Consider the following 288,358-nt stretch of genomic DNA (forward strand, 5'->3'; position numbering starts at 1 on the left):
TATGCATGAGGAAGATGATATGGACACTTTCCTTGCTGGTGTCAAGGATATCAATGAGCAACTTATTTCTGCAACAGGTGGAGTCATTTCAAACAGTTCCCTTGTGCATATTGTTCTTGATACCTTGCCAGATTCTTACCAGACTTTTGCTAGTACTTGGAGACTTATGACCCAAGGAAATCGTGAAGTTGTCAAGTTTGATGCATTATGCACATTGCTGTTGCAAGAGTTACTTTCCAAAAAAAACACGATTGGACAACGTGTAGTTGAACATGCCTTTATTGCTGCTCAAAGAAAAGGTGGTAACAACAATGTAGCCACTTATCATGGTTCTTTTGCGAGTGGTAAACCACCTATTTCTAATGCTTTTGCTGGCAGAAATTCGTCTGGACATTTTGGTGATAAGGTCAAAAAGAAGATGCATTGCCATTACTATAAAGCTAATGATCACTTGATCAAGCAGTGTCCTAAGTTGAAGGCCAAAGAGGCTAAGAAGAAAGAGGGTGGCTCCACTTCAAATGATGGTTCCACTACAAATGCAACTACTATTGAGTCTTCTGTGAAAGGAGATTGTGATGCTGATGTTGATGCTGAATGGGCTTTTAGTGTTAAGTGTACCTATAATCTTGCTGTCCATGATGCATGCATGTCAGTTGCTACAGATTCACATGTGTGGTATTTTGACAGTGGTGCTACAAAGCACATTACCTCACATCGTGATTGTTCACCTCTCTCGAGTCTGTCCCTCATGGGAATTCAATTACTTTTGCCAACAATGCCTCTTATCCGGTTTAGGAAGTTGGAAAGATTGTGCTTACTACTGCAAATGGCAGTTCTTTCACACTTGTTGATGCACTTTATGTACCTGGGATCCAGAACAATCTTTTGACTGTTTTTGCACTTGCTAGACTTGTCTTGTAGTCAAATTTGTGGATGACAGATGTATACATGATCTCAATTTTGGTGATGAAATTGTTGCATCTGGTATTTTATGTCGTGGGCTGTATAAGCTTACATTGTATGACAAATGTGGACAAAATTTTGCAAATGCAATTGTGGATTCAAAGCCTATTCAGATGCAAAACTTTGGCATGCACGTTTTGTATTGATGATTACTCCAGGCATGCATGGGTATATCTGCTTAAAGCGAAGTCCAAAGTATTTATGTGCTTCAAACAATTTTTGGCTATAGCTAAAAATGTCTCGAAATGTACTATGGGCACCCTCCATTCCCATCGAGGGGGGGAGTATATGTCTCATAATTTAATGCATTTCTGGCTAGTCATGGGATAAAACACCAATGTATAGTGCCTTATACGCCTCAGCAAAATGGTGTTGCTGAGAGGAAAAATAGGTTTCCACTTACAAAAATGGCATGATGGATGGTAAAAAATCAAGCTTTGCCTCATTCGTTTAGGCTTGAGGCCATCATGTGTGCCACTTATGTACTTAACAGGTGTCCTACAAAAACTTTGCAGTCTATGACTCCATACGACGCATGGCATGATAGAAAGCCTTCTACTGAGCATTTGCGTGTTTTTGGCTGTTTGGCATATGCTTTGGTGCCACAAACACAACACAAAAAAATGGATGATAAGACTGTCAAATGTATTTTTTTGGGTTATAGTGTTGAAAGCAAAGGTTACAGGTTGTATCATCCAAATTTTTTGTAAACATTAACTAAGATTAATTGGTGAAACCTCTGCTTCATCTTCAGCCTATTCAATACAATTTTGTATGATTGAAGGAAAAGATTTCATTATCTCTGATAATAATAAAATCTTTATTGCACCATATGTAATTATGGATGATCACACAAAACCTAAACCTGAGGATTTACAAAGCAACTATTAGATAGTGAAACTACATGCACTTGAAAAGCAATTGTCTGAGTTGTATAAGCTCGTCAATAGTATGCAAAAGCTACTTCAAGCCTATCCTCTTCCTTGCATACAAAACTCATTGTTGCTTCCTCATCTCCCATTATACCAAGCTTCTCATTCACCAAACCATCTGTGCATAAAACTCTTGGTCACTTTGACAAGCGTTTATTCTTAAATGTTATTAAGTTTACTAATGAACAGGAGAGCCAGGGTAGAAAGATTGGGAAGTCGTAAAGCAGCTTAATAACAAGCTACAAAGCATCTTGCCTAATTCTAATTTGAGGTGGGGAGAGATTTATATACTCATTGTACAAAAACCGCAACAATCTTACTGACAAAATAGGAAAAACTCCCTCCAAAGTCCCAACAAAAGTTACAGAGCAGCTTATTAACAAGCTACAAAGCATCTTGCCTAATTTTGATTTGAGGCTGGGAGAGATTAATATACTATTGCTCATTGTCACAAAAAACGCAACAATCTTATTGACAAAATAGGAAAAACTCCCTCCAAAGTCCCAACAAGAGTATCATTTGAGACAATTCATTATGCTTGGGAAGAAGACTCAGATGAGCCAAGATGGGATATGACAAATGCAAAAACTAGGGCATGAATCAAAGACTAGTTCGAATGCTACAATGGAAATTGTCTACAACTTGACTACTTGTATGAAGAATCAGTTTACAACCAGGTCTCCAAAATGAATTAATTCTTGATAATAATTTATCCCCCCCTTCCATTAGCAATGATACTAGTGAACAATATGATTGAGAGATAGATCAAGAAGTGCAACATTCATTACAAATAAAAAGTAAAGAATCTGCTTCAAATACAAATTCTTCCAATGACATCTCAGACTTTGAATTCAGCATGACAGTTGGAAGTGAAGCCTCTTCTGCAACAAAAAATTCTTCAAGCTCCGACTTTGATTCAAGCTCCGATTCTGAATTTGAAGATTATCATATGGAAGATTTCATGTCTACACCCTTCAATCCTCATAAATTAAAAAAGTATTCTTCAAGAAAAAACAGGATTGAAGAATCAAGAGCAAGTGATTCTAGTTCTTCTTCAATAACTACAAAATCAAGTAAAAAAGGCCGATCTGAAATATCAATTTTGCAAAAGCAAATAAAGTAGCTCTCAAAGAAGCAGAATAAGCCAAAGCACCATTATCAGAAAGAATGGTGAAACCAGCCCTTGCCAATAAAATGAAGATAAAGAAAGTTAAAGAATGTAAGCCTTTCTTTGATAATAGCTTCATCAGTAATCTGTCAAATGGAAAAGTCAAAGCTAAATATGTCTATGATCTACCACCAGGAAGAGAATCTTTCTCTTCGACAAATTCAGATTACAAAGATCTCTCAGCCATGGCATCAACATCTAGGCAGCCCATTCCTTTCTCTTATAATGCATTACTTCAAAAAGAAAAAGAGCTTCAACAAAGGGAAGAACTTCTTGCGACACACGAAGCATTACTCAAATGGGAAGCTGATCTCATGGTTAAAGAGCATACTCTTCACTCTTTATAGTGGGATGAAGTAAGAAAAGTATTGCCTACAACAAGAAACTAGCTCTCAACCTCAACCACAATAGTTGTACCTACAACAGGTATAACTGGTCCAATCCTTTGGGATAATTTACTCCCAGAAGAGACAACACTCAAGAAACAATTGATAGGAGAGCAGCTATCCCAAGGTAGCCCTTTTACCCCTAAAGAAATTCAAAGGCTTACAGAATTTCTAGCTTTAAAGCTAAAGGATCAGCCACAATAAAAGAAGTGCCAAAAGATTAATTCCGTTTGAACAACAAAAGGATCAACCACCCAATGAAGAATCTACAGAGTTACTGATAGTTACAAAAAACACAGAAATCAATATGGTTGATAAAAGAAAAATAGTAAATAGCAATAATGTGGCAATTCCTATAGTAGGGTTACTAATCAAACCAAAAGGCTTCCAACCTATTGCAATAGATGCACTAATGGATACATGAGCACGAGGTAGCTTTGCAAAGAAATCCCTATTTTCACAAACAATGATCCAGCAATATCTATAAGCCAAACAAGTCGTCTATAGTAATGGTTCTAAAGCCATCATTAGAGAATTTTTATATACACGGATATGACTAGATATTGCTAAACTTCCTATTAGATTATCCCTACATTCTAATAATATGTGCTGTGTATGGTAATATGTTTTGAACTAAAATCAAAATTATCCCCTAACATATTTTCAAAAAGTAATTATACTTTTCCATATATTGAAAAAATATATAGTAGCCCTATTAAGAAAAAATCGAGCTATGCTATAAATAACTCTCTATACTATCTATTAACTATTGTGATAACTGACTTAGAGAATGGTTCTTCAAAGAAAAAGCAAAATTCAAAAACTAGGTTGAAACCATCAAGAAAGAAATTATGACTCAAACCTTTGACAACCCATTAGCTTTCTGGGATCAAGAGAAATACATGATTACTCTTCCAACTATCCTTGAAACAAACCCTACGAAGGCCTCACACCCAGGCATGTCTATCAAAAACACATAGTTTTGCAGAAAGGGACTTAACGAGCTTCTACATAAAAGAATAATTGAACTTTCCACCTCAATTTGGGCTTGCAGAGCCCTTTATGTCAACAATCATAATTAGCAGAAAAGAGGCAAAAAAGATCAGTCATTGACCATAAACTTCTTAACAAATTTCTGGTAGCAAAAAAATTTCCAATCCCTTTTCAAGAAGATCTAATTCAGTGACTCCATGGTACAAAAGTATTCTCTCAATTTGATCTTAAAAGTGTATTTTGGCAATTAAAGGTACATCCCAAGGATTAGTATAAAACAACATTTGTAGTCCCTCATCTTATGTTCAATGGATTTCTACACTAATGGGATTAGCAAATGCTCCATCAGAATGTCAGCTAAGAGTAGAAATGATTTTTGGACCAATCAAAAACTTCTGCTTACTATATCTAGATGATATCTTGATATACTCACAAAATATGAAATTGCATATTCAACACCTGAAGGCATTCCACAATCTCTTAAGCAAAACAAGTTTGGTTCTATCATATGCAAAATGTAGTTTTGCACAAGAAGAAGTTGATTTTCTATGAATCACCATTTGGAATGGATGTATAAAGTTACAGGAGCATGTTTTGTCAAAAATTACCAATACTCCAAACCGGCTAAAAACTGTCACTAAGCTTCAACAATTTTTGGAGTATTTTAATTGGATCAATTGAAATGTCCCATATTTAACCACCCTAACAAAGAAGATAAGGACATTACTACAAAAGAATAGCCCCAAGAAATAGAAACACTCTCATAGCAAAACGGTGGAATTAATCAAAATGATCTTCAATCAATTACCTCCACTAAAACTTGTAGGAGCCGGTAAAGTAATACATCTCTTGACGCATGGAGTTCAATTTTATGCAAACCACTGAAGAAAATGAAATACAGGTATGTAGGTTTGCCAGTGGTTCTTTTTTCTAGCACAACAAAATTATCCATCTGCACAGCGAGAAATCCTTGCTGCTAAACTCAGTATCAAGATATTTCTGTTATTTGTATTGGAAATGAATTTTATTCTTCTGATGGACCTCGACAATTTTTTGGGATTTCTCGCTTCAAAAAATGCACATGAAGATAGACACTCATATGATGAGCATCTTGGTTTGCACAATGGGACTACCAATATGAACATATGAAAGGATCTACGAACATTCTTGCTGCGATGTTAAGCTGTTTTATTCTCGAAGCAGAATGGAATAAAACTGTAAGCCACATCCAAAAAACTAAAGGACACAAGTTCTTTAAAAATAAAAAAATATAAAAACCCAAGGAGAAACAACAGGACCAAAGCAAACGAAGATCTCACCTTCCAATGACCCGACAGATCGAGCCATCTCATTCTAGAGGCGCGGTGGGATGACATAATTGCTTACTAAAGTGTGAAGAATCTTACTGATAACATAATCACTTATGTCATAATCCACACGGTTGTGCTAACACTTAGTGTTTAGAAAAAAGCGTATGCAGTGAGATTCTCTACCTACCACTCTTTATCTTCCACCTCTTACTACCTTTTGACATGTCCACCTTCTAAAATAATAAACCAACATGCACAGTGACACCCATTAGTGAAAAGAGACACCCACTCATGTAAAGTGACATCCAGTACCTTCCTCACTAAGGCTCCTTGAGCCTCTAACTAAACATCCTCTGTGTAAAGGAGGTCACGTCTCATTGTAAATCCATCTCGGAATATATCTTCTCTCTCTCTCTCTCTCTCTCTCTCTCTCTCTCTCTCTCTCTCTCTCTCTCTCTCTCTCTCTCCCTCCTAATATCTCGAGTTGAGTCCTCCTACATCAAATGATAAGCTTAACCTATCCATTGTACAAAGCTTCATTAATATAAGCTTTCTCCTTTATAAAATGATCCACTGTACACTTGTGTATTTACTATTTGCTTTTACTGATAAAAATACACTACTCCTGCTTGCAAATTTATTGTGTGTGTATCTTTATATATATATATATATATATATATCTATACTATGCATGAAGCACAAAGGGATTCCGGCTGACACGTGGCAAAAAATGCGATGTCCGACTGGAATCTCTTGAAGTTGCCTCCTCTCTGCACTCAAATTCGACATTGTTTTCACCTCCAAGGACCCATGGGCTCCACGCTGAACCTTGAGTGTTATATCTCACTCTTTTCCTTTTGATAGGGTCAAGCCGAGTTAGTACAGCATGCAGCAACCCGTGAGCACAGCACATGAATAAAATTGCTCCTCTCTCTCTCTCTCTCTCTAAACACACACACAGACACACGTACAACGCATGAATAAACACTTACAGAGTATTGCTCCTCTCTCTCTCTCTCTAAACACGCACATACGTACGTGCAGAAACAATGATGAGCATTGGGCTCTGTGGCGTTTATGGGATGTTTCTCTCTCCAGTGTTTAGGAAAAATGTGTCTCAGCTTCATATCGTGCCGTTTTCAATTTCAAAAAATGCCGGTTGAAGGCAAGGGGAAAGGGAGAAATTCCACCCCAAAATAGAGAAACATAGTAAAAACCTTAAAAAAGAACGTATATTTAAAATTTTCCTCTTGGCAAATTCAAGGAATGGAATTTTGTATGTTTGGAAAAATGATTTTTCCGAACCACTCTCTCTCCATAGATTCCACACACACACACATGTATGCGGAAATAGTAACGAGTATTGGTAAATAGTCTGATGTTTGGAATGAGTAGTCAGGACTAAGAACAGGGATATTCTTGAGATAGTTTGGATGCGGAGGCTCAGATGAATGTAGTAGTACGAACATCTCTCTTTCTCTCTTTTTGGACGTCGATTGCAACAGCTAGGCACAATGCTGCTCTCTCTCTAATGTTGCATGGGTGGAAGATTCTCCTTCGTGAGAAAGTTTTAAGTGTACCCTTTTTTTCTTTGGTTGAAAAGAAATGCCAAGATTTCAATCGTATCACCACCAGGGTTTAATGGTTCGAACTTTGGATCAATCAACCCTCCAAATTCCTCCAAATTTGACACCTTCCGTCCCACAAGAATGACCAATAGCACCTTGCCTCTCTCTCTCTCTCTCTCTCTCTCTCTCTCTCTCTCTCTCTCTCTCTCTCTCTCTCTCTCTCTCTCTCGTGGGTGCATCCCCATTTTGGGAGACAGAGTTGAGCGACCTGCTCCAGAAGAGACATGTGTGTCTTTTTCTTCTCAAATAGAAAAAGCAACGTGCATCATGTACTATATTTTTAATCGGCTCAAATCCAGCTAGATTTTAAGCTTGCCTTGAAGAAAATTGGTCAAACTTTGTAAGTATTAGTATTACTGTAAATACAAGCAAATGATTCAAATTTTGACCAAAAAACCACGAGAGTTTTACATGTGCCCTTATTTTCTTCGCTTAGGAAAAATGTTTTTGTGGCAAGGGGTTGGCAACACCCTTCTCGATCCTTCTTGCTATACCCCCCTCTTTGTTGAACTCTTCACTCCCATAGAGCATGATAAAGGTCCTTTTACTATACCTATAGCAACAATTTCATGTATTATCTAATACTATCTATTCTACTTATGAAGGAGATTGGAATTTCGGTTGCCAGGTGTCTAAAAACCATGAATCCAGTTGGCAGCAAGTACCAGGCAACCTGAGCAAATATTGCAAGTCACCTCAAGAGCTTGGGATCCAATTGCAAGAAAATGCCTTGCACTGAGGAGTGTTGGTGACCCTTCACCTCACCTTGCAAGAATGCCTATAATAGTTATATCTATACTTCAGGTTGTTGCTATCAACCTCCTCTATTTGAATTCATGTCGATTGACTTTTCTCTCTCTCTCTCTCTCTCTCTCTCTCACACACACACACACACACACACACACACACACACACACACACACACACACACACACACACACACACACACACACACACACCACAAAGCAGATCTTCTTGCCATTATACTATAGATGAAGAGGAGAGGAATTCAGGCGACCAGGTGTCAGCATAAGCTTCATTCAAAATTCAAGCCAGTGTGCCCTGTGCTCTGTGCGACGTGAAACAGTGGACAGGTGAGAGCACAGAGACACTTAGAGAGAGAGAGAGAGAGAGAGAGAGAGAGAGAGAGAGAGAGAGAGAGAGAGAGAGAGAGAGAGAGAGAGAGAGAGAGAGAATCGTGACAGCGTGAGCCTCAGCTTCAGCACACATAATGTGGAACCCGATGACGAGGGCGATGATGATGAAGCAGGCCCCAAGGCCGATGGCGGTCAGGTTTGCTCACTCAAGTGGATTGCAATTTGCAAGTCCCTGCGTTAAGAGAGAGAGAACCCTACCGGTGTCGTCTTGAGAGAGAGAGAGAGAGAGAGAGAGAGAGAGAGAGAGAGAGAGAGAGAGAGAGAGAGCTATGCAGTCTGCTCCTTTCCTTGAATTTTTCCAGACATACAAAATTCCTTTCCTTGAATTTTCCAAGATGAATTTTTTTAAAATTACATTGTTTTATGGGGTTTTATACTAATTTTCTCTATTTTGAAGCAGAATTCTCCTTTTGTGCTTGCCCTCCACCGTCAATTTTGAAATTGAAAACAGCACGATATTAGACACATTTTTTCCCGAACATTGCCTCTGTTCAATAGGTTGTTTTGATTTTTCAACCGGCTCAAGGCTAAGTTGAGGCACACTTTTCCTCTACAGTGTCAATGACAATGACATTGTCACAAAAAGAGAGAGAGAGAGAGAGAGAGAGAGAGAGAGAGAGAGAGAGAGAGAGAGAGAGAGAGAGAGAGAGAGAGATTGTGTTCCCCATGGAGAGGAATTGATGATGACCATTGCTATCACAAAAACCATTTTCCCAAACATATAAAATTCCTTTTCTTAAATTTGTCAAGAGGAAAAATTTAAAAGTAAGGTCATTTTTTCAAAATTTTACACTATTTTTCTTTATTCTGGGGCGGAATTTCTTTACGCTTGCCTTCAACCAGCATTTTTGAAATTGAAAACGGCACAATATTAAGCTTTGGCACATTTTTCCTAAACATTGTATCGTAGTAATTAGGCGGGATGACCTACATTCCGTAGTGGAGCGGGGGAGGCGACTCGAGGGAAGAAAACTTAGGACTCGAGGTTAGCATCCCGCCTTTCAGTGCAAAAGCTGCTCTGAGGTCAGCATCCCTTTAGTGACGAGGGCAATGATGAGGAAGATGACGCTGCTGGTGATGATGATGCAGATGAGGACCCAATTCTTGCAAAGCTCCGAAGAGTTGAATAATTCCACGTGCTCAATCATACTTTAGCCAATGGCAATCACCCATTGGTTTAGAATTTTGCTATGCTTAGCTAAGTTTCTACCCAAAGACGCTTTAGGAGCCAGGTTTTTCGGTTCTAGCTCAGCATAGCAAACATAGGCTATTGGGTCACGGCTATGCTGGTAGACACACACACACACACACACACACACACACACGCACACACACACACATAGAGTGAGTGCCACTAAACGTAGCAAGTCGTGACTATAAACACGTGCGCACACTTACGGGTCCATGTTCGTGATAGATGCGAAGCAAGTTGTGAACTGGGTTGGTGCTGGAGGATATCGAGTTTGGACTTTGCAAAAGTTGTACACATGTTCCAGATTGTTACTTGCTGAATGGGGATGGCAATGGGCATGGGAAATGATCGAACACAATTGCACTGCATGGCATATAGATGAAGAGTCGGATACAATTTACATTAGGTTGCTTGATCCTTATTTAATTCCCAATCTTAGGCTCTTGGTCTTAAAGCAAGAGCTTGGGTTCATTCGTCATTACAAATTTACTTGAGTTGGATCCAAAAAATAGATTTAAGAGAAGTATGTCGAGCTCCAGCTCTATAGCTTGATCCTGTTGAAATAGCACGACTAAGAGTGGTATGTAGATATATTCCAGAGCCTTTTTGGCAATGATGTAACTTTTGAAATTTGTTTAATTGAAAAGCTACAAAATCAATTTTGGTTTGAAATCTCTCTCTTTATTGATGTGCTTTTGTGTAATTAATCTCTCTCTCTCTCTCATTGAAGGTAGAGAGAGAAAGGACAATCAATATGAAATGTTTGCAAGCATAAGTGAAAATGCACAATAATTTGCACGATAATCTTCTCTCTCCCCCCCCCTCTCTCTCTCTCTCTCGCCCAACATGGAGTGGAATAAATTGGCATTTGACATCATGTAAACAAGTATCACTAAGTTAATTTAATTTGTGTCATGGTAAGAGCGAGCGAGATCCGCCTACTGTCTCGCCGATAGGCGAGTCGCGCAAGCTAGTATATATATATGGCAACTATTAAACAGTGTCTAATAAGCTGCCCACACCATGTCTCTGTCGAGCATTTTTGTGCACTTCTGACTCCTATAGCATACACACCAATGCACAGAGCGCTCTATCAAGGTTATTAAATATATTTTTAGAGTTAAGAGTGGCGCGAACTGTATGTGATTAATGTGGGTACGCATTGCATCGAGGGGTGCCTTCACTGCTCATCAAACCCTTCACTGTCTGCGTCCCCCTTCCTTCTCGCCAGCCGTCGTTGCTCGTTTTGTTGCCTTCTCTTCTTCTTCTGCTATGGCCATGACTAAGAAAGTGGGTACCCACAATGGTACCTTCCACTGCGACGAGGCACTTGGTTGCTATATTATTCGCCTTACCGACAAGTTTGCTGGAGCTGAAATCGTGCGATCCAGAGACCAAAGTGTAAGCTGCTTTATGCATTTGAGGTGTTTTTTTCTCTTTATGCATTGCTTTACGTTATGTCCCCCCCCCCCCCCCCCCCCCCCCCCCCCCCCTCTCTCTCTCTCTCTCACTCACACACACACACACACATTTTTTACACTCTCTCTCATTTGGTCCCATAGGTCATATTTGACCTCCCAGGACGATAATAGAACTATCTATCTATCTCTCTCTCACACACACACACACACATACACACACACACTTTTAGTAATATCAGATTGAATTACTAATGGGAAACCTCAAAACGAGGAAAACCCATAGAGAACATTAAGTGCGGTAAATCAGATACAATCAAAGTAGAGCTGGTACTGAAGGGAGGAGAGCTCATCCAAGTCATGGGCAAATTTAAGAGAAACGTACGTGTCCTCCAAATTGTCCAAATCACTCAGACTCTACCAGTTGGGAGAACCTCAATGATACATCTCCACATAAACAATCGCTCTTTCAAAGGAAGCTTAGTATGCCACACTGTCATGACTTTGTTGCACCACCATGTAATACCTTTATTCATATTCCATACTATATTACAGTGTTCCTCTATCCAAGAAGATGACTGCAAATTGCAAGTTACCTTTTTTGCAGATAAAGAAAGTATCAAGGAACCAACATAATGCCAATCACCAAGTCGATCTCTAGCAGCAAGCGACGGAATGGGAGATCTGGAATCAACCATATTTTTTAATGATTTGTTACGTGTGTGTAATGTATTCCAAGAACAAAAGTAAGAGTAGCCTGTCGAAATGAAATTATATGTCCATTAGCGTTGACAACATCTGATATCACATCAATGCCTTCTCGGGAGAGAAAATATGTTTGTTTAGGAGACTGTTGGAGAAGAGTCTGATAAAAAAACAAACTCTCAAGTCTGAGTGAATTGCCACTCGTGTCATCTTGACCATGCCACAACAACTGCTCTGTGACTTGTTTCCAATCAGCTACAAGACTGGAAGCAAGGGGACAGCCAGGAATTGTAATTTGTAGCTTCAAATTTTTCAAAAATCACATCCCAGTTTAAAGGTTGCAAATGACCAAAAGCAAGTGTAGAAACCGCATCAGAACACAAAAAGGTAAACATCAATGTTCATGGTTGTTTTTGTTCGATAGTATCAATAACCACGTGGCCTTCCTCGCAATAATATGAGGACATAGATTTAAGATATTCAAATCCCCATAATACTTTGGAGTACATAGTTTATCCATAGCAGGTAGTCGCAATCCTTCTATGTGGAAGCAAGTAGACAAAAAATAGTCGAGGATGAAAGCATGAAGACGACGAGACACCAATGCAATGATGATAGAAAGGATTGCATATATGCCATCAAGATGGACTACACTATTCTGAATCGTACATGTAGGGGCCAGGTAGTCTGTAGACAATTTTCAATATTGCAATTTATACCTAATTTTATGCTTAACCCAATCCTAACGTTTGGCATTGTTCACCGACCAAGCCAAAGGATATCCAAGATGACACGTGACACATCCAACCCTATGTGTCCGTGGACAAGCTACAACACGATCAGGGTTCAGTCGGTCCAGTCAGTCTAGATTAGAAGTGATCTGGCACTTTTATGAGTCTATTTGTAGACCGTGCGTGCCTAGTCACTTAGTATAGATGCCATATCCTCTGGTTGCACACAACATGATCATAAGCATTCCCATCAGAATCCATTAGAATCAATTAGGGGATTTTTCCAATACATTTAGCCTATTTTACCTATTTTTGATATTTTTCACTTATTGATTTAAGTGACTTTCCAACAAAAGTAGATAGGGCAATTTGGGTAAGAAAATATAAGCAAACCAAAGTTAGCACTAAGTGGCAGAAGAGGCAACAGGAGCCAAGCTCAGCAGACAACTTCTCAGCAAGACCAAGCCTTGGTGGATTCCCTCCAAGCAGCAGATCCTTCCCATTCCTCAGCCTTAGCGTTTTTGCTCCATCGCTAGCCTCCACTTTGCCTTGGCGTTTTTTAGCAGATAAGTCTCAGTTTCAGCCCCAAAACGCAGGCCATCTCAACGTTTTTCCTCAGCTACCACCTGCGTTTTTCAGCCCTCGAAGAGCAGCAGATTCAGCCCCAAAAAGACCTCAGTTTTCAGCCATAAGACTTGTAGATTTTCAGCGTCAAAGACCTACGAAAACAGTCCCAGAATCAGCGTTTTTGGACTCGTAGATTCCAACCCATAGCGTTTTTGGACATCAGTAGAAAGATTGCAGATTTGAGCCCTTAGGTCGGTCTCGTCATCACCGTCGTCATCGTCAACATAGTCTAGACTTGCATCAGTCTCATGCATCACCATTGTACCAGATTGTGCAATCATAAGTAGACCACTCTCACCGACTAGAGTGGGCCTTCGTAGGAGGGTCTTACAACGTCTCTGGTGTCGTATCTCTCTTCTCTCTCTATCTCTCAGTCTTATACACTTTCACGCACAGTGTCCATTCACTTTGTTTGTGATCATAGCATTCTCTCATTAAGAACGGAAGGCTCTCCCTTCCATAAGAACAAAAGGAACCTTGAGCACAGTTCGGAGCACTCATCTTGAGCAAAGCGCAAACATTCATTCCATTGCACCTAACATTGGTATCAGAGCTTTGGCAGTGTTCTGTATCACTCAAGGAAAGAACCACAAGAATCACAAGAAGTTTTTTTGCTTGTTGCGGTCTCACGAACCCAAGTTTGCTTGGGCGTGTCGATTCCTAATCGTGTTTTTGAAGAGTGACAGGAATCCCATGAAAGAAGGGCTTGTCCAGCCTCCCCTTGTGTCTCTTTTCACTCATTGAGAGCGGACCGTGCACTTAGCGGCCGGCCCATCGACGTGAGGTGGGAAAAAGCAACCTTGGTGTGAGCGCAAGGCAGCCAAGGGATGTACCCGCGGAAAGGAGTAGAACTCGGGTGAAGAGACAACATGAAGCAAAGCAGAACAACATGAAGCTAAGGACCGCGAGCGCGACGAAAGAAACGAAAGAATTGCTGCACAACAAGAAGCAAATCGCATTGCTAAGGACCACGAGCGCGACGAAAGAAACAAAAGAATTGCCGCACAACAAGAAGCCAATCGCATTGCTTTAGAACGCGAGCGCGACGCATGAAAAGAACGAAAAGAACAAAAAGAACTAAGAAAGGAGGAAGCGGCAGCACGAAGCGCGGCCCTGGAGATCGAGCGAGAGGCTCAAAGAGAACTACGAAGTCAAGAGTTGGTTCGACAAGTACTTGCCTCGAAGTCTAAACCAGCCAAAGATCGTGGGAGTTCCTCAAGTGGCACAAGCCACGATGCGGATTCCAACAACCGAGTCACAGAGAAGTTGACTTTCAGTAAGTATGATGGTAAGATGGATGCTACAGTTATTCATTCTTGTTTGCATCAATTTAATGCTTATTTTGCGACAACTAAGAAGATAGGAAATAGCAAAGTTTTGACGGCAGCTATGTACCTTGCCGTTGATGCCATCAATTGGTACCACACATGGCAAGAGGCACAGCTAGCCGCGCACCTAGGGGCAGTCGAGGAACTCACGCCCCTTTCCTTCAATTGGGCTTATTTCCAAGACAAGCTCAAGGTGCGGTTTATGCCACCTCAGTACCTCGCAGGATTGAAGGACGATTGGCGCGCTCTCAAGCAAAATGGTATGCCGGTTATGTCTTTTTCTAATCGTGTTTTGCTGCTAGGTACCTAATTACGCAAGTCGGATGATGAACGCTGTAACAGACTTGCACACTCCAAGTCAAGAATCAACCGCGACAGCACCAAATAACCACTTCAAAACAATTCACAGATCACAATAGATTTGCACTGGCCCGGCGGAGTTCCGTGCCTAGAGATATTGGCCCCAAAGACTGGCGCCCCTTTTGGTATTTCTTTTTGTATTAATCAATTATCAAAGTACAAGAGAGCGGTCAGGGTTTCACTCTCAGACTCTGCGTCCAGATGCTCTGAGAAGTCATTCCCTCACCACTAATTTAAAGGTTACAAGGGATGCCCAAAAGCAGAGCCCCAAAAGCTTTTAAAATAAAAAGCATCAGTTCTCTTTCTCTCTTAGAGAGTCTTTTTCTCTTTTTTTTTTAATAAAAAAAAAGCAAAATTCGAGTTGCTCATCATTTTTCAAATTTTTTTTTCAACCTCCTCGATTTTGGGAAATTAAGGTTTCTGGCAGAAATTAGGGTTTGCAGGAATTTTAGGGTTTCTGGTAGAAATTAGGGTTTTTGCTGTCCGCCACGTCATCACTTTGTGACATACCCCCCTCTTGAAAGCATTGTAATCGACCGCGATTACGCCTGCAAAACCGACAAAAGCCATAAACTGTCTTAGCAGACACTGACTGTTAGTACCTACGTACTAGGAACACACATCTAGTACATGTACAAAATCGATAGTCACATCACAGGACATCACAGGACATCACATGACATTCAACATTCATTCGGATCTTAGACCATGATTTATCGGCAATGTAGCTAGCAATCACATCTAGGTCCAATCGGGACCTCATCGATGTCCGATTGACTAATCCCTATTGCAACCATGTCTATTCGAGATCAATCAGACCAAAATGTTGCAGTCATTTCGGCTATTAGTTCTTGCACTCACAAGAAGTCAAGAACAAATCAATATCATTATCAGGAATTCCATTTCATAAAGTCATCCAGCAGAATACTGTCAGCTCTCAGTATCCTTGAAGCTCAAAGAGACATCAATGACTTTAGTATCAAAATCGAGGCATCTGTTGACAAGGGAGCGGAGTGCCAAAATCTGTTCAGGAACAAGGATCTCCTCGTTTTCTTCCACTTCGGGTTGCTCATCAGGCTCCCCATCATCAGGCACATCACCCTTAACAGGGTTCAAGAGATTCACATGCAATGCATTGTGAATCCTCCAAGTATCTGGCAGTTTCAATCGGAAGGAGACATCATTTATCTTTTCAATAATCTGGAAAGGTCCGTAGTATCACATACTAAGCTTTGGAAAAAGCCTCTCCTTTCCCTTTTTCTTTCTTAGGCGTGCCTTCTCAAAAGTAATCCTCCTTCAATTTCAAGTCGCGACGATGGCGATCCGCTGCCTTTTTCTGTCGTTTTTGAGACTTCTCCAAAGTCTCGCGAACCTTGGCAAAAGCCGTATCCAAATCTCGCGAATATTCATCCGCTTCCAATATCTAATCTTTCGTGCTCAGGAAGGATGGAACCTTCGCAGCACTTTCAACAATCTCACATGGCGTCTTCCCCGTCGAAGAGTTTATCGTGTTACTGTAGGCAAATTCCACCAAAGATAGGTTCTTTTCCCATTGAGTCTTCTGATCCGAGATACAAGACTTCAATAAATCTAAAATCACTGAATTGGCAATCTCAAATTGCCCGTCAGTCTGCAAGTGGAACGATGACGAGAACTGCAACTGCGTGCCAATGTTCTCCCAAATTGCCTTCCAAAACAAACTCATAAATCTGGGGTCTCTGTCGGAGACAATCGTCTCAGACGTGCCATGTAATCGGAAAATCATCGTGATCATTCTGTGTTCTCGGGAGATCAAAAATGAAATCCATTGCAATACTTTCCCAGGGGTGGGTGGGTATGGGTAAAGGTTGTAACAATCCGTGTGCCTTATGCTTGTCAAACTTGACCTTCTGGCATACCAAGCAACTGCGCACAAACTCTTCCACATCCTTTTTGAGTCTTGGCCCAAAGAAGTATCTCTCTACCTCCTTCATGGTGGTAGCAATGCTGCGGTGACTCGTAAAAGGTGGACAGTGGCATTCAGTCATAACCTTATCCCTCAACAGTTGTGTAACGCACAACATAGTCTTTTTCATCAAGTAGCCTTTCTGAAGGGAGTATCCAGCTACTGTCTCCCCATCCCGTATCCGTGTGAAAATATCTGCAAAATCTGTATCTGTGGCATACTGATCGACCATATCCTCGAAGCTCCTATGATGTATCGCGGAAACAGCCAGAACCAACGGTTTCTTAGACAAAGCATCTGCCACCACATTCTTCTGTCCCTGCACATGGACAATCTGGAAGTGAAACTGTGACAAGATGTTCGCCCACCGCATCTGCTTTTCCGAAAGCTGCTTCTGTGACAAGAAGTAGCGCAAACTCTGATGGTCTGTAAAGACAATAAAATCCGCTCCTAGTAGGTAATGCCGCCACTGAGTAAGAGCATGGATAACCGCCAAAAGCTCTTTCTCATAGATCTGTGCTGTCATCTCCGGCCTAGAGAACAAACGGCTCTCGTAAGCTATGACATGGCCTTCTTGCATCAAGACTGCACCCAAACTACGACCACAAGCATCACAATATACTTCAAATGACTTCTGCAAGTCCGGCAAAGTCAAAATAGGTCTCGTAGTCAATTTCTCTTTCAGTGTCTGAAAGGCAGTCACCTCTGTGGGTCCCCACGAGAAAGGTACTCCTTTCTGTGTCAAGGTATGCAAAGGGGAAGCAACCTCTGCAAACTTTCATATGAACCGCCTGTAGTACGAACACAGTCCCAAGAAGCTTCTAACTTCATGGACATTCCTCAAATCGGGCCAATCACGGATAGTCTCTATCTTGGCCGGGTCCATTTGCACTCCTGCCTGCTGACACAATGTGTCCCAAAAAGTGTATCTCTGGTAGGAAAAATTCACTTTTCTTTGCATTAATCACTAACGTGTGATCTCGTAATGCCTGAAAGACTTGAAGCAGATGATCTTTGTGTTCTGCCTCATTCTTGGAGAAAACAATGATGTCGTCAAAGAAAGTGCCAACAAATAGCCTGTACTCTCGAAAAGTCCTGTCCATCATCCGGTTAAATGTCGTAGGAGCATTGGTTAAGCCAAAAGGCATCACCAAAAACTCAAATAACCCAAAAGTCGTCCGAATTGTTGTCGTGTAGACATCTCCTGGCGCTATCCTGATCTGATGATATCCACTCTTCAAGTCAATCCTGCTAGAGCACGAGGATCCCTGCAACCTGTTGAGTATATCATCGATCCTAGGAATCGGAAATCTGTTCTTGATGGTGATTTCGTTGAGAGTGCTATAATCGATGCACATTCTCCAAGATCCGTCTTTCTTCAAAACCAACAACATTAGAGACCAATACGGTGAAGTACTAGGTTGGACAAGACCCTTTTCTAAGAGGTCTTTCATTGGGTTCATAATCTTTTCATTCTGTAGTTGGCTCACACGATAAGGTGGCCGATTCGGTGGCGTGCTTCCAGGTATCAGATCAATGGTTTGATCTTCAGGCCCTCTGAAAAGCAATTGGCATGAGTGTGTAGAAAAATCTTGGTGTTCTTTTGATCAGGTCAAAACATATTCAACCTTTATCCATCGTTCAGTTCTCTCCCAAAAGAATGAGTAAGAAACTGAAGTTCATCAAGTACAATCTCTAAGCCCATCATTTATCAAAGTCGCTTTCTCGGCCCGGTAGTCAACCACGGCGTAGTTCTTGTGGTACCAAGGGATCCTGAGTAGAACGTCACTCGCGTGCCCTGAACACCCCTGTCATTGCAAACAAAGTTTGCCAATGCTCGGTGTAATGGCAATATCCCATCCGGGTGCCAGTCGAACTACCTCTGCCTGTGGCGTCAGTCTGTCGGACGTAATTCCAAATCGAGCCGTCAATTCCAAGTGAAAAGAAGTTGGCCTTGGCTCCTTCAAAAGAGCTTCTTGATCCTTCACTTTGCCCCAAAAGCGGAAAAGTTTGTACTTTCATCATTAGATTCGGTGCAGGTCCCACGCCATGTGGTACCAGTTCTGCTTTTCTATCTGCCTTTTCTGCCACATTCCTCAGCTGCTCTCGAACTCTCAGGCTTGTCGTCGTTCTTATCATTCTGTTCTTTCTGTGCCTTTTTAGAGCACTTCGCGGAGATATGTCCATGTTCCCCGCATCCAAAGCACTTCCCCTCTCTGATGAAGCGAGCTCTCTCCTCAGGAGTAAGCTTGGGTCGTGCATCATTTTTCTCTGGGTTGCTCTTTTTCTTTCTACTTCATTCCCAGAAGGCTGTTTGGCTCGTTGTGTCATGGCCTCATCTGTGGGGTAGGTCAGATTGCCAGAGTGAATGGCAAAGCACCGCTTCGCATGACTCATCAACTCCTGAATAGAAGCTGACTTCTGTTCCAAGCAGTGATCTTGGATCTCTGTAGGTAGACCCAAGGTAAACCGCTCAATCTGTTCTCTGAACGAGATCTTCTTGAATGAAGAGGCGGGTAGAAAAGAGCTCCGGAATCTTTCACAATAAGCATTGATTGTATCTTTCTTGGTCATCCGAAGATGGTTCCAAGCAGCTCGTACATCTTGTTCATATTCTTGCGTCAACCAAGAAGAAATAAAAAGCTTAAATTTCAGCCATTTAACTGGCGCACTCTTGTTAAAAGAAGCGTGGACCACCAAGTACGAGCATTCCCCTTGAGGTAAGAGGTAGCTCTCCGAATCTTGGAGTGCTCTGAATAGCGTCCTCCCGCGAAAGCGATGTCTAACTGCTGTATAAAAGACAAAGCCTTCGAAGCATCTGAGTATCCTGAAAAGTATCAAACTTGATCGAGTGGCCACCTTCCTTAAACTCTCGGACTTTCTTGCTTTTATCTTCGAGAAAGTCATACTGGTTGGCTTTGTAAAAATTCTTCTTGTTCGCTTAAAACTTTCCGTCATCGGAATCTGAGCTGTCTGTAGACGAGTCCTCAGTAGAATTGTCAGTGTCTGGGCGAGATGTAGCCTTCTTCTTGCCCTTTCCGAAGCTTTGTTTCTTGCTTCGCTTTTTACCTTTTCTGTCTTCTTTGCTCGAATCTGAAGAGCTAGAAGAATTGTCAGAAGAAGAAGAAGAAGAAGAACTGGGTACTTCTTCAAATCGAACATGCTTCTTTTGTTTCTTTGCCTTGTCAAATGTGGACCGACGACCCAAATATCCCGGGAAGTCAGTGCCTTTCTTCTGCTTTTTGCCGTGCTTTTTGCCTTTCTTTTGCACGTCGAAAAGCTGAGCAATCCATGCCTCAACCACGTTCTCCAGTTCCTTCTCCGTATATTTCTTGGAGGCAGAAGATTTCTTGAGAGCGGGTTTCGGGAGTGGTGTTGTGGTTCTCTGCCACTCCATTTGTACCTCTTCCAAAGAGGTCTGGTTCATATATTTTGCCATCTTCGGGTCCTTGGCAAAATTGAGCATCATCTTTGTTGCATCGCTAATCAATTGACGACGCTCCATCTCTCGTTGCTCCACCTGAGTAGGCCGAGGTGGGCCATACTCTCTGTCTGAATCTTCGTTGTGATCCCAGCCCGCATTTCCAGATGCAGAGGGAGTCGACTGATCATTGCCTGAAGTCATAGGTGTCGCGGAAAAAAATTTTCGGGGATTGGATTTCCCGTAGAAGAGAAATCAGCCGTGCTCTGATACCACTGTAACAGACTTGGACACTCCAAGTCGAGAATCAACCGCGACAGCACCAAATAACCACTTCAAAACAATTCACAGATCACAATAGATTTGCACTGGCCTGGCAGAGTTCCGTGCCTAGAGATATTGGCCCCAAAGACTGGCGCCCCTTTCGCTATTTCTTTTTGTATTAATCAATTATCAAAGTACAAGAGAGCGGTTAGGGTTTCAATCTCAGACTTTGCGTCCAGATGCTCTAAGAAGTGAGGCCCTCACCACTAATTTAAAGGTTACAAGGGATGCCCAAAAGCAAAGCCCCAAAAGCTTTTAAAATAAAAAGCATCAGTTCTCTCTCTCTCTTAGAGAGTCTTTTTCTCTTTTTTTTTTTATAAAAAAAAAAGCAAAATTCGCGTCGCTCATCATTTTCCAAATTTTTTTTTTCAACCTCCGCGATTTCCGGAAATTAAGGTTTCTGGTAGAAATTAGGGTTTGCAGGACTCTTAAGGGTTTTTGGTAGAAACTAGGAAATCTGCTGTCCGCCACGTCATCACTTTGTGACAAACGCAAAGAGGCATTCCTTTATGGATTGACGAGTATATCAAGTACGATGTCGAGGTGCTCGATCCAATCGATCTCAACAAGGCGGTAGCGATTGCTCTCGCACAAGAGATAAAGCACAACAATGGAAAGCCTAAGGAGAACAAGACGTCCACAAGTATCTCGCAGACTTCTCAAAACCCTCAGAACTGTAAGAACGGTAAGAATGGTAACTTTTTTAACCAATCTTCCAATAGTCTCTCTCAGAAAAGAATTCTTCCAATGAATCTAAGGGTAAGGCTCAAACAATTGCTAAACCTAAGTTTACTTCAGATGAAAAGGTAGCATAAGGAATTGTAGGAGGATACATCACGTCGGAAGAGCAAAGCACTTATTCTAAGGAAGGTCGTTGTTTTCATTGTCACATTAAGGGTCACATAAAAAAAACATGTCTTAAGCTTGAATCGAATGAATCTAAAGAATCCACAGAACCCACTTTGTCCATGCAATCAATGATAACACGAATGTGTCCCAAGTTTCTCATGACACTCCCATTGATGATTCTCTCATTAAATGTTATGGTCATATGATGGGGCAGCGTTTTGTCATATTGTTTGACCTAGGTCGTATGCATGATGTGATCAGTCCCTCTCTTGTTGAGAGAGCCCGCCTAGAAGTTAGTCAGAGATCTTCTATGGAGGTCTCTGGCTTTGTTCCCGGTATGGACGCTCTCATCACGGAGGAGTGCTTTGATGTGTTGTTTGCAATTCAAAAAGCTGCCTTCACTAGAAGATTTGTTGTCTCTCCTCTCTCAGGATGTGATATGATTTTGCGCATTCAATGGTTTCGTGATGCTAACCCTCTCATTGATTGGGAGGCTAACACTTTCACTCTCAATGCCAAAAGTGATTCTCCCATTGTCATTCATGGAGAGGACATAGTTCATTCTCCATCTCTCATTGCTAATATGCAGGACAAGATTGAACGGATTCATGAGAAGGAGACTCTCAGTCTCTTTTTCTCCAAAGCATGACACACAGGATTTGCATGATTATGAGAAGCATGATGAATTGAATGACGATGATTTGCATGATCAAGATGTGATTTCTCACAAGCATGATGAGTTGCATGAAAAGGATGTGATTGTTCACAAGAAGGATGATGTGTTAGTTGATGCTTTTTCTAGCGAAGCTAACCTCGTTGTAGATTCGATCAATCACGAAGAACCGATCTTGGATTTCGAGTCGAGGTCCAAAGAACCCCCACAGGACGATTCGATCATTCAAGAAGAAGCGATCTTGGCTCTTGAGCCTAGGTCCAACGAACCCTCACAGGAAGTATTATGTGTTCGCATGATTAGTACGCGCGCATTGTTCGAGTGTTTCATTTGAGATCGTTTCGTATATTTTAGTCAGCATCTTTATGTGATTCCTTTTCCTAGGCATGACATATTGTATGTTGAGCACGTTTCTCTCATGGATGAGCACGAATGTATGCGGATTTCTCATGAAAAGCTGAAAAGTATGTATGTAAGGAAGTCACATTCCATGTCTCTTCCTTGGCATGACACAGTTGTAGAAAGAGCACATAAAAGTATGAGCACGAAGCATGGGCATTTCCGTTGTGAATTGCCAAAGTTGATTGCTCTAGATCAAAAGAGAAAGATGCGATCTCATTGTTTGCATGTGTTTGATGAATGGTTTGGCACTCTGTCTCTCTGTTCATCTACATTGCATGCATAGTCTTTGAGGAAGACACGATTTTTTCCACTCACTTTACATGGAATAGGTATGTTCATGGTTTTGTGTTGGAAATGGTTTCAGGGATTTTCAGCTATGGAGATTCTTGAAGAAGAAGGAAGCATGACTCTCGACGAAGTTGAAGCATTGAAGGAGTCACAAAAGACTTTATGTCGCTTTCGGTGCGGCCCAAAGAAGCAAGCGTTGCAGACCTTTATGAAGTTCAAGTACCGCACGACCCACACATCAGAGTGGGCCGGCGAAGAGTCCCTTCTAGGATTCCGGATGCTATTGGCGATCTCCCTCGACGCCATATAGTTCGGTACCAGTACCGCACTTTGAAAAAGAGGGGATGTAACGTGACACATCCAACCCTATGTGTCCGTGGACAAGCTACAACATGATCAGGGTTCAGTCAGTCCAAATTAGAACTGATCTGACACTTTTGTGAGTCTATTTGTAGACCGTGCATGTCCAATCACTTAGTATAGATGCATATCCTCTGGTTGCACACAACATGATCATAAGCATTTCCATCAGAATCCATTAGAATCAGTTAGGGGATTTTTCCAGTGTATTTAGCCTATTTTACGTATTTTTGACATTTTTCACTAATTCATTTAAGTGACTTTCCAACAAAAGTAGGTAGGGCAATTTGGGTAAGAAAATATATAAGCAAACCGAAGTTAGCACTAAATGGCAGAAGAGGCAACAGGAGCCAAGCTCAGCAGGCAACTTCTCAGCAAGACCAAGCCTTGGTGGATTCCCTCCAAGCAGCGGATCCTCCCCATTCCTTAGCCCTAGCGTTTTTGCTCCATCGCCAGCCTCCACTTTGCCTTGGCGTTTTTCAACAGATAAGCCTCAGTTTCAGCCCAAAACGCAGCCTATCTCAGCGTTTTTCCTTAGCTACCACCTGCGTTTTTCAGCCCTTGAAGAGCAGCAGATTCAGCCCCAGAAAGACCTCAGTTTTCAGCCATAAGACTTGTAGATCTTCAGCGTCAAAGACCTATGAAAACAGTCCCAGAATCAGCGTTTTTGGGTTAGTCGCATATTCCAACCCATAGCGTTTTTGGACAGCAGTAGAAAGATTGTAGATTTGAGCCCTTAGGTCGGTCTCGTCATCACCGTCGTCATCGTCAACATAGTCTAAACTTGCATCAGTCTCATGCATCACCATTGTACCAGATTGTGCAATCATAAGTAGACCACTCTCGCCGACGAGAGTGGGCCTTCAGAGGAGGGTCTTACGTCTCTGGTGTCGTATCTCTCTTCTCTCTCTATCTCTCAGTCTCATACACTTGCATGCATAGTGTCCATTCACTTTGTTTGTGATCATAGCATTCTCTCATTGGAACGGAAGGCTCTCCCTTCCATAAGAAGAAAAGGAACCTTGAGCACAGTTCAGAGCACTCATCTTGAGCAAAGCGAAAACATTCATTCTGCTGCACCTAACACAAGATGCCGCACAAGCTGATCCGGCTTCACTATCTCACCTTGCCATAATATAAAATGCCAATCCATTTGATGCAATGGCAAATGTTAGATTTTTGAAAGTTAATACGTAGACCAATAAATGTGTAAGGATTCCATGATACACTGAACATCATCAGGTGATTTCTAGGTAGAACATTGAATCATCAGCATACGTTTGTGTCACAAAATGATTGCAAAACGGTAGTTTCAATCCATGTAACTCACCAGATGCCATCAAGGAGTCCCAAATAAAGCAGTAGAGGATGAGTGGCAATAACACACAACATAGCACTTAAAGGACATCCTTGCCTGACAGAATGACAGAGATATTACAACCGAGTAAGCTCACTAGCAATTATCTGGGAGGATTCACTATGTTCATGAAGAAAGTTGACTACACGACATATTCTAAAATCAAAGCCCAAGCCTGCCATGATTTGTGCAATGAAGTTGCAATGAATAGTGTCAAATAGTTTCTCTATATCAACCTGCATGATAAGTACATCTTGTTTAGTATATTTTGCATACTCAATGCAGATAAAAGCATTCGCCAATATTATCCATAATTTGTCGACGAGGAATGAATCCATATTGAGCGGCATATATGTCAGAAAACAAATGATCTTTATTACGTGTAGCAATCATTTTCGACATTAGGTTGTAAATGACCGGTATTAGTGTAATTGTAGGTGCAGCGGAAGTGAATGTTGAACTTTGCTCAAGATAAGTGCTCCGAACTGTGCTCAAGGGTTCCTTTTACTTGCGGAAGAGAGAGCCTTCCGTTCCTTTAGTGAGAGAGTGCAATGATCACAAACAAAGTGAATGACACTGTGAATGAAGGTGCTGAGAGAGAGAGAGAGAGAGAGAGAGAGAGAGAGAGAGAGAGAGAGAGAGAGAGAGAGAGAGAAGAATACGACACCAGATGGTTCTCAAACCCTCCTCCAAGGGCCCTCCTCTCTATGGCGAGAGAGGTCTATGCTATTGATTTCACAAATCTGGTACAATAGTCTAGATGCAATGGACTTTTTGACGATAATGATGACGAGGACGGGTTGAAATCTGAAAACGCTAGGGACTGAAATCTGCAAATCTGCTAATTGCTGAATTCTGACACTATGACAGTGATGGCGACGACGCGACGACGACGCGTTGGAAACGCAGATGCTGAAATTTTGGACAGTAGGCTGAAACTGAAAACACTAGCTGATCTGATGCTAGGGCGAGGATCTGCTGCGGGTAGGTGAGATCTGCGAGGCTAGGGGCTGATTCAGCGGTGTCTAAGTGCTGATGCAAGGGGTTGATCTGTCGCCGGGAAAGTGCAAAACGCTAGAGGTCTTTGCAAGATGCAAAAACGCTAGGCCTGATTTGCAATCTGCTAAAAACTCTAGGTTGGTTTTGTTGTAGAAAACGCTAGGCCGATCTGCAACCAGAACGCAATCTGATTCTTGTTGGCTGGAAAACGCTAGGCCTCTTGCCGGTCTTGCTGAGAAGGTGCACTACAAGTTGCTGGGACTTCTGCTGCCTCTTATGCCAGAAAGTGCTAGCGCTAGGTTTCTTATATAGTCACTTAGCAAATTTGCCCTACTCAGTTTTCCAACAAAAGTCACTTATTAATAATATGTGAAAAATGGTTCTGTGACTGTAAAACTGACTGTCATGCTGATGATCATGCTGTGTGCAACCAGAGGATATGCAACTACTCCTGGACATGCACGGCCTACGCACAGGCTCACAAAGTGCCAGAACACTTCCTAAACTGATTTGAACCCTAGACTTGAAGTAGCTTGTCCACATGCACATAGAGTTAGATGTGCACGTGACATCCCCTCCTTTTCAAAGTGTGGTATTGGTACCGAAATGTATAGCGTCCAGGGAGTGCGCCAACAACTCCGAGAATCCTGCGAAGAACGCTTCGCCGGCCCACTCTGATGTGTGGGTCGGGCGATACTTGAACTTCATGAAGGTCTGCAATGCTTGCTTCTTTGGGCCGCACCGAAAGCGACAAAGTGATCTATTGTGGCTTCAATGCTCCAACTTCGGCTATGGTCGTGGATCTACCTTCTTCAAGAATCTCCAAGGAAGAAAATTTCTGAAACCATTTTCAACACAATCTTGAACATACCCATTCCAAGTAGAGTGACTGGAAAAATACTATGCTTCCGACAAGACTGTGCATGCAATGCAGATGAACAAAGTGACGGAGTGCCAAACCGTTCACCAAAACACGCAAAAAATGGAATCGAAACTTGTCTTTCCAACCTAATCAACTGTGGCAAATCACAACGGAAATGCTAATGCTTGATGGACAATTTTTCTTTTGCTCTTTCTAAGACCGTGTCATGCCAAGGAAGAGACATGTAAAAGCGATTGACAAAACGGACAATCAGCAAACAAAGGTGAATTTCTTGAATGCAAACTTAGTTTCTTTTCGAGAGAAATCCGCATACATCCGTGCTCATCCATGAGTGTGTCATGTGCATCGTACAATACGGCATGCCTGTGGAAAGAAAACACATAAAGACGGGGACGAAAATACAAGAAACCGTCACGAAAGAAAAACTCGAACAATGCGTGCTGACTAATCATGCAAACACACAATACTTTTTGAGTGGTTCTTTGGTCCTCGACTCGAGAGCCAAGATCGATTCTACGTGTTTGATCGTATTTGCAAAATGAGGTTGGCTTCACTGGCAAAAGCATCATCTAAACCATCATCCTTGTGAACAATCACATCTCTATCATGCAAAACATGTGTGTCGTGCTTCGAAAAAGGAATGACTGAGAGAGTCTCCTTTTCTTGTTCTTTTTCGTGTTCCATTTCATGTGTCTTTTCTTGTTCTTTGTCATGCAACAAATGATGCTTCTCTAGAATGAGACTACGTGTTTTATCCTTGTCCAAAACATAAGAGTGAGAGATTAGTGACAGATGGAATCTTAGTGTCACATTGAAGAACCACGAGAGGTGCTCCTTCAACTGCGAGACTGAGAGTGTTTTCTTTCCAACAAACTTGTGGATTATGACCTTTAAACCATTTAATCCAAAAATCACATCGTATTTTGAGAGAGGAGAAATCAAAAACTTTCGACGAAAACAGACATTTTGAATGGACACGGTCACATCAGGACATTCATGAGTTAACGAAGAGTGCATGCCAAGAGCAAACCCATAGGCCGCAATGGGATCAATGGGTCGAGCTTCAAGACGTGTGCTCTTCACGAGAGTCGCTTATCACATCATGTATACTACCGGAATCAAAGAAGACCACAATGCGTTGACCATTCACATAACCATAACAATGCATGAGAGATGCATCATCATGATTGTGAGAAACTTGGGACACATTAGTGTGCTCTCTCATTGCATTAATAAAGATGTGAATTCTGTGGGTTCCTTTGTGGGTTCTTTAGGTTCGTTCTTAGGACAATCTCGTCTTATGTGACCCTCAGTGTGACATTGATAACATCTTCCTTTCTTAGAATAAATGACTTGTTCTTCTTAAAATTCCTTATGCGGCTTTTTCATATGGGGTGAGCTTAGGTTTAGCAGGTGTATTAGCTTTACCCTTAGATTCATTTTGAGAGTTCTTTTCTGAAGGATTAGAGGAAGATTGGCCAGAAGAGTTACCGTTCTTACCGTTTTGTGGGTTTTGAGGAGTCTGAGAGGTACTGTGAGAAGACTTGTTCTCCTCAGGCTTTCCCTTGTTGTGCTTCATCTCTTGTGCGAGAGCAATTGCTACCGCCTTGTTGAGATCTACGGGGTGGAAGACTTCAACATCAAACCTGATACAGTCGTCCAATACGAAAATAAAAGCCTCTTTGCGCTTCGCATCCGATTTGTGTAATTGGGTGCCAAGCTGCAAAACACGGTTAGGAAAGGACATGATTGGGGTACCATTTATCTTGAGATTGCGTCAATCTTCCTTTAATCGCGCTAGGTACTGAGGTGGCAAGAACCGTGTCTTGAGCTTGTCTTAGAAGTCGGCCCAATTGAAAGAAAGGGATATACCTTCCTCGGCTTCCTCTAGGTGTGCAGCCAACTGTGCCTCTTCCACGCTTGATACCAATCAATGGCATCACCGGCAAGATACATGGCTGTCGTTAAAACTTTGCTATTCCCTGTTTTCTTAGTTGTCGTAAAATAAGCATTAAATTGATGCAACCAAGAATGAATAACATTAGCATCCATCTTACTGTCATACTTACTGAATGTCAACCTCTTCGTGACGGGGTTGTTGGAATCCGCTTCTCGACTTGTGCTACTTGATGATTCATTGAGTGGCTCGGACTTCAAGGTGAGTACCCGTATGACCAACTCTTGCATGCGTTGGTCTCTCTGCGCCTCACATTCTAATTCCAAGGCCGCTCGTCTTTCTTCGGCCGCCATGCGCGCGTGCTTACGCTCACGCTCCAAGGCTACCCTTCTTTCTTCAGCCGCCAAGCGCGCTTGCTCGCGCTCGCGATAAAAAATGGCGCGTTGCGCCTCTTGTTGTAGCATCATGTCCATCATCGTCTTGACCAAAGCCTCCATAGGATTTGGTACAAACCGTGGCGTAGATGGGGAAGGGGGAGGGTCGGAAAAACCTTTTGACGGGGAAAATTCTTCTTCACCACCTCCATGCTCATCACCCTCATGCAAAGTATCCTTTTCGCTTCAGGTGATGACCATACACTGAGATCTAGGGTTCTTAAGTTCGCGAGGAACTTGGGTTCTTGAGGTTCTTGGGTTCTTGGGGTTCTTGAGTTCTTGAGGTTCTCCAGTTTCTTAGCTTGCAATCGGTGTTTGAGAAGGCTTTTCTCTTACCCGAGCTCGACTCTTCCTTGCGGGCGCACCCCTGGGCGGCCTTGCGTTCACACCAAAGTTGCTTTTCCCCACCTCACGTCGATTGGCCGGCCGCTAGGTGCATGGTCCGCTCTTAATGAGTGAAAAGAGGAACAAGGGGAGGTTGGACAAGACCTTCTTTCTTGGGTTATGTGCCACTCTTCAAAAACACGATTAGGAATCGACACGCCCAAGTGGACTTGGGTTATGTGCGGCCGCAACAAGCAAAATTTTTTCTGTGGTTCTTTCCTTGAGTGATACATAACACTGCCAAAGCTCTGATACCAATGTAAGGTGCAGCGGAAGTGAATGTTGAACTTTGCTCAAGATGAGTGCTCCGAACTGTGCTCAAGGGTTCCTTTCACTTACGGAAGGGAGAGCCTTCCATTTCTTTAGTGAGAGAGTGCAATGATCACAAACAAAGTGAATGACACCGTGAATGAAGGTGCTGAGAGAGAGAGAGAGAGAGAGAGAGAGAGAGAGAGAGAGAAGAATACGACACTAGATGGTTCTCAAACCCTCCTCCAAGGGCCCCCCTCTCTATGGCGAGAGAGGGGGGCCCTTGGAGAGAGAGAGAGAGAGAGAGAGAGAGAGAGAGAGAGAGAGAGAGAGAGAGAGACGAATACGACACCAAATGGTTCTCAAACCCTCCTCCAAGGGCCCCCCTCTCTATGCTATTGATTGCACAAATCTGGTACAATGGTCTAGATGCAATGGACTTGCCGACGATGTCGACGACAAGGACGGGCTGAAATCTGAAAATGCTAGGGACTGAAATCTGCAAATCTGCTAATTGTTGAATTCTGACATTGTGACGGTGATGGCGATGACGCGATGACGACGCGTTGGAAACTCAGATGCTGAAATCTGCAGACAGCGGGCTGAAACTGAAAACGCTGGCTGATCTGACAGTATTGCGAGGATCTGCTGTGGGTAGGTGAGATCTGCGAGGCTAGGGGCTGATTCTGCGGTGTCTAGGTGCTGAAAACTGAAAACGCTGATGCAAGGGGCTGATCTGTCGCCGGGAAACTGCAAAACGCTAGAGGTCTCTGCAAGATGCAAAAACGCTAGGCCTGATCTGCAATCTGCTAAAAACGCTAGGCTGGTTCTGTTGTAGAAAACGCTAGGCTGATTTGCAACCAAAACGCAATCTGATTCTTGTTGGCTGGAAAACACTAGGCCTCCTGCTGGTCTTGCTGAGAAGGTGCACTACAAGTTGCTGGGACTTCTACTGCCTTTCTGCCAGAAAGTGCTAGTGCTAGGTTTCTTATATAGTCACTTAGCAAATTTGCCCTACTTAGTTTTCCAACAAAAGTCACTTATTAATAATAAGTCACTTCTCTCTCTCTCTCTCTCTCTCTCTCTCTCTCTCTCTCTCTCTCCCCCCGCCCCACCCACACATCTCTACCGCTCTATCTCATTCCCTCTCTTCAGGGAAAAGTAAGACGAACCATCACTCAAGCTAACGGCAATCACTAATGCATGGAAAATACGTAAAGGATTGTGGAAGTGTAAAGCCTAGATCTTCACCATTTCAATTCCACTACAGCTGACATCTATATCTTTGGGTGTTTGCCCTATCCACACCTACTTTACTATATATGTGCTTAGGGTGGGTAGTTACTCATCATGGTTTTGAATTGCAGAGTTTGCTCACACTCTCTCTAGTATTCTCTCTATCATGCTTTCACACTCTCCCAAGTACATGGATCAGTGTGTATAAATTATATTGTACATAGGTAGATTTAGAAAGCTACATTACAAAATCATATATGTATCTAACCTTTCATTACTCTCGAAAGCTTTGAATAGCTGAATATTTTACTAACGATGAGTTATTGCATCCTCACAAAAATATAATAATGACCAATCAGGGAAGGTCTTGTGGAATAGACACAACACTTACGTACATAAGAGACTTGTCTTATAGAATAGACATTAGAGATGTGTGCCATTTGACCCTGAGTAGTGACTTTGTATCAAACTTGGTGCTATGATTTTTTACTTACTTTTAACACTTGTACAACTTAGAACTGTCAAAGCGACGATGAAGAAGCATAGAGCAACGGGCATGAGAGAGAGAGAGACTGCTGAACCAACCAACCTTGGCAATAAATTGATATCTCTTTACAATGGGGGCTTGGTGTGTTCATATACTCACCTTAGCAAATTGCCCTACCCAAGATTTGACAAATAAGTAAAAATAAATACCTAAAGCCAAAATAAAAATTGGGATCATATTGGGCTATTCATTTGAAATACTAAAACTTTAACAGCCTCTTTGCAGCTCATAGTGGACATAAATAGTGAGACCAAGTTGATGAAGAAGCTACCATGGACACTCCAACAGAAGGCCTTGGACTATTGGATACACCTCGGTTATGCTACCCCCAACATTTCACATTAGAAGATTACCACCTTGAGCACCGATTCCCTCATAAAAATTGAATTGTAGACCACACTATTTCCAAGAATCCCCATTTGTGAATTGTGAACACATCACGTCCAAACTTTCCTAGATAATGAACTTTGAAACACACCTTGTCCATAGTCTGACCAACAACAATGAATTGGTGCGCACATCCGAAGTGTGGATACGTTGATTGGTTCCTTGCTAGATGCATGTGCCTTGAACTCGGATCCACGGGTTCAAACACCAATAACTTGAACTCCAGCACATAGGTCAAAATTATTTGTAAGGGGCTTCATTTTGCCCCTCTCTGCCGCTCACAAGCCTCTCCCTGGGTGAAGCTAGTTGCGACAACTGCCACCTGGTTAGAAATCTGGCGTCGTGGCCATTATGGTCGTCACCTTGTGTGCCATGCCAATTTTCTGTCGAGCATAGGCTGCTAACTGGGTACTGGTCGATCCACTTTCCATAGCCAATCGTTGATGTTGGCTCTAGAGCTTCACTAGCACAAGGCGCTGCCTTTGGAGGCTCCCTCTCAAAGTGTTTCAAAAAGCACATCATTTTAAAGCATTCACCGAAGGCAACTCTCAGTGCAGTGTCTCAGAACGCCAATCCAAGAGATCCTCACGCTACCAGCAAAGACTCCTCAAGCTACTACGAGCTGCATCTCAAAATGCAACTGCCAAGGGCTGTCGTGTGCGTTTCAAAACGCAATGCCGAGGGGTCTTCTGCAACCGCCGCCAATGTCCTAAAACACATTGTTGTTTTAAGATGCTACCCGCTAACGCTCTGTGGCTCCGTGAGCTCAAAGCTCTTCTCTTCAACACGTTGCTCCTCCCCACGATCAACGACCATGAAGCTCTGATACCTTGTCAAAGGTGTCGATGCGAAAGCATAGAGCAATGGGGAGAATACATGAGCGAGAGAAAGAGAAATAATGCTAAATGATACTTTGCGTATCTTGGGTCCTTCGAGTATTTAACCATACGTTTGGCACAAGTGTCAGTCTATATGACACCGGTGTTCCATCTTGTCGAGATCTCTTGGCGGGAACAAACCATCGTCTTCCCCCGATTACTCGGAAGGATCGGCCCCCGTTGCAATCTCTGTTGGTTTCTGCAACTCCCCCACTGGGATTGGGATTGACTTCATCTTCTTGAAGTCAGATAGTCAGTGGTTTCTGGCCTTGAATAGGTAAGTCCAAGTTGCCATTAAAAATACATGGCATAAAAATCAGAGTCGGGCAGCTAAGCCACTAAATGAGCAAGGTGTTAGTCCCAAAGCTTCAAGTAATATCTTCTGTGGTCTAAGTGTCTGAGCTAGTCTAGGTACATATGCTTGGGAGCACTACTGAGAGAAGGACCCTTGAACATTGAACTTTGTGAAGCATTAATAATAAAGAAATATCGAAAGGGCACTAGTCTTTGGGGCCAATCTCTCTGGGTGCGGAACTATGCCGTGCCGTGTCGTCTCTCTGTCAGTTTTGTTTTGTTCAGTTCTTCAGTTTGCTCTCATATGTTGTGGTAGATTCTCAGCTTGGAGTGTCCATGTCTGTTATTGTAACAGACTTGGACACTCCAAGTCAAGAATCAACCGCGACAGCACCAAATAACCACTTCAAAACAAGTCACAGATCACAATAGATTTACACTGGCCCGGCGGAGTTCTGTGCCTAGAGATATTGGCCCCAAAGACTGGCACCCCTTTCGGTATTTCTTTTTGTATTAATCAATCATCAAAGTACAAGAGAGTGGCTCGGGGTTCACTCTCAGACTCTGCGTTCAGATGCGTTGAGAAGTGAGGCCCTCACCACTAATTTAAAGGTTACAAAGGATGCCCAAAAGCAGAGCCCCAAAAGCTTCAAATCAAAAGCAATTGCTCTCTCTCTCTCTCTCTCTCTCTCTCACAGAGAGTCAAAACTTGAAAGCAAAAGCATTCTCTCTCTCTTTCTCATTAGGTAGAGAAAAAGCAAAATTTGCGTCGCTCATCTTTCTAAATTTTTAATTTTTTTAATTTTTTAATAAGCCTCCGCGATTTTCAAAAATTAGGGTTTTTGGCAAAAATTAGGGTTTGCAGGAATTTAGGGTTTCTGCTGTCTGTAGCCACGTCATCACTTTGTGACATACCCCCCTCTTGAAAGCATTGTAATCGATCGCGATTATGCCTGCAAAACCGACAAAAGCCATAAACCGTCTTAGCAGACACTGACTGTTAGTACCTACGTACTAGGAACACACATCTAGCACATGTACGAAATCGATAGTCACATCACACGACATCACAGGACATCACCAGACATCAGAGGACATCACATGACATTCAACATTCATTCGGATCTTAGAGCATGATTTATCGGCAATGTAGCTAGCAATCACATCTAGGTCCAATCGGGACCTCATCGATGTCCGATTGACTAACCCCTATTGCAACCATGTCTATTCGAGATCAATCAGACCAAAATGCTGCAGTCATTTCGTCTTTCAGTTCCTGCACTCACAAGAAGTCAAGAACAAATCAGAATCATTATCAAGAATTCCATTTCATAAAGTCATCCAGTAGAATACTGTCAGCTCTCAGTATCCCTGAAGCTCAAAGAGACATCAGTGACTTTAGTATCAAAATCAAGGCATCTGTTGACAAAGGAGCGGAGTAACTCCCCTCTTGTGCATCCCACTGCACCATATCTTCGGCCAAGCTGAATTTCTGGGTTCCGTTTGGAGTAGACTTATGCTAAACCAAAACATCGAGGTAAAGTTTCACAATCCGAGGAGTATTTGCTAAGTCCTCCTCCTCCATCCACTTCGCATCAAATGCAGGAAAGTTCTTGAACTTAAGCAAGAACCGCCTTCGGACTTTACCTTTCTTCGTATCGTTATGTGCCAAAATCTGTTCAGGAACAAGGATCTCCTCGTTTTCTTCCACTTCAGGTTGCTCATCAGGCTCCCCATCATCAAGCACATCACCCTTAACAGGTTTCAAGAGATTCACATGCAATGCATTGTGAATCCTCCAAGTATCTGGCAGTTTCAATCGGAAGGAGACATCATTAATCTTGTCAGTGATCTGGAAAGGTCCGTAGTATCGCATACTAAGCTTTGGAAAAAGCCTCTCCTTTCCCTTTTTCTTTCGTAGGCGTGCCTTCTCAAAACGTAAGAGCACTTAATCATCCTCCTTCAATTTCAAGTCGCGACGATGGCGATCCGCTGCTCGTATATCTCATTCATATTCTTGCGTCAACCAAGAAGAAATAAAAAGCTTAAATTTCAGCCATTTAACTGGCGCAGTCTTGTTTAAAAGAAGCGTGGACCACCAAGTACGAGCATTCCTCTTAAAGTAAGAGGCAGCTCTCCGAATCTTGTAGTGCTCTGAATAGCGTCCTTCCGCGAAAGCGATGTCAAACTGCTGTATAAAAGACAAAGCCTTCGAATCATCTAAGTATCCTGAAAAAGTATCAAACTTGATCGAGTGGCCACCTTCCTTAAACTCTCGAACTTTCTTGCTTTTATCTTCGAGAAAGTCATACTGGTTGCTTTGTAAAAATTCTTCTTGTTCGCATAAAAGTTTCCGTTGTCAGAGTCTGAACTGTCTGTAGACGAGTCCTTTGTAGAAGTGTCACTCACTGGGCGAGACTTAGACTTCCTTGCCTTTTTCTTGCCCTTTCCGAAGCTTTGTTTCTTGCTTCGCTTTTTGCTTTTCCTGTCTTCTTCGCTCGAGTCTGAAGAGCTAGAAGAACTGTCAGAAGAAGAAGAAGAAGAACTGGGTGGGTCTTCAAACTTGACGCACTTCTTCAATTTCTTTGCCTTGTCAAATGTCGACCGACGACCCAAATCTCCCGGGAAGTTAGTGCCTTTCTTTTGCTTTTTGCCGTGCTTTTTGCCTTTCTTTTGCACGTCGAAAAGCTGAGAAATCCGTGCATCAACCACGTTCTCCAGTTCCTTCTCCGTATATTTCGTGGAGGTAGAAGGTTTCTTGAGAGCGGGTTTCGGGAGTGGTGTTGTGGTTCTTTGCCACTCCATCTGTACCTCTTCCAAAGAGGTCTGGTTCATATGTTTTGCCATCTTCGGGTCCTTGGCAAAACTGAGCATCATCTTCGTTGCATCGCCGATCAATTGACGACGCGTCATCTCTCTTTGCTCCGCCTGAGTAGGCCGAGGCGGGCCATACTCTCTGCCAGAATCTTCGTTGTGATCCCAGCCCGCATCTCGAGATGCAGAGGGAGTCGACTGATCCTTGCATGAAGCCATAGGTGCCGCGGAAAAAAAAATTGGGGATCGGATTTCCCGTAGAAGAGAAATCGGCCGTGCTTTGATACCACTGTAACAGACTTGGACACTCCAAGTCAAGAATCAACCGCGACAGCAACAAATAACCATTTCAAAACAAGTCACAGATCACAATAGATTTACACTGGCCCGGCGGAGTTCCGTGCCTAGAGATATTGGCCCCAAAGACTGGCGCCCCTTTCGGTATTTCTTTTTGTATTAATCAATCATCAAAGTACAAGAGAGTGGCTCGGGGTTCACTCTTAGACTCTGCGTCCAGATGCCCTGAGAAGTGAGGCCCTCACCACTAATTTAAAGGTTACAAGGGATGCCCAAAAGCAGAGCCCGAAAAGCTTCAAATCAAAAGCAATTGCTCTCTCTCTCTCTCTCTCTCTCTCTCTCTCTCTCACAGAGAGTCAAAACTTGAAAGCAAAAGCATTCTCTCTCTCTTTCTCATTAGGTAGAGAAAAAGAAAAATTTGCGTCCGCGATTTCCGAAAATTAGGGTTTTTGGCAAAAATTAGGGTTTGCAGGAATGTAGGGTTTTTGGCAGAAATTAGGGTTTCTGTTGTTCGTAGCCACGTCATCACTTTGTGACAGTTACAGTGGTATCAGAGCTCAGACGATTCTTCTTCTATGAAGGATCCGATCCCTTTACTCACAACACACATGGATTCAATTGACAAATCCCAGCAAGAGGCAACTGTGGCACCCGACCATTCCGTTTAGGCGAGAACAATGACGATTCCAACAGACATCGTCCATCTTTTGAAGATTCGGAACAATACAGGCCATCTTCAGTCATTGAGTACGAAAGGATGGAAATGCAGCGGCAACCAGTATATGCTTCAGTATTCCAAGGATCCTCAGTATGCAAAATTTTTGGCCAAGCATCCGCTTGACGAGATGCATTGTAGATGGCGTTCCACCATTAGATCACCTCTGAAGTTAGCACTGAAGAAGCCGACCACACCTAGGACTCTCGATCAGAAGGTGGATTTAAAGGATGAGTTTAAAGAAGCAGTAGAACGATGAGTCAACAAACTAATGGAGACCAAGAAGTCGTTTGAAAAGGAGAGTCGAGTAGTAGACTATCTAGGCTACTTGGGTCAGAGATCTTCTTTTGAAAACGCCAAGAAGGCAAAGAAACAAGTGAGATTCGAGGATGTTTCCAGTTCGTCCTAATCTTCTTCTGATAGCTTTGACAGTTCTTCGACCTCCGAGTCTAGACAATGGAAGAAAGAGCAAGAAGAGGAGAAAGAAGTGTTGTTTGATATGTCAGAAGGTCAAGTTCGACGAACATAAGGCACTAGGTCTTTTGCAACCTTTACCTATACCTAGTCGACCTTGGGAAAGTATAGCAATGGATTTTATCTTTGATCTTCCCAAGACTCAGAGTGGGCACGATGGCAATTGGACAGTCATTGACAGATTTAGCAAGCAGGCTCACTTTATTCCGGACAAGAAAACGATTAAGCCATATCATTTGCTAAATTGTTTGTCTCGCAGATATTTCGACTTCATGGCATGCCTCACTCTATAGTTCTAGATAGAGATTCGCATTTTACTAATTTGTTTTGGAGGGCAATCTGGGAGAATATTGGTACTCGGTTACAATTCTCGTCCTCTTTCCACATGCAGATAGATGGGCTGTCGGAGATTGTGAATTCAGTGGTTCTTGACTTGTCGAAGTCTTACATCTCTGATGAGAAATCTCAGTGGGAGATATGTTTGCGCTTGGAGGAGTTTTCCTACAACAATATAGTGCATATGTCTACGGGGAATGCGCCATTTGAGATCATTGAGGGTGCTAAGAAGGTTCCACTTATTTTAAGTACCAAGGATAAGATTTTTGAAGCGGATTAGTATGTTCAGGGTCTTGAGACTGCTTTTGCAAAAGTGCGCGAGGCTCTGGAGAAGTCTCAAGCAAGGCATAAGAATGCAACGGACAAGCATCGACGTGACATGCAGTTGAAGGAAGATCATTGGGTGTGTCACGATTGTGACTATGTTCACAGCATTACATCTACTCCTAGTTGTAGATACGCGAAGTGCCATGCCAAGGAGGACCCCTGCGCTTGGATGGTCACAACCCTTTCTCCGCCAAGAGACGTGACTCTTCGTCAAAAGCCACACTCCTTTGATGACTAGTCACACCCCTTCGCTCTACGGATGCGACTCTTCGCCCAATGGTTGCAGCTCTTCGCCGAAAGGATGTGTCTTTACGTCTAAAGTCATGTCTCTTCACTAGGAGACGTGTCTTTTCATTTGTGTCTCTTCATCTCCTATATAAGGAGCCTATTGTACTCAGTTTCAAGCGGTCATTAATCAAACACAGAGTCTTTTGAGTCTTGTTTCTGAGTTCAGTTCAAGTTTCTTAAGTCTTAATCATGAGTTTAAGTACTTAATCAAGGATTAGCACCTAGAAAAATCCTCACAGTGGTATCAGAGCAATTTTTTCTCGGGACTTAGGGGTTTTGAGCCTTTCACCCTCGCCGCTCCCCTCTTCACCCTCTCCCCTTCTTGGAGTTCAATGGAGGAAGAAGAAAGGCGTCTCAGGACAATATCTAACAGGTGCATGTAACCCTCACCCGCTCTTGAAACAGAAACTCACACACAGAGATGGTGTGCACCTTTATTGGTGGGGAATCGCATAGGCATGGCTGCTGGAGGTTTTACGCAGGTGTGAACAGGCACTCTAAGTTGCTTCCTCATGCTCTGCCTCCTTTTCTGCATCTCTGTTGGCACCCCTTGGTGAAGGGGCGCACCCCCCTTCAAGCTTCGCACCTCTCCATGTGTCTGTGTGCACCCCTCTGGAATTCGTACGCTGGTTCGATTAATTTCGCTGGTAACATTCTTTCGCATGTGCCTATTGCACACTTCACATTGGTGGCTGGCCTTTTTCTCCACTCGGGCCACTTGATGACATAGCGATTTTTTAAATCAAGCAAACTGCCCAGCGCATAAACAGCCATCGAACACAAATTTTGGGGTCTGCAGCGTATTTACCAACACAATTACAAAAAAATAAAAGGAAATTGTGGGCAGCAAAAAAAAACGTGGGCAGTGTGGGATTCCAGCTTCGAACCCCCATCATACCCCTGGTTTGGGCGATTACCACCCTTAGCAACAACATGGTTTCGCTACCCCCTTGGTGCGTGGTTTGCAGACAAGCAGAGCCCAACAATGGTTCAACACACTCTCTTCTCGCAGTAGCTATTGCTACATAATCGGCGATAGAGACAAGATGGCGACGACAATATATATTACCGAAGATCCGATAGGAGTTTTCAAAAAGGAGATGGTAGCAATTTCATCAAGCTTCGTATTGATTCACACTCGCTTGGATCAGATGCAAATGCAAACCTCTTCTCGGAGTCACCCAACAGCTTCTTGGACAATACATGCATCTTCTTCCAACGCTTCAGTGGTCGACCAGAAAGAACCACTCAAACATAAGCCTTCAGAACCAAAATTTTCTCACCCAAAGCATGGTTTCTCAGAGACAACTAGACGCAAAGTACCTTCGTGCGAGCAGCAAAAGTCTCAGCATGAATATTCTTGGAAATGTTACAGTTCTCAGCAACCAACTTCTTATTCGAATCATCAGCAACAAAAGCAGCAATATGAAGCTTCCAACAGATCATCAACAATATCAAGATGGGCTTACTTAGTGGCACATATATCCGACCCTAGTCGTGTACTCGATCGTGAACGCTGCGATGCTGGACAAGTTCCCCCTCGCGAGCCATGCCCTACATTTAAGCCTTTCTTATCTGATGGTGGTAAAGTTGAAGATTTATTGATCCTTTTCTTGTGCAAGAGGGTCCTGCAGAGGTCTAAGCGGCAATCTCCCCCTTGTCAATTGGAAGCCTTAATACCCGCTGAGAAAGCTGAAGATTCAGAAGATTCCAGTTCTTATGTGACAACCAACAAGCATATAAACTCTTCCTTGGCCGTGATCCAAGCAAAAAAATTCGCCTCATCATCGCCCTTGCAGAATACAGTCTTTGTTTCTAAACAGATACCAAATGTAGTGGTGAATGATAATTCTTCAAAGTTGAAGACTCCACTCCTTGCCTTCAACGATGCAAAGGATAAAACAGATGCAGACACTTGCAGCACGACTTTAGTCGCTGCAATTGAATCGTCGAACACAATTTGTTCCACAGATAAACCTTTACAGATAGAAATACCTCCAAAAACTACTCTGTCTTATTCTATGACATCCCTTCAACAGGATCTTACTGTTCCAAACAAACCAATGGAATACCTTATAGATTTCCAACCAGTGGTCATCACTCAATAGAAAACTCAAGTCAATCTACCAATAGTTTCACTTGAAGCAGATAAAGATTCAATCTTTTCTTGGACAAAGCTCGAAGTTACAAATGACTTTGACAAAGGCACTTATCAAGTTGCAGATATGATCATTTTACAGTTTGGAAAAATAGTCATGGTCAGTAACAGTGCCATGACATGGGACTTAACAGAAAGAGATTTGGATGCAGAAGCACTACAACAATACATTTCCTTCTCTCGGAGTTGCTTCAACTACCCTGAGTTTTATTTAAAGAGGGAGGGAATTTCACAATTATGACTATGTTAACAACATTACATCTACTCCTAGTTGCAGATACGCGAAGTGCCATGCCAAGGAGGACCCTTGCGCTTGGATGGTCACAACCCTTCGTCCAAGAGACGTGCCTCTTCGTCAAAAGCCACACTCCTTCGACGACTGGTCACACCCCTTCGCTTTACGGGTGCGACTCTTCGCCCAATGGTTGCAGCTCTTCGCCGAAACGATGTGTCTTTACGTCTAAAGTCATGTCTCTTCACCAGGAGACGTGTGTTTTCATTTGTGTCTCTTCATCCCCTATATAAGGAGCCTATTGTACTCAGTTTCAAGCAGTCATCAATCAAACACAGAGTCTTTTGAGTCTTGTTTCTGAGTTCAGTTCAAGTTTCTTAAGTCTTAATCATGAGTTTAAGTACTTAATTAAGGATTAGCACCTAGAATCCTTACAGGGTGCTTCTACGGTTTGAGAAGGCGGCACGCCTACGGAAACGAAAGGGTAAGGAGCGACTTTCCCCAACGTTGAGTATGAGATACTATGGCCCTTTCCATATTCAGGAAAAGATAAATGTTGTATGCTTCAAATTGAAGCTACCAGATACTTGGTAGATTCAAATGCATTTCATGTGAGTCTGTTGAGAAAGGTGAGGTGCCAGTGGACAGGGAGCTTGAGGAGCAACTTGAAGTGGAAGAGACAGAGGAGACAGAATAGATACTGACACACAAGGAAAGGAAAGTGAAAGGTAAGCTGATACGTCGGTATTAGTTAAGTTCAAGAACAATCCGGCATTGGATGTGAAATGGATGAAGGAGGAGGACCTAGGAGATACTCCTCGGGTTTTAGAACTTTACCTTGAGGCGTTTGGTCTAGCTTCAACTATTCCAAGAGTTACCGATTATCATCGGGTTGAATTTGGTGCAGTGCAGACTGCACACGAGGGGAGTCACGCCGCTCCTTTGTCACATACTACCTAGATGCATTAAAGTCAGCGAGATTTCAGGGGTACTGATGGGATGACAATATTCTGCTGTATGACTTTAAGAAAAGAAGTACTTTGAAATGCGAATTTCTTAAATGCGAATGTGAAAGGTAAGCTGGTACGTCTGTATTAGTTAAGTTCAAGAACAATCCGGCATTGGATGCGAAATGGATGGAGGAGGAGGACCTAAGAGATACTCCTCGGGTTTTAGAACTTTACCTTGAGGCGTTTGGTCTTAGCTTCGACTATTCCAAGAGTTACCGATGATCACCGGGTTGAATTTGGTGCAGTGCGGACTGCACACGAGGGGAGTCACACCACTCCTTTGTCACATATTACCTAGATGCATTAAAGTCAGTGAGATTTCAGGGGTACTGATGGGATGACAATATTCTGCTGTATGACTTTAAGAAAAGAAGTACTTTGAAATGCGAATTCCTTAAATGAATTTGATAAATGTGCTCTCTCATATGTGTGATGTTTGAGTGCATGATTGAAAGACGAAATGACTACAACATTTCATTCTTGTTCACTTGAGGGGTGATATGGATATGATAGTAACAAGATTTAGCCAATCCAAACATCGGCTAGAGATTGGTGAGGTCTGGATGTGATTGCTAAATACGTTACAATGATCATAATTCTCATCAAAGATAGCGATGGGGATAGTGATGTGAATGTTGAGTGAGTGACTGTCGTCTTTGTGCAAGTACTGGATATGTGTTGTCTAGTGCGTCAGTGCTTAGAGTCAGGGTCTACTAAATTGGTTGTTGTCCTATGTTGGTTTTGCAGCCGCGAATTGCACTGTTGACGTGGCACCTGTACGGATTTCCACAAATCGCGCTGATAGCCCTAGCGCTAGCTTTTGGGACCCAGATGCTTTTCATGTACATCGCTTTTGGAAGGCCCAGGGACTAAAAATAAAGTGCCAACGCCTCAGTCTCAGGTAGATACGCTTGAGAGCACTACTGAGACAAGGACCCGAAGACATTGTACTTGTGAAGCATTAATAATAAAGAAGTACCGAAAGGGACGCTAGGCTTTGGGGACAATCTCTCTGGGTGCGGAACTACGTCGTGCCGTGCCGTCTCTCTCTTAGATTTTTTCAGTTCAGTTCTTACAATTTGCTCTCGTGTGTTGTGGTAGATTCTCGGCTTGGAGTGTCCAAGTCTCTTACAACAATATTCATGCAATTTTTTTTCACAATGTTGTAATGTGGATTGCAGGTTCTAGATAATATGGATGCTGTGCTAGATGTTGGCGGAGTTTTTGACCTTGAAAAGGACAGGTTTGATCATCATCAGAGGGGATTTGATCAGACATTTGGACGGGGTTTTGTCACTAAACTCAGTAGCGCTGGCTTGGTGTACAAGGTATTTGATCATTTTTTGAAAGAAGAATAGTCATTCATGGAACCTAAAAGCTATATTGAAGCATACAATGTTGTAAACTCTGTAGATGCCTCCATAATTCACTTTCTTGACAATTGCATGTGGTTGTTCCTTATCCCAGTCTAGTGTTGCTACATACTACGTGATATGGTAATATTCATCTCAATAAATGGATCTCATCCATCACTGATTGGAACTTAGGTTTTCTGGTTTTATAAAGTAAAATATAACGAGGAACTAAATTTGTACAAATATGCACCTACTTTGTGGAATAGAAGACGTAATTAGGCATGTCATGGCTATTGCCAGCTTATTCATGATGAGTTGAGGTTGCGTGTTTTTTTTTTTGTTTTTCAAATCCGTTGTGTAATACTCCATTCTAGGTCCTCACTTTGTTTAACTTCATTTCATTTTATAGCTTATTTTAACAGTTAAGAGGCTGCAATGTTGTTTTATCCTGTTGCTGCTGTAAGTCTTTGCACTAGCTGATGTTTTGCTGTGAGTGCGCATAGAGTTTAGTTTTGGTAAAAGGTTGTGCATTTTATTCAAGTAAGATTCTCTAAATTTTGTTTTTCCTATCCCTTTTGTTAAGTCATTCCAAGCTCTTGCTCACAACTAGCGAATGGAAATTAGGGTTTTTATGTGATTTGAATTCTTTCTCGCATGGGTGTATGTGTCTTGCTCTATTGTCTGTCTTCTGCGAGTGTTTTAGCCGCTGTCATTGTTCTTTTGGTCGGAAAGGCCCTGCTCATGGTTCATCAGTTCAGACCTTGCTGACTTTATGAAGAGATATATGTGGTACTTGTACATGGCTTTGTTGTTTGTTTTGTTACTTGATCAAAAGAGGCAATTTTCTATTCCAAATTCAAAGAGGGCATATTTCAAGCTATCAAATTGGTAGCTCTATTTTTTTTGTACTTCCATTACATTGAACATCATTCACACCTTGCAATTCCCCATGCTGGTTTCAAACTTCTGACAGACTGCATTATTGGATCCCTTTCGTGATGAGTGGGCACATCTGTCCCTTTCTAATTTGTGCACAAGCACACGAACTTTTAAGCTTGCAAAATTTAACCCATAGGCTACTGTACCTTTTCAACAAAAAGATTAGTTGTTCAGCTTTTGTATCATTTGTTCAAAATTTTTGATGATTGGTTAGCATAGTAAGGAGATAAGACTCTGGGTAGTTGGATTAAGCTGAGAGAGCTCTTGCAAGGGTGTATCAAGAAATCTTGGCCACAAAAGCTATCTTAAAATTCTTGGCTTTATTCCAAGTGAATTTCTAATAAATCTCCTATGCTTAGGAGGAGCCATACACATAGACTTGCCAATAAGAAAAAGGTTTAATATGTAATGACTTCCTTGTTTGACTATTGCTAGACACAATTACAGAAAACATTTGTCAGTGTTCATGATTAACTTTCTGTGGGAATCCATTTCCATGTTCCCCGTGTTTCTAAAGTTAATTCTCTTGCTGAATGCCTGTTGTTTTGAAAGCCAGATTGCGTTGACTACACTTAAAACTGCATGATATGCCTGCTAATCTGGCTTTATCTTTTGCTTTTTGAATTTGATGTGTGATTATTCCACAATAGTAACAGCTTAGGCACCTCTGATCTCTAAAGCATCCAATGAATGGCCCAAAGCAATCTCAAGAGAGGCAATCGGATCTCATTATACTTTGTATAATGGTGTATATAATGCTCCTCCAATTCCACCTCATGATGACACATTTGGCATACAGTTTTTGTGATATAACCGGTCTCCAATCTTAAAATGCGGGGCTGTACACATCTATTGAATAGCACTCTTGATACCATGTGAGAGGTGCGTGTCCATGTATATAGGACTATGTAGAAAATGTCTATGGCAGGGCGCATTTTTGTGCTCCTCTGTGAAACTAAGATCAAGGAAAAGGCAGTTAAGGCTGGAATCAAAGGGATGCACTGGCTGTTGTAGCTTGCCATGTCCCCCCCATTACAAATTGGATGATGTGGCATGGCCGAGCTCAAGAGGGAAGTGGAGAGCAGAGCCAGGCCAGAGCTGAGAACAGATCTGAGCCAGATCTGTACGATATGGCCCACAATTGCACCCGATTCTCTGGACATAACGGATGCTGACGTGGCATTGTACAGTCAGAGCTCGCATGGTTGGTTTGTGCTGGAGATGCTTTCTGGTGTTGGTTATTGAAACCAAATGATCTTTATGCTTTTGAGCTTGAGATATTGATATGATGATTCAATGTGCATTTTGGCACTCTGTAAATAGAACTAGTGTTTTTTAAGTTGCTTTTGAGTTTTTGCGACGGGTGTATGTTAAACGAAGGTAGGGGTGCCATTAGTATCAGATTGCAACTGAGTGGATGACTTACAAGAAGTCATCCACTCAGAAGTGGATGACTTCTTGTAAGTGGATGACTTACAAGAAGTCTGTGTGCACTCCGGCTGTTGTAACTTCTACAGTTGTCAATAAATAAAGAATATGGCAAGGGGGGCCCTGTTGAGGGGCCAAAACTCTCTGAAAGGGAACCCCGCCTCTTCAATGTTGACTCATCTTCAAGTGTTGGAGTGTGACCTATTAAATAAATTCTGTTTTTAACGGTTTAAAAGTCTCTACAAGTTGTTCTTCCTGTTGGCACATTGTGCCCTCCAATGACATTGGTATTAGAGATCAGCAGTTCTCTTTTCCAATGAGCAAATTGGTCCTACTTATCATATAGACTTGCAACATGGAAGCAGAACTGAAGATAAAGGAGAAAGGATACGACTGCAGTAGTGGATAAAGAAGAAGAAGCTTCATATGCGATCAAAGAGAGGAATAAGCTAAGAAATTGAGATGTTTTTTTGCACGACTTTATGTCTTATAGATATATGATAGTAGATGAACAAAGAAGCAAGGAGGCAGTAGGTTTCACCGCTATTTGACAAGTTTGACCAGTTTGATCAAGGGTTGACTTACAATTGACTGATGTGAAAGTCCCTAGAGCAACGTGTGGAGACCTCGAGAATCATCTCCAAATCAAATCCATGGCTAAATAGCTCGTTTTTGCTCCAAAAAGCCTAGTAGGCAAGCTTTTTGTGTTTCAAAGAATTCTATTTTTTTTTTTCAATAGTTGAGAGTTTGCAAACGCTCTAGAAGTCAAACTTGATGCTCTACGTGAGCATTAATTTTGACTACCTTGACAAATTAGGGCTACGGTAGCAAGTTTTCAGCATGTGTTTAATTGATGTTTCTTGATACTCCTGCATTGATAACATGGAACTGGATTTTCTTGGATGAGGCTTTACAAGCATTTGGAAGCATGCGGAGATGGACATCCACTTCTATGTATATGAGAAGAACTATTTGTTTGATAATCGGTTGACTTATTGTTTGAGGCCTTGTTTGGAATCATTGTTTGAACTTGTTTGATCCTGATAGACATGTTTGAATCTGTGTGAACATGTTTTATTTTCACTCAATCTTTAACCATGAGTCATGACTAATGCACCAAAAGGAACGTATGAGTCTCACAATCTCAATAAAACAAAAGAAATGATCATGCATCAATGCTTGCCATAGTCTCATTTGAACGATGACCTTTCTTTCAACCAAAGAAAACAATATAATCGCATGGAGTTGTAATTTGAAAGAGGGACTTGAACGTGTATGGTACGTATTGTACGCACGATTTATGTCACAAAGTGATGACGTGGCTTATTCCATTGAAGAGGCACTTGCTTTAAGAGCCCAAGAGTGGGAGAAGTTTGAAGATGTACACGTTTCACAAGAGATTCACTTATGACATCAAGAGAACTTCCATAATCAAATTACACAATGAGCCTGTGACCATTAACACGTCCATAACATTTTATGAGTTCATCCTCTTCGAAAGTCCCTCCTGCTTAGCTTCTTGCTCTACAATACTCATAGCATTCACTTGAGGGGTAGAGTCAGAAATTGACATAGTAGAGGTTTCCTTTTTAGATTCTTTCTTAGGACAATCCTTTTTCATGTGACCTACTACGCGACAATGGAAGCAACTACGTTCCTCTGCATACAATGCTTGTTCTTCTCTACGTGATTAACCACCTACGACTCCTTGAACATTTTTTTCATCAGGTGTGAGTTGAGGTTTATGATATTTTCCTTTACCGTTATTCTTAGATTTGTCGCTCTTTGCTTGAGATGTAGATGGAGAATTAGATTGAGAGGAAGAATTTTGAGAGTTCTTTTCATTGTTATTATTCCCATTAGAATTTTTATCCTTGTCCTTAGAGGAGTCCTGAGAGGAAGAGTTACCATTACCGTAGGCCGTCTTGAGCTTACCCTTGTTGTGCTTCATTTCTTGGACTTCAACCAAACTTTAAATCACTAATCCAAAGAGAAGGCCTCCAACTTTTCCTCATCCGATTTCCTCAATTGTCCACCTAACTAAGACACACGATTAGCATACGACATTATAGGTTTACCTTGTTAAGACAAAGCTCGAAAATTTTCCAATCCTTTCAGGTATTGTGGAGGCAAGAAGCGAGTCTTTAGATCTTCCTCGAACTCCTCGCAACTAATCTCGAGAGGGTGAACGAGGAGAGATTTGGGATAGGCCGCCTTGTGGCCTTCCTCTTTCTTCTCCATCTACTTATCCTTCTAGGTAATGGCATCACTTGTGAGATGCATTGAAGGCCAGAGAACTTGTTATTACTAGACTTTTTAACATCCGCAAAATAAGATGTAAATTGATGCAACCAAGAATAAATGACAATAGCATCCGTCTTACCGTCATACTTATTGAACGTTATCTTCTCTAGAATTGGTTCGTTGGTCGTCCGTGTAGCATTGTTCGCCTCCGCAATGGTCTTGGCTAGCTTTTCATAATTTGTCTCCAAAGAAGAGGTATTGGAGCGGACCACCAAAGTTGTGATGAGATCACGCATGGTTTTCCTTTCTTGCCTATGCCTCGACCTCCGCCTCGCGCTCGTGTCTACGAGTCTTGACATCTCCCTTGCGCTCTTGTCTACGAGCCTTGGCTTCGGCCGTCAATTGACGTTCCTCTCGCTCCGCCGCTTCCACACGCTGTCGTTGACGTGCCTCCTTTGCGTCCACATGCTCTTGTCAGCACGCTTCGTCTTGTGGGATCATCATTTTCATCATCATCCGCATCATGGAATCCATGCGATTGGTTGGCAAGGATGGAGGGGTAGGGGGAGGACCCATGGGAGGATACGTAGGTGGAACTTGCTTGCCTTCTGAATTGGTGAAGGTCTCCATACCGCTACGAGTCTTGACCATGCAAGGATTTCTGCTCTGGGTTCAAGGAAGGTCGCAAACTAATCTGCGGGAGACTATCCACCCCTCTTCGGTGCACCCCACATACAACACCCGTATACAATTGGTTGCTAGTTTTCGAGCTCAAAGTGCACGGTCCCTCGCGCAATGGCAGGCCTGCTGTTCCAAGAGTGGGAGGAGTATCATCGAAGGGTTGCAAACACAACCAAAAACGCAAGAGAGAAAAAAAAAACATTTTGGGGATTAATAAATTAATGCAAAATCTTCAAAGCTTTGATACCAATGTCAGGTGCAGCGGAATTGAAATGGTGAAGATCTAGGTTTTACACTTCGACAAATCTTAACTTCTTTCCTTGCATTATTGATTATTTTAGCATGAATGTTGGTTCCTTTTACTTTCCTTGAAGAGAGGAAATGAGAGAGAGAGGTAGAGATGTGCAGAGGGAGGGAAGAGGAGAAAGACACCCTCTGGGCTCCAACCAACCTCTTAAGGGCCCCCCACACCGTAGCTGATGTGGTATTTGCTTTTGATTACGTAAATAGAATGTATACACATGCAATACCTCAAGTACAGACTCTATTGACTCGAATGGGGAATGTCGCCTCAATAACTCGTCAAGATGAAGCACCTCTGATTTGATGCACCTTTGAATTCTTCTCGATGTGCAATTGCGGATGGCCACTGTGGGGTAGATCTGGGGCTCCCGGTGTGAGAGGAATGAAGAGCTGAAAACGCAGATGATGTTGAGGCCGACGATGGACAATGATGGGAGCACTCAATGCGGCGAGGGAATGGCCGAGGTGAGGCTCAATGGGTTGCCGAAGTTATCGGACCGCAACGGGAAGCCTAGCGAGTGTAGATTTGAGCCGGCTCCGGCGAGGGAAGTGTTGGAATTTGAAAACGCTAGGGCGGACTGAAATCCACAAACGCTTGGGCTGATCTGGTTTGTCACAAACTGCTGACGTGTGAAAGCCCTTGTCACGTGACACATCCCAACCCTATGTGTCCGTGGACAAGCTACACCACAGCAGGGTTCAGTCAGTCCAGTCAAGTCTAGATTAGCAGTGATCTGGCACTTTTGAGAGTCTATTCGTAGACCGTGCATGCCCAGTCACTTAGCATAGATGCACATCCTCCGGTTGCACACAACATGATCATCGGAATTCCCATTAGAATCCATTAGCATCAGTTAGAGGAATTTTCCAGTGCATTTAGCCTATTTTTCCTATTTTTGGTTATTTTCTTATTATTTTTAAGTGACTTTCCAACAAAAGTAGATAGGGCAATTTTGCTAAGTTAATATATAAGCAAACCCAAGTTATCACTTTCTGGCAGAAGAGGCAGCAGGAGCTTCCCGCTCAATAGGCAACTTCTCAATAGTATCCCCCCTCAACAGTAGACCATCGCCATCCTCTCCCATCCCTTGGCGTTTTCTCCCATAGCTTCCCAGATCAAGCATCTCCTACAAGTCCTCTTGCCTTGTGTTTTTCACCATGAGCAGTAGACCCAGCCCATAGCGATTTAGACTCAGCAAAAACACTAACGCCAGCAGCGTTTTTCAGCCTTGGAAAGCCTGCACTTCTCAGCGTTTTTGCAGCCAACTACTAATGCTAGGATTGCTGCCATGCCAGCGTTTTTGATCATCAAATTCGGTGTGCTCAGAATTTCATTCTGAGGTCATCTCGGTCACTGTTCGGCTTCGACAAAGTTCTGCGCAGGCCATTTTCGACTACGTGGTCTCAACGGGTGTAGATCCGACTCTGCAAATTTGGGATTTTTTTTCGGCCTACGACTGCAGGTGCTGAGGATATCGACACTCCTAGAGTGTTGATTTGTGGCTGTCTACACATCGAAGGACGGCTCACACTTCTTGGAGGCGTCACATACGACAAGCGCGCATCTACACACAGACTGTAGGCGACATCCACTAGTTCATCAGGTAGCTTGTGTTTGCTGCTTGATATTCCAGATTTCATCCTGACATTGCAGATACTTCCACATGGGATGTATTGTCAGAGATGATGTATGTCTGTTGAGGGTTTGCTGGCTGTGAGTCACGCAGCAAACAACCGCCGCAGCGGTTACAGCATACAGTGGGAAATTTGTGGATGTATGACTTTGTGGGAAGTCTATGTAGTGTCAGATTTACTGTAGCCTTTGTTGAGGATCGAGTGAGGTTTTATTGAGCTGGGGGATTCTCGAATGTTGAGATCCTTTCGGTGATACAGGTCTTGGAGCGATCCCTCGAGTACCCTTAGATAGGCAGCTAGGATGTATTGACTGTGAGTTAGACAGTTGGGATTGCATCTTTGCTTTACTGCCGTTGAGGCATTGTCGCAGTCTATGCTTACAGGTGCAGGACAGGTTTACCCGCAACTTACAGTGTCAAAGAGATTGTTTTTTGAGCTGTTTTTTGGTCTGTTTTTAGTACACCAGAGCTATTTTACAAAGGAGACACTGCCAAAATTTCTGCAGAATCTGAAGCTTTCTTGGTTCATTTGACAGGTTGATATTGGTTCAGAGGTCAATTTACAAGGGAAACTTTGCCGAATTTTTCCCAGGAAAGTAAACTACTGTGAAGCGTAGCTATGGCTGGATCACAGGACACTGCTCTTTACAATATCAAGAAGCTGGATGGAACCAATTTTCCATTGTGGAAGAAGCAGATTTGGCACGTGTTGGTACAAAAGAAGCAGATAAAACCTATAAAGCTCAAGGGGATAAAACCAGAAGATATGGACGAAGATGAATGGAGCGAAATGGATGAATTGGCACTTTCTACCATTATGCTGACTTTGGCAGAAAGCGTTTACTTCAATGTAGCAGACGAGATGTCGGCTTATCAAGCATGGTTAAAGCTGAGTGATCTTTATGAGAAGCAGAGTGCAGCTTCACAGGTATACTGGCTTAAGAAGCTTGTTGACTTGAAGATGAAAGAAGGGACACCTATGTCCAATCATCTGAATGAATTCAACACAATCTATAGTCAGTTGTCAACTCAAGGCGTCAAGTTTGATGAATCTGTTAGAGCTATGTTCCTGTTGATTACATTGCCGGAAAGTTGGGACACTTTTCGCACAGCTTTGAGTAATTCTGCACCTCTAGATGGTTTAAACATAGCAGGTGTAGAAGGAACTCTGCTTACTGAAGAAACCAATAGAAAGACAATGGACAAAGGCAAAGGAACAGCCTTAGTTGTCAGGGGAAGGACCAAAGAAAAGTACAAAGGTGGAAAGAGGAATCAGTCTCGTAGCAAGTCCCGCAGTGCTAAAGGCAAGAGTGACATAGAATGCTACCATTGTGGCAAGAAGGGTCACATGAAAAGAGACTGCAGAGAATGGAAAGCAGAAAAAGGCAAAGAGAAAGCTGAAGACCATGGTGAGAAGAACAAGTCCTCAGTGAAGATTCAAGAAATAAATGTGACAAACACTGTTGCAGAGGATGACAGTCTAGTGTCAGGAGACATCTACTTCTTGAAGAATACAATGGACTCAGCTCTTCTTACAGCATCTGATGGAAATGCACTGAGTGACTGGATTATAGACTCAGGGGCATCACTTCATGTGTCTCCAAACAAGGAGTGGTTTACCTCTTATGTGACCACTAAAGATCATGTTCGGCTAGGCAATGGGCAGACATGTGAGATCTTAGGTGTTGGAGATGTTCAATTGAAGTTTCAGAATGGCTCTTCTTTCACGCTGAAGAATGTGAGACATGTTCCCGCAATTACAAAGAGCTTGATCAGCACAGGTTTACTTGATGATGCTGGCTACGTCACCACTTTTGGATAGAACATGTGGAAGATATCCAAGAGTTCTATGATAGTAGCACATGGAGTAAAGTCTGGAGGACTTTACATGATTTATGTATCAAATGTCTCTAAAAATGTAATCAATGTAACCGAGCAGCCGAACGTTTCTTTGTGGCATAGCCGGTTAGGACATATGTCCAAGAAGAGAATGGAAATCTTGTCTCGTTCTGGTTATTTGCCTGGCTTTTCATTTAATGATTTTGAATTCTGTGAACATTGTCTGTATGGTAAGCAAACACAGCAGCCACATAAGCATAGAAGCAGTAGAAGAGATACACAGTTGGCACTTGTTCATAGTGATTTGTGTGGACCTATGCCTAACCTATCTCTAGGGGGAGCTTCTTACTTTATGACATTTATAGATGATTACTCGAGGAAAGTATGGGTTTACTTTCTCAAGCACAAGGATGAAGCGTTTAGTGTTTTCAAAACGTTTGTGACACTTGTGGAGAATCAGAGTGGCAAGAAGCTTAAATGCTTACGTACTGACAATGGTGGAGAGTATGTTTCAAAGGCCTTTCACGACTTTTGTGAGTCAAAAGGTATAAAACGTGAACTTACTGTTCCTTACAATCCTCCTCAAAATGGTGTTGCTGAGAGGATGAATAGGACCGTACAAGAGAAGGTCAGAAGTATGTTGTCTAATGCACAGCTGCCAAATGGGTTTTGGGCTGAAGCTGTATCAACAGTTGTTCATCTTGTAAATAGATCTCCTAGCAAGGTTTTGCAGAAGGATTCAGTGCCAGAGATGGTATGGTCAGGCAAAATGCCCTCATACAAGCTTCTCAGAGTCTTTGGCTGTGAGGCATATACTCACGTTCCAAAGGAATTTAGGAACAAACTTGAGCCAAAGAGTGGAAAGTGCATCTTTCTAGGCTATGGTAATTCTGGTGAGATGGGGTACAGACTTTGGGATCCCGAATCCAGAAAGGTTGTCTGCAGCAATGATGTTCACTTTAATGAATCCAAATATCATTCTAAACCAGAGAGGGTTGAGGAGATTATAAGAGTTGTCTTCCAAGAAGATGGACCTGCACGTGCAAGACAAAATGTCAGGGCTCAAGAGGAGCAAGGACAGGATAGAGTGGAACCACAGGTTGTGGCTGAGCCTGAGCCACCTATTGTGCGTAGATCTGGACGTGTCACGCGACCTCCTGATAGGTTTGTTCCATCTATGAACTATGTCATGTTGACTGATTGCAATGAGCCTTCATGTTACAAGGAAGCAGTGCAAATGAAGGACTCCGGGAATTGGCAATTGGCCATGCAGTCAGAGATGACAGCTCTGCATAAAAACAAGACATGGAAGCTAGTTAAATTACCACAGGGCAAAAAGGCTCTACCTTGTAAATGGGTTTACAGGTATAAGATCACCGCTCATGATAGTCAGCCAAAGTACAAAGCAAGGCTTGTTGCCAAGGGCTTTAAGCAAGAACAAGGCATTGACTTTGATGAAGTCTTCTCTCCGGTGGTCAAGATGACTACATTGAGATGCTTTCTTGCATTGGTTGCCATATTAGATTTGGTGTTGCACCAAATGGATGTCAAGACAACGTTCTTGCATGGTGATTTAGATGTGGAAATTTACATGCAGCAGCCAGAGAAGGGTTTGTTGAGAAAGGCAAGGAAGATTGGGTATGCCAGTTGCTAAAGAGTCTTTATGGCTTAAAACAATCACCGAGGGCATGGTACCATAAATTCCACAAGTTTATGCTTTCTTAAGGCTACAAACGTAGTGAGTTCGATCACTGTCTATATACAAAGAAGGCTAAGGATGGTAGTTGGCTGATCCTTATTTTGTATGTGGATGACATGTTGATTGCTGGCAAGCACTTGGAAGAAATTTCAGCTTTGAAGTCAAAGATGGCAAAATCGTTTGACATGAAAGACATGGGTGAGGCAAGTCATATACTTGGTATGCGCATTGAGAGAGACAGATCAAAGAAGTTGATTTGGTTATCTCAAACAGAGTATATTGACAAGGTTTTGCAACGTTTCAATATGGAGAAGGGAAAGGCACTGAGTGTTCCATTGCCACCATATGTGAAACTTAGCAAACAAGATTGTCCTGTGTCTGAGGAAGAACATGCTGAAATGGATAAGATTCCGTATGCGTCTGCAGTGGGTAGTTTGATGTATGCAATGATTGCTACTTGCCCAGACATTGCATTTGCAGTGGGAGTAGTAAGTCGATACATGTCAAACCCAGGCAAGAAACATTGGGAGGCAGTGAAAGGAATATTGAGATACCTGAAAGCTACAAAGAGTATGCGTATATGCTATGGGAGTCAGGAGCTAAGTGTAAAGGGTTTTACAGACTCAGATTATGCAGGTGACTTAGACAGCCGAAGGTCTACGTCAGGGTATGTCTTTACATTGGCTGGTGGAGCAGTATCATGGCGTTCTAGATTACAAGATTGTGTTACTCAGTCTACTACAGAGGCTGAATATGTTGCAGCATCAGAGGCATGCAAAGAATCAATTTGGCTTAATCGACTAGTAACAGATTTGGGAATCAAAGAAGAGATGCTTGTGTTATATTGTGATAGTCAAAGTGCTATACAATTGGCTCGCAATCCAGTTTATCACTCAAAGACAAAGCATGTGGATGTGAAGTATCATTTCATCAGGGAAATGCTCGAGGATAAGCAACTTCAGCTTGTCAAAGTTCACACCACAGAAAATCCTGCTGATCTACTTACAAAAGGACTTCCCTCAGAGAGCTTTGCGCATTTTCGCAAGCAGTTAGGTGTAGGGTAGTACATCACTTCTCTACATCTCTTGTATATTAGCTTGTATAGTAGCTTCTTTCACACTTAAAGTACCACATTGGACTTTAAGTGGGAGGTTGTTGGGGTATAAAGCCCAATGTGGTCGCCCAGGTAAGTGGGCGGGCCGCCAGGTATGTACACATATTCTTTTGTAAAAACCTAATAAGAACTCACTATGCTCTACACATTACAGTAGAGCGAGTTCACCATATCGTCGTGCTCTTCTTCTCGCACTCTCTCTCGCGTCGCACTTCCGCTCGCACTCCTTCAGATTAGCCCCAGTCGGTTGCAGAAGTCCCCCCAACTTTAGCCCAAGAAAACGCAGCCAAAACAGTCATTTTCAGCCACCAAACAGTCCCCGGATTCAGCGATTAGAAGATCACAGATTTCAGCAATCAAGTCGTCGTCGTCATCACCGTTGTCGTCATCGGCATAGTCGTAGTTGCATCAGTCCATTGCATACGCATTGTACACATTTGTGCAATCAAAGTAGACCACTCTTGCCGACGAGAGTGGGGCCTTCGGAGGAGGGTTTTACAACCTCTCGGGTGTCGTATCTCTTCTCTCTCCTTCTCTCAGTCTCATTCACTTGCACGCACAATATCCACTCACTTTGTTTGTGATCATAGCTCTCTCCATAAGACGGAAAGCTCTCTCTTTCCCTAAGAACTAAAAGGAACCTTGAGCAATAAAGATCACTAATCTTGAGAAAATACAACATTCATTCCGCTGCACCTAATAGCCCTAAAGAATAAAACCAACTTGCAGATGGCGGCAGAGGGGCCTAAACCCTAAGAAGAACAAGTAACAGAAGAAGAAGTCCTACCAACCTATGGGAACCCTGTCCAATGGGCCCCAAGTGACATGAACAATTAAAATAAAGCAGGACCCACAAAGAGCCAAAAACTGATGACATGGCAGATTTCTGAAAATTCCGTTGATTGTTGACGTGGCAGAACTGTACGGATTTCCGCTTTTTACGTTGGTAGTATTGATGTGGCAGGACTGTATGGATTTCCGTGATTTATGCTGGCAGCTTTTTGGCATTGCTTTTGGACCATAAGCTTTTGAGTTTTGAAGGCTTGTCACTGTAACTGCTTTTTAGGCCAAGGGCCTTTAAATATAAGGCTAGGGCTCATCCTTTAGCATGCTTCCTCGAGAAGGTGCAGAGTTTGGAGTACCGGCTTGTACTGTGTTGATGCAATATAAAGAAATACCGAAAGGGGCGCCTAGGCTTGGGGGCCAATACTCTCTGGGGTGGAATTCCGCCACTCCGTGTTGGAAAGATACCATGATGGTGGTCTTTGGCTCTTACGAGCTTGGAGGTTTTGTCTCGAGCAACTTTCAAAAGCCAAAGGACCTTATGGCAACAAAGTTATAGGAGCGTGTCAATGCTCGAATCCGGTCTTTCATTATCCTCAATAGTACACCATCAGTTATTCGCCACATACGATTGATGAAAGATGCAAAGTTGATTTGGGATTGACTTTTTTCACTCTATGATCGAGTTTCTCTAATGAAGCGGATAGCCCTTGAGGTGCAGTTGAGGACCTTGGATGCAAAACACTCTTCCATGCGGGATCACATCAACAAGATGTAGGAGCTTTAACAAGAGATAGTTCATATAAAGCTTATCAATTCAGAGGACATGACCATCTAGCTCCTGGCCCAATTACCTCCTTGGAACACCAACTTCTATTCTTCCTTGATTACGAGTGGCCAACTGAATAGTATCTCTTGGGACGAGATTGTTCCAATGGTATTGGACCAGGAGGAGCGATTCAATACGGGGAAGAGGTCAGGTTCCAAAGCCTTAACCGGTTCTTCCAACAACAAGAAGCAGAAGGATAAGAAGAAAAGCAACAACACCAAAGACAAGAAGAGCGATGCCGAACGGGAAGCCTTGAAGGTGGAACGACATTGCAAAGTTGTGAGAAAGGACATTATTGGAGGAAGCGTCGAAAGTGAGTTGGAGATGCTTCGACTCCTTCGGCGGAAGTGGTACAGTAACCAACCTTTGTTCATTTGGAGATTCTCCCCTCAAAGGACTCTCCAAGGACATCGGAGGTTGAGTCGTCTCTTGCGAGTCGAGATGATCGTGATTGGATTCAAGATAGCGGTTCCTCTCAGCACATGACACTTTCCAAGGATCTTTTGTCCAACATGCGTCGACATTGTGGTGTCATCTTCATTGGCGAAAAATCTAAAATTCCTATTCACAGCAAGGGATCCATGGAGCTCATTCCCGACAGTAGGGGGGGTATGCATACCTCCAAGGTACTTTATGCTCCAAAGCTAGGATTTCATCTTATGTCTTTGCACGAGGTGTGCAAGCTTGGCATGGAGGTGATCTTTACAGAGGATGCGGTATCTATTCGGGATCTGCAATCCGGCAAAGAGGCAAGAGGGAACTCGGCGGAGAATGGATAGATGATTTTTGCCCGAAGATCATTTACTATGTCAAAGCACACAAGCTAAACATTTTAATAGAAAGATTGAGAATGGACCACTACAGGCTTCATGCTCTTTCTTCAGCGACTCGGATACCCATAGGTGATCTTTGGCATTACAAATTTGGACATTTGAACAATGATGCTCTTTGGCTTGCTTTTCGTGGGTAGATGCTTACGGTCTTACCAGATGTTGGGAGTAAGCATGGAAAATTCATTACTTGCATTCGTGAAAAGCAACATCGAGCCATTACTATTTGGAGTTGATTCACACTGACCTTTGTGGACCTATGCAGACCGCTTCCCTCGGCAAGGCTCTCTATTTCATGTTATTGACACAAGTACGGGGCATTTGGCCTCTTCAAGAATTGGTGTTTACTTGTAGAGAAGGAAAGCAATCAAGTGTTGAAGACTATTTGATCGGACAAAGGTAGGGAGTTTACCTCCAATGCTTTTATTCAGTTTTGTAAGGAGTTTGAGATGATAAATCTTGGCTTGCTCAGAGGGGGGCATCTTTCTCTCCCAGGAGCGCTATATCCAAGAATTGTTGGAAGCATTTGGTATGACCGAGTGTAAACTATCTCAATCCCCATGGATCCCAATTAGAAGTTGTCACAGTCTGTTGTACCCTTGTAGCAGAAGCTACACAGTATCGGAAACTGGTCGGTTCTCTCGTTTGGATACTCAACACTTGATTTGATGTCAGTTTCCTCGTGGGACTTTTCAGTTGTTTCATGTAGAAATCTGCCAAGTCTCATTTGGAGCAGGCTCTTTGGACTCTGCGGTATTTAAAGGCGACCAAGTCATTTGGCATACGCTATGCGGCTAGAGGTAGAGCCTCCTAGATCATTCTACGAGGATGGAGTGATTCGGATTGGGGTGAAGATCCATATGGACGATGGTAAACTACAAGTTACACCTTTTCTTTTGGCTCAAGAGCAGTTTCATGGAGCAGCAAGAAACACCCAACAGTTGCCTCATCTTCCATAGAGGCAGAGTACTGAGGTGTGGATTTGGAGGTTACGAGATTTCCCTAGTTGACGACCATCATGTACTTTGACAACTAGAGTTGTATAGACATTGCGAGGAACTCGGTGTTTCATGCTTGGATCAAGCATATAGAGATACAATACTATTATGTTCGTGAGAAGACTGAGGATGGCGCTATCCGACTAGAGTACATCCCGACTTCGGATAACCTTGCTGACATCTTCACCAAACCACTTCCACAGGCGACATTATCCTCTCATGCTAGCTCCCTTGGACTCGTTTCCAGTCACAAACTGCTGATGTGTCAAGTCACTGAAGAACGGAGCCAACCTTTAGATCTTGGCTGAGGGGCCTAAACCCTAAGTGAAGAAGCAGAAGCAGCAAAATGGTTTTACCAACTTGCAAAGTCTTGCCGAGTGGCCTATTTTTAAAGAAGAGTTCCCACCAACTTATGGGACCGTGTCCTATGGGGCCTAAGTGACCAAAAGGCATTAAAAATTAAAGCGGGGCCAACACAAACACACACACACACACACACACACACACACACACACACACACAAAGCGTAGAAGATGATGACGTGGCAACTGTACGAATGGTCCGCAAAACGTGCTTACATGCTCACATGGCACCTATATGGATTTTCACGTTTTACGTTGATGACGTGGTAGCTGTACGGATTTGCGTAAATAACGTTGGGTTGCTTTTGGAACCAGTTGCTTTTGAGTTTGACTGCTTTTCATGTAACTGCTTCTCATAGGCCAAGGGCCTTTAAATATGTGCAGAGAGTTCAAGCAATATAAAGAAATACCGAAAGGGACGCCAAGGTTTGGGGCCAGTGCTCTCATGGGGTGGAATTTCGCTACTCCTCGTCTCGTGTCGTCTCTCTCTTTCAATTCAGTTGTTATTTGAAGTGCTTAAAGTTTTTCAGTTTGTTCTTTTCCGTTGGTATGTGGTGCCGTCCTGCTACAGTGGTATCAGAGCTTCAGGCGTGTGCTTTTCTAAAAGCATACCGGTCCTACCAAAGAGCAGATAGAGCAAGGTGGCGCTTCCAAAGTTTACTTGAAATTTTATTAAAGAATCTTTGTGTCCTGACCTTGGACTTATTAGCCACTCCCACCCTTACTCCATCGCGCATCGGGCGCGCTCCCGTCTTCATCGCTTTGTCTTATAGGACATAAGCCATAAAGATCACTCGCAAAGAAGGATGAAGGAATATTTTTTTCAAGCTATTGTTTTTTTCTCAGAGGTAGTGCCATGCAGTGGTGGATGTTTACAGCTACCAAGCCGCACACTCCAAGGACTTGGCAAGCTTTCAAGAAAATTTTCGCCCGAAGCTACACGCCATCAAACATCTTGCTTCGGATTGCAGCTTCTGGTAGAGTGGGGTATCCTGAAAGGCTTGCCACAAAAACCCTAGAAGATTAAAACTTGAAATTTCTTGACATCTCTCAACAAGTGTCTCTTCTCAAGCTGATAACCTTGGAGGTCCAATGTGATTGGTATATCTTGGGGCTACCATCACCGCCACAAGAACATTGTCTGTCGAGGCCTGTTTCGACTATTCGAGAGCTTATGGACCGTGCTGTGGTCGATACAACCTTATGGAAGAAATCTAACCCTAATCTTGGTGCAGGTTTCAGGATAGAAATCCAATCGTCTTTTTGAGCTCGATCGATGTCGAGATTGCTTTTTAAGTTTGAGTCTTGTTTGAGAACTTGTTTGGTGATTCTATTTGGAATTTGTTTGAAATGGATAGTATGTGTTTTGAAATTGTCTTGGTGCCGATTTGAATTATTTGACTCTGGTTTTAATACTGGTTTCAATGATTGGTGATTTTACTCCCGGGTGGACTACTGAGAAATGATGTTTGAGAATGCTTGTTCATACTCATGGCACGAACCCTTGTGGTTATTTGTGGGGGGAGTATTGAATGTTTAAAAAGTGCTGTTTTTACTCATGGCCCGGACCCTTGTGGTTATTTACGAGGGGAGTATTAAGAAGTGTGAGCAGTGGTTACTTTCAACACCTCCAAACGACGCATGTTGCGGTCTGGGGGGCGTTTGGTGGTAAAAGGCCTCTATATCTCCCGGTCTGGACCTTTTTAGGTTATGCGAGAGGAGTGATGAGGGAGTCGTTGAACAACTCATGGCCCATACCTGGATGGTTATTTGCAGGGGGAGTGCTCATCGGCGACTTCATGTTTCTATGTCTCGTAACATGCATATGTGAGCATTTGTGTTGCATTTTGATGTGCCAACCACTGAATATTCCTTATTAGATGAGATACTTCTAGGGAACCAACGATCGAGGATATCAAGAGTTTCGATATGGAATGAGACTCCTTATTAGATGATACTTATGGGAAACCAATGGCCGAAGATATCAAGAGCTCCAATTTGGAATGAGACTCCTTATTGGATGAGATTTTTTTGGGGAGTCAACGACCCAGGACATCAAGAGTTCCGATTTTGAATGAGAAAATTGATCGTCCCTCGGAATGTCCTTCGGAAATTTTTGAGCTAATTGAAGTTGTTTTGCAGATATGCTGTAATCGTGGACGATTACTCTCTTTCAAGAAGGGGGGATACCACAAACTGCTGATGTATCAAGTGACTAAAGAACGGAGCCAACACTGAAGAACGGAACCAACCTTCAGATTTCGGCCGAGGGGCCTAAACCCTAAGTGAAGAAGCAGAAGCAGCCGAAGAAGTTTTACCAACTTGCAAAGTCTTGGTGAGTGGTCTATTTTTAAAGAAGAGTTCCCACCAACTTATGGGACCCCGTCCGATGGGGCCTAAGTGACCAAAAGGCATTAAAAAGTAAAGCGGGGCCAAAACACACACATAAAGCGTAGAAGATGATGACGTGGCAACTGTACGGACTGTCTGCAAAGCCCGCTGTGTCACAAAGTGATGATGTGGCATGACCATCTGACAGAGAAATGGCCAAGTAGACAAGAGAAACTGAACGGACTAACTTGAAGAACTTATGAAGCACCGGCAGTGGGGCCCGAAACCCTAAAAGACAGAAGCTTGAACCCTGAAAGGGATTTCCGTAAAATACGCCGACATGTTGATGTGGCAGATCATATGAATGGTGACGTGGCAGGGCCGTACGGAATTTTCGCGATTTGCATTGTAGGTGCCACGTGGCAGGTTGTACGGACTTCCGCAAATTATGCTGGCGGCTTTTGGGAATCTCCAGTGCTAGCTTTTGGGCAAAACTGCTTTCAAACTGATTGCTTTTGGGCAAAACTGCTTTCAAACTGATTGCTTTTGGGCATCCCATGTACTATTTATAACAGCCCTTGGGGCCTCACTTTGCAAGGGCATCTGGACGTAGAGTCTGAGAGCGGAGGTCCGTCGGGAGTTGTACTTTGCAATGATTAATGATAAAGAAATATCGAAAGGGGCGTCAAACTTTGGGACCAATACCTCTGGGCACGGTACCACACTAGGCCGTGTCCACTCTCTCTCTCTCTCTCTCTATTAAAGTTCAGTGATTTTGAAGTTTTTGTTCGTGTGTTGCTATTGATTTCTCGCCTGGAGTGTTTAAGCCTGTTACAGTGGTATCAGAGCTCCAAAAGATTCTTCTTCTATGGAGAATCCGATCTTTTTTTGTAGTGCACACAGGTTTTTGTGAGAGAATCTTCGTCTCTCGGTTGACCCCGGACTTATTAGCCACTCTGACCCTTCATCGCGTGAAGGGTGTTGAGTGTTACTTTTACTGGCCGAGGCTCAAAAAGGATGTGGACGAGTTTGCTCGCAGTTGCTTAGTATGCAAAAAGGTCAAGTTTGACAGGCATAAGGAACCGGGGCTTCTATAACCTTTACCCATACCCTCCGCCCCTGGGAAAGGATTGCTATTGATTTCATTTTTTTATCTTCCCGAGACCTAAAGTGGGCATGATGAGATTTGTACAGTCATTGACAGATTTAGCAAGCAGACCCACTTTATTCCGGTAAGAAAGACAGTTAAGCCTGATCATTTGGCGAAACTATTTGTCTCGCAAATTTTTCGATTACATGGCATACTTGAGTCCATTGCTTTGGATAGAGATCCTTGGTTTACTAGTTTGTTATGGAGGGCAATCTGGGAGAACATTGACACGGTTGCAGTTCTTGTCCTCGTTCCACCCCAGACAGATGGGCAATTTGAGATAGCGATTTCAGTGGTTTTGGATTTGTTAAAGTCTTATATTTCGGATCAAAAGACTCACTAGGGAAAGTATTTGCCCTTGGTGGAGTTTGCCTACAACAACAAAGTTCATTCATCGACGGAGAAGGTGCCATACGTTATAGTTGAGGGTGCTAAGAAGGTCCCACCATTTCTGAGCATCGAAGACAAGATTTTGGAAGCAGAGAACAGGCAAGAAAAGCATATTTTTGAGAAAGTCTAGATGGCCTTCCAGAGGAGGAGTGCTCGTCCTTTTCTGACAGCCACCAAATGAGCAAGCAGGCCAAGGAGGTCAAGGACGAGAGTGAGGCCATCAGGTTTGAGACATTTTCAGGCTACCGCGACACCCATCGAGCCCTTGAGTTTGTACAACAGTTCGACGTCGCCTTCTCTAGAGGTCAGTTCATAGAACACTCCAAGGTGCGAAGGGCGGCATCTTACTGAAAGGGAACTGCATAGACATGGGGAACTTTTCTGTTGTTACGCATAGAAGCACTTGCCACGTGGTTAAAAATCAAGAAAAATTTTCATGTCAACTTAGATATCATATGAATATGAAAGAGATGTCATCATGGCTTGGCATCACTTGAGAATGACTAAGAAAGATACATTGGATGACTACTGACAAAGATATATTTTCCAGAGAAACCGGATTGAGCGGTTTTGTTGTGGTTTGCCAAAAGAGATTCGAGACTATTGTCTGAACCAGAAGTCTGACTATATTCAGAGACTCATGGGACATGATAAGCAACGATTTGGAGCGTATGCCAACTCATTGACTTATCCTGTAGACAACATAGTATCCACCTCAACAAGGCAAGAGTCTGCCAGTGAAAAGAATGAATTAGGGGAATCGGATAACAACTCATTACAAGATTTTGGAGAAAGTCAGATGGTAGCACATCCGAAGGTGCTAACGAACAAAAGGAACCAGATGCAAGTTTATCAGAGGATTCTGGAGAAAGGGGATCAGATGATAGTGCGTCTCAGGGTTCCAATGATTGAAACTGACGTGCCAATGGACAGGGAAGCTAGCGAAGCTAACCACAGGTCCCAGGGCACAAGGAAAGAAAGGAAAAGGGAATCAGCTGGTAGATCAGAGAATTCTCTAGACCCAGGATAAGATTGTTGAAGCGGATTAGTATACGAGAGATTTGAACACTGCTTTTACCAAGGTTCACGAGGCTCTTGAGAATTCTCAAGCACGGCATAAGAAGGCAACTGATAGACATCGACGCGACTCGCAGTTGAAGGAAGATGATTGGGTGCTCTTACGGCTTGAGAAGGCATGCCTAAGAAACGAAAGGGAAAGGAGTGGCTTTTTTCGAAGCTAAAAATGCAGTACTATGACCCTTTCTAGATTTTAGAGAAGATAAATGATGTACCCTTCAGATTGAAGTTGCCTGAATACTTGGAAGATTCACAATGCTTTTTATGCGAGTCTCTTGAAACCTTTCAAGGGTGAGGTGCCAGTCAACAAGGAGCCCGAGGAGCAACCTGAAATAGAAGAGAGCGAGGAGATTCTCGTTCCGGAACAGATACTGGCTCACAAGGAAAGAAAAGAGAAAGGTAAAGTGAATGGTGGTTCTTAGTTAAGAACTACCCGTCATTGAATGCGAGTGGATGGAGGAGGAGGACCTAGCAGATACTCCTCAGATATTGAAACTTTACCTTGAGGATTTTTGTCTAGCTTTGACTATTCCGAGAGGTCCCGGAGATCAATAGGGTTGAATCTGATGCAGACGGGACTGCACAAGAGGGGAGTCACTCCGCTCCTTTGTCATAGGTTACTCAGATGGAATAAAGTCATTGATTTTCCTTTGGATTTCAGGGATACTGATGGGTTGACAGTATTTTGCTGGATGACTTTATGAAAGAAGTACTTCGACATGGGAATTTCCGAAAATGAATCCGATTTATGTGTGCTCACTCATGTGATTGTGTTGAGTGCAAGTTTGAAAGACGTAATGACTGCAGCATTTTGGTCTTGAGATTCTATGGACATGATCGCAATAAGAATTAGTTAATCCGACATCAGTGAGGTCCGTTATAGATCTATATGCGGTTGCTAAACACGTTGCCAAGAGTCATGGTCCTAGAACTCGATAGATTCTATGTGATTTGATATGAATGTGATTTAATGTTCAATGATTGTCGTTGTTGTGCAAGTGCTGGATTTGTGTCATCTAGTGCGTCGGTACTTAGAGTCAGTGTCTATCGAACTAGTTTATGGCTTATGCTTGATTTTGTAGGCATAATCGAGGGTGATTATAATTCTTTCAAGAGGGGGGTATGTCACAAAGTAATGACATGGCATGACCATCTGGCAAAGAAATGGCCAAGTGTACAAGAGAAATTGAGCAGACTAACTTGAAGAACTTATGAAGCACTGACCGTGGGGCCCGAAACCCTAAATGACAGAAGCTTGAACCTTGAAAGGATTTTCGTAAAATTCGTTGACATGTTGACGTGGCAAATCGTACGAATGCTGATGTGGCAGGGTTGTACGGAATTTCCGTGAGTTGCACTGCAGGTGCCGCGTGGCAGGCTGTACCGATTTTCGCAAATTATGCTGGCTGCTTTTGGGAATCTCCAACGCTAGCTTTTGGGGACCATAGCTTTTGGGTGAAAGTGCTTTTGAATTGATTGTTTTTTGGGCTCTGCTCTTGGGCATCCCATGTACTGTCTATAAGGGCCCTTGGGGCCTCACTCTGTAGGGGCATCTGAACGTACAGTCTGAGAGCGGAGATCCCTCGAGAGTTGTATTTTGCAATGATTAATGATAAAGAAATACCGAAAGGAGCGCCGGACTTTGAGGCCATACCTTTAGGCACGGAACTACGTGTGGTCGTGTCGACTCTCTCTCTCTCTCTCTCTCTCTCTCTTAAAGTTCAGTGATTTTGAAGTTTTTGTTCGTGTGTTGCTATTGATTTCCCTCTTGGAGTGTCCAAACCTGTTACACGCTCACATACGGATGTGGCACATGTATGGATTTCCGCGTTTTATGTTGATAACGTGGCAGTTGTACGGATTTTCGTCAATAACATTGGGTTGCTTATGGGACCAATTGCTTTTGAGTTTGGCTGCTTTCATGTAACTCTCTTCATAGGCCAAGGGACTTTAAATATGTGCATAGGGCTCATTCTTTGGCACTCTTTTGGGTGAAGGTGCAAAGCGCAAGTACCGGCATTGTACTGGGTTCAAGTAATATAAAGAAATACCGAAAGGGATGCCAAGGTTCCACCGTGTGCACACCCTCGCGGTGTGACATCACCTACGGAGACTTTTGGTGCCCGTTTGTGGGAGGTACGTGCTAGGAGCTTGACGACGAGGAGATCCATCGCGATAGATCCGAGATCCATTGGCTGCCCGTTACGGAGAGGAGGTCTGCTCGCAGTTGCAGACAAGTTCATCACCTGATTCACCCTTTTCCGCTACACCTTTGATAGAGTACAACTCGGAGTGACAGTCAGGCTAGATGGTTCCAGTCTTGTGAACAATTTGGTGGTTTGATTGATTATGTTCCTATTTGATAACTACTCATAGGGAGTGTTTTTTACATTACTACTAGGTAAGGTTCTCGTATAGCCCAAAACTTTTAGAGTCTTAATCTAAAGTCAGAACTACGTAAAAATTTGTACCTTAGGATTTTATCCGCACAAAAGTATGAAACTATTGTATTGATTACGTACCATACACTTCATCCCTTTCCACCTTGCACAGTAGTCTTGTATGTCCAACTGGTTGAAAAACTCTCACAGATGGCCTTATTAAACATATGGACCAAGACCGCTGCTAATGCATCTTTTGCATATACAAATTTCCTGTTGGAAGGCCATCGTGTCAGCGCCTTTTTGTGTTGCTGCTAGAGTAATCATTTTAAACGTGAAGATGGCTTATAGATATAGCATTGCCAAGGTTGTAGTTGTAGCCCGTTCTTGAGTACAATATTTTCTAGTTGGATCCGAAGTTTACCTTCATCAACATTTTCTTTGCTGTTTAGGGCTTTTATGAAATTAAAAATCAACTCTCTTCACTTCCAACTCTGAATTTTACTTTTAATGAATGGTGTTATTTCAATGCATGCATTGTTTTTTTTTCGAGAAAGACATCCTTCTGTTAGTTAATGAGACTGCCCATAGGGCTACAACCACCTCTACTAGAGTGGGCTACAACAATCATAAGGGGAGACTCTCCTAATGAAAAAACAACATATATACAATGAGGCTAAATTAGGAGATGGGAGGAGGGAAAAGCCACACAGGTGGGCGGTAGTGCCATCTCAGCACACCCTGGACCATGGTGAAGAAAGGCCCAGGGCGCCAGAGTCGAAGAAAAGCCTCTCTACGCTCCCGCATGCGGTCGGAGCTGCCCTGGAGTCTCTCCAACTGTCCTTTGAGAGTGTGGATCAGCTCTAGCCAAAGATCTCGAATAGTCTTCGCTGGTTGTACATGGCGAGCCTCAAAGATGCGGAAGCAGCGGGCCCGCCAAATGAACCAGAGTGTCGGGCCGCAGATGAGCTCCCAACACTCCTCTCTCTCATTGCACCACTTCTATGGAGTAAGCTCTATACCCGGCTGGAGTATAGGTCGATCCCCTTGCATCACTATCATCCTGTTGAAGGAGGATAGCTCAAACTGAAGTGCCGGGCCCGTGAGAGTGGACCAAGCAACTGCCCCCCAAGTGTACTGCCGTGCCGTTGGAAAGAGCTGGCATCAGTCGAAGGACACGAAGCCAAACCTGCTGTGCCAAAGGACAATCCCAAAGACAATGGCGTTGAGTCTTCACAGGATGGTCACAAGCTGCGCATGCTGCCGAGAGACCACTATGTACTAGCCAGCTCCCAACTGCTGTAGCTCGATGTGCAACCAACCATTGGAACAAAGTGACTCGCCGCGGCTGTCTAGAGTCCCACAACCTCTCCCAAAAAGCTGACAAGAACTCAGGTGTGAGACCCTGCTCCTGCCAATGAGATGCTGCAGCAGGACGAGCCTCTCTCTGTGCTGCCAGTATATGTGATGTCCCAGTTGAACAGTGTATTGAAAGAAAGGGACACCTGGATGGTCGACTGAGGAGAAAGGGTCCCTCCAAAACCACTCTCCAGGATCCCACTGCACTCGTGCCGATGGACAACACTCCCAAGCCCACGACCTTCGTGGCCCGTCTCAAGAGTTGCAGGGTCGCGATCTATGACACAATTCCTCCCACAGATGCCCACAACTCGGATCCTCTAAAAACAGCACTTTGCCACCTGTGGGGCCTCTACTGAAACTCGGTGTAAAAGACCCTCACCTTGTAGCTCGAAAAATAGGGAGGGTACAGTCTTTGAGCAAGCCCGAACTGCGATGAGAACCTCCAGTTGTGTGAAGGCCCCCATCCATCTGGGTGCTGTTGACTCAAGAGTTGTGAGCCACTCAGCAGGTACGGCCTCTGTGATGTCCTGACACATGCCTTGCTGTAGCGCGGATAATGTGTCGTGCTCTCTACAGTGGGTAGTCCTCAGTGCAATGTGCGTGACAATCTCACTCAAATAGACTGAAAAGAAAGGAAACAATAGACATCAACAGAGATCACAAAGGCACAACAGCAGACCAGACATATGACTCGACTATTTGAAAGAATTGATACAAACTCCGGCGTGGTAGCACACTCAGCTCCAGCCGAGGACTCACAGGTACAATGGGGGTGTCAAGGCTCAGATGTGCAGGGATGGTGAATAAGTGCTCTGTGTATAGACTCAATCCAGCCGACTACGTCGTTGGACCGGAGGTGAAGAAGATGATACCGATGGCCAACCGCTACTACTCATATGTACCACCATAAAGAGCCACCAATGGCTCATAAATGTCAGCCATGTGGTGACCTGGCCACGATGTCCACTAGACCACCGTCGGTACCTGCCACGTGTCACTCCCCAACCCAGAGGGTCCGTCCAGTGTGAACCAGCCTAGACCAAGTGTACTAACCGTGTCCTGTGAAAGTGACACTGTAGCCTGCTACTACAGGTTGCCCGCCACAAGACTGCTCACCGTCTCGGTGAGAGGAAATACTGAAAAAACTGTGAAAGAAAACCATTAGGTACTACATCTGTACATCTTTCTTGAAGTAGGGCTAGGCCCAACCATGACCTTACATGCCTCAAAAAGTGGAGTTAAAAACACTGCACTACTTGCAAACGCCTTAAGCCTTTGAATATGCAGGAACCCAGTATGATTGCATAGTCGAAGAATCCCAATTAGCAAAACAGAACGAGGCTCCATTGCAAAGAGATATGCTCAGTTTGGATCCAGCACATCTTTATCGTCCCTAACCATAGTGAGAGGAAAATGACCTGGTCCATACTTGCGGATGAACCTTGCAACACTTTCTGCACAACACTGTTTTCGAAAGGGGAATGACCATAAGGTGTAGTAACACCTCAAATATGGTTAAGCTCTATCATGATGGCAGAACGAAAAGCTGTCAGAGCAACAAGATGGCCACCAGATGAATGCTCGATAGCCACATGCTAGTGGGCTGAATTGCGGGGTGAGGGAAAAACTGCCTGTGGGCCTGGCATATGGTGAGGATGCACAAGTGTTGAAAGACAAGAAAGTGGCATCAGTTCAGGCACTTGCTGGGATAGGTACTGTCCGCCTCTTTGCAGACTTCATAAAAAGGTTCCGACCTGAGTCAGAGGCTTACTTACCCGTGCCAACATGGTCCAATCATCACAACATCTTTAGAGATGCAAATGTGAATCAACATACCTACAGATATTACTTCGCTAGCACACGAGGATTGGACTTTGAAGGATTGAAGGAAGCTCTGAAGAAAGCTCCCAATATTGTTGCATGCATGTGCTCATAATCCAACTGAAGTGGATCCTACACTAGAGCAGAGCAGTGGAAAGAACTTTCAACACTTTTCAAGGAAAAAGAGCATGGCATACCAAGGGTTTGCGAGCGGAGACACCCAGAGAGACAACTAAGCTATCAGGATTTTTCTAGTGGATGGTCACCTGCTAGCCTGTGCACAATCATTCGCTAAGAGCATGGGTCTGTATGGGCAAAGGATTGGTTGTCTAAGTGTTGTTTGCGATGATGCCGCACAGGCTACAGCAGTCAAAAGTCAGTTAAGAGTACATTGCTAGACCGATGTTCAGTAGTCCACCGTGCATGGATCTCTGGTAGTGGCGAGGGGTGGGTGGGTAGGGGCGAGGGAATGTGGGGGTGGGTAGGGTCGAGGGGGCTGGGTAGGGACGAGGGAATGTGAGGGGGAGGGTAGGGGCGAGGGTTACTGGGTAGGGGCGAGTGGAAGGTGAGGGGGTGGGTAGGAGCGAGAGGGGGTGGGTAAGGGCGAGGGGAAGGTGAGAGGATGGGTAGGGGGGAGGGATTGTAAGGGGGACGGTAGGGGCGAGGGGGGCTGGGTAGGGACGAGGGAATGTGAGGGGGAGGGTAGGGGCGAGGGTTACTGGGTAGGGGCGAGAGGGGGTGGGTAGGGGTGAGGGGAAGGTGAGGGGGAGGGACAAGGGCGAGGTGTGGTGAGGGGCGAGGGCGAGTGGGGTAGGGGGTGAGGGGGATGGACAAGGGGTGAGGGGGAGGGACTAGGACGAGGGGTAGGGCGAGTAGGCAGGGGCGAGGGGGAGAGAGGGGCGAGATTTGGGCAGGGGAACGAGGGGGAGAGAGGTCGAGGGTGAGTAGGGGGACGAGGAGTGGCGAGGATGATGGAGCTCACCTGCAGCTGCTCTCGGCCCAGCTCCCCCTCCACTAGCCGTTGAACAACTGAATGTAGGAGCCAGCACCAATGGAGGAGGGCATGCCGCCAGTAGCCTACAGCAGCAGGGGATAGCATTAGTGCCTGCTCTCTTTTGTTTTGGTGACTCTCTTGTAGATGATGGGAACAACAATGTTCGGCGCTCTTGATGGTCTCTTTGCCACAACTGTGAACCCTAAGGATGTGGGCATTCTGATTGTGTGTAACGTCGAGGGGATAGGGGTAGATAGGGGCAAGTAAGGAGCACACAACTATCATGAGCAAGACAGCTATCATGATCTTGGAATTCATCTTGCAGGACGGGCTCTGTGAAGGGAGTTTGCTAGGCACAAAAGAGAGCTTTGTTCTGGTCGGAGAAGCAGACACCAAAGGGGTTGATGTTTGAGGGGGGGTGAACTCCTGTAGAGGGGATTTCATACTGCTTGTATGCTTCTTCATAGGCTCAGGTAGCTCATTAGGTTTAGTTACTGTGGAAACATTTGAAGAGGGTGTACCTTTAGGCCAACAGTGAATAGAGACTCCATAACAAGGCATAGATTTGGTAGCCTCCAACCACTCTAGCAGATCTTCGTCTGACCCTTCAGGTGTAGTACACTGTTCTTGTTCAGGGTTGGTTTCCATTGACAAAGAAACTTGCTGCACCATTGGATCCATACCTCCTTTTAAGAGAATGGGTTGCATCGGGGAGCCAGAAGTATGTATCCACATTGCGTCGTTTCCCCAATCATGAAGTGCTTTAGTGTGTCGCAGCCATGGTCTTCCAATGAGCAAGGAAATTCGCCCTCAACCTGGGGAAGACGAACCACAACGTAATCCAAGTTAAAAGTAAAGTCTTGTACCTACAGAAACACATTGTCCACTATGCCCACTGGATAGACTGTCCGTTGGTCGGCCAATGTAACTGTGAAGGAAGCAGGGCGAGTAGGCTGTAGACCTAGAGCTAACATAGTGAACTCGGGCATCAGGTTGATGCCAGATCCACCATCCACTATCACTCCTAAGAAATGCCGACCCAAAACGGACACTGTCAGGCAAGGCTTCTATAATCAGTGAGTGGAGCAGCGGGATACTCTGATGGTCGCACTGGGAGGTGCCCGCCACTAGGACTTGCTCCGGGGTAGAGTGATTGAATAACAACAAGGGTGTCACTTCTAAAACTTGCATCTAGCCGCAGCATGTCATAGAGGGACACTTGTTGGAAAGTGTTCTTCAAGACTGTCTCTGCTGTAAGCTTCTCTTTTGCTACCTGTTGTTCCTCTGGTACCTTGATCTTCTGTAGATCGGAAACTGCTTCCAAGAAAGCTTCATCAACATCAAAGAGCAAAGATTTGGATTCTTTTATGGCACTGGGGGATGGCTTGTTAACAGCTGTAGGCAGGGTATCCACTGGTGTGAGAATGTGTGGGGGAGTTGAACTTGATGGAATGCTAAGACCGAGAGCGGTTCTCTGGGCCCGGGTGAGGACGCCCGATGGCTCCTCTGCCAACTGCAGCGGCTTATTTTGAGGGGTAACCACGTGGCTAGAAGAGGGCGGCTGAGAAACAGTGCTCACTGCTATCAAGTCGAGCTTGGGAAAGGCAAACTCATTCTGGCTTTGACTTGAGTTCGAAGCCGTGGATGCATGAAGTTTAGGGCAATCCTTACTGTAGTGATCCTTCGTTTCACGGCAATGACGGCAAGGAGGGGACCCTTCTGGCAAGGGGCATTTGCTTTGGTAATGCCCATATTCCCTGCATCTGTAGCACAAAATGGGCCGATTCAAAGGGCGAGTCGAAGGGCGAGGTGGTCCTTGCTCCTCGTGCATTGAGTTTGAGGTGGAGGCATAGAAGCTTTGAGGTGATGTGGGAGCAAGGGTATGATAAAAGCTCTGAGACGGAAAAGTACTTGGCATACCTTGCATAGGAGGGGCGGTTAGCAAAGGTGGCATATGGTGTGGATGGCCACAAGGAGAAACCATGTTGGATGCAGGTGCTGGCCCTTGTTGAAGAGTAGGACCAAGACTTTGCTGTATTTGTCGCAATCCCTTGAGGTAGTAACAGTCCTTGTCCTCATGTCCAGATTTTTCACAGAAGTGGCAGTACACCCGAAGGGGGCATTCCTGTGGAGGGTGCCCTGGAGAGCGGCATGAGCTACACCAAACCGTAGCCTTAGTCTCTTGCTGACCCTTGAGCTCTTATAGCTCGCGCTTGATCTGTTCCAATGCCTCGTGATGTGGAGGCGTCTCCTGTCTAAGAGAGAAGGACCTCTCCTCTTGAAGAGCTCGCTGTAACTTTAGGGCTTCCAGTTCCTTGCGTAAAGAAGTTAAAGGATCAGAAGGACTTTCCAAAAACACAAAGGGGTCTCTATGTGAGGGGGGCTGGAGAACAGCTTCCTAGCCCCCTCTATCCTCATAGCAGCTGCAATGAACTCCTCCAGAGTGGCGCCGGGTCGGAGAATCTCTCGTAGTTTTTGCTGAGAAGTTTTGGGAAGCGCCTTCTCTACCCACTTCTTAACCATAAATTCACCTGGTTGCTTGGGAAGCTTGGCAACCAGAGACTTGGTTTTCGTCATAAGTTCTGCAAAAGTCTCCTGTGGCTGGAGCACCATGTTGGCCAACTCATCCAACACCTTCTCCTGGTAGTCACTTGGCCTGAAAACTGCACAGAACTGTTGTCTTAAGGTTGCCCAAGTTGCAAAATGGTTCTTTGCAAACTGGCTGTACCATTTGTCTGCTAAGCCATCCAAGGTGGATGGAAAGAGTACCAAATAAGCATCTTCCCTGTTAAGACCACGACCCCTACAGAGAGATACAAACCTCCTTGCATGGTCGTCAGCATCTTCTGAGGAGAGTCCTTTGAATGTATGGAACTTGATGTTTACCTTAGCCAAAATGCTAGCCAACGGCTCCATGGCCCCTTGCTGAGCCTGTTGCTCTGTAGCATGCTGTAGCAGAATAGGAGAGAGCTTTACTGGAGAAGGTGATTTGGAAGATGTGGAACCGGAGGGAGGAATGGGTGATGTCGTATGTGGAGGTATGGGTGATGAGGTTGATGGACTTCTAACAGGTTCCAAGGGTCGTCTTCTGTTGTAGTACTTTAGAGGACTCAGGAGTGCACTTTGACGCTCGATTGACCACCTTGTATGGGTCATGCAGGGACCACCAAACCAACCAAGCTTTGGGCAAGAAAAGCTTGAACGGGCTGAAGACTGGTCTAGACTCTACTAGACTAGGCAAGTGACTAGACCAGGCTGGACCAGGGACGAGGAGGACTAGACCAGGGTCAAGGAGGTCTAGACGAGGGACGAGGACAGGTTGGACTAGGACGAGAGATGACTAGGGCGAGAGAGGACTAGACCAGTTGGACTAGGCGAGAGGAGAACACTGCAAGGCAAGGTCATCGAAGCTAGGCAAGGTAGGCGAAGCTAGATAGACCCAACTAGCTTCAAGATTTGCACCTCACAGAGTGAGATTTCATTTGAGGTCCCACCGTGATTGCCAAAATGAGAGCACCTGTAGCACGGATAATGTGTCGTGCTCTCTACAGTGGGTGGTCCTCAGTGCAATGTGCGTGACAATCTCACTCAACCAGATTGAAAAGAAAGGAAACAATAGACATCAACAGAGCTCACAAAGGCACAACAGCAGACCAGACATATGACTCGACTATAGACATCAACAGAGCTCACAAAGGCACAACAGCAGACCAGACATATGACTCGACTATCTGAAAGAACTGATACAGACTCTGGCGTGGCAACACACTCAGCTCCAGCCCAACACTCACAGGTACAATGGGGGTGTCGAGGCTCAGATGTGCAGGGATGGTGAATAAGTGCTCTGTGTATAGACTCACTCCAGCCGACTACGTCGCTGGACTGGAGGTGAAGAAGATGATACCGATGGCCAACCGCTACTACTCATATGTACCACCATAAAGAGCCACCAACGGCTTATAAATGTCAGCCATGTGGTGACCTGGCCATGATGTCCACTAGACCACTGTCGGTACCTGCCACGTCTCACTCCCCAGCCCAGAGGGTCCGTCCAGTGTGAACCAGCCTAGACCAACTGTACTAACTGTGTCTTGTGAAAGTGACACTGTAGCTTGCTACACCTGCACCCCTCTCATGCACTGCAGCTGGATGCTCTGAAGCTCCTCTGACAAACTTGAAAACTGTAGCCAATCACCTAAAGTGCATGCTGGACCCTTTGCCACCATAGGACCCCAAGAAACATGAGGCCTACTACCAACCAAGTGGCCTCTCTGAGTGCTAATTATGGGGTTCCAAACTAGGGGCTGTCTCAGGCGCTCCTCCGTGCAAGTAGGTTGATGTTGCTCCAGGCCTCTCCGCAGTTGGAGTAGACTCATAGCGAAACGGTCCTCCAGTCTCCTGCTCAGGCCAACTTTGCGCATCTCTGTGAAAATCCATCTGGTCGAGGGTCGCCAGGGGCCTCCAGCCTGAGGTACTATAGCGCTAAGCCGCTGGAACAAAAACTCCTTCCAAGGCTCCTCCTTTGGAAGTAATCCTCTGACAACAAACTTCCCAAGAAGGGCTCTACTCTGCTGTGCTGGGTCTATGATCCCCAACCCTCCCCGAGAACAAGGAAGAGTGATGACCTGCTAGGCCACTTTGGTCCGGGCTATCTGAGAGTCAGGCCCTGACCAAAGGAAATGCCTGATTAGCCTCTCTACGTGGCTGATGCAGGAACTCGAAAAGATTCAACAAGAAGTGATGTACCACATAGTAGCCATCAACACCTGGTTGGCCACTACAACTCTGCCAGCCAAAGAAAGTCGTGCAAAACTCTAATGTAACAACTGCCTCCTGATGGACAGGAGGGGGGGAGCAATGTGCTACTCAAGAGACAAGTCCAAGCCAACCTGATAGCCCAAGTATCGAACTGCAGTCCCTGGGGGAATCCATCTGAAGCCCTCACCCGGCAGCCAATCAGGCATAGGAGCATTACCAACCGAGAAAGCCACTGTCTTTCTCCAGTTGATCCGTGCACCTGATGCACAACAAAAGGTCTCAAGGGCCTACTCACACTTGTGAAGGTTTGCCTCCTGGTCCTCCAAGTACAACGCTGAGTCGTGTGCAAACTCAGCATCTAGTAGATCTTCTCCTTGAATAGGGAGCGCTAAGCCACAAAGACCAACCTGCTCTGAAACCAAAACCCTGCTCATTGCCTCAGCATAGAAGAGAAAGAGGAAGGGGGCAAGAGGGCAGCCCTATCTGACCGAACGTGTGAGCATGAAACGATCTCCTCTACCACCTGCCAAAAGTACCTGACTGTGTGCCCGTCTGTAAAGAGCTGACACCTCTGATCCATGCATCTGAGAAGCCCATCCTGCGTATAGTGCCCTCCAAAAAGTCCCTATCAACTCTATCGTAGGTCTTCTCAAAATCAACAAGAAGCATCACCAGATCCTCACCACAGAGGCGCGCGACGACAAATGCTTCCCATAAAGTGAAGATGTTGTCAAGGATACTACGCTCCTTGACAAAACCTGTTTGTGTCCCATGTATGATGCTCTCTAGAAGTGGCTGAATCCTCAAACTAAGAGCCTTGGCGAGAATTTTGTAGGCTTAGTTGAGGATGGTGATGGGCTGCCACTGTGGAATCTCATCCAAGGAGCCACCCTCCTTGGGAATGAGGTAAATCAAGCCCTCACTCATGCTATTAGGCATCTATCCTGTGTGTAGAATGTACTGAAAAGCGTTGCAAAGATCTGAGCCAAGCAAGTCCCCGTACTCTAAAGAGAAGCTGGGAGTCAAACCATCCTCACCTGGACAGCTACCACGGGGAAGTGCTCTGAGGGCCGCGTGGAGCTCCTCTAACTGAAGAGGCAGCTCAAGCCTTTGGCGCATCTCCTCAGTCACAAGACAAGGCATGTGTGCCCACACCTGCTCTCTGCATGCATCCTTACGCTCTGACTGGGGCTCTGCTGCCAGCAGGTCACGGTAAAAGTCCTTGGCAACTGCACGTATGTCCTCTGGCTCTGAAGCAACTGACCCATCAGGCCCTCTCAACTGGCTGACCCCGGCATGCGCATGTCGGGGCCCCACTGTCTCAAAGAAAGCCCTTGTCACTCAGTCACCCGCCTGGGTCCATTGAGATGCTTGTCGATGAAAAGCAAACTCCTGGCGCCTCTCCTCTATGCTGGCAAGCTCCTGGCGAGCCTGTTGCAATTGCTCCTTCAACCAAGGACTGTCTGGATGTTGCTCGTGCATCCTCTTCAAGGAAGCAACGCCCTGTCGAATACGCTGCTGCTCCTCTCTCGCTGCAGCCAAGCGGGCCGTAGATTCCTTGAGGAATAGCCGCCGACTAAGCTAAGCAAGTCCAGAGGCCACTCTGTCAGCAGGAGAGTCCTGCAAGTCTAAGCCCTCTGTCCAAAGAGCCACCACTCGCTCTCTGAGCGCATAGTCCAACAAGACCCTCTCAGGGATGCGAAGCATGGTGCTCCCCCTCCTCTATCTATCTGTCACTGTGAGGATCACTGGTGCATGGTCCGAAAGAGAAGTCCAAGCCAAAATGCAAACCGACCCACCCAAGTCACAGAAATGGTCACTAGTATAGAAGCGATCTATCCGAGATAGATTCACTCCTCCCACTCTGCGGTCCTCATGTACAAATACATAACAAGGAGGGCTCTGAGAGTCAGCAAACAAATGCACCACAATGTGCTTGCAACCCACTGCATCTAGAGGTGTTACGCTGAACTTGGCCAGAGGCCAAAGTGTCTGCACCAGATCTGTCACCCCTAAGTCCCCTGTGTGGTGTGACAACTCGGTAGCCTGAGCCTGGAGCCAGTCAAGAACTGTGTGCTGAGTCCACTCTGTGTGATCCCTACCGCACAACGAGAAGGTGAAACCCACCGCTGTGTCCAAAGCCTCGATGCCTCTAGCTGCAAGAAAGAGGACATGGACTCGAAAGCAAGCCTCCTCTAGGTGAGGAGAAGAGTCACCCAGAAACAGAGTGAAACTGTAGTCGAAGAAGACTCAGCGTTTGCGGATGTCAAAGCTAGTCAAACCGCTAGGGACTGCTGCAAAAGGAGAAGTCTGCACCAAAAAAGTCGGCCTCAAGTGGGGGTGTCCCTCTTGAGCCACACGGCTCGTAGTGAAAGCACTACCAAGAGATCGCCTCTTGCAGATGCGTGTCCAGTCCCTTGCTTCTGAGGAGGAGTGGTAGAGGGGTTGGGAGATGAGGTTGTGGGCCCCACGGCGGAGAAAGGGGGGACGGGAGGCAAAGATGGAGGTGGAGGTGGGGGAGGGGGAGGAGGCTGAGCGGTAGCCTCTGAGGGAGGAGGAGGTGGAGGTGGAGGTGGAGGAATTGAAGTGGACGGGGCCTCCTCAGGCGGGTCCTATTGAAAGGGGTCAAAATGGTTCTCTGTTGGAACCCAATGCTGTTGAGCCGTAGAAGGTCAGCCACCAGGGGGAGCAGTGGGGCGAGCCCTCCCCTGTCTCGGCGGCGGCTAGGAACCTGTTGCCAACCGTCAGCTGTCTCATCACTCGTCTCAGTCGAGGTACCAGCCTGCACGTCCTATATGTCTGGTTGCTGGGCATGCTCAACCTTGGTAGGTTGCGCCTGCGCTGTGGGTCGAGGTCTCCTGCAAGGACAGGCCTTTGTCAAATGGCCCATCTGTCTGAAAATGAAACACTGATTAAAATGGTTTCCTGTTGGAACCAAATGCTGCTGAGCTATAGAAGGTCAGCCACTAGGGGGAGCAATGGGGCGAGCCCTCCCTTGTCGGCGGTGGCCAGGAACCTGTTGCCAACCGTCAGCTGTCTCATCACTGGTCTCAATCGAGGTACCAGCCTGCACGTCCTATGTGTCTGGTTGTTGGGCATGCTCAGCCTTGGTAGGTTGCGCCTGCGCTGTTGGTCGAGGTCTCCTGCAAGGACAGGCCTTTGCCAAATGGCCCATCTGTTTGCAAATGAAACACTGATTCGGGAGGCCCGAGTACTCCACGCTCTGATGGAACCAACCCCCACTCATTGTCACCAGCGTGTGACTACTATCTATCCTTTTTGTTGATTTCTTTCTTATTATCTATTTACTTTCACTTTTTGGAAACACCCCTCGGGAAATCTAACTGCCCTGCATTGCATAGCTAGTGTGGAGCGGTCCAGAGGGAGTCCAGGCCTGAGGGCAAGAGAGCACTAAGGTTGGACAAGGACTATGGTTAGCCAAGTGGGGTCATTGACTAGCCAAAGTGGAATCCTTTGCTACAGAGGCTACATTTCAGTTCTGGATGTGGCCGCAGTGTACAAAGAGGGTCGGATGACCTAGACAGATACAATGGCAGCATCTCCTAAAATTTAGGGAACTGCTATTTTGGGACCTGAAAATGTGTTGACGTCATTACCTCCGGAATGACAAAGGGAACATTTTCTTGCTCTGTCGTGAAGTCAACTGGGCAACCGGTTGGGAGATTTTTAGGCGGCAACCCCGAAACGGGAAAATGCTTGTAAATGTGCCAAGTGGCACATTCTGGTGCAGTTTCTAATGCAAGAGAGAGTTGGCGCTGAATTTTAAGCTGGGAGAGGCTCATTTGCAGCTTTTGTCACAGGTTAAGAGCTATGGAGTGCTTGCTTTCCCTCTTATGCACAGTGCGGTGCCAGGAGTGATGCCCTGCATGCTACGCACTGCCCTCTCTCTCCCCTTTGGCAGTATGTTATGCCCCTCTAGTGGGCTCTTCATTTGACCAATGTACAGTTGTGTGGGTTCATGCGCGATTGCTGAGGCAAGAGCCTCTTGCACAGGTACTGGATTAGCTAGCGGCTAATCCCCCCGTAGGTACAGGTGAATTCGGAGAGGTTTCACGCCAGAAATCTCGTCCGATTCAAAGGGCAAGTAGCCCTACAGGTGCGGGAGCTCGAGGACTTGCTACGGATGCGACCGGCATGCGAAACGGAGCCAGAAACAGTAAATTACAGCCTGCTGTGTATTTTTGCAGGTTTAGGGTTTTGGCCCTAAACGGACCCTAATACCCCCAGGAGGTTCGGGGACGCAAGGGGACCGCTGTACAGGTGATCTGGCGCATTTTCAGGGCTGAAAACAGAGAATTCAGCGTGCTGCAGATTCTCGCCAGGTTTTGCAAAGTGCCCGTATGCGTCGGGAAAGTCGGCCAATGCGTGGGAATACTGACTGTGAAGGGTTCTAGTACAGTTATGTTGCCGAAATCAAGCTGGAACAGTGGAAATTCAGCCGAGTTTGGGCGGGGCAGCATGTAGGGATCCACAGTGTTAATTCCCTCTTTTGAACAATAAAGAAATACCGAAAGGGGCGCCTAAGTTAGGGGCCAATCTGGTGTCGGTCTTCTCATACAGGTGCATTCTAGCATCTGTATCCCATTCCCCTCTCTTGTGTCACTATAGCGCAGGTATAATAGACGACTAATAATAGGTGAAAGCTAAATCAAGGTATGAAGTAAAGTCTACCGCCCTTTTTGGATTGAAGAGGCCGGTTTCATGGTTCCATCGACGGGATTAAATCACTTTTTCCCATAGAAGTGAGCCTTGGTCAGTTTTGGGCTTGAAGACACAGGGGATCATAGACCAGACACAGGGAATTGCAATTATGGCTGACAGACCATATGATGTGACTGAAGAGGTTTCCTCTTCACAGGGTCAACAGACACATGAAGTGGGTGAGTCCTCAAGACCACCACGGACAGATGACGATATATTCAGGACCCAGTTGGCTACTGCTGTGGCTATGTTCACACAAGTAATACAGAACCCGAGGTTTTTAGCCTTTCTGCAACCTCTTGTTCCGTCTCAGCAAGTTGGGTCACCGGATCATATTCAAAAGCCTGTCAAGGCTCGAGCACAGGTGATTCATACCGCACAGTCAATGGAAACACCTGTACACTTGACGGAGAACATGCAGTCTCCACAACCTGTGCCTAAGGTGCAAGAACAGGTGGCTGAGATGCCTTAAGCTGTACCAGTTCAGCCCGCCACCTTTCAGCAGCCTATAGCTGGTTCTAATGGGCAGGGAAGCAACTTACAGGCTATGCAACAAGTCTTCCCACCACCTTCAGTACACCCTGGCTATTTTGGAGGTGGATCCGTATTCCAGAGCATGGCTGGTCATGCACCTGGAAATCAGTTTTACACGCCAGGAACAGTGTTTGGGGGTGCTCAAACGATGATGCCTAACCCCATGTACAGTGTCATGGGTATCCAACCAGGGTTTCAGAGCACTCAGGGCCAATTTGGGATGCCACAGGCAAATTTTGGTATGGCTGGAATTACAAATCAGCAGCCAAATATGGCATTTCCAGGTCAAGTTAATAGCGGCCAAGGAACACAGATGAACCCTAATAGTGTTCCCATGTTTCAGTCACTTCCATATGACAATTTAACGCCGCTGGAGAGGCCAACTCCGTACAAAGAAGGTGGCAAAGGTGTGTCATTCACGACCTTTACAGGGTTTGATGACAGGAAGAAGGCTCTCTGATTCCTCCAGCAGTTTGACAAGGCCTATGCAGGGGGAAACTTTACAGAGGCTTCAAAGGTCCGCAAGGCAGCCACTTTCTTGACAGGGAATGCGGGACAATGGTGGACAACTTTATTGCTTCAAGGGCAAGCTCCGTCCACATGGATTTACTTTAAGCAGATTTTTGCAGCAGCATGGTTATCTGATGATTTCGAAGCAGATGTCATGACAGAATGGCACCAACTAAATGTTGCCACTTGCAGAAATCTGGATGATTACAATCGGAAGTTTTGGAAAGCTCTACTTTCAGTAACTTCCTATAGGTTTGTGCCATTGACAGAACAGATTGAAAAATACTGTTGTGGCCTACCCAAAGGATTGAGAAAATACTGCAAAAGACAAAAGTCACTACTTTGACGCAGCTCATCGAGGTAGCAAACACTGGCAATGGTTTGCTCAAGGGAGAAGATTGTGAATTTAACACTGGCGTCAAGGCAGGATCAAGCAAGAAAAATTCAGCCAAGAAGCACGTTCCCAATGAGGCTCCTAAAGGGACTCAGGAGTCGGCCAACGCAGGGAAAGATAAAGCTACGGCTGAATCAGAAAAAGGACCAGCAAAGAAATGGAAAAGACGTTTTCCTCGCAAGTCAGAAGAGCAAAAGAAGGTCCCGAGGACAGAGAACAAATGCTTTATATGTGAGCAGCCTGGCCACATTGCTTACAATTGTCCTACAAAGAAAAGGCCAGCTGATTCTGATGACAAGGAAGACAAGAAAGGAAAGAAGCCCATGGCTAGTCTAGTGCCAGATATGGTGGGCGACAAGACAAATTCAGATGCAAGTGAGCTTTGTAGAGCATGGGGAAAGGTCAGGGATCAAACAGTGCTTATCTTCTTTGATCTAGGTGCCAAAGCCAACTTTATTTCCCCAGAATTGGCTTCAAAGTTGGGAATCAGACCTGAAGAGATGGGGTATACAGCAGAGGCAGGTTTGGCATGTCCTGGCCATACAGCGGCTGTGACACCCATCATTGGAAAGTTGCGTCTACATATCCAGTCCTATGTAGATGCTGAAGAATTTTACATCATGCCACTGGACGGATGTGATGTGTTGTTAGGTATTCCTTGGTTGTTTCGTGTACAGGGAATCATGGATGCCTACAACAAAAAGATCACTGTACAGAGCAGGGGAAAGACTCACATTCTGGATGTAAAGCTTAAAGGGAAGTCTATTCCTACTGTATCAGCTTCTGCTATTACTTCTGTAATGAAAAAGCATCTTTCTGCGTACTTGGTTTTTGCACGTGAAGTGTCAGATTGTGATGAATCAAATTTATCTGTGCTAGATAAAGAAAGGTCAATGTTTTTACAACAGTATAGTGACTGTTTCTCCGATTCATTACCATCTCAATTACCGCCAGAGAGACCCGAGGACCATGCGATAGATTTGGTGCCAGGCAGTAGCCCACCAAATAAGCCTCCGTACAGGGTTAGTGTGGCTCAGCAGAAAGAGATAATGGGCCAAGTACAGGAGTTGTTAGAAAAGGGGCTGATTCAGCCCAGTTCATCTCCATTTTGTTCTCCAGTGTTGTTGGTGCAGAAAAGGATGGCTCATGGCGTATGTGCATCGACTACCGTGCACTGAACAAGAATACCATCAAAAATAGGTTCCCTATACCTAGAATTGATGATATTATGGACAAATTAGAAGGAGCAGCTATGTTTAGCAGGATAGATCTAAAGAGTGGGTACCATCAGATCCGCATTAGATCAGAGGATGTACACAAGACTGCTTTTAGAACGACGTTTGGCCTTTACGAATTTTTAGTGATGCCCTTTGGTCTCACAAATGCTCCTGCTACGTTCAATAGGATGATGGACAGAATTTTCCGTCCACACCAGCAGTTTGTTGGTACATTCTTTGATGACATGATAGTCTACTCAAAGAATGAAGAGGAGTATAGGCATCACTTGGCCATTGTGTTCAAAGAGCTATGCAGTCATAGGTTGCTCATCAATGCAAAGAAAAGTGAGTTTTTTTTGGAAGAGATTCACTTTCTGGGACACATTGTCTCAAAGGATGGTGTCAGAATGGATCCTGCAAAAGTTGAAGCGATCAAGTCATGGCCAAATTTGAAGACGGTGCATGATGAGCACTTTGCTTTCCTGTATAATTTCTGCGAAGCTTGCCACCTCGAATCCTCCTTCAAAAACACGGTGGTTCTTTGTCTACCATACATTATGGAAGAAGAAGTATATGGCGATCTAAGTGCTGACGAGGAGTGCAGGACTACCTGAATTTTTACCTCCAAGGCATAGGTCAGTCTTGAAAAAACTAATTTTCCATGTTCTCTGGACCCACTTGCATACTTTCCCTGCGAGGCCTTTTAGAGCTGGGAAGTCCATGAATAGGTGGGCCAGATCTTCACTAGCTAACCTGCACCCCAAGCATCGATCTGACCCAATCCCTCTCTCTTGAAGCTTGACCCCCATTGGTAGAGCACCCCAAATAACCTTCCATAAGAAAACCTTCCGAAGCTTTTTGGGACTATGCTTCTATTACAGAAAGTTTATCCGAAATTTCGCTGAGATTGCTTCACCTTTACATGCTCTTCAAAAGAAGGCAGTCACCTTTAGATGGACACAAAAAGAGATTTCAGCTTTTAATCTCTTAAAGGAAAAGATGACTTCAGATCTAGTCATTGTGTTGCCAGATCTTAGGAAGTCATTTGTGGTCCAATGTGATGCCTGCGGTAGTAGCATTGGTGCAGTGCTAATGCAAGATGGCAGGGTAGTAGCCTATGAGAGTAGAATTTTGCAAGGGCCAGAGATGACCATGCAGGTCTATGAGAAAGAGTTACTGGCTGTGATTCATGCGCTCTTAAGTTGGAAACACTACCTGCTAGTAGGTGCAGACTTTGTTGTCCAAACGGACCATCAGACCTTGCGGTACTTCTTGACACAGACAAAGTTATCTGAGAAGCATATGCGATGGGCAAATATCTTGTCCATGTTCCATTTTCAGATTGTGCATGTGGAAGGCAAGAAGAACGTTGTGGCTGATGCCTTGTCAAGGAAGCCACAAATTTCAGCTGTGTCAATTCCTTATCATCATGAACTTGATGATATGAGAGAACAGTATGAAAATGAAGAAGATTTTGCAAGGGTCTTTGAGCAGCTAATGCAAGGACAACGTCATGAACACTATCTTCTCAAAGATGGGTTCATGATGATGGATGGCAGATTGTGTGTCACAAAGCCATTGCGACACAAAGTTATGGAAGAGAGTCATGTCCCACCGTATGCAGGGCATCGTGGTATCGATGCTACAGTTAAAGTGGTTGAGACATTCTTCTATTGGCCTACATTGAGAAGGGATGTGGATGCCTTTGTGCGAGAATGCCTAATATGCCAAAAGGTCAAGTTTGACAGGCAAAAGGCACCAGGGTTATTGCAACCACTACCTATTCCAGATAAACCATGGGAAAGTATTGCTATGGATTTTATCTTTGATCTTCCGAGAACGCAGACAGGAAACGATGGTATTTGGACCATTATTTGCAGATTCAGCAAACAGGCTCATTTTATTCTTGTCAGGAAGAAGATAAAACCAGATCAGATGGCACGCTTGTTTATGAGCAATATTTTCAAGTATCATGGCATGCCACAGTTGATTGTTAGCGACCGTGATCCACGCATGACAAGTTTGTTCTGGAGAGGCTTGTTTGAGAATATGTGCACTACGCTCAAATTCTCTTCGTCATTTCATCCTCAAACAGATGGGCAGTCAAAAGAGGCAAATTCTACTGTCCTAGATCTGCTGAAGTGCTATGTGTCAGAGCATAAAGGAAAGTGGGAGCAGTATTTGCCATTGGTGGAGTATGCATACAATAATACAGTGCATTCATCAACTGGCAATGCACCCTTTGAGATAGTTGAAGGTGGCAAGAAAGTTCCTCCCATACTGCATACAAAGGACAAGATATTTGAAGCAGATAAGTATGTTCAGGACATGGATGAAATGTACAAGAAGGTCAAAGTGGCCTTAGAAAGGACTTAGGCAAAGCAAAAGAAAGCAGCTGATCGTCACCGTCGTGAAGTGGTATATTCACTTGGTGATTGGGTGCTTTTACGCTTTGAAAAGGCAAGGTTAAAGAAGATGAAGGGCAAGGAAAGACTGTTTCCAAAGCTCAGCATGCGTTACTATGGGCCTTTTCAAGTATGCGACATAATCAGTGATGTTGCATATAGGCTGAAATTGCCTAACAGTTGGAAGATTCACAATGCGTTTCATGTGAGTCTTCTCAGACCCTATGTGGGTGATGTGCCAGAAGATATGCCAGCTGAAGCTCAGCCGGAAGTCGAGGAACTTGACGAGATCTTGGTCCCTGAACAGATTTTGGCACACAAAGAAAGGAAAGTGAAAGGCAAGGTTGCTAGGCGTTACTTGGTAAAGTTCAGAAACTATCCACCAATGGATGCTAAGTGGATGGAAGAAGGTGAACTTGCAGAGTCACCAACTGTGTTATCACTTTACCTGGAAGCCTTCGATTTGCAACCTACCTTGACCCCTTGAGTTTCAAAGCTAAATGGATTGTCAGTGTGACAATGGCTTCTAAAACAAATGATGTACATGGTATTTAAAGTGAGCTCAAATGAAATACCTGTTACATGAATGTTAGAGCTGTACAGATTGTCAGTTTGGCAATTGCTCTTATGGAATGTCCAAAAGTTTGGTTAGTGCTATAGAAGTGAGTATTTCTTGTCAGTTTGTCAAGGATACAGTAATTGCTTCTATTAAAGAGTACATGTGTAAGTGCATTCTTAAACTGTCGGTTTGGGTATGCTCGAAAGTGTTACGGGATCCAACGTGTACTATAAGACAGTGGCAAAATGTGCAGCTACCATTTTGTCATTGGAAAGTTAGTGACTCAAATCAATGGCAGAGTGCGAAGCTACCACTATGTCATTGGGACAGGGTTCACACGCAGGCAATACATGAGTCGACGAGGTGTTGAATACGCTAGGGTTGACAATGAGCATGTATGTGTCGTATATGTGTCGACAGGTGTTGAATACATCAGTGTTGACAGTAAGCATGTACGACATAGATGCAAACGAGGACGTTTGAGATTTCAAGAGGGGGGTATGTCACCAGCGTGTGACTACTATCTATCCTTTTTGTTGATTTCTTTCTTATTATCTATTTACTTTCACTTTTTGGAAACACCCCTCGGGAAATCTAACTGCCCTGCATTGCATAGCTAGTGTGGAGCTGTCCAGAGGGAGTCCAGGCCTGAGGGCAAGAGAGCACTAAGGTTGGACAAGGACTATGGTTAGCCAAGTGGGGTCATTGACTAGCCAAAGTGGAATCCTTTGCTACAGAGGCTACATTTCAGTTCTGGATGTGGCCGCAGTGTACAAAGAGGGTCGGATGACCTAGACAGATACAATGGCAGCATCTCCTAAAATTTAGGGAACTGCTATTTTGGGACCTGAAAATGTGTTGACGTCATTACCTCCGGAATGACAAAGGGAACATTTTCTTGCTCTGTCGTGAAGTCAATTGGGCAACCGGTTGGGAGATTTTTAGGCGGCAACCCCGAAACGGGAAAATGCTTGTAAATGTGCCAAGTGGCACATTCTGGTGCAGTTTCTAATGCAAGAGAGAGTTGGCGCTGAATTTTAAGCTGGGAGAGGCTCATTTGCAGCTTTTGTCACAGGTTAAGAGCTATGGAGTGCTTGCTTTCCCTCTTATGCACAGTGCGGTGCCAGGAGTGATGCCCTGCACGCTACGCACTGCCCTCTCTCTCCCCTTTGGCAGTATGTTATGCCCCTCTAGTGGGCTCTTCATTTGACCAATGTACAATTGTGTGGGTTCATGCGCGATTGCTGAGGCAAGAGCCTCTTGCACAGGTACTGGATTAGCTAGCGGCTAATCCCCCCGCAGGTACAGGTGAATTCGGAGAGGTTTCACGCCAGAAATCTCGTCCGATTCAAAGGGCAAGTAGCCCTACAGGTGCGGGAGCTCGAGGACTTGCTACGGATGCGACCAGCATGCGAAACGGAGCCCGAAACAGTAAATTACAGCCTGCTTTGTATTTTTGCAGGTTTAGGGTTTTGGCCCTAAACGGACCCTAATACCCCCAGGAGGTTCGGGGACGCAAGAGGACCGCTGTACAGGTGATCTGGCGCATTTTCAGGGCTGAAAACAGAGAATTCAGAGTGCTGCAGATTCTCGCCAGGTTTTGCAAAGTGCCCGTATGCGTCGGGAAAGTCGGCCAATGCGTGGGAATACTGATTGTGAAGGGTTCTAGTACAGTTATGCTGCCGAAATCAAGCTGGAACAGTGGAAATTCAGCCGAGTTTGGGCGGGGCAGCGTGTAGGGATCGACAGCGTTAATTCCCTCTTTTGAACAATAAAGAAATACCGAAAGGGGCGCCTAAGTTAGGGGCCAATCTGGTGTCGGTCTTCTCATACAGGTGCATTCTAGCATCTGTATCCCATTCCCCTCTCTTGTGTCACTATAGCGCAGGTATAATAGACGACTAATAATGGGTGAAAGCTAAATCAAGGTATGAAGTAAAGTCTACCGCCCTTTTTGGATTGAACAGGCCGGTTTCACTCACCCTAGGAAGTAGGTTGACCTTCGAGAGTGTGTGGGTGTTCCAAACCAGGACACGTACTGTGGGGATGCTGGCCGCCTTGGCAGCTACAGAGGCGGCCGTGTGAGGTGTCTCCAAGACAGTCCCAATCTCTGAGCCTATCAAAGCCTATCTTGGAAAAAAGTTGTAGGTACTCCCTGCCGAAACCGGGAAAGCATACGGAGATGGGCAAGTTTGCCTCCTCTACTAGAAGATTTGTAGCTGGATCGAAACCATGCCTCCACTGTCTTAAGTGGGCTTGAACTGCTGTGTTGGCCAAGGGACTCATTGCGATGACCTTGGACGCCATCTCGGAGGTCTTGAACTCTATCTGATAGTAGCCGCATCCGAGGAACTGAATATCCAAGATCTTGCCCACCTCGGCGGGAAGGCGGGCTTGGAGAAGATCGCGCACCTCTCCTCTGTTGGGTCTGGTGCCGAGAATCTTGCAGATGACGGAAGTCGCCTGCAGGTGTTCCACCTCTTCTGCGAGGCTCGCTTGCTCTGTCGGCGAGAGAGCAAGTCGGATGGTGGGCTCTACGTGGTCGGGCGAGGGGGCTTCCTGAGAGTCCCTCTGAGGTGGAGCATGAGCCTCCATCAATGTCTGTTGCCGTGGAGAAAGGGCGAAATGTCGATGACAAGCGGGGGCCCTCTGCGAATCGAGCGAGACGGAATTGCTGACAAATTCAGCCGAGCCGGGAGAGGGAGGGGGGGGGGGGGGGGGGGGGGGGGGGGGGGGGGTTTGCGGTGCGGAAAATGTGAGTGCAAAGCTGGGGTGGGCAGCGGGCTGAGGCGTGGCGGGAGGGGGGTTGAGACGCGGCGGGCTGGGGCGGATATGCTGCGGGCTGGCTGCGCGCTGTGGCTGATGCGCGCTGGTGCAGAGTGCAGGCAGTGGGCGGGCAGGACAGGGCAGGGCGGGCAGGACATGGCAGGGCAGGCAGGCAGCGCGAGGGAGGCTTGGGGGGGGAGAGCGATGGCGAGGGAGGGGGGGGTGCAGAGCGTGTGCAGGGGAGAGGGGCGAGGGCAGCAGCGAGCGGGCACAAAGCCAATGACCAAATGCATGCATTGTTAATGCTTTGCTTGGAACCAATCATTTGATTGTTTGGTAGGTTATGCTACTTTGCTGCAATGCATCCTTGATAGCTTTGAACAATTCTTGATTTGTAACTGTTTCCAACCACTTATTTGAGAAGAGTCAGGATTGATAATGGAATTCACAAGAGCAAGGAAGTTGGTTTTTGTTCTCCTGCTATTCATCAAGAGTTGTTTGGGCTACGAAGTGCGGGCAAGTCTCTTGAGCTTTGGAGCTGCCTATAGGAATTAGCCAAACTCACCTTTATATGTGGCAGATTTAATTAGCCACAGCTTGTGTGAGAATTGTGGTTTGGGCAGCGCATCTAAACCTTAGCGTAAACTACATGTTGAATTCTTCTTTTGTTTCACCTGAACTTACTGCCGTCGTTTATCTTGTTTCCATATTTTTCTGTGTCCTGCAGACATTTTGTTTCATTGTAAGAATTTCTTTTTAAGTTTTTGGTTCCCATTATTTCATCTGCTTGAATATGTCTTGCAGTATTACGGCCCCGAAATCATTGCAAAGGAATTAAGCCTCCATGTCAAACACCCCGATGTGGACCGCGTCTATATTGCTCTCTATAAAAGTTTTGTTGAGGTATTTGTTTTTCACAAGTAGTATTCTCTTTCTGAAAAAAGTATTCTTTTAAAGGTATGAATATGTTCGTTGACAGCATGGATATCATTTTTGAGAATTTGTCATTCTCTTCAATTGTGTCTTGGTCTTTTGTGACGTGAGGTGCAGCATCACTTGCAAACTTGTAAAAGTTTGAAACACTATCTCCTATGTTGAATACCTTCAATGTAGAGAGAAGGCTCATGGTTGTGTACTTGCTTACTAATGCCTTCACATGGCAATTGTGGAGAGCTTGTTTATGACTTGTTCTAAGGTATCTAAGATTCCGAAGTAAGGAATTTTGGGACTTTTCACACAGGCCCTCCTAGGGGTATTTCTCTAGTCCCCTGCCAATTTCTGTCAGCTTAGTCTGTTTAGTGTCTATGTCTTTTCAATAGCGAGTGTTGTTTGGTAGTTTGAACTCAATTTTCTCGTCATACAAATAATTTTATTGTGTCTGTGCAGAAGGATACAAAACACATAGAAAGTTGATCTTGTTTTGGATCTAGAATGTTACAGGGTCCCTTCTGATCTCAAGGTGGAGAAGGACTCTATTCGCTTCTACCACTGGAGAAGATGGTGAAGATTGTGCACTACAAAATCTGGAAGAGAAAACCTTAACAATGCAAACATGCAGAATAATTTAAACAGAGAGAGAAAGAAAGAGGTAGAGAGTATTTTGGCACAAGGAAGATTGCGAAACTCCACGGTCAGTGCCCCTGTAGGTGATTCTTTATTGCTTAGAAATACGATACAAGAGAGATTGATGGAGTTCCAACTAGGAGGGCTCAACCTCAGCAGGAGCTCTGTCTTTCGATGATGGCCTGGGTGTGCCGATAATAAATATATTATCCCTGACACAATCTACAAGAGGACTCCCACATCGAGATCCACTAATCTCTGTCACTCTATCCAGGGAGTCTTACATGCTGAAAAGTGGTGTGTCATGCTGTTTTGCTGAGGGGCGTTGCTCTGGAAGAAATCTGTCACGTGCCTCTGAATAAGTTTTCTGCCAGAGCATGTCGAACGTTGTTTGAAGCATGTGTGTCTGCCTAGACTAGCAAGAAAAGCCCAAGGCATCTCTTATTATTGCAATCCATCACCCTAGATAGGGGCTCAAAGGCCTCTCTTAAGAGGATGAATATTGCTCCATCTCTCATAATACGCTAGACACCGACATATGTAATGCTCTGTCCTTGGCTCAACATGCAAAGCTTGCATATCCACTGTTTTCGGTAGCTACTGAAGTATACCTACCTGTCTCTATCTGTAGCTGATGGGAGGAGGTGCAAAGCTGTCCTATGACACATCAGACCCCGTTTGAGGCCATGCACTTCGATCGTAAAATAAATCCATCCTCACTCTTGTGAAGAAATTTCCTATGACAAATTAAAGCCCGTGTGAGAGGTGTGAAGCCATGTATCTCGATTGTAAAATAAATCCATCCTCATTCATGTGAAGAGATTGCACTTTGTAAAAAGCCTTTTTTCCCCCTAAATGTCGAGCGAGAGTCACCCATGTCCTCCTTATATCAATCTATGCGATATAATCCTGTTGATCTCTGGACATGTGAGTTGAGGGGTGGTGTGATCAAGGAGTATTGAGAGGGGTGGCCATCTGTCCAAAGTAAAGCCATGCAGTTAAAACCAAGCTGACGTTTTTGCATACCAACATCTATAGTCTTTTCTCTATGGCTAGCTGCTGAATGACTTGAGGGCAAGTTCAGCACAATGGTAATAACAATTTTCAAAGTGCCCAAGTGCTAGAACGCACTCGCTGCTGCTGCTCACGCTCGCGCTCGCCATCTCTCCTATCCCCTCAGCTCCCCCTCGCGCTGCCCTGTCCCTGTCCCCCCCCCCCCCCCCCCGCCCCCCGCGCTGCCCTGAGTTGCCTCCTCTTCGCGCGCGCGCGCTTGTCCGCCCACCCCTCACTCCGTGCTGCCCGCAGCCTGCCCACATTCCCCCACCCCCACCTAGTGTCTCTTTCAGTGTTGGTGCACAGCGACACCGACTCGCTTCGTTTGCAACGACGCCCTCGACTCCCCTTCGGTTGCCTTTGCAGCAGCAGACACAGAGGGAGGATTCTGCTCCGCCACAGAGGGACTCCACTGAAGCCCCCTCTTTGACCCCGCAGAACCCACCATCCGACTTACTCTCTCGCTGACAGAGCAAGCGAGCTTAGAGGCAGAGGTGGCACGCCTTCAGGCCACCTCTATTATATGCAAGATTCTTGGCACCAGACCCAGCAGAGGGGAGGTGCGTGATCTCCTTCAAGCCCGCCTTCTCACAGATGTGGGCAAGATCCTCGATGTTCAGCTTCTCGGATGTGGCTACTACCAGATAGAGTTTGAGACTCCTGAGATGGCGTCCAAGGTCATTGCGATGAGTCCTCGGCCATCCGAGCAGTTAAAGCTTACTTTCGACAGTGACGTCACGGTTTCAACTCAGCTACCGATGTTCTTGTTGAGGAGGCAGACCTTCCCATTTCGCTCTGCTTCCCTGGCTTGAGGAGAGAGTACCTTCCGCTCCTGTCGAGGATTGGCTCAGAGATTTGGACCGTCCTGGAGACACCTCGTACGATAGCCTCTGTAGCTTCCAAGGAAGCTGGCATGCTGAAAACGCTGGCTGTTCTTGTGGCTGAAAATGTTATGTCTCCTGTTCCGGGGGGGGGGTGGGGGGGCTTGCTGAGAAGGTGCATTGTTGGACACAAGTCCTTGCTGCCTTTTCTGCCAGATCTTGCTAGCGCTAGGGTTTCTTATATATCTGCTGAGTCAAATTGCCCTACCCAGTTCCCAACAAAAATTACTTAAAAATAATAAGTGAAAAATTGCTAAATAGGGAAAATAGATCTATGCACTGTAAAAATGCTCCTGATGGGTTGTAACTGTAATCTGATGATCATGCTGTGTGCAACCAGAGGATATGCATCTACACTAAGTGCCTGGACATGCACGGTCTATGAACACTCACAAAAGTGCCATAACACTTCCTAAGCTAGGCTAAGCTAACTGAACTGAACCCAACCCTTGTCATGAAGTAGCTTGGCCACGTACACATAGGGTTAGGTGTGTACGTGACGTCCCCTCCTTTTCAAAGTGAGGTACTGGTACTGAACTGTATGGCGTCGAGGGAGATCGTTAACAATGTCTGGAATCCTGGAAATGACTCTTTTTCACAACTCTATGACGTGGTTGCGAGTACACACACACAACCTCTTGGCATAGGAACAGTCTTCGGCTGGCAGCATTGCTGGAAAATGATGACGTGGTTGCATAGTGTATGGACAGGCCCGCAGAACGCGGCACACATCATGGGATTCCGTATAGCCACGTGGCAGTTGGTACGGGCAACATACTAGCTTTTGCGGCAATTTTTAAATTGCTTTTTGCTACGCAAATGAAGGCTGGAAAAACTCTACGTTGATGGATTGCTTTATTGAAGGCAAAGAGAGAAAGGGCTTAAATTTTTAAGCTGCTTTATTTTTCATAAGCCTATTTTTAGAGGTAGTTTTTATGGATAGCTTTTGAAGCTTTTGGGCTTTGCTTTTAGCATCCCTTGTAAACCCTTTAAATTAGTCTATGGGCTCTCACTTCTAGAGCATCTGGAGGTAGAGTCTGAGAGTGAGTTCCGTAGACTCGCTTGTACTTTGAGTTGGAGATTAATATAAAAAGAAATACGGAAAGGTGCGCCAGTCTTTGAGGCCAATATCTCTAGGCACGGAACTCCGCCGCGGGCCAGTGTCGAATCAATTGTGAATTGTGAACTGTTTTGAAGTGACCTTTTGAGGTGTCGCGGTAGATTCTCGACTTGGAGTGTCCAAGTCTGTTATAGTGGTATCAGAGCGCGGCCGATTTCTCTCCTACACGAAATCAGATCCTTTTTACGCGGCACCTATGGCTTCAGGCAAAGATCAGTTGACATCCTCTGCATCTGGAGATGCGGGAAGAGATCACAACGAAGATTCACGTGAGGAGTACGGCCCTCCTCGGCCTACTCCGGCGGAGCTTCAAGAGATTGAGCGTCGACAATTGATCGGCGATGCAACAAAGATGATGCTTAATTTTGCGAAGGATCCAAAATTTGCAAAACATATGAGCCAGACTTCTTTCGATGAGGTGCACACTTAGTGGCGTAAGACCACAAAACCACCCCTCAAACTGGCTCTCAAGAAACCTCCTACTCCCAAGATGTACACAGAGCAAGAATTAGAAGAGGTGGTTGATGCACGAATTGCTCAACTTTTTGACACGCAAAACAAAGCTAAAAAGCACGACAAAAAGCAAAAGAAAGGCACTGACTTCTCATGTTATTTGGGTCGTCAGTCTACATTTGAATCAGCAAGAAAGCAGAAGAAGCGTGTTCGATTTGAAGGAGTACCCACTTCTTCTTCTTCTTCTTCTTCTTTCGACAGTTCTTCTAGCTCATCTGACTCGAGCCAAGAAGACAGAAAAGGCAAAAAGCGAAGCAAAAAGCAAAGCTTTGGAAAGGGCAGTAAAAAGGCAAAGAAGTCTAAATCTTGCCCCGTGTTTGACAATTCTATAGAGGACTTGTCCTCAGATAGTTTGGACTTTGATGACAGCAGCTTTTACGCAAAGAAGAAGAATTTTTATAAAGCCAACCAGTATGACTTTTTGGAAGACAAAAGCAAGAAAGTTCGAGAGTTTAAGGAAGGTGGACAATCAATTAAATTTGACACGTTTTTTGGTTATAGAGATGCTTCGAAGGCCTTGTCTTTTGTACAGCAGTTTGACATAGCTTTCTCAGGAGGGCGTTACTTAGAGCACTCTAAGATTCGGAGAGCTGCCTCTTATTTTAAGGGGAATGCTCGAACTTGGTGGTCCACAAGACAGGGCCAGTTAAATGGCTGAAATTCAAGTGGCTTTTTATTTCTTCTTGGCTGACTCGAGAGAATGAACGCGACATACGAACTGCTTGGAACCATCAACGGATGACCAAGAAGAATACAGTGGACGCTTATTGCGAGAGATTTTTCTATCCGCCTCTTCATTCAAGAAGATCTCGTCCAAGGAACAGATTGAGCGGTTTACCTTGGGTCTTCCTACAGAGATCCGAGGTCACTGCTTAGAACAAAAGTGAGCTTCCATTCAAGAGTTGATGAGTCATGCAAAACGGGGTTTTGCCATTCACTCAGGCAGTTTGACCTACCCCACATATGACATCATGACGCAAAGAGCCGAACAGACTTCGACAAATGAAAGTAGAAAGAGGAAGAGCAACCCAGAAAAGAAAGAGAAGGATGCACGACCCAAACTCACTCCTCAAGAGAGGGCTCGCTTCTTCAAGGAGGGGAAGTGCTTTGGATGCGGAGAAACTGGGCATATCTCCGCAAAGTGCCCTAAAAAGGCACAAAAAGAACAGAACGACAAGGACGACGAAATTCCTGAGAGCTCGAGAGCAGCTGAGGAAGGTGGAAAAAAAGGCAAGATGAAAACAACACCGGTTCCAGATTGCGTGGGTACCGATCCCAGCACGATGGACGAGAGTACAGAACTTTGCCGAGCTTGGGGCAAAGTGAAAGACCAAGAAGCCCTGATCTTCTTTGATGGAGGAGCCAAGGCCAACTTCAATTTACCGGAATTGGCGTCGCGGCTCGAGATCACTCCCGATCGGATGGGGTCACTTGTAGAGGTAGTTCTAGCGGCACCCGGCAGGGACGTAGCCATTACACGTGTCATTGGCAAACTTCGGTTGCATTGTCAGGGGTATTTGGGGCATGAGGACTTTTACATAATGCCTTTGGAAGGTTGTGATGTTCTCTTAGGAATTCCCTGGTACCACAAGAACAACGCCGTGGTCGACTATCGGGCGAGGAAAGCGACTTTGACCATAGAGAAGGGCAGAACCATTGTACTTGATATAAAACTTAAGGGCAAGTCTGTCCCTATCGTATCAACTTCGGCCATTTCAAAATTAATGAAATCCAGTGTGTTTGTTTACTCGATCTTTATGAAAGAGTTCAGTGATGAGGATAGGAAAAATATGTTTGAACTTCATAAAGAACGCCAAGATTTTCTGTCACCTAAAGTGATGACGTGGCTACCGACAGCAGAAACCCTAATTTCTGCCAAAACCCCTTTTTTTTACAGAAACCCTAATTTCTGGAAACCCTAACCCTAACTGCTGGCTGAAACCCTAAGTGGCTGAAAACCCTAAATTTTGGTGCCAGTGCCATGTGGTAGCAGTGTACAGAGGATTCCGGATTTTGCGGCAGAAAAAGCGGGTTGGAAGAAAAGCAGCTAGCGACGCATTATGGTGGCTTTTTGCTACGCTTTGAGAGAGAGAAAGAACATGCTTTATTTTACTTGCTCTCATTTGAGAGAGAGAGAATCTGCTTTTGCTTTCAAGCTTTTGGGGCTTTGCTTTTGGGCATCCCTTGTAACCTTTTTATTTGCGGTGAGGGCCTCACTTCTCAGAGCATCTGGACACAGAGTCTGAGAGTGAAACCCTAACCGCTCTCTTGTACTTTGATGATTGATTAATACATAAAGAAATACCGAAAGGGGCGCCAGTCTCTGGGGCCAATATCTCTAGGCATGGAACTCCGCCGGGCCAGTGCAAATCTATTGTGATCTGTGAATTGTTTTTGAAGTGGTTATTTGGTGCTGCCGTGATTGATTCTTGACTTGGAGTGTCCAAGTCTGTTACAGTGGTATCAGAGCACGACCAATTTCTCTTCTACGGGAAATCAAATCCCCAATTTTTTTTTTTCCGCGGCACCTATGGCTTCACGCAAGGATCAGTCGACTCCCTCTGCATCTGGACATGCGGGCAGGGATCACAACGAAGATTTCGCAGAGAGTATGGCCCGCCTCGGCCTACTCAGGGGGAGCAAAGAGAGATGAAGCGTCGTCAATTGATCGGCGATGAAACAAAGATGATGCTTAAATTTGCGAAGGATCCGAAATTGGCAAAATATATGAGCGAGACTTCTTTTCAGGAAGTGCATGCGTAGTGGCAGAAAACCACTACACCACCCCTGAAACGCGCTCTCAAGAAACCTTCTGATCAAAAATAGTATTTAGAGAAGGAATTACAAGAGGTGGTTGATGCACGGATTGCTCAGCTTTTTGACACGCAAAAGAAAGCCAAAAAGCAGAAGAAAAGCACCGACTTCCCGGGATATTTGGGTTGTTAGTCGACTTTTGACAAGGCAAAGAAACAGAAGAAGCGTGTTCGATTTGAAGGAGTACCCAGTTCTTCTTCTTCTTCTTCTTCTGACAGTTCTTCTAGCTCTTCAGATTCGAGCGAAGAAGACAGAAAAGGTAAAAAGCGAAGCAAGAAACAAAGCTTCGGAAAGGGCAAGAAAAAGGAAAGAAGGCTAAATCTCGCCTAGAGACTGACAGTTCTATTGAGGACTCGTCTACAGACAGCTCAGATTCCGATGACGGAAACTTTTATGCGAACAAGAAGAATTTTTACAAAGCCAACCAGCATGACAGGGATCCTCGTGCTTCAGCAGGATTGATTTGAAGAGTGGATATCATCAGATCCGAATCGTGACGGGAGATGTCTAGAAGACAGCCTTCCGGGCTACTTTTTGGATTATTTGAGTTTTTGGTAATACCTTTTGGCTTAACCAATGCTCCTGCGACATTTAACCGGATGATGGACGGGATTTTTCGAGAGTACAGGCTATTTGTTGGCACTTTCTTTGATGATATCATTGTTTTCTCCAAGAATGAGGCAGAACACAGATCATCTGCTTCAGAGATACACTTTTTGGGACACTTTGTCTCAGCAGTAGGAGTGCAAATGGATTCGGCCAAGATAGAGACTATACGTGATTGGCCCGATTTGAAGGATGTCTATGAAGTTAGAAGCTTCTTGGGACTGTGCTCGTACTACAGGCGGTTCATACGAAAGTTTGCAGAGGTTGCTTCCCCTATGCATGTCTTGACACAAAAAGGAGTCCCTTTCTCATGGGGATCCACAGAGGTGACTGCCTTTCAGACATTGAACAAGAAATTGACTACAGGACCATATTTGACTTTGCCGGACTTGCAGAAGTCATTTGAAGTATATTGTGATGCTTGTGGTCGTAGTCTAGGTGCGGTCCTGATGCAAGAAGGCCATGTCATTGCTTACGAGAGCCGATTGTTCTCTAGGCCGGAGATGACAGCACAGGTATATGAGAAAGAGCTTTTGGCGGTTATGTATGCTCTTTCTCAGTGGCGGCATTACCTACTCGGAGCGGATTTTACTGTCTTTACAGACCATTAGAGTTTGCGCTACTTCTTGTCACAGAAGCAGTCTTCAAAGAAGCAGATGCGGTGGGCGAACATCTTGTCACAGTTTCACTTTTAGATTGTCCATGTGCAGGATAGAAGAATGTGGTTGTAGATGCTTTGTCTCGGGAGCCGTTGGTTCTGGCTACTTCCGCGATACATCATAGGAGCTTCGAGGATATGGTAGATCAGTATGCCACAGATACAGATTTTGCAGATATTTTCACATGGATACGGGATGGTGAGACAATAGCAGGATACTCCCTTCGGGAAGGCTACTTGATGAGAAAAACCATGTTGTGCATTACACAGCCGTTGCGGGAAAAGGTTATGACTGAATGCCACTATCCACCTTTTATGGGTACTGCGGCATTGCTACCACCATGAAAGGGGTAGAGAGATACTTCTTTTGGCTGAGACTCAAAAAGGATGTGGAAGCGTTTATGCTTGGTATGCCAGAAGGTCAAGTTTGACAGGCATAAGGCACTGGGATTGTTACAGCCTTTACCCATACCCACCCACCCACCCCTAGGAAAGTATTGCAATGGATTTCATTTTTCATCTCTTGAGAACACAAAATGATCACGATGATTTTTCGATTACATGGCACGTCTGAGACAATTGTCTCCGACAGAGACCCCAGATTTATGAGTTTGTTTTGGAAGGCAATTTGAGAGAACATTGGCACGCGGTTGCAGTTCTCGTCATCGTTCCACTTGCAGACTGATGGGCAATGTGAGATTCAATTGTTTTAGAGTTATTGAAGTCTTGTATCTCGGATCAAAAGACTCAATGGGAAAAGAACTTACCTTTGGTGGAATTTGCCTACACTAACATGATACACTCTTCGACAGGGAAGACGCCATTTGAGATTGTTGAAAGTGCTGCGAAGGTTCCATCCTTCCTGAGCACGAAAGATTAGATATTTGAAGCGGATGAATATTCGCGAGATTTGGATACGGCTTTTGCCAAGGTTCGCGAGACTTTGCAGAAGTCTCAAGAACGACAGAAAAAGGCAGTGGATTGCCATCGTCGCGACTTGAAACTGAAGGAGGATGATTGGGTGCTCTTACGTTTTGATAAGGCACACCTGCGAAAGAAAAAGGGAAAGGAGAGTTTTTTTCCAAAGCTTAGTATGCGATACTACGGACCTTTCCAGATCACTGAAAAGATAAATGATGTCTCCTTCCGATTGAAATTGCCAGATACTTGGAGGATTCACAATGCATTGCATGTGAGTCTCTTGAAACCTTTTAAGGGTGATGTGCCTGATGATGGGGAGCTTGATGAGCAACCCGAAGTGGAAGAAAACGAGGAGACCCTTGTTCCTGAACAGGTTTTGACACATAAGGATACGAAGAAAGGTAAAGTCCGAAGGTGGTTCTTGGTTAAGTTCAAGAACTATCCTGCATTTGATGAGAAGTGGATGGAGGAGGAGGACCTAGCAGATACTCCTTGGATTGTGAAACTTTACCTCGATGCTTTGGTAAAGAAACCAAAGAAACTCCAAACGGAACCCAGAAATTCAGCTTGGCCGGAGATCTGGTGCAGTGGGATGCACAAGAGGGGAGTTACTCCACTCCTTTGTCAACAGATGCCTTGATTTTGATACTAAAGTCACTGATGTCTCTTTGAGCTTCAGGGATACTGAGAGCTGATAGTATTCTGCTGGATGACTTTATGAAATGGAATTCCTGATTATGATACTGATTTGTTCTTGACTTCTCTTAAGTACAGGAACTGATAGACGAAATGACTGCAGCATTTTGGTTTGATTGAGCTCGAATAGACATGGTTGCAATAGGGGTTCGTCAATTGGACATCGATGAGGTCTCGATTGGACCTAGATGTGATTTCTAGCTACATTGCCGATAAATCATGGTCTAAGATCCGAATGAATGTTGAATGTCATGTAATGTCCTATGATGTCTAGTGATGTCCTGTGATGTGACTGTCGATTTAGTACATGTGGCAATGTGCTAGATGTGTGTTCCTAGTACCTAGGTACAAACTGTCAGTGTCTGCTAAGACGGTTTATGGCTTCTGTCGGTTTTGCAGGCGTAATCGTGGTCGATTACAATGCTTTCAAGAGGGGGGTATGTCACAAAGTGTGACGTGGCTACCGATAGCAGAAACCCTAATTTTACGAAAACCCTAATTTGGAAACCCTAACCCTAACTTCTGGCTGAAACCCTTAGTGGCTGAAAACCCTAAATTTTGGCGCCAGTGCCACGTGGCAGCAGTGTATGGAGGATTCCGGGATTTGTGGTGGAAAAAGCGGGTTGGAAGAAAAGCAGCTAGTGACGCATTATTGTTGGCTTTTTGCTAAGCTTTGAGAGAGAGAAAGAACATGCTTTATTTTACTTGCTCTCATTTCAGAGAGAGAGAGAATCTGCTTTTCCTTTCAAGCTTTTGGGTATCCCTTGTAACCTTTTTATATGCGGTGAGGGCCTCACTTCTTAGAGCATCTGGACGTAGAGTCTGAGAGTGAAACCCTAACCGCTCTCTTGTACTTTGATGATTGATTAATACATAAAGAAATACCGAAAGGGGCGCCAATCTTTGGAGCCAATATCGCTAGGCACGGAACTCCGCCGGGCCAGTGCAAATCTATTGTGATCTGTGAATTGTTTTTGTAGTGGTTATTTGGCGCTGTCGCGATTGATTCTTGACTTGGAGTGTCCAAGTCTGTTACATTTTCTCCACTCTCATGCCGATTGCTTCTCAGAGGGCCTGCCAGGTGAGCTACCACCCGCTTGTCATGAAGATCATACCATTGATCTGATACCTGTATGTACACCACCGAACTGGCCACCTTACCGTGTGATCCGAGCCTAGAACGAACAGATTATGAACCAAGTGAAAGACCTCTTGGAGAAGGGTTTTGTCCGGCCTAGTACTTCACCATATTGCTCTCCAGTGTTGTTGGTTTTGAAGAAAGACGGATCTTATAGAATGTGCATCGATTATAGAGCTCTCATGGTGAAATTGACTACGGGACCAGTTTTGACTTTGTCGGACTTGCAAAAGTCACTTGAAGTGTATTGTGATGCTTGTGGTCGTAGTCTGGTTGCGGTCTTAATGCAAGAAGGCCATGTCATTGCTTACGAGAGCAGATTGTTCTCAAGGCCGGAATTGACAACACAGATTTATGAGAAAGAGATTTTGGCGGTTATCCATGTTCTTACTCAATGGCGGCACTACCTACTCGGAGCGGATTTTACTGTCTTTACAGATCATCAGAGTTTACGCTACTTCTTGTCATAGAAGCAGCTATCGGAAAAGCAGATGCGGTGGGCGAACATCTTGTCACAATTTCACTTCTAGATTGTCCATGCGCAGGGACATAAGAATTTGGTGGCAATGCTTTGTCTTGGAAGCCGTTGGTTTTGGCTATTTCTGCGATACATCATAGGAGCTTCGAGGATATGGTCGATCAGTATGCCACGGATATAGATTTTGTAGACATTTTCACACGGATACGGGATGGGGAGACAGTAGCACGGTATTCCATTCGGGATGGCTACTTGATGAGGAAAACCATGTTGTGCGTTACATAGCCGTTGAGGGAAAAAGTTATGACTGAATGCCACTGTCCGTCTTTTACGGGTCATCGTGGCATTGCTACCACCTTGAAAGGGGTAGAGAGATACTTCTTCTGGCCGAGACTCAAGAAGGATGTGGACGAGTTTGTGCGGAGTTGCTTGGTATGCCAGAAGGTCAAGTTTGACAGGCATAAAGCACAGGGATTGTTACAGCCTTTGCCCATATCCACCTGGCCCTGGGAAAGTATTGCAATGGATTTCATTTTTGATCTCCCGAAAACACAGAGTGGTCACGATGGTATCTGGACTGTTATTGACAGATTCAGCAAGCAGGCTCATTTCATTCCTGTAAAGAAAACAGTCAAGCCGGACCACTTAGCGAGACTGTTTGTGGCCCAGATTTTCAGATTACATGGCATGCCCGAGACGATTGTCTCCGACAGGGACCCTAGATTTACGAGTTTGTTTTGGAAGGCAATTTGGGAGAACATTGGCACACGGTCGCAGTTTTCGTCATCTTTCCACCCTTAGACTGACGGGCAATCTGAGATTGCCAATTCAATGGTTTTAGATTTATTGAAGTCTTATATCTCAGATCAGAAGACTCAATGGGAAAAGTATCTACCTTTGGTGGAGTTTACCTACAACAACACGATACACTCTTCGACGGGGAAGGCACCATTTGAGATTATTGAAGGTGCTGTGAAGTTTCCACCCTTCCTAAGCATGAAAGATAAGATTTTGAAAGCCGATGAGTACATGCGCCACTTGGACAGGGCTTTTTCCAAGGTCCGCGAGGCTTTGCTGAATCTCAGGAAAGACAGAAAAAGGCAGCGGATCGCCATCGTCGTGATTTGAAATTGAAGGAGGATGATTGGGTGCTCTTACGTCTTGAGAAAGAAAAAGGGAAAGGAGAGGCTCTTTCCAAAGCTTAGTATGCGATACTACGGACCTTTCTAGATCTTCGAAAAGATCAATGATGTCTCCTTCCGATTGAAACTACCTGACACTTGGAGGATTCACAATGCATTCATGTGAGTCTCTTGAAACCTTTTAAAGGTGATGTGCTCGAAGATGGGGAGCCTGATGAGCAACCAGAAGTGGAAGAAAACGAGGAGATCCTTGTTCTTGAACAGATTTTGGCACATAAGGACAGAAAGAATAAGGTAAATTGAGAAGGCGGTTCTTGGTTAAATTCAAGAACTATCCTGCATTGGATGAGAAGTGGATGGAGGAGGAGGACTAGCAGATACTCCTTAGATTGTGAAACTTTACCTTGAAGCTTTTGGTTTAGCTTAGTCTACTCCAAATGGAAACCCGAATTCAGCTTGGCCAGAGATCTGGTGCAGTGGGTTGCACAAGAGGGGAGTTACTCCGCTCCTTTGTCAACAAATGCCTCGATTTTTGAATACTAGAGTCACCGGTGTCTCTTTGAGCTTAAGGGATACTGAGAGCTGACAGTATTTTGCTGTATGACTTTATGAAATGGAATTCTCGAATATGAAGTTGATTTGTTCTTGACTTGTTTTTAAATACAGGAACTGATAGACGAAATGACTGCAACATTTTTTGGTCTAAATGATCTCGATAGACATGGTTGCAATAGGGGTTAGTCAATCGGCCATCTATAAGGTCTTGAGTGGATCTAGATGCGATTGCTAATTGCATTGCCGATAAATCATGGTCTGAGATCCGAATGAATGTTGAATGCGATTTGTCATGTGATGTCTTGTGGTGTCGTGTGATGTGACTGTTGAGTGGTACATGTGCTAGATGTGTGTTCCTAGTGCGCGGTACTAACAATCAGTGTCTGCTAAGACAATTTATGGCTTCGGTCTGTTTTGCAGGTGTAATCGAGGGCGATTACAAAGCTTTCAAGAGGGGGGTATGTCACAACTCTGTGACGTGGCTGCCCAGTACACACACACACACCCTCTTGGCATAGGAACAGTTTGTGGCTGGCAGCATTGCTGGAAAATGATGACGTGCCTGCATAGCGTACGGACATGTCTGTAGAACGCGACGCACATCACGGGATTCCGTACAGCCACGTGGCAGTTGGTACGGGCAACAATCAACTTTTGCGCAGTTTTTAAATTGCTTTTTGCTACGCAAATGAAGGCTGGAAAAACTCTACGCTGAAGGATTGCTTTATTGAACGCAAAGAGAGAAAGGGCTTAAATTTTTAAGTTGCTTTGTTTTTCATAAGCCTATTTTTAGAGGCAGTTTTTATGGATAGCTTTTGATGCTTTTGGGCTCTGCTTTTAGCATCCCTTGTAAACCCTTTAAATTAGTCTCTGGGCTCTCAGTTCTCAGAGCATTTGGACGCAGAGTCTAAGAGTGAGTCCCGTAGACTCGCTTGTACTTTGAGTTGCAGATAAAGGGGCGCCAGTCTTTGGGGCCAATATCTCTAGGTACGGAACTCCGCTGGGCCAGTGTCGAATCAACTGTGAGCTGTGAACTGTTTTGAAGTGACTTTTTGAGGTGTCGCGGTAGATTCTCGACTTGGAGTGTCCAAGTCTGTTACACTCTTCACCGGCCCACTCTGATGTGTGGATCATGCAATACTTGAACTTCATAAAGGTCTGTAATGCTTGCTTCTTTGGGCTGCGCTGAAAGCGACAGTCATATGTGGCTCCTTCTATGCTTCAACCTCGTCTATAGTCATGCGTCTACCTTCTTCAAGAATCTCCGAGGATGAAAATTCTTGAAACCACTTTCAACACAAAAACATGAACATACCCATTCCATGTTAAGTGATTGGAAAAATTTTAGTCTTTCGAAAAAACTGTGCATGCAGTGCAGATGAACAAAGTGACGGAGTGCCAAACCGTTCATCAAACGCACGCAAACAATGGAATCGAAACTTGTCTTTCTAATCTAAATCAATCAACTATGGCAAATCACAACGGAAATGCCGATGCTTGATGCTCAATCCTTCTTGTGCTCTTTCGGATACTGTGTCATGCCAAGGAAGAGACATGGAATGTGAATTCCTTGGGTGCAACATTTCATCTTTTCATTAGTAATCCGCATATATCCATGCTCATTTATGAGTGAATTGTGTTCAGCGTACAATATGTCATGCCTATGAAAAGGGATCACATAAGGACGGTGACTAAAATACAGGAAACCATCACGAATGAAACACTCGAACAATGCATGCTGACTAATCATTCGGACACATAATACTTCCTGTGAGGGTTCTTTGGACCTCGACTTGAGAGAGAAGATCGGTTCTTCATGATTGATTGAATCTGCAATGAGGTTAGCTTCACTAGAAAAAGTATCAACTAAACCATCATCCTTGTGAACAATCACATCATTATCCTGCAATTCATCATGCTCGTGAATAATCACATCTCGATCATGCAAATCATCATGCTTATCATTATCATGCAAATCATGTGTGTCGTGCTTTGGAGAAGAAAAGAGTGAGGAGAGTCTCCTTCTCCTGATTCTTGTCACTCTACGCCTGCACACTAGAAAAGAGTCGGAACAACTCTTGCATGTGTTGGGCTATTTGCGCTTTCGCCAAGCGCGCTTGGTCGTGCTCACGCTCTAAGGTTGCCATTCTTTCTTTGTGGTCACGATCCAATTCGGCCTTTCTTTCTGCTCTTCTTTCTTCACGTTCTAACTTTCTGTCCATCATCATCTTGAGAAAAGCCTCCATAGGATCTGATGCAATCCTTTGCGTAGATGGGGAAGGGGGAGGGTCGGAAAAACCTCCTGGTGGAGAAAATTCTTCTTCACCACCCTCATGCTCATCACCTTCATGCGAAGTATCCATTCCGCTTCGGGTGATGACCATACACTGAAGTCTTGGGTTCTTAAGTTCACGAGGAACTTGGGGTCTTGTGGGTCTTGGTTTCTTGAGGTTCTGGAGTCTTGAGGTTCTTGAGGGTCTTGAGTTCTTGAGGTTCTTCTTTAGGTTGCAATTTGTGTTAGAGAAGGATCTTCTTTTACCCGAGCTCTTCTCTTTCCCGCGGGCGCACCCATTGGTGGCCTTGTTGTCACACCAAGGTTGCTTTTTCCCACCTCATGTCGATTGGCTGGCCGCTAAGTGCCCTGTCGGCTCTCAATGAGTGAACAAAGAAACAAGGGGAGGCTGGCCAAGCCCTTCTTTCTTGGGTTTCCTGTCACTCTTCAAAACACGATTAGGAGGTGACACGCCCAAGAGGACTTGGGTTACGTTCGACTGCAACAAGTAAAAAAATTCTGTGGTTCTTTCCTTGAGTGATACAGAACACTGCCAAAGCTCTGATACCAATGTAACGTGCAACGGAAGTGAATGTTGAACTTTTCTCAAGATGAGTGCTCCGAACTGTGCTCAAGGTTCCTTTTACTTACGGAAGGGAGAGCCTTCCGTTCCTTTAGTGAGAGAGTGCAAATGATCACAAACAAAGTGGCAAACACTGTGAATGAAGGTGTTGAGACTGAGAGATAGAGAGAGAAGAATACAACACCAGAATGTTGTCAAATCCTCCTTCGAAGGCCCCACTCTCTATGGCGAGAGCGGTCTACTATTGATTGCACAAATCTCTACAATGCAATGGACTTGCCGACGATGTCGACGACGATGAGGACAACGACAAGACGGGCTGAAATCTGAAAATGCTAATGGCTGAAATCTACCAATCTTTATCTGCTGAATTCTGACTCTATGTCGATGTCGATGGCGATGCAACGACGACGTGCTGAAAATGCAAATGCTGAAATCTACTTTTTTCCAGGCTGAATCTGCAAACTTAGTGGATCTGACCGTGCGGCGAGGATCTGCTACGGGAAGGTGAGATCTGCAAGGTTTGGGACTTCTAAAACGGGATCTGACTGCTGTAAACTGAAAACGCTGATGCTTTCGGGGGTTCTGTCGCGAAGAAACTGCAAATTGCTGGGCTGCTCCAAAAACGCTAGGTCTGATTTGGGGGTCTGTTGCAGAAACGCTAGGTATCTGCTGAGTCTGCTGTTGCCGAGTTGACCTGCAAGTTGCAAAACGCTGGCTGGTCTGCAACTGCTGAAAACGTTGGCTGTTCTTGTGGCTGAAAACGCTATGTCTCCTGCCCGGGGGGGGGCTTGCTGAGAAGGTGCACTGTTGGACACATGTCCCTGCTGCCTTTTCTGCCAAATCTTGCTAGCGCTAGGGTTTCTTATATATCTGCTGAGTCAAATTGCCCTACCTAGTTCCCAACAAAAGTCACTTAAAAATAATAAGTGAAAAATGGCTAAAATAGGGAAAGTAGGTTTATACACTGTAAAAATGCTCCTGATGGGTTCTAACTATAATCTGATGATCATGCTGTGTGTAACCAGAGGATATGCATCTACTCTAAGTTCCTGGACATGCATGGTCTGCGAACAGACTCACAAAAGTGCCAGAACACTTCCTAAGCTAGGCTAACTGAACTGAACTGAACTGAACCCTATTCATGAAGTAGCTTGTCCACGTACACATAGGGTTAGATGTGCACGTGACACGCTCCCTGCTTCCCCACCCCTCCCTCCCCCATCTCCCTCCCCCCCCCCCCCCCCCGCTTTCTCCTCTCCTCCCGTTCCTATCCTAGAGCTTACCCATGGGGTAGGACCTTCCTTGGCTGCTAGGAGATCTCTTGGTAGCGCTTTTTCCATGAGTCGCTTGGCGAAAGAGGGACAACCTTTTTTGCGTACCCCCCTTCAGGTGTAGACGTCTCCCTTTGCAGCAATTCCTCGTGGACTTACGAGCTTCGACATTCGTCATAGGTGGGACTTCTTTGCCTATGACTTCACTCGATTTCTTGTCGACCCTTCACCTGACTTTGAGGCAACCTGCTTCAGAGTCCATGTACTGCTCCTTGCACTTGCAGCTAGAGGGATAGAGGCCCTGCACACAACGGTTGGCTTCTCTTTTCCCCTACGTGTTAGGGACGAGTCAGAGTGGACGCTGGACTCAATGTTGGAGTGACTGCAGGCACATGCCGTCGAGTTCTCTCACCACATGGGAGACCTGGGGGTTACAGACCTGGTACAGACTTTGTGGCCGTTGGCCAAGTTCTCAGTGACACCTCCAGACTCGGCAGGATGTAGACACATTGTGTATTCTTTGCTGACACGTAGAGCCCACCATGCTATGTATACATACATTAGGACTCCTGGACAGAGGAGGTTGCCCTGCGCACGGAACGCTCTTCTTGGGCCTGGGCCAGACACTCTTTTCAGTCACGCCTATCTAGGGGACGCTCGGATGCGGATTATTCCCCATCCAAGCTAGCCTCAAAGATAGCGCTGTTAGCGGCTACTGCAGCATCAGTTCTTTCTTGTTCTCCATGAGGATTGTCTCATGGAACGTGTAGGGATTAGGTGGGCCCCAGTTTTAGCGCCAGCGGGGTTGATTGCGTGAGGAGCTTCAGCGATGCCTTGTGGGCGGCGAGATTGATATTCTTATGCTGCAGGAGCAACATCTTTGTGAGAGCCGCATTAGACGTTGTGGTCAGCTTTTGCGTGGACGATATGAGACATTTTGGTCAATTGCATTTGAACTTGGTGGTAACCAAGAAGGGGTATGTATGACTATTGCGGTCTCTTGGTAGCAGGCCATTGTGGGCAGAGACATTATTGTGCCTGGCAGGCTCAGTGGATTACTTTGCAGGTTCCGGGTCGCCTCTTAGGCTTCTTGAACATCTATGTGTCCAATGTGGTAAGTGCCTTGAGTTTTGGCCTCACATTGTAGAGTGTGCCGCATGCAGAGCAATGGTGCATTGGGGGTGACTTCAACATGCTGGACGACCCCTCTAACAGGACTGGAGGTAGCCATGCTACTGTGCATGGGGCTGAGTAACGAGTTGGCATCTTGGGAAAGGCTATGTATGACTTTGAGGGTTTCAGATGTTTGGGAGCAGTTTGGCTTTGTGAGGCCCTGGACATCTTGGCCTTCTCTCGCTTGGACCGCAGAGTAGGAGGAGTGAATCTATCTAGGATAGATCGCTTTTATGCCAGCGACCACTTCTGTGACTTGGGTGGGTCAATTTGCATTCTGGTTGGGACATCTTTTTCGGACCATGCACAAGTGATCGTCACTGTGATAGGTAGACACAGGAAGAGGAGCACGATGCTTCGCATCCTTGAGAGGATCTTGTTGGATTCAGAGCTCAGAGAGTGAGTGGTGGCTCTCTCAACAGAGGGCTTGGACACACAGGACTCTTGTGCTGACAGAGTGGCCTCTGGACTTGCTCAGCTTAGTCGACTCTTTCTTTAGGAGTCTACGGCTCGTCTAGCTGCAGCTAGAGAGGTGGAGCGGCGTTTTCGTAGAGGATACAAGAGCAACACCCAGACAGTCTTTGGTTCGAGAAGCAACTGCAACTGGCTCGCCAGGAGCTGGCCAGCATAGAGGAGAGGTACTATGAGTTTGCTTTCCATCGATAGGCATCTCAGTGGACCCAGGTGGGTGACAGAGTGGCGGGGGTGTTCTTTAAGACAGTGGGACCCCGGCATGCGCATGCCAGTGTCAACGAGTTGAGGAGGCCTGATGAGTTAGTTGCTTCAGAGCCAGAGGACATGCACGCAGTTGCTACTGACTTTTGTCGTGACTTGTTGTCAGCAGAGCTTCAGTCAGAGTGTCAGGATGCATGCAGAGAGCAAGTTTGGGCACAAATGCCTTGTCTTGTGGCTGAGGAGATGCGCCAGAGGCTTGAGCTGCCTCTTCAGCTAGAGGAGTTCCATACGGCCCTTAGAGCACTTCTAGCTGTCCTGGTGAGGATGTTTTGGCTCCCAGTTTTTTCCTTGAGTACTAGGACCTGCTTGGCTCAGACTTCTGCAGCGCTTTTTAGTACATCTTGCACACAGGAGAGATGCCTGACAGCATGAGTTAGGGCTTGATCTACCTTATGCCCAAGGAGGGTGGCTCCTTGGATGAGATTCGGTAGTGGTGGCCCATCACCATCCTCAACTCAGCCTACAAAATTCTAGCCAAGGCTCTGAGCTTGAGGATTCAGCCACTTCTAGAGAGCATTATACATGGGACTCAGACAGGCTTTGTCAAGGAGTGGAGTATCCTTGACAACATCTTCACTTTTTGGGAGGCATCTGCCCTCGTGCACCTCCGTGGTGGGGACCCGGTGATACTTCTTCTCGATTTTGAGAAGGCCTACGATAGAGTTGACTGGGACTTTTTGGAGGGCACTTGGAGGGCACTCTACGCAGGATGGGCTTCTCAGATGCTTGGACCAGAGGTGTGTCATCTCTCTACAGACGTGCACGGTAGAGGAGATCGTTTCATGCTCACATGTTCGGTCGGACAAGGTTGCTCTTTTTCCCCCTTCATCTTTCTGTTCTATGCTGAGGTGATGAGCAGATTTTTGGTTTCACGGCAGGTTGGTCTACGTGGCTTAGCGCTTCCTATTCGGGGCGATGAGCTATTGGATGCTCAGTGTGTAGACGAATCAACTTTGTACTTGGAGGGCGAGGAGGCCACTTGCACAGGTGTGAGCAGACTCTTGAGATGTTTTCTTGTGCATCAGGCGCACTGATCAATTGGAGGAAGAAAGTGGCTTCTCGGTTGGCAGTGCTCCTACGCCTGATTGTTGCCAAGTGAGGGTTTTAGATGGATCCCCCAAGGGATTGCAGTTTGATTTGGGCTGTAAGGTTGGCTCGGACTTGTCTCCTGAGTAGCAGATTGCTCCTCTCCTCCTGTCCATCAGGAGAAAGTTGTTAAACTGGAGCTCGATTCGACTTTCTTTGGGAGGCAAAGTTATAGTGGCCAACCAGGTGTTGTTGGCTACTATGTGGTACATTACATCTTGCTTGATCTTTTCGAGCTCTTGTGTCAGCCAGGTAGATCAGGAACTTTCTTTGGACAGGGCACGACACTTAGATACCCCGGGCCAAAGTAGCCTGGCAGGTCATCACTCTATCTTGTTCTCAGGGGGGGTTTGGGGACCATAGACCCATCACGGCAGGGCAGAGCCCTTCTTGGGAAGTTCGTTGTCAAAGGACTGCTTCTAGGGGAGGAGCCTTGGAAGGAGTTTTTGCTTCAACGGCTTAGAGCTAGAGTGCCTCAGGCAGGAGGCCCTTGGAGACCCTCCGGATGCGTAGAGTTTGTCTAAGCAGGAGACTGGAGGATCGTTTTGCTTTGAGCTTGCTTTGCTCTTGGGAGCAGCTGCAGAGAGGCCTGGAGCAGCACCAACCCACTTGCACGGAGGAGCATCTAAGACAGCCCCTTGTTCAGAACCCCATGGTCAACACTCAGAGAGGCCACTTGTCACGAGGACGTGGCAACTGTTAACTATGTCACGAGGACGTGGCAATCGTTAACTTTGGTTGTTGGTTTCTTTCCAATGATTTTTGTTTTTTTTTTGAGACCCTCTTTTTGAAGTTGCAAATGGTCGGACATTGTATGGCCAATGAACGATAGTTTCACTTGCAGACGGGAAGTTGGTCGGCATTGGAATTCGTATAGTAAGAGGATGTCTAGGCTTAGTTCAAGATTATGTAGTTTCCCCCGTTGCACTTAGCAAGTTGGTGGATGCTAGGAAGTGAACTCAATAAAGGCATATTGCCAAGGTGGGGTCACTGAGGGAACATACGGAATGTTTTAGGTACATACGGAATGCACTACCGTACTTAACCACCTCTCAGGTACGTAATAGGTACGTACCATTTGTAAAAAACCCATGTTTTAGTAAAACCCCACAATCTCTGTTTTGCAGGCGTAATTGAGGGCGATTACAATTTTTTCAAGAGGGGGATATGTCACAAACTGATGATGTGGCATACCTAACAAGTTGTCTGAACTTATGGGCACCTGTCGATAGGGCCTTGGGGGCAGTAGATCAATTAAAGAGGCTGGCGTGCTGATTGTACAGATTTTTGCAAATCGCGTTGGGGATGCTGACGTGGCTGGCCGTATGGATTTCCGCAAAACGCGCTGGAGTTGTTGATGTGGCATGTCGTACGAAATTTTGCATAATGCGCTCGCTGCTTTTGGGAGCCATGTGCTTTTGAGTTTGGAAGCTTTTCATGTATTGCTTTTCCATGGCCAAGGGCCTTTAAATAAGTCCCTTGAGCCTCTCTGTGGCTCACTTGTGCTGACGAGCCGATGAGCAGAGAGGACCCGCGGGCAGTTGTACTTGGCTCAAGCATTAATACAAAAAGAAATACCGAAAGGGGCGCCAGTCTATGGGGCCAATCTTTTTGGGCACGGAACTACGCCAGGCTGTGTTGAGTCTCGGCTGAATTGAACTGTGAATTATTTTAAAGTGATTCTCTCTCGTGTGTCGTGCCAAATTCTAGACTTGGGGTGTCCAAGTCTGTTACACAAACATAGAGCACTAGACTTATACGTCAAGATTTGATTCAACTAGATACCAGAAGCACATGGATACAGTCGATACAAGAGTTGGGCACGAAGATGGCTTTCTATACAGAGCATCTCTCCAACTAACAGAGCATGGATATGTGATTAGACTGGCCTATATGGACACTCATTTATTTCATGGGATACAATGTGCTATTGGTCAGATGCGCACATCATCACATCAGTCAGAGATTGAGACCGGCAGATTTAGGAGAGTATCAGTAGAGGCCAGGATATGCCAGTTGTGCCATATAGAGCCAAAGACGAGTTACATCACATATGTCATTGTCCGGTATACTATAAGATACGAGGCTGCTTTCATTATCTATTCAGAGAGGGCATTGGACCGCTGACTAGAGTCATGAGATATCAGGATCAGAGATGCCTCGTGTTGTTATTCTAGAGCTGCGCAGACATATGGAGAGTCTCTTGAGGACATAAGGCAGTGGGAGACATTTACAGAGGGAGATCACGGACTTCTTCAGAGCAAGGACTCAGCAATGAGATGAGCAAGCTTCTCAGCAGACTTCAGAGCACACCTATACCAGAGGTATATTAGTTGACAGAGCCATTGAGCTCAGGAGAGCTAGGCACCCACGTCTACGAGGGTGACCACGACATCGATGGAGGCTCCATCAGAGGATTAGGACTATTCTAGCACAACATGGGAGACGTCCCTCTAAGATTGTATCAGTTTGGTCTCAATAGGTCATTTTGGCCTTTTGAAGACGTTTAATATAACATTTCATTTCATCTCTCTCTCTCTCTCTCTCTCTCTCTCTCTCTCTCTCTCTCTCTCTCTCTCTCTTTTGTGGAAAAAGTCAGGGCTTTATATTACTGAGTACAATATAATCCCCAGTGGATGCCAAAATAGCCTATCACGTGGGGTGTACAAGCTGAATGTAAGGAGGAGAGCCACTATAGTGACAACTCGACTAAAACAATCTCATGGTGGTCGGTGTGACGAGTGGAGGAGAAACCACCGAGGAGGGGCATAATGCCACGTAATCTGTCCACCTGTAAGTGTGAAAAAGAGTGGGGATTGTGCCCAACGCCGAAGGAAGGCAAAATGGCGAGCCTCGGCTGCTCGAGATACACCTAAGGAAGAATCCCACTGCCAAATCAGGGTGTGAATGATATCCAGCCAAATGGCAGTGAGGGTATCCTGAAGGAGCTGTGGAGCCGCACTGAGAATGTGGAGACAACGAGCTCTCCAAACATTCCATAGTGTAATACTAGTGATGACTGAAAAAACCTCATCATGTGTCTAAGAATCTCCCTGCCAAGCTAACCGTCCAATCTTGACAGTGTCCTCAAAGAACGATACAGGTGCACATGTAGGGTCAGAGTGAGGCCAATGCCACTCTCCTGGGTCCCAATATAGCTGAGATAGGGCACGACCCTCCCACACCGAAAGCCTCCAAAGTGCAGCATCAGCAGAAGCGAAACGAGGGTCAACACAACGACGCTTCTCGCGGGAGTCAACTACTCTGATGGCCTCCCATCGAGCTCTGGGAAGGATAGGGTGTGGAAAGGTGGCATCATATGTCAATCTAGCATGAATCCCCTCAGACTGGTCAGTATCAACTGTGAATAGCATGGTGTCTAAACGAACTAATAAGAGAGTGCTCTGAGCAAAGAGGCCTTCCGAGCCACAATGGGGAGGCATCTGAACCGTGCCTCTCATGACTGCATCCCACTGTGAAGGAAGGGCGGTATCAATCTCAAGCAATCTGTCTGCCATCCCGCGACCAATGTCATAATGCTTTGCCACAAAATCAGCATCTAGCATCCGTGTCTCATGAAACAACCGCATAGAGGCAACAGGGCCAGCGTCCCAGGCAGCCCAATCAATGCGAGTCCGCTCTCTTAGTTGACGGGGTGGATCAACCGAAGAATCAAGAACTGCAACATTCCAAATGAGAGGTTGGAGCTCAATCTCCTCACGACATGAGGGAGGTGAGCGTATGATAGCCCGTCGCATGGAAACCCAAATCTGAAGGAGTGATCGGATGAAGGGGGAGAGGGAGGTGGTGGACAAGGAGGCATCAGTAAAGGAAAACGATACCCTGTCTGCCAAGTATGACCATCTCTAGTGCCGAGTCGTGGAGTCACTGTGCAAAGAGCGGCCTAAATAAGCATCTTCCAAGGTTCTTGTCCGGGAAAAAGACCCCGAACAATAAGCTTGGTAAGAAGGGCGTGGCTCTGTAACTCTGGATCAATAATGCCAAGGCCTCCCTCTGACCTAGGACGAATGATCGTGGGCCAGCAGACTCGAGCACGGGTATCAATAGTCCCGTCTGTGCCACTCCATAAAAAGTTCCGCACTAGGCGGCGGAGCGGAGCCATCACACCAGAATGTAACATCCAACAAGAAGCCGTATACCATACTGTAGCCAGAATGACTTGGTTGGCGACCAATGCATGGCCAGCCAACGATAGATGACGTGAAGACCAATGGCATAGCTTCCTGCGAATAGACTGTAGCACGGGTGCAAACTGTTGCTGTGAGGTAACATCTAATCCAACCTGAAAGCCCAGATATCTGCATGTCTGACCCGGTCGTAGCCATGTGAAACAATCAGCTACCCCCCAAGTAGGTATGTCATCACTGCCAACCAATAACCCATAGGATTTATGCCAGTTAATGCGTGCACCACTGGCAATGCAGAAAACCTCTAGGGCCTCCCGCATGGCATCAAGAGCAGCTAGCAAATAGCGTAACATGAGCATAGTATCATCAACAAACTCCTGATCGATAAGGTCTGGAGCTGTAGGTACTTGCATGGTTAAGCCACAAAATGCATGACTCTGAGCACGAAGAAAGTCGGACATAGTTTCTCCTACAAACAGATACAGATATGCTGCTAGAGGACATCCCTAGCGGATAGATCGAGAAAGCTCAAAACTGCGACTGACACGACCGCCAATAGTAATAGCAGCTTGACGAGAACGGAAGGAATGATTAAGCCCTCTCTAAGATATGGTGTCTCATTGCACCAACTGCGGACCTCAGCTTGTTTACATTGCATTACTGATGCTGTAGCTTTGACACCCCATATGCGCATAGACATAGAAAGCACCACATCTGAGGATACATGAATGACCATAGGCAGTGAATAGCAAGCATAAACATCACTCCACTCCATAGCACCAATACATGAAGGGTAGTGAGGAGACAAAACATCAAGAGCGGAAGGAGACAAACATAAATGAATCTGAGCCATAGTTTGTGAGTGCACAAAATGTAGAACCCGATCCTCGGACCATTCCTGAGCAGCGTGGAATGGAAGGAAAAAGGAATGGGTAGGCTGAGAGCGACTGCCTACTAAAGAGGGAACACAACCTGCCTTGTGATGCGGAAGATAGAGCTGCACCCGCAATGGTCCTTCCGAGTCACCGCACATCTTAGCCCGATGAGTGCCCCAGGAAAGACGGCAATTGCTGAGAAAACTGTGTGAGACGTATGTATGAGCTGCTGAGGGAGGAGGAGGACCAGGAGGCGGAGGGGGGAGAGTAAGGGCGAGAGGAAGAGGAGGAGGAGGGAGAGGAAGTAGCGGTGGATGATCCATCTGCATAGGAACAGGGACCTCGGGAAGAGGGGAAGGAGTGGGCGGAGGAACTGCAGGTGAAGGAGGAGCTCCTAGCAGAGGCAAGTGGTGCTGCCGCGAAGAAGAAGAATGGTGAGGAGATGCAGGGAGTAAGGGGGTGGTGGAATCCTGAGAGGGAGAACACTGGGAGCTGTCTCTCTCTCTCTGGTTGCTGACGAGAACGGAAGGAAATGATTACGACCCACTGTCTGCCATGCTGCCTCAGTGTGAGCTGAAGCGGAGGGAGGAACATGGGGGGACTCGAGCTCGAGGAACGCCTGTAGACTGTTGAGGTGCTTGAGTAGTAGATGGGTGAGAAGGGAGGAGATGGTCATCGATAAAATGGAGAGGCATATCCGGGAAGGAGAGCGTCAGAGGGAATCTGGGAGTAAGGTGTCGATTGTCAAACTCCTCGGTGGAAAATTCGGGATACCACCTCGTTAAGTATATCATCCTGGGATCAGAGAGTATCGGAGAGCGAGCCAGGAGAGCTGAGGCGGTGGCGGGATCTGAAAGACGTACCATGAATATGCCTCTGCCAAGGAGTGCCCAATGCAGTCTGACACCAATCACGTATAGAAGATCGGAGTGGAGACTGTCCAATCATCCGGCCAACTAAGGCATGCTGAGCCAAGTGTTGTACTTTGGAGTCAATGCATGACAATAGGTCACCAGTGTAGTCCACGCGACAGGCAAGTGGTGATGGAGCGCCGTGAGGAGCACTCGAGACCGGCATAGCCGCCATGAAGAATGGGCGAGACTGGCAAATGCTAAAAAACAAGACCCAAAGTGTAGCTTGGACTGAAGGGAGCAATGGAAAGATGGAGGCCGAGGTTGAAGGGCAGGAGGGAGGCACGTCAAGGAAGAAGAGTCGATGGAGTAATTGCGAGGTGCTGAGATAACAGGGCAGGGGGACTGGCTGCTCTCAGCGAGGAATACTCCAAAGAAGGAAGAAAGAGGTACTTTTGTTGGCGGGAGCAAAGCTGTCCGAGAAGGACAAGGTAACGAGGGTCTGCCACAACGATGTGACGCAGGTGGGGTAGTACCTTGCTCACACAGATGATCAGGCGTGAACACTAAAACCCTATAAGGTCAAAGGAGAAATTGAGCGCAGGTGTCCTCGACTGCATCACGAACTGACAGTAGGCCTAAATGGCGGCGCTAAGAGCAGACCAGCTTCCACAATTGGTAGTGCAGGGTGTCAAGCAGGCACAACAACATACCCACGAGTTGTGGCAGGACATGCGCGAGCAGGAGAGATAGGCGCAAGTGAATAGTAGGAGCAGGGCGAAGGGAGAGCTAGGGCAGCCCTGGCTGCCTGTCAGACCACGGTGTCCTTGCACACACTCTCTCTCTCTCTCTCTCACTTGTCCCGACAGCAACAGGTGCACTACCTCTCTATCTGGTGTCACAAACTGTTGACGTGTCAAGCCACTGAAGAAGGGAGCCAACCTGCAGATCCCGGCCGAGGAGCCTAAACCCTAAGAAGAAACAACAGAAGAAGTGTTGTGTCTAAAGGTCCTCTGGCCATCTCTCTTGTATACTTATATACTCATTTATTCTTTGGGTGTGAAACACACTTAGGGTCACTTAAGTGACCCTTATACTTGTACCCTAAAACAATTATATAACAAAACATCGAAAGCGTGTGAATATTATCACACGACAGCAAGACTCTACGTCGACCTCTTTCTCTCACGCTCTCTCGTCTGCACCTTTGAATTGCGTCCCCTACACCCAGAAGGGATTTCGTCTCTTTTAAACTGGTATCAGAGTAGGGTAAGTCCCAGGATGTTATAGGCTATCAATGTGGACGCAAAGGGCATAAAAAAGCCCGATTGCAGATACTACAAGCAAGAACTTGAAAGAAAGAAACAATAGGGTAAGAGGAATAGGATTCTAATGATGCTAGAAGTGATGAGCATGACTCTTCTTCCAAGGAAATTGCCAAGGGAAACGTTGTTTCTAGTGTGGTCATTGAAGAAATTTTTGACACGGATGATGCACTTATTGTTGACTCATGCTTTCATGATGGTAGTGTGGCAATGGCAAGTGACATGTACATCACAAAACCAGAGGTAGTTGATGCACTATTTCCAGCACCTGATGGTTTGCCACAATCATGAACCCTAAAACAATTATATAACAAAACATCAAAAAGCGTGTGAATATTATCACACGACAAAAAGACTCTGTGTCGACCTCTTAATCTCAGACTTTCTCGTATGTACCTTTGAACTTCATCGCCTGCACCCAAAAGGGATTTCGCCTCTTTCAAACTAGTATCAGAGAAGGGGTAAGTCTCTGGATGTTACAAGCTATCAATGTGGACGCAGAAGGCATAAAAAAGACTGATTGTAGGTACTACAAGCAGGAACTTGAAAGAAAGAAACAAGGTAAGAGGAATAGGATTCTAATGATGCTAGAAGTGATGAGCATGACTCTTCTTCCAAGGAAATTGCCAATGCAAACGTTGTTTCTAGTGTGGTCATCGAAGAAATTTTTGACACGGATGATGCACTTGTTGTTGACTCATGCTTTCATGATGGTAGTGTGGCAATGGCAAGTGACATGTACATCACAAAACCAGAGGTAAGTTGATGCATTACTTCCAGCACATGATGGTTTGGCACAATCATGAATATTAGACAGTGGTGTCTCATTTCATATTACTCCAACTTTGGAGTCCTTTGCTTCGAACACTGCAGGTAGCTTGGGTAAAGTTTACTTGGGCAACAACCATGCATGTGAGATTGAGGGTGCAGCTAAAAAACCCATTTTTTAAATACAGTACAGAACGGGACGTTTTAAAACGTTCAGTACATTGCTTTGTTAAAAAACGTGGGCAGCTTATAGACTGTAATAAAAGTTGGCCTGCCTTAGAGTTTAGGGTCTATGGATGTCAACTTTCCATTTAATTATGTGCAACATTTGACTTCAATAAATTATATACCTTGGTGTGGACCCATATAGTACTTGTAAAAAAAATATATGTGAAAAAATTGACGTATTTATTTTGATCCTCGAAAAATACGTCTAGTACATGTATTAAACGCCCCGTATAAAACGTCCCATCTTGTACCTAAGCTGCTATGGTTGGCACTATACACTTGGCACTTGAAAATGGCCAAGAGCTGAATTTGCATGATGTTAGGTATGTCCCTGGCGGTAACTGCACTATGTTTGGTGGTGGCTCTAGGAAAGTGCTTAAAGGCTCAATGCTGATTGTAAAGGACAGCAAGAAGGGAACTCTTTATTACTTACATTGCAAGGCATTACCTGGCAAGTTTTTGACTTTAGTTGAAGTTCACTCTCACAAGGAGCTTTGACACAAAAGACTTGGCCATATGACTCGACCAATTTTAGGTGCAGCGGAATGAATGTTTGCGCTTTGCTCAAGATGAGTGCTCCGAACTGTGCTCAAGGTTCCTTTTGTTCTTATGGAAGGTAGAGCCTTCCGTTCTTAATGAGAGAATGCTATGATCACAAACAAAGTGAATGGACACTGTGCGTGCAAGTGTATGAGACTGAGAGATAGAGAGAGAAGAGAGATACGACACCAGAGACGTTGTAAAACCCTCCTCCGAAGGCCCCATTCTCGTTGGCGAGAGTGGTCTACTTATGATTGCACAATCTGGTACAATGGTGATGCATGAGACTGATGCAAGTCTAGAGACTGTCGGCGATGATGACGGGGATGACGAGACCGACCTAAGGGCTGAAATCTGCAATCTTTGTATTGCTGTCCAAAAACGCTATGGGCTGAAATCTGCTGCGGGTCCAAAAACGCTGATTTTTGGGGCTGTTTCTGTGGGTCTTTGTCGCTGCTTCTGCAGGTTTAGGGCTGAAAATAGAGACTTCTTAAGGCTGAGAACTGAGGTCCTTACCGGGCTGAATCTGCTACACTTTAGGGCTGATCTTGTAGGTCTGCTAATGTTGATACGCTGCCTTGCTGAATCTGAAAACGTTGAATCTGGGACCAAAAACGCTAGAGGTTGAAGTTGGACCAAAAACGCTAGGCTGATGTTTCTGCTGGCGAGGATGCTGATGCAAAAACGCTATATGCTGTGACTTGCTGGCGATGGTGCTGATGCAAAACGCTATTGCTGAGGATGGCTCGTGATGGTTCTTGTTGAAAAATGCTAAGGGAGGTCCTTCTTGCTTGGTGGGGGAAACCGCCAAGGTCTTTGTCTTGCTGAGAAGTTGTCTGCTGAGCTTGGCTCCTGTTGCCTCTTCTGCCAAATAGTGCTAGCTCTAGTTTGCTTATATACAAACTTAGCAAAATTGCCCTACCTAATTTCCAATAAAAGTCACTTAAAAATAATAAGTGGAAAATGTCAAAAATAGGGAAAATAGGCTAAATGCACTTGAAAATTCCCCTGACTGATTCTGATGGGAATGCTTATGATCATGCTGTGTGCAACCAGAGGATATGCATCTACACTAAGTGACTGGGCATGCACGGTCTACGAATAGACTCACAAAAGTGCCAGATCACTTCTAAATCTAGACTGACTGGATTGACTGAACCCTGATCATGCTGTAGCTTGTCCACGGACACATAGGGTTGGATGTGTCACGTGACACAGCTAGATGTCAAGGGTAACTGCACTATGTTTGGTGGTGGCTCTAGGAAAGTGCTTAAAGGCTCAATGCTGATTGTAAAGGGCAGCAAGAAGGGAACTCTTTATTACTTACATTGCAAGGCATTATTCTCTCCTCTTTGGGGAAATTTGATGTAAAAGACCTTGGCCTTGATTTTTGTAACGATTGTATGTATGGAAAGCAAATGAAGTTCTCTTATTCCTCTGGTGTCGCTCGCAAATTGTATGTTCTTGATTTAGTAGATTCTGATGTTTGCACTATGCCTGTGAATTCACATGGAGGTGCACGGTACTTTGTGTCTTTCCTTGATGATCACAGTAGAAAGACATGGGCGTACGTACTAAAGGGTAAAAGTGATGTGCTTGACTCATTTAAAAAATTTCATGCATTTGTGACCACACAAAAATGACTTAAGTTAAAAGCTATCAAGACGGATAATGGGGGAGAGTATGTATCACGTGAGTTCAACAGCTTTTGTGAGATGCATGACATTAAGCGGGAATTAACAGCCCCTTATAATCCATCATCTAATGGTGTGGCTAAAAGATATAATCACACAATTTGTAAGAGAGTGAGATGCATGTTGTCCACAACTAATCTCCCTCAAGAGTTTTGAGGATAGGCTCTTAAAATTGTAGTTCATGTGCACAATCGCTCTCCGAATGGTGCGTTAGATAATGGCATCCTTGAAGAGGTTTGGTCTGGCAAACCGGCTTCATTATGACCATTCACGTGTCTTTGGTTGCAATGCATTTGTGCATGTACCTACTGATCCGAGGACCAAACTTTACGTGAAATCTATCAAGGCCATCTTCATGGGATATGGAGATGAGGATGAGGGTTTCGGAGTTTGAATACCTCAGTACAGGAAGATAATACGCAGTCGAGATATAGTTTTCAATGAGGTTAAGTTGCTGAAAAATCCTACACATGTAGACATTGACAAGAAGAAGGTAAAGTTTCAGCATAACCAGCCAGCCATAAAGCCACCTTCAGCTGAAAATTTGATTCCTTTTAATGTTGAAAATGAGCAACAACCCATTGTGCAACTGCCAGAAGAGAATGGACAACAAGAAAAGGCACAGAAAGAACAAGATGAAGAAAGGCCGGAGAGCTCGAAAGCAGCCATGGAACGTGGACGAAAAGGCAAGACGAAAGCAGGACTAGTTCCAGATTGCATGGGTACTAAACCAAGCATGATTGATGAGAGTTCTGAACTTTGCCGAGCTTGGGGCAAAGTGAAAGATAAAGAAGCCCTGATTTTCTTTGATGGAGGAGCCAAGGCCAACTTCATTTCACCTGAATTGGCGGTGCGGCTCGAGATTACACCCGATCGGATGGGACCACAAGCAGAGGTAGTTCTAGCGGCACCCGGCAGGGACGTGGCCATTACACCTGTCATTGGGGAAGTTCAGTTGCATTGTCATGGTATTTGGGGAACGAGGACTTTTGCATAATGCCCTTGGAAGGTTGTGATGTTCTCCTGGGAGTCCCTTCGTACCATAAGAACAACGCCGTGGTCGATTATCGGGCAAAGAAAGTGACATTAACTACTGAAAAGGGCCGAACCATTGTACTTGAAGTGAAACTTAAGAGTGAGTCTGTCCCTATTGTATCGGCTTCGACCGTTTCGAAATTAATGAAATCCAGTTTGTTTGTTTACTCGATCTTTTTGAAAGAGTTGAATGATGATCATAGAAAAAATATGTCTGGTCTAGAAAAAGAACGCCAAGATTTTCTCCACACTCATGCCAAATTGCTTTTCTGAGGGCCTGCCAGGCGAGTTGCCACCGGCTCGTCCTGAGGATCATACCATTGATCTGATACCTGGAAGCACACCACCGAAACCGGCCACCTTAACGAGTGAGCCGAGCTCAGAATGAAGAGATTATGAACCAAGTGAAAGACCTCTTGGAAAAGGGTCTTATCCAGCCGAGTACTTCACCTTACTGCTCTTTGGTATTGTTGGTTTTGAAGAAAGACGGATCTTGGAGAATGTGCATTGATTATAGAGCTCTCAACAAAATCACCATCAAGAACAGACTTCCGATTCCTAGGATCGATGATATTCTAGACCGACTATAGGGATCCTCTTGATCGATTTGAAGAGCGGATATCATCGGATCCGAATCGCGCCGCGATGTCTACAAGACAACTTTTCGGACGACCTTCGGTTTATTCGAGTTTTTGGTGATGCCAATGCTCCAACAACCTTCAACCGAATGATGGACAGGATTTTCAGAGAGTACATATCTTTTGTTGGCACTTTCTTTGATGACATTATTGTCTTCTCCAAAGATGAGGCAGAACATAGAGAACATCTGCTACAGGTCTTTCAGGCATTGCGGGATCACAAGTTGGTGATCAATGCAAAGAAGAGTGAATTTTTCCTACTAGAGATACACTTTTTGGGACACATCGTCTCAGCAGTAGTGCAGATGGACCCGGCCAACATAGAGACTATCTGTGATTAGCCCGATTTGAAGAATGTCCATGAAGTTAGAAGCTTCTTGGGCTTATGTTCTTACTACCGGCGGTTCATCAGAAAGTTTGCAGAGGTTGCTTCTCCTTTGCATATCTTGACACAGAAAGGAGTCCCTTTCTCGTGGGGACCCACAGAGTTGACTTCCTTTTAGACATTGAAAGAGAAATTGACTATAGGACCAGTTTTGACTTTGCCGGATTTGCAGAAGTCATTGGAAGTATGTTGTGATGCTTGTGGTCGTAGTCTGGGTGCGGTCTTAATGCAAGAAGGCCATGTCATTGCCTACAAGAACCGATTGTTCTCAAGGCTGGAATTGACAACACAGATATATGAGAAAGAGCTTTTGGCGGTTTTGCATGCTCTTACTCAGTGGCGATATTACCTACTTGGAGCCGATTTTACGGTCTTCGCAGATCTCTAGAGTTTACGCTACTTCTTGTCATAGAAGTAGCTATCGGAAAAGCAGATGCGGTGGGTGAACATCTTGTCACAGTTTCACTTCTAGATTGTCCATGTGTAGGGACAAAAGAACTTGGTGACAGATGCTTTGCCTCGGAAGCCGTTGGTTCTGGCTATTTCCGTGATACACCATAGAAGCTTCGAGGATATGGTCGATCAATATGCCATAGATCTAGATTTTGCAGATATGTTCGGTCGAATACAGAATGGGGAGGTAGTAGCGGGATATTCCATTTGGGATGGCTACTTGATGAAGAAAACGATGTTGTGCGTTACACATCCGTTGAAGGAAAAGGTTTTAACCGAATGCCACTGTCCACCATTTACGGGTCACCGCGGCATTGCTACCACCTTGAAAGGCGTGGAGAGATACTTCTTTTGGCCGAGACTCAAAAAAGACGTGGACGATTTTGTACGCAGTTGCTTGGTATGCTAGTAGGTCAAGTTTGACAGGCATAAAGCACAGGGATTGTTACAGCCTTTACCCATTCCCATCCGCCCCTCGGAAAGTATTGCTATGGATTTCATTTTTGAATCTCCCGAAGACACAGAGTAGGCACGATGGTATCTGGACTGTTATTGACAGATTTAGCAAGCAAGCTCATTTCATTCCAGTGAAGAAGACAGTCAAGCCGGATCATTTAGCGAGACTGCTCATTGCCCAGATATTCAGACTACATGGCATGCCTGAGACAATTGTCTCTAACAGAGATCCCTGATTTACGAGTTTGTTTTGGAAGGCTATTGAGAGAACATTGGCACGCGGTTGTAGTTCTCGTCATCTTTCCACCCGCAGACAGATGGGCAATCGAAAATTGCCAATTCAATGGTACTAGATTTATTGAAGTCTTACATCTCGGATCAGAAGACTCAATGGGAAAAGTATTTGCCCTGGGTGGAATTCGCCTACAATAACACGATTCACTCTTCGATAGGGAGGGCGCCATTTGAGATTATTGAAGGTGCTACGAAGGTTCCACCCTACCTAAGCATGAAAGATGAGATTTTTGAAGCTGACCAGTACACAAGGGACTTGGATACAGCTTTTGCCTAGGTCCGGGAGGCTTTGCAAAAATTTCAAGAAAGACACAAAAAGGCAACAGATCGACATCGTCATGATTTGAAATTAAAGGAGAATGATTGGGTGCTCTTACGCCTGAGAAAGAAAAATGGAAAGGGGCGGCTTTTTCCAAAGCTTAGCATGAGATTCTATAGACCTTTCCAGATAAAAAAAAAAGATAAATGATGTCTGCTTGAGACTAAAGCTGCCCGATACTTGGAGGATTCACAATGCTTTTCATGTGAGTCTCTTGAAGCCTTTTAAAGGCGATGTGCCCGATGATGGGGAGCCAGATGAGCAACCCGAAGTGGAGAAAACAAGGAGATACTCGTTCCAGAGCAGATATTGGCACATAAAGATAGAAAGGTAAAAGGTAAAATGATAAGGCGGTTCTTAGTTAAATTCAAGAACTATCCCGCATTGGATGCGAAGTCGATGGAGGAGGAGGACGTGGCAGATACTCCTCAGATTGTGAACCTTTACCTTGAAGCATTTGGTTTAGCATAGTCTATTCCAAATCGAACCTTGAACTTAGCTTGGGCGGAATTTGGTGCAGCGGGTATGCACAAGAGGGGAGTCGCTCCGCTCCTTTGTCAACAGATTGCCCCGATTTTTGATACTAAAGTCACTGATGTCTCTTTTGAGTTTCACGGATACTGTGGGCTGATAGTATTCTGTTGTATGACTTTAAGAACTGGAATTTCCGATCATATGATACTGATATGTACTTGACTTGTTTAAGTGCAGGAACTGATAGACAAAATGACTGTATCATTTCGGTCTGATAAATCTCTATAGACATGATTGCAATAAGGATTAGTCAATCGGGCATCTGAGAGGTCCCGGCTGGATCTAGATGCGATTGCTAAATACGTTGCCGATTAATCATGGTCTGAGATTGGAATGATTGTTGAATGTGATATCTCATGTGATGTCCTGGGATGTCCTGTGATGTGACTATTGATTGGTACATGTGCTAGATGTGTGTTTCTAGTGCGTCGGTACTCACAGTCAGTGTCTGTCTTAATGGCCTCTGTCTGTTTTGTAGGCGTAATCGAGGGCGATTACAATGCTTTCAAGAGGGGGTATGTCACAAATGGGTGACGTGGCATGGCTTGGCTACGGACAGTAGATACATACACACCCTCGCTGGCCGGAAAACAGTCTCGGAAATTACGTTGCAGGGCTGACGTGGCAGTGTACGGATCTCCGTGATTTGCGGCGCATATTGTGGCAGGTTGCTGACGTGGTTGAGCGTACGGAATCCCGCTTTTTGCACTGGTTTGCGTGAGAAAAAGCAGTTGAAATTACGCAAGGCTTATTGGAAGCTTTTTGGGCATTGTTGTATTTCTGAAGAGCTTTTTACTGAGAGCTTTTGGGGCTCTGCTTTTGGGCAATCCTTGTAACCTTTCAATACGTGGTTAGGCTCTCACTTCTCAGAGCATCTGGACGGAGAGTCTGAGAGTGAGAACCCTCCTACTCCCTTGTACTTTGAGTTACACATTAATACAAAAAGAAATACCAAAAGAGACGCCAGTCTTTGGGGCCAATATCTCTAGGCACGGAACTCCGCCGGGCCGTGTCGAATCAATTGTGAACTGTTTTGAAGTGAATCTTTGCTGTGTCGCGATAGAATTTTGACTTGGAGTGTCCAAGTTTGTTACACACTAAGCACTACAGAGGCTGAATATATTTTAGTCATAGAAGCTTTGAAAGAAGCCATTTGACTTGGTCGTCGGACTTTTGGTCTTCCAGCACATGCTCCAATGCTTGGTTGTGATGGTCAGAGTGCTGTATGCCTGGCTAAGAATGGCATGCTTCATGCTCGTACTGAACACATAGATGTTCAGTGCCATTTTATACGACATGTATTGGATGATGGCCTTGTCACACTGACAAAGGTCAGAACTCAGTATAACCTTGCATATGTTCTCACTAAGTGTCTTGCTAAGACACAACATTAGCATTGCTTACACTTAGTGGGAGTTACTTAAAGGTACCACATCGGGCCTTTAAGTGGGAGGTTGTTGGGGTCTAAAGGCCCACTGGCAATCTCTCTTGTATAGTTATATACTCATTTATTCTTTGAGTGTGAAACACCCCTAGGGTCCCTTAAGTGACTGTCACAAGGACGTGGCAACTGCTAACCTTAGTTGTTGGTTTCTTTCCAATGATTTTTCTTCAATTTTTGAGACCCTCTTTTTGAAGTTTCAAATGGTTGGACATTGTATGGCCAATGTGAAATGGCCGACGGCCAAGAGTTTCACCCGCAGATGGGAAGGCCTTGTCGCCACAAGTTGGTCGGGCCGATCGGCACTGAAATTCGAATAGTGAAAGGGTGTCTAGGCTCAGCTCAAAGTCATTTAGGCCCCCTAATTACACTTATAAGTCGGTGGGTACTAGGAATTAACTCAAAAGAGGCTAAGTGGACACATGGCGGCCCCTGAGCAAACATGCCAAGCCAGCATGAAGAGGGGGCCCCAAATCAAGAGAGGAAGCTGATTTTCACTCATTGAGTGAACTATAGTGTGTGGTGGATGCAGGTTTCACAACTTTAATGGAAAGCTTGCCTTCTCCCTTGCTTTATGTAGCGCGATGATTCGGCTCTCGCGCACCTCTCTCCCCCTTTGAATACAGAATCGTGATGCCCCGCTCGAGGGCTTTTCATCTGTAAGTACAATTGTGAGGGCTCATACGTGTTCGTCGAGGCAAGAGCCTCTTGCACAAGTATCTGATTTGCTAGTTGTTAATCCTCCGTTTGTACAGGTGAATGTCACAAACTGCTGACGTGTCAAAGCCTTGAAGAATGGAGCCAACTTGCAGATCCTGGCCGAGGGGCCTAAACCCTAAGAAGAACAAGTAACAGAAGAAGAAGTCCTACAAAACTTATGGGGACCACGTCCGATGGGGCCCCAGTGACATGAAGGATTTAAAATAAAGCAGGACCCACCCACAAACACACACGCAAAAGCTGATGACGTGGCAGTTGTACGGACGCTCCGGATTTTTCGTTGACATGATGACGTGGCTCGGATTTCCACGTTTTGCACCGACTGCTGATGTGGCAGTTGTACGGAATTCCGTGAATTGTGTTGGCAGCATTTTGGGCATTGCGTTTGGACCGGATGCTTTTGAGTTTGAAGGCTTTTCATGTAAATTGCTTTTGGGGCCTAGGGCCTTTAAATATGAGGCCATGGGCTCATTCTCGTGCATGCTTCCTGGAGAAGGTGCCGAGTATGGAGTACCGGCTTGTACTGTGTTGATGCAATATAAAGAAGTACCGATAGGGGCACCAAGGTTTGGAGCCAGTACTCTCTGGGTGGAATTCCGCCACTCCGTGTCGCGTGTCGTCTCTCTCTCTCTCTCTCTCTCTCTCTCTCTCAGTTCAATTATCATTGAAGTGCTAGAAGTCTGTTCAGTCTGTTCTTTCCTATTGGCACGTGGTTCTCGTATTGTGACAATGAATTCAGAGCATTAGGCGTGTGCTTTTCTGAAAGCATACCGGTCCTATAAAATAGCAGATAGAGCAAGTCAACGCTTCCAAGAGTCACGACAATCCAAAGATTTCAAGGATGGCGGCACGACAATCAAATTTTTCACTTTTTCTAGGGTGAAAGATCAGAAGAAAGCATTGCAGTTCCTACAACAATTTGACAACATTTATGTTTTGGGGAACTATACCGAAGAATCCAAGATTTCTCGAGCTGCGGGATTTCTTAAAGATAATGCTATGCAATGGTGGAGTTCAATCGCGACACAACCGCATGCTCCAAGGACCTAGCAAGCTTTCAAGACAGTTTTTGCACGCAGTTACATGACTTCTATGTTTGAAGTCCGGATTTTGGCAGAGTGAGGCAACTTGAAAATGCTTGCCATTGAAACCATGGATGACTATAACCAGAGGTTTCTCGACGTGTACCTTCCGGTGTCCTTCTTTAAGTTCATTTCCTTGGCAGACAATTTCGAGCACTGCACCATTGGACTACCATCACCATTGCAGGAATATTGTCTCTCCAAGTAAGTCTCTACCATGCAAGAGCTTATGGACCATGCCGCAGTCGGCTACAAGTGATAAAGGGAAAGCTAGAGTTCACCACAGAAGAACCTCCGGCCACTAATCACAACTCTCGCCAACAAAGAACAAATTCTTGAGAGTCTTGTGAAAGTCAACAACAAAGGCCTCGTTTGACACCTCAACTGTAAGGTGCAGCGGAATGAATGTTGAACTTTGATCAAGATGAGTGCTCCGAACTGTGCTCAAGGTTCCTTTTACTTAGGGAAGGGAGAGCCTTCCGCTCTTAATGAGAGAGTGCAATCGACACCAACAAAGTGAATGGACACTGTGAATGAATGTGAGGTTCCCAACCCCGAGAAGATTGGGGCGACTTGATAAATGGCCTTTCTTTATTCTCATTTTCCATTGGCGACACCCTACTCTGTTTTCACAAAGTAGAGATACGAGCAATAGAAGAGAGGAAGTCCTCTAGTCATCGTTTACGTGGTTATAAGGGTCATACGCCACAAGCCAGGTCGATAAATTTAGGATTCTATTAAAGCTGTTTTCTAACATAAATATGAAATCCCATTGATATATTTAGAATCCTGACGTCTTTTTTCCCACGTTTAAGAGGCACGGCCGTCATCCATAAACCATAAATATGATATGAGACTTAGTCTAAACTAAATAGTAATCTTTGTATCACGTTGATTTGGGCCATCTCGTCTCATGGCACATTGAGTCTCTAATTTCACTTCTCTTAATAAGAGGGAGTGGAGAGTTTCTCGACTAATCGAGACTATCCATCCTTGACTGGCAACCTGAGCCGTTCCCCACTTTTCACCCCACGCGCACACTTTTTACCACACCGTTTTACATATACAAACAATGTTCCTTAATTAATTCCAAACACAGGTTCTTTTATACAGCCCTACAAACAATACCAAAACAATTCAAACGAGGCCTGATGAAGACAACCCTATTATTCAACAAAAGTAACTTTTCCAATTTCTCATGATTTGCCGCTACCCGCGGACTTTCTCTGTTTAACCAACAGAGCCTTTACAAAGGATTTATTTGCTAACCGCGAATTGCGTAACCTTCCCATCTCGTAAACCGCGAGGCATCCCGCTACCCGCGATGCATCTTGCTAACCGCGAGGCATCTCGCTACTCGCTAACCGCGAGGCATCTTGCTAACCGTCAGGCATCCCGCTAACCGCGAGGAACAAAAGAGAGCCGATAACCTCAGCTTAATATCGGCTAACTGTGGAATCATCTCGCTACCCGCGAGGAACAAAAGATATTCTTTCAACAATTCTTCTCTTTAAATGATTCTTCAAACATAGTCAACCAATTCTTCATATCAATCAGAATCCACTTATCAAACAATAACAATTTAGTAAGCAATAACAATTCAACAAACAGTGACAATTTATCAAATAGTTCTTTCACTAATCTATTAAAACATATGCTTGTTTCTTGTGATAGATCACGTTTTTCGGACGGTTTAAGGGGTTCCCTATGCTAGCTTCCCAAGTCATCATGAATAGCAATGTAGAAATTATAAATTTGTCTTACCGGATTTGTAGCGCGTGCTGCTTACTCCTGTGCTGGAGGTTGGACGGCTTCGACTTCTTCTTCGGTTGATGCTTCCGCATGAGATACGTTGAAGTAGACACCTTTCTTCCCACCTTCCTCGGTGGTGCAACGGCATGGGCGTCCTTAGAACTTCGCGTTACACGCTTCGGAGCCATAGCTTCGGAATAGAGAAAAGAAAAGCGTTTTGTTGGAGGGGGAGAGAGAGAGAGAGAGAGAGAGAGAGAGAGAGAGTGTTCACAAACCGGGAGACGACACATCGACGATTAGAGATGGAGATGGCTTGAAGGTGAGAGGTTAAGGGAGAGAGGCTCCCTCCGACGCGTCGTTGCAAGAGAGCTTCTGCTTCTGTAGATGTGTGTGTTCAAAGTGAGAGGAGAAGGGTGCTTTATATAGGCCCTAGGGGGGTGCTAAGAATACTGAGAGGTTTCAAGAATAAGAGAAGGAAAAGCTCGCGCGTCGTCGTGGCTCTAAAAGATTTTTTTTTTTTTTTTTTTTGACGTTCGTGAATTCTATGCGCGATTTTTAAAAAGCTCTATACTTACAAGTTCTCATTCTATCTTGAGACAGAGAAAGAAAGAAGTATCCTAATTTTGACTCATCTCTCTTTCTTTCCTAAAAATACTATCTCTAAGCTTTTTCTTCACACATCGATTATGTTCCCACATAAACCTATTGTCCCACATAAAGAAAGATCATAAATAAATAGATTTTGAATCCGATTTTAATCCGATTGCTCTGATAAACTCATAATGACTCACAAAATTGAGATCTTAATTACTTTGCAAAATAACTGAAATGACTTATATGGATAAATGTTGGGTTCATTACAATCTCCCCAACTTAAGGATTCGAGATGTCCTCATCTCGAGAGAAAGTGAGGATACTCCTACTTTAATTACTAGCGACCATCATTATGTCTAAAAGGGTAATGTCCTTAGTCTGCTTCACTTGCTATCTGATCCTCTGAGTGTACATCAATGTCTATAATAATTCAAATCTATAGAATACTTTCCAAACATAGACTTATCCAGTCCACTAAAAACTCAATCGTATGACTTAACCAATCATTACTTATCCGATTCATCAAAACTCAATCACATGACCTAATCAATCTTGGCTTAACCAGTCCATCAAAACTTAGCCCTACGACTTAACCAGTCATGACTTAACCAATCCATCAAACTTAGTCACATGACTTAACCAGTCATGATTATCTTATCACATGACTGGCTTAACCAGTCATGGGTTTTCCAATCATATGACTTAACCAGTCATGGCTCATTCAATCCTCCAAAAACTCACTCTCATGACTTAACTAGTCAAACTTTTTTTTTTTTTGTAGAAAAACAACTTAATTTTCTATTCATAAAATCATCAAAATATCATATCTACAAAAGATCTCTCCATGAGCAAACATAATAGAGGTTTCAACCATAACTATGGTACACGTCAATCAACATAGCGTAATATCTCTACAAGTCGGATAATGGGTATAGTAACCATACACATGAGAAAGCTTGAAGTAGCCAACGACATCTTTTTAATTTAAGCTCTGATACTAATTGTGAGGTCCCCAACTCCGAGAAGATTGGGGCGACTTGATAGATGGCCTTCTTTTATTCTCATTTTCCATTGACGATACCCTACTATGTTTCCACAAAGTAGAGATACGAGCAATAGAACAGAGGAAGTCCTCTATCCATCGTTTACGTGGTTATAAGGGTCATACGCCACAAGCGAGGTCGATAAATTTAGGATTCTAATAAAGCTGTTTTCTAACATAAAAAGATGAAATCCCATTGACATATTTAGAATCCATAAATGACACCTTTTTCCCCACGTTTAAGAGGCACGACCGTCATCCATGCCCATTGCCAGCTGCCCGCTGGAGTCTACCTCTAATCTATCTGTCAACAAATATATATATATATATATATATATATATATATATATATATATATATATGGTACAATGAGTCTCTAATTTCACTTCTCTTAATAAGAGGGAGTGGAGAGTTTCTCGACTAATCGAGACCACCCATCCTTGACTGGCAACTTGAGCCAGCCCCCACTTTCCACCCCACAAGCAAACTTTTTACTACACTGTTTTACATATACAAACAGTGTTCCTTAATAAATTCCAAACACAGGTTCTTTTATATAACCCTTTAAACAATACCAAAACAATTCAAACAAGGCCTAATGAAGACAGTCCTATTATTCAATAAAAATAACTTTTTCAATTTCTCATGATTTGCCGCTACCCGCGGACTTTCTCTGTTTAACCAACAGAGCCTTTGCAAAGGATTTATTCGCTAACCGTGAATTGTGCAACCTTCCCATCTCGCTAACCGCGAGGCATCCCGCTAACCGCGAGGAACAAAAGAAAGCCGATAACCTCAGCTTAATCTCCGCTAACCGCGGAATCATCTCGCTACCCGCGAGGAACAAAAGATATTCTTTCAACAATTCTTCTCTTTAAACGATTCTTCAAACATAGTCAACCAATTCTTCATATCAATCAGAATCCACTTATTAAACAATAACAATTTAGTAAGCAATAACAATTCAACAAACAGTGATAATTTATCAAACAGTTCTTTCACTAATCTATTAAAACATATACTTGTTTCTTGTGATAGATCATGTTTCTCCGACGGTTTAAGGGGTTCCCTATGCTTAGCTTCCCAAGTCATCATGAATAGCAATGCAGAATTATAAATTTGTCTTACCGGATTTGGAACGCGTGCGGCTAACTCCTGTGCTGGAGGTTGAACGGCTTCGACTTCTTCTTCGGTTGATGCTTCTGCATGAGATACGTTCGGAATAGACACCTTTCTTCCCACCTTCCTTGGTGGTGCAACGGCATGGGCGTCCTTAGAACTTCGCGTTACACGCTTCGGAGCCATAGCTTCGGAATAGAGAAAAGAAAAGCGTGTTGTTGGAGAGAGAGAGAGAGAGAGAGAGAGAGAGAGAGAGAGAGAGAGAGAGTGTTCACAAACCGGGAGACGGCACATCGACGATTGGAGATGGAGATGGCTTGAAGGTGAGAGGTTAAGGGAGAGAGGCTCTCTCCGACGTGTTGTTGCAAGAGAGCTTCCGCTTCTATATATGTGTGCGTTCAAAGTGAGAAGAGAAGGGTCCTTTATATAGGCCCTAGGGGGGTGCTAAGAATACTGAGAGGTTTCAAGAATAGGAGAAGGAAAAGCTCGCGCGTCGTCGTGGCTCTAACAAAAAAAAAAAATTATTATTATAATTTTTTTCGACGTATGTGAATCCTTTGCGCGATTTTTAAAAAGCTCTATACTTACAAGTTCCCATTCTATCTTGAGAGTTAAAAAAAAAGAAGTATCCTAATTTTGACTCACCTCTGTTTCTTTCCTAAAAATACTATCTCTAAGCTTTTTCTTCACACATCGATTAGGTTCCCACATAAACCTATTGTCCCACATAAAGAAAGATCATAAATAAATAGATTCTGAACCCGATTTTTATCCGATTGCTTTGATAAACTCATGATGACTCACAAAATTGAGAATCTCAATTACTTTGTAAAATAACTGAAATGACTTTATGGATAAATGTTGGGTACATTGCAATGAAAGTACTAAGACTGAGAGATAGAGAGAGAAGAGAATACTACACCGGAGACGTTGTAAAACCGTCCTCCGAAGGCCCCAATCTCTATGGCGAGAGCGGTCTACTTATGATTGCACAAATCTCTACAATGCTTTGGACTTGCCGACGATGTCGACCACGACGAGGATGGCTGAAATCTGAAAATGCTAAGGGCTGAAATCCGTAAATCTTTATCTGCTGAATTCTGACTCTATGTCGGTGACGACGGCGATGACGACGATGCGACGACGACGCGCTGAAAACGCAGGTGCTGAAATCTGCGTTTTCCGGGCTGAATCTGCAAACTTCGCTAGATCTCCGTGCGGGAGGATCTGTTGCGGGAAGGTGAGATCTGTGAGGTTCGGGACTTCTTTTGCGATGTATGACTGCTGAAAACTGAAAAACGCTGGTTCTAGGCTGAATTTGTCGCGAAGATCTGCAAAAACGCTGAGGTTGATCTGCAAACCAAAAATGCCAAGGGTGAAAACTGACCTTGCGGGGAAATTTGCTAACGCTAGGGCTGATCTGCTGTCTACTGTCGCCGGGAATCTGCAAGTGCAAAAACGCTGGCTGACCTGGTGCAAAAACGCTAGGCCTTCTGTTGAGAGAAAACGCCAGAGTTGTCGTGGGGTTGGTCTTGCTGAGAAGTTGCCTGTTGAGCTAGGTGCTCCTGTTGCCTCTTCTGCCAGAAAGTGCTAGCGCTAGGTTTCTATTTATACAAACTTAGTAAATTTGCCCTACCTACTTTCCAACAGAAGTCACTTAAAAATAATAAGTGAAAAATGTCAAAAAAGGTCTATGCGTTGTAAAAATGCTTTGATCGAAATCTGATAGTCATGTTGAGTGCAACCAGAGGATATGCATCTAATCTAAGTGTTTGGACATGCACAGTCTGCGAACAGACTCACAAAAGTGCCATATCACTTTCTATTCTACACTGACTGGATTGACTGAATCTCTGTCATACTTGAGCTTGTCCACGGACACATAGAGTTGGATGTGTCATGTGACATCCCCTCCTTTTCAAAGTGAGGTATTGGTACCGAATTGTATGGCGTCGAGGGAGATTGCCAATAGCATCCGAAATCCTGGAAGGGACTCGTCGCCTGCCCACTCTGATGTGTGGGTCGTGCGGTACTTGAACTTCATAAAGGTCTGCAAAGCTTGCTTCTTTGGGCCGCGCCGAAAGCTACACAAAGTCTTCTGTGGCTCCTTCGATGCTTCAACTTGGTATAGAGTCATGTTTCTCTTTTCTTCAAGAATCTCCATGGCTGAAAATTCCTGAAACCACTTCCAACACAAAACCATGAGCATACCTATTCCATGTAAAGTGATTGGAAAAAATCTCGTCTTCCTAAAAGACTGTGCATGCAATGTAGATGAACAAATAGATGGAGTGCCAAACCGTTCACCGCACACACGCAAACAATGAGATTGAATCTTGTGTTTCTGATCTAAATCAATCAACTGTGGCAATTCACAACGGAAATGCCCATGCTTGGTGTACATACTTTCTTGTGCTCTTTCTACAACTGTGGCGTGCCAAGGAAGAGACATGGAATGTGACTTCCTTGAATGCATACTTTTCAGCTTTTCATGAATAATCCGTGCTCATTCATGAGTGAATCATGCTCATCGTACAATATGTCATGCCTTTGGAAAGGGATCACATAAAGACACTGACTAAAATACAGGAAACGATCACTAATGAAACACTCGAACAAATGCGTGCTGACTAATCATACGAACATATAGTACTTCCTGTGAGGGTTCTGTGGACCTAGGCTCGAGAGCCAAGATCGGTTTTTCATGATTGATCGAATCTTCCTGTGGGGGTTTTGTGGATCTCGACTCAAAAGCCAAGATCGGTTCTTTGTGGTTGATCGAATCTGCAATGAGATTAGCTTCACTAGAAAAAGTATGAACTAATCCATCATTCTTGTGAACAATCACATCATCTTCGTGCAAATCATCATGCTCGTGAGAAATCACATCGTGATTATCATGCAAATCATCATGCTTGTGAGAAATCACATCTTGATCGTGCAAATCATCATGCTTGTCATTGTCATTCAAATCATTATGCTTATCATTATCATGCAAGTCATGTGTGTCATGCTTGGGAGAAGAAGAAACGAAGAGAGTCTCCTTTTCTTGAATCTCTTCAATCTTCGCCTGCACATTAGAAATGAGAGAGGAAGAATGAACAACGTTCTCCAATTCTATTTTACTTTCTGCGTACTTGCGATCAAATTCTTTGGCCTCCAAGCGTAATTGCTCGTGCTCACGCTCCATGGTTGCCATTCTTGCTTTGTGCCACATTGTCATCATATCCATCATCGTCTTGCACCAAGCCCCCATAGGATCTGGTGCAATCCTTGGCGTAGATGGGGAAGGGGGAGGGTAAAAAACACCTCCTGGTGGATAAAATTCTTCTTCGTCTCTCTCATGATCATCACCTCCAAGCGAAATATCCATTCCGCTTCGAGTGATGACCATCCACTAAAGTCGAGGGTTCTTGTGGGTTCTTGCGGTCTTGGGTTCTTAAGTTCACGAGGAACTTGGGTTCTTGGGTTCTTGGGGGTCTTGAGTTCTTGAGGTTCTTGAGGGTCTTGAGGTTCTTCTTTCGCTTGCAATGTGTGTTAGAGAAGGATCTTCTCTTCACCCGAGTTCTGCTCTTTTCCGCGGGCGCACCCCTTGGCGGCCTTGCGCTCACACCAAGGTTGCTTTTTCCCACCTCACGTCGATTGGCCGGCCGCTAAGTGCACGGTCTGCTCTTAATGAGTGAAAAGAGGCACAAGGGGAGGCTGGACAAGCCCTTCTTTCTTGGGTTTCCTGTCACTCTTCAAAAACACGATTAGGAATCGACACGTCCAAGAGGTCTTAGGTTGCGTGCGACCCCAACAAGCAAAAAAAAAAATTATGTGGTTCTTGTGTTCTTTCCTTGAGTGATACAGAACACTGCCAAAGCTCTGGTACCAATGTAAGGTGCAGCGGAATGAATGTTGAACTTTGCTAAAGAGGAGTGCTCCGAACTGTGCTCAAGGTTCCTTTTACTAGGGAAGGGAGAGCCTTCCGTTCTTAATGAGAGAGTGCAATGGACACCAACAAAGTGAATGGACACTGTGACTGAAAGTGCTGAGACTAAGAGATAGAGAGAGAAGAGAATACGACACCAGAGACGTTGTAAAACCCTCCTCGGAAGGCCCCAATCTCTATGGCAAAGCAGTCTACTTATGATTGCACAAATCTCTACAATGCTTTGGACTTGCCGACGATGTCGGCGACGACGAGACGGGCTGAATTCTGAAAATGCCAAGGACTGAAATTTGCAAATCTTTATCTGCTGAATTCTGACTCTATGTTGGTGACGACGGCGATGCGACGATGCGCCGCTGAAAACGCAGATGCTGAAATTTGCGTTTTCCAGGCTGAATTTGCAAACTTCACTGGATCTGACCGTGCGGCGAGGATCTGCTGCTGTAGGAAGGTGAGATCTGCGAGGTGCGGGACTTCTTCTGCGATGTCTAACTGTTGAAAACTGAAAACGCTGATTCTAGGGCTAAATCTGTCGCGAAGATCTGCAAAAACGCTGAGGTTGATCTGAAACCAAAGACGCTAGGGCTGAAAACTGACCTTGCGGGGAAATTTGCTAACGCTAGGGCTCATCTGCTGTCTACCGTCGCCGGGAATCTGCAAATGCAAAAACGCTGGCTGACCTGGTGCAAAAACGCTAGGCCTTCTGTTGAGAGAAAACGCCAGAGTTGTCGCTTGGGTCGGTCTTGCTGAGAAGTTGCCTGTTGAGCAAGGTGCTCCTGTTGCCTCTTCTGCCAGAAAGTGCTAGCGCTAGGTTTCTATTTATACAAACTTAGTAAATTTGCTTTGCCCTACCTACTTTTCAACAAAAGTCACTTAAAAATAATAAGTGAAAAATGTCAAAAATAGGGAAAAATGGATCTATGCACTGTAAAAATGCTTCTGATGGGTTCTGATGAAAATCTGATGGTCATTCTGTGTGCAACCAGAGGATATGCATCTAATCTAATGTCTGGACATGCACGGTCTGCGAACAGACTCACAAAAGTGCCAGATCACTTCCTATTCTAGACTGACTGGACTGACTGAACCCTTGTCATGCTGTAGCTTGTCCACGGACACATAGGGTTGGATGTGTCACGTGACATCAACAACGAGACACGTCGCTACAAGAAGGCCGATGTTTTGGATGCTTTCAAATGGGACATAACTATTTTGGTTGTCCCCAACGCATTGACAGATCCGCGGAGCCGACTCCCACGTCGACGGTCGACAGAAACCTAGGACTATCACCAGCCAAATGATCTAAACTGGCCATTGGATTAGTACCTGAGATTTATGGCATACGCCTTGAAAGTACAAATGAATTGTGTCGAGCATATGGCAAAGTCAACGGTTTGAAAGCCTTAATTTTCTTTGACGTAGGAGCTACAGAGAACTTCATCCATCTAGAATTCTTGAAGCAGATGGACTTTGATTATGATGCAGAGGGTGGAGAAATTGAAGCTGAGCTAGCCACAAGGCAAACTCAGAAAGTGGTACCACTCATTGGTGCTCTTCCAGTGACTATCCAAGATTATCATGAAAAAGTTGATTTCCACATTATGAAGTTGGGCAATTGTGACGTTCTATTAGGCATGCCTTGGCATGACAAGAATGATGCGACTCTCTAGGTTCGGAACCGAACCATCACCGTGATGCAGAAGGGCAAACCAGTCGTGCTCAAAGTTCGGTTGTCCGAACAAAACCCTCAATGAACTCTCTAGTTGCTTTATAGCTAGATACTTTTGAACTTTGTTTGAGAAAGTACTTTTTGAAACTTTGTTTGAAATTTGTTTGAAATGGATGGTATTTGTTTTGAACCTATCTTGGTGCCAATTTGAAATTGGTTTTAATAATGGTTTCAATGATTGGTGATTTTACTCCCGGGTGGAGGGTGAGAAATGATGTTTGAGAATGCTTGTTCATACTCATGGCCCGGACCCTCGTGGTTATTTGCGGGGGGAGTATTGAATGATTGAAAAGTGTTGTTTTTACTCATGGCCCGGACCTGCATGGTTATTTACGGGGGGAGTATTAAGAAGTTTGAGCAGTGGTTATTTACGGAGGGAGTATTAAGAAATCTGAGCAGTGGTTACTCTCCGATGGGGCCCCAGTGACATCAAGGAATTAAAATAAAGCAGGACCACCCACACACACACGCAAAAGCTGATGACGTAGTAGTTGTACGGACACTCCGGATTTTCCACTGACATGATGACGTGGCGCTGTACGGATTTCCGCGTTTTGCGCTGACTGCTGACGTGGCAGTTGTACAGAATTCTGTGAAGTACATTGGCAGCATTTTAGGCATTGCTTTTGGACCAGATGCTTTTGAGTTTGAAGGCTTTTCATGTAAACTGCTTTTGGGGCCTAGGGCCTTTAAATATGAGGCCATGGGCTCATTCTCGGGCATGCTTCCTGGAGAAGGTGCTGAGTCTGGAGTATCGGCTTGTACTGTGTTGATGCAATATAAAGAAATACCTGAAGGGGTGCCAAGGCTGTCTGCTTGAATCTGTTACGCTGCCCAGTAGCTTCACCCCTGGGCTTCTGGCAGCAAAGGTATCCTCATTATCCAGCAGTACGGTTGTTTGAGACACCTTATTCATTAGTCATGCAAGGTAACTGTGTGAGGCTGTGATATTGAACATTAAGTCAGGTGACTGGTTTTATGGGTTTCACAATTGAAATTGATCTAATCCATATGTGGTTTGTCAGGCAATAGATGCAATCGACAATGGAATTAACCAGTATGATGTCACGGACCCTCCAAAATATGTTGATAACACAAATTTATCAGCACGAGTTGCAAAACTCAATCCAGACTGGATTGAAGAGCAGTCAACCCAAAAAGAAAATGCAGCATTCATGCAGGCCATGGAACTCACTGGCAAAGAGTTTTCAGAGGTCGATTGCAATATGTCCTACTCCGCAACATATAACTTTATAATCTTCATAGGTTTTTATGTAAGTTTTTTGAATTACTTTCAGGCTCTCAGATATCAAGCTCGATCCTGGCTGCCAGCAAGAACCGTTGTTGCCAATTGCCTAGCATCAAGGTTTGAAGTGGACAAAACTGGAGAAATTATGGTCTTGAAGGAATTTTGTCCGGTACGTAGCAGCAGCTCACTGCCATTACTTGGGTGTTTAAACTTCATTGTTGAGGCATTCAATGAGCTACAAGATGTGGGTTGTTTTAGAACTCTGCTTATATAGGCTCATACCTCATGCTGATGATTTTTCGTTTTCAGTGGAAGCTGCATTTATTTGAGATTGAAGAAGAGCTGAAGCTAGAGCCATCCATCAAGTATGCTCTTTATGAGGTATAGCTCCTCTACACTGACGGTTATATCTGCTAGGGAGTGCAGCTTGGAAAGGATTGAACCGCTAATAAGTTTGAAAAACTTTTAAAGTGGAGAGGCCAATATAAATTTTTAACATGCAGAAGTTGCAGTCACACAGAATGGCTGAGTAGCTCGTGTCGTACTTTTCAGATGCTTATGGGATGTCATGGGAGTTGCATACATGCTTCACGTCTAAAAATCCTTCCTGAGTGCATGTCTAGGATGGTGATACACGCATAGGAAGAATTGATTTGCATGTGTATTCATCTTTTTGCAAAGAATCCCACTATTTTCAGAGTGTGACCTTCAATTGTCTTATATGATGTAGGACGAGAGAAGCAAACAGTGGCGTGTGCAGGCTGTAGCAGTTGGGCCAGGAAGGTTTGAGAGCAGAAAAGCCCTCCCATTACCTTGGAGAGGACTCAGAGATGATGAACTCTCCAAACAGACCGGAATAAGTGGCTGTGTTTTTGTACACATGAGTGGTTTCATTGGAGGAAATAAAACCTTTGATGGTGCTCTTGCCATGGCTAGAAAAGCACTTGAGCTTCCATAAGTAGAATTCTACAACGAGGATGCAATTTGGCAACCTATTCGAATTGGCTAATTTTGCTCCTCTAGAGAAAGCTGATCATTGTTGGGATTGTTAACCAGGAAAACAAGGAAAGCTTTAAGAAGCGAGTCACTTGAACGACAGATCAAAGTCACCTATAGATCTTTAACTTTGATTATATCTCGAAGGCCCCAGAATTTTGTAGTCTATCTCAGGAGGTGAGATTTTGCAACCAACCTGCTCCTACATCATTTAGAGTCAATCCTAATAAGAGATAAAGATTTAAATTTTGTTGTCTAATCTGCCAGCACAATCTAGTGGTGTCTTACCTTGAACAATTGGGTAATTTTGCAGATGATCTTATTTGGGGCTTTGTTTTGTATGGAAGGAGCTACTAAACATTCGGTTATAATCCTTATGTTATGAGAATTCACACTCTTGTGTGTCTTACCTTAAACAATTATGTGGATGCAACCTTGAGACAACTTTCATTCCATGGCACATCTTCACAGTATTGAGTGGGTCCTTTGTAAGAGCAACATGAAAGAAGGTAGGACCTTCAACTCCTTGTGATTGAGTCCTCGAAAGGGAGTTGCAAAAAATGTTTCTTATGATTTGCACTTTGATGAAAATTAAGCCATTTTTACATGAAAATTAAGCCATTTTTACATGGTGGGGTGGAGAAGCATGCAAAGATTGTTCAAATTCTTTGCAAGCTTTTGCTCATCTTTTTCTCCATGCCTTGTTCTACCATCACATGTTGAGTTGGATGCTCTTTATTAGCAAAGTGCACCAACATGTCTTTGTTGCGATCCTCTAAAATCCACTTGGCAAAGGAAACAAGTGACTCAAAAAAGCCATCGGTCATGTTTCCATCTAGACATGCTTTTCATCGCACAAGCTCTTTAGGGTCTTCAAATATTCATACAACAATTGATGCTTATGTGGCATATAGCACCTATATCCATCTCCAGATGTCCTATGGTGACGCTAGAAAAGGAGATTTCCAACCACCTAATGCACCTTGTGTGGGTACCAAAGCTCCCTAGAGGGCCATAAAAAAATCTCACCACAATTCCCACAACATACTACAAGGGAACCAAAATCAATGAGGAATTAGAGAAAAAAGAGAACAACTAGCTTCTAACTAGACACTAATAAAGAGATAGTCGAGTATCATAAATAGAAATGAAAGTGAGACAAGAAAAGAGAGACACTTAGCTTGCATTTGATGGATCCAAATTTAAAAAAAATGGAGGAGAGCTCCAACCTCCATAGCCATCATTTTCATCTCCATCTCCATTTGCACTTCAAGAAAAAGCTTCGTCTAATTAAAGGTTCGAGAAAAATACCCAACTCTCACTTCTAAACTTAGTGTTCCAAATGTGTCCTAGGCTTAGAAAAATGGAAAATATATAGGCTAGAACTCATGATGTGCCATGCATAAAATGACCCAGAAATAGTATGTGCCATACATAGAATGAACCAAAAATAGCATGTGCCAATGTCCATCGATGTGCTGGGATTTGAAGACATCACCCCTCCTAATCTAGCACACATGCTCTAGTGTTGAAGTTGGGATCCCGATGTTGATGATGATGAATGGGAGGAGACATGTTGCCGTAAAATGGGAATACGATTGTGAAAGCTAGCAATATCAATAACAGTAAAAAATGGATAAAAATATGTAAGCATGAAGTGTACGTATGGCCAAGAATGAGGTGTATACAATCAAGATGCCACCGCCATACTACTCATTTGAAAAGTATATAAATCAAATGATAACTGGTAAATAGACAAGAGCTGATTAATTAAACTCTCTGCTTTATAAAAGTGTGCCTAAAGGCTTGAAAGAGTACTTTATCCACTAATGTAATCAATATTATCCCCTACTAACGAACGTCCCAATCGTGTTCTTTGGTCCACTACGGCTAGACTCATCTCACTAATAACAACAAGTGCAATTCTTGTTAATTGTAGGAAAGGTTTTTTTAAAATTTAATTTGTCATTTCATTTCTTTTTGTGTCTTAGGCATGCTTTGCCATTAAATTTATTCATGCAATGCAAAAGAAAAGAGGAAAATCCTATAACACAACGACCACACCAAGGTAGGTGAAGTGATGATTCACGACTCTCCAATCGTTGTTATCCACGAGGCCTTGTCCAAAAGTGTACTAGCCTACCAAGGCAATGTACCTTCTGTCATCCCCCCCCACGGTATTGGCTAGGGCCTAAATAATGCGTGGTAAGGTGGCTCCCCCCAACATACACACATTACGAACATTCATTATGATTTTTCTTCGAATCTGAGTGCCTTGATTATCTGTTATATTTACTTCCATTTCTCTAGTCCAAGCCTAAAACACACCTAAGGTTTCTACCATCAAAAGATAATATCAAAAACTAAGCCAATAAATTAAGTATTGATGTTATCTTACATTCACTATTACGTATTTTGTAGACCTCAAATGAAGCTAAATTCTGTGAATACTACAAACAGCGAGCAGTGTACAACCTATATATCTTCAAATTGGCAAGTAGAAAACTATGATTTTATACATCCAATTAAATAGTGAGTGGAAATGCAAAATATATGGAAAACGAAATAGTACACCTAAGTATATGTCATGAAAGTCAAAATCCTTATATCTAGAATGCACGAAATAGTCTCCATGTATCTGTTTGCAGGACAACGATTAAAAAACAAAGCTCTACACCAATGGAATATTAAGTTTTATTTCACCAAAAAAGTTAATCCTCCTATAGGGTCTTAAACCTCGGTAGCTAGAGGGAAAAACACCCACTCACAAAAAGTGCCTCTGTATATGCAATATGCAGATGATATATCTAGTGCACTATGGTCAATGCCCACAAAAATGAGAGAGAGAGAGAGAGAGAGAGAGAGAGAGAGAGAGAGATGCTCATAACATCCCCAATCTAGATTTTAGACTCTATGCCTACATGACACTACCGGTAACCGGGGGCACCCATGCACATAGACCCCCCCCCCCCCCCCGCGCCCCCCCTCTCTTTCCATGTGGGCACAGGATAAATACTTTTAGATATAAATGCTTGTAGGCAGAGATTGAGCATAAAGCAGCTTTTGGGGACAAGAACGGTACGCATGCCCTTGCTCGCCGCACTTGAAGCAACAATTATCCTTGCGATAACACTCAAGCTCTTCACGAGAGAGTTTGTTTTTGCCTTTGTAAACTCCCTTCTCCTTAGCTTTGTTGTTATTGGAATAGCCCTTGTGAGACTTTTGGACACTGTCCTTCCCCTTAGGCTCATTGGAACCTTTGTTTTTCGTGGGCTTAAGATTTCTCTTAGCCCCTGTTTGGAAATTGATTCGAGAAGCCACCATAGTATGGTGTATAACCGTAGATATAGTGCGTGGCCTTTGGGAGTTGACATAGTCTGGCATTTCTTCAGTTAATCCCAACAAAATTGTTGTTTTTTCTCTCCAAAATCCATCTTTTTGAAGACAGTGGCTTTGAGATGTAAGTCCCAACACCTTAGTGGTTGAGCATTCAAATTTGAACACACTGGGTTCAACCCCTTGCATGCTTAATCACCTTTTGGTTTAAGCATCTCCCCCTCACCGGCTGCCTTGGAAAAAAACTAAGGCGTGGAAGTTGACCGAAAACCGGCTTGATCGGTTGCCCAACATAACATGTGACTGACTCTAGAGTGTGCCACATCCCCTAGAGTCCCATATTTAGAAGGAGCCTACGAGAGAGGGAGGGAGAACTATCACCATCGCTACCTGAAAAAGAAGGGTGTGTGAGATCAAACGAGAGCTATCTCTTGATGAGAGGAATCCTGCAAATCTTATTGCACTCCACCACCGGTAATAGCCTCGATACTCCAAACTTGCTCCGCGTTTTTTTTTTTTTTTGGGGGGGGGGGGGGGGGGGGGGGGGGGGGAGAGAGAGAGAGAGAGAGAGAGAGAGAGAGAGAGAGAGCGTGAGGAGGGCTATCCGAATGACATAGCAGGTGATGTAATTAGGCCATGGCAGCACTGCCGACAGAGTATCTCTTTCACTCTCTCTCTCTCTCTCTCTCACACACACACACACGCACACACACACAAAGCTGTCAAGTGTTGATGTGCTCACTATGGCCGGGAAACCTTCGTGCGTGTACAATAGGTGTGGACCAACAACACCTGTAGCATCAGCAAATCTGCCTGGGCTATGTATAAATTTCGGCTTGCTAGCCAACAGGTGATCGGCATGGCCGATTGCGTGACTTTTTCGTGGGCCACCAACCTTTGATTAGTTATGGTCCAAATCACGCATGCAAACGTAGTGGTAGAACATTGCACTCGCTAGATGGAGGTGTAAGGTTCAATACGACAGTGTGGAAGACGCATTGACCCTTTTGGTCAAACACAGAGCAAGGTAAAGGAGCCACTATTAGAGCGGCCTCAACTATAGTGTGTATCACCCCTAATAATAACACATTCCAAAACAGCACCGTGCGGTTATAGTAGGCTGATTGGTACGTTGCCAGCTTGGCTTTCACACAATCGTGAGTTCGAAAATGTGTTTCCACTGGCTCTCACGCGCCGCATTATTTTACTACTAGTACGGCCGGCCGCCTTCGGCGACCCCTCTCTCTCCCCCTCTCCCCCTCACTCATATAAATCGGATAAATTGGAATCACCGGATGCAACAAATTTTGACACGTGGCACTGAAAAACCAGTCTCCTTATTACTTCGTTAGCGTAGGAGCCTCTTTTGAAATTCTGGCTGGAGGTTTGTTCACATGGCCTCGTGAAAAATAGCGTCCGTTCTCTCTCTCTCTCTCTCTCTCTCTCTCTCTCTCTCTCTCTCTCTCGTTGACAGAAAATCCGTCTCTTGGGATATTTTCCTACGACGTTAAAATACTCTTCTTCTTCTTCTTCTCTCTCCCTCTCTCTCTCTCTCTCCGTTGACAGAAAAACCGTCACATCCGTAGGAGCCTCTTTTGAAATTCTTGCTGGAGGTTCGTCCATGTGGCCTCGTGAAAAATAGCGTCCGTTCTCTCTCTCTCTCTCTCTCTCTCTCTCTCTCTCTCTCTCTCTCTCTCTCTCTCGCGTTGACAGAAAATCCCTCTCTTGGGATAGTTTCCTACGACGTTAAAATACTCTTCTTCTTCTTCTTCTTCTCTCTCTCTCTCTCTCTCTCTCTCTCTCTCTCTCTCTCTCTCTCCGTTGACAGAAAAACCGTCACATCCACATGGCCTCGTGAAAAATAGCGTCCGTTCTCTCTCTCTCTCTCTCTCTCTCTCTCTCTCTCTCTCTCTCTCTCTCTCTCTCTCTCTCTCTCTTGTTGGCAGAAAATCCGTCTCTTGGGATGGTTTCCTACGATGTTAAAATACTCTTCTTCTTCTTCTTCTTCTCTCTCCCTCTCCCTCTCTCCGTTGACAGAAAAACCGTCACATCCACGTGCTTTATTGATTCGAGCTGTCTGCCACACACGCCAGCCTCTAATGATGCATGCCACTGCGAAGACTAGGATGAGGACTCAAGAGTCGAGGAATTGGCTTCTTCATAGAGTTATAACGTCTGAATCCAGGCTTCCTCTCTCTCTCTCTCTCTCTCTCTCTCTCTCTCTCTCTCTCTCTCTCTCTCTCTCTCTCTCTCTCTCTCTCTCTCTCCCCCCGCGTTGACAAAAAATCCGTCTCTTGGGATAGTTTTCTACGACGTTAAAATACTACTCTTCTTCTTCTTCTTCTTCTTCTCTCTCCCTCTCCCTCTCTCCATTGACAGAAAACCGTCACATCCACGTGCTTTATTGATTCGAGCTGTCTGCCACACACGCCCGCCTCTAAATGATGCATGCCACTGCGAAGACCAGGATGAGGACTCAAGAATTGAAGAATTGAGGCCATAATGTCCATTCAAGGAGTTGGCTTCTTCATAGAGTTATTATGGCTGAATCCAGGCTTCCTCTCATATGTGCGTATGTGCGGATGATAGCAGACGCCATGGCCAAAGTTACCCTTGGCTCATCCAGATAAGAAGGCCCCTATCTATGGATTGGTTATCGAATCTGTGAGGCTGAGAAGCTAGAAAATTCATTCGGATATTGTTAGTTAGGGTCTGTTGCAAATAATTGTCGTGCTTGGCAATGTATTGATCGATATGTATGCCAAATGTGGTACGAGATGTCGTCTTTTGGAACTCACTGATTGCAGGATACGCTCAACGAGGTCCGGGCCAGGAAGCTCTGGGTGTGCATCTTGTAGGCATGTGGCTCTATGCAAGATGCTGTTGAAAAGAGATGGCATGCTTGGCATTGCCTTGATCGATATGTATGCAAAATGTGGGACACGTCAGCAAGCACAAAAAGTTCTTCAAGAGTTTACTATTCGGTACGGCATCAATTGATTGTGGGATATGCACATAGGAGCAGGGAAAGAAAACTCTAGGTTGTTTTCAGTGGATGCAAAGTGAGGGCCTCTGTCTAGATGCAATCAGCTTCACATGCATCTTAAAGGCATGTGGCTCTACGCAAGATGCTGATATGAGCTTAAAAATTCACTATGATATTGTTAGTCAAGAGCTGTTGCAAAAAATTGTCTATCCCTTCCTCTGCCCATCGACAATGGTTCTATACATATGGCGAAATAATTTTTATCACATCAACTCATGGTAATGATGATTCTGTTATTTTGAGAAGTAGCCATGCATGGGACCTACTACTTACTCTTGCAAACAAAGACTCAAGTCCCAAAAGAAAGCTATTAGATCAAAGCAACACAAGGCAAGAGCCAGAAAGCTCGTGGCTATTCTCATCGGATGCAAAACGAGGGTCTCTCTCCAGATGCAATCACATATGCATGCATCTTGAAGGCATGTGCTATACGCAAGATGCCGATATGGGCTTAAAAATTCACTCTGATATTGTTAGTCATGGACTATTGCAAAGAATTGTCGTGCTTGGCAGTGCCTTGGTCAATATGTATGCCAAATGTGGGATGTCGTCTATTGGAACACACTGATTGCAAGATATGCCCGAGAAGGGCCAGGCTAGGAAGCTTTTGGCTGTTTTTAACAGGTGCAAAGTGAGGGCGTTTCTCCATAGGCTATCACCTGCGTGTGCATCTTGAAGGCATGTGGGCAAGATGCTCTTGAAAAGAGATATCGTGCTTGGCATTGTGTTGGTCGATATGTATGCCAGATGTGGTGCACTTCAAAAAGCACAAAAAGTGCTTGAGTTCTCATCATGGTCTTCATGCATGTGAACTAGAAGCAGGTGCAACAACTCAATAGTGAGTTGTGTTGCTTCACTTCAAAAAGTCACATATTTAGGATCATAGTGGTGAGTGTGTACGTTGGTTGATATGTATGCCAATTGTGGTGCCAAAAAATATCCATAGAGAGGCGAAAAATCCACTAATAACTCCAGGGGAGAGGCAATACTCACAACACAAATCAAGCGTAGACATGAAGAGCATGACGAGTCGTCAAAAACATAGCTATGGCAAGGAAGCTATGGGATATTTTAACCAAATACAAAGAAAAAGCCTTTCTTCTGTTCAAATGCATTCACACATGCTTGCACCTTGAAGGCTATTTTGCTTTGACATGGGTTAGAGAATTTTTGATGAGATCGGAGAGACCATTCAATGTGCTTGAGACTGAGAGAATTCTCAATGAGATTGCTAGTCAAAGACTATTGGAGAATGATGAAAAGTTCTATATGGTCATAATCTCCAGAATCTCATCACTTTGAGTGTATTGATAGCAGGATATGTGCAATATGGTTGTGGCAAGGAAGCTCTATGATGTTTTAACCAGATGCATACTAAGGGTCTCTCGCCATACAAAGTCTTGGAGTGCTCTTGTAGAGAATATGGCCGGCAAGAGGAAGCGCTCAACCGTTTTTGCTAGATGCAACATGAGCTTGGCAATGCTTTGGTCAATACGTAAGCCAAATGTGATGCCATTCCCGAGATTATTCCCATCAAGAAATTGAGGAGTTTTTCTTTTCTAATCTGCACTGAAAGTGTGTGCTCAAAAGAAGGATTTGTACCAAGCCAAAGCTCCACGATAGTTGGATGGAATAGGATGGCTGAATACTTTTTGTTGGATGCAACACAAGGACGCTTCCCCAACTGCAATCAGGATACTCCCAACATGGGAGTGGCAAGGAAGTTGTGGGCTGTTTTGGCTAGAAGCAAAGGGAAGTTTTTCCAAATGCATTCACCCATGCTTGCACCTTGAAAGTTGGTCACCTTATGCAGGACCTTCACATGGGTTTGAGAATTCATGATGTAATTTCTAGTCACGGCTGATCGAGGGGAATGTCATGCTTAGAGGTGATTTGATCAATATGTATGCCGAATGTGGTGCCCTCACGGAACTACAAAAAGTTCTGGATGATCTTTGTCTACGAACAATCGCCTTTTGGAGCACGTTGATTGACATGGTTGTGGCAAGGTAGCTCTCGGCTAATTTAACCATATGAAAAGTGAGGGTTTCTTACCCGAGGAAGTCTCTTGGAATACTTTTATTCACAAATATGCCAAAAAAGAGCAGGAGAGGAAGATCTAGAAGGCTTTTTTTTCTTAGATGCAATACGACTTGGGCATGTTCTTGATGACCATTTTGCTTGAAATGTTGCATGTCAGATGCATTGAATGATAGGAATGGCGTCCCTTGCAATCTATTAGTCGTGGAATATGCACCACAGGAGCGGCGCCAAAAAGCTTAGGCTGTGTTAAGCCTCCTATCTGGAGTGTGGACTCTTGGAATGCACCGATTGCAGGATTTGCCCTACAGGAGAAAGCTCTAGCCTGGTTTCAGCGGATGCGAAGCGAGTGCCTCTCTCCAGATGCAATGACCTACTGATGCATCTTGAAGGCATGCAACTCCATGCAAGATGCTGATGTGGGCACAACAAATCATAATTCTTTTGTTAGTCAGAGGCTGTTGTAAAAAGATATCGTGCTTGGCACTGACTTGGATGTATGCCAAATGTGGTGCATTTGAGAAAGCACAAAAAGTGTTTGAGGAGCTTCCAATCCAGAATGGCGTCTGATTTCGGGATGTGCAACAAGAGCAGGGCCAAACAGCATCTTGAAGGCACGTGGATCTACGCAAGATGCTGAGTTTTTCAATCGACAGAACTGATTATGTCGTTTAATATAGATTGTATGCTTCTCGGCATTGCTATGCCATCTTGCTTTGGTTCTATTATTAGCTTGCGACTACCTCCACCCACCTTGGAATTGGGCGGAAAATCACACAAAAAGGTCAATTTTCTCACATGAATTTGTGCTTTGTTGATTTGTCGGCTCTAGATCGACATGCAGATCGTTGCGTTGTAAATACAGGACCATGTCACCTTAAGGTAATAGGATTTTTGGTCTCTCTCTCTCTCTCTCTCTCTCTCTCTCTCCAAACTTTTCTCTTCTAGGTTCTTGTTTTCTCTCACCTCAGACTCGATTCAATTCAATATAAATGTGGCTAACGAAGCACTCTAGTTAAATAGTATAGATTACTTTTGCACTGCAAGGTGAGACCTTTTTGTGCGTGGTTTATCACATACGAGTGAAGGTAGAAACGCAGGCGACTTGGCCCGTTTCTCTAACACATAACTCGGGTGAAGAGAAGATCCTTCTCTAACACAGATTGCAAGAAAAGAGAGAGAGAGAGAGAGAGAGAGAGAGAGAGAGAGAGAGAGAGAGAGAGAGAGAGAGAGAGAGATTTAAGGCCAATGCTTTTGGTTTTCTTAGTTTGCAACAGTGTTTGTGAAAATTTCCTTTTGCAACCATACACAACTCCTTTTTATGGATTTTGCAAGAAGAATTTTGAGAATTTTAGCTTATGCATCTAAAATCATAAGGTTGATGCTTTTGATTTCCTCAGTTTGCACCAGTGTTCAAAAAATTCATTTTTGTTTATGGATTTTGCAAGAGGAAATTTGAAACTTTGAGCTAATTTATACAATTTTTAGCACACTTTTGTTAAAATGAAGCCGCATTTGCATTTCTTCTTTTCCTCCTCCTCTCAATGGGCATTTTTGAATTTCAAAGCAACACGATTGTGAGTTGACACACACTTTTCCCCAACACTGGTTTGGAGACTTGATGATGAGTGTTCACCTCCTCTTTGATCTATGTTGCTTCAAACTTTTCATTTAGATCTCTCTTTTTGCAACAATTCGTACCTTGGACATATCATTGATCCATACACTAGTACCCTTGGCGCATATGACGCTATTACAATGGCACACCAGAGCGTTACAACTCATTGTGTGCCCCATGAACCTTTAGAGTGTGATTTGGTGGTGTCAATCTTTAGCCCTTTACCAAGGAGCTTGGTAAATCATCACTCATGATAGTTTCCCTTTCAATAAGCTTACAATGGAATGACCGGCTTCACCTACTAGCCCAGTTAGGTATATTTTTTCTCATTAGCCGCCCAAATAATTTGGACATTGGCTTCTTAAATCACATGCCTATGCTTGCACCTAATAGATATGTAGCATTATCTAATCATGTGAATAGCTAAGAGGTTGACATGGGTGGGAAAATTCATGAGATTATTATCAAGGACATTGGAAGAAGTGCACAAAAACACATCATGGTTGAAATGCTTTGGTCAATGTGTGCACCAAGTGTGATGTATTCACAAAAGCACAACAAGCCCTTGATGGTCTTCTTGGTTAGAGTGTGATGTTCTCTTGGAATGCCATGTATGCCTAGAAGGGAAAGGGTGAGGTTGACGAAGCTCCTAGCAATTTTCACATAAGTTAAGGTGAGGACTTCTCTCTATATACAATTGTGTATCCTTAGATCTTAAAGGCATGTTTACATGAGAAAACTACTTAGATGACTACCCGATGGCTATGTAGGGGCTTTTGGAAAAGAAGATTGTGGTACAAACATATGTGGTGGTCGAACATGTACACCTTATGTGAAGTAAGAGTTTTATCCAAATGTAGCCTCTTAAAACATGTTTATGTGGTCGTGGCATCCCCACTCCTGGTGTTCTTACTCGTCTAGGGGTTCCTTTCCTAGTAGGCCGATATGAAAACTCTTTGAGAGCTTCCCTCTTTGATGCCAAATATCTAGAGTGAGTCTTTGCTTTTCATCATGCGTGCATACCAAAAGCAAAGACTCATTGCCGTCCACTCATGTAGAGGGTGTCTTCAAAGCTTTGATGAAACACTTCGGAGCGATCATAGTCTGCACCAACACAGATAGACAAAGGTAAAAACTCGGGGAAAATGGGAATCGATTTATCTATGTATACTATTATGGCATGCCATTTTTAAGTTACCGTGCAACATAGCCAAGTCCTCCGGTTAGTGTGAGAGGGAGACAAAGAGAAGAGAAGGCATTCCCCTGTGTGAACCTAAGCAATGGGTGTGCCAAGATAGTTCATAGTCCGTTGTACTCCTTTGGATGATCAATATAAGGAGGAGACATGCAAGCCTTTTCTTGCTTTTCTTCAGGATCATTAGAAGTAGCGATGGGGTTTTCCTTCGATATTGGATAACACTTCTCTCGAATCAAAATGGTATGGTTGTGGCACGAGGGATTACTGTAGGGGCTTGTGAGGGCAGCTGTAGCATATTGCGTTGTGGCGCAAGCCCTCATTTTCTTAGCTTGCAGCCCCTCACATTCGGGCTGTTTGAATCCCTTGCATAAGTCTCGGGTGCTAAGGAGATGATCTCTACGTGCCTCCTAGTGAGGGCCTTCAAACTTTCGTCAACAATGAGGGTGCTTTGCCTTGACCTCTGCAGATGTAGCCTGCAACACTTCATCTTCTTGCTGGTTCGTTGATGCTACCATCTGTAGTAGGCTAGAAACACACCTTGTTTCTTTCATTTCAAGTAGATTCCACTGCCTGTACAGTCAATATCTTTTTGACCCTTCATAGTGCTCTATTCTTCTTGATGTTGTTGCAGCAGTTCTCTTATGGAGAGGAGAAGAAGAAACTTGTAGATGGAGACATTCCTTGTGTCAACACCTTGTTCTCTTTGTAACAATCCAACATTTTATTTCAAGGGGAGATCTTTCATTTACATCATTCTAGCTATGGAGAGAAGCTACTTGAAGCTACAAGACTGCAACATCATCTATTTCCAATAGAAGACGAATTTTATTTGTATCATGGTTGTAGAGGTACTTGTTGATTATGTTCATTTGGAAAAGACCATAGGGAAAGATCTTTCTCACCTTTAGCTTAGTTTGTGTTCAATAAAGTAAAAAGTCACACTCACCAAGCTCTTGAAGGAGGTTGGAATGAGCTGAACACTTTCAGTCACATCTATTCTAGGTCGGTAGTTAAATTTAGTTCAAATCAGTATTAGAATTTGGATCCGAAAACACTGGATATGAAATATAAGACTATAATTGAAAATGATATTGGACACTGAACTAGAAATAAGAATGAACACTGGAATTGGGAATTGAAACTAAAATGTAGTATTCGGATTAATAGACAAGTACAACAGTGAGTCAAGTATGCTCTGAGTTTGATTAGGATTATGAGAGCATAAGAGCTTCAAGATACAAGATACAAGGAAACTAGGATAGCAGGGATTAGGGATTAGTACGGATCTAAAAAATGAAGTCATGAGCCTCTTCCAACTGGCTCTTTGACTGACTGTACATTGTATTAATTCGATTGTGCATTTTTTGGTGTCTGCTTCAACTGTTGTCGATTCTTCAGGTATGTCAATGCTATCATATTCTTGGGGCTACTTTTTGTGCTTCTTTTGTGCTTTTGCATCACAATCCACGACATTGCTATCTCTCTCACCTATTTTGCTTCCATACTCACAAGTTTCATTAGCTTCCTTAGACACTTATATAGGAGTTATGTCATAGCCTTTCTCATCACAAAGCTTTGTAGGCGTTATTTCACAACGAAGTCCAAATGAGAAGAAACTTATAGGATGGGTCGGAAACATCTAAAGACACGTGGCTATGTTGTTCCTAAAAGTTACTAGTCCACTCGTATGCTAGGTTAGCAGTCATTCCTGCCATCTACATTTGTACCCTCTTTTCTTTGAATTTTGGTGTATATAAAAAATGAAAGGGCGGTGGTAATGCGTGTGCTAGTCTCCACCCAACCGTGCTATCTTATAGCCTCCCCCAGCGTACACACTGTCCGATCTTGCCGGTGGTCTTGCCCATAGGACCCATGTCCTTACATTACCCCCCCCCCCCCCCCTTGGAGAATCGTTTTCGTCCTCGAAAATGAATGTAGGAAAACGTTTCTTAAGTGCGGAGACATTCTCCCATGTAGAACCTTCTTCAGGTCTATCTAGCCATTTTACCACCACCTGTCGTCTGACATGATGTCTGGTGCGAAGCTCATGAGAATCTAAAATCTTTTCGGGCTCATGAGGAATGCTTGGCGGTTCAATAAGGTCAACTAACACACCTGTGTCAATGACATTATCATTCTGTCCTAGCTGTTTTCGTAAACGACTAACATGAAAAATAGGATGAACTCGTGAGTGCTCTGGGAGAGCTAACTTATAGGCCACTTGACCTATACGTTTGAGAATGGTAAACGGTCCACAATAGTGTGGTAAAAGTTTAGCAACTTTTCCCATCTTCAAACTTTCTGAATGCTCCAAAACTTTGAGGAAAACCTTGTCTCCTTCTTCAAAAGTAGCAAGACGATGATGCTCATGTGCGTACTTCTTATATCGATCTTGAGCTTGCTTAACGTTGTGTCGAGAAACTTGGAGCTTGTTGTATCTTCTCCTTAGCCAACCCCACCGTAACGGGTGATCTAGGTTGAAATCCATACAAAAGCATAAATGGACTAAACCCTGTAGTCACATGCTTTGAACTATTATAAGCAAATTCCAATATAGGTAAGTAGTCTTCCCAATTGGTTTTCTTCTTACTAACCTACGCTTGTAGCATATCCTCTAGCAATTGATTAACTCTTTCTGTTTGACCATCCGTTTCTGGATGGTCAGTTGTGCTTAGATTAAGTTTAGTTTCCAACTTTTGGAACACAGCTCTCCAGAAGTGATTATCAAACTTTCAATCTCTGTCACTAATGATACTAGTGGAAGACGGTAGAGTTTATATATATGCTCTACAAATAGCCGTGCTAATTCCGGTGTCTTAACCATAGCTTTAGTGGGAATGAATTGACCCATCTTTGTGAGACGGTCTACAATTACCCAAATGGCATCATGGCCACGATTTCTAGTAGGTAGTCCCACTACAAAATCCATAGAGATACTCTCCAACTTACCTTGTGGAATCTCTAAAGGATGTAAAAGGCCACCTATCTTGAGGCGCTTTGCCTTATTAACTTGGCACTGTTGGCAGTTTAGTACGTACTCTTGAACATCATGATGTAAGCCCGACCAATAAAATTGCCGTCGAACTAAGGCATACATCTTATGAATACCGGGATGACCAGCACTTGGACTATCGTGACACTCAAATAAGATTTGGCGCCTAGTGTTTGAGTCCTTTGGCACACATACTCTACGCTTGTGGAGTAAGTAGCCATCATCAATGGAAAAATTCTTCCATCGCTTAAACTCTCCTGAGTAGGGGTGGACCTCTGTGTGTTGGAGTTTTTATTTGCGCGTGTAGAGACATGTTGATATGGCTGTTCAGAGACATGTGAGTGTGAGGGATGCCTTTTTAAAATTTCACTCCACACTTTAGCATATGATTGATCTTGTGCACACTTGCCATGTAATGACTCCAAAAATCCACTCTTTAGTTCCGTGAAAGCAAGTGAATTAATCCGAGGCATCTGACTTAGTGCATCCACTACTACATTATATCGCCCCTTGCGATATCGTAGCTTACAATTATAATCTTGAAGGATTTATGCCCATCTAGCTTTATGCCCTTCAAGTCTGTTCCAGTAGTAAACCATTTGATACTCTCATGGTCAACAACTACTTCAAACTCGGCACCATATAAATAGCGTCACCACTTTTGTAAAGCGTGAGTTATGGCATAGAGCTCTCTCTCATAAACAAAATAATTTTGTTGAGCTCTATCGTGACTTTTTACTTTCAAAAGCTATAGGTATTCCCTCCTGGAGAAGTACTGCACCAATTCCTTTATCACTAGCATCAGTCTCTACCACAAACGGCTTAAGTGGGTCGACAATTGCTAGGATGGGAGCAATGGCTATAGCTACCTTGAGCTGTTTGAAACTGTGTTTTTGGGCTTCTTCCCAAGAAAAGGTCTTACCTTCTGCTTTAAGTTGATCCATCATAGGAACAATGATTTTGGCATAGTCACGGATATACTGTCGATAAAATCCAGCCATGCCTAAAAATATTTGAAGCTCCTCAACCGTGTTGGGATGTGGCCATCGAAGAATGGCAGTGACCTTGTCGGTGTCCATTTTGATGCCAGAATAAGAGATCACATGATCGAGGTAATGTATCTCTATTTTAAAGAAATCACACTTGCTTTGCTTAGCATACAACACGTGAGTTCGTAGCTGTTTGAACACTAATCATAAGTGTTCTATGTGTTCATCATCTTCAGTATTACTGTAAATGAGAATGTCATCAAGGAAAACCACAACAAATCTTCCAAGATAGGGACGTAAGACACTTATCCATGAGTGTCATAATTGTAGCTGGAGCATTGGTTAGACCAAAAGGCATAACCAAAAATTCAAAATGTCCGAACCGTGTTCTAAAGGCAGTTCTGGAGATATCTTGCAGTTGGATACGCACATGGTGGTATCCTGAACGAAGATCTATCTTTGTATAGTATCTTGCCCCATGGAGTTGATCAAACAACTCATCCACTCGAGGCAGAGGATACTTGTTCTTGATGGTTATCGCATTTAATCTGCGATAATCTACGCACATGTGCATAGTACCATCTTTCTTTTTTACCAATAGAATTGGTGATGCCCAAGGCGAAGGTGCTAGGTCTAATGAAACCACGAGCAAGGTAGTCAGTCAACTGACTCTCAACCTCCTTGGCTTCTTTAGCACTCATACGATAAGGTGGTTTACTCACCGGTTCAGTGCCTGGCAAGACATCTATGCCATGCTAAACATCACGTGTAGGGGTAAACCCGGTGGTAAATCACTTGAGAACACATCAATATACTCCGTGAGTAAGTGAGTTAGTTTTTCCCGTGCAAAAGGAGAAAGTAAAGTAGAGTTATGATGGGATGGAGAATCTTGTAATTCCTGTAATGTTTGTTTTACAACAGTTGCACGTTGCTCTATAGAATTAAAATTGAGAGCACTTTGCTCGTTAGATTTGTTAACACTTTGTTTATCAGTAGAATTCATTGCACTTTGCATACCATTAGAATTCATTGCACTTAGCATACCATTACTAGAATTCACCGCACTTTGCTCTTGAGAATTCACAAGACTTGGAGACAAGCAGTAACACAAAAAGACTTCATCTATTAAATCTGCTTTCTGCAAAATAGAAACCTCGACTGTACATATAAGAGGTGCAGATGGTATATTTTTCTCACCAAGCAAAAGCGCATGTTTACCATTGGCCATAAAGGATAAGGAGTTGTGTTCATAACTAGTGTGCAACGTGTTTCCTAAACCATGCAGCCACTCCCGTCCTAAAACTACATCAGCACGGTCCATGTTCATAACTTGGAAGTCAAGGGTCATCGTATGATCTTGAACAATAAGCTCAACCCCTTGAACTACCGTGTCCCATACTTCTTTATCATTCCCAGAAATCTGCTCCACCACATACTTGTGAGAGCAGGGAGTATGTGTAAGCTTCAATTTCTTGACTAGCTTATAGTTCAAGAAGTTATGAGTTGCACCATCATCCACTAAAATACGAGCACGTTGTCCGTTAATAGGGCCATGCATGCGAATCAAATCATGGGGGTCAAAGGTGGGCTGCCACATTGAAGCAAGCACACAACACTTGTGCTTTTCTTCCATATGAAGAACCTCTACAGCACAATATTTAGGAAATGAATCTAATGTGAGGTGTTGCACCGTGTGCATGGCTTTTTATTTGCCTTGCAAAAGAGGACAATATTTCTTGTTATGTTGTTCCGAAAGATATCTAGAACACAAATTGCGTTTCTTTGCACGCTCAAAATCAGCAGTGCTGAGAGACCCACATGGAATATCTCGTGATTGCTTAGGCTTCTTAGCCTCTTGTGGCCCGTGGAGAGGTAGATTGTCTCTTATTTCTCTTGGAACATGTGGGAGATCTACCTCGCCATTGGCCCTTAACCACATTGCTCTTAGCAAAAGTATTCTTTGAGCAGGGAACATTTGATTTCCTCTCTTGGTCATCATCATATCTTTGGGCATGACTGATGGCTACTTCCAAAGTTTTTGGATGTTGGGTCTTGACATGAAGACGATAGTTTTTGTCAAGACCCCTATTGAAACCCCGTATCTTTTGGAATTCATCTAGACCTTCTAATTTTAATATGATTTCCCAATACTTCAAAAGGTACTGTGTGACAGAGAGGCCAGACATGCAGCATGCATCCCATGATAACCAATTCTTATCTTCTTCATTAGAGTCCAAAAACTCTTTGGGAAAAGAAGCTTGAAACACAGCCCAAGAAGGAAGACGAGCATCTATTGGAAATGTCATCCACCACTTATAGGCCTTGCCTTTAAGAGATAGACTTGTTTCCACACCCGTCTTTATATCCGGGGTGTGTTTCAATCTATGAATATTACTCCATTTGTGTAAGAACGTATTGACCACATCCTTGTTGCGATCACGCTCTTCCCTGTGAAACTCAAGAATGGTGATATTCTTAAGTAATGCATTGCTACCTTCTGCATCTGTTGTCTACGAATTCATAAATTTCACAAGTAACTCCGTAAGATTGGTAACATTTGCATTAAGTGCAAAGAGGTTGCGTTCAAGTACGCTTTGGCGATTTTCCAAAGTCTTGAAAGCAGCCATATCTACAAGGACATGATCTCCTAGATCATTGTCATCATGCATATTAGTGTCAGCCGCAACTGTGGTGCCCTGATTTTGATCTACGTGCTCAAAATCAAACGTGTGTGTAGGTGGGATATCCTCACTGGCCATGGTAAACACACACTAATGCAAAGAGAGAAAAAAAACATCAACTTGTACCTTGTGAAATTGAAGTCTTTGTGTTTTGTATGCTCCGCGATTTGCAAACCTCGCCTTGTGGGAATTTGAGTGCTTCACGTGTCGTTCATTGTAAGAACACCTTTGTTGATTCTTCACAAAAACCCGTCGTTTTTGTGAAGGCTTTTGTTCACTTTAAAGCTACCTCCTTGAGGAAAAAAGAATTTTTGGACGAAAACTTGCCTTCCTCCAAGAAGTGAAAAGTAAGGGTGAAGCTACTTCCTTGAAGTTCGAAGCTTTCCCTTTCCTTCTCGTTTTCCTTTCAACACAAGTATGCTATCTTTTTTTGTTATACACAACAAGGGTCAATAGCTTGATGGTAAAGTGTTGGCCTCTTACCCTCATGGGGTGGGTTCAACCCTCCTTCATGCAAGGGTTAAGTGGGCCTTCCTACGCGCGCAGCCAACGGTGCCAACGGAAGCCTTCGGAGCCTAGGTGCCGTCGAGTTGCCGGTCGAGTTTGCCTTGGTCGCTCATTGTGGAGGGCGTAGATGGGGCGGTCGGTTGTCGTTGTCTGCGCAAACTGTGCCCGTCTTCTTTTTGCTGCACAATGGAGATGTCACTATCTACTAAACGTGGGAGAGAAGCAGCACGCACATGCAACACGCTTTTCGTCTCCTCCCAAAAATAGCTCGGATACTAGTGAAAGGGCGGTGGTAATACATGTGCTAGTCTCCACCCAACCGTGCTATCTTATAGCCTCCCCCTAGCGTACACACTGTCCGGCCGTGCTAGTGGCCTTGCCCATAGAACCCATGTCCTTACAAAAAAATTCTAGGAAGCATTAATAAGTTAACCATTGTCAGTCCAACGAACGTGCGTCTTCTTTTGTGGAGCCTTCTTCTTTGGAGGTTTGTACAAGACTGTGGGTGTATCTTGCACATTAGGACAACCATTCTCTCTATGAATCAGGCGATAGAGCACCTCCTTTTTCAATTGATCCTTTCTGGCTGTCTTCATCTCAAACTCATACGATGTGAGAGCATTCCAAGTTTTTGTGTCAGGATCATAGAGAGTCCACCGTCCTCTGGTAAGTTAGGCTCTTGCTAGTTTGTGTCAGTATGAAGCCGTATGAATCCATCCTTCTGGTAATGGCATTTAATTCTTGTCTCAAGGAGAATTTAAGTCATCTGTCTAAATTGGGGTTCAGAGACTGCTCGATTAGCCAAGTCCTTTTCTAGAATCTTTGAAGCTTCCACTATAAGTTGGAGCGGTTGGTTAGTGATCTTGATGAGCCTTCAAATCTAGACCCACCACTGCTCCCATCTTCAATATGAAATTGTGTATAGCACTTATCATCAACCTGGTCTTTTTTGAGAGTGTCATCTGGAACTTTGTTCTAGACTGTCCATTCGATTGTGGCTCCTTCATACCATTCTTTGAGTTCATCAACTATCTTAATGTAACTTTTATATTCAGCTGGTTCTGGATATTATAGATATAAGGCTGTAAAGAACCTCGGAAGCTCAACCTCTTCAACAAGTAGGGCGTATATCAATACTGGAGAATCTGGAACAAATTCAATAAAGTTCATGACTACTCAATTCCCATGCTGTATCATTTTCCTAATTGTGCAAACTAGGTGATAGAGGCTTTTTAAATTCCTCCCTACTCTTCTAAGGTCATTCTAGTCCATGGCTCCCTGCTAATAGTGGCATGGACTTCAAGAAGTAAATGGATTTTGTGATCCAAGATCTTCCCAGCACTCTGCAACTGCACCATCATATCTTTCATTTGCATTCTCATGTCCTTCATGCATTTATAGCTTGGCTTGTCTCCTAAGAGCATTTCCAATTCCAAGCCAAGACTCTTCAGGTTCCTGGTGGATAGATTCTTTAGATGAAGATTAACCTTAATGTCCTTGTGTGTAATGAACCATTTGGGTACACGAACACAACTAGGGTGATATGGCAGCTGACAGAGTTGTTGATTGTGATAGCTAAGCAATTTCCGGTCATTGACCATACGTCTGGCTCCCAGAAAGAGCATTCGAAAGCACTCTTTATCAGAGTACGTTGTTTCATCGTGAAGGAATTCTTGGATTTGGATGGCTTTTTGTCTTCTCAACTTCTTGCTTAATGCCAACAACTTAGTGGAGTAATCCTTTTTGGGGGCAGCTTGACTCCACTTGAAGACTCTTACCCCTATCCTGAGTCTTTGATGTATATACAATAATGACCTGTTGCGTAGAAAAGTTTTGGGAACCAAATTTACCATGTTCTTTTGAGTGTGTCTAGGATTTCCCTTGTTGCTGATCTTGATCAGAATAATTCTGATCTGGCTGTTGAGTTTGGTGATCAGGCTAGTTAGTCTGTCTAGGGAAACCAATGCCCCAAGTAGACTGGTTCCCTCCTGTTGTAGAGTCAAGAGGAGGTTGATCATCATCAATATCGTCGTCATCATCTTGGTCAACTCCTGTATCCTCACCTTGTCCTTGGGCACAAACATATCAATCATGTAAATTTGTAAAGGATGATATGATGTAAACTAAAGAGATGGTTACAAGTTTGCCAGCATATAAAGTTGCTAAAATGCAAAAACCTTGTGTAGCTTGTCAGTTTGGAAAGCATACAAAAGCATGCTTTCTTCACGATAAGCAAGTAAGAAAAAATTCATTGGATTTAGTGAATATAGATGTATGGGTTCCCGTAAAGACTACATCTATGGGTGGATGTAGATACTATGTGAGTTTCATTGATGACCATACGGGGAACATATGGGTCTATTTCATGAAGCAAAAACGTGAGGTGTCTATGCACCTTTAGAAGTTCAAAATTAAAGTTGAAAAACAAATTGGGAAACATGTAAAATTCATGAGGTTAGATGGAGGGGAAGAATATTTCTCCAATGAAATCAATGGATTTCTTAAAAAGCATGGAAGTCAAACGTAGCTTACATGTAGGTATACTCCGTAGCAACAAAATATTGTGGTGATATGCATCTATGTGGATGACTTGATTGTTGGTGGTGATAATGTGGCTAAGAAGAGGGTGTACGAGCTCTACTTATGTAGAGTCTCAGATGAAAGACTTGGGAGACTTGTGATATTTCTTCGGCATTGAAATTATTCACATATGGTTGTCACAAAGACAATATGTCTTGGACATGTTAAAAGAGTATGGCATGGCTGATTATAAGAGAATTGTGATGCCTTGAGATTAGAATTTGAAGTTGGGAAATGACGTAGGTCAAGTACTTGAGAATGCTACCTTGTATAAGAAGATTGTGGGTGTCTTGATTTACTTGACTGTCTCACGTCCCAACTTGATCTACACAATTGGATTGGTGAGTCAGTTTATGAAGTCTCCAAGGAAATACTTGCATGCAGTGAGGTGCACATGATGCTATGTGAGAGATACTTTTAATTATGCACTCTTTTTTATTGTTGATAAGGAGTTTTAGCTGTATGGTTATACAAATGCAGATTGGGTTGGTAGCGCATACGATCGCAAGTTTACCAGAGGATTCATGTGTTCACTTGGGAGTGCAACTATCACATGAAGCAACAAGAAGTTTCTCTTTTGAGTACAAAGGTAGAGTACATGGGTGTTGCATTGGTGGTATGTGAGGTGGCATGGTTGGGATTGCTACTTCAGGACTTTGGAGTACATGTAGAGAGGCTAGTTGTCATGTATTATAACAACTTGAGTAGCATATAACTTGCACAAAACCCAATGTTTCATGCTGAGAAAAAGCACATTGAGGTACACTACCACATCATCAGAGAGAGGGTCTTAGTAGGCAACATTGACCTTGATTACGTGACAACGACAGATGAGTAGGTTGCAGATATTTTAACAAAGGCCCTTGAAGCAAAGAAGATACAATGATTTTGAGTGATGATTTGTATACGAGAGATGGTGTTGAGCTTGAGGGGGAGTGTTGAGATTTCATTTCAACATGTAAAACTCTTGGTTGACTATCACTGACAATCATCATCATTGGCATGCCTTCGTGGACACAACTATCTTTGCCAATGATACTACAATTGTACTACATCAAGTTGGTCTATTTATCGGGGTGATGGAACACTTACCCATTCATCTCACTCACTAGAGGTTCACACTAGACTGTTGTATTACTTTCCTTTTATGTTGTTATTTTTCCTTATGTTTTTATGTAGACCTCTTATCTTGAGTTAGTGAAGAAGAAGAAGAACAAGGTTTTTTGTCCATATTTGTGTGTGTGTCTGTGTGTGTGTGCACGCGCGCCATCTCTTTGTCTCTATCTCTTAACATGCTACATAGCTCATTTGGACTTATAAGATGAAGGTGTGTCTCCCTTGCGCAAAAATTGAGTAGTCCGCTTCTGCTACTCATATTTTGTGTAAGGAGGACACATCTTCATCTTTTTCACACAATCACTTTACACGTGTCCTCCTTGCACAACATATGAGTAGTTCAACACAGTACATCAATGGTTAATCATCTACTGTTTCATCATCACATGTTTCAAAGTTTATTTAATAACGCATTTTCTAATGCCATGATCTTGTTTTGGACTTGAGCAACCAGTGAAAGCATGGTTGCATTTTTATTCTTTGATGCAGACATGTATAAGGAGGGTTGGTAAATCTATTACCAATCAAAAAGAAAGGGAAATTGTTCAAGCTTGCGGCAATGATTAAAAGGGTAATGTCCAAGGATGTATCACATCTAGATGTTCAGAATATTGAGAATCTCATGGATGCAAGATTGATGTTAAGGAACTTTGAGTAGGAAAATGCATCTAGAGCAAGATGCTAACGGCTTAGCATGCAAGACACATTCTTAATAGAGTGGTGAAGTCTAATGGCAAGATTTCATCACCAGTAGAGATCTTGAAGGAATATAAATTATATCATGAGGAGATCATGAGCAACGGCAGATCAATCTTAGAAAGGCAATAAGCTGTTGAGTTAATGTATTGATGAGTGCAATGTTAATAGATTAGAAGGCCAATTTGAAGTTAAGGAATTTTGTGGGCTCTTAAAGAGCTAGGAAATGATAAAACACATGGGGTATGCGGGCTTACTGAAAAAATACTAAACTATTGAGTTAATGCTTTCAGTTGTGGATTCATGTATTGATGAGTGCAATGCTAATAGACTAGAAGGCCAATTTGAAGTTAAGGAACTGTTGTGGGCTCTTAAAGTGCTGGGAAATGATAAAACACATGGGGTATTCGGACTTACTAAGGAAATTTTTACAGTCTATTGGCACTTGTTGAGCCCTCTGGTCTTGGCTATCATCAAGTGTATTTGGAACACTCAAAGTATGGATCCTCAGTTGAAACAAGGCCTTGTCAAGTTGTTTCCCAAGAAAACTTTCCCTACCTCTTTTTTTGATTGGAGTCCTATCACCATGATGGGCATCCTCTAAAACCTTTTGACCAAATCCATAGCCATCAAAATCTCTCCCTTTCTCAAGGTCTACCTGCATGAAGCTCACTATGGCTTTGTTGGAGGTAAATCCATAGTTGATAATATTCTTATTGTCATGCTAGGCATTAAGCTTATCAAAAAACTAATCAAAGAATGGTAATTTTGCAGCTTGACTTTGCTAAATTCTTTAACTCGATGCTGTGGGATTTTGTGGTTAACATTCTTAAAAAAACTAGGATTCGACAATACAATTGCTTCATGTATTCAACTGCTAGGGTAGGGGACTTCCTCTCAAATATTAATCAATAGCAGACTCTCTGAGGCTGAGAAGTGGATGGCAGTGAAAATCTCTCTGTGTAGTGGGTTGGCGGCAGGGGCTCTGTGTAGTCGGGTCGGTGGTAGGAGTGGTCAGGTTGGCAGAGCAGGTGTGTGTCGATAGCTTCAGTGGAGCTCGGGTAGGTGCGGCAGGGGTTGGTGTCGATGTCGGCAGGAGCGCCCGTAGCAGCGATAGCTTCAGTGGAGCTCGAGTAGGTGTGGCAGGGGTTGGTGTCGATGTCGGCAGTAGCGCCAGTAGCAGCGATAGCTTCAGTGGAGCTCGGGCCTTGGGCAAGTCGGCGGGAGCAACAGTGGGCTATTACCTCGGTTCTTGGGCGGCGCAGGAGCAGTGATGCCCCCCCACAGGGCCGCCCTCGCCCAGGGGGAGACTCGCCTGAGAGAGAGAGAGAGAGAGAGAGAGAGAGAGAGAGAGAGAGAGAGAGAGAGAGAGAGAGAGAGAGAGAGAGAGAGAGAGAGAGAGAGAGAGAGAGAGAGAGAGAGAGAGAGAGAGAGAGAGAGAGAGAGAGAGAGAGAGAGAGAGAGAGAGAGAGAGAGAGAGAGAGAGAGAGAGAGAGAGTGGTTTGAGAGTGAGAGATAGCGGGAGGCTAAGGAAAGGGTGAGGGTGTGTGTGTGTGTGTACTAAGAGAGAGAGAGGTTTTCATGTTGCACCTTTAGGCTGAACGAGGGGGGGAGAGAGGAAGGTCAACGGGAGTGAGGGAGAGAGAATAAGTAGCTGAATGAGGGAGAGAGGGAGAGAAAGTATGGAAGAGAGGGGAATGAGGGGCTGTAGCGGGCCACGGAGAGTGGGTAATGGGGAGACAGGGGGAGTGGATGAGGGAGAGTGTGGGAGTGTGGCAACCCACCTTGTTTGACAAACAAGAGGGAGACTAGAGAGAGAGAAATATTATCTTTCATAGGACAAGATATTGTGGACGAGAGGGGAGAGACGAGGGAGGAAGGTGTGAAAGTGTGTGTGTGTGTGTGTGTGTGTGAATAGAGAGAGAGAGAGAGAGAGAGAGAGAGAGAGAGAGAGAGAGAGAGAGAGAGAGAGAGGATACTTTATTTTATGCTCCCTATGGGCTTGGTGACACAAGAACTAGGAAGAGAGAGAGAGATGGGTTGGTGGAGCCAAGCAAGAGAGAGAGAAGTTGTTCTTTGGTGACAATGGAGGAGGGATGGAGCGAGTGTGGCCAAGCTGAGAGGCGGGGCAGCCCCTGGGGCCGCAAGGTCAAGGGGAAGATGGGGCGACAGTAATGGAGCCAGAAACAAACATTTTTTTAAATTTTCATGCTTCCTTGAATGGGTCAGTTCCCGCGTCCGCGGCTCTGAAATCTGTGGCTAATGATGGACAACGACGGGCCATGGCCAGGGGTGCCGTCGGAGCTGGGCCGCATGGGCTGTGGTGGGGGGGGAAAGAGAGAGAGAGAGAGAGAGAGAGAGAGAGAGAGAGAGAGAGAGAGAGAGAGAGAGAGAGAGAGAGAGAGAGAGAGAGAGAGAGAGAGAGAGAGAGAGAGAGAGAGAGAGAGAGAGAGGGGAGGGGGGGGGGGGGGGGGGGGGGGGGGGGGGCGAAGGGCCACAAGCCTGGCATTGCGGGTCCGCCTTGTCAAAGTGTAAGTAGGACTATTTGAGATCTACGGATGAAGGGCGAAAAATACGCCATTCGTGGCTCACCGATTGACCGAGGAGTTGTTGAGCCCTCCAGTGGTGTTGCCGTGCTTCGGGCAGAGGAAAGATCAACTTTGTTTTCTCTTAATTTCCAAAAACCGGCTATCATTAGCCCTCCCCTTTTGGCTAGAGGCATTCATGCCTCTAGTTTTGCTTTGATTCTTCTTCAGCTGATCTGTAGGAGCTGATATCAAGTTGCCTTCTGAACTAGCCATTCCATTTGGGCATTGGTGAGATTTTTGGAATATCCATGAATCTGCAACAGGTCCGGATGATATCTTATTCCTTGGAATAGTGCGGGTTGATTAAATGGGAAGCCCATGGCTTTGAGAACTTTGTGCCAGTGTCCTCCTGGATCCCAAGTGAAGAATAGGATCATTATTTGCTGTGTTTGAACAATAAAATTTTCATGCCAAATAGGACCAAATTTGTAACCACTAGTAGCGAGAGGAAAAATGAGCATCTTGGCTCCTGCAAAGGCAGAACTAAAAATTATGATTCCCAAGAGTGTGCCAAGAATCCGCCATATATGACTGCCTTGCTGGTGTAGTGAGCTCCAATTGTCTTCAAAATCTTGCTTACTGCCGCAACTAGAAAAGCCAGCAAGCATATCATACTCCTCTTGGGTGTGCTCAAACATGCCCGGGGCGGTCACTTTCTAGAATGTGTATGTTATCACGTGAGTTAACCAGAGAGGATTATTAAAAGATCAAAATGTATACATACATAGGGGGATGGGGGTTTTTAAAATAGGCATGTAGTGTAAATATAGTATGTATATTGAGGTATTATTAATAACCTCTTGAACGCACGTGATATAGGAAGATTTTGATAAGTGACCACCCCGGGCAAACATGTCAGCTGTCTTCTTTGATGTTGATAGTAAGCCACATACCTTGCGGCTTAAATACAAGCATAATCCACTCACCTCCCTCCAAAGAGAGGATGCACTATTTGTAAAAATAATTGCACCAAATTGGGAATGAGGCCTCCATTCTTGCATTCTATCAGCCTTTTGTCAATCCATGGCTCCTTAACTTTTATCTCCATGTTGATCTTATCTCTATATGTTCTAGTGATTAACCATAGCCATATGTCTGATGTATCCCATGCAAACACAATGCTGCGTTGTGGAGGAGTCTGGAACATCCTTAGAAGGTTGGCAACATGTTGATCATCAAAATTTCTCTGAACACCCTCACATAAACTGGAGGCATTACCCATCTCCAAGTTTATAACACCTTTCAGTAGACTAGAGGCATTACCCATCTCCAAGTCTATGACACTACACAATAAAGTCTTGCTCGGCTTCCAAGCCTCTGGAACAATATCCAACTCCAAAACTTTATTCATACTTACCTATTTGTTATGGTCCTTTGGTGAAACTTCCTTGATACGGTGCCTGCTACATTGTTCTCGGTCCTTGCTAGTGCAAAGGATTCTGTTTTCAAAGCCCTCCCCTTTGCTTGATACGTTGTCCATCTTCTGCAAAGTGTTGCTAGCACGCTGGTCTTCCTCTTCTCTAGGATCTTCCATGCTCTTTGCATTCCTCTTACTCTGACAAGGCTTGATCAACACTTTACACCTTCTTACCCTTATTGTCCAATGTTGCTGATTGATTGCTATGGTGCCTATTCCATCCAAGGTTAGAGATGTACTAACATTTGTAACACGATTTTCTTGACTTATCCCCTTCATTGGGGTAGCATCCTTTGACTCTTCAACCTCTTATTCCACTGCTTCAGTCCTTTGAACAAACTTCTCGCTTGACCCTTCTTCTGTTATTTTCATCTTGACCTCTTTTGTAAGACCAATGAAACTTAGTGTGCGGCTGCCGATTGGTGGTGGGCGTAGGATGAGTGTAAGTGGTGATTGTGGTGGTAGTCAGCTTGAACTAGTGGGAGTGGCTATGGTTGCACGGTTGGTGGTGGGATTTGAACACGTGGGATTGGTTACCTGGATAGCGGTGGCCTCACCCTTGGTGGAGATATCTGATTCTGTCTTCCTCCTCTATTGAAGTTCTACCGTCTTGGATGTGGGCAGTAATACATGCCATGGATGTCCTCTCCACAATTGTAGCAGTAGTACTCCTGGTTTTTCCTCTGTTGTTCTCTCCCTTGCTCTTGAGTCTAGTTTTATGCATGCGCTTGCTGCACTAGATGCATGGATAGACTTTGAAGCTGAGTAGTGATGCGACTCAATAGGTCTTGCTTCCCTTCTGATGCCTCTTGTGGTTGAGTTCTCTAAGTAGCTATTGCAGTCATTGGGGTTAGTCAAACTGAGCTCGATTCCTCTGACTCATTGACTCTTGCTTGCATGTGCAACTTCTTGTCTTTAAGGCGGGCTACTTCCACTGCCAACTCATACGTTGCAGGGAATCTCCCCTTCACCTTCTCTTTAAGCGGCGACCACAGGCCAGTAATGAAATGGTCCTTCTTCAAGAAATTAGGCGCTCTTTCACCTTCCTTCAGTGAGGCAACCCATCGCTCCCACAAATCCATAAATTTGGATTCATAAGTGGCATACTCTAGAAAACCTCCCTGCTTTAACTCTATCAGCAGCTGCCATAACTTTTCTGAGGTTGTGCCTCTACCAAACCTCTTCACAAAGGCACGTAGTACGTCCCATGCATGCTTGGCAAATCATTGTACAAAAACTTGGCCTCTACTTTCATTAGTAGAGGAAAGATTCATAGCCATGGGGCGTTGTCATCCTTGTTGGAAACCACACAAGTGATGTCAAAGTCATCCAAAAAATTGATGGTGATGTCTTCTCCCTTTTTTTCACTGAATGTTGGAAAAGAGACACTTGCCATGGTGGTAAATCAATGAGCAATAAATTACAAACCTTTATATATGTGTGTGTGTGTGTGTGTGTGTGTGCATGTGCGTGTCACAAATGACTGAGCGACTTATAGCAGCTTTCTTACAGGGGTGGATGGATAGATTTAAAACAGGATAAAAATGGATCACAATGCTAGAACAGAATAAAGATGCTTACATCAAAAGAGTGGTAGTAAGCAAGAAGGGGTAAGATGATGGGATGTGGAGATCTCAGGATTTCATCAAGCATTTCTGCTCCAAACAGGAAAACAATCTTTTGCTTGTAGAATATTTTCCTATCAATATATACGTTTACATGCATGTATTGCAAGAAACAAAAAGTAAAGACTTTTGGCCTATTGTTATTATCCATGTCGGGTGTAGGGCAAGGATTTGACCACTAGAGTTGCGTACCTCAAGTGTTGACAAGGTGACAGCTTCACCACATGCCTCTACCTCCTGTTGAAGTCCGCACAATCCTCCACATTAGGTTCAAAATAGACTGGGCAAGAAGAGTCTACGTATCTCAATCGGCTTTCCATTCTGCATGCCGCAGCGGCGCTTGGGTGACCTCGCACTTCACTTGAACTTTCCAAGCCTAGAGAGAGTGCAGGCCCACTTGCGTCCACCAAATGCTTTAGGCTTTGTGGCTTGGACCTTGTGGTTGATGTAGTTGATGACTCTTCTCGGACCATTAGAGAGAAAACACTTGGTGCTACACAAAATCTGACTATTGTGAGAGTGTTGCGGTTCTCAAAAGCAAAACTCACCGTTCTTTCTTCACCTTCTCTATTGGTACTCATTGACAGAATACTTTGGTTGACAAAAGTGATGACAATTTGTAGCCCTCCCACTTTATGCTATTGATTTGCGATTAGCATGAGCAATGCAAGATGGGGAGCTTACCTCTTGGATATTGATGACGCTACAACCTGGCAGTAGTATTTCGATGAAGGCGGTCAGTGCTTCTTCAGTGTTCTCCAATTGGAGAATTCTTGCAGCCATTCATCCATGGTCAACAATGCACATTGATTCAGTCTTGTAAACTGAAGGCTTTCAAGAATCCCTCCTCAGTGGGGGCACCAAATGACATATGCAAAGCGTAACACGTATCCTGACAGCCTACCAGGACCGTGCACACCGAGCTCATAAAAAAAATGAATAGGGGGCACCACCTAGCTTTGAGTGGCCACCACAAGAAAAACAGGTGTTATCGACGCTGCCCGTTGCTATGCGCGTCGCTGTGAAACCAGTCGCTATTAGCGACGCGGATAGCGACGGGCATAGCGACGCATATAGCGACGACCATAGCAGAAAATGTTTTTCTTGGGCAGAGGGCAGGCAGCCTAGCCTGTGCCCAGTTAAAAGATGGACACGGCCATAGCCAGACTTCCTGCCCTCTGCCCAAGAAAGCGAGCAGCACCAAAATATCAACCATGCTCCCGCGCGCAAAAAATTCGGCAGAGTTCCCTTTGTTTTTTACATAAACTTTAAAAAAAAAAACATATCATGTATACGCCTCCTACATGCTATCCATGTAGGATCTCACATGAGATTCAAGGCCAATGAAAGAAAACCGTACCAACTGAAAAGCATAGCCATAACTTAAAATCATAACCATAACTTAAAAGCATAACCATAACGAACCATAACCATAACTTAAAACCATAACCGGCTATAACCACTTTGATCAAAACCATAATGCAGATAACCATAACCATAAACAAAATTAACAATAACCATAAGCATAACCAGAAAGAGAAACAATAACTGTCTATACAATGACAATAATCATAACCATAAGGGAAACAATAACTGTCTAAACACTAGCTGTTTGTACAAAAAAGAGACACAGAAGCGTGTCTATGTCTCACAAAGCATATAGATGAAATCTGGTCCACTAATGACTAGGCGTCGCAACCTGCACATAGGACAACTCACAAAATTAGTATTGATATTACTTCACATATACTGACTTAATTAAATCAACTCACACATATTAACGTCTCACCTCAAGCGATCAACGAGACTGTAAGGCCTCCCAGTCTATAGGCTCTCTTGAAGCTTCAAGATCATTCAGTACTTCATAGATACCTCTGCAATATCCATCTGACTCCTCCTCGCGTGATGGAGCTCGTTGCATCGCAAGATTCTGCGTTTATACAAAAATCAAAGTAATAATAATACATGATTCATCGCGTTTTAAAAAACGCCATAGTTAAGATTGGATTAGAAACTCACAAACTCATAGCGAAAGGTGTCGAAGCCTCCGCTGCCAATATGAGATGTCCCCCTGGTCATCTGTCATACCTGCACGGCCTCACGCTACTGTCTGAACCGCATGGCCGCTGTCGCTCATCCTCCCTGATCTGCAGCCACGTCTCGTGTGGGATGCCCGAAGGCTTCGGCGAGCCGGTCCTGAAAGCCTTCCGAGCTGCATCTCGTTGATGTTTGATGGTGTCCCATGCAACACCCTTGATCCACCCCGCCGAAACAACGGAAGAACCCGGAGCAGGCTGGTACTCTCTCAGGATGGTCTCCACTATGTAAGTGACTTTTTCCTTGTCTTGCTGATCCCAAGACGTCAGAATGGTGGTCGAAAATTGCAGCTCCACGAGCTGGCGAATCTGCTATCGCATCTCAGTCCCGACAATTGAAACCAAACCTAAGCCTTACTTTAAAATAAAATAAGCCCTGTTCTCTTGGCCGAGTACCCACCATGGACACTCGGACCACATCTCAAGGGAAGCCCACGTTTGCCAGCATCGTGGCAACACCCCCAAAGGTGGACAGTATGGCCCAGCTGCAAAACGAAGTCGACAAACTTTGCAAGGAAAATATAAATTTTAAGGAAAGACTCGCAGCCATCGAGTCCCGACTCACCACAATGGAGAACTCTAATGAGGGAGAGATGGAAGAGAAGGAAATCAAGCCCAATACGGAGGTAAACATCACCTTCATAGAGAAGGTCAAGACTCAAGTTCAGGATGCCATTTTCCGCAAAGTTGAAGTTCGTGTGGCGTCCACGCTACGCGAACGACAGCGACAAGATGCTCTTGCTCTCAATGTTCGCATCGGCGAGAAATCGAGTGATTGGCAAGGAAAGGAGGACCCCAAGTTCCATGAGTCCTTCGATCGCATCCGAACAACAACCCCCATGATACAATGGGATCCAGCAACAATCACCGCCCTTGCTCACGAGCATCACACCAACCATGCAATTCTTACCTTCAAGACCAAAGCAAATCAAGTCAAGCTCCTTGAGCAATCAATGCTTCTCAAGGACACAAAAATTTGGTTTGCTGAAGATCTTACACCCACCCAACTCAAACAGAAGAAGGCTGAACTCCAAAAGATGCGAGAAGCGCGCATAGCAGGGAAATGGGCAGTGTATCAAGGAGGTAAAGCCATCATCCAAGAGTTCCGAACTCCCAAATCTGCTCCCTCCTCCTCACCTACCTCATCTTAAGTTTTGTTTTGTTCATCCCACCTTATCTTTTTCACTCTCCACCCTTCGATGGACCCTCAGTCCTTAACTGATATGTATCAGATGGAATCCTTTGTACCGTTTTTCTTCTGGTCCCATAGGTCATATATGACCTCCGTGGACGATAATTCAATCTATCTATCGATCTCTCTCTCTCTCTCTCTCTCTCTCTCTCTCTCTCTCTCTCTCTCTCTCTCTCTCTCTCTCTCTCTCTCTCTCTCTCGTCACACCCCCACACACATACACACACACCATCTCCCCCCCCCCCCCCCCCATCACACACACAACTTTCTCTCTCTCTCTACTCACTCACGCCATCTCTCTTCCCCCGTTCTCTATAGCCTGCACATAAGCATCATAATATATATATATATATATATATATATATATATATATATATATACACACACACACACACACACACATCTCCTATACTCTTGTTCACTCACACACACACTCTTGCGGACCACACACAGACACACACACAAACACACAACCCCATATACATGTGCACACACACTCACATCACCTACACCCACACACGCATGTACACACACAGAATACGCCTAAGAGCATGCACATTCAAACACTCACATACACACATGCACGTACACACACAGTACACGCACGCTATATGCACCCATAAACGTAAAAGAAGCGAAGGAAGTCGACATTGACACCCAACACAAAAGGAGAAGGATGGTCAAATCACGTAGTGGCAACACCAAATCAAGAAGTAACGCCAAAGGCATGCCCCGGCTAGCTCCAAAACTGGCGAATGCGCTACACCGATGCACCAACAAAGCCCGCCATTCACCTTCATCTTGTCCACGATGCATCTCCGCAGTAAATATCCATAGGGTAATATATTTTCCCCGTTTTCAAGAAAAAAATCTTGTATTAAAAAAACCCATTGTATATTGCCACCTCTCTCTAGGTGATGATCAGAAAGGCCCACCTAGGAGATATCATTTTAAAAATTCTCCTAAGACAAAGCAAGGGTCAACCATCTGTGACCCAATTCCTTACTTTGTCTCTCCTGATTAGGGTCCTAACCTAATCCCATTAAGTTAAACTAATGTAGCCTGCACCTATAAAAGTGCATTGAGAGGTCACTATCTGGAGACCAGCATTTTAGGAGAACACTCTAGGAGAGTGGAGTAGCAATTGAGCACTGGGGCTTGGGAAGCTAGCACTATGAGAAGGAATCTATGCACACACCCTGACTCCAAGGGTCACCACACACAAGAGTAGAACCTTCGTGTATATGGAATTTCCTCTAGAGAACACACTATAGGCTCTCTCTATCTCTCATTATCTCTCTCTATCACCACAATTGCCATCTTGCCGTAGCTAAGGTTTCTGTAAATATCTCTTTGAATCAAGTTTCCCTCAAATCCCGAGAGGTTTTCATCACCTACGTCTCTCTCTCTCTCTCTCTCTCTCTCTCTCTCTCTCTCTCTCTCTTGGTGTGCAGTATTTGTGCTATTTTAAATCACTATTGTCCGCGTCCTAGGTGGTGCTCCATGTTCATTTCCTGTGACAAGCTCGGCGTGCACGGTGCTGGCGTAGAGGCCGTCGAGGTATGTGTTGCACTTTGCGCCTGTCAACATGTATGCCTGTCAACATGTATGCTGTCAAATTTTAAAGACAATTTTGTGGCTTTTTACAATTATTAGAACATCATTACTTTTTATTTTGCACCTTTCTGGGATAAATGATATACTAAAATGTTCCTCTATGTGATAGGACCTCATTGATATCTTATCTTCATGGTTTCATGAAAAATAGGTAGTCTTAAAGAAATACAATGAGGTGCCAAGCCACTATTGTGGCTCAAGCCACGTAAATGGCTCAAATACAAACCTAGTGTTAAGTCTTACAAAGGAGATCCACCAAGAGAACCAATAACTGAGTACCCGCCGGAGATCGAAAATCAAGAAGAGGTGCTCCAACCAAAATCCATCCTTTGACATGAAGATAAGTTACTAAGACATGGTAAGATTATCCGATGGTATCTTATTAAGTTCAAAAATTATCCTTTTGAAGATGCTAGATGGATGCAAGGAACACATATTAAGGATAATATGAACCTTGTCAATGCTTACAATGCTACTTCAGAGTAAGAAAATGTAAATACCTTCTAAATAAACAATGTTTCTTTCTTATAGGACTATCTCTCTTTTTATTGTGCACAATTTAAGTAGTATGCATGCTTAGAATCATGTTTGTGATGATGACGTCTCCCAAACAAAAAGTAAAATTTAACACTCTACCCTCGAAGTATGATGTGAACGTAAGAGCAGACATGCTTGTGGCAGTCAAGTCTCTCAAGGAAAAAATGGACTAGTCATCCATTCTGGAATGATGGCATAGGGTAAAAAGGGATCCTCTCGCCACTAAGAAACATAGACTAATGACTAAGGCTTTATCTTCTCTACCTCATAGTAGTCGAGAACAACTATGGTTTCAAGAGAGAGATAATATCATAAAATTTAATATCTACCTATCCCAAATGATTTTCTCATATTGAACTGATCATTTAATGTGGGAAAATGAATGGGACCAAGAGTTAGAATAAAGACATATGTTTTTAGACTTGTCTCGGCACTGGACCAAAGAGAGAGAAGGTTACATCTCATTGTTGAGGGTCCAAAAAGGAGATGGTCTACCAAAGAGCAATGAGAAAATAATGGATCTTGAAAGACCTTAGGGTTAGCTTCATTAAAGACCTCCAAAGGTTAGTGCTAAAAGTCCTTAGACCTAGGGACTTTAGGTACTTTAGACCTCAAGAAAGCTAGGTTTGTGCTTGAGGTGCTTAATGGCTAAGGTGCTTGAGGCGCTTAATGACTAAGGTTCTTGAGGTGCTTGATGACCAAGGGGATTCAAGTGCTTGATGTCCAAGGTGCTTGAGGTCTTCAAGTCAAACATGAGCCCTACATAGGAGGTGGAGATCCCTAAAGGTAGGGGGATGAAAGATAACACACTCACACACACTCAAGGCATGCCCAAGACACAAGAGGCATAAAGGAAACATGTCAAGCCCCTAGCCATGTTTCCCTCGTAGTGTGCATGAATTCTATACGATGGCCTTTAGGGATGTCCAATGAGAATTTATATCCAATTTAATAATTTATTAATATGTCTCTCTCTCTCTCTCTCTCTCTCTCTCTCTCTCTCTCTCTCTCTCTCTCTCTCAAAGGGGGAAAGACGGACACTTGTCCAAATGCTACCTCTATTGCTAGTTATTACCAAACGTCTGTGATTTTCTAGGCCTTGGCATGGACAAATGCGGTGCCAGCTAGTGATAGGAGAGAGAGGGTCGACCAAGGCAAGAAAAATCTCTCACTTTTGGGAATACTCTACTACACACTCCCACATCCTCTCATGTGTTGAGCAAGAACTCCATTTCCTTCTCCAGTCTTGAGAAGTAGAGAGCCTATACCAACACCTCTTGGCTATGCAATGCGAATCCAACCAAGAGTCAAGCTTCCAAGCAATGCTTATAACTTCTTCATCTCCATTACTATGCTATGGCAATGCTCTAAGAGTAATGATATGTGAGAAGACTAAATATTTCTTATAATAATACATCTTCTTCTCTTCCCTTCCCTCACTCCTTGCTATCTCTCTCCACCTTTGAAGGTGTTTGAGGTCTTGGGATTGAGGCCGGTGACAAGTTCATGTTATTGAAAGTTAATTACAATCATAATATTGGTGCATGAAGCTTACCATCATCATAGCATCAGAAAGGTCTCAAGGAACACAAAGAGTGTATTGTACCAAGTCTCTCTTTATGGGAGAATCTATAATACAAATCTTTTGGAGGGGGGGCTGGATCCAAGTAAATTCGGTCCTCAATTGTTGTTGATTTCTCTAATTATCTCTCTCTTTTGCAAGTATTGTTCATGCAATGCTAACTACACTATAAAAATCTCCAAGTGTTTACCGCGCTGTTTTACTGTGTTTTGTAGAGAGAAGGTTCAAATTCAAGTAGAGAAACAAGAGAGAGGAGGGCAGTTTTTTTTTTTGTTTAAAATATTTCCGCAACTGTTTTTGCTATTATTACCGCATGTATTTGGGCCGTTATTACCGCGTAGATTATCGTTGTTATATCTGACAACCAAATTTAGCGCCTAAACTTTCAAATTTTGGCTTATCCCCCCCCCCCCCGGTGTTTTCCTCCTCTCAATAAAAATTAAAGAATATTGTATAAAATTTTCAAATTTAAAAAAGAAGAGAAAGAGAGAGAGAGAGAGAGAGAGAGAGAGAGAGAGGAGGAGGAGGAGGAGGAGGAGGGGGGGGGTAGAAGATTACACTTGGTTACAACTAAAATAATCATTGCCAATTGATTAATATAATTGAGCATATTCTCAAATCTAAAGAGAGGAAGAGGGGGGAGAGAGAGATGAATGGATTACACGACAAAAAACACTTCATAATTGCAAAATGTTTATGAATCATCTTCCAAAAGATCTCTACATGAGGCATCATCCAATTCTAAGCTCATGGCTCCTAACTAAATAAAGAGAGAAACGGAATTGTCGTTTGTGGATGCATTGCCTTCATCATCTTCAAATTCGTCATCCTCCATCTCATCATCTTCATCATCATGACAATCATCCTTGCTAAGACTTGCTGCCACCAACTTGATTCATCGATCTCCCTCTTCTCTGTTTCCACCTCATCCAAATTCGGAGGTGGAAGAGGGTCGAAGATAGTCTCCACTTCATTAGTGGAAAAAATGGTTCTCCCCCGAGGTGTTACGGGAATTACGAACCAAAGTTTGGTTGGTGGATTACTGGGATATAGATGACCTATAAAATAGAAGCTCAAAATGAGTAACACTAGTATAACTAACGCTACAATCAAATAAGAATAAAAAAGGTACATGTCACTCACCTGCTCACAATTGCACGGTAAAACTAAATTGTCATACCTCCCTGTGTGATGCACACTAGTCCACCATGTAGAGGCCACTCTCATGTCATCTAGATACATTTGCAAACCACTTGCACTCAAAGATGAAGGTATGAAAGGTTCTAAAATTAACCTTTAGTATCATTTCAATAGTTTTGCAGTACCTGGATTCAACACCGTCTGTGTCAAAGTTGCCCATGATGGCACAATCCATGGTGGTTCTACGCTCGTCAATGTGGCACGTACAAATGTGACGACCCTTTGACCACATAGAGTTAAAGGAAAGGCACTATAAAATAGAAAAATATATTAATTTATCAAATACATATTAAAGATAATTTCAAGAAATAGCATTACAATATGGTTTAGATATGTGAGTGCTCTACCTTTGGTACGCAGCCTCGTGCATAATCCCATTCTTTGCTGGTGATGTCTTCTCCGCACGCTTTTACCTCGGTCATTCTCTCATGTATCCACTCTGCACTAATGAAATATGGGAAACATGCAAGAAGTCTAGGCACTGGGGGTGCCCTCCTTCCTCCATGTGCTTGTTTCCATGCTTCCCTCTCTTGCAAATGCCTTGCCTTTGCCACTGTCCACAAGTCCACCCACTTGGTCATAATCTTTGCATTGAGAATACAAAATTTATTGACCACTCGGGATAGATTCATATCCATGTTAAGTAGTTTCCCCTTTCCACCTGGGAAGTGTGAAGTCATCCTTGCATCTTCCTCATATGACCACATGCGAGGCACTGAAGGATCTGTTAAGTATGGAGCCTGATTCACCCCTTGTAATTTTTTTAAATTAAAAATGCACATTTGTAAGGCCCCCGTTATGAGGATAAGCCATCGTGCGTGAAGAAAAATCACTTGTCGGAAATAAAAATCACTCATTGGAAAAAAAGAATCCACGGTGGCCAGGAATATTCCTTTTCATCGGAATATTATGGCCGGCTGGTGATCAAAAAGTGTTTGGAAAATGACCGATCGGTTGGCCAGTTGGGCGGTGGCTAAATTTAAAAGCGGACTTTTCTTCTCAAGGGCGGCCACACATGGGTAGACTGGAGGGTCCAATTTGGACTTATCTACACAAGGACGGCTACACATGGCTGCCTCTCATGAGAGAGGGCAACCCTTTTGGCCTATAAAAGGAGGCCATTTCTACACACATTTCATAGTGTGAAGTTGATGCAACAAGGTGGGTGTGAGGTGGTGAGAGTGAAGCAAGGCGGGAGCTCTATTAAGGGTATAATCCTTTTGTAACCTACTTCTTGTTTGAAGTACTAAAGCCATTAAGTGGCTGCTTTCCCATGGATGTAGCCCACATTGGGTGAACCACGTATATCGTGTATACTCTCTCTCTCTCTCTCTCTCTCTCTCTCTCTCTCTCTCTCTCTCTCTCTCTACTCTATAATCTCTTGTGTGTAAAAATTATCTCTCTGCATTAAGTAATCTACTCAATTATCTACTTAGCTACGTCATATTTTCTAACAGGATCAACTTGTGCCAAATACTATGATATGTAAAAAAATGCCTCTTGAACGATCCACCATTCGGCCATACATGCCTCTGGTTGAGACCGTAGCCGCATTAAATCTTTGAGTATCGTTAAAAACCTCTCTAAGATGAATATCCATCGTGCGTGCACTACTCCACATATAGCGATCTCCTCCACCACGTGAACCAAGAGGTGAATTTGACTAAGAAGGATCAATCGAGGAAATGCATCTTTAATGGCACACAAAATTTCTGTTGCTCAAACACTTGGAGCTAACAAATTTGCAAGAAAACACACAAGGATACACTAAGTGCTTGCTGAAATTATTGTGTATATAAAAAAGGTGTAGTTGAGTGGAGTCTTGTGGTGTACCTTACTAGCTCTCCTAGTTTGAAAATAACGTCCCTAACTTTCTTGTCCCGACATATACACATACTCACTGGTAGAATGAACTACAATGTAAATCAGGGAAAGGGAAAGTGAGTGATAGTCATACACACAAACTATAGATAGAATAGGGAGTATGAAGATTACCTGAAGCATCTTGTGCCAATCATGGGACTTCAACCCATACAATTGAACGCTTCCACCCTTCTTCACTTTTGTGAAAGCTCCCTTTAGCGACGTCATGTATCCTGTTGGTGTGTGAATAGAGGCAAGGGTACCCTTCACCTTGTCTAATTCTTCTTTGTCTAGCATCCATGGTGCTTTAGGAAGCACAATATTTCCATTTGGGGCACAACATGGAGTAGCAGAGGCGGGGAGACATTTAAAAAGCCTCAAATCTTCCCTCGCACCCAAAGAGTCCTTCTTGCCAATAATGTGGTCCCATAATGTTTGGGCTACATTCTTGAATATGTTCATGGGATCCAAGAGTTGTTGTATTTCTAAGTCCTTCCAATATGGAAGCCTTAAAAATATGGAATACCTTGACATACCTTTTGGTGGAGGACACGGAGCAAGATTGTTGTTGTGGTGTTCTTCCCACATGGTTGCCCAATCTACCATCATGAGCTTTAGAGGGGTCTTTCCCATTTGTTGGATCCTTGTGCTTGTGCTGCCCTTGGGGTAAGAAATGATGGTTGTTTAGATAGATTACCTTGCGCAAGGAAGTGGGCCTCTCCGTCACCACCGATGGCCCGCAAGTAGGAAATACATTGTGCCCCAATGTGGAAAACCCTACATATATATCATATGGTTAGAGAGATGAGTTAACTAAAGTGAAGTAAAGGAAGAAAGGGAAAGAGGGAGAGAGAGATAGAGGAAAGGGGGATACCAGAAATCTCTCCAAGCCCAAGACAATCGTGCATAGTCCACACAAGGATTTTCCTCACAATGGCCTCTCTCCCTCCCTTTGCAAATGAGACATCGACAACAGGAATGCCTCTCCATAACTCCTCCAACTGTAGGATGAGGCTCGAAGTAAATGTAAATATTTGACACTTTGTATTTCCCTGGCACAGGCAAGGAAAGAAATATATTGCCCTTCTTGGTTGTCTCCCATGGTGGAATATTGTAGTTGATGATCACCACAGGCCAAGTGCTCAATGAAGTAGACTTAGTGTTGAAGGGGTTCACACCATCACTTGCTAACCCAAGCCTCAAGTTTCGAGGCTCCAATCAAAACTCTGGACATTGAGTTTTGATGTGCCTCCATGCAGGTGAATCGGTAGGGACACACATCATTCCATCATTTGAGCGATGGTTCGCGTGCCATGCAAGAAGCTCCACGATAGACCTGCTTTTAAACATGTGTTGGATGTGAGGAATTAATGGAAAATGTCTCAATACATTGCGGATTAGGTGTGCCCCACTCACTCCTCTTTTGTATCGTGTCTCTCCGCACACGGGACATGAGGTAGCATGTGCATGCTCATTGAGGTATAGCATGCAATCGTTGACGTACGCATGGATGCACTCATACTCCGTTCCAAGTGCAGTGACATACGATCTAGCTTGTCGACGATCTAGAGGCATGTGGTGATCTTCTCGCAACATTTTGCCCATCAAACTATAACAAACATGCGTATTAGTATGATTCCTAGAAGATGACACCATAAAGAGAGTGGAGAGTATATAAAATCCACATTCCATACTTATAGAAGTAGTGCATCAACACTTGCATTACTCCAACCTAATTTTTCTTGCAAGTTAAGGACTTCCAATGATTCTTGAAGCACCGAGTACCGTGAATCGTTGTAAAGAGGGATTCGGGCACTCGTCATCAATCTATTCTCCGTTTTGGCAGCATGTTTAATGCAGGGATGACAATCCTCCTCGCACACGTCACGTTCATGAGCTAGTAACTCATCACACATGTCGAACATGTGCTCATCCTCTGCCTCAAAGTACGACGGGGACGCCATAGGAGTTGTTGAAGTAGAGCGAACGGGAGGATCACCATGCAACGCAACCAAATGGCCCAGTTGCTCTTGGCTCTGCCGTTCGGCCTTGCGTACCGGTGCACCACCACCGAACACAGACCAATGAGGCACCTCCTCAAGCGACGGGTGAGTCGCACTATCATCTCGCCGAGTGCTTTTTCAAGGATTCCAAAGCCCTTCGTTCTCCACATGATCCAAAGAAATGCACCTCAAGCGAGGGATTTTCCTTTTGCACTTGGCACAAGGACAAGGGAGTTTTTCCTTGAGCTAACGGTCGCGTTCGGGGCCTCCATGGGGACCAGGATCATCCCAGTCGCGATGTCTTGCACACACAAAATGTTGTTTATTCAGTCATGTGTCCTAAAAAATAAATAATTAGAAAAGCCTTGAATTCCATTAAACAAATGACATAAAGTTAAGGTCAAAGGGAATAAATGACAATAAGTGCTAAAATTATTTTTAATTAAAAGGGAACTTTAAAAATGCAATTAATAAACATTTAAAAGCACTACAAAATAAAGTATCCATAAAAAATTAAAAATCTTCATAAGAAAACTCAAAAGGCTAAAAAATGAAATAATGTATAGCTAAGGGTAGAGGAAGTGTTTTGTACCCCCCCCCCCCCCCCCTCCCCCTCGCAACCTCAGATTTGCATGTATCCGTTTGAAATGACCTGCCGCGGTAATGGGCGCGGTAATGGATGTGGTAATATGCACGGTAATGCCTGGCACCTAAAATAGGAAAGAAGGCAGAGTATGCCGCATTCTGCTGCACACTCTACGTTCTTGCTCTCCGCCATCGCTCCCAAGCTTCCCCTCCCCCCCCCCCCACCCCGCTCCCTCTCCCTTCCCTCTCTCTCCTTCTCCAAGCTTCCCAAGTTTCATCCAAGGGGGTTTCGTCCAAGTTTCCGCCATTGTCTTTGGAAGCACAACATCGAAGAGGGTTTCGTCGAAGGGGATTTTTTGCCATCGTCTTTGGAAGCTCAACCTAGCCGAAGATCAACCACGCTACAAAGAAAGAGATAAACACAAAACAAAGCACCTCCCCCCTCTTTCCCTTTTGTTTTCTACTACACTCACACACTCACACACACACACGCATAAAAAAAATAAAAAAATAAATAGATAATCCATAACATACTTCGTTCATTTGGAAATGGTTACTTTGCTCGGCTTGTTTGGAAATGGTTCCTTTGCTAGGCTTGTTTGGAAATGATTGCTTTGCCCGGCTTGTTTGGATAGAATGCTAGATATAAATGTTAATTTTGTTAGATAAAGATAGATAGAGAGAGAGATAAATGAAGAAAGAGAGAAAGAAAATGTATATATATATATGTGTGTGTGTGTGTGTGTGTGTGTGTGTGTGTATACATACACACAAAGAATGAGAGAAAGAGGGAGAGATAGAGATAGGGATAGAAATAGAGAGAATGAGAGAGAGAGAGAGAGAGAGAGAGAGAGAGAGGGAAAGAGAGAGAAATAGGGAGGGAGAGAGAGAGAGAGAGTAGATAGAGAGGGAGAAATATATATATATATATATATATATAGAGAGAGAGAGAGAGAGAGAGAGAGGGGGGGGGGGGGGAGAGAGAAATAGGGAAAGAGAGATAGAGAGGGATAGAACGAGAGAGAGAGAGAGAGAGAGAGAGAGAGAGAGAGAGAGAGAGAGAGAGAGACAGAGAGAGAGGGAAAAAGAAGAATAGAGAGAGACAGGGAGAGAAAAAGGAGAGAGAGAGAGAGAGAGAGAGAGAGAGAGAGAGAGAGAGAGAGAGAGAGAGAAAGAAGAATAGAGAGAGACAGGGAGAGAAAAAGGGAAAGAGAGAGAGAGAGAGAGAGAGAGAGAGAGTAAATAGAGAGAGGGAAAGAGAGGAATAGAGAGAGATAGGGAAAGAGGGAAAGAGAGAGAGATAGGGAAAGAGAGAGAGTAGATAGAGAGGGAGAGAAATAGGGAAAGAGAGAGAATAGAGATAGAGAGGGAGAGAGAGAGATAGGGAAAGAGAGAGAGTAGATAGAAAGGGAGAGAAATAGAGAAAGAGAGAGAGAGAGAGAGAGAGAGAGAGAAAGAGAGTAAATAGAGAGAGGGAAAGAGAGGAATAGAGAGAGATAGGGAAAGAGTGAAAGATAGAGAGATAGGGAGAGAGAAAGAGGGGAAAGAGGGAGAGAGAAAAAGAAGTTAAGGAGATGAAAATTGGTCTCCAAAGGGATACCTGAGCAACCAGCACCAAGATTACCTTCAAGGCACGGACGCTTTGTTGCACGAAGGGCAATACATCAAAAAAGCAGCCCAGCCCCAAGCTTGGAGGGTGTAGGTAGAAGACAAGGGGTTCCACTTGTAAAACATGTTGGTCTGTGTTTTGCAATAATGGGATGAAGAAGCTGCCTCAATTTGTGAGGGTCAATCCAGGACATGGTGGACGTCCCTAGGGTCGCTCTTGTGGGCATACGGGAAGCTCAAAAAAATGGTGTTGAAGTCCAAACCCACCATGACCTTAGTCGAGACCTCCATGCCTTGACAAAAGATGTTGTCCATGTTTGGCTTCTCATCTCTGAGAGTGCTTGCTTTACATGGAGGTGCACACATGACTCTAGGATGGAGCTTCCGCTTCGTAGTTCAACTGCACAACCGAGAGAGAGAGAGAGAGAGAGAGAGAGAGAGAGAGAGAGAGAGAGAGAGAGAGAGAGAGAGAGAGAGAGACTCAATGAGAGAAATGGATTTACTTATTGCATTACATTAGAATTGTAATATTACGATCACTTGATCACTTAGACGTTGAATCTAGGTGCAGCCAACACAAAACGATGGCTACATTTACAACCATAACTCTTTATCTCTACTTAAAATGATGGCTAGATGAATCCTCTTGGGTAAAGTCCTTTTTTAATCGTGGTGTTGTGGTCATTGATCCACTCATGCATGGATTACCGCAATGTACCTTTGGTTTTACCACGGTTGAGACTGTGATGATATCTAAAGAGGTGCACTTGACCTTTGGCACTACTAGCCTCTACTTAGATCTACTAGTATATATATATATCTACGTGTTTGTGTGCTAATATACTTGTGTACATATTTATAGATGAGTGAGTAGGGTGGAAAGCTTAATCTTATATTGCTCTTTGTAATGTAGATGTTAGATGAGAGACCAACTGGTGGGGAGCAACCAGCTGGCTCTTCTTTTGTTGGTTCACATCCCAGGTGGGCTCCTACCCAAGGTGGACATCACCTCCAATGGACCCGAGTCTTGAGTCGGTGAGAAATAAAGAATCTTTCTCAGGTTGCTTCACCGGCCGTAGTTCCAGACCTGCAATGGGCTCTCTCTTTATGAGATCAATACCTCCGAGAGACAAAAAGTTTGTTTGGTTGCTACACTCCACAACAGCTTGCGACCTACGGTATTTCTTCATAAACTACACCATGGGGGGTCAGGGAGGGACTCCTTACCTACAGAGCCTTGCACCGATGGTAGCTCAGTCTACAACCCCCTTCCTATTGTTGTACTCCCATTCCATCGCAGGGTCCTAGTCCCATTGCATCACAGGGTCCCACTCCCATGGCAACACAGGGTCCTACGTCACTCCATTGCACTCCTGCTTTGCCAGAACATCGTCGACGGACTTCCTCTGGCAGTGCGCATCGACGCTCATCTCAGGGCAGCGAGCGTCGTGAGAGACGAAGCGGTGGTGGATCTTGTGGTTTTGCATGTTTTGGTAGTGGTGGGGGAACGGAGTCCCCACTTTCAAAGCGTGCCACCCCTGACGGAGAGGACTAGGATACTGACGCACCCATGCCAGATACGCATGGGTGCTACTACAGGGTTAAAGATGGCGGGGAGGTGGACTTCGACACAGCACAGTTTAGAGACCAACTGTCAGATCATGCACATTACATTGAGGACGCTCTGTTAGCTAGATTTCCAAATGCCCCTGATCAACGTTTTTCACAACGATGGTTGGAGGGCTATATAAAGATATTTTTGGAAAACAAGCAGTCCAGTGTGCGGCGTGCAACAGCCAACCAGGTTAGAGATCTAAACAAGAGTTACCGCGGTGGCAACATGGTAGACGCAGAGTGGGAGTGGGAAATTATAGAAAAGAGTGATCAAGCTGTGATGGGATCATCATACAAACAACAACGCGAGGCTCGCGCAAGACAAACTCCCATGCACTATGTCTCAGGAGGCAAGGGAGCTTGGAAGGATAAATATGTAAGATTAATTGAATTATAATGTCAATCGGTGATTATAAAGATTGTAGTTGATGATTTGGTATTGTTATTACTAACTTAGGAGAATATCATTCTCTCTTGACCAACCAGAGAGATGGTCAAGTATCGAGAGCGAGATACAGAATTTGATACTTGGTGATGGTTGTTCAAAAACGACCACATCTCTTGCGAGCAATTCGATGCGGCGGTTGGATCACTACAAGCGGTAAGTTTAAACAAGTAATTTTGTATCAATTGTTTTGAGCTGTTGATAATTGTTTAATTTGGTTTGGGTTTATGTAGAGTCAAAGTGATCAAACATACGTACCTTTGGACGACGACGAGATAGAGGAGGATTAGATAGAAAAATATTTTGTCCAAACTTTTGTAAAGTCCCAATGTGGCACAATGTATATACAACTATTTACTTTTTATTGTAACTTTTTTAAGTAGTTGATCTTCTGCATTTTAAATTGTCAAGGTAAAGTAAATTCAATTTCAATTCTTTGGTATTTTTTATACTCTTCCAAAAAACAATTGATGTTTCATTGTTTTATGCAGGTAAAAAATAAAAGTGCTCATTTGGGCCACCCAAAATTGCGTGGCCCAAATGAGAACCTTTATTTTTGAATTGGCATGTAGCGAAAATAAATGCAACAACTGGCGCGATAATAGAAGCGGGTATATTGCTGCGACTATTACCGTGTTTATTGTTGAGAAACCACTACCACATCCATAGCCACGGTTATTGCCGCTCCTGCAAATTTTTCTCTCTCCTTTTTCCTTTGTTTTCCCACGGCTATGCACGCGGTTATAGGCAACTCCTCTTATAGTGCTAGGTATTATAATTTTTTTGCCACCTTCAATCAAGTAATCTCCCTATGTCCATTAAGAATTCTCTTAACTAAATGCTCACTATTGTTAGTTTAATTCTGCTACAATCAATGTTATTAGCCATATTCCGTTACACCTACATAGGAAGTGGTTATGTCTTGGATTAGAATTTCATGGGAAGCAGGTGTGTCAACAGAAGATTTACTTGCTTTACATATTTTCCAACTTGAATGGCGTCAAGAAGACATTGAGCAAGCCAAAGCAAAGCTCAAAGGAGAACGGTTGAAAGGGTGAAAGCATGTATTGGTGGTACCACTATTTCACTTTTTTGTAGTTTGCTAAGCAAAAAGTAGGACACAATAAATTTTTTTTCAAATCTTATCAAAATCTTGCGGACATTGCAATTTTGGATTCTCCTTGTCAAAAGCTTTCCTATGATATACAACATGGTTGGTATATTCATATGGGACACATAAAATTGGGATCTTTAAGTTGCTATCAAAGTAGCGTGCAAGACACCACTTTTTAGACCACCAATACATGCTTTGGCCCAAAAAATAAAGAAGCCTTTGATGAGAAGCATAGGTTGCAACCTTATGCTATCAAAAATGGTGATTGGGTGCTTGTATATGATAGTAGGTTGGAAAACCAGTACTTTGCTATGCGGAATATGGTCAAATGTTGGCTTGGATTGTATGTTGTACTTCATGCTTATGATAATGCAACATATGAACTATATGGGCTCGGTGGCATTGAGCTTAGAGTACCTATTACAAGAAAAAGAATCGAATCTTTTAAAAACATGAGGATGAGCTCATGTTTGAGGATCAAACCTCGAATCAACTACAAAATGATGATAATGATATGTATGAATCAAACGATGTGTCTGATGGTGCTTTTGATGATGCATACTAGTGAGGATAAAGGGTAGTTAGCACGTGCCAGAGAATATGTAGGTTCAGAGGGGGTGGATGTCATGTCACTCTACTTCCATGATGGGAAACATGAGTAAAAGATAAAGATTAAGTCTATTTAAAGTGTACATTGATTGGGGAATACTAACAGATGGATGTTAAATTAAATGTATGCCAAATATTATTTTTAAGAGCAAGCAATTGGGTTTTGATAAAGGAAAAAAATATGCTTGGAAGTTCCCAAAATGACAGTTTTGGGCTAATAATGTAGCACTCAGAATGCTTTATAAGGCCGTCTTAACAACTCGCTAATCAAAGTCCAAATGGAGAAGTTATCGGCACTTTAATATTTTTTGGGGAGTAGTTATGTTGTCTTTGGATCAAACTTGAGATGCATGCTCGAGTATTTGGATTCAATTTTATAAGATGTCAGATGATAACATCTAGCACTACTAGAGTATGTGCTTTACTATGCTCGAATTGGGCAAAAATTGCTCATGAATAGTGCAACTCACTTTATAGTTTTGGGCTTCCATGAGCAAGAAAAAATTAAGTCAAAGAAAATAATTATGTGCTCAACACTGCTTTGTTCAATATGTGGGTCAAATGTTGAGTTTGGCAATGTTGTGGTCCATTATCATGTTAAATATGGTGCACTTCATACAACACAAAAATACCTTAAGGAGATTCCAGTTGGGATGTTCTCTCTTAAATACAATGACTACAGGGAATGTGTATCATTTCATAATGATTTGGTTAATAGGTATGCCAAATTTTATTCTTGATACTGGTGTGGTCAATACGTATGCCATATGTGGTGTTCTTTGGGATACTATGGTTAATATGCCAAATGGGAGGCAATTTCCAAAGAGAACTTTGTTCTTGATGATGCTTTGAAATACATATATGTCAAATGTGGTGTCTCACAAACGATGACAATTTATTGATATGCTTCCCATCTCGATTGTCATTACTTGGAATGCATTGATTTCAATATATGTCCAACATAGTTGTGGTAGGGAAGCTTTTATCTATTTTAACCGGTTGCAAAGGGAAGCTAAGTTGCATTATGCATAAAAGAATAATACATGTTTGATGGACATATAATACATTTGGCCCAAAAAAACGGCCGTATAATATGGTGATACGTCCCTGAAATCGGTCACTCATATTTTTTCTCTGCACTTCGATCGAAGTTTTATTCGATCAAATAAAACTTAGATCAAAGTCTTCTTTGATCAAAGAGAACTTTGATTGAATGATTCCCAATATGTAAAGCACCACCGCGTGCTCTCCTAGCACCATTTAACACACACATATTATTTTATTTTTGAAAGAGTGATCCTCCCTCTCTTTCCGTTACTAGAAATTTGAATAAATATAAAAAATGAAGATTTAATTTAATTATAAAATCTGATTGTTTATCATAATCTGTAGTAGAATTTTTTTGTTTTAAATTTTAAAGTGATTTTTTTAATAATTTTAAAAACTAGAACTTTGCTCTTTTTGTGTTCAAGTTTTTATATTTAAATTTCGTTTATCATAATTGGTAGTAGATTTTTTATTTAAAAAATTAAATTGAATGTTTTTTGAATAATGTTAAAAACTAGAACTTTGCTCTTTTTGTGTTGGAGTTTTCTCACACCAAATGAGGAGAAGGTTAAAATTTTAAGCCATCTATCAATGTGTTGGAGTATATACTCACACTTAAGATGGATATGTATCATAAATAGACATTATTTGTCTTTGTGCTAGAGTAAACGTGTTTACTCATATTGGCAATAATCATTTGTTTTATGTTTATTTTGAATGTTATTGCAAAAGGAAAAGCTAATACTTCTAATGTAAAAATTATAGGCTTAGATTTTTTGCTTGAGAGACTAGAAACTTTACTCGAGTATGCACGGGATGTAAATTAATGATTATGGTTTTTATTCACTTAAATTTAGACTAAGAATTATACAATTGATTATACATCTTATTCGGTATTATTCGGGAATATAGTGTATAATACCATATATTACATATAATTTTCATTATACAGCTGTATAAATGCAACCCAAAAGGAAAGACCTTTCTCCCGTACAGTCACCTAAGCTTGGGGACGGGCATGGAGAGAGATTTTGAAGGAACCTTTTGAGGGAGATTTTTCATTTTCCTTTACTTGGGTAATTATTTCTAGCAAAAAGCTCTCTCCCTTGTGGCTAGAGAGAGCTTTTTGGAGGGAGCTTTCTTTGTTATTTATCAATCCCGTAGAATTTCAAAATATGGTTGTCTTTGATAAAAACTATGCTAGAAACATATTCAAAGGACAATATGGTACAATCCACACTTTTAGGACATGTGAGTCCCGACATAGATCACAAGTTTAGTTTAGTACACATCATCTATTAGTAAAGAAATATGCTATGCATGAAGCAGGAAAAATGCAAAATGACCTTAACCCATCACATAGCATATACAAACAAAGTAATATGGTAAGCTTCAAGTAGACAAACTACAAAACAATTAGTACCAGCCAATAAAGAAACATGTTATGCACAAAGTAGACGATTTTCCAGAAAATGGAGATGACATCATCTTGAAGATGGAATTCTCATTAAAAGAGTTTCAATACAAAATCACTTGGAAATTACATACAAAGTTGCAAGCTCTCAATGGAAATTATATTACATGTCTACAATTGAACACACATAGTAGATCTTCATTTGTAAGCTTGCTTTGATGGACAAACATATTGTGGTCCAAATCCAAGTCAAAATAGCGTAGGAAAATGTAGTGTATATGCTTACGGGCGATATATGGTTTACTTTGTGTCACTCGTTCTGCAAAGTCTCCACATGTACACATCAGACTACTAGCAACATGCACTTTGTATCTCTCTCCTCGAACTTGAGAAGAAGATGTCTCCACCATGAATTTTTCATGCATGATTTCCTTTACAACAATGTGTTGAATAAATTATGCCTCCATGGTTATGGATGATTCAATTCTCTTGGAGGCCTAAATTGATCTCTTGAATGATAGCGCTCATTGTTGGTTTTCCTTGCTGCAATCTTATTTACTGTGAAGGCCCTTGTCTCCAAATCCAACAGCTCCAAGGCATTTATGTTTGTTCCCTTCTCCACTGGCCAATTTCTAGGTACTCTTGCAAGGCATCGAGTGATTATATTGCAGATTTTCCATGCGTGATCCACACACTATCATTGCAGAACCACATGAGTTGTGCCTTTGAAGCGCTTCCTTGACTAGTGGAATTGCCTCTTTTCCATGTAGGAATCCCCCAAAAGGATGGTGCAACTGCACCTGCACCTGTGTTCTTTATGTTTTTCTTGGATTTATCAAATCTAGGACCCAACAACCCATTGAACCCTACTAACCTTTGGTATATGGTGCAGTGCCCACATTGTCTTATGAATATCTGTCTCTTCTACTATCAAACCATTCTTATTATCTTCCACCTCCTGAGCTGCCATTGTAAATGTTGTTTGTATTCCTTGAACGTTGGGAGGAACCTTCTGTGTAATATATTCAAGTCGGTGTGACGTGTTCACCTCCTCACAATACACTGTACTAGCATTTTTTCACATCTTTCTACTATAATATTACCTCCCTCCATTGATGGTCTTTGATATAGGGGTGTACCTCCCAGATTATCTTCAATATCTTTAGCAATGGCTGCCAAACCTGGTGTTTTTCCTTCTTGTGCGTGCCGACCAAGTTTTTTTTTTTGAAAGACCTGCAACAATGAGTTTGATAGATCGGAAATGCATGCATCGTACAAGCTCAACAATTTTTTGTTTTCCTCATCGACTAGCCAGCTTGCATGCTTTGGTTTTGTAAGGTTTGTAGTTGGAATGTATGACAATCATCTACTTCCTGCAACATAAAAAAAGCCTTGTAAATGCATTGAACTAAATAATTATACATGCCACTAATACACACCACATAGCTTTACCCCAACAAAGTGCTTTCTCCAATGAGGGTAATGCACGTGCCACCAACTAAGCCAAAAATCTATCTAGGACAAGTTACTATCTTATACTTTACCAATTGCCCACCAAGCTCAAATATTCATATACAAGCTTGTTGCCTCATCCTTACTCCTTGCACATCGCCAAAGCTTACACATAAGCTTGTACTCGTCTTGGGAATTTTTATGCACGTATTGCATGGTGTGGATTTGCAAACTTTGCTCCCAATGAAACAATCAAGAATGTTCTCTTAACTCTTTAATATTGCCAGGTCCTCCATTGAATACAAATCGAACAGCTATCCAGTTTGCCCCAGCCTCATCTGAATCCTTTAAAATCTGCTAGAAGGTGCCCACTTTCCAAAAGCATTGAATTCATCATTTCCCAAAACATGGTTTGCTTCTGTTTGTCTTCTTTCATCTCACAAATGGCTTTTTTGCATTTCTTGGATCCTATAGAGTGCATTGATTAATCTTTGTTACAAACAAAAGCAAAAGAAGAGGGTCGATTATCAGTAGGTCTTACACAGGGTCATAAACATGGGCTGCCATTGTTGTCCACCCTGCTACTCTACATACGTGATCAAAGCAAACCCAGCTTTTTTGGAAATCTTCACTATCATCTTTGTGCATTCTATTTACAATCTCAACACCATATTCTGGGACATTTTACTGATATTTTGAACACATGACATCTTTTTCTTTGTTTTATGGATTGTCTGAGAAAAAGAAAATCGTGAAAAAAACTTGTAGCCACAACTGTTTTTGAGCCGAATCAATTGGGACACTGCACCAACACCAATATGTGTTTTTGTAGCTTCTTGCATCCAATGTTTGAATCTAAGGTACAAACCACAAAGATGCATGCTCGGGGGGTGCACTATGTAATCATGTTAATGTATAATGTGAGTTCGAAAGGAGGGGTTTTAAAATGTAAACATTTTAAACAGTTTAACAGAGATACATTCAAATTAGGGGTTTTTATATTCAATTTTAGAAAAATTTTATAAAATAAGGGGTCATTTTAATCATTCAGACATGTTAAAAGAGGGGTTTTTTTAATCACCCACGAACGCACGTTATATTGGGGGGTATTGAACGGTGAACCCCCCAAGGATGCGTGTAAGAACATCCAAAGGGAGCACACATGATACATATATTAGAGAGGAGAGAGATTTACCTCTGTGTATGAATTAGTGGCCATATTTCCTCTAGTACATAGAGCAACTCACTAATATTCAGATGCTACCCATTTTCACGCACCACTGCTCCCATAACCATCTACTTTGCAAGATTTAATTTCAATTGCTCAGGTCGTGTCACAGTGGGCTTTCAGAAAACACGCATGACACAAGCTCTCAAGTCTGTCTGATCGTTGATCGCAAAACTCCCTTGGCCACGGGATGATTATGCCTTTCAAGATGGATAAATAAATGGGTCCAATTGTAATCATCAAAAAGTAAGTAATAGAGAGTGCATGGACACTCTCGAAGAAGAATTGGAAAATTTCCACAATGAAAGCAACGAAGTGTTCCATTTTTGGAGCTAAATATACTACAAGAAGCAATTGCTATTAGTAATTTCCTATTCCAAGAAGTCTCGTTTGGCAACCCGTTCATTTCATTTATCGAGGATGAGCTATCCTTACAAATGAGGTCCCCACCACATTTACTTATCTTGATCAAAGCTGGATACCTCATTCTAGTTTCAACAGGCTTAACCCAACAATGGCCATCATACTTCTGATCAATTCCCATCATTTTTGGAACGCCATCTGGCACAGCGTCCAGCTCATAAATGTAGTCCCCATTTTATATTTGAGGAATTTCATTAACACGCTTCTTAATTGAACATCTAGAGATCATTCGGCTTAACTTGGGGTACTTGTGGCTATTCAATGCAATATAGATAAAATGGGAAAATCCCACAACTTTGGGACTCATCTCAATGCCTATGGATCCTTATTTCCCATTTGTTTGGAACAATTTCATTTATTATGGGAATGTTATAGATAATTTTTTTGTTGAGGACTTGTGTTACATTAGACAAAGAGATAGATTCTCAAGAAAATGGTGGTGCTTAAAAACACATTTTTTTGTCCCATCCAAAATTTTATTTTCATGTTGGTGTTAATTGATACTTTATAAAATCATACATAGACACGGATAACAAGAAAAAAAAAATATGACAGTGAAATGCTATTTAGTTTCTCCTATTAAGATCCCTTGTGCTTTCTCCACAACATTGGATGGGATTTTAATTGCTTCTGCAAGTCTTTCACCCCTTGAAGTCCATGATCACACAAGTGCATCAACACACTCCCAACGCTTTGGGTCAGCAAGATTGCAGCACCAATTATTTTTCCAACAATCTTCATATTGTTCTTGGATTGTGGGATTTTTTTTTCGATGTTTTGGTGCCCAGTATTGAATGAAAACTTTCTTGTAGTTAGGAAATGAGCTGTCTACATCAACATCTGACTCTGCAACTCCTAGCCATATCGGATATTCTTGATCTGCGGGTCTCACAAAAACAAAATTCCCTTTTGTTACATCAATTTGAGGCCTAAAAGCTTCATGTGCCCTTGCACTTTGAGGACCAACATAGTGATCATTCAATTCTTTATATCCTTGAAACTCATATGTGTCTTCCTCTGTTTGTTGCATTCGATGACTCCCTATAGTCTTTCTCCAAAGTGATGTATATTCACCAATTTGTTTATTAGTTGGTTGTTCAAGCTCTCTAATTATGTTTTGCCAATAAATAATAAATGGCTCCATGTATTTTGTAGAATTGTGCTCCTTTCCCTTTCGTAGAGTCCATCTTTTCCGAAATTCAAGATATGTCTTGAATCCCTTGAATAACAAGCAGACTACCCCTCACAGTCTGCTATAGGAACCACATCTAGACAACCTACTCGCAATTTTAGTTTCCCTTGATCATCTTTTTTCCACAACTTAATTCCTGACTCCCTCGACATCCAATCAAGTGATTTGGAGTGAATTTTGTACTGCATTACTGGGATTTCACCTTGCATAAAGAAATGAAATTGAAGTGGCTTAGAGTGACCAACAAGAGCATCTTGTCCATCACACGTGTACCCTTTAACAAAGGATTTGAAGTCAGGAACTTGCGTCATCAGAAATGGTGTTGGGTCTGAGCTTTCATATTTTTGAAAATGTTACGACAAATGTAGAAAAGTGAATGTCATTCCTATTTGCAATCTCTTTGAGAACCTGCTAAACATTGCATCTATGTACTCATGTGTATGACCCACCATTAAGAATCCCAAATGCACGATTTTGAAAACACCTTTTGCTACTAGCAAGGATAAGTATGCAAATATATATCGACTCTTATTCTCTCCTGCACAATTATCTAGTTGTAGCAAAAGATTCTCAGACAACTTTTGAAACACGAGAGTGGACATGGTATCCACAACACATTGAGAGGAGGCTAATTTCAAGTTAGCAATCTCTTCATTACATCCTTCAATAGTCAATGGTGGTGTTATTGTTGTTGATGCATTCCTCTCACGCTCTTTCATCATTCTATTTTGGTGGTCTAGAGATATCCTTGAATTCAATGCATTGAACAATGTTACATTGTTGCGTAGCATACCATCATGACATAAATCTTCTAATCATGGTTTTATGTTCTTTCCGGGTGAAAGCATGTTAACCTGTCATGCGTTTTCATGTCCCGGACAATGCTAACTAGCACAATTTTGACATATGCTAACTAGTACAATAACTTGAGCTAAATCTCCAAGATCTATGACATATGATATATCAATTGAAAGCACTTGAAACAAGGAATCCAAATGTACAACCTCCGACAAATTTTGATATTATTTGTAAAAAATTTACCGGACGCCCAACTTTTTGAAGATGTGCTAACTTGCAACTGCTAATTAGCACAAAAAGCGCGACAGGTTAACATGCTTTCACCCTTCCAAATTTTTTAATAACAATGCAAGGGAGCCAATTGTAGCATTCGGATTTGAAGGTCATAGACCATTCAATGAGAAATGACCATACATTCCATGACCATCCCCATGTGTTATTATACCTATTAATGATACTTGCAATTGATATGCATTCACATAGTCCTTTGAGTTCACTCGCAATCTAGGTATTGCTGTCTTTTTTTTGGTCCATTTTATCATGTATATATAATGAATATATACTTATCCTTTTGCAATTGCAAGAACTTACACCAGGAGTAGTACACATTTCTACAACTTTGTTGTTGCATCATGTGAATTATACGTTCGTCCTCCAAATGTGCAATCAGCTCATCATCCTTTGTTGACTCTAGTTGAGACTTTATCCAACTACACACAACACATTTGGAGAGCTCTCTTGTTTTTTACAAGGTCACATTAGCAAACTCTATATTCCAAATCCTATTGAATGTAGTGGTAGACATTGGCTTGAGACTCATACTCTCGAGTGTTTTATTGACATCATGTAAGGTGTCTATTTGCTTGTACATGTTTGGTATTGCAAGCAAGGTTTCCATGGTACCATCTTCCATAGTTCTGCTCTTATGTGGCATTCTCTTTGAGTTTTCAACCACAAATAATCACATCAATGCCCTTCCCATTTTTGTATGGTCTCTTGTTTTTCTTATGAAACCATCATTACCATGCAATGAGCGTCGAACCCCATTTTCAAATTGTTCACGGTAATGATAAAACAAAGTTTCTGGAATGCCATGAATTTTGTACCAAGTTCTACTATAGACCTCATTGCCATTAAAAGAAAATACATAGAAAGTTTTTGTAGTTGTTTTGTTCTCACGCCATGCAGTCAACATTGTATTGACCACATAATTGGTTGTATTTTGCAATCGGTTAAGGACATAGAGTGCTATGTAAAGAGGTTTCATGATGAGTATGTATACATCCTATGTCCTTAGGGCCATAGGGTTCTATATGTAGGTGTTTCATGATAAGTATGTATACACCGTATGGCCTTAGGGCCATAGGGTACTACATGTAGGTGTTTAATGATGAGTATGTATACATCCTATGCACTTAGGATCATATGTTGATATATGTAGGTGTTTTTTTTTGAGTAAATATACATCCTATGCACTTAGGATCATATGTTGATATATGTAGGTGTTTTGTGTTGATTAAATATACATCCTATGGCCTTAGGGTCATACGTCACTACATGTGGTTGTGTCAAGATGAGTATATATACATCCTATGGAATTAGGGCCATAGGGCACTATATGTGGTTGTTTCATGATGGGTATATAGAATCATATGGACTTAGGGCCATAGGATGCTATATGTAGGTGGTTCACAATGAGCATGTATACATCCTATGGCATAGAGCCATAAGATTGTTTATGTAAGTGTTTTGTGTTGAGTATATATAAATAATGTGGCGTTTAGTCCATATGATGTTTTATGCAGGTGTTTTTTGTTGAGTAAATGTACATCCTATGGCATGAGGACCGTAGGGCACTATATGTAGTTGTTTCATATGATGGTTATATAGAATCGTATGGACTTAGGAACATAGGATGATATATGTAGTGTTGGGGTATAGGCGTCTGTGCCTTGCCTGGCCGCCCAGAGTCTGGGCGCCCACTGACTTGTATACCTTATACATAGCATAAGTGTATAGGGGGCTGCTCACTCTTTGAGTCTCCCCACCCACATCGTGTTGTGTGTCTCTTTCTCTCTCTCTCTCTCACTCTTCGTCTGTGGTGCTCCTCGATCCCCTTCAATTGGTATCAGGGCTTTGGCTTCGCGACAGATGAAGTGCTACAGAGAAGTGAGCTTTCGGCTATGGTGAGCTCGCTTTCGGTGGAAGCTTGAGATCGGTGAGCAAACACCAGATCTGTGCTCATGGAAGCTTGAGGGGAATTCCCAAGCTTGAGGGAAGAGTGTATTGCAAGTGTGTATGGTTATTTGCAGCCATACTTGCAGGAAGAATGCAGATTTTCATTTCTGCAGGTCATTTTTCGAGCCCCAAAAACAGTATTTTTTGCATAACTTTTGCATACGGAATGCGATTTTTGCAAGGTTAAGGTGTAACTTGGGGTTTTGGCATGCTCCGGACGCAATGGTGATGTCCATTTGAGCTGATTTTGACTTCTGAAATTTCTGCAGCAGCAGCAAGTTTTTGCTGCGTTTTTGGGCCGAAAACAGTGTTTTTGGCATATTTTGCACACTCGGACTCGGATACATGTGATCCAGGAGTCTACCTTGGGGTTTTGGCATGCTCCAGACGCACTCGTCATATCAGAATTTTAAAATTCTGAACGCTGAATTTTCTGCAGCAGCAGTTGTTTATTGTGTGTCGAGGATTTCACACATGGCTTGCTCTCAGATGTGAGAGTGATATTTGCTGCAAGTTGCCTCACAGGTGGGAGGATACGATGTATGCTTTATGTGGTTTGATGCTCAGGGAGACCAATGTGATTGCATTTTGAGCTCAGTAATGTATGCCTCGAGCATGTTTTTTGGCAGTCATCACAGGTAGAGCAGATATTTGTGTACTAGATTTGCAGGTGTTTGCAATGATGTATGCAAAGTGTGGAGATTGGTGCATGCATTTGGAGTGCGGTTTGATGCGCTTTGGTTGCTCATGGTTTTGAGCGTGCAATCAGTTTGGTTACTGGTTTTGTGGCCCTTTTACTGACGAAACTCTGGCGAAATTTTCCCAGGAGTTTTATGCGTATCATTTATGCGATCTAGGTAGAGATTGCGGGTTGCACTCAGCATTTGCGTGCGGTGTTCTCTGCAGGTGAGAGATTTGTGTGTGTGTATGTATCGATACCGCATAGTGTGGGCTTGGTGATTAGCTCACGGTTTGACATGCGTACAGTTATCTTGGCACACTCACAGGAGTGAGTATTGTGATGTATGCTTGCTTGGCTACGAGCTAGGTAGCCGGATTCGAGCACTAATGGCTTGAGGTTTTTTAGCAGGTTTCAGCTACAGGTTTACAAGTTTACAGGCAGGTTTGAGGGCTTATTTGGGCGCTGAATTTTCAGCCATTGTTTCCTCTTTACAGGTGTCCATGTATGGCTCAGTTTGTAGGCTGATCTGGGACACGTTTGTGACTTGTTTATGCGGCTGTTTAAGAGCTGAATTTTGGGGCTGTTTTGGGGTTGATTTGCAGCCATATTTGCAGACTTTTGTTGATGCGATTCGAGCCAGTTTAGGGCTGATTTGGTTGACATTTGCTACTCATTGTTGGTTGCTCTTTTGCGAGCATTATGACTGATTTTTCATTTGACTTCCAGCGTTATGGTCTGACACAGTTTGATGGTACAGATTTTGTTGCTTGGAAGGAACATATGCTTGTTGCATTGACAGATTTGGGGCAGGATAAACCCTTGTGTGGTTTATCGGCGAAGCCCAAGTCTATGAGTGATGATGATTGGCATGATCTTGATGAGTTAGCAATGTCTACGATTCGTTTGCATCTGGTTGAGTCTGTTGACTGGCAGGTCTCGAGGGAGACTACAACTCATGCTTTATGGCAGAGTTTACATGCTATGTACGCGACATCCATGTCTACAGGGGAGTCTAGTCTCACTTCTATGTCCATGGGAGAGATTTGTCCCACACGCAAGTCTCGACGGCATAGAGACTTGACATGTTGGCATTATGGACATAGAGGGCACATTAGGCGTCGATGTTTCAGGCGTTTGAGACAACGGAGGCGACAGATGCGTGATGCAGATTTGGGCATGACAGATGCCAGTGAGATCAGTACGGTGGTTACTGAGTACGATTGTGACGGCGATGTCACATTTACATCTAGCTTGTGTTTAGACGATCTTATGTCTATGGATTGCATATCGGATTGCACATTGTCTTCACATTGGTTACTAGATTTAGATGCTACTTTCCATATCACGTCGCATCGTGAGTGGTTTAGCACGTTTTCTAGTGGGAGACTTCATTGTGTGCACATGGCTGATGGTGCTGTGTATGACATTGAAGGTACAGGAGACGTATGTTTGTCCTTGCCCAGTGGTATGAGATTTACCCTGCGTCATGTGCATTATGTGTCAGATCTGAGACGGGATTTGATTTCAGTCAGACAGTTACGGGATAGTGGATGTCAGATTTCGCTACGAGAGCGAGATTTTGTGATGCATTTGGGTTCGCTAGTGATTGCGAGAGGTGCCAGGAGTGGTACAGGTTACCCATTGCATGTGGATCACGCGAGAGACGGCGTTGTCTCTGTGATCATGCAGCCAGGTAGACAGCGAGAGAGCAGGCGAGTCTCTCTTGCTTGTGGGTTGCAGGATGCTTTGCATGGAGTGCAGAGTAGTGAGCTCGTTGTGCACACAGTTGGGACACGACTTGAGCACTCACACAGAGAGGTGACAGAGTCAGACATGCATGATTTGCTAGTGACTGAGCAAAGCAGAGAGTCAGTTGTGCGAGATACTTCTATGCAGGATAGACAAGTAGAGCGGTCTTGCTCTAGTGAGTCACGACAGGAGGACGTTGTGCAAGAGTCTATGCATACGGAGTTAGAGCAGGAGAGCTCTAGTGAGTCACAGCAGAATGAGTGGTCATGTTTGCAGTGGATGATTGCAGAGGAGACTGAGATGTCAGCAATTATGCAGTCATTCCTTTCTATGCTCGACAGTGAGCATGGGGATATAGTTGTGCAGGATATGTCTTCCAACAGACATCTAGAGCAGCTGGTTTGCTCTGAGGTTGCACGACAGGTTGATGCGTCTTTTGCGGACAGTCAGGAGATGCATGTGGCTGACACTCCTTGTGAGTCAGAGATGCCTATTGCCAGGGATATATATGTTGATGCATGCTTCGTAGAGCTAGCAGGGCCCGCTAGCATTGCATCGGCATTCGGTGGTCTCATGTATGAGATGTTGATCTTGAGACCGGATATCGCAGCTGCAGTGGGAGCATTTGCAGTTGGGGTTGTCAATCGTTTGTTGACTGATGATGGCATAGTGCACGAGGGAGATATGCAGGTATTGCGTACATACTTGCAGTACGTGTGCGGTACGTCTGGTGGTGTATGGACTTACACGGGAGCAGGACAGCCGGATGCACACAATCACAGCCAGCCAGTGGGCATCGGTTGAGAGCGGTTTTCTCTCGCCTATTGTAGTCTTTAGACTAGGTTCTCTTGCTTAAAGGCATAGTCGCCTTTAATATGGAGGTTGTTGGGGTATAGGCGTCTGTGCCTTGCCCCCGGCCGCCCAGAGTCTGGGCGCCCACTGACTTGTATACCTTATACATAGCATAAGTGTATAGGGGGGTGCTCACTCTTTGAGTCTCCCCACCCACATCGTGTTGTGTGTCTCCTTCTCTCTCTCTCTCACTCTTCGTCTGTGGTGCTCCCCGATCCCCTTCATGTAGGTGTTTCACGATGCGTATGTACACATCCTAGGCCATAGGATGCTATATCATCAAGAAGAGAATGGGGTCTAGGAGGGCCTCTTTATTTGGCAGTTTAAGGAAGTCAAACCTTTAGCACTAGAATGGTAACCTAACAGGACATAAAAGTGTCCTTTCAGGGTTTTGGAAAAAAATTCCAAAACCATAGTAGATCCACTCATTTTGAAAAATCCTTTCATGAGCTTATAGTTCACGAACTACTACATATGGAAAAAATGATAAACTTGTAAGTTTTCTAATCCCTTGGTCACTACAAGCCTCCAAAGTTGATGGACAAGTGCATTTTTCCCAAAGCAGCAATTTCTTATGGTTGATTGCATATAAATAAGAGTGGAGATTTTTGTAGGACATGAGATAAAATGCCCCGTTAACTTCAATGGGTTAATGATCAAAACATATGGTTTCTTTTACCTCACTGAATTTTTTTGGGCAAAAAAAGGTACAAAAAAGTTGCATGTTTGTCATTCTACAGACCTATTATCAAAGTTTCTACAGTCATGCTCAATACATGTCATAATAATCAATATCTAATTCTCCTAAATGATTTTCTCATATTAAACTGATCATTTAATGTGGGGAAGTGCCAAGGAGAAAAAGCTAGAATATTGGTTAAGCTAGCAGACCAGGCCACAGTAGGGATCCAAAGGAGGGAAAATAGGGATCCAAAGGGGGGGCCATCTGCAAAAGAGCCATGTGAAACAATGGGCCAAAAAGACCCTAAGGTTCAGCCCATTAAGACTTCCAAAATGCTAAGGTTCCAAAATTCAAAGGTTGTGTCCAAAGGTCAACCCTAGGGAAAATTGGATGCTTAGTGTGTGCCCTAAAAGTCTTTGCACATCCCTACATGGGAGGGGGCGAGCCCCAAAGGTAGGAGATGAGAGAAAAAGCCACACACACACACACAGGCTCCCTTTACACAAAGGGAATGAGGGACACATGTCAGCTCCCTAGGCCAGATGCCCACAAGGTGTGCCCAATTCCTATTGGAAGACCCTTGAAGTGGACCAATGAGAATTAAGCTAGAGTAAATCTAGTTTAATTAATTTAAAAACATTTAATAAAAGAAACCAATGAGAATTAAGTCTCCTAGAAGACTATTGGGCAGTCTCCCAAGGGGTCCAATGAGCATTCAGGAGCCCCATGGCTTGCCTGATTCCTATTGGCCAGGAGGCAAAGGGGTCCAATGAGAGTTTAGTTTAATTATTTAATTACCTGAAGCTCTCACAAAAGGGGAAAGGGGGACACATGTCAGAAGGCTATCACTTATGCTGCTTAATTCCTATTGGCTTGACCTGGGGAGGTCCAATGAGGCAAAAGCCAGACCTATTTAGCAGCTAGGGCTCGCCCAAGAGAGAGGGGGGGCTGATTTTTGCTTGGCATTGACACACACACACTCACACTTGACCATGTGTGAAGGAAGAATACTCTATCTCCTCCCAAGCTTTAATGGAGAGCTCATCACCTACTCCAAGCTTGTGAGATAGAAGCCTACATCAACACTCTCTTGGCATGTGGATGCAAATCCAACCAAGAGCCAAGCTTCAATGCATGCTCATCTTCTCTACCAAGCTAATTACTAAGCTAAGCTATGCTAATATGAGTGATTATGTGAGGAGATGTACATCTTTCTCGTAAGATACTTCTTTTTCCTCTCAATCTATTCTCATACCCTGCTAGCTCTCACCATCTTCGAAGGTGTGTGAGGTCTTGGGTCTGAGAACGGGGATAATTCAAGTTGTGTTTGATTAAGTATTTTGCTTGGTGTATGAAGCTTCCATCTTCATTGCACTAGCTAGTCTTGAAGGAACACAAAGAATTGTATTGTACAATGTCTCTCTTGATGGGAGAAACCATAATACAAATCCTTTTGGAGGAGGGACCGGCTCCATGCAAATCCGGTCCTCAACTGTTGTCAATAGCTTAATATCTCTCTCTTTTGAAAGTATTGTCGATGCTATCTAACTAGGTGTTATGCTTTTTGTTGCTCCCTCCACCCAAGCACTCTTGTAATTCTCATTAGGAATCTATTCTAATGAAATGCCCACTATGTTCATGCTAATTTCCGCTACACATAAGATTTTAGGCCATTAAATGTTACAATACACATACTATATACATGTTTTCTTAGTTCCCTTTGGGCCTTTGGATTTAAAAGGAGCCATGGAGCATGTCAAAAGGATAATGGATCTCTTACTAAGTGGAACCTTGGGGGCAATGATAAAGTGCTAAATACAACAAACATTAAAAAACTGGGTTTAGCATTATGACCTCTAGAAACCCATAGAAACTACTCAATATCTAGTCAAGTTCATAGTCTATGATTAGATATGGTTACTACCTACAAAGTACACACAATTGGCCTATGAAACTAGCAATATTGAGAAAGTTATACTTGCTACTCTAAAATGTATCGTATTCTTCAGCAATCAAAAAACTCAACCATCATCATATACTATGCTATATAGCATATTAGGTCCCCCAAAACTCAAGTAAGATTAGATTTATGTTATACATTACACTTACATGATGAAAATTGAGTTTGAATATCCAGAAAGCCACCAAAAAAATCATAAAAGTGCTAATTTTGCCCAAAAAACAGGATTATGCAATTCTTGTAAGTTGGTCATGACTTTCAATTTTAACACTTAGCTCTCCGTACAAGCATCAAACATGTTGAGAACTATGAATGCCTAACCTCTAGCCATCTAAACCTCACAAACATGAAGCAAAGAGTGGTATAGTTGCCAAAAATTGAAAAAAAAGCCATAAACAAGACCCGTTTTTTCACATAGTTTAGGTTTAAAAATGTTGTGCAAGAGTAAGGTTGATGGTGAGATCGATACTCCAAAAACAATGTCAAGTTTTTTTAAGCTCATAAGGAAACTTTGTGGATATATAGCACCTAGAAATTCATTTTCATACTCTTCAAATAATTCAAGAAAATTGGTCACTTAACAGGACACAAAAGTGTCCAAGGACATAAAAGTGTCATGTTACCATTCTAGTGTTAGTATTAAGATATGAATGAAAGGACAAATTTTGAATTAAAACAGGCAAAATGGCTAGTTTATTTGAATTCAAAGTTTCCCCCCAAAATGGAATCTAAAATCTAGCGGGTAAAACCATATCATAAAGCATATCCATGGAAATAGCTCAATGCGTAGATCACAGTTCTATGATCTCCACTCAAATCGGAGATCGTATGTGGGAGTTATGGAAGGCCAAAAATAATAAAATTATCCACCTCCTTTTTGGGGGAGGGGAAGTGCATCCTTTGACCACTCTTACACATCTGTTACGCACCCACCATTCTCGCACACATGTCGTGCACCTATTCTTCAAATTGTTAATCACCTCCATAACCTCATGGCAAATAAAGAGGCCTTCCTACACCCCATTCTCTTCCTAATGTGTAGGTGGTTCAGGATGAGTATGTATACATCCTATGTCCTTAGGACCATAATGTTATTTATGTAGGTGTTTTGTGTTGAGTATATATAAATCATATAGCCTTTAGTCCATATGATGTTTTATACAGGTGTTTTGTGTTGATTAAATATACATCCTATGTATTGAGGGCCATAGGGCACTATATGTAGTTATTTCATGATGGTTACATAGAGTCCTATGGACTTAGTGCCATAGGATGCTATATGTAGGTGTTTCACGACGCGTATGTACACATCCTAGTCCATAGGATGCTATATGTAGGTGGTTCACGATGAGTATCTATACATCTTATGGACTTAGGGCCATAATATTCTTTATGTATGTGTTTTGTGTTGAGTATATATAGATCATATGGCCTTTAGTCCATATGATGTTTTATGCAGGTGTTTTGTATTGAGTAAATATACATCCTATGGCCTGAGGGCCATAGGTCATGCATATATATATATATATATATATATATATATATATATATATATATATATATATATATATATATATATCCTATGGCCTCAAGGCCATAGGGCACTATATGTAGTTGTTTCATGATGAGTATACAACATCCTATGGCCTTAGGAATGTAGGCTGGTTTTTGTAGGTGTGTTATGTTGAGTATAGGTACATCCTATGACCTTTAGTCCATATGATGTTTTATGCAGGTGTTTTGTGTAAAGTAAATATACATTCTATGGCCTCAGTGCCATAAGGAAATGTATGTAGTTGATTAATGATAGGTGTCTCATGATGAGTATGTATACATCCTATGGACTTAGGTACATAGGATGCTATATAAAGGTGTCTTGATATGATTATATATACACATGCTATGGCCTTAGGTCCATAGGGCCCTATACATAGGTGTTTCATTGATGAGTATATAGACATCCTATGGACCAAAGGCCATAGGATGCTATTTCTTGATGTTTCCAACTAAGTATATATAGATCTTATGGATTTATGACCACACGGTACTATCTACTCGTGTTTTGTGGTGAGCTACATATACATCCTATGGACTTTGGGCCATAGGGTGCTATATATAGTGATTCCAGAAAGCTAGAGCTCGCCAGCACATAAGGAGGTACGCAATACGATGTGCCATGTGGCACATCCACATCGATTTCAAATTGATCCTATGCCATGTGGTGCATCCACAACCATTGATTATATCTAGAGACCTTGTCTCAAGTAGTCCCATCGATGTACATCCATATGATATGTTTACGTCTTTGAAGGGATATATAAAACGGCGGTACGCAGGTATCGCGCGCATGATCAAATGTGTGAGTGCATTGCGTATGTGCACCTTTATAACCCTTTTCGAAGGTGCACCAACACCTTTGCGACCCATTTTAGAATATGGCCTCCTCATTCAAATACTATTTGTTTAATATGTGTATGTTGTACGTGTGCTCACACTTTCAAACCACGTGCAACTAGTGTGCAATTGCACGTGCAGAAAGAAAGGTTTTTTTTAAAACTTACCCCAAATTTCTCCAAAATGAGTTCTCAAGTCTCTTGGTCAATACTATACCAAAAAATAGCACACTGTTTTTCAAGAGAAAATTCTCAAATTTTAGTGTATTTTTCAGTATGGGAAATTGGGTCCGGAGACACCAAAATTGACCATGGGTATCGTTCCACTCGTCACATTGATATATTAACACTGAAAAAACTTTGCATTGAATTTTTCAAAAAATTCTATACTTTTTTCTCTTTTGTCATGTGAAACCCTTCGAGTGTGAGAAACCCCTCGACTAATGATATGGGTCTCGCCATGAGAAACCCCTCGAGCGCCTCAAAAACTTAATTTGATATTCAAAGTTAGGTTCTTTTATTTAATTTTTTTGAGTTTAGAGCTTATCTCTTTCTTTCTCTCTCTACCACACACACACACACACACACACTCTGTATCTGTGTCTGTCTCGTTACATGCACTCCATTACTACTCTCTCTCTATCATCATTGCCGTCGTCGCGATGCGATCTCTCCCACCTGCCGTTGTCGGTTGCTCGGCCTGCACACTACCTCTTGGCCCCCTACACACTGTCTCTCAGCCGTCATTCTCTATTGTCTTGTACAATCCATTCCAGCCACCACTCTCTCTCTTGACCTGTGTAGTCCATCTCTGTCCTCACTCCCTCTCGGTCCCTGCACACTCCCTCGCCCCCAGCCACCTGCCAAACTTCCTCCTCCCAGATTTGAGGTCCCTGTCGCTCCTATGAAGTTGATGCCGCCCCTTCGAAAGTGGTGCTACTCTTTTTGCAACAACAAGGCAAGCTTTTTCCCTCAAACAGAGGTATGTTTTCAAAACATATGTAAACACATTATTTCAAATCTGTGTAATAAGGTTTTTCTATTGTAAGTAAACAATTTTTTGCACTTGTGTTTAGGGTTTTCTCATGTAAAAAAGTTTTTGTTTATGTGTAAAGAGGTTTCTCTATGTTAACAGTTTTTGTTTCAACCTAATTTAGTCTTTCTCAAATTCAAACCGTCTCTAATTATTCCATGAAATGAAATTTAAACAAAAAAAACCAAATAAATGCCTACCTATGTATTGTTGCTAATGATAGAGAAGTTGAGGGATTTCTAGAAACCCTATGGTCCTAATGCCACATGGTTCTCTTTTTGTAATCTAGAAATCCTATGGCCACAGGGTTCTCTTTTTGTAATCTAGAAACCCAACCATCACAAAGAGAACCTCATGACCTTAGGGCCATAGGTTCTCTAGCCATCACAAAGATCACCTTGTGGCGTTAGGGCACCCTATGATGGCTAAGGCCATAGGGTTTCTAGGTTCCACAAACAACACCATGTGGCATTAGGTCCATAGGGTTTCTAGATAACACAAAGATCACCCTCTGGTCTTATGCCCATAATGATCCTAGCTAACAAAAATGACACGGGCACCCTGTGGCCTTAGGGTCATAGGGTTTCTAGCTAACAAAAAGAGCAGCATGTGGGGACCATAGGGTTTCTACCTAACAAAAAAAACACCATGTGGCCTTAGGCCATAGTGTTTCTAGCTAGCAAAAAGAGCACCATGTGGCCCATAGGGGTTCTACCTAGCAAAAAGAGCACCTTGTGGCCTTAGGGCCATAGGGTTTCTAGCTAACACAAAAATCATCCTCTGACCTTATAGCCATAGGTTTTATAGTTAACAAAATGGGCACCCTGTGGCCTTAGGACCATAGGGTTTCTAGATTACAAAAAGAGAACCCTGTGGCCTTAGGACCATAGGGTTTCTAGCTAACAAAAATCACCCTATCGTGTTATGGCCATAGGTTTTCTAGCTAACAAAATGAGCACCCAGTGGCCTTAGGGCCATAGGGTTTCTAGTTAACAAAATGAGCACTCTGCGGCCTTAGGGACATAGGGTTTCTTTTACAAAGATCACCCTTTGGACTTAGGACCATAGGGTTTCTAGCGTTCACAAACAACACATTGTGGCCTTACGACCATATGGTTTATAGATTACACAAAGAGTACCCTGTGGCCTTAGGGTCATAGGGTTTCTAACTAATCAAAAGAGAACCCTATGGCCTTGGGGATATAGGATTTCTAGCTTAACCAACGAACTCTATGTGGGCTTACGACCATAGGGTTACTAGCCATCACCAAAATCTCATGTGGCCTTAGGGCCATAGGGTTTCTAACTACCACAAATACCACCATGTGTCCTTGGGGCCATAGGGGTTATAGATTACACAAAGAGACCCTGTAGCCTTACGTCCATAGGGTTACTAGCCATCACAAAGAGCACCATGTGGCCTTAGACACATAGGGATTATCACAAAGAGCACATTTATAGCCTTAGGACACCCTGTGGCCTAAGGGCCATTGGGTTTGTAGCTAGCAATAAGAGCTCTATGTGGCCTTAGGTACATAGGGATACTAACCATCACAAAGATCACCTTATGGACTTAGGTCCATAGGATTTGTGGCCATCACAAAGACCACCCTATGACCTTAGGGCACCCTATGGCCTTAGGTCGATAGGATTTGTGGCCATCACAAAGAGCACCCTGTGGCCTTAGGGCCATAGAGTTTATAGCTAATACATAGAGTACCCTATGGCTGTATCACCATAGGGTTTATTTCTAAGACAAAGAGCACCCTATGGCCTTAGGAACATAGGTTTTCTAGCTAGCAAAAAGAGCACAATGTGGCCTTAGCACCATAGGGTTTCTATCTGACACATAGAGCTCCCTATGGCATGAAGGCCATAGGATTTCTATCTTGCACAAAGAGCTCCCTATGGACTTAGGGCCCTAGGGTTACTAGCCATCACAAAGAGCATCGTGTGGTCTTAGGGCCCTAGGGTTACTAGCCATCAAAAAGAGCATCATGTGGCCTTAGGGCCATAGGGTTTCTAGAAATCACAAAGAACACCCTATGACCTTAGGGCCATAGAGTTCTCTTTGCAATGGCTAAGTATTCTATGCATCTAAGGCCACATGGGATGCTCTTTGTGATGGCTAGGGTTCTCTAGCCATCACAAAGATCACCCTGTGGCCTTAGGGCCATAGGATCTCTTGCCATCACAAAGCTAAACATGTGGCCTTAGGTCCATAGGTTTTCTAGCTTACACAAACAACACATTGTGGCGTTAGGGACATAGGGTTTTTGGCTAACACAAAGAGCACCATGTGGCCCATAGGGTTTCTAGCTAGCAAAAAGAGCACCTTATGGCCTTAGGGCCATAGGGTTTCTAGCTAACACAAAAATCACGTTGTGGCCTTATGGCCATAGGTTTTCTAGCTAACAAAATGGGCACCTTGTGGCCTTACGGCCATAGGGTTTGTAGATTACAAAAAGAGAACCTTGTGGCCTTAGGACCATAGGGTTTCTAGTAGCTAGCACAAAAATCACCTTGTGACCTTATGGCCATTGGTTTATTAGCTAACAAAATAAGCACCCTGTGGCCTTAGGGCCATAGGGTTTCTTTTACAAAAAGCACCCTATGGCTTTAGGACCATAGGGTTTCTAGCGTTCACCAAGAGCACATTGTGGCCTTACGACAATATGGTTTCTAGATTACACAAAGAGAACCCTGTGGCCTTAGGGTCATAGGGTTTCTAACTAATAAAAAGAGCACCCTATGGCCTTAGGACTATAGGATTTCTAGCTTAACCAAAGAGCTCCATGTGGTCTTAGGGCCATAGGGTTGCTAGCCATCACAAAGAGCACCGTGTGGCCTTAGCACCACAGGGTTTCTAACCACCACAAAGAGCACCATGTGTCCTTGGGTTGATAAGGTTTATAGCGTACACAAAGAGATCCTTGTGGCCTTAGGGACATAGGTAGTCATCACCAAGAGAACCATGTGGCCTTAGAGACATAGTGTTTCTAGCCATCATAAAGATCACATTTATTTCCATAGGGCACCCTATGGCCTAAGGGCCATTGGGTTTCTAGCTAGCAATAAGAGCTCCGAATGGCCTTAGGAATATAGGGATACTAGCCATCACAAAGAGCAACCTATGGCCTTAAGGCCATAGGATTTGTGCCATCGCAAAGACCACCCTAAGGCCTTAGCAAACCCTGTGGCCTTAGGTCGAAATTGTGGCCATCACAAAGAGCACCCTATGGCCTTAGGGAACCCGTGTGGCCTTAGGGCCGTATATTTTCTAGCTAACACAAAGAGCACCTTGTGGCCGTAGGTCCATAGGGTTTATAGCTAACACAAAAAGCACCTATGTCCTTAGGGACATAGGGTTTCTAGATAGCAAAAAGAGCACTATGTGGCCTTAGCACCATACAGTTTCTAGATAGCAAAAGGAGTACTATGTGGCCTTAGATCCATAGGGTTTCTAGCTTACACATAGATCTCCCTATGGACTTAGTTCCATAGGGTTTCTAAATTTAAAAAAAAGACCACCATGCGGCCTTAAGCCATATTGTTTGTACCTAACAAGAAGCTCACCATGTGTCCCATAGGGTTTCTAGCTAGCAAAAAGATCACCCTATGGCCCTAGGTCCATAGGGTTTCTAGCTAACACAAAAATCACCCTCTGGCCTTATGGCTATAGGTTTTCTAGCTAACAAAATGGGTACCCTGTGGCCTTAGGGCCATAGGGTTTCTAGATTACAAAAAGAGAAACCTATGGCCTTAGGGCCATAGGGTTTCTAACTAGCACAAAAATCACCATGTGGCCTTATGGCCATCGGTTTTCTAGCTAACCAAATGAGCACCCTCTGGCATTAGGGCCATAGGGTTTCTTTTACAAAGAGCATCATATGAGGTTAGGAACACATGGTTTCTAGCGTTCACAAAGAGCACACTATGGCCTTACAGCCATATGGTTTCTAGATTACACAAAGAGCACCCTGGCCTTAAGGTCATAGGGTTTCTAACTAACAAAAAGAGCACCCTATGGCCTTAGGACTATAGGACTTCTAGCTTGACCAAAGAGCTCCATGTGGAGTTAAGTCCATAGGGTTACTAGCCATCACAAAGAGCACCCTGTGTCCTTGGGATCATAGGGTGTATAGCTTACACAATGAGATCTCTGTGGCCTTAGGGCCATAGCGCTACTACCCATCACAAAGAGAACCATGTGTAGCTAGAGAGATAGGGTTTCTAGCCATCACAAAGAGCACATTTATAGACTTAGGGCACCCTGTGGCCTAAGGGCCATTGGGTTTCTAGCTAACAATAAGAGCTCCGAACGGCCTTAGGGACATAGAGATATAGCCATCAGAAAGACCAACATGTGGACTAGGGCCATAGGATTTGTGGCCATCACAAAAACCAACCTATGGCCTTAGGGCACCCTGTGGCCTTAGATCCATAGGAATTGTGGCCATCACAAAGAGCACCCTATGGCTTGAAAGAGACCTGTGGCCTTAGGGCCATAGAGTTTCTAGCTAATGTAAAGATCACCCTATGGCCGTAGGTCCATAGGGTTTATGGATAACACAAAGATCACCATGTGGCCTTAGGGACATGGGGTTTCTAGCTAGCAAAAGGAGCACCATGTCACCTTAGCACCATAGGGATTCTAGATAGCAAATAGAGCAACATGTGGCCTTAGCACCACATGTTTCCAGCTCACACATAGAGCTCCCTATGACCCTAGGTCCATAGCATTACGAGCCCTCACAAAGAGCATCATGTGCCCTTGCGGACATTGGGTTTCTAGAAATCCCAAAGAGCCCCCTATGGCTCAGGGAAAAAGGGTGCTCTTTCTGATGGCAAGAAATAGTTTGGCTCTAAGGCCACATGATCATTTTTGTGATGGCTAGGGTTCTCTAGCCATATCAAAGATCATCCTGTGGCCTTAGGTCCATAGGGTCTCTAGCCATCACAAAGAGCACCATGTGGCCTTAGGTCCATAGGGTTTCTAGCTTACACAAACAACACACTGTGGTGTTAGGGCCATAGGGTTTCTAGCTAACACAAAGAGCACCATGTGGCTTTATTTCCATAGTGTTTCTAGCTAGCAAAAAGAGCATCATGTGGCCTTAGGGTCATAATGTTTCTAGCCAACAAGAAGAGCACCATGTGGCCTTAGGGCCATAGGGTTTATAGCAAGCAAATAGACCACCATGTGGTCTTACTTCATAGTGTTTTTAGGTAACAAAACAGCCACCATGTCGCCCATAGGGTTTCTGGCTAGGAAAAAGATAACTTTATGGCCTTAGGTCCGTAGGGTTTCTAGTTGACATAGAAATCACCCTGTGACCTTATGGCCATAGGTTTTATAGCTATGAAAGTGCGTACCCTATGGCCCTAAGGCCATAGGATTTCTAGATTACAAAAAGAGAACCCTGTGGCCTTAGGGCCATAGGGTTTCTGGCTAGCAAAAAAATCACCCTGTGGCCTTATGGCCATAGGTTTTATACATTACAAAAAGAGAACCTTGTGGCCTTAGGACCATAGGGTTTCTAGCTAACAAAAATCACCCTGTGGTGTTATGGAAATAGGTTTTCTAGCTAACAAAATGAGCACCCTGTGGCCTTAGGGCCATAGGGTTTCTAGCTAACAAAATGAGCACCCTGTGGCCTTAGGGACATAGGGTTTCTTTTACAAATATCACCCTTTGGACTTAGGACCATAGGGTTTCTAGCGTTCACAAAGAGCACACTGTGGCCTTACGACCATATGGTTTATAGATTACACAAAGAGTACCCTGTGGCCTTAGGGTCATAGGGTTTCTAACTAATCAAAAGAGAACCCTATGGCCTTAAGGATATAGGATTTCTATCTTAACCAACAAGCTATATGTGGGCTTAGGGCCATACAGTTACTAGCCATCACAAAAATCTCATGTGGCCTTAGGGCCATAGGGTTTATAAGTACCACAAATAGCACCATGTGTCCTTGGGACCATAGGGGTTATAGCTTACACAAAGAGACCCTTTAGCCTTAGGTCCATAGGGTTACTAGCCATCACAAATAGCACCATGTGGACTTAGACACATAGGGATTCTAACCATCACAAAGAGCACATTTATAGACTTAGGGCACCTTGTGGCCTAAGGGCCATTGGGTTTGTAGCTAGCAATAAGAGCTCTATGTGGCCTTAGGGACATAGGGATACTAGCCATCACAAAGAGCACCATGTGGCCTTAGGTCCATAGGATTTGTGGCCATCACAAAGACTAACCTATGACCTTAGGGCACCCTATGGCCTTAGGTCCATAGGATTTGTGGCCATCACAAAGAGCACCCTATGCATTTAGGGAACCCTGTGGCCTTGGGACCATAGAGTTTATAGCTAATGCATAGAGTAACCTATGGCTGTAGGACCATAGGGTTTATTTCTAAGACAAAGAGCACCGTGTGGCCTTAGGAACATAGGGTTTCTACATAGAAAAAAGAGAACAATGTGGCCTTAGCGCCATAGGTTTTCTAGCTAGCAAAAAGAGCACAATGTGGCCTTAGCACCATAGGGTTTCTAGCTTACACATAGATCTCCCTATGGCATGAAGGGCATAGTATTTCTATCTTGCACAAAGAGATCCCTATGGACTTAGGGCCCTAGGGTTACTAGCCATCACAAAGAGCATCGTGTGGTCTTTGGTCCCTACGGTTACTATCCATCAAAAAGAGCATCATGTGGCCTTGGGGCCATAGGGTTTCTAGAAATCACAAAGAACACCCTATGACCTTAGGGCCATATATTTCTCTTTGTGATGTCTAAGTATCCTATGCATCTAAGGCCACATGATGCTCTTTGTGATGGCTAGGGTTCTCTAGCCATCACAAAGATCACCCTGTGGCCTTAGGGTCACAGGGTCTCTAGCCATCACAAAGCAAAACATGTGGCCTTAGGTCCATAGGTTTTCTAGCTTACAGAAACAACACATTGTGGCGTTAGGGACATAGGGTTTCTAGCTAACACAAAGAGCACCACGTGGCTTTATCGTCATAGGGTTTCTAGCTAATAAAAATAGCACCCTATGTCCTTAGGGTCATAGGGTTCCTAGCTACCAAAAAGAGCACCTTGTGGCCTTAGGGCCATAGGGTTTCTAGATAACAAACAAACCACCATGTGGCCTTAAGCCATAGTGTTTGTACCTAGAAAAAAGAGAACCATGTGGCCCATAGGGTTTCTAGCTAGCAAAAAGAGCACCTTATGGCCTTAGGGCCATAGGGTTTCTAGCTAACACAAAAATCACGTTGTGGCCTTATGGCCATAGGTTTTCTAGCTAACAAAATGGGCACCCTGTGGCCTTACGGCCATAGGGTTTGTAGATTACAAAAAGAGAACCCTGTGGCCTTAGGACCATAGGGTTTCTAATAGCTAGCACAAAAATCACCCTGTGACCTTATGGCCATTGGTTTATTAGCTAACAAAATAAGCACCCTGTGGCCTTAGGGCCATAGGGTTTCTTTTACAGAGAGCACCCGCACCCTATGGCTTTACGACCATAGGGTTTCTAGAGTTCACAAAGAGCACATTGTGGCCTTATGACTATATGGTTTCTAGATTACACAAAGAGAACCCTGTGGCCTTAGGGTCATAGGGTTTCTAACTAATAAAAAGAGCACCCTATGGCCTTAGGACTATAGGATTTCTAGCTTAACCAAAGAGCTCCATGTGGTTCTAGGGCCATAGGGTTGCTAGCCATCACAAAGAGCACAGTGCGGCCTTAGCGCCATAGGGTTTCTAAGCACCACAAAGAACACCATGTGTCCTTCGGTCGATAGGGTTTATAGCGTACACAGAGAGATCCTGTGGCCTTAGGTTCATAGGGTTACTAGCCATCACAAAGATAACCATGTGGCCTTAGAGACATAGGGTTTCTAGCCATAATAAAGATCACATTTATTTCCATAGGGCACCCTGTGGCGTAAGGGCCATTGGGTTTCTAGCTAACAATAAGAGCTCCAAATGGCCTTAGGGACATAGGGATACTAGCCATCACAAAGAGGAACGTGTGGGCTTAGGGGCATAGGATTTGTGCCATCACAAAGACCACCCTATGGCCTCAGCGAGGGCATGTGGTCTTAGGTCCATAGGAATTGTGGCCATCACAAAGAGCACCCTATGGCCTTAGGGAACCCCTGTGGCCATAGGGCCGGAGATTTTCTAGCTAATACAAAGAGCACCTTGTGGCTGTAGGGCCATAGGGTTTATAGCTAACACAAATATCACCTATGTCCTTGGAGAAATAGGATTTCTAGCTAGCAAAAAGAGCACTATGTGGCCTTACCGCCATACGGTTTCTAGATAGCAAAAAGAGTACCATGTGGCCATAGAGCCATAGGGTTTCTAGCTTACACATAGAGCTTTTCTAAATGAAAAAAAAACCACCATGTGGCCTTAAGCCAAATTGTTTGTACCTAACAAAAAGATCACCATGTGTCCCATAGGGTTTCTAGCTAGCAAAAACATCACCCTATGGCCCTAGGTCCGTAGGGTTTCTAGTTAACACAAAAATCACCCTCTGGCCTTATGGCCATAGGTTTTCTAGCTAACAAAAAGGGTACCGTGTGGCCTTAGGGCCATAGGGTTTGTAGATTACAAAAAGAGAACCATGTGGCCTTAGGGCCATTGGGTTTCTAGCTAGCACAAAAATCACCCTGTGGCCTTATGGCCATAGGTTTTCTAGCTAACAAAATGAGCACCCTCTGGCCTTAGGGCCATAGGGTTTCTTTTACAAATAGCATCATATGGCCTTAGGACCACAGGGTTTCTAGCGTTCACAAAGAGCACACTGTGGCCTTACGGCCATATGGTTTCTAGATTACACAAAGAGCACCCTGTGGCCTTAGGGTCATAGGGTTTCTAACTAACAAAAAGAGAACCCTATGGCCTTAGGACTATAGGACTTCTAGCTTAACCGAAGAGCTCCATGTGGCCTTAGGGCCATAGGGTTACTAGACATCACAAAGAGCACCCTGTGTCCTTGGGATCATAGGGTTTATAGCTTACACAATGAGATCTCAGTGGCCTTAGGGTCATAGTGCTACTAGCCATCACAAAGAGAACCATGTGGAGCTAGATACATAGGGTTTATAGCCATCACAAATAGCATATTTATAGCCTAAGACCACCCTGTGGCCTAAGGGCCATTGAGTTTCTAGCTAACAATAAGAGCTCCGAACGGCCTTAGGGACATAGAGATACGAGCCATCACAAAGAGCAACATGTGGCCTAGGGCCATAGGATTTGTGGTCATCAGAAAGACCAACATATGGCCTTAGGGCACCCTGTGGCCTTAGATCCATAGGAATTGTGGCCATCACAAAGACCACCCTATGGCCTTAAAGAACCCTGTGGTCTTAGGGCAGTAGAGTTTCTAGCTAATGTAAAGATCAACCTGCGGCCGTAGGGCCATAGGATTTATGGCTAACACAAAGAGCACCATGTGGACTTAGGGACATGGGGTTTCTAGTTAGCAAAAGGAGAACCATGTCACCTTAGAACCATAGGTTTTCTAGATAGCAAATAGAGCAACATGTGGCCTTAGCACCACAGGGTTTCTAGCTTACACATAGAGCTCCCTATGACCCTAGGTCCATAGTATTACTAGCCATCCCAAAGAGCACCCTATGGACTTAGGGACAAAGGGTGCTCTTTTTGATGGAAATACATACTTTGGCTCTAAGGCCACATGACCCTTTTTGTGATGGCTAGGGTTCCCTAGCCATATGAAAGATCACCCTGTGGCCTTAGGTCCATAGGGTCTCTAGCCATCACAAAGAGCACCATGTGGCCTTAGGTCCATAGGGTTTCTAGCTTACCCAAACAGCACACTGTGGCGCTACGGCCATAGGGTTTCTAGATAACACAAAGAGGACCATGTGGCTTTATGGACATAGTGTTTCTAGCTAGAAAAAAGAGCATCATGTGCCCTTAGGGTCACGACATTTCTAGCCAACAAGAAGAGCACCATGTGGCCTTAGGGCCATAGGGTTTATAGCTACCAGATAGACCACCATGTGGTCTTACTCCATAGTGTTTTTAGCTAACAAAAAAAGCACCCTGTCGCCAACAGGGTTTCTAGCTAGCAAAAAGATCATCCTATGGCCTTAGGTGCATAGGGTTTCTAGCTGACACAAAAATCACCCTGTGACCTTATGGCCATAGGTTTTCTAGCTAGTAGAATGGGTACCATGTGGCCTTAGGGCCATTGGATTTCTAGATTACAAAAAGATAACCCTGTCGCCTTAGGGGTATAGGGTTTCTAGTTAGCAGAAAAATCACCCTGTGGCCTTATGGCCATAGGTTTTCTAGCTAACAAAATGAGCACCCTTTGGCCTTAAGGCCATAGGGTTTCTTTTATAAAGAGCACCCTGTGGCGTTAGGATCATAGGGTTTCTAGCGTTCACAAAGAGCAGACTGTGGCCTTACAGCCATATGGTTTTTAGATTACACAAAGAGCACCCTGTGGCCTTACGGTCATAGGGTTTCTAACTAACAAAAAGAGCACCTTATGGCCTTATGACTATAGGACTTATAGCTTAACCGAAGAGCTCCATGTGGCCTTAGGGGCATAGGGTTACTAGCCATCACAAAGAGCACCTTGTGTCTTTGGGATCATAGGTTTATAGCTTACACAATGAGATCTCTGTGGCCTTAGGGCCATAGGGCTACTAGCCATCACAAAGAGAACCATGTGGCCTAGACACATAGGGTTTCTAGCCATCACAAAGAGCAGATTTATAGCCTTAGGGCAGCTTGTTTCCTAAGGGCCATTGGGTTTCTAGCTAACAATAAGAGCTCCGAACATCCTTAGGGACATAGGGATACTAGCCATCACAAAGAGCAACATGTCGCCTAGGGCCATAGGATCTGTGGCCATCACAAAGACCACCCTGTGGACTTAGGGAACCGTGTTGCCTTAGATTGATAGGAATTGTGGCCATCACAAATATCACCCTATGGCCTTAAAGAACATGTGGCGTTAGGGCCGTAGAGTTTCTAGATAATGTATAGATCACCCTGCGGCCGTAGGGCCATAGGGTTTATGGTTAACACAAAGAGCACCATGTGGCCTTAGGGACATAGGGTTTGTAGCTAGAAGAAGGAGCACCATGTCACCTTAGCACCAGAGGGTTTTTAGATAGCAAATAGAGCAACATGTGGCCTTAGAACCACAGTGTTTCTAGCTTACACATAGAGATCCCTATGGCCTTAGGTCCATAGCATTACTAGCATCATGTGGCCTTAGGGACATAGGGTTCGTAGAAATCGCAAAGAGAACCCTTTGGATTTAGGGACATAGGGTGTTCTTCAGTGATGGCAATAAGTACTTTGGCTCTAAGGCCACATGATGCTCTTTGTGATGGCTAGGGTTCTCTAGCCATATCAAAGATCACCGTGTGGCCTTAGGGCAATAGGGTCTCTAGCCATCACAAAGAGCACCATGTGGCCTTAGGTCCATAGGGTTTCTAGACTACACAAACAACACACTATGGTGTTAGGTCCATAGGGTTTCTAGCTAACACAAAAAGCACCATTTGGCTTTATGGCCATAGTGTTTCTAGCTAACAAAAGGAGCATTATGTGCCTTAGGGTCATAACGTTTCTAGCCAACAAGAAGAGCACCATGTGGCCTTAGGGCCATAGGATATCTAAATAAAAAATAGACCACCATGTGGCCTTAAGCCATACTGTTTGTACCTAACAGAAAGATCACCATGTATCCCATATGGTTTGTAGCTAGCAAAAGGATCACCCTATGGACTTAGGTCTATAGGGTTTCTAGCTAACACAAAAATCACCCTGTGGCCTTATCGCCACATTTTTTCTAGCTAACAAAATGGGTATCCTATGGCCTTAGGGCCATAGGGTTTCTAGCTAGCACAAAAATCACCCTGTGGCCTTATGGCCATAGGTTTTCTAGATAACAAAACGAGAACCCTCTAGCCTTAGGGCCATAGGGTTTCGTTTATAAAGAGCACCCTATGGCCTTAGGACCATAGGGTTTCTAGTATTCACAAAGAGCCCACTATGTCCTTATGGCCATATGGTTTCTAGATTACACAAAGAGCACCCTGTGGCCTTAGGGTCATAGGGTTTCTAACTAGCAAAAAGAGCACCTTGTGGCCGTAAGATTATAGGATTTATAGCTTAACCAAAGAGCTCCATGTGGCCTTAGGGCCATAGGGTTACTAGCCATCACAAAGAGCACCCTGTGTCCTTGGGATCATAGGGTTTATATCTTACACAATGAGATATCTATGGCCTCAGGGCCATAGGGCTACTAGCCATCACAAAGGAAACCATGTGGACCTAGAGAAATATGGTTTCTAGCTATCACAAAGAGCACATTCATAGCCTTAGGGAACCCTATGGCCTAAGGGCCATCGTGTTTCTAGCTAACAATAAGAGCTCCGAACGGCCTTAGGGACATAGGGATACTAGCCATCACAAAGAGCAAGATGTGGCCTAGGGCCATAGGATTTGTGGCCATCACAAAGACCACCCTATGGCCTTCGAGCACCCTGTGGCCTTAGATCCATAGGAATTTTGTCCATCATAAAGACCACCCTATGGCCTTAAAGAACCCTGTGGACTTACGGCCGTACAGTTTCTAGCTAATGTAAAAAGCACCCTGTGGCCATAGGGCCATAGGGTTTATTCCTAACACAAAGAGCACCGTGTGGCCTTAGGGACATAGGGTTTCTAGCAGTCAAAAGGAGCACAGTGTCACCTTTGCATCATAGGGTTTCTAGATAGCAAATAGAGCACCATGTGGCCTTAGCACCGCAGGGTTTCTAGCTTACACATAGAGCTCCCTATGACCCTAGGTCCATAGCATTACTAGCCATCACAAAGAGAATCATGTGGCATTGAGGACATAGGGTTTCTATGAATAGCAAAGAGCACCCTGTGGCCTTAGGTACATAGGTGCTCTTTGTGATGGCAAGAAATACTTTGGCTCTAAGGGCACATGATTCTCTTTGTGATGGATAGGGTTCTCTAGCCATATCAAAGATCACCCTATGGCCTTAGGGCCATAGGGTCTCTAGCCAGCACAAAGATCACCATGTGGCCTTAGGTCCATAGGGTTTCTAGCGTACACAAACAACACACTGTGGTGTTAGGGCCATAGGGTTTCTAGCTAGCACAAGGAGCACCATGTGGCTTTATGGCCATAGTGTTTCTAGCTAACAAAAAGAGCATCATGTTCCCTTCGGGTCATAACGTTTCTAGTGAACACGAAGAGCACCATGTGGCCTTAGGGCCATAGGGTTTATATCTATCAAATAGACCACCATGTGCCCTTGATCCCTAGTGTTTTCAGATAACGAAAAAAGCACCATGTGGCCCATATTCTAGCAAAAAGATCACCCTATGGCCTTAGGTCCATAGGGTTTCTAGCTAACACAAAAATCACCCTGTGACCTTATGGCCATATGTTTTTTAGCTAACAAAATGGGTACCCTGTGGCCTTAGGGCCATAGGATCTCTAGATTACAAAAAGAGAACTCTGTGGCCTTAGGGCCATAGGGTTTCTAGCTAGCACAAACATCACCGTGTGGCCTTATGGCCATAGGTTTTATAGCTAACAAAATGAGCACCCTCTAGCCTTAGGGCCATTGGGTTTCTTTTATAACGAGCACCCTATGGCCTTAGGACCATAGGGTTTCTAGCATTCACAAAGAGCACACTGTGGCCTTACGGCCATATGGTTTTTAGATTACACAAAGAGCACCATGTGGCCTTAGGGTCATAGAGTTTCTAGATAACAAAAAGAGCACCCTACGGCCTTAGGATTATAGGACTTATAGCTTAACCGAAGAGATCCATGTGGCCTTAGGGCCATTGGCTTCTAGCCATCACAAAGAGCACCCTGTGTCCTTGAGATCATAGGGTGTATAGCTTACACAATGAGATCTCTGTGGCCTTAGGGCCATAGCGCTACTACCCATCACAAAGAGAACCATGTGGAGCTAGAGACATAGGGTTTCTAGCAATCACAAAGAGCACATTTATAGCCTTAGGGCACCCTGTGGCCTGAGGGCCATTGGGTTTCTAGCTAACAATAAGAGCTCCGAACGGCCTTAGGGACATAGAGATATAGCCATCGCAAAGAGCAACATGTGGCCTAGGGCCATAGGATTTGTGGCCATCACAAAGACTACCCTATGGCCTTAGGGCACCCTGTGGCCTTAGATCCATAGGAATTGTGGCCATCACAAAGAGCACCCTATGGCTTGAAAGAGACCTGTGGCCTTAGGGCCGTAGAGTTTCTAGCTAATGTAAAGATCACCTTGTGGCCGTAGCGCCATAGGGTTTATGGTTGACACAAGGAGCACCATGTGGCCTTAGAACATAGGTTTTCTATATAGCAAAAGGAGCACCATGTCACCTTAGCACCATAGGGTTTCTAGATAGAAAATAGAGCACCCTGTGGCCTTAGCACCACAAGGTTTTTAGCTTACACATAGAACTCCCTATGGCCTTAGGTCCATAGCATTACTAGCCATCACAAAGAGCATCGTGTGGCCTTAGGGACATAGGGTTTCTACAAATTGCAAAGAGCACCCTATGGCCTTAGGGACATAGTGTACTCTTTGCGATGGAAATAAATACTTTGGCTCTTAGGCCACATGATGCTCTTTGTGATGGCTAGGGTTCTCTAGCCATATCAAGGATCACCCTGTGGCCTTAGGTCCATAGGGTTTCTAGGTTACATAAACAACACACTGTGGTGCTAGGGCCATAGAGTTTCTAGCTAACACAAAGAGCACCATGTGGCTTTATGGCCATAGTGTTTCTAGCTAACCAAAAGAGCATCATCTGCCCTTAGGGTCATAATGTTTCTAGCCAGCAAGAAAAGCACCATGTGCCCTTAGGGCCATATGGTTTATAGCTATCAAATAGACCACCATGTGGCCTTAATCCATAGTGGTTTTAGCTAGAAAAAAACGTACCATGTGGCCCATAGGGTTTCTAGCTAGCAAAAAGATCACCCTATGGCCTTAGGTCCATGGGGTTTCTAGCTAACACAAAAATCACTATGTGGCCTGATGTCCATAGGTTTTCTAGCTAACAAAATAGGTACCCTGTGGCCTTAGGGCCATAGGGTTTCTAGATTACAAAAAGAGAACCATGTGGCATTAGGGCCATAGGGTTTCTAGCTAGTACAAAAATCACATTGTGGCCTTATGGCCATAGGTTTTCTAGCTAACAAAATGAGCACCCTATGGCCTTAGGGCCATAGGGTTTCTGTCTGACAAAATGAGCACCCTATGGCCTTAGGGCCACAGGGTTTCTTTTACAAACAGCGCCCTATGGCCTTAGGACCATAGGGTTTCTATCATTCACAAAGACTACACTGTGGCCTTACGACCATGTGGTTTCTAGATTACACAAAGAGCACCCTGTGGCCTTAGGTTCATAGGGTTTCTAACTAACAAAAGGAGCACCCTATGGCCTTAGGACTATATGACTTCTAGCTTAACCGAAGAGCTCCATGTGGCCTTAGGGCCATAGGATTACTAGCCATCACAAAGGGCACCCTGTGTCCTTGGGGTCATTGGGTTTCTAGCTTACACAATGAGATCTCTGTGGCCTTAGGGCCATAGGGCTACTAGCCATCACAAAGAGAACCATTTGGACCTAGAGACATAGGGTTTCTAGCCATCATAAAGAGAAAATTTTTAGCCTTAGGGCACCCTGTGGCTTAAGGGCCATTGGGTTTCTAGCTAGCAATAAGAGCTCCGAACGGCCTTAGGGACATAGGGATAGTAGCCATCACAAAGAGCAACATGTGGCCTAGGGCCATAGGATTTGTGGCCATCACAAACACCACCCTATGGCCTTAGATCCATATGAATTGTGGCCATCACAAAGAGAATCCTATGGCCTTAAAGAACCTGTGGCCTTAGGGCCGTAGATTTTCTAGCTAATGTAAAGAGCACCCTGTGGCCGTAGGGCCATAGGGTTTATCTCTAACACAAAGAGCACCATGTGGCCTTAGGGACATAGGGTTTCTAGCTAGAAAAAAGAGCATCATGTCACCTTAGCACCATAGGGTTTCTAGATAGCAAATAGAGCACCATGTGGCCTTAGCACCACATGGTTTCTAGGTTACACATAGAGCTCCCTATGGCCTTAGGTCCATAGCATTACTAGCCATCACAAAGAGCATCATGTGTCCTTAGGGACATAGGGTTTCTATAAATAGCAAATAACACCCTATGGCCTTAGGGAAATAGGTGCTCTTTGTGATGGCAAGAAATACTTTGGCTCTAAGGGCACATCATGCTCTTTGTGATGGCTAGGGTTTTCTAGCCATATCAAAGATCATCCTGTGGCCTTAGGGCCATAGGTTCTCTAGCCATCACAAAGAGCACCATGTGGCCTTAGGTCCATAGGGTTTCTAGCTTACACAAACAACACAGTGTGGCACTAGGGCCATAGGGTTTCTAGCTAACAGAAAGAGCACCATGTGGCTTTATGGCCATAGTGTTTCTAGCTAGCAAAAAGAGCATCATGTTCCCTTAGGGTCATAATGTTTCTAGCCAGCAAGAAGAGCACCATGTGGCTTTAGGGCCATAGGGTTTATAACTAGCAAATAGACCACCATGTGGTCTTAATCCATAGTGTTTTTAACTAACACAAAAAGCACCATGTGGCCTGTAGGGTTTCTAGCTAAAAGAAAAAAGAGCACCCTATGGCCTTAGGTCCATAGGGTTTCTAGCTCACACAAAAATCACCCTCTAGCCTTATGGCCATAGGATTCCTAGCTAACAAAATAAGCATCATGTGGCCTTAGGGCCATAGGGTTTCTAGATTACACAAAGAGCTCCACGTGGCCTTACGAACAGAAGGTTTCTAGATTACAAAAAGAGAACATTGTGGCCTTAGGACCATAGGGTTTCTAGCTAACACAAAACTCAACCTATGGCCTTATTGCCATAGGTTTTCTAGCTAACAAAATGAGAACCTTGTCGCTTTAGGTCCATAGGGTTTCTTTTACAAGAGAACCCTATGGCCTTAGGACCATAGGGTTTCTAGCATTCACAAAGAGCACATTGTGGACTTAAGGCCATAGGAATTGTAGGTTACTCAAAGAGCACCATGTGGCCTTAGGGTCATATGGTTTCAAATAACATAAAGAGCACCCTAAGGCCTCAGGGATATAAGATTTCTAGCTTAACCAAAGATCTTCATGTGGCCTTAGGGCCATAGGGTTACTAGCCATCGCAAAGAGCAACATGTGGCCTTAGGGCCATAGAATTTCTAACCACCACAAACAACACCATGTGTCCTTGGGGCCATATGGTTTATATCTTACACGAAGAGCTCCCTGTGGCTTTAGGTCCATAGGGTTACCAACAATAACAAAAAACACCATGTGGCCTTAGAGACATAGGATTTCTATCCATCACAAAGAGCACATTTAAAGCCTTAGGGCACCTTGTGGCCTAAGAGACATTGGGTTTCTAGATAACAATAATAGCTCCGTGTGGCCTTAGGGACATAGGGATACTAGACATCACAAAGAGAACCTTGTGGCCTTAGGGTCATAGGATTTGTGGCCATCATAAAGACCACCCTATGGCCTTAGGAAACCTTATGTCCTTAGGTCCATAGGATTTGTGGCCATCACAAAAAGCACCCTATAGCCAAAGGAAACCATGTGGACTTAGGGACATAGATTTTCTAGCTAATACAAAGAGCACCCTCTGGCTGTAGGGCCATAGGGTTTATAGATAACACAAAGAGAACCCTGTGGCGTTAGGGACATAGGGTTTCCAGCTAACACAAAGAGAACCATGTGGCTATATAGCCATAGTGATTCTAGCTAACAAAAGAGCATCCCATGGCCTTAGGGTAGTAGCATTTCTAGCTAGAAAGAAGAGCACCATGTGGAGTTAGGACCATAGGGTTTCTAGCTAGCAAATAGACCACCATGTGGCCTTAATCCATAGTGTTTTTACCTAACAAGAAAAGCACCATGTGGCCCATAGGGTTTCTAGCTAGCAAAAAGAGCACCCTGTGGCCTTAAGTCCATAGGGTTTCTAGCTAGCATAAAAATCACCCTCTGGACTTATGGCCATAGGTTTTCTAGTTAACAAAATGAGCACCCTATGGCCTTAGGGCCATAGGGTTTCAAGATTACAAAAATAGCACCATGTGGCCTTAGGGCCATAGGGTTTCTAGATTAAAAAAAGATAACAGTGTGGCCTTAGGGCCTTATGGATTCTAGATTACAAAAAGAGAACCCTATGGCCTTAGGGCAATAGTGTTTCCAGCTAAGACAAAAATCACCTTGTGTCTTTATGGCCATTGGTTTTCTAGCTAGAAAATGAGCACCCTCTAGCCTTAGGGTCATAGATTTTTTTTATAAAGTGCACCCTATGGCCTTAGGACCATAGAGTTTCCGGCGTTCACAAAGAGCACATTGTGTCCTTATGGCCATATGGTTTCTAGATTACACAAAGAGAACCCTGTGGCCTTAGGGTCATAGGGTTTTAAAATAACAAAACTTAGAGCACCCTATGGCCTTAGGACTATAGGATTTATAGCTTAACCAAAGATCTCCATGTGGCCTTAGGGCCATAGGGTTACTAGCCATCATAAAGAGAACCATGTGGCCTTAGGGACATAGGGTTTCTAACCACCACAAATAGCATCGTGTGTCCTTGGGGCCATATGGTTTATAGCTTACACAAAGAGCTCCTTGTGGCTTTAGGGGCATAGGGCTACTAGACATCACAAAGAACACCATGTGGCCTTAGAGACATATGGTTTCTAGCCATCACAAAGAGCACATTTATAGCCTTAGGGCACCTTGTGGTCTAAGGGACATTGGGTTTCTATATAACAATAAGAGCTCTGTGTGGCCTTAGACAAATAGGGATACTAACCATCACAAAGAGCAACCTGTGGCCTTAGGGCCATAGGATTTGTGGCCATCAGAAAGACCACCCTATGGACTTAGCGAACCCTGTGGCCTTAGGTCCATAGAAATTGTGGCCATCTCAAAGAGCACGCTATGGCCTTAGGGAACCCTGTGGCCTTAGGGCCGTAGATTTTCTAGCTAACACAAAGAGCACCCTGTGGCTGTAGGGCCATAGGGTTTATAGATAATACAATGACAACCTTGTGGCCTCAGGGACATAGGGTTTCTAGCTAGAAAAAATAGCAGCGTGTAAACTTAGCGCCATAGGTTTTCTAGCCTACACAAAAGGCTCCCTATGGCCTTAAGGGCATAGGGTTTCTAGCTTACACAAAGATCTACCTATGGCCTTAGAGCCATAGGGTTACTAGCCACCAAAAAAATCATCTTGTGGCCTTAGGGCGTGTGGGATGCATGTCTAACCTCACCATCCTATCTTATTGTAGTATTAGTGAGACCCACGATTAATTTGTCAATCCATGGGACGAAGCCGACTCGACTAGTGCATAGAGGCTACAAGAGTTTGTCAATCTCTTGGAAAACAACTAACAAATCGCATCTAACTCAAGATACACTCAAGTGACTAAAATCACCAAAAACTAATCACTCATCGGTAGACAAATCACATCCGTTACAGCATCAAATGACATTCAAACGTAATGAAACTTCTAGGACAAGTTTATAAGACCTAAGCATACATGATTATGGTCTCAAACCCCACTTTAGGTCAAGTTTCAAAATCGCGATTATTAACAATAGTGGATTATTGACCTAATTGTTTTCGACCCAGAATGCATCTAAATGCTTAGCAATGATGCCCCAATACCCCACCTATGCTTAGTTTTTTATTTAAAAGTGTAAATTCCTAGTTATATGAAATTAGGCCACAGGTCGACGACGCCAAAAGCTACGAATTACTTTGAAATGCTTACGTCAATGCATAGAGCTCTTACTTGCGGTTACAATGCAACAAACGCGACTGCAATGTGACAACCGGAGAGGGAGTAAGAAGCACGAGAAGGAGAGGAGTGAGCATCGTTAGCTCACACTGTGTATTTCATTATCCGAAACTTGAAAATAACTTACAAAAATTGGCTTTTATACCTTAGCCAAGGTTTTTGGTGGTCAAAACTAATAATCTGGAGCTCTACCACAGCTGGGTAATGACAGGTCGATACAATCTGAAAGCTTGTAGCCCTGGCTCATTAATTACAGATTTTTTCAGAGAAAATAGGAGTTACAATATTCCCGATTTATAAAAAATAATAAGTGTTTTACAATGAGAACTCCAAAAAATGGTATCTGTGGTATCCGTGTTCGCTTGCTGCTAACATTCCCCCCCTCCTCACCTTTGTCATCCCTTAACATAGCTTTATGGACTGAAGTAGTCTTCGGGCTGGCGGTGGCGAGGCGGTTTTCAACACTAGTTATGTAATTGCACACTTAAGTGTCCTGTTTTTCTACCAAGTTTTGGCAATTTATTTGTCAAGCTAGATAGAAGTTTTTTACACCTTGCTTCTACCATAGATTGGTTATGAGGGAACTAAAACAGTGGATTTTTCTCCATATCAAAATACAATCTGTATGGAGAGAATCGTGGTAAGTTCTAAGACATAAATTTTAGTAAAATTTCAAGTTGTTTTGCCAAAAAAATCATATAATTATTATATATGTTTGTAGAGATGGCCTTTTTTATGTTTGTAAAAGCCAAGTGTTAGCACTTAGTGTTCCAAAACAATGGAATGCACTTCAAAGATAAGTATCAAAGTCACATGCAATCTATAGACATAATTTCATACTTGAGCATGTGCTGAATAAGAGCATGATTTTGGTCTTCCAAAGGTCCCCTCATGAAATTGGTACTATTCTAGTGCAATTTGACAACTACAAATGACTTTATATGTTTAAACATAGAAACTACGTATTTTTTGGGCTCCCTAACTCAGTTAAAACTCATTGCTTGAACTCCATCTTGAATTATTTATCATGAAAAAACTCTTGAAAATCTGGAGTTCTCCATAATAACATTAAAACCAAGGTATTAGGCACCCCAATTGTGTATGTACCATGTACTTTGATACATTTAGTTGATCTACATGGAAAGTTTGATATTATTTGAGGGCTTGAATGCTTATGTCTCAAGAATGAAAATATGAAAGTTTTGTCTTATGCAGTTTTGAATAGTTAAAATGATCTAATAATTGTTGCATACCAAAGCCCTTCTCCTTGCCACCCTGAGTGCTCAATGGAAAGCGAAAGCAATGTATCACTTTCTAAAACTCACAAATACATCAAAAACATATTTTTCTTTGTATACAATGATGTGCTTGAAATGACCAAATCAAACACATGGAGCTTTCCATTATCTAATATACTCCAAAATCAATTTTGTTGCACATGAAACTTTCAATTACCTATAGAAAATTTGCAAAAGAGTCACCTAAAATTTTCTACAAGGTCGCTTCATTTTTTCTTGAGCTTATAAAGGCAATTTCCTCAAAGCGTCAATCGCAGTCTTGAGAGGGTCAACTTGATGAGTATAGTTCTTGATCAAGATAGATTCTAAAATACAAGGTTATATTTTTAAAAGACCCTCTAGATAACATATTTAAGCATATCAAGAGGGTTTTCTTAAATAAATTGTCTAACGCAAGTAGCATTTAACTTAAATTTGTTAAAAAAGGACACTTAAAGTGTCCTATTTTGGTAAAAAACTAGCGTTAAGCGCATCTAGTGCCTTTTGGTATCTGATTCTCCTTTCTTTATCTGGCACTTGTAGAAACTACATGGTTATTCTATCCTTCAACTCCACCACTGAGTTACCTACAAACGTGGATGTGAGGTTGCTGATCACTGGCACAAATATCTTCGTTTGCCAAGTGAAGAATCCCGTGTAGAACGCTTCCTCGAATGCCAACATATTGTGTGAAGGTAGAAACATGCATCTAGCGTAGAAGCCATAGAGGAATTCTTTGGAATGTTGGCCGCTAAGATCATAGCACAAACATTTATTTCCCTTGAGGAATGACATCCACAGGACACCTGCTTGCTCTGGCTCATGAAAAACTTCAATACAAGTGAGCAGCATTCAACATATTTTACATAACATTGCACATAAGAGATCCGGTAGACTCTTGAAGAAGGACTTGGCACCCGTTAGGGTTTTCACCATGTATTTCTCTATGGCCGGTCCCTTTTCTGGAGCTGGAAATCTTGGGTAGTTCATCCAGGTTGGCTGCTTCTTCATTAGTGCCTCATGCTCTTGCCAAGTTCTTACTCTTGGTACAAGAGAAAATGTCGGATCTCTTTGCAGGGCCACAGGTGCTCTTGTGAACAAAATCAAGTACCTTGGGTTTTTTTTCAGCCAGCTCAACCTCCACTTGGGGTGGTCTTTATCTGTGACTTCTTCTTGCATGTCTTTGTAGAGCCTCTATTTTACCTGTAGTAACTCCACTTTTATCAAAGGGTATGGCAGGGATTGTTGATGCCATTGTTCATTGATTTGATTGGGATCGAGTTGTGTAACGTTGACAAAATGAAGGACTTTCAACTCCCAATCCATCGCCAACTCATCCACCTCTTGTGTGATCTTTTCTTTCAGTGCGTCTTCTTCAGCTTTTGAGAGCTAGACCATGGGCACTGTGTCTGCATCTGTATTGTTTACCTGGAAATTATCCTCACCACTCAGCTCTACTGAGGACTGTGTCTCCAGTTCAGCAAATAACACTGAGGGTATATCTAATTGTGGCTGCTCTGAAGTGCTTGCCTCTTCTTGTATCTCCGGCTTTCCATCTCTCAACAGCTGGTTAACTCTTTTCAGCTCAACTATCTCCTTCAGCAACTCTTGTTCTCTCTGGACCCGCATCAAATCCAGGTCCATGCACTGAGATTGCTCCAGCTTTAACTCCAGCTTTAACTCCAGCTTGAGGTCTTTGTTATTTTTCTCTAATGCCTTGTACACTTCATCTGTCCCTTTGATCGAGGCTACGACTGGATTCTCTCTAATTTTCCGCAATAAAATTGCCTAATCATTTAGTCTTGTACAGAGTATTGTAAAGAAGCATTGGTGACATCCAACTGCACTTGAATTTTTTGAGTTGACAGGGTTGTCATCAGAAGTTCGTTTGTAGCTTCTGTCAGCTGTTCATCCTTGGCTTTACATGCATCTGATAACTTTGTAAGCAGATCTCCTAACTCTTCCATATCCTTCTGCTGTCTATCTCTAGCTAGCTGATCTTGTTCAGCTTCGGCTTTCATTTCCTGCACTTGCCTCTGAAGATCAGTGATGACATTCAATATGTCTTCTAGCTCTCCTTGGAGAGCTTCAATCACCATCTCTAACTCCTTGGCCTTTGTGTTGCGGCCAAGTGCTGCTGATCGGAGTCGTTCCGTCATCTCCTACATTTGCCTTGCATATTTGTTTACTTGCAGGATTACTTCGTCATGAGACTGCCAATCTTCCTCTCTTCCTAGCTAGATTGATGTGCCTGTAGCCTCTTGTGTGTCTCTTGGCTATGTTTGTTCTTTTTTTGTGAAGGTAGAGGATTGTGTCTCAGACTTCTCTTGTTGTGATGCGGATTGTGTCTCAGACTTCTCTTGTTGTGATGCGGTAGAGGGTGTTTGCTCAGACCTTGTTGTGTCCTCTTGTGAAGTACTTATTTCCTTATGTGGCTTGAGTTCTTTCTCTGGTTGCTACTCTTCTGTAGTGGTTTCTTGGTGTGTAGATTCATCTCCCTTTTGCTGCTCAGGCTCTTGCAAAGCTTCGGCTGCTTTCTCTTTTTCAGGCTCAACTTCTTTAGTGGTGTCTTTACCTACAGGTGATGGTGGTGGGCTTGGCATAGGATTGTCTTGTTGTTATATAGGCGGTGAAGTGGGTCGGGGAGACTCGTAACCTTGTTCTTGTTGTGCCTCTTCCCTTGCCATTTCCCCAGCTTGTCTCTGGTCCTCTACCTCTTTTGCTTTCCTTGCTTCTTCTTGCGCTTCCTTCAGCTTGAGGGCTTCTGCTTCTTGATACATTTTTTCTAAAGATTTTGTCGGAGCTTCAGCCTCTTTTCTCGTGTTGTTTGAGGACAAATCAAACGGGCGCCCAATTGGCCAGACACGTAGTCGGACACCACATTTCTACTCTATTAATTGTACGAGCTAGTGTAGTGATACTCTGTGTAAATCTTGATTCCAGAGTAGCAGGTCAAATCCATGAGTTGTAATACTGTCATGACAATTATAAAGGTCTATGTGAACCGGCCACTGGCCATTTAGAATGCCCTAGGTATAAAGGTCAATCACCTTAATGTGAAAGAAGGCTTATCTTGAGGAGAAGGGGGAACTCAAAAAATGTACGCTCAAGCTACCAGCTGCTCCAAACTTGTAATTGATGCAACTAATGATTTGGTTATCTGTTTTCAATTCGGAAACTTGCATTGTTTTCCTCTCTCTTTGCTCTTTATTTTAAGTGTCAGCATTGTCAGTTTTGTTGTGGTTCACGACTACGCGTCTGTGAGCTATAATTGCAAATTTGAGTGCTTAAATCGCTGTTTTTAGTCGTTTTGACCATGGGAGAGTGTTCTTAGACCATAGGACGACAGTTTTGGATAGTTCCCTTGCAATTTTCAGGACCTTTTTCATGATGGATCGTTATTTTTATACCTTTTCGGATTGCGATCAGACTTGCTAGGATAGTGCCCCTAGGTGTCCTAGACCTCCTCCTAAAGTGACATTGCATTTTGAGTCCGTTCAAGTGCCGGAATGGTGTGATGACCTAGAGCTGTGAGAAAGGACATAGGCAGATTTCCCTGATCATTGAGTGTTGGTTTTCTTGTTCAGTTAGTGTGTTTGCTTGTTAAGGTTCACTTCATGAGATTGACAATCTCATGAAGTCTCCGTGCCCCATCCAAGTCACTTTCCCTGAGTATTGACATTATGTTAGTGCCAAAAAGCTATGTGTCTCCGTGCCCCATCCAAGTCACTTTCCCTGAGTATTGACATTATGTTAGTGCCAGAAAGCTATGCTGCAGACGTCCGTTGTAGAGACCCGCTAACATTGGCGTCGTTACCGGAGATTTGATCCTTAGATGGTAAGTGACCTAGTGCATATTTAGAGAATTCTTTTTCTAAGATTTGTCTCTCCATTCCATTTACACCTTAGCAGTGAAGCAGCTAGACACGGGGTTTAGTGCTTGATAGAGTCTAGAACTCGAGGACTTGCTAGATCTATCCTTGAGAATTAAAGAGGGTTGTGAGTGAGATAGCCAAAAGCATTGCATTCTTTGATTTTCTCTATGCTTTCAGAGTGTTGTACCGTTTTCTGTTATGACTTTAGTTTGTACCGTTCTGTTTGTTTTTGTTTCATGTTTCATTTCAGTACTTAGGAGTAGGGTAAGTAGAAACTACCAGCATCAAAATTGCTCTAAAAGATTGAGGAGAAAAAGGGTGAAAACCATATTTTGGCCAAAATGACCATAACTCTAAAATTCTGAAAATTTGATGGTAGACACCTCAAAAGTGATCCAAATTCAAAAATTTGTGTATCTAGGGCATCAACAGACTCTCTAGAAGCAATCTGGAAAGTTTGGCCAGAATCTGTGGAGGAACATGGATCGCAATCCATGTACCCCAAAAAATCATTTTTGGTGAAAAGTGACCAGTTACAGTGAGCATCAATGGGAAACTACTCTTATCAAGTTTGCTTAAAAGAAAAACTCAAAAATCACTTCAGAATTGGCCGTTAGGTCAAAAATAGTAAAACAGGCATTGCAGACACAAAATTGAGCAAATCTTGAGATTTTGAGATCCAAATTAAACTAGAGTGCTTTGTTAGCTATGTTCCATCGAATTGAGATTGAACAAAATATTGGAAATTGAGAGAGAGAGAGAGAGAGAGAGAGAGAGAGAGAGAGAGAAGAGAGAGAGATTTCATGAAAGAGTGTTAGATTTTTTTACCTGAGAGTGTTTGGGATACCAATCATCGTGGTTCAGTGGTGTACCTCCACAGAAATTGGTTATTGATCGTAATGCTTCAAAGGGGTACCTTGCCAAAAACCACAAGGAGTGTTAAAGAGTTTTGTTAAGCTCAATGTTCATGATCATACAAGATGTCAATGTTATTGTTTGTTGTTCCATTTATATGTTTCAAAAAAAAAGAAAACATGCAAGTCTCCTTACATGGGGGAGTTTGCACAATCTTCCCCAATTTTTTTAATACTAGGGAACGTGCCGTTCCCACGGCAGCGTGCAATTTTCAATGCGTTCATTAACTGCATTCTCAGTGTCAAAAATAAAAAAATGATAATGCTTACTCACCGCGCGATTGAATGTCTATCGCCAATGGACTTCCTTGCATCAACGATGTTGGGCATCTATTGCACTTAACCCGCTACAAGAGACGACACCCCAGGGAGGATACCCTTCAAGAGGTTTTTGTGCTATTGTGAGGACACCACATTTTGTAAACATACCATCAAACCACCACCAAGCATGAAATTGTACTCCCAACAAACGTTGACTAGCGATCATATTGTGAATTCTAATATCTATGGCCACGTACGTGATTGCATCTGCTGACACGCATGTCTTCCAGATTCTTTTGTAGGCGTAGTTGATTGCATCTGGATAGAGACCCTTCTTACGATCTTGTGGCAGCGTTCTGCACAACAAGCTCCTCGGGCGCTTTTCGTGCGTTCTGAAGATCACCATATGTGACGTACACATACTTTTAGGCAAATCCATGCACAACTTCTTTCATGTATCACTCATTGACCTTGCTCTTGTTGTGCACATCCCACAGTGAGTGCATTCAAGGAGTCCACACCGTAAATAGAAAGATGAAAATAGCCTAGAGCTTTCCGCGCTTGCTCCTACGGTGCGTATCCCGCTACCAATGCATTGAAAGAGATGCCATTCCCATCATTTATTGCATTCGAGAGGCAACATTTCGGGCAAAATGGTCATGTAGAATATGCCCATGTCATATTGCATCTTTGAAATTAATGTCAAAGCTTTCTCACCTCCCCTTGCTTGACATAACTGGATACAAAAGCACTCCAAGAGACTTCTCTTGGTGAGAAACCGTCACTTTTCTGAAGCGCAACACACGTGTCATACTTATCGACAAATATTGTGCCAAGCACGGCATCTTATTTCAACAACCTCTGAACAACAATAAAAAGCAGATTTTTTGTGCTCGTATCAGCCTCTTGCATAGAGACACATGCCTTCAATGTGGACACGGAGGTGTTACCATATGGAGAGAGGCCCACATCGACATCTTGTGTACATACATATGCCTTCAAGATGCACGCGTATGTGATTGCATCTGGAAAGAGGTCTTCACTTCAAATCCGCTGGAAACAATCAAGAGCTTTTGGTCCGTGCTCCTGTTGCATGTATCTTGCAATCAATCCACTCTAAGAGATGGCATCAGGGATATGAAGATCCTCAAGCACGTTTTGTGCTTTCTGAAGTGCATCACATTCAGCATACATATCGACCAAGGAATTTCCAAGCACGATATTTTTTTGCAACAACCCTTAACTAACAATAGCAGAACGAATTTTAAAGCCCATATCGGCATCTTGCATACAGCCACATGCCTTCCAAATGCACGCGGTGTGTGATTGCATCTGGAGAGAGGCCCCCGCTTTGCATCCACTAAAAAGAGCCGAGAGCTTTCTATCCCTGCTCTTGTTGTGCGTATCCCGCAATCAATGTACTCAAAGAGACGCCATTCCGGACATGAGGCTCCTCAGGCACGTTTTGTGCTATCTGAAGTGCACCACATTTAGCATACGTATCAACCAATGCATTGCCAAGCACGACAATGTCTTGCAACAACCCTTGACTAACAATATGAGCATGAATTCAAGACCATGTCAACTGCCCACAGCTTTCGGCGCGGCCCATGTCGGGCGTGTCCTACAGTCTTAATGTTCCAAGAGAAAACATTCCGCACCACATTTGGCATAAATATCGACCAAGGCATTGCCAAGCACATCAATTTTTTGCAACAGCCACTATTAAAGAGAATTTTGAAGCCCGTATCGACATCTTGCGTACAACCACATGCCTTCAAGATGCATGTGTGTGTGACTGCATCTGGAGAGAGGCCCCCGCTTTGCATCCGCTGAAAACAGCCGAGAGCTTTCTGGCCCTGCTCCTGTTGTGTGTATCTTGCAATCAATGCACTCCAAGAGACGACATTCGGGAGAGAGACCCTGCCTGCGATTGCATCTGTTGTCCTGCATGTGTAGGTTTGGAGAGACCCTGCCTGACATTGAGATAGGAAGCTCCTCAGTCAGGTTTTGTGAGGCCCTCTCTTTGCATCCAACAACCTCTGACTAACAATATAATTGTGAATTTTTGTGCCAATACAAGCTTGTGTAGAGCTACATGGCTTCATGCATGCATACATGATTTCATCTGGAGAGAGGCCCTTACTTCGCATCTGCTAAAAATAGAATAGAGCTTGTTGGCCCTGCCCTTGTGGAGTAAATCATTCGATCAATGCATTTCAAGAGTCCACACTTAGGACATGAATCTCCTCGAACACTTGCATAGAGCCACATACCTTGACTGAATTTGAAGAGATATACTTGATTTGCATCCGCTGAAAACGACCTAGAGCTTTCTTGCCTTGCTCTTGTTGCGCACATCCCGCAATCAGTGCATTCCAAGGGGCAACATTCTGGACAGAAAACTGCTCTAGCACTTTTTGTGCTCTCTCAAGCACACCACATTTGGCATACATATCAACCAAGACAGTCCCAAGCATGGCATCTTCTTTCAACATCCATGTTCTTGTTGTGTACATCCCATAATCAATGCATTTCAAGAGGCAACATTCCGTACATGCCTTCATGCATGCATACATGAGTGCATCTGGAGAGAGGCCCTCGCTTCGCATCTACTAAAAATAGAATAGAGCTTGCTGGCCCTGCCCTTGTGGAGAAAATCATTGGATCAGAGCATTCCAAGAGTCCACACTCAGGACATGAAGCTCCTCGAACACTTGCGTAGAGCCACATGCCTTGACCAAATTTGGAGAGATATACTTGCTTTGCATCCTCTAAAAACAACCTAGAGATTTATTGCCCTGCTCTTGTTGCAGACATCCCGCAATCGGTGCATTCCAAGGGGCGACAATCTGGATAGAAAACTGCTCTAGCACTTTTTGTGCTCTCTCAAGCACACCAGATTTTGCATACATTTGACCAAGACAGTCCCATGCATGGCATCTCCTTTCAAAAGCCATGTTCTTGTTGGGCAGATCTCGCGATCAATGCATTTGAGGAGGCGACTCAGGACAGGAAGCTCCTCGAGAACTTGCGTACAGCCACATGCCTTGATTGAATTTGGAGAGATATACTTTCTTTGCATCTGCTAAAAACAAGATAGAGATTTCTACCCCTGCTCTTGTTGCGCACATCCTGCAATCAGTGCATTCCAAGAGGCGACATTCCGGACAGAAAGCTCCTTAAGCACTTTTTGTGCTCTCTCAAGCACACCACATTTGGCATACATATTCACAAAGACAGTCGCACGCATGACTTTCCTTGCATAGAGCCACATGCCTTCAAGATGCGCGCCTAGGTGATTACATCTGGAGAGAGGCCAGATGCGAAGCATTCCAAGAGTCCACACTCCAAAAAAGAAGCTCCTTGAGCTCTTCCGTAGAGCCACATGCCTTCAAGATGTAAGCATAACCTTCAAGATGCAAGTATAGGATGCTGAATTTGGAGAGATACACTTGCTTTGCATCCGTTGAAAGCAACCTAGAGCATGATATGCTTCCCCAAGAGCATCAGACCAGCTATGGGCTCATTAATTCTCTCACCCATGTCAAACGGCGTTGCAAAAGGTCAATGGCCTTCAAGGTGCAAGCATATGCATTCAACAACCTCTGACTAACAATATAATTGTGAATTTTTGTGCCCATACAAGCTTCTTGCGTAGAGCTACATGGCTTCATGCATGCGTACATGATAGCATCTAGAGAGAGGCCTTTGCTTCGCATCTGCTAAAAACAAAATAGAGCTTTTTGGCCCTGTCCTTGTGGAGCAAATCATGCAATCAATGCATTCCAAGAGTCCACACTCATGACATAAAGCTCCTCGATCACTTGCGTAGAGCCACATGCCTTGAATGAATTTGGAGAGATATACTTGCTCTGCATCCGCTAAAACCAACGTAGAGCTTTCTTTGCTCTTGTTGCGTACATCCCTCAATCAGTGCATTCCAAGGGGCGACATTCTGGATAGAAAACCTCTCTAGCACTTTTTGTGCTCTCTCAAGCACACCACATTTGGCATACATATCGACCAAGACAATCCCAAGCATGGCATCTTCTTTCATTAGCCATGTTCTTGCTGTGCACATCCTGTAATCAATGCATTTCAAGAGGCGACATTCTGGAAAGGAAGCTCCTCAAGCACTTTTTGTGCCGATATCAGCTTCTTGCGTAGAGCTACATGCCTTCATGCATGCGTACGTGATTGCATCTAGAGAGAGGCCCTCGCTTCGCATCTGTTGAAAACAAAATAGAGCTTGCTGGCCCTGCCCTTGTGGAGCAAATCATGCAATCAGTGCATTCCAAGAGTCCACACTCAGGACACGAAGCTCCTCAAGCACTTGCGTAGAGTCACATGCCTTGATTGAATTCGTAAAGATATACTTGCTCTGCATCTTCTAAAAACAACCTAGAGCTTTCTGCCCCTCCTCTCATTGCGCACATCCCACAATCAGTGCATTCGAAGGGGCGACATTCCGGACGAAAGCTCCTCAAGCATTTTTTGTGCTTTCTCAAGCACACCACATTTGACATACATATCGACCAAGACAGTCCCAAGCATGAAATCTTATTTCAACAACCCTGTTCTTGCTTTGCACATCCTGCAATCAATGCATTTCAGGAGGCGACATTCCGTACAAGAATCTCCTCAAGCACTTTTTATGCTTTCTCAAGTGCACCACATTTGGCATACATATCAACCAAGGCAGTGCCAAGCACGACATCTTTTTTCCTCTGCAACAAATTTCGCAAACACTTCTCTACCACCATCGATCTGCAACAATTGCATGCAAACAAAACTGCCATTTATGTTTCCAGCAATACCATCTTCTTGCTCTACAATTGCAGAAAAAAATACATAAACAGAAACCGCCTCAGTGTTAGCATGCCTCATTGTGTCAGATGTACCAAAGGTGATTTGCATCTAGAGAGAGGCCTTCGCTTCGCATCTGCTAAAAACTTCTGACGGCGTAGCTTTAGACAGCGTAGCTTTTTTTCAGCGCTGGGGGATTTTCACGACGAAGTTTTTTCAAGATCTTTTCAACGCTGGAGCCACGTGGGCTAATGACAGGCCAATGATTGAGAATTGCCCACTACGCTAACGAAGTAAAAAGGGGTGAGGTTTGGCTGCTACTATAGGGCATAAAGAACAAACATAACAAATTTCATGAAAAAATGCTGCCAAACATAGATCGCGATCCATGTACCTTTTTAACATTTTGGGCTAATATTTGACAAGTGCATCCCTGATATCATTTGGAACAACTTCGCCAAAAGGAATCATGTCAAAAAATTGAAAAAAGTTGGTCAAAATAGCCAAATACAAAAACTAGTCAAAAACCGCAGGGCAGACAAAAAAACTCACTTTTGACTACGAAAACGTTGGCCAAATTCAAAAAGATTTGGGTAAGAGTATCACCATAACATGGACTACAAGCTGACCAAGTTTCATGGCAAAATGTGGTCAAACATGGATCGAGATCCATGTACCTCATGAAAAAATTTTAAAGAAAATTTGGCTGAGATTTGAGCAGTAAGTAGCTGGTACCATTTGGACAACTTTACCAAAAGAACCATATGCAAAAAAGTTGTAAAAAGTGTTCAAAAGAGCCAAAAATAGAACATTGTCAAAACTACCACAGCAGACTATAGAAGTCAGATTTGGTAGGGCAGAACTAATCCAAATTCAAAAAGATTTGGTGAGCAGGCTACAAACATCACAAGCTATCAGCACACCAAAAATTAAGATCCAAACGTGATGGAACATGGATCGCGATCCATGTACCCTTGATAAATTTTTGGAAAAAAGCTTTTCAAGCCTGTAACAGAGACCATTGTGAACAAAAGTCCCCAAAGAATTTTTGTCAAGAAAGTCCAAAAAAGTCATCAAAAGTTCCATAAGCTGTTCAAAGAGGAACACCCGAAAATAGACCTAGGGATTGACTTTTGCTTGACCTAAAGTGGTCCAAATCACACAAAAACCATATAGTAGGGATCAAGAGACCAAGGACAAGTTGTGTGCCAAGTTTCATTATCATCTAAACACATAGGTACATGGATCACGATCCATGTTCCTCTGTCACAAATTGATACCAAACGTGTGTCATAGTTAAAGGACATCACAAGGAGTCTAGTGGTATTTTCAAAACTGGATTTGGATATCAAAAACCTCTCCAAAAGCCCAGAACTATCAAGCATTCTAACAAAGTGCCATACCTGACCTAACTTTCAATCTAGAGGTCAATTTTCAAAAGTTTTGACACCATAGGGTCTCCTGAGCATGGTGAATCTGATGATACCAATAGAAGTTAATTTGGGCTCCAAACATGGATCGCGATCCATGTACCCATAGTGACAACTTAACCTGAAACTTTCCAGATCAGTAGTGCTTACATAAGAAAACATATCCCCAAGTCCAATTTTGGAAAAATTTGAGCAAATTTGGGTCAAAAGGGAGCAAAACAGGTGCCAGACTAAAAACCGCAGTGCAAACCTAGTATTGGCCATTTGACCTATCAAACCAAGCCCAAATTCAAAAAGATTTGAGATTTAGCTTGTGGACATAGAGTGCAATAAGCTGCCAAGAGATCAAGTCCAGATGTGGTTGAACATGGATCGCGATCCATGTACCTCCACCTCAGAATTTACTGAAAATTGGTACAGAGCCTGCACATGACCTTGTCTACACACAATAAACATTTGGAAAATTTTGGAGGAAAAAATATGACAGGGAACATGGATCGTGATCCATGTAGCTCTCAGCATAGTGGAGGTATCTGAGTTGATGATCTTGTAGACATACTTGAGGACATCCCAAATCTCAAGTTTGAGCTAAAAATACCTTCCGGAGACCAAGATACAAGCCAAAGTTCCTGTGTTCAGCTCATGAGACTGTTTGAGTGCTGTTTCAAGTGCAATTCACCAAAAGGTCTCTAACTTTTGATAGACAACTCCAAATTGAGTTAGGTATAGCTAGGAAGAAATCTTGCAGGCAATATCACACACCTAGACCTAACTTTTACTAGGTTTCCTAAATCCAAACTTTTAGGGTACCCAAAACTAGTTTTCAAAGACCAAAAGAGTCACAAATTCCTAACTTTTGAGAGACCTCATCAAGGGCAAAAGGGGATAGGTTGCACTAAGCCAAAGTGGGATTGTCAAGGACTATCCTGAGATTTTTGAAAGAGTCTTCACCATGACAAATCATCCACCACCACGGTTCTCTACTCCACTCAGAGACATGAAAAACGATGCAATGCCCACAACAGGGGGATTGGGAGAATACCTAGATGAAAAGAATCCTCTGATCAACAAACCAAACGTGAGATTCATCAAAGCCAATGAATCCAGGAGAGTGCTTACAGATTACACTTATGAGGGCTTTTATAGATTCACAAACATGGATCCATATATCTTCTACAAGTGTGTAGAGCCCTATGCTGGAGAGTTGACATTCCACAAGAACCTATATGCATTCACGTATATAGATGCCAACGGAGTGCAAGTTTTGATGGTAGATAAGTATGGAAGAGAGTACAAACTTGTCGATTCAATTGACCTAGATAGATACACATACAAGGGTACTCCAATATCTACTTACTTTCAGCCAAAAACTATGCTAGAGTACACATCAGAGAGGGTTCCATCAAAATTCTCTCCAAGACAAGAGGAGAAAGCAAGAGACGTCTTTCCAAGAGACCATGAATTGGTTAGATTAGTGAATGAACCACAACAATCAAGACCATATCAAGTGGCTCAATGTGTCAAGAGAAAATACGATGGGTCAGGGGATCCATATGCTCATGTCTCACTCTTCAAACAAGTGTTGAGAGCTGAATAGATTGTTGATTTCCATACTCAGTATGAGGGATTTGGATTGACATTAGAAGGAACATCCTTGTCTTGGTTCCAGCCACTAAATAGAGATGATTTCCTAAACATATCACAACTCTTACAAGAGTTTGTAGAGGAGTTTTCAAAAAGGGGAATCAAACATAACACAGTGCCCCAAATCTACGCTTTCAAACAAAAAGCAAATGAAAGAGTGAAGGAAGCTTTACTTTGCTTCAAACAATACATTGATAGATGTCCTGTGAGAGAGTTACCGCAAGATGAGAGATTATTAGTTCTCTTCATAGAGGGCTTGAGGAATGAAACTCTGAAAAAGAACCTACATTTAAAAGGATGCACAAAATTTGAGCAAGTCACTAGAGAAGCTCTATATCTAGTTGACAATTGCAAGGCCTATAGATAGGTGACTGAAGATACAGACAACAATAGCGTCTCGTCTTCGAAGAGCGAACCCACAGCAAAGAGAGATGTTCAAACTCCTTGGGAACCAATCATTGACCAAATGGTCGAGGGGGTGATTAGAATAATAAACCAAGGCTACCAACAAAACCTAGATATACGATAGCCTCAATTGAGGATATGTAGTACTTATGGAGGGGATCATCCCACTCCATGGTGTAACACTCAACCAAAGCCACAACGTGTGCTAGGGCAACAACCACCTTTTTTGAATGATGGGAGAGTGATAGTCAACTACACTCAGCCAACATATGTGCTGCAACCCGTGAAAAACCAGTACTCCATGGATGCGAATACGCTCATGTTCATAGCCAATCATTCACAAGAGTATGGTTCAAAGAACATCCTCACAAGGCAATAACAACCATTAGCTAGATCACCAACTGTAAAACAAGAAGGTCCATGCTATGAGTGTGGAGGTGATCATTGGGCACGAAGTTGTCCAAACAAGGCTCCATAAATAGAATTATTTGTGTTCTCTGACGGTTGTGGTATAGACCATTTATGCCAACACTGTGGTAAGAATCCAGACTACAAGGGGAAAGCAACAATGAATGTTGTAGGTGTGATGTCTTCTTCAAGCGGATCCGAGGTAGAACCCACCATTCCTTTAAACGTGATGACTCGAGCTCAAGCTCAAGAATCTGCCAAAAACAAACTAGCTGAAAAAGCCACATTGCCTGTTCAAACAGAATTTGAGAACAAATCAGTGAGAACAGGAAGAAAACCATGGAAAGCCAAAACGGATAAAATGAAAGCGAAGAGGCTGAAGGAGAAATCGGCTTTGGAAACTAAATTGAATCAAACAAGAGAGCATCTTAGACAAGAGCGAGAAAGGAACAAAAACGCAAAGGGACCTAAAGAGTCAAATACTAACTCGGGAGGTTCAGTCTTAGTGGAAAAAGTCTTTGAACCTTTAGATGCAATTTTGAAGGCCTATGAAGCTAGGCTAAAACCCAACCAAATCCAGGAGGATAAATGGCTTAAATATCCTCATCCAGTGTATGCAAAAGAGAGGTTGCAAATGTGCAAGGAGCTCATCCAGAAGGCCCAAGCTCTTATGGAACCACATGTTCCAGATGCTCCAAAAACGGAGGTGCTAATCCGCGATAAATTCCAAGAATTGGAGAGTTAGGGTATAGTAAACAAAGACCAGAAAGAACCAAAATTTGAGGCACCTTTAGATACAAGGGAAGTAGCCAATACCACAGATGGGGTGGGTTCACCAATAGTGATGCCTATTCCGGAGGTAGAAGAACCGTGGCCACAATCCTTGTGGGAATCAATCAAAAACCGAAAAGATGGTAGTGCTACCTTACAGTCAGCACCTATTCCTAAGATAAACATGGATTTAAAAATTTTCCCAAGAGATATACGATCTCTATACGGGGATGTCGGGTCTGTCGCATCTGAAGAGAGTAACCACGCTCTCTAAAGACTTTGCCATCTTTCGTAGGAGAACACGAGAAAAAATCCGAGGTTAAAATGATACCTTCTCAGTGGAAAGCCACACCAAAAAAGATGGATACCAAGAGCTTGCATGAATTGATGTCTTCTCCTATACAATGCACACTTTATCTCTCAGACCTACTAAAAATTAGACCGCATCTATGGGGCCAAATGGGCAAACACCTGGAAAACATGGGGTTAAAAATCCCTTCTCATGACCAACTTGCGGACAAAAACATGGATGACACCTCGCCGAAGAAGCGACAGACAAAACCAGTACCAGTAAATAAGGTGGGTGACTACTGTGTAGGAGATGAAGGAAACACCACCTTACCACTTGAGTACAAAGGAGTAAAGACGGTTTCTATATTAGATAGTGGGGCAGGAATTGACATTGCGACCAAAGAGGTATGGAAAAAATGGGAAAAGCTTGCTCTTAGGAAAACTCGAATGAAACTGCAACTAGCGGATGGATACACGGAGAAACCGATTGGAATATTAGAACAAATCATTGTATCCTCGTGTGGCATCAAGTATGAGCACACCTTTGCCACAATGAATTTTGACAAGAGCAGCAACTTTGACATATATTGGGCAGACCATTCATGCATCAGCTCAAAATGGTACAAGACTGGGGCTATGACTATATCTACTTGAGACACAAAGAGGACACAACAAAAATCAGTGTCAAGGATCATAGTTATAAAGATGTAGTGCGAACCCCGGGGGAAGACTTAAACTCCATAACAGATTTGGAAAGCAAAGCGCATATTTGGATGTACGGAGCTCTTGAGAGTGGAAGTCTTAGAAAGCAGGATTGCATCCTAGAGCGTTCAGTAGAAGATGAGGCATACCTACCAGAACCATTTCCAGAGGAGTTATTTGAACCCTTTGGATGGGATCAAATACTGGAGAATCTTGATGTGTGTGTGAATGAGGTGATGCCGACTAAATTTTGCGATGAAGATGCATGTGATATAACTCCCTTATTTACGATAAAGGTGTTGAAGGAAGCTAATGAAGATTGTGAGTGTGAAAGCAAAAATGATGAGATAGATAGCTACATCATGGAGCATGATTCCAAAGAGCACATGAAGGAAGCAGAGCAACAACGAGAATACATCATCATTGACATACCCGCAGAATTGCCAGAAGCTATTTCAAAAAAGTCGACTACACCTGAAGGAGGCAAGTTTCCAAGTTCAACATCAAATCTTCAACAAATGCAAGATCAAAAGAAGAACAAGGATAAGGATTAAGACTGATTATCTCCTACGACAATCAAATTTAGCATATGCGGAGAAACAACACTCAAAATCACATGTTCAGTTGTGATAGATCCAGAAGCAACAAAGAATCTAATGACTTATGGAACGCCGATCATGATGGGAAAGCCGCCAATCATAGATCTAGAGAACATCGTGTACACAAGTTCAAAAATACCAATTTGTAGCTTTGGCATGGCAGAAGCCGTACTCAAATTGAGTACTGGGGAGTATAAGGATACTTTCTACATAATTGACTCCCATCATATCAAAGAAATTTTGATCTTGACAGAAAGCTGGAGGAACATCTTCTTTCAACAACAACAAAAGCCGCAACAACAACACCATCAAAAGCCCCAAAAGCACCTCAATTCAATGCAAAAAAGGAGCAACCAACCATCGTGGAAAAAGGTAAAGCAAAGGTAAACACTGAAGTATATCAACCTCGCCAGACGACTTTACCTTCAACGAGCTTCCATTGAATTTCCCACGAAGCCTCTACGTCAAGAGCCACACCATCAACAATGCAATGGAAACCAAAGCAAAAAGTCTATCAACCAAAGTTTCCATCACAAAAAAGCATCCAGAAGAAGCCGAAGAATGTCAAACAAGTGTTGGTATCCAGAGAGCACATCCAAGTCAAAGACCCAGTTTGGATACATGAAACACGGGTTCAACCACAACAACAAAAGGTGACAGGGTGGGTAGCATCAAATGAGTCAATCACTACTCAAGGCTACTTCGAAGGAAACATTAATGTTTGGGCCAAAAAGCCTAAAGTAACAGCCTGGATCTACTCGCCTCAACCAAAGAGTTCTACAAGGAGCAAACCAAGCTATCAACAAAATACAAAACACTTAGGCAAGCAAAAGAACAACAACAAAAGGCAGACAAAAAGACCTTCCAAGTGGGCAACACGAGAAATATGGGTGCCGAAGTCAGACCTTAATCCAGTTACCCAAGAAAAACAGATAAAGCAGCGGATGATTCTAGTAAAGCTACTCAAAGCACAAGGATTTTATGAAGGTAACACTCAAATATGGTTACCAAAAAGTGTAGCTCAATCTCGAACAACCAAGAAAAATCATGTTGAACAAGCTTCTACCCCAAGGCAAGCAATGATCACCAACAGCCAATAGAAGCCAAATGAAACCAAGGTTGCTACAATATCTAGATGGATACCTTGTCATCAACTCCAAAGTCAAGGCTTCTACAAAGGAAATCATCAAATATGGATGTAGAAGCCTAGTGTCCATCAAATTATAGAAGAAGATAAAATGCCAAAGATGGTCACACAAGGACCAAAAACAAAATGGGGTCCAAAATTGCCAGATATGCTCAACTTGGGCATGGTGAAGAAGCTCTGAGCTGTTTTTGGTGGATGCAAAGCATGGGTGTCTCTCTTGATAGAAACTCAAACACAAAGAACCCACACACATCAACAAACCGCTTCTCATGGGAAATAATGGAAAAGCTACATCAACCCCTACAAGAGCAGAAGGACTTGTTTCACAAAGCAATGTGAACATATGACAAGCAAGTCAAGAAGAGCCAGCATATGCCAACCTACTGGAGAAAATGGTGGCATCCAAAGGCCAAAACAATGGAAGAGGCCTAATTTCCAAAACTATGGAATTGGGTTTCTGGCCTTGAACAGGTAAGTCCAAGTCGCCATTAAAAATACATGGCATAAAAGTCAGAGTCGCGCAGCTACGCCACTAAATGAGCAAGGTGTTAGTCCCAAACCTTCATGTAATATTCTCTGTGTTCTAAGCATCTTAGTTATTCTAGGTACTACTCAAGTTGGAAGAGTTGAGCATAATTACATTGTGTCACTCATGCTAATATAGGTGAGCATAAGAGTCGAAGTCATTGTAGTATAGTGGTAAGTGAAGGAGGAAGTCCAAAAGACACTAACGCACTCAACATAGTGAGGAATGAGTGGAGAAGCTTCTACATTGAAAACCCTTCTTGGAAACATGGAAGCTATTGAGACGTCCTTTGATGTCACAAGTGCTACATTTGTTTCTTGAATCACCCATCAACTCCATCTCTTACACTGCATGCTTTTGTTCGACAAATCTCTCATGTGCATAAAGAGTGTCCCATAATTGGCACTTGCATTAGACACTCTTCCTTTGTATCTCCAACGCACTCACCTTGCATGACACGTACTTCAAGTCAATGCTCAACTCCAATAAGAGTGTATACCAAAGGCACTTTTTTCCCATTGGGTTTTTTCCCTTTGGTCATCCAGGTTTTAAAACCCTAATCTAGAAACCACCATCATCAACTTCTTGTATATATCCGTTCTACATCAACAATAAGGAAATGTCTACCCAAATCAATTGACAACAACTTGGAGCAAAAACAGCAGGTCTCCATATGCTTATCAAGAGCATCTTTTATCTTCACGGGCAACAAAAAAGCTCCATCCAACAATGGCAAGTCAAAGAATGGCCGACAACATCAGGCGATGACAAGTTCAGCAAGCGAGCTATCCACAACAACCATACGTAGCTCACACAATGCTTCAACATTGGTGACCTATTGTAGACAGCTCAAATTCCAGTAGACCTTGAAAGCAAATCCATCATAAAGTCCATGCCCCAAAGAGGTTCAATTCTACAAGCTCAGACACATCAACATCCATCTTCCCGGTGGCTAAGACTAGCAACAAATAGGAGAATGCACAACAAGAAGAAAAGTTTCCTCAACAATCATGCTCAAATCAGGTCTTAACAACATGGCAGATATGAATCACTCAAGGAAGGCGGGAGCGTCATCAACGACAAAGCACTTCCCAAGCTGAAGTCCAACCTTGAAGACAAAGCTGAAGACAACCCTATGACAAGACTGCACAAGGTGGTATCAAGGGGCGACACGAATTAGGAAGGGGGGAACGTTTGAGGACAAATCAAACAGGCACCCAATTGGTCAGACACGTAGCCGGACACCACATTTGTACTCTATTAATTGTCCGAGCTAGTGTAGTGATAGTGTGTGTAAATCCTAATTCCAGAGTAGCAGGTCAATTCCATGAGTTGTAATACTGTCATGACAATTGTAAAGGTCCATGTGAATCGGCCACTCGCCATTTAGAATGCCCAAGGTATAAAGGTCAATAACCTTAATGTTAAAGAAGGTTTATCTTGAGGAGAAGGGGGAGCTCAAAAAACGTACGCTCAAGCTACGAGCTGCTCCAAACTTGTAATCGATGCAACTAATGATTTGGTAATCTGTTTTCAATTCCGAAACTTGCATTGTGTTCCTCTCTCTTTGCTCTTTATTTTAAGTGTAAGCATTGTCAGTTTTGCTGTGGTTCACGACTACGCGTCTGTGAGCTATAATTGCAAATTTGAGTGCTTAAATCGCTGTTTTTAGTGGTTTTGACCATAAGAGAGTGTCCTTAGACCATAGGACAACAGTTCTGAATAGTTCTGTTGCAGTTTTCAGGACCTTTTTCATGATGGATCGTGATTTTGGTACCTTGTTGGATTGCGACCAGACTTTCTAGGATAGTGCCCCTAGGTGTCCTAGACCTCCCCCTAAAGTTTGGTTGCATTTCGAGTTCGTTCGAGTGCTGAAATTGCGTGATGACCTAGAGCTGTGAGAAAGGACATAGGCAGATTTCCCCGATCATTGAATGTTGGTGTGTTTGCTTGTTAAGGTTCACTTCGTGAGATGGATGATCTCATAGAGTCTCCGTGTCCCATCCGCGTCACTTTCCCTGAGTATTGACATTATGTTAGTGCCAGAAAGCTATGCTACAGACGTCCATTGCGACGACCCGCTAACACGTGTGATGCTTTATCCTTGGGCCCTTAAGTTCACTAGGCACCCATTTTTTCGGGTCCTTTGCTAGTGCTTGTCGGCTACGTTGATAAGCATGTTTTTCTCTTTCAAAGCAGGCTGGTTTCTGCACAGGATCTTCTTGGTGTGCGGCCACAGCTTTTATTTTCATCTCCTCAATGTGTGCTCCCCTTTCTTTGTTGTCTGAGCTCTCACTGTTGTTCCGTTCTGGCAAGCTCTCAGCGGACTCTTCACCTAATTTATATGATCTTTTAGCCAATCTTGTAGCTTGTGGAGATGCTTGTGATGATAATATCCATGTGTTTTGGTCTGGGGCAGGCGGTAGGTTGTCGACCATGCCGATGGCATGGTAATCAATCCTTGTCAAGACTTCCGGTTCACCCAAGTAAGTAATGTTCCCTTATTTCTTTGTGCCCTTCAGAGTGGTCAAGATGTACTGTGAGTGGTCCACCTGTTTCCTGGTTGCTGACTTGAGAGCTTGTGTGAAAGTGGTGGCAACAATGTGATTTGCCAAGAAGTGGAAATGCTGGTGGTATAACCGGGCTGGATCTTCCACTTGCTTGTGAATTAGGTCTTCAAAGGTGGCTATAGCTGTCTCTTTGATGAATGTACTTGTGGTTTTCCTGTCCCTTGTTCTCATGGTCATTCCTTCTGTGGGCAGTCTGAGTGCTTCTGCCACTATACCTTTGGTTACTACCACTTCAACTTTATTTCCCTGCGTGTCAGAAATTTGGGCAGTTCCATCCTCTTTAATAGTGGATAAAAGCTCGTAAGCGTTTTGGAAATCCACACTGCACGACTCCTGTTCATAAAAGTCTCTGGGTCTCAAGTTTCACGGCAACATCATATACTTCCTTCGGTAGGAGTTGCAACTCTATCTGATGTCCCTCCTCACTCTTGAATCTACCAATGAATACTGTAGTGTGATGCTCTTCTAGCTGTTCTTTTGAAAGATATGCTGCCTTGGCGGCTTTAACTGAATCTGGATCTAGTTGGTATGCAGGCAGTTCGTGCAGCTTTTCCTTCTAGTTGAGCTTCTTCTTGGCCCTCTCTACTGCTTGCATGGCTCCTGTTCATTGAATAGAGCGTCAAAGTTAGCAGATTTGTCGGATTTTTCTCTGAAATGTCCTTTAGTTTGAAATGTTGACAATTTTGGTCCAATTTGCTTCAAATCAATTTTTTAACAAGCATAGATGCAAAAAACATGCAAGGAACAAAACTGTAAAGTCCAAACAAATTTTTGCAACCAAAGTAAATAATCGCGATTATTTATAACTGAGTATTTTTGTCAACATTTTGCAAACTTGGCATCACATGCTTGAAGTACATACCAAATACATGCTCTGAGTGAAATATAGGCTCATTTAGATGCATAGGGTGAAAATGGTACCAGATTTTGGCTTTAGGTTTCTGAAACAGTAGATATAGTGGAAATTTGAGATTTTGAACTCCAAATTGGTTCAAACTTGGCTAGTGGGCTTAACACATCATGTATTTTGGATGTATGATGACAAAATATGAAAAGTTCCCCAATTTGGCTAGAAAGTAAATAATCGCAATTATTAACTTTTCTACCAAAATCAATAATTTTTGGTACAAATTGGTTCTAAGAATTGTATAGACCCTGTATATGAGATATGAGGTGATTTGGATAAGAAATGTTGTCCATAACCCAAAAATTGGCTTGCAAAGACTTCTTTGCGGTTCCTGGCAATTTTCCAAGTTATAGGTTGCTCATTTTGGCTCATACTTGATTTTTGGCATGTAATAGGTGTGTACACATGATAGGTGAGGTGATGATACAATTTCCAAGCAAAAAAAGTGCAAAAGAAAATAATCGCGATTATTTACAACAGTGACAATTTTTTTGCAAAACTTATATTTTTTGACCTAAACACATTCTATACACCTAAAACAAGTCCTAAATTGAATTTGGTCAATTTTGTCATGCCGGCATCACTTTGTGCTTTGCCGACTCTGAAATCACCAATTTCTATGACTACACTGCCTGATGAGTTGGTCAGTCACTTTTGAGGCTTTGGACTTGTCCGCAACATAGTCGTGAAGCAACTCATCCAATTCTGGCTCATTTGGAGTCAGTTTTACCCCGTATGTCGAAATTGATGCTTCGTAGCCTTCGAGCCGTTTTTTGCTTTTCGAGGGCTTTGCTTGATTGATTTCACTAAACCAATCATATACATTGTATATGAACCTCGTAGGCAAGCTGTCTGTGGAATCAGATTGGAATTCTGGCATCTGCCAAAAACCTAGCTTTTCTATTGGGTACCCCCTTGACCCCTGTCCAATGGTCAACTGATGATATAGAAAGGTTCTATTATGTTAGGGCATGTTTCACTTCAAATATCATCTTATTTGGTCGAGCTGACAGGCCGCTATGGTCAGTTTTTGGTCATAGGTCTTCATGCAGTGCTCGATTTCTAGGGGTTCAGACTAGCTACTAGCCGTACAAAATGGATCATTGACGAGTAAAGAACTTACCCCTCATGTCTTGTGTGAGACGGCGTTGAAAATGGGCAACTGTAGATTCCGGAAAAGATACGCGAAAGAGGTCGAAAAGCTCTCTCTGCAAAGACTGCAAGTGGAAATGTGGTGGTTTTAGCCTATCTTGGATATCTATACCCGGACTTCTCGAACCAATTTTTCCCAGATTTCCTTGTTAGTCCTACTAGGCCGTGAAATCTATGTTAGACTCAAAAATTTCCTTGATCAGATTCTTGTAGCTCATTTTGTAAGAATTTTGCAAAAGTAGGTCTGGCCGCCTAATTTAGGCTTTCCCCATCCATCTTTCGATTTCATTGAAAATTTTTGTGTTTATCCGCCTTGACTTTTTGATCACTATCGTGTCTTTTGTTTTTTCATCTGAGCTTCTTTTCTCTTTTTTATTAATTTTTGACCTGTTTATTGGAAAAAATCAAGGAAAATAACAAAATGCACTAAAAAAGCAAAGTGAAAATCCAATAATTAAGAAAATCGATTGAAAAACACAGTTCTTTTTTTTTTTGGATCTCTCCATTTTAAGTCTCAATATCAAGAAAAAGATGAAAAATAACAAAAAAGACTATTTTTGATAACTTTTTGATAGTATATACACTATTTACACTCATCGGAAAGATATTATCAGTGAACTTTCCCTTGATGAAGAATTATAAAGGGCATTATTAGGTAATTTTGTAAAAAATCACACGTTAAGATCAAAATTTTTCCTACCTCAACAAACATTACCCTTAATTTCTTAATCATGTTAGTGCCCTTCAACCCCTCCTAGATGGTGTACTTCGGGACGAGTGTGTGCCTGGGTTGAACAATCGTGTCTATTCATAGCCCTGGTTGGATCTACCATGCTTTGAAGATCAATGCAATTCAAATCACTATGCTGTGCAATAGCTGGGTCTTGAGTATTTAACTCAAGGGTTTCTGATGTCGAGGTTTGCTGCTGATGTCTTCTAAAGAGCAAATCTTGTAGCTTGTTTGCTCTCTGCTTGATTGTGCCATCAGGATGCTTTATCACACTGATTGCTTGAGCTGTTGGTAGAACTTTTGTCTGTTTTTGAGCTTTTTCTCGCCATTGGTAGCTTGGTTTGCTTGGTGCTGTATGGTGTGGTGGAGTCCTCTGAGACTTAATTCTCCATTGCTTGATTGGTTTTACAGTTTGTGGAGAAGATAAGTGCTCAATTTTCTTCCAAACCCATTTCATGTTAGGTTCCTTGCTCAGAGATTCTCGTCTTTCTTTTTTTACCTTTGGTTTTGTTGATGATGTTTTGGGCACCCAGATTTGAATCCGCTTATCCTTAAGCTTTGCTTTTGGTACCCAAATTTGCCTGTCTCCTTGCATGCTACATGTAGCATTTGCTCGTCAAGGGGATGGAAAGATTGATTACTTCGTGGTTTGGTCTGGATATTTCTTCCTTTCCATTTCTCCTTACTTGGTGCAATTGAAACAATGAGTTGCCCGCCTTTAGGTGATAGCTTTAGCTGATTTGTATCCCAATCTGGTACTGCTTTGTATGTTCGCATCCAGGGAATTCCAAGAATCATCGTCTCATTCATCTGTTCATCTGGTAAATATATAAATTGATGCGGACATGAACATCCATGTACTATCACATTCAAGTTGACTACTCCCAATGTTTGTGTTGGGTTCTTGTTGCATCCTTTGATTGTCGCTATACCTGCCGTCAATGCTTGACTTGTTGCTTTCTTATATGTGGAATAACTGACTGCATTTACTCTAGCTCCTGTGTCGACCAAAGCATTTGTGCTATGATTGTTGAGCTTTACTTTGATGCAAAGGTCCATTCTGTCTAACCATTCATCATCTGTTGACATGGCATCTTTTGGCAATTCCTATTGTCAATCACCTATTTCCAGAGTGTTGATGGGAATCGGTATCTGTTGCTTCCTAAGAGCAACTTTCCGTTTGAGTACCCGAAGCCGAGCTTCTTCTTGGGTCTCATCAATAACATGTTGTCATTTAATCCACCTTTGCTTGGCTGCATGCATTCTTTCTAGCAATTCATTGGTTAATAATAAATTGTATTTCTTTAAACGACATCCACTAATCCAATTAGACATTGGTTCACCATCTAGGGTGGACAATTTTACTGCTCCACTTGGAGATACATCCTCAATGACAAATGGTCCGTTTTCCTTTTTCTTAACTTGGGAATGTGTTGCTTAAGGGAATAGACTAAAACTAAGGTCCCTTTCTTGAAGATTTTTGTGATTAAATGAGAATCAAAAAACTGTTTTTGTTTCCGCTTTTGTGCATAGATGTGAGCTACATCAGTTAGCCTTTGCTCATCTAGCTTTTCCAAATCTTCAAGTATTTCTTACAATTCATGTCCATTCCACTCAAGATTTGTTGTTACCCTTAATGTTGGCAACATAAATTCTATTGGTAGTATGGCATCAAGACCATAAACAAGGTTAAAGAGTGTAGCATTTAAATCTATTTTGAATGAAACTCGATAAGTCCATAGAGCAGCATGAAGATTCATTTTCCAGACTGTCCTTCGTGAACTAACCACTTTAGTCAATACCTAGCTAAGAATTTTGTTCGTATGCTCAGCTTGTCCGTTTGCTTGTGGGTGATACGGAGCTAAAATAACTCAGCTTGTCCATATCTCGTGAATACATACTCAGAATGCATCAGTGGTTCTGGCATCATTCTTTTGAGTTGCTTTATCCTCGACCCACTTGGTTAATTAATCCGTAGCCACAATGATATATTGGGCTTGGGTTCTATAAGCAGGTGGTTGTATTGGCCCAACAAAATCTATACCCCATTTTGCAAAAGCTCTTGCCCCCATCATTGGTCTTAAGGGCATGCTATCTACACGTGTTGGCATTTTTTCTCGTTGACAAGCATCACACCTTTGAACATATTCTTTGGCATCTGCAAAAATTATTGGCCACCATATGCCTACCATCAAGATTGCTCTTGCAGTGGTCTTGCTAGAAAAGTGACCTCCAGCTAATCTAGCATGTGCTTGTTCTATGATACGAATATACTCGTTTTCATTTGCACAAAGACGTAAATGTTGATCCTTACCTCACCAATACAATTGGTTCCCAATAAGAGCATAGTCTCTTACTTAAGTTTCAATTGCTCTTTGACGGCATTTACTCATATCCTCAGGAAATGTTCGGCTTGATAAGTAAGTAACTAGATAGTTACTCCACTTAGGAATAGGTGACATTTGAAACAATGTTACATGAGGTATGGGTGTTTGTTTTTGACATTGAGGACAATCCTTTACAAAAGATCGAACATCGCTCCTCATAGTCGGCCAACATACTCCAAGTCTCAAGACTCTTTGCATAGTTTGGTCTTCCGCAAAGTGAAGTCCAACTATGGTAACATGTGCTTGACTTAGGTACTGGTTTTTCTCTTCAGGATTAATGCATAAGAGAAATCTTCCATCTCGATTTCTTTTGTATAGCCTACCAGCTAGTAATTGATACATAGCCGATTGCTCGATTAATCCGATTGTAATTGGAAGTGGTATTTGTGAATCCACTTGAGCTATTGTCATCAATGACACCATGTTTTCCGACCATCCAGGTATCATCTCCACGGAGAACAAATAGGCATCAGGTAGATCATCGTCTACCCCTTTTGGTGATTTTCCTGAAACAATCCTTGACAAATAATATGGTCTTTGATGTGTAGTGCCCTTTTTTACAACCACAGTGAAATCAAATTCCAGAAGAATGATGAACCATCTCACTATTCTTCCTGTGCTGCATGGCTTGTTCACAAACTTGTTGGCTAATAGGTAATGTCTATACTTTTTAACGGTGTAGATCATTCCTAATCCTTCCCTTTGGGTGGTAGTGTAATTATTTTCCTCCATGTTTGAAGGAGTACGAGCGGAAGTGCGACGCGAGAGAGAGTGCGAGAAGAAGAGCACGACGATATGGTGAACTCGCTCTACTATAATGTGTAGAGCATAGTGAGTTCTTATTAGGTTTTAACAAAAGAATATGTGTACATACCTGGCGGCCCGCCCACTTACGTGGGCGACCACATTGGGCTTTATACCCCAACAACCTCCCACTTAAAGTCCAATGTGGTACTTTAAGTGTGAGAGAAGCTACTATACAATCTAATATACAAGAGATGTAGAGAAGTGATGTACTAGCCTACACCTAACTGCTTGCGAAAATGCGCAAAGCTCTCTGAGGGAAGTCCTTTTGTAAGTAGATCAACAGGATTTTCTGTGGTGTGAACTTTGACAAGCTGAAGTTGCTTATCCTCGAGCATTTCCCTGATGAAATGATACTTCACATCCACATGCTTTGTCTTTGAGTGATAAACTGGATTGCGAGCCAATTGTATAGCACTTTGACTATCACAATATAACACAGGCATCTCTTCTTTGATTCCCAAATTTGTTACTAGTCGATTAAGCCAAATTGATTCTTTGCATGCCTCTGATGCTGCAACATATTCAGCCTCTGTAGTAGACTGAGTAACACAATCTTGTAATCTAGAACGCCATGATACTGCTCCACCAGCCAATGTAAAGACATACCCTGACATAGACCTTCGGTTGTCTAAGTCACCTGCATAATCTAAGTCTGTAAAACCCTTTGCACTTAGCTCCTGACTCCCATAGCATATACTCATACTCTTTGTAGCTTTCAGGTATCTCAATATTCCTTTCACTGCCTCCCAATGTTTCTTGCCTGGGTCTGACATGTATCGACTTACTACTCCCACTGCAAATGCAATATCTGGGCGAGTAGCAATCATTGCATACATCAAACTACCCACTGCAGACGCATATGGAATCTTGTCCATTTCATCCTTTTCTTCCTCAGACACAGGACAATCTTGTTTGCTAAGTTTCACATATGGTGGCAATGGAACACTCAGTGCCTTTCCCTTCTCCATATTGAAACGTTGCAAAACCTTGTCAATATACTTTGTTTGAGATAACCAAATCAACTTCTTTGATGTGTCTCTCTCAATGCGCATACCAAGTATATGACTTGCCTCACCCATGTCTTTCATGTCAAACGATTTTTCCATCTTTGACTTCAAAGCTGAAATTTCTTCCAAGTGCTTGCCAGCAATCAACATGTCATCCACATACAAAATAAGGATCAGCCAACTGCCATCCTTAGCCTTCTTTGTATATAGACAATGATTGAACTCACTACGTTTGTAGCCTTGAGAAAGCATAAACTTGTGGAATTTATGGTACCACGCCCTCGGTGATTGTTTTAAGCCATAAAGACTCTTTAACAACTGGCATACCCAATCTTCCTTGCCTTTCTCAACAAACCCTTCTGGCTGCTGCATGTAAATTTCCACATCTAAATCACCATGCAAGAACGCTGTCTTGACATCCATTTGGTGCAACACCAAATCTAATATGGCAACCAATGCAAGAAAGCATCTCAATGTAGTCATCTTGACCACCGGAGAGAAGACTTCATCAAAGTCAATGCCTTGTTCTTGCTTAAAGCCTTTGGCAACAAGCCTTGCTTTGTACTTTGGCTGACTATCATGAGCGGTGATCTTATACCTGTAAACCCATTTACAAGGTAGAGCCTTTTTGCCCTGTGGTAATTTAACTAGCTTCCATGTCTTGTTTTTATGCAGAGCTGTCATCTCTGACTGCATGGCCAATTGCCAATACCCGGAGTCCTTCATTTGAACTACTTCCTTGTAACATGAAGGCTCATTGCAATCAGTCAACATGACATAATTCATAGATGGAACAAACCTATCAGGAGGTCGCGTGACACGTCCAGATCTACGCACAATAGGTGGCTTAGGCTCAGCCACAACCTGTGGTTCCACTCTATCCTGTCCTTGCTCCTCTTGAGCCCTGACATTTTGTCTTGCACGTGCAGGTCCATCTTCTTGGAAGACAACTCTTCTAATCTCCTCAACCCTCTCTGGTTTAGAATGATATTTGGATTCATTAAAGTGAATATCATTGCTGTGGACAACCTTTCTGGATTCGGGATCCCAAAGTCTGTACCCCATCTCACCAGAATTACCATAGCCTAGAAAGATGCACTTTCTACTCTTTGGCTCAAGTTTGTTCCTAAATTCCTTTGGAACGTGAGTATATGCCTCACAGCCAAAGACTCTGAGATGCTTGTATGAGGGAATTTTGCCTGACCATACCATCTCTGGCACTGAATCCTTCTGCAAAACCTTTCTAGGAGATCTATTTACAAGATGAACAGCTGTTGATACAGCTTCAGCCCAAAACCCATTTGGCAGTTGTGCATTAGACAACATACTTCTGACCTTCTCTTGTATGGTCCTATTCATCCTCTCAGCAACACCATTTTGAGGAGGATTGTAAGGAGCAGTAAGTTCACGTTTTATACCTTTTGACTCACAAAAGTCCTGAAAGGCCTTTGAAACATACTCTCCACCATTGTCAGTGAGTAAGCATTTAAGCTTCTTGCCACTCTGATTCTCCACAAGTGTCACAAACGTTTTGAAAACACTAAACGCTTCATCCTTGTGCTTGAGAAAGTAAACCCATACTTTCCTCGAGTAATCATCTATAAATGTCATAAAGTAAGAAGCTCCCCCTAGAGATAGGTTAGGCATAGGTCCACACAAATCACTATGAACAAGTGCCAACTGTGTATCTCTTCTACTGCTTCTATGCTTATGTGGATGTTGTGTTTGCGTACCATACAGACAATGTTCACAGAATTCAAAATCATTAAATGAAAAGCCAGGCAAATAACCAGAACAAGACAAGATTTCCATTCCCTTCTTGGACATATGTCCTAACCGGCTATGCCACAAAGAAACGTTCGGTTGCTCGGTTACATTGATTACATTTTTAGAGACATTTGATACATAAATCATGTAAAGTCCTCCAGACTTTACTCCATGTGCTACTGTCATAGAACCCTTGGATATCTTCCACATGTTCTGTCCAAAAGTGGTGACGTAGCCAGCATCATCAAGTAAACCTGTGCTGATCAAGCTCTTTGTAATTGCGGGAACATGTCTCACATTCTTCAGCGTGAAAGAAGAGCCATTCTGAAACTTCAATTGAACATCTCCAACACCTAAGATCTCACATGTCTGCCCATTGCCTAGCCAAACATGATCTTTAGTGGTCACATAAGAGGTAAACCACTCCTTGTTTGGAGACACATGAAGTGATGCCCCTGAGTCTATAATCCAATCACTCAGTGCATTTCCATCAGATGCTGTAAGAAGAGTTGAGTCCATTGTATTCTTCAAGAAGTAGATGTCTCCTGACACTAGACTGTCATCCTCTGCAACAGTGTTTGTCACATTTATTTCTTGAATCTTCACTGAGGACTTGTTCTTCTCACCATGGTATTAAGCTTTCTCTTTGCCTTTTTCTGCTTTCCATTCTCTGCAGTCTCTTTTCATGTGACCCTTCTTGCCACAATGGTAGCATTCTATGTCACTCTTGCCTTTAGCACTGCGGGACTTGCTACGAGACTGATTCCTCTTTCCACCTTTGTACTTTTCTTTGGTCCTTCCCCTGACAACTAAGGCTATTCCTTTGCCTTTGTCCATTGTCTTTCTATTGGTTTCTTCAGTAAGCAGACTTCCTTCTACACCTGCTATGTTGAAACCATCTGGAGGTGCAGAATTACTCAAAGCTGTGCGAAAAGTGTCCCAACTTTCCGGCAATGTGATCAACAGGAACATAGCTCTAACAGGTTCATCAAACTTGACACCTTGAGCTGACAACTGACTATAGATTGTGTTGAATTCATTCAGATGATTGGACATAGGTGTCCCTTCTTTCATCTTCAAGTCAACAAGCTTCTTAAGCCAGTATACCTCTGAAGCTGCACTCTGCTTCTCATAAAGATCACTCAGCTTTTACCATGCTTGATAAGCAGACATCTCGTCTGCTACATTGAAGTAAACGCTTTCTGCCAAAGTCAGCATAATGGTAGAAAGTGCCAATTCATCCATTTCGCTCCATTCATCTTCGTCCATATCTTCTGGTTTTATCCCCTTGAGCTTTATAGGTTTTATCTGCTTCTTTTGTACCAACACGTTGTCGTGTTGTGACACGTACATAGTGGGAACGCATCCTACAAGAGTTATCTTGTAATTTTTTAGATACATAATTATCTTTTCTATAATGTACATATGCATATTTAAGTATAATAATAAGCCTTCTATCTCATCCTATTATTTTTCTCAAGGGTAACATATCCTTACTTTACCATCAGAAAATACTATGGGAAAAGCATCAATAGCTCCGCCTCTTTAACTTGGGGCAAAAAGCATTGATTCTTTATTTCTACTATTTCATTATCATCTCACACCCTAGCTAGATCCTATATCTAGGGTAAACTCCAATATATATATATTCTATGTATTTTTTATACTTTTCTTATATTTCTTTTTAAATAGCTACTAGGAGAGAATCAAATCCTAGTGGGACACTAGGTGGCATGATTTCAAAGATACACTTATTTTAATGCATTATTGCAAGCATAATTACAAAACTTTGTCAAGGAGCAATGTCATGCTTTCATATGGCATGAGGTGTCCTTGGGAATTAAATGAAAGTCAAGGCTAAGGAGACCACATGAAGACTTTTGCTGCCATAAATGGACCCTACTTTGATGAATTTTTTACACAAGGTTCCAATCCGAATTGGAGAATGATTTTAAAATGAAAATCGTAGCTAATGAGCTGAAGTTTCTGCCCATATTTTTATTTTTTTATTTGGAGCTACGGTTGAGGAGATATGATCAAAATACTGGACCTCAGTCTGCCCATATCATGCAGAGACAGCTCATTTCCAACTTCTCCAATTCCTGTTCACACTGGCTCCTCTCTTCTTGTGTAAACCCTTGTGGGTTCCCTTCACCTATAAAAGGGGACCTCTTCTTCCTTGGAAGAAACTCAAGCATTCAAGCCATTGATGAGAGGAATTCTTGAGGGAGTGAGTAGTAATGCCTAATTGTACTTAGCCATTAACATAAGCCCAAGCCTACACTTTTTCCTAGAGGGAGACTAGCCATTCTTGCAACAAGCTAACCTTGGAAGATCAACTCTAATCAAAGAAGTTCTTGCACTTGGCGTATCAATCAACGTTGAATTCTCCCCTCTTCTTCTCTCTTCCATCAATAATGGTGCCGAAGGGTTTCAAGTAAGATGTATTCTACATTGATGTTTTCTTGATTTTTTGTTGTTTTCATTTTCATCTCTAATCCAACATATATATATGTATCTAATCTCATCTCCTTAACCAAACCTATCTCTCTCATTCTTAGTAATTCATCCTCTCTAGGTTCTCTTTGCTACAGGTACATCTCTCCCCGCAGTATCCTTATTGCTTACGGGCAAGAATAGGGCTTGGGAGGGAAACTTCTCATCTCTTCACTTCTCTCATATCTACATTTCTCACATACTATCCTAGATGAATAACCCACATGATGATAATTTCTATAGCTTTCACTCTGTACGATCTATTAGAATTAACATATGGATTAGTCGTAAAATACACTTTCAACAACGTATAGTGTTTCTCTTTGGCCCAGAAAGGCTCAATGAAATACTTCTATCACCGGATCCCATCATACTACCTCTCATAGACTATAATTTTTCTTTTGATGTAAGCGTAGTTATCTTGCTATGAACCAAGAGGATTTTTACACACAATTAATCCCAATCACTAGACAAAATATATATATTATGGTAAGCACAAAACTACAATTCCAAAGAACAATTCGTAGCCTATTTGGTTAGCCAAGATTGAATGCCATTAACTCATCCATTAACCCTTTCATATTACCCATGATACGATATGACCATAGCCTTGATGTTTTCATCTTTGTATTGTTTTGACATTCTCATTTGCGTTCTTTCTTTGTGTGTGTGAATGCAAGAGAGAAAGAGTGAGTCTTCTTTGATTGCACTTCTTTCCAAACCCTAGTCTTCATGTCATCTATGGTTTAACTCCTTCATATAGTTTTTGTTGAGTTCTCTCACAAACTCTCACAGCCATAAGCCCGATGCTTTCCTGGCAAGACCGCAAATTTCTCGACATATTTTTGGTGAACCCGACGTGAATCTGCTAGGGTGAGAGTTTGTGGGTAACCATGGGTGATCATGTTGAGCAACAGGGTATGCATTTTGACCCAGCAACAATGCAAATGTTTCAAGCATTTGCAATGTTCATGCAACAACAACATGCTACTGAAAGAAGGGAGATTTCAGCAACGAAGGCCATACAAGCGGTCGTCAACAGAATGGATCAGTTCAATGGCAAAGATGTAACCAAGTACTTACGCGAGTATGTGAAGGAGATGGAGCTGCATCGCGTGTCAGAAGGTGAGATGATTCAAAGCTTTGAGCTAGTTGTTGCTCCAGAAATTAGGGAGCATGTTAGGGCAATTAAAGATGGGCATGGGAGAAATTGGGAAGAACTCAAAGTAGCTTTAAAGGAGGAATATTTCATGGAGGACTCTGAGAGAGTGACCAAAAGGACATTCTTAGAATGGGTAGTCAAGCCAAAGCAAGGACTATCAATAACATAGCTACTTAGGGAATTTGAGCGGCGCTATGCACAACTCACTAGGACAGAAAGGGCCACACTAGATGCAGAGAAGACGGATCTTTTCTTACAAGCTGCAGGTAAAGAGTTTCAAGAAAATTTGGAGCTTCTTCTTGAAGATAAAGATGCTGAGCAAGGACTAAAGACCGACTGGAATGAGGTTGAAGGTGCTGTCTCACTGCTTGCCAAACGACAAAGAAGAAGGGACAAGATGGTAGTAAACACTACAAGTCCTTCCACCTCAACTTCTGACAAAATGGTAAAGCCTACTTTTATCGCTCCTAAGTTTGATGAGTCCATGCTAGATGAGCTTGTGAAGGGAATGCGTGACTTGAAAGTGAAGTTTACAAAGCTTGAAGAAAAAGGCCAACCATCAGGGCCACTTCCTAGGCAAAGACAACAGCCCAAAGAAGGGTTTGTTAATAGATGTATTTGGTGTGATAGTACAGACCATGTAAGAAGGGATTGTGATGATTTTAGTGATGCTTTGTCAAAAGATGTTGTCTTTTTTAAGGATGGTAAAATCCACTTAAGAGAGACAGGTCTACCCTTGAGAACTAACTTTGGGAAGGGGGGAATGCAAACCTTAGTTGAAGATATGGCAACCAAGCATGCCACCTCTTCAGTTGAGGCAGCTACTTATGGAGTAAAAATTGAACATTTTTGTGATGAAGAGGTGAGTGACCATCATGGTCAAATTTGGCCAAATGTCATGCAATTAGCTAAAAAGGGAAAGCTTACAAAAGAGATTCTACATGAAGCAGGTGATTGCATACATCTAGAAACAGGATGGAATGATCCAATGGACTCATTGTCAGTGCATGCCTACATTAAAAAATGCCAACAAAATGAGGCAATTGTAGAAGAGAAGCGCAGACGTGAGAATGCTGATGAAGGACCATCAAAAAGAGCTTCTAGAAGTGGGGGAAGAAGCGACTCAATGCCTTCTCAAACACCCTCAACAAAAGGAGCATCTCCACCTGAAGTACTCATGGAGGAGTCTACAATAGGAAAGAAGAAAGAGCCAACAAAAGGAATGACAGATGCACATTCTCTGCATGAGGATTGGGGTTCTGCAGATGAAGCTATGAATCTTCAAGATTCACAAATCAAAGATAGAGAAGTCTTTGGGAATGCTATACAGGTTGAAGTGACATCAGAGGATAGAGTAGAAGAGCAAGAAACCTCTTGGGATATGGTCTGTGATTGGGGTGATATTTCTTATCTGTGTGAAGATGCAAATAAAGATGCTTGCCATAAAGTGCCTACTATACAGGGTTGCCTGCAGGTATGCAAACAATATCTGAGGTATAAAAGGGATTTCGGTCTTGTGTCACAGGGTATAAATTGCAAGCAGGTTTGTGAGCATCTATCTGCTATGGATAGGAAGGGTATACATGGTGATTCCTTGAAGCAAGAAGAGGATGCTAGCTCTACGCTGACACCAGAGTCATGTAATGAAGAAGGGTTCTCCCTAGATGAGTGGAGACATGATTCAATTGAAGATAATTTAGCGATGAGTCAAAAACGAAGAAGGGGTGAAGATATTGTGTCAGAGACTAAATCCAAGGAGGTTTTTGAGCAGTCGGTTACAAGTGACCGGGAGCATACCTACCAGGATGATTTGGAAAGGGAATTAGACACCATATTTGAGAGGTATGCAAAGTTTTATGCTATAAAGCTGGAGAGGTATTTGGTAAAAGGTGAGAGAATTGATGAGAGGTTTACCATGCACATTTCGGAGGTTTCTCTCGATGTTGAGAAAGGATATCTAGAGGATTCTTTTGAGAATGAAGATGCAGATTCAGACTTTTATGCGAAAGAGGTACATATGGATTTACAGGTTGGTCAGAAGGTTGAAGTGCAGTTTCAAAAATCTTTCAAGTATATTACAAGAAGCCTGGAAGTGTTTTTTGAAGAGGAGGATGAGGAACTTATGTCTCTACGTCCTGAAGATTTGGTGCATAATGGAGATTTGTTACAGATGTTTTGGAGACAGATGTATATAACAATTCCTTCTGATCTGAGAGCAATTAAAATATGCGGAGAATCTCAATGCTTAGTACAATACAAGTTTTTGAGTTACCCATATGATCCTGGAGGAGGTCATGGGATGACAGGAGATACAGTTTCTTTCACAAGCTACCATGAGGTTGGCACATGCCGGAGGATGTGCAGGTTTCGAGGGGGTGGATGTCGTGTTGTGACACGTACATAGTGGGAACGCATCCTACAAGAGTTATCTTGTAATTTTTTAGATACATAATTATCTTTCCTATAATGTACATATGCATATTTAAGTATAATAATAAGCCTTCTATCTCATCCTATTATTTTTCTCAAGGGTAACATATCCTTACTTTACCATCAGAAAATACTATGGGAAAAGCATCAATAGCTCCGCCTCTTTAACTTGGGGCAAAAAGAATTGATTCTTTATTTCTACTATTTCATTATCATCTCACACCGTAGCTAGATCCTATATCTAGGGTAAACTCCAATATATATATATTCTATGTATTTTTTATACTTTTCTTATATTTCTTTTTAAATAGCTACTAGGAGAGAATCAAATCCTAGTGGAACACTAGGTGGCATGATTTCAAAGATACACTTATTTTAATGCATTATTGCAAGCATGATTACAAAACTTTGTCAAGGAGCAATGTCATGTTTTCATATGGCATGAGGTGTCCTTGGGAATTAAATGAAAGTCAAGGCTAAGGAGACCACATGAAGACTTTTGCTGCCATAAATGGACCCTATTTTGATGAATTTTTTACACAAGGTTCCAATCCGAATTGGAGAATGATTTTAAAATGAAAATCGTAGCTAATGAGCTGAAGTTTCTGCCCATATTTTTATTTTTTTATTTGGAGCTACGGTTGAGGAGATATGATCAAAATACTGGACCCCATTCTGCCCACATCATGCAGGGACAGCTCATTTCCAACTTTTCCAATTCCTGTTCACACTGGCTCCTCTCTTCTTGTGCAAACCCTTGTGGGTTCCCTTCACCTATAAAAGGGGACCTCTTCTTCCTTGGAAGAAACTCAAGCATTCAAGCCATTGATGAGAGGAATTCTTGAGGGAGTGAGTAGTAATGCCTAATTGTACTTAGCCATTAACATAAGCCCAAGCCTACACTTTTTCCTAGAGGGAGACTAGCCATTCTTGCAACAAGCTAACCTTGGAAGATCAACTCTAATCAAAGAAGTTCTTGCACTTGGCGTATCAATCAACATTGAATTCTCCCCTCTTCTTCTCTCTTCCATCAATAATGGTGCCGAAGGGTTTCAAGTAAGATGTATTCTACATTGATGTTTTCTTGATTTCTTGTTGTTTTCATTTTCATCTCTAATCCAACATATATATATGTATCTAATCTCATCTCCTTAACCAAACCTATCTCTCTCATTCTTAGTAATTCATCCTCTCTAGGTTCTCTTTGCTACAGGTACATCTCTCCCCGCAGTATCCTTATTGCTTACGGGCAAGAATAGGGCTTGGGAGGGAAACTTCTCATCTCTTCACTTCTCTCATATCTACATTTCTCACATACTATCCTAGATGAATAACCCACATGATGATAATTTCTATCGCTTTCACTCTGTACGATCTATTAGAATTAACGTATGGATTAGCCGTAAAATACACTTTCAACAACGTGTAGTGTTTCTCTTTGGCCCAGAAAGGCTCAATGAAATACTTCTATCATCGGATCCCATCATACTACCTCTCATAGACTATAATTTTTCTTTTGATGTAAGCATAGTTATCTTGCTATGAACTAAGAGGATTTTTACACACAATTAATCCCAATCACTAGACAAAATATATATATTATGGTAAGCACAAAACTACAATTCCAAAGAACAATTCGTAGCCTATTTGGTTAGCCAAGATTGAATGCCATTAACTCATCCATTAACCCTTTCATATTACCCATGATATGATATGACCATAGCCTTGATGTTTTCATCTTTGTATTGTTTTGACATTATCATTTGTGTTCTTTCTTTGTGTGTGTGAATGCAAGAGAGAAAGAGTGAGTCTTCTTTGATTGCACTTCTTTCCAAACCCTAGTCTTCATGGCATCTATGGTTTAACTCCTTCATATAGTTTTTGTTGAGTTCTCTCACAAACTCTCACAGCCATAAGCCCGGTGCTTTCCTGGCAAGACCGCAAATTTCTCGACAACGTGCCAAATCTGCTTTTTCCACAATGGGAAATTGGTTCCATCCAGCTTCTTGATATTGTAAAGAGCAGTGTCCTGTGATCCAGCCATAGCTACGCTTCACAGTAGTTTACTTTTCTGGGAAAAATTCGGCAGAGTTTCCCCTGTAAACTGACCTCTGAACCAATATCAACCTGTCAAATGAACCAAGAAAGATTCAGATTCTGCATAAATTTTGGCAGAGTCTCCTTTGTAAAATGGCTCTGGTGTACTAAAAACAGACCAAAAAACACTCTCTCTTTGACACTGTAAGCTGTGGGTAAACCTGTCCTGCACCTGTACAGTCTCTCACTGTCCTGTCACTGTCCTGTAAGCATAGACTGCGACAATGCCTCAATGGCAGTAAAGTAAAGATGCAATCCCAACTGTCTAACTCACAGTCAATACATCCTAGCTGCCTATCTAAGGGTGCTCGAGGGATCGCTCCAAGACCTGTATCACCGAAAGGATCTCAACATTCGAGAATCCCCCAGCTCAATAAAACCTCACTCGACCCTCAACAAAGGCTGCAGTAAATCTGACAGTACATAGACTTCCCACAAAGTCATACATCCACAAATTTCCCACTGTATGTTGTAACCGCTGCGGCGGTTGTTTGCTGCGTGACTCACAGCCAGCAAACCCTCAACAGACCTACATCATCTCTTACAATACATCCCATGTGGAAGTACCTGCAATGTGAGGATGAAATCTGGAATATCAAGCAGCAAACACAAGCTACCTGATAAACTAGTGGATGTCGCCTACAGTCTGTGTGTAGATGTGCTCGTGTCGTATGTGACACGCCTCCAAGAACTATGAGCTGTCCTTCGATGTGTAGACAGCCACAAATCAACACTCTGGGAGTGTCGATATCCTCAGCACCTGCAGTCGTATGCCGAAAACCCCAAATTTGCAGAGTCGGATCTGCACCCGTCGAGACCACGTAGTCGAAAATGGCCTACGCAGACCTTTGTCGAAGCCGAACGGTGGCCGAGATGACCTCAGAATGAAATTCTTAGAACACCAAGCCCTTTGGGCTTACCCACAGGATTTGGGGCCGTGTCTTCGCCTATCGAATTTCTCTCCAATCTGAGTTGGTGACTCTAGCCTCCTGCTGTGCTACCGCGAGCCTCGATCTGAGCTCTAATACCAGTTGAAGGAGTACGAGCGGAAGTGCGACGCGAGAGAGAGTGTGAGAAGAAGAGCACGACGATGTGGTGAACTCGCTCTACTGTAATGTGTAGAGCATAGTGAGTTCTTATTAGGTTTTAACAAAAGAATATGTGTACATACCTGGCGGCCCTCCCACTTACCTGGGCGACCACATTGGGCTTTATACCCCAACAATTTTCAACTGTCGGCTAGCATAAGAAATAGGGAAGTCAATTCTCCCATCTCCTAGTTGAGCTAGTATACAACGATAGCAAAATTGGAAGCATCTATATGTATGTGGAATATTTTATTCCAATCTGGTGCTTTCAATATTGGAGCTGAGGTGAGAACTTGCTTAAGCTTCATGAAGGATTCTTCACATGCCTCGGTCCACTCAAAGTGTGTAATCAAACTATACATGGGTTTTGGAATTATAGCGTACATGTGGATGAACCGTCTATAATATCCACAATGTCCCATGAAGGCTTGAACCCCCTTGACTGTTGTTGGTCTAGGCAAATCAACAATGACATGAATTTTTTCAATATCAGTAGTTATGCCATTTTTAGACACTATATGTCCAAGAATTTTTCCTTGTCTACCCATGAATGTGCAATTTTAAGGATTTAAGCAAATTCTATAAAGTCTATATTTTTCGAAATACCTTTTTGAGGTGTTCAAAATGATCAGCTCGGATGGGGCTCGGATTGATGAATGTACACATAGCTCATCCATATATACTTCCAAGAATTTCCTTATATATTCTTTAAAATCATGGCTTATCAATCTTTGAAATGTGGCTGGAGCATTAGTTAACCCAAACGGCATGAACCGATAGGAAAAAATACCCCATTTTGTTGCAAAAGCGATTTTATGTCGATCTTTTGGGTAAACCAAAAGTTGATTGTATCCCAAAAAGCCATCTAAGAACTGTAGGCTTCTTTTCCTGCAACCCATTCTAAAACATGCCCAGTGATTGGAAGAGGAAAGTTGTTCCTAATGGTAGATGCATTCACCTTTTTAAGATTAAAACATACTCGCAATTTTCCATTCTTCTTGGGTACTACCACAATTGGCGACACCCAATTTGTGTGTTCAATTTCATAAATGAATTTGACTTCCTTTATTTTTTTAATCTCTTCTTTTATCTTCCTGGAAAATGTTTCATTATACGTGTATGGCCTTTGTCTACTTGGTTTCGCATCATCTCTCATGGGTATGGTGTGTTGACAGATTTCTGGATCAACACACCCTTGAGATTCTTGTAAGACCAAGCGAAGATATCTCGGTATTCTTTTAGAAAGCTTAACAAAAGATCTTCTTCTTCTTCTGTTAGGTCCTTTGCAATGTAAGCAGGTCTAGGCTCTCCTCCTGGTTCAGCCAACTCTATCTTTTTTGCATTTGCAGGCCCTTCGTAGGACTCGCCCTGCTTTCGTAACTCCCTAATAGGTTGTTCGACTATGATTTTTTGATCTTGGAGAGTATACCTTTTGTAATGGGATGGAATGCTCATGGAATCCTTACCCTCTCCTTCTGTGGTTTCCATTTCGGTCGTGTATATCTCCTTTAGAGCTTTTTTCAACTCTTGATATTTCTTTTCTCACTCAACTCATGTCATGGTTGGCTCTTTTTTTGTTTTTTTCGGTTTTGCTTGAGTATCCTTCCTCGTTTTTTTTAATGTTTGTGACATTTCCAGACTTTTTTTTGAAGGATATCTACCAGTGATTTTGTCTTTGGCACAATCATGCGCCTCTATCTGCATCAAGGATTGTGTTCTACTGGAGACTGATGGCATAGGTCTAGCTTTCACTTTTTTGGTGTCTCTTTTGCGTCTATACCATTTCTATCTTCTAGGTTTTTGGTTAGGAAAGTAAAAAAACTTTTACTCCCCTCCTTTCATGAGTAGCTTGGCTCTCACATGTTCTTTTTCTGACCCCAAACCTTCTGAGGTAGTTGAATGTTTGTCTAACTCATCTATTGAATCATAGTAGAGGTTTGAAAAGACTTTTTGAGCTTTCATGAAGTCTTTGTATTCTTCATTTCATCTTCAATGTGGACGGTTGAGATCATTTGGATGGGAATTATGTCATAGCCGTACTCATTGCAAAATTGAGTAGGCATAGACGTATTCACACATACATCCATGGTCGCTAAAATTTGAGTCCACTCGAATGGCTCAAACAAACGCTCTGGAAAGGGTTCAGGTACATAGGCTTCGTCTGTGTAGTCCCTTTCTAGGATACATTCTTCTCGTCTTAAACTTCCATTTTCTGAGCTCCGAAGCTCCACACATCCAAATAGGAGTGTCTTTGTTTACCCATGATGGAAGTTTAGTTTCAGCCGAAGAGACTGAATCAAACTCTTGTATGGGTGTTTTCAAGACATCTCTATAAGTGTGATCTTTTAGATTTACCCTTGTTATAGATCCCACTTGCTTCAAGTACGGATAATTGTTTCCCCAATCTTGGATAAGTTGTACCTGTCACATGAAAGGTCTTTCCAAAATGATTTCATAGTTGAGTTTCTTGCCAAAGTCTACTATGGCAAAAGTGTGTTGATATTCAATCCCATAGGAATTAACTATCACTTTCTCAAGCAGTCCTAAGGGTCTTTCAATGTGTCCATCATCCAATTGCAATTTCATTAGAGTTTGTCTAATGGTTGGTTGTCCCCAAGATTACCTTATTGATTTCGTGGCTATGGCTATGCCTTCTCCACTATCCAGTATTGCCAGGGTTTCAATGTCATTATATTTCACTGGAAGGGTGGTGTTTCCTTCTTCCCATTTGTTCATTGGAACAGATCGAATCTCTTTGTTGTCCATTTTGTGTTTCAATTTTCCCAAATTTTTTGGGATTAGCCCCGTTATCCTCACCTTTCTAGGGTTTTTTGTAGATCATTCCATAAATATAGTCTGAGTTTTAACAATTCTCCCAAGGTAAGAGTGCATTGGATGGATGTAGACATGATAAAGTGAATGTTGTCTACTTATAGAGTCTGCTTCGCTCTTTTTACTTGAGTGGTCTTACACACTATGGATTCATCTTCGTTATCTCCCAAGTAAGAGGGTAATGTTCTCAAGGTCAATGGTTTCAACATTCCTGAAGCTTCAGATCCGCAATCCCCATACAAGGATTGTATGTCCACATCCATATCAGGAGGTAGATTGTCTAACCAAACTTACTCTATAAGAGCTGACCTTAGAGTTACACTACAAGAGGTTGTGTGCTCTTGTGACGCTGTTAGCGACGGAAATACACTGGGTTTTTATAACCCCCGACATCGCTAAAACCGTCGCTACGAGCGTCGCTATAGGCGTCGCTATATGCGTCGCTATCAGCGTCGCTATATAGCGACGCTAGAGAGCCATAAATAGCGACGCTTATAGCGACGCCCGAGAGAATTTTTTTTTGGTGGCAGGGCATTCACCCATCAACCATATTGTACTTGATTCACTTTTTAAAAAAAGTGCAAGGGTAGATAATAGACCCAAAATAGTCACCCACAAGACGCATTGTTTGCAAAATTGACAATTGTACACATCATAGGCAAAATGAATTGATTGGCAAATGTAATAATGACAATTGTACAACACCATAGGCATAAAGAATTGATTGGCAAAAGGAACTGCGTAGACAAATGTAATAATATACATGGTTCAAAAAGACGTATAAAATCCGTCTCATGATACATAAGCTATGAGAAACCCTAAACTAATGCTATCTAGCTACGGCTAAACTGACGTCATCTAGTCAGACGTCTCATCGCGTCCAAGCGGCGTATCTGTCGGATTCTGCAAAAAAAGACAATAAGACAGCTTTCAGTAAGTATAAACATATAAAGACATTTATAAAACAATACAAAAAATAAAAAAGAGTAAACCCTAATACTAACCATGCCGCCGCGAGAACTGAGAATGTCCATCAGGGCGTTTAAGCCCTTCCTGCCTGCGTACTTGCGCTCGTACGGTGTGGTATCACGTCCTGTCATCGACCACTGTCAAAACATACAAAGATTTCATTATGTTAGAATTAAAAAACTCATAAACCCTAAACTATCGAACATAAAGAGCAATGTGAAAACACTTACAAAATCGGCCTCAAATGATGCCCATCCACCGCTCCCCAAGTGGTGCGAGCTCGCTGCCTCTACTCGCGCTCTAGCTGCATCCTTTTGTTGCTTCCACTTGTCGGGATTCTCGGGCGCTGCTTTCTTCGCATTCTTCCAATCTTCTTTGGCCAGCCAATCTGGCCTGTTCCACCCATTCTTGATTGCTTTTTGCACTTCGAAACGCTTGTGTTTGCAGTATTCGCGCATTCGAATCTTCATCAGGTCTTCATTGAAGCGCTGATCCCGTGTTGGAACGGGAAACTCATCATGAAGTATGCTGATGACTCTGTTTTTTAAATCACTTGGTACTTCACTCCATTTGTTTAGTATGTAGTGTCTAAACAGCTGAGAGCAAAGACCACGCATGCGCGAGATCACCTTCTTGCCGTCATCATCCATGATGATGCCGCCGCTAAAGTCGATGGAGCAAGACAAGCCCTCTGGCCGGTGACGCGTGAACTTGGGTGTCCCGGCAGGGGTCTCTAGCGGCGTGTCGATGGGGGTACGGACGTCAGGTGTGTCCACCGGCGTCTGGGCCCCGAAGCGAGGAGTGTCAAGTGGGGTGGCTCCTGGCGGAGTAGGTAGAGGTGTGTAGCTTCTAGGAACAGTCAGCCGTGCAAAACCTAGCGTAGATGGCGATGCTGTGGCTGGTGTGGGGGCGGGCAAAGAAGGGGAGGGTAAAGAGCCTCGTCGAATCCCCACAACAACCGCCACCGCCACCACTAGAGCGCCGGTGTCTAGACGAGTGTGAAGCTCGTCTCATCGACGCCGAAGCTTCGGAGCGAGCCGAATGCTCCGAAAGAGAGGGAGATGCAGATGGAGTAGGAACGGGCGATGATGCGCCAGAGCGATGACGCTCCACGTACCACTGTCTCTGCTGCGGTGTCAAAGAAGAAAGAAACTCCTCATCATCCATACCTACATTAAACACACGAATATTTAAACTTAATATTGAATGAATAGAGTAGACAATGACGCAAAGACCATTAAATACAATGACGTAATGACGCATATAAATACAATGACGCAATGAATTGAGTGATAGAAGAGGCAAGTCGAAAACTCAGAATTTTCAATCAAAAGATGTGAGCGCGAGTAGAAAAGAGCGTTATACACCATGGAAGATACTTAGAGAGCCAGAGCTTTTACAACACGGAGAAAAATTGTTCAAATACAATATTTGTGGCTTTAAGAGATCTCTCTCTCATCCTCGCATAACTCAGCATAAATTCCTATATCTATATAGAGCTCTCCGTTTAAACACATATCCTCTGTTTCATTTTGTAGCTCCTCTGCATGCACCCCATATAGAGTAGTAGCATCTTGATGCTCGTCTGGCACCACCGCAGCGGCTTCTGATTGAGCATCTTCTCTGATCTCCTCCATTGATGTCGTTGTGATTGGCACATGGTAGCCTTCATACGTCCTTGCACTACGAGGGGCTACCTCTATGACGTACCACCAGTTTGATGTAGACTTTGTAGGATGAAATATTACCTGCCAGAGCCACATAACTTACATGAGAGCTTTCAAGCACATAACTTGTAAAAGGGGGATGTTAACTATTTACATACTTACTTGTTCACAATGCTCGGGTAGTACGAAAGTGTCTCTTAGGTCAGTCCATTTCTTAGTAGAATCCACCTCAAGAAAACCAGACTCTCCTCTACGCACAGTAGCGTTGCGACCCTCCATGATTATCTTGAACCATTGCACGTCGAACAAGTCGACAAAAAATCCTCTGTAATCGATCCTCAAAATCTCTTGCAGCGTGCCGAAGTAAGTGAGTTCCGCCACCACAGGATCTGCATCAGAGGAACGTCGTCGACTAGACTGTTCAAATTTTGCCATGATTCCACAATCTTGAGTAAAACGCTTTTTGTCGATTCGTTCCACCCTAAAATGTCGACCTTTACACCATGCTGCTGTGTATGACTTATACTACAACGAACAAAGATTATGAGTGGCCGTTCAAACGTTAATAAATAAAGTCACTTGCTAGTTGTACATTGCAAACTTACCTTGGTCGCGCAACCCCGAGAGTACTCCCACTCTTCTTCAGTCACTTCGTCACCGCATTGTTGTGCGCTTTTCAATTGGTTGTGCAACCATCTTAAGCTCATGAAGGTTGGTAGGCTCTCCAGAACCGCTGGATAGTGCATCGGTGGTCGTCTTCCCCGTCTCCACTCGATTCGTGCCCTTTGTCGCTCTTGCTTTGCATCCTCATATTGTGAGATCCACTTTTGCATCACTGGATTGTGAAGCATGCAAAATCGGTTGATTTTAGCCTCTAGATCTTCCGTCATCTTCTTCTCAACACCGAGATTGCACATGACAATCCCAGATATGCGCTCATCATCTATGGTTCGCCATAGTGTGTCCCGGGATTTATCAAATCCGTCTAGCCACTCTCCAATGTACACTAGGGACTCCGATACCAACCAACCTTCTGCCATGCTCCCCTCCGGACGTGCCTTTTGACGCACATATCCCTTAAGCGTTTTCATGAAACGCTCTAAGAAGAACATCCATCTGGAATGAACTGTGCCAGCTATTTCCACCTCATCAACTATGTGAACAAGAAGATGCACCTGAATGGTTAGCATTGTAGTAGGAAAATGTTTCTCAAACATGCACACAAGCTCCGCAGCATTTAGTTTGGCGAATGGTATGGAGTCTACGTTGATCTCCTTTTGTGAGATCCATTGCACCAGCTTTGCAAGTTTGTAGATTGTGTTACGGATGTCGAGAGACAAACATCCCTCAATGGCAAACGGTAAAATAAACTGTAAAGTATGTGCAGCAATGATAATAAAGTCCACATTTTATGCAATGATATTAAAGTCCACTATGAACGTACCTGACACATTTTATGCCAATCGTGTGACTTCAAACCGGTAAGCTTTCCTTCTTTAGTAAAACACGTTCGGAGCGAGTGCATTACGCAAGTGGGGGTCCGCAAAGATCGAATGGTCTCTTTTACTTTGCGTTCTTGGGCTCCTGTGAAAATCCATGGTGCTTTAGGGAGTTTTATCGATCCATCAGACGCTGTTTGCGGCCAATATTGCTCCATACGATCCACATTTCTAAGGTCAACTCTGGCTCCCAAAGTATCTTTCTTGCCGGTCAGATGGTCCCATAGTAGATTACCCACATTCTTGAATATGTGCATTGGATCGAGCAAGTGATTGATCATGAGTTGGTGCCAGTATGGTAACTCGTACCATAGAGATAGTCTCTTCATCCCTGGAGGCAATCCGTCATCGCACATCTCCTTCTGCTCTAACCATGCTTGTGCAGACATCCTTGGTGGCTCTCTTCCCAAAAAGCCGTCGTGTAACACATGATTCTCTGGAAGATATGCTTGATGACCTTCGTAGATTTGCTTCTTCAGTGAGGGTGCCCTACGTGCATTCAATCTAGGTCCACATGTGACACATGCTCTGTATCCGCTTGTTTGAAGCCCTGCATGTATACACATGATAATAGATCAACTATGGGAAAGAACAAGATTTACAGTGTCTGAGTGAGGAGTGTCAATAGATCACCTGAGCATTCTGTTAGCCCGGGATAGTCATGCATGGTCCACATTAGAATGCCTCTGATCAAAGCATTCCGTCGTCCTGTGTGTCGGCTCATATCCACCACCTCTATGCCAATCCACAATTGTTGTAGCTCTTCCAATAGTGGACGAAGATACACATCCATATTCCCCACTTTATATCGCCCTGGCACAATCAAGCTTAGCCATAGGTGCCCCTTCTTCGTAGTCAACCACGGGGGAATGTTGTAGTTGATGATGACAACGGGCCATACACTGTAAGATGTTGATCTTTGACCAAATGGATTTATGCCATCCATAGCCAGGCCTAAGCGCAAATTTCGAGCTTCCCTGGCAAAATCCGACCATGTTCCATCTATATGTTTCCACGCTACGCAATCTGCAGGAATTCGTAGCACACCATCCGAAGATTTATTCTCCTCATGCCATGATGCTAGGGCGGCCATGGACTTACATTCGAAGAAATGCTTGATGCGAGGAAGCAGAGGGAAATTTCGCAAAACCTTTTGTGGAATTTTTCTCCCGTGGAGATCTACTCGATATCTTTCGGAATCACATTTCGGACACTTCTCCATGTCTATGTATTCCCCTCTGAAAAGAATGCAATCATTAGGACAAGCGTGGATAGAATTGTAATCCATCCCCAAGTTTCGCAAAATCTTTCTTGCTTCATCTCGGGAATCTGGCATCACATTGTCAGCTGGTAGTATGTGCTCTTTCAGCAATCTACACAACATAAAAATATGATACAGTCACGTAAAAATCTATCAGATCATTATACATTTAGAGTTTTATTAAAGTAAACTAATTGTAATAGATCACCTGAAAAGCGCTGTGACGCTAGTGTCACTCCATCCAAACTTTGCCTGCATGTTGAGAAGAACCAGGAGTGCTTTCAATCTAGACATACGTGCTCCATTATACAATGGCGTATCGGCTTCACTTTTCATATCATCATAGATAAGCCTTTCTGAATCCATGATCGTCTCGATCATTTCATCAATCTCGGGCTCAAACATTGCCTCATTGGGAATGTGCTCTGCATGATCATCCCTCGAGCTGTCAGAGGCTACATCTTGTGGCCTCACATATGCTGCTTGACCAAAGCGCCTGCGAACACGTCTATTGGGTTGCAAGATTGCTGCTTGTTGGCCAGCGTCAGAGTCCGACGAGTTATAATTGGCAACAACTCGATCTATAATAGATGGATCGAACTCGCCAAATTCACGAACGTGCTGCAAAGAAACACGTCTTGTCCGTCGCACAGCATGCTTGCATTGATTACAAGGACATAAGACCCTCGTTGAGAGATAGGTGTTTCGGTTGGACGGTCCCACATCCTCGTCGCTACTCATAATGAGGATAAAAAACTTATAACCTGGACAACAAATTTAATATTCTATTTGCATTCTTCGTCTTATCTCTCTCTCTCTCTCTCTCTCTCTCTCTCTCTCTCTCTCTCTCTCTCTCTCTCTCTTTACCTCACATTCTCTAGTCATGTCCAATCCCCGCACACCTCGGTCTAGAGGTGCACGGAGATCAGAACCACCGGGTTATAATCTCGTCTTTATTGGTCAATACCTATATTTGTGGGTACAAGAAATCTACACACCCACTTCTACATGATACTGCATGTAGTGGACAAAACCCCTTTGCCTCTTCTCTAGCTGTAGCACTTCACAGCATCTTAACATCTTTTCACAGTAGATCTTTTCACAGTTCGTCTAACTCTAAACCCTAAACCGTAAGTAATTCTTGCGTGGACTCGATCTAACGTAAATAAGCGTAAATCTAAATAAACGTAAATCTAACTAAAAATAAACCTAAATCTAATTTAACGTAAGTCTACATCTAACCTAATCTTTAACGTCTTTTGGGATAGTTTCCTACGACGTTAAAACTCTCTTCTTCTTGTGTGTGTGTGTGTGTGTGTGTGTGTGTGGGTAAACCTAAATAAACCTAAGTCTAATCTAATATAACATAAATCTAAATCTAACGTAAATTATGTTATATTAAAAACAAAGAACTAAACTAACAGGGATTATAAGAACCTTAAAACTAATTTAACACATAATTTTTCACATAACTCGGCAAGAGTTGGCATTCTCATCACTAAAGATGTGAGAGTTAACTTCCGGCGGTGACGCTGCCTCATCTCCATCCACATCTGACGACAGCAATTGGCCCTTTAGACCGTTCTTGCTCTTGTTACTAACTTTGAAGTTGTTGTTGACTGACTAGAGGTTGTCTAGATGGTCATTGTGTCGGGGATGTAGTGACTCTTGCCGCCCTGAAGATCCACCTTCTTCCCTATCTTCTGAAGACATTTCACCAGTACTTTTGGATCGACGGAGCCCACTATGAGTGAAGGCAGCAATACCCTATATTCCATTGAGGGCTTTCTTCACCCGCTTCATGCAGGCATCACAGTCTATGGAGACCTAAATCTAATCTAATATAACGTAAATCTAAATCTAGCGTAAATAAACGTAAATCTAGTTAAAAATAAACCTAAATCTAATTTAATGTAAGTCTACATATAACCTAATCTTTAACGTCTTTTAAGATAGTTTCCTACGACGTTATAACTCTCTTCTTCTTGTGTGTGTGCGCGTGTGTGGATGTGTGTGCCAATAAAAAGAGATAAATGGTATAACCTTTCTATCACCCATGCCAAGTATGATAGATTGATTATGCCATTTCCCTCTTGAATAATAGGTCTTGAGTTCAACTCCTCGTCGGCTAGATCTTTAGGTCTTTTAATTTTAATTAGTTTCCTACGACGTTAAATTAGTTTCTCTCTCTTTCTCTCTCAATGTGTGTGCATTTTTTTGGATCGTATGCATGTTTTCTCTCTCTTTTCCTCTCTCAATGTGTGCGTTTTTTGTTTATGCATGTTCTCTCTCTCTTTTCCTCTCTCAATGCGTGCGTTTTTTGTTTATGCATGCTCTCTCTCTCTTTTTCTCTCTCAATGTGTGTGTGCATTCTTTGTTTATGGATGTGTGTGTGCGTTTTTGTTTTTGTTTGTACTCTCTCTCTCTCTCTCTCTCTCTCTCTCTCTCTCTCTCTCTCTCAAAAACACTATGTGTGTGTATGTGTGTGTGTGAGAGAGAGAGAGAGGGAGAGAGAAAGAGGGGAAGGGAACATGAGAATGAGGAGAGGGAAGGAGCATACCTGGCTCTCCTTCCTCTCCTCGTGTGTGTGTGTGTGTGTGTGTGTGTGTGGAGAAGAAAGAGAGAGAGAGAGAGAGAGAGAGAGAGTGAGGGAGAGCGTTACTTGCTCCTTGCTTGAGGGCGCCGAAAAACTCAGATCTAAGATTTGAGTTTTTGGGCGCGCTCGGTTATTTTTTTAGCCCAGCCGGCGTCGCTATGAGCGTCGCAAATTTACAAAGAAATTTGCGACGCTCATAGCGACGCTCATAGCGACCCCGGGAATTTTTTTTTTGAGCGTCGCTGTGTGAGCGTCGCTAATATGAATAGCCTCTTGTAGTGTTAGGCTCCCATCATTGATCTCTCGAACCTTTTTCCATAAGTGTCCTGGCCAGTCTTCCTCCACGAATGGAATTCCGTCTAAGGCATATTCACTATTCGGCACTATATGTTCTGATTCTTTTGTTTCAAGGTGGGATTCTACCACCACTTTAGATTTTTCTTTAGTTTCTCTTAACACAAGCTCTTCAGGTTTTGCGATGCTTTCAAGCTTGGGCTTTTGTTTTTCCAGCATTTTTTGCGTGATTCTTACCAAATTTTGATAAGCTTCAAGATTAGCTGCTTCCATGTCTAGAGAAGGATAGTTCTTCCATTTGTTTTCCATGTTTTGGCTTGCTTTAAGTCCTGCTTGGTAAGCTTCCAAGGCTGCATTAATAGGCTCAAAAATTTTATCAACCAAAATTGATCCTCCAGATTTCACGATTGTTTCTTTGATTTCTCTTCTAGGTTCTTTCACATTTTCCTGGAACAACTGTTTTGCTTTCTCCTTGATTTCAGCTCGTTGTTTTTTGTTTTCTCATCTCATACCTTTTGCTTTTGCTTCTTTTGGTCTTTTGTGATGCAGCTTTTGTATTCTCCGAATCATCTGAGGAGTTATGTTTCTTTTTCTTAGCCTGAGCTCTAGTGATCACCTTGATTGGAACAATTGGTTCACTCTCGGATGAGCTACTAGGTATCACTTGGACTACGTTGACTACTATTTTACCCTTGTTTAAAGGATTTTTAGGACAATCTTCTGGGAAGTGTCCTCCCTTTTTGCAACATTGTATGCAATAAGCTTCAATTGTTTTGAGGTTTTTGTCAGGCTCTTGGCATTCATTCTTTCAATGATCACCTGCACCACAGTTATGACAGTTTCCTGTTCTTGGCTTAATCATGGGTGAAGGTTTGACACCTTGATTAGCTACGTAATACATCGATGCGAGCTTTGGTGGAGCATACGTCACAGTTTCCTCCATTGGTGGTGGATGTGAATTATACCAATCTCCCTCTACCATTACTGTAGATGGACTAGGCTCAACATAGGGTGTAACAGGCACAATTTCTTGTTTATCTATAACTCCCTTTGGGTGCATGTACTTTACAAGCACTGCATTATGTCCTAGTTACGAAGGTTGTTGACCCAATACGTGTTGAGTGTTGGGTTAAAGGCCCGTGTGCCCGGCTGCCCGTTGTTCAGCCGCCCATGTACAGCCATTCATTTACTCATTCATAATAACTATACTCATAACTACACATTGTAGTGTGAGTACCGCCCCGCCATACACTGTGTCTATCTCCTTCTTCGTGTTGGCTCTCTGTGTGTGTGCTCTTCGATCCCAACAAGTGGTATCAGAGCTTGGTAGTGAGAGCATTGAGAGCTTCATCATCATTGTTGAGTGTGTTGAAACTTGCTGCTGTTTCATTGCCGTTTTTCGGTTTCGCGCACGCGCGCATTTCCAAAGAGCAGAAGGTTTTTCTGAGCTTGGCATTGGAAGGTTCAGCACTCCGCGAGTATTTTCACAGGCGTCCTGGAGTTTAACCCCCCTTTCGGAGCCATTCGTGCCATCAGAAATCCCATCCGAGCTCCAGACTAGGAGCTACGTTTTTCAGCTCTCTTTGGTAGTTTTCTGCTGCTAGAGCTTCCATAGCCATTACAGGTGCCATTGTTGTAGTGTCTTCCACTTACGTGAGCCCACAGCTCATTTGAGAGTGTGTAGCCTCTTCTTGGAGTGGCCTCATACACATAGATAGAGTGGGAGTTTGGCGACATTGTCTTCTTCGACTACAGGTACAGGTACAGGTGCAGGTACAGGTACAGGTACGGGTACAGGTACAGGTACGGGTACAGGTTACAGGTTACAGGGAGCTTTGGATACAGGTTTCTTCTGTGGTTACAAAACATGTATTTTGACTGTGGGACAGCCATGCATATGGTTGTGGTTTGAGTGGGAGCTTCTACTCTTCTGGGCAGTCTGTTTATGTGTGTTCTTGAGCTACAGGTTGACATCATCTATGTATGTTGATGGATGTGGATATGGCAGTTTGACAGACACTCTTTATGCATGATATTGTGGAGATTTGGTTCACTTATACATAGAGCGGGTTTGCTCTTGCTTGCAGTGTTGCGGTTTGAGTACGGACAGGTACTCGGTTGACAGTAGAGATTGGACTTCGTTGAGCTTGTGCATTGGTTATATGCTCACTTGGATCCATTTATGCTCACGGATTTGTATAAGCTTGGTCAGCTTATGTCTCTATTGTGGTTATTCAGACATGGAGTATGTTTATGCCTCTATGACAGCTCATTGTTGATGCATTTTGTGGCACGGTTTGCCTAGGCCGGTTGAGTTACAGGTGTCACGGGTTTATGCATTTGTTTGTGGATTTCTACGTACGTTTTTTGACCATATTATGGGCTGATTTATACTCTATGCGTTTGCTCTTTGATTGAGCAGCAGGTGTTGTCAGATTTGCAACACTACTTTGTTGTGGCAGTTTGTTGGTTGGTTACAGGTTTCTCATTGTTGCATTCTTGTTGTAATGGGCACTAAAGAGGACACAGTTTTCAATATTGAGAAATTGGATGGTACTAATTTCTCATATTGGAAAGATCAGATTTGGGATGTCTTGGTGCAGAAGAAACAGATTCGACCTCTAAAGTTGCAGGGAGTTAAGCCAGAGAACATGGAGAGGGATGATTGGGAGGAGTTGGATGAGATGTGCAGGTCTACCATTAGGCTTTCCCTTTCAAAGTCTGTTTATTACAATGTGAAAGATGCACAGGGTGGAGCTTATGAGCTATGGCAGCGGATTTGCGATATGTATGATAAGCATTCAGCTGCTTCTATGGTGTATTGGATTAAAAAGCTTATTGATTTGCGAATGGAGGAAGGTGCTTCCATGAATGCGCATTTGAATGAGTTCAATACAATTTTCAGCCAACTTGCTACGCAGGAAATTACGTTTGAGGAAAATGTAAAAGCTATGTTTTTACTTGTCACGTTGCCTGAGTCATGGGACACATTTAGGACAGCCATAAGTAACTCGGTTCCTGCGAATGAGTTGACAAGTACTAATGTGGAGTCTAGTCTTCTCACGGAAGAGATTAATCGAAAGAATAATGCAGGTAGTAAGTCTTCTAGTGCAATGGTTGTCAGAGGCAGGACTATGGACAAGTATAAGTCCAACAGGGGTAAATCTAGAAGAAAGTCCCGTGCAGGCACAAGTAAAAAGGATGTGGAATGTTTTCATTGTGGTAGAAAAGGCCATTTCAAAAAGGATTGCTACAAGTGGAAAAGGGAAAATGGAGATGGTAAGAAGAAAGACCATGATGCTAAGGACAAGCCTAAGTCCAATGTCAAGATTGAGGAGTTACATGCAACACAGGGAGAGTGTAGCTCTCAAGATGACCATGTATGTGCTCCGACTAGTGCTACTAGTGAAGAGCTTGGTGATGTGTTGCTTGCATCCTATTTTGATGACACTTTTCTTCTCACTCATGAGCGTAGTATGCCTATGGATTGGGTCATTGACAGTGGTGCTTCTTTTCACGTTACGCCTCATAGGTCGTGGTTTCATGACTATGATGCTTCGAGCACAGGTACTGTTAGGATTGCCGATGGGCGTTCTATGCAGATTCATGGCATTGGGGATATTCATTTGGCTATGCCAAACTCTACTACGTTTGTCTTGCAGCGTGTGCGTCATGTGCCGGCTCTTGCAAAAAGCTTGATTAGTGTGGGTCAGTTGGATTCACTTGGTTTCAATGTATCTTTTGGTGATGGAGGTTGGAAGCTCACTAAGGGCAGCCTTGTTTTGGTTAAAGGTGCTAAGAGGAATACCTTGTATTCCCTTTGTGTAGCTAGTGTGGCTGATCACATTGTGGGGATCACTGAGCAACCTCCTGCTTCTTTATGGCATCAGCGTTTGGGGCATATGTCACTAAAAGGTTTGAAGTTGTTGGCACGTGCGGACTACATTCCCGTTTCAGATTTTGGTGGTTTTGAGTTTTGTGAGCATTGCCTTTATGGTCGACATGCTCGGTCTTCTCATAAGAAAAGTGTTCCACACAGATCTTTGGAAAAGCTAGCTTTGGTGCATAGTGATGTATGTGGGCCGATGCCCAATGCTTCTCTTGGAGGTGCTATGTACTTTGTTACGTTCATTGATGATGCTAGCAGGAAGGTATGGGCATACCCCATTCGTAAGAAGGATATGGTGTTTGATATATTTAAGCAATGGTTGGCTCTTGTCGAGAACCAATCAGGTTGTAAGTTGAAGTGCTTACGTACGGACAATGGGGGTGAATTTATGTCTCATGCTTTCACAACATTATGTGTTGAGAAGGGTATACGACGCGAGCTTAGTGCTCCCTATACACCTCCTCAAAATGGTGTGGCAGAGCGCATGAACAGGACTATACAAGAAAAAGTCCGTAGTATGCTTTCTATGGCTGGTTTGTCAAATGGATTTTGGGCTGAAGCTGTTGCCACTTCTGTGCATTTGATAAATCGTTCACCTAGTGTTCCTTTGGGCTTCAAAGTGCCTGAAGAGGTATGGACAGGTTTGACACCTTCGTATGGTCACCTTCGTGTTTTTGGCTGTGAAGCTTATGTACATGTACCTAAGGCAAAACGCAGCAAATTGAATCCGAAGAGCAAGAGATGTATCTTCTTGGGTTATGGTAGCTCTGGTGAGATGGGTTATCGATTGTGGGATCCTATTGACAGGAAGATTGTGCGCAGCCATGATGTTGTTTTTCATGAGGACTCTATGTATAGAGCATCACCGCGAACGGTTGAGGTTCGGCGTGTGATATTTGAGGAGGATGGTCATCGGTATGATGGTCCCATGGCTGCTCGTGGGCAGCCCATTGACCCTCAAGTGGGAGATCAGCCCTTGTTGGGAGATCATGAAGATGTGGGACAGCTAGATGCACCTCCTGCACAGTCTTTGAGGCGTTCAGAGCGGCGTGCAAGACAGCCTCAGCGTTTTGTGCCTTCTATGGATTATGTATTGTTGACTGATTGCGGGGATCCATCATGTTATGATGAGGCCATGTCTAGTGTTGACAAGCTCAAGTGGGAGCAAGCTATGCAGTCAGAGATGGATTCGTTGATCCAAAATAAAACGTGGGAGCTTACTCCTTTGCCAAAGGGTAAGAAGGCACTACCATGCAAGTGGGTTTACAAGATAAAATTGTGTTCAATGGATGCAAAGCCTAGGTACAAAGCAAGGCTTGTGGCTAAAGGATTCAAGCAACAGAAGGGCATTGATTTTGACGAGATCTTCTCCCCAGTGGTGAAGATGTCTACTTTGCGTATGTTGTTTGCCTTGGTAGCTACAGAAGACATGGAGTTGAAGCAAATGGATGTAAAGACAACTTTCTTACATCCGGACTTGCACGAGGATTTGTACATGGAGCAACCAAGTGGGTTTGTTATTCATGGTTCAAAGAAGATGGTATGCCGGCTTCTTAAGACCTTGTATGGGCTGAAGCAATCATCTCGTGAATGGTATCGTAAGTTTGATGCATTCATGAGTTCATTGGGTTATGTACGCAGTTATGAGGACCCATGCCTCTATACTCGCAAGGCTGCAGATGGTAGTCTTATTGTTTTGGTTTTGTATGTGGATGACATGCTGATCGCAGGGAAGTGTATTTCTGATGTGGATGCCTTGAAACATAGGCTACATGAGACCTTTTCCATGAAGGATCTTGGGGATGCCAGTCATATTTTGGGTATGCGGATCACTCGTGATCGTTCTCGCAAGATGCTCTTTCTTAGTCAGAAAGAGTACATTGACAGGGTGCTTGAGCGTTTTCATATGGAAGGGGGGAAGGCCATTAGTACCCCGTTGCCTCCATATGTAAAACTCAGCCATGATGACTGCCCTCAGACAGATTTGGAGACTACAGAGATGTCTCAGATTCCCTATGCGTCAGCTGTTGGTTCCTTGATGTATGCCATGGTGGCTACGCGTCCAGATCTTGCTCATGCAGTTGGTGTGGTTAGCAGGTACATGTCTAACCCGGGCAAGCGTCATTGGGATGCAGTGAGAGGTATTCTCAGATACTTGAGAGGGACTTCAGAGTTGTCCCTATGTTATGGAGAGAAGGATATGTCTGTTTGTGGATATACAGATTCAGACTATGCAGGGTCAGTGGACTCGAGGAAGTCTACTAGCGGCTATGTGTTCACAGTTGCAGGTGGACCGGTTTCGTGGGCATCACGTTTACAGCCATGCGTTGCTTTGAGCACTAGAGAGGCTGAATATATGGCTGCCACTGAGGCTACCAAGGAGGCCGTATGGCTCTCACGACTAGTGGGAGATCTTGGTATGGCTGGTGATGCTCCGATTCTACATTGTGATAGCCAGAGTGCCATAGCATTGGCACGGAATCCTGTCTTCCATGCGAAGACAAAGCACATTGAGGTGAGGTATCACTTCATACGAGAGGTGCTAGAGGACAAGCGCATAGAGCTTGTCAAGGTACACACTGACGATTACCCTGCTGATCTACTCACGAAGTCGTTAGCCTCACAGCGGTTTGCACACTGTAGATCGTTGATGGGTATGGCTTGACTTCTTTTGCTGTACTTTGGCCACTTTAAAGGCACACTGCCTTTAAGTGGGAGATTGTTGGGTTAAAGGCCCGTGTGCCCGGCTGCCCGTTGTTCAGCCGCCCATGTACAGCCATTCATTTACTCATTCATAATAACTATACTCATAACTACACATTGTAGTGTGAGTACCGCCCCGCCATACACTGTGTCTATCTCCTTCTTCGTGTTGGCTCTCTGTGTGTGTGCTCTTCGATCCCAACATTGAGGTCTTTCCATACCCATTGGTGTTCTTTGAGCTTGGGCCATATTAGGCTTATATCTATACATGGGTTGTCCTTGTGGCCTCATAGGCATGTATTGAACATTCCCATCATACTTTGGTCGGAAGTAGCACTCGTTGGTCTCATGGTTGGTCCATTTGCCCTTGATTGCAAACCATTTTTGTGGCCTAATATGTTGTCCCTGTTGAGGAATCCCTTGTCCCGGTCCCCTCATAGGTGCTTTTTGCATGTTGTTCATCATATTGTTCATCCTTTTGAGCATGTCTTCTATGAATGAAAGCGGTGCAGCAGCAGCCGTTCATACTTGTGTAGGTTTCATGGACATTGTTTTCTCACTTTGTTTATCCTTAGGGACATCTTTCACGTTGAAAATATCACAATTGTCTCCTAAGTCGATAGCATCTGACACACACTCTTCGAAGGTTGTATGCTTCTTGCCATAAAGTATAGCATGAAGCTCTTTGTTTACTAGTCCCTCTAGAAACAAAGATACTAGTCATTCTTCTGCAGGTATCTCTAGCTCTGGGCATCTAGCAATGTATTGCTTCATTTGAGTTACACAATCCCTAACAGACTCACCTTGTTTCTATTTAAAGCTATAAATTTGAGCTACCGCATTGTGTTTGATCCCCGTTTTGGAACAAGCAGCTAGAAATACTTGAGCTAATGTGTTTAAGTCCATGATTGACCTTGGTGGAATGTTTATGTCAATGCTTTTCCTTCTAATGTCATTCCAATCCCCTCGAATTGAGTGTGAAAATCAAATATATGTTCTGCTATTATCACTTGCTTAAAGCTTGCTAAGTAGTCGTATGGATCCCTTGATCCACTGTATTTTCTGACCCATTTCTAAAAATCAGCTAGTCTGACATGTCTGTTTGGTTCAACTCCCGGTCTTGTGGTAGTTGGTCATGTTCCAAGTCCTTCAAACAAGTCTGTTGGAAATAGTGACTCATGTAGCCCTGGACTGGCCTTAGTGTCACCCGGTTTTCTGTGTGATGAGGTGGTTTCTGGTTTCTTCACATTACTCGCAGAAGATCTCTCATGGTGTTCATCTCTTGGAATGGTTTTTGGTCCTTGTCCCAATATCCAATCCCTTATGGTATACCCCTGGTATTTGGTTTGATCTACATCCTCAGTAGTCATCATAACAAAGTTGTTGTTATAACAATCCCAAAATAGGTAGGTTGGTAGGTCTGCTGATCCCTTATCTTTGATCTTGAAGGTGTAGATGATCTTCACGGCCATGAGTTTTCCTGGTTTGGCATGCGAAGTCCACAATAGATCTTTTACATTTCTATCTCCCAGCAATAGACTCCAATCCTAGGATTATCAGTACTAAGCCGTTTCAAAGGCTTCGAATCTACTTGATTGTATCCCTCGATTTCTAAGGTTGGTGGTCCTTCTTTGGCTGACATATCTGGGATTATGGTATTTACTTATAACCCCCATTTGTCTACCATATCAGGGTTTCCGACCTGTACATACTGAGTTCCATTTTCGTCCATGTACATTTTTCCTTGTTTGTTTGCGCTAATCTCTTCTTTGAACTCAATACCATGTTCATCAATGTGAATAGAATACTCCTCGTAAACCTGAGCTCTGTGGCGATTAGCCTTATAAAATGACAGTATATGCTTATAGCGCACTGTCGTTCCGGTCTCTGAGTGAGTCGAATAGGAAGACATTTCGGATGTTGAGTCTGACAAAGTGTCTGAGACTTCTTCAAGGATAGTGTGCAAGGAATTCTTCGGTGGATACTCTACAAAAGGTTTCTCCGTATATGCCTTGATTACCTACTACACGACCGGATCTAAGGTTCATAAAGACCGGCGAAGTCTTGGATAGAGTACTTACCTTTGGATTGACTCGTCGTCCGTTTCCACTTGACTTGATTGCAACTGCTGTCAAATTACCGATTCCTCGTCTGCAACCTGATTCCTGTACAATTTGATAAAGTTAGATATTCTTTCACAAAGATTGTAGAATTTTCTGCTAACTATTGTGATTGGTTTGTGTGTATCAATTCAAATCGAGCTATGGGAGTCAGCAAATGACTTTCAGATTCAACTTTGAAAAAAAATCAAAGGACTGTTCTGCAACTTGAAAACTGAGTGAACATGTACCAATTTGCATCCGATTGAACCCAAAATTGCCCGATGGCTTTATATAATGTTGGTATAACACTGTACAAGTTCAAAAGTCAAAACTTGTGTCCCTGTGTAGCATTAGTAAATAATCGTGATTATTTACTTTTGTCAGTTTTTTGCAATTTTTTTCTTGGTTTGGCAGGTATACACTCCGTTGAAGTCCCTGGACAAGTTTCAACAAGTTTGGACAAAATCTGTTCAAGTTTATCAACTGTTTCATGTCCGCAGACTTTGATTTCAAAATTATGGCTTAAGACTCACTTTTGTGATCCAAATTTCACCAAAATTGATTTGTGGGGTCTACTTGATATGCGTGACCTTGTGGTATACTCAAATTTGCAAATTTGTCAATTTTTAAAGCAGATGTAAATAATCACGATTATTTACTCAGGCTATATTTTTGCAAGTTTTTGTCAGAACTTTGACACAGATCTGTTAAGAACCTCAAGTTAAGGTCCCTAGCCAAGTTTCAACAAGTTTGAACTATTTTTGGTCAAATGGTCATCAATTTTTCGTCCGCAGACTGACTTTGCAAATTTGGTCACAATTTTCAACCCAGTGATCCAAATCTTACCAAATATGGTTTGTGGGCTTATTACAACATGGTAAAACTAGTGGTGTGCTAACTTGGTAAAAAAAGTTGAAAAATAGGACAGATGTAAATAATTGCAATTATTTACAATTGACAAATTTTTGCATTTTTTTGGTCTACTGAGTATGTACACATGTTTATCACATCAATACAAGCCTATGAATCAAATTTTATCAAGTTTGGACAAATTTTTCCCCAATTTACATGCAAGTTTCAAAAAGTCAGTACAAACTTTAGTTTTTACCCAGTTTTTTGCTAGTTTGGTGATCCAAATCTTTTGGGCCTTTACAAAAGTTGTTTGTACACATGCAATGAGTCAATGGTATAAACCTTGGTCAAATCTGGGCTGAAAGTTAATAATCGTGATTATTAACTTCAGGCTTGAAATGAACACTTTTTTTGCAATTTTTTCAAAGACAGTCTTTACATGAGCTATTTTAAGCCTATGAATCAAGTCAAAACTTACTTTGGCCTAAAATGTCAAGAAAAAGTAAATAATCTGAGTTTTGACTAACTCTTGAAATTTTTACCTCGAAGTGTCCTTGAGCTTATCCACAGGTTCAAACAACTTTTATGCTTAAGAACACTCACACTTGATTCTTTCAGAGAGAGTAATGTTCTGAAATCCACCTCGGATCCTACTTACCCTACTCCTAGATCATCATGCAATGGGGTTGTGGAAAGTGTCCACAAACACTCCTTTTCTGGTCTTTTACGATTTTCAGAGCCTTAATCTTAAGACTTATCTCACCTTTCAACCATTCTCCAAGTCCTAATCTATTCTAGACAACAATCTTAGGCTATGCGGTTTCTAAAAGAAAGTTTTGAATTCTCGGCAATCCTATAGTAAGTTAAAGGATAACTTCACAAGACGCTCATGTTTTTCCTAAATTAGGTCTCTTCGATCCCCGGCAGCGGCGCCAAATGTGGGACACATGTCTAACCTCACCATCCTATCTTATTGTAGTATTAGTGTGAGAACCACGATTAATTTGTCAATCCATGGGACGAAGTTGACTCGACTAGTGCATAGAGGATACAAGAGGTTGTCAATCTCTCAAAAAACAACTAACAACTCGCATCTAACTCAAGCTACACTCAAGTGACTAAAATCACCAAAAGCCAATCGCTCATCGACAGACAAATCACATCCGTTACAGCATCAAATGACATGGTCTCAAACCCCACTTTAGGTCAAGTTCCAAAATCGCGATTATTAACAGCAGTGGATTTTTGACCTAGTCATTTTCGACCTAGAATGCATCTAAATGCTTAGCAATGATGCCCCAATACCCCGCCTATGCTTAGTTTTTTATTTAAAAGTGTAAATTCCTAGCTATGATAGAATTAGGCCGCGGGTCGGCGATGCCAAAAGCTACGAATTACTGTGAAATGCTTACGTCAATGTGTAGAGCTCCTACCTGCGGTTGCAATGCAACACACACGACTATAATGTGACAACCGGGGAGGGAGTAGGAAGCACGAGAAGGAGAGGGTGAGTGCCGTTAGCTCACACTGTGTATTTCAATGGCTTTTATACCTTAGCCAAGGTTTTTGGTGGTCAAAACTAATAATCTGGAGTTCTACCAAAGTTGGGTAATTACAAGTCAATACAATCTGGAAGCTTGTAGCCCCGGCTCATTAATTACAGAGTTTATTCGAGAAAATAGGAGTTACAATATTCTTGATTTATCAAAAATAATATAGTGTTTTACAATGAGAAGTCCGAAAAATGGTATTTGTGGTATCCGTGTTAGCTTGCGGCTAACAGGGGGATAGGGTTTCTAGAAATCACAAAGAGCACCCTATGGCCCTAATAAGAGCATTGTGTGGCCTTATTTGTGATTTCTAGAAACCCTATGGCCCTAAGGCCACACAATGCTATTTTTGATGGCTAGGGTTTCTATCCATCACAAAGAGAACTCGATGGTCTTAGGGTCATAGGGTCTCTAACCATTACAAAGAGTACCTTGTGGCCTTAGGGCCATAGGGTTTCTTGCTTACATAAACAACACCTTGTGGCATTAGGGCCATAGGGTTTCTAGCTAACACAAAGAGCACCCTGTGGCTTTTTTGCCATAGTGTTTCTAGCTAACAAAAAGAGCACCATGTGGCCTTAGGATCGTAGGGTTTCTATCTAGCAAAAGAGCACAATGTGGCCTTAGGGACATAGGGTTTCTAGCTAGCAAATAGACCATTATGTGGCCTTAAGCCATAGTGTTTGTAGCTAACAAAAAGAGAGCACCATGTGGCCCATAGGGTTTCTAGCTAGCAAAAAGAACACCCTGTGGCCTTAGGACCATATGGTTTTTAGCTAACAAACAGACCACCATGTAGCCTTAGGGTCATTGGGTTTTTAGCTAACAAAATAGAGAACCATGTGGAATTAGGTCCAAAGGGTTTCTAGCTTACACAAAAAGCTCCCTAGTGTACTTAGGGCCATAGGGTTACTAACCTTCACAAAGAGCACTCTGTGGCCTTAGGGCCATAGGATTTCTAACCAACACAAAGAGCACCCTATGGCTATAGGGCATCCTCTAGAGTTAGGGTCAAAGGGTTTCTAGCTAACAAAAGGATCACATTGTGGACATAGTGCCCTAGGGCTTATAGCTAACAAAAAGACCACCATGTGGCCTTAGGATCATTAAGTTTCTAGCTAACAAAACAGAGCACCATGTGGCCTTAGGGCCATAGGGTTTTTATCTTGCACAAAAATCTCCTTGTAGACTTAGGGCCATAGGGTTACTAGCGATCACATAGGGATCCCTATGACCTTAGGCCATAGGGACATAGACTTAGGAGCACCCTGTGGCTTAGTGCCATAGGATTTCTAACCACCAAAGAGAGAACCCTATGGCCTTAGAGCACCCTTTGACCTTAGGTTCGTAGGGTTTCTAGCTAATAAAAAGAGAACCATGTGGCATTATGACCATAGAGATTCTAGCTAGCAAAAAGACCACCGTGTGGCCATATTGTTTCTATTTATCAAAACTAGCACCCCGCACCCCATGGCCTAAGGGCCATAGGGTTTCTAGCCATCACAAAGAGAACCCTGTGGCCTTAAGGCTATGTAAATCTCTTTGTGATGGTTAGAAACCCTATGGGCCTAAGTCCACAGGGTGCTCCTTGTGATGGTTAGGGTTTGTAGCCATCACAAAGAGCATCCTATGGCCCTAAGGCCATAGGGTTTCTTTCTAACACAAATAGCATCCTATGGCCTTAGGGCCATAGG

At 43.3% G+C, this 288,358-nt stretch overlaps 1 protein-coding gene and 1 long non-coding RNA gene across 4 annotated transcripts; both read left to right on the forward strand.

The window, feature by feature from the left end:
- The first annotated feature begins 10,686 nt into the window (after nucleotides 1–10,686).
- LOC147464561 (MYG1 protein C694.04c-like) lies at nucleotides 10,687–139,604 on the forward strand. Of its 2 annotated transcripts, XR_015188538.1 has the most exons (8): nucleotides 10,687–11,130; nucleotides 42,538–42,684; nucleotides 88,570–88,668; nucleotides 138,008–138,196; nucleotides 138,281–138,400; nucleotides 138,541–138,612; nucleotides 138,962–139,404; nucleotides 139,541–139,604. XR_015188538.1 is itself a non-coding variant. In XM_086515628.1 (7 exons), exons 1-7 carry the CDS (start codon nucleotides 10,879–10,881, stop codon nucleotides 139,187–139,189), a joined length of 1,107 nt encoding a protein of 368 aa, XP_086371754.1. In that variant the 5' UTR covers nucleotides 10,687–10,878; the 3' UTR covers nucleotides 139,190–139,604. The 2 variants fall into 2 exon arrangements, 1 of the variants encoding a protein (XP_086371754.1); XM_086515628.1 differs by having other exon boundaries at nucleotides 138,962–139,604.
- Nucleotides 139,605–150,550: 10,946 nt separating this feature from the next.
- Nucleotides 150,551–151,355, forward strand: LOC147464562 (uncharacterized). Of its 2 annotated transcripts, none has more exons than XR_015187698.1 (2): nucleotides 150,551–150,962; nucleotides 151,097–151,355. It is a non-coding gene; the product is annotated as an uncharacterized LOC147464562 (long non-coding RNA). The 2 variants fall into 2 exon arrangements; XR_015187699.1 differs by having other exon boundaries at nucleotides 151,100–151,355.
- Nucleotides 151,356–288,358: the final 137,003 nt, after the last annotated feature.

The sequence above is a fragment of the Adiantum capillus-veneris genome, chromosome 1 (assembly GCF_014529385.1).
Source record: "Adiantum capillus-veneris isolate H3 chromosome 1, ASM1452938v2, whole genome shotgun sequence".
Taxonomy (NCBI): domain Eukaryota; kingdom Viridiplantae; phylum Streptophyta; class Polypodiopsida; order Polypodiales; family Pteridaceae; genus Adiantum; species Adiantum capillus-veneris.

Excerpts from the sequence above, each read along its gene's own strand:
- LOC147464561 (XM_086515628.1), top strand. The coding sequence starts at position 10,879 with ATGTGGGTACGCATTGCATCGAGGGGTGCCTTCACTGCTCATCAAACC. Across the intron at positions 88,669-138,007 it reads TCTATAAAAGTTTTGTTGAG|GCAATAGATGCAATCGACAA; the intron begins GTATTTGTTTTT and ends GTGGTTTGTCAG. Across the intron at positions 138,401-138,540 it reads TCTTGAAGGAATTTTGTCCG|TGGAAGCTGCATTTATTTGA; the intron begins GTACGTAGCAGC and ends TTTCGTTTTCAG.